This window comes from Tinamus guttatus, unplaced genomic scaffold, assembly GCF_059628265.1.
Source record: "Tinamus guttatus ecotype Peru unplaced genomic scaffold, ASM5962826v1 Tinamus_guttatus_pri_ptg000048l, whole genome shotgun sequence".
Lineage (NCBI taxonomy): Eukaryota > Metazoa > Chordata > Aves > Tinamiformes > Tinamidae > Tinamus > Tinamus guttatus.
The window spans coordinates 4,217,407-4,504,428 of NW_028288582.1; the positions used below are offsets into that span (position 1 = coordinate 4,217,407).

Below are 287,022 nucleotides of genomic sequence, written 5' to 3' on the forward strand. Positions count from 1 at the left end.
AGCAGAAAGCTGGAATATTAGTCTACAAAACTATAAATACAAAGAAAGAAAATAAAATGACAAAAGACAAATTTAGATCCTCCTTAATGTTGAAGTTCCTCCTTAATTGTTCTAGCATCTTAGCTGACTTGGAGGACCAGGGAGACAGGAATCATGCTGGGAAGAGCTTTCTGCCATTGCACCTTCTTTACCTGTGCAAAGTCTTGCATTTTCTGTATTATCCACCTGGTCTAATTCTGAAATGGTGTCTGCTATATTTAAAAGCAGATACAGTGAGTACTGTCTTTCCCCTTCTGTGGATATCTTCCTTAATCTTGCCATCTAGAAGGTATTTTTATTGAGTTCATTTTTAGTTTAAATGATTCCCCTGTTGGTCATGACATTCCAAGACTTATCACAGTATTTTGTAAGATGTGGATATGGACAAGGTCAAATGGACATAAAATACACAGGGATAAACTGGAACTAGATAATGAAAGAAAGTTTCCAACCAACTGAGGAACAAAATTTTGGAATGGTCTTCTGTTAAGAAATATTGGAGCTGGAGAAGAAAACTCCGTTTTCCTAAAAATGTAGTTCCATGAGTTTGTGAAAGGATTTTATAGCTACATAATACAATTATGATGACAAAAAATTACCTTTGTGATAAGAATTCTTACATATATGAGATGCTGATATATTTGAGAGGATGTGGAAGAAGACTGGATAGCAATTTAGTTTCTGATATCTATCTCATAAATCCCATGTTCAAGACTTTTGTTAGTTGCCTGTTCAGGAAGAAAACTCCCTCTTCCTTCCCAAGGAATAATTTAATTTAATGTCCCATAGGACAGGCACATCTAATGGCTCTGCAGTCTTTGATTTGAGCTCTTGCAGACCTTGTGTGATATCTTAGAAACATAGAAAACAATACTGTTTATTTCTGCCCTTAGTTTGCATATTCCAGCAAACTTTAGCAAAAAAATACCCAGGCTGCCTATGATAGAAGCAAACTGTAGTGATTATCACAGTCCCCAGGAAGCCAGGCCTGATGGTCTGAATAGCTCTTCACTGTCTTGAACCAAGACGCTGTATAAGTACCAGCATCCATGGTGCCTCAGTAGACAATCTAAGACAGTTCTTGCTTAAGAAATCATTGCTTCTGTGCATTAGACTTTCCTATATTGGAAGGATTATGTATCAGATAAAGTCAAGATGAATCTAGACATCTTTGACTCCTTTATACCTTATCTTTTGTTGATACTGTGCTGACTTCTTGTAAACCCAACCCTGAGGCTTCTTTGGCTTCCTCTAGATTCAGGAATATCTTGTAACAACTTCAGACACAACCAACCAGTTTTCCAAAGCAGTGAGCATGAGGCTTCCCCCTAGCTGGAGACAGCTTGGGAGTATTCACTTCAGACGTATGTGACTCTGAAAACAAAAACTAAGCAGTGGTAAATGAGACAGGTCTGGAACACGGGCTATTATTTTGTCCTGCATTTTCTTTTCCACTCAGTTTCTTTCTTTTTTTTTTTTGGCCTCCAATCCTTTCATGTCTTTTGAGGAAAATCAGATGAATTTTATTAGCAATTATCCTTGAGAAGTTCGGAGTAAATGCCCTAATTATTAGAGATGGGTCTTGTAGAAAGCTTTAGAGCCTGAGGCCATCAAGGACGGGACAGATAAAAACAGCCCTCCTGAGTGTGAACAGAGGCCGGTGACTTTTAGGCCTGTAGCGTTCCCAGGCATGAGGAGACAACCTGGTGGATTACAGGGGAAGCAGAGGAAACATAAAGCTCTTTGGCTTGGCGTTTCCTTAGTGTTTGATCTGAGCTGCCTTGAAGTACAGGCTTGTGGTGTCAGCCTTTCCTGTTTAGAGGCGGTCCCCACGGTCCCTTTTTGAAGAGAGGCGAGCCAGACCCACAGCTCCGGGCTGCCCGATGGCAGCGTCTGCACCCAGGTGCACCTCCAGGGCTTTTGTGCAGACTGCAGGAAGGGTTCATAAGCCACACGGGATCAAAGGCAGCAACCTGACAGGCCGTGGGCATGGAGCTTATAAACTCCACGGGGCAGGAAAGACTGTCTAGGCCCAAGCCTCAGGCCTTGTGGCCCCACCAGGCCTTTGTGGCACTCAAAGTGTCTGAGCTCGGTCTTGCTGCCGTGTGGTCCCCTGAGGTTGCTGTTATATGATGTGGTGTTTTATGTGCCCCCAGACTGTTCTTACTTCTCAGGACTGGCCACTTCTATCCAGAGTGATCCACCTGTCAAAAAATCTTGTTTTCTTTCTAATTTAAACAGGACTATCGTTTTGCTAGAGGAGAAGGAAATGGATGATGTCCTGGCGAAGTTAGAAGTGACCAGGATTCACCTTGCTAAGCTGTACTGTAATCTTATCCTCGGAGAAGGCATGGCAGAGCACCACCACATGGCTTGTGGAAAGTAAGTTGCGGAAAGCTTTCCCTCCTGGGGACCCTTGCTATGTCAGGAGCAGCAGCAGCCCAAATCCAAGGCATTTCTTTGGTGACAGAAGTGAACACCCAGGGTAAGAGATGTTTTTTATGGACCAAATTGACACATGAGGCACAGGAACCATCAGGTAGAGAGTGTTCCCATCTCCTGAAGCTCCCATTGATAACTGACTCCAAAAGTGGCACAGGTTACCAGGCTAGAAAGCTGTAGCTGAGGTATGTCAAAGCCTTACTGGGTATACAGTCCATGAAGCATTGCTGGGGTCAGCACAATCAGCAGGGAAAATGGCAGTGCCAGCTCTCGATCTCAACCCTGCCACTTCCAATTGCTGAATCTTGAAGGCAAGGGGTATAAGAAGAAGAAGAACATCTTATGTACCTGCTGGTTGCCATTGATCCCTGCCTTAATTGGCTCTAACGTCAAGTCAGGGAAGCCATAAGCGTACTGGCAAGTGAAGGAGACCATGTTTCTGAAAGGCAGCAAATGAAGGGATTAGAGAGAAAAGGTTATGCTTGGGGATTTGGGGCCTTGCATGTGTAGGGCTCCTTCCTCGGAGCCAAGAAGACCTGCATGGCTTTCCAGAGTGGTGGATACCCATTGCTCTTCTTCCCTGGGTCGGTGGCTTTTAAGAGGGCAGAGAAAGCTATAGGGGGAATTAAGAAAGAAACTGAAGCAGGTGGAAGTGGATGGGAGAATGTTGGAAAAGCCAGAGGAACCAAGAGAAAACCGAGGACCAGAGACTAAGAAACAAGTAAAGGTGGGGGACTTAACTAGCGATGAAAGCAAACATGGGAAGCGCTGCCGTTTCTTCACTTGCGTGTGTTGTCCAGTGGGTGCAGACATCCAGGATGGAGACAAGACAGAGGTCCAGCTGCAACAGAACAGCAGTGGGGATTAGAGGCTGGCCATGGGTTGGGCCATTGGTGTCCAGGCTGTAAAGACACAGAGGCTGGAAGAAGGCTGTGTCTTGAAGTGTTTCCGACATCAGGTGCCGTATGAAGAGAGACCTCGCTGAGTTACTCATGGGAGGGTGGCAGCTGACTTCAGAGTCAGGCTGATGCTGAGCATGTTACAATGTGTGGCACTTCCCATGCCATATTGCAGTTACGTAAAAACCTCTTCCACGATGACTCGGTCTCGCCATAAATGCTATCTGGATACTCCCAGTCCATTATGAAAACTGCCAAAAACAAAAGCCAAGGGACAGAACTGATTAAAGCTCTTAATTGTAAAAGCTAGTTAGGAATTTTTTGAGTACATATGTGTTTGGGTGGAAAAAGTCCTTCGTCAAAATGAAAAGTCTGACAAGGGTTGTTTTTGACAAATTTCTTTTGACCTGAAAAATGTTTGAATATAAAACTGTGAAATTACTAATGACGTGCCAGTCCCACCTTTACCATATTTTATTATAGCCAAGTCAAAATGCCTTTGGGTTCAGGACGATGTTGAAGCTTTTACTTTTTCATTCTGATTCACCATAGCAACATTTCAATGAAATCTCATCATGTGCTGAGAATTTCTTTTCCCTTCTATATCTGTCAGATGCCAAAGTGTTCATATGAAATCATCAATGTACACATTTTCTCCAAAACTTTAAAAAGGGACACTCAGCTGGAAAATGTCTTAACAATCTGCATATTTTGTAAAATGCAGGATAAAAATCCTATCTTGATATTATCCCAGACTGGAATTTGAGAGAGTTCCTCCAGACCTGTTATTTGTGTGTGTTAGCATTAGGCCTTTTGTGCCTCCAACGCTGGGGAAGGAATAGGGAATAGGTGTGTCTGGTTTTCTCCTTTTAAGTTGATGGGGTTGTGCAACCTTTTTGTGGTGCCAGTTTCCTTGTGGGCATTGTCATAATGGGAAAAATACAGAGTGTTCCCAAAGCTGCGTGCATCAGTGGCACAAACACAGCCGAGTCAGCCCTCACTGATCCTTGAAGCTGGTTTGATCCACAGGCAATTAGAGTCACAGTTGTGGTCAAAAGCTGCTAAAGTGGCACAGGAAGCATTTCTTCCCCATATGCAGAATGGTAGTTCTTGTAGGTGTCTGAAGACACTGTTTTGCTTAAATGCAGACCCTGTGCTTAATGCACTGTCTGCTCTTGGCTGGGCTGTGTTCCACTTTAACACATGAACTCATCTCGTCACCCTGTCAGCTCTAAGAAATCCCTGTTACTGTATTTCTAGAAGGCATGGTGCTCTTCACTCACTCATTCCCGTATTTCTTGCAAGTTCTGTCCTGAACGTTATTGCAAGTTTGATGTTTCCATAACCATTTCTGTATTTTCCTAGGTAATTAGCAACTATGCCCTAGACATGGGAGGCGCCTCCTAGTACAACACCTGTTTTAGGACACTTTACTTCAAGCAGGTGTCTTGGCTTAATACTGTACCTCACCAAAGGAAAGAAAGGACTGGGGAAAGATGGGTGGAGACCCCATCTTTATTTGGCTCTGATTATTAGTGTTAGTTTCTGTTGCTGGCATCCACATAGGTTTCTCTGTCTGCTGAAGCAAGTGCAAGTTCAAAGACACTGCAAAGATATGTAGTGCTGAAAGCTGGGGTTTATGTTTAGGTTATGGAACCTGGGTCACATTGGGTTCCTCCACTGTAGTATTCTAATGACTTGAATTCTGGCGAAATGCAGTGATCTACCGAAGGCATCAAACTTATATGGGAGATTCTGCTTTGGCAAAGGGCCATGCCATGCTTGCAGCGTCAGCCTCTTTTCCCTTGTGCAATATGTGGGGTTTGGGATCTTAGATGAACTGTCAGCAGAAGTAGGGTGGGTGGGTGACAGGGAGGTAGTCATCCTATTGATCAACTTATCAATAAATAAAAGCCACAGGATGTTTATTGAAGATTTGGGGCTGAAAAGATAAAAAGATATTACCTTGTTGTCTGCTTTGCATTGATGTTTCTGAGCTGATAGCAGCTGGGGATACCAATTTGGAACATCTGTTGTTGATGGTATCAGGAATGTACGGGGCATTTCAGGAGGTGGTGAAGTCAGCAAGACACACAGCTTCATCTCTCTGGAGCTAGCCACACCTGTGGGGATCCTTCAGCTTGCAGGGGGAATTGTCTTCCCTTCCGTGAGGGTGAGCTGTGCCGCCTCCAAGAGCACGGAGTGGCTGTGGGGATGTGTTCGTCACCTTGTGCTGCGGCAGCAGCTCCCGTGCTGGCCATCGTGTGGCTTTGTGTGGGGATGGCTGGGCTCGAGTGCTGCTGAGATCATTTCTCGGCCTTGCACCGCGCAAGTTGCTGCTTCTCTAACAAAGACCCTTTGTCATTCTCGTGCCTGTTTCACATTGCTGCTTGGAGGCCCATCGGTTAGCTCCCTCCTGGTTTTCCAGTATATTGTCCCAGCACTGTCCTGGCGTAGTGCCCTTGGTGGCTCTGCTTGTTGCTCTGCCAGTGTTGTTAGCTCCCGGGCTTCCTATCGACTTCAGTGGAAACTGGGTTAGATGAGGGCTGGCTGCTTCTGAGAGGCCCATGCAGAGAACTCGGTGTAGATAGCATAGCAGGGAGCCTCGCCTGCTCATCACATCCAGCTTTGTTCTCTGACAGATTTAATTAACTGAGCCATACAGTATTTTGCATTTTCTCCTTCTGAGGCAATGAAGAAGTTCTGTCTTTCTCTCGGACGGTGGGTCTCTGCATGCTAATAACGAGGATTTACCAACACCAACTTTATTACCCTGGTGAAATGCCAGCTTGGCAATAGCCACATGAGTCATATTCAATACTTTCCTTAGAGAACTGAGAGGACGACTGCTGCTATTAATTTTGTGCTGTTGTTCCCTGCCTTAGGAGAAAAACATCATCATCACAGAAAGATCGGCACTTCTTTGAGGTAAGAAAGATATAAAGACTAGTGGAGAACATGTCGCTTCCTTGCCCACTGAAACACCGCAGACAGTCTGCTCCTTTCCCTCTTGGTTCTGCCAGCAGTTTACTTATAGGGCAGAGTATCTAGAGTAATATTTTTATCTCTTGGGCCTACTTTAGCTTGCCTCTGTAAAATGCAGTCTGTTTTTGCCCTTCAGGCCTAAGCCTTTCCTCTTGGAGGCTGCAGCTAAGGAGTTTCAGTTCCTTTGTGGCTCCCTCAGAGCCCAGGCAATTCCTATCACCACCTGCGGTCCCTCTGGGAAGTCTGGTCTATAGGATTCTCATCACTGATTTCACAATTTCACCTCTAAATATGAAATTTCACAGCCTTTCATTATCATTGCCACTAGCAACATTTCTGGATGCCAGTAAATTCCTCTAGCTTGCCACATACAGCTCAGTGAGCATTTTATGACATTTGTTATGTAGTAGCTCTTGTGCAAATTGATGTAAAACAGCTGGGGTCCAAAGTGTGTTTTGTATTTCACAAACTGGGATGCATTTCTCTGAAACATGGGAATTATGGATTCAATTCAGGAATACCGAGCAGGCCCAGTAACACCATCTTGTCAAGTACGCATTTAGTAGGAATTTTATTTACTGGGTGTTCTTTTGGGTTCTATCAGGATCACAAATATTAAATAAGAGTGAAAAGCTATTTTTTTTTTAATCAGTAAGCAGATAGTTGCTTACTGTAAGCAGAGAAGGAGTGACTTCATATTTGTTAGCAATATTTTCTGTGATCACGATCTGGGATACTGGAATTGTCTTCTCGAGTTGCCCAAACAATAGGTGTCCAGTCAGACTAGGCCCTTAGGCTCCCTTGACAGTTAATGGGGGAAAAGAGAAGCTCAGCTAGAGAGTGAATTGTTTTTTCCTAAAACAGATATGTGAGATAGGAACCTCCATGAAATGACTCATCCCATCTCTCTCTTTCCATTGATTATTGAAGGGGAAACTAGATAGTGATCTCTGGTTAACTCCTCAGTATTTAGCAGCAAGCCTAAGCTACAGTGGCAGGAGTTAAGGAAGATTGAATCCACCTGAACTGTGTTTCTAACCTCATCTGTTAGCATATCTCAAAAATAATAATAATAAAAAAATCCTCTTCTTCCCATCGTTCAATGTCAGCTCAGGGAGTTGCTGTTCTTAGCTGCTTTAGTAGGGATGTATGGATGAGGCTTCCAGCTATGCAGACTTCCACCATCTGATCATGAGTTGGAAAGGCAGTTATAGAGTCTTTGTACCATGAGTGCCCTTTCAGATTGTGCCTGATACATGGTAAAAATCAAAGCCAAAGAGGTTGCTGGGTTTTTAGTGGAGTCGTACCAACTCTTAGACATAGGGACATGGGGAAAATGAGATCTGTGTTTTTGATCCAGAGCTTCTACAGCTACTGCAGCTACGTGGCTTGGCTTGCCTTCAGGCGGAAGCACTTCCGAATGATCCAGGAAGAAATCGGCAGGCTTCTTCGCTCTGCCATGTTTAATCCTACCTTAAGAGAGAAGAAAGATGTTAACTTGCAGAAAGCGGGAGACCAGACAGCTGATGCAAAGAAAGTGAGATTTCCATGTCACAGGTACATAACTGACGCTCCAGTGGGCCTTTAGGGAACCTCTGCTGTCCCAGCAAACTCAGATAACAGCTGCATTTGTTTTCTTTCAAGAAAACGACCCTCTATAAATCTTGTGGCCCAGCAGCGTTCACCGGTGCTCAGCACGCTGCTGCCCTTACCAAAGGACAGTGCTCAGCACCTCTTCCAGAAGCAACTCTACCGTTGGGGCAAAACCCCTCAGCCTTGCAAGAGGAAAGACTTGCCAGACTTCTCAGAATTATTCACTACCAAGTAAGGGGCTATTTCTGTGCATAAGTAGATTTGGTTTTGCTTTTAAAAGGGATATCTGATGGCCAGCTCTTCCTCCCCGAGAGAGGGGCCAATGGACTGAGAATTTGTCTGCAAGGTAGCTAGAGTGCAACTGTATTGTAGGTAAGACAGGCACGAGCTAGGCCAGAACTGGTAGTGATAGCACTTTTGGTTAATTGATGGAAAAGAGGCTACCATCCATCATAGTGTTTTGTTAAAAAGTAAAACATTTTTTTTTCTGGGAAAAAGAAATATATTTTAATATAACATTGAAAAAGAACCAATCAAAAGCTCTTAAATCAATTTTTTTTCCACTCATGATTCATTGCAAATTCTTATTTTTATGTGACTTCTCTCTAGCTTATATTTATTGATGTTTTATTTTGACAAACTAATTTTGTTACTACAATGTACTTTCAAAATATAACTTCTGTTGTAATAGCTTATTGTAAAAGAGAGCTTTTACTTCTGATTCAGGATAAAAGCCAGTTTTTCAAGCCTTGGTATACCGTGAAAGAGTAATTCCATTTTTTTCATTCAACCGTGGATAACAGCAGTATCACCTCAATATTTTTTGTATGTAATACTCATGTAAACAAGACCACTGTAAATCGGTTTTGTTCTCTTGGAGTGTATGTAGGACTACCCTTAAAGCTTTCCAAAGTAAGTCTTGTTTTTCTGCCTGGAAATTATAATTCGAGAACATCCAAAATTTGTGTGGACCTTCCTGATTTCTGGTAAACTAATGGGAGCTACTCTACTACACATGAGAAATCTTGGACACAAGTACAACACATGACCAGTGGGTCCAATATTTCCTGAGAAAGGGAGTCTGTTGCAAATGCACATGTAATTGCTTTTTACTTTGGAGCTGGGTGCATCCTGAACATGTTGACTTTACAGCTCATGTACATGGCTCGTAAATGCATATGCAATAGGGCCAACCTTTCCAGGAAGTGCTAAACTTTACGTGGACAAATGTGTGTTATGTGTTGCGTGTGTGCCTACTCCAGGAGAAGCGTGACATGGTATGCAGAGCACAGAGTGTATGACCATGCTTATTTGTTCTTCCTTGGGCAAGCAGATATTTTCTCCCTAATGTGTTATCTGCAGACTAGCAAAAGGAGGCAAAGCTCCTTGCTGTTTTACCCAGGAAAAAATAAAAGTTAATCTGCCTTACCCCATTTTCCTTTGCTCCGTTGTGTCAATTGTATTAACACTATTTTTTGTAACAGGGTGGGCATTATTGGAGCTCATCGTAGTGAGTTAAATCCCATTATGCTCATGCCCATCGGGATGATGGAAGATGAAGAGGATGACGAAGGAATAAAAAAGAGTGGATCCTCTATCCCTTCAAATGACCTGAGTTTGACAACTCTGAGAAGCCCTCAGAGCCGGCTTAGTAACCAGAGCAGTGTCATCTCAAGAACAATGACAGAAGCTGACTATCATCAGAGCGTCTAGCAGAACTGGTACCTTCTTGTGTTGAGTGCCAAAGTTTCACATGGTTAAGTAAACAACTTTGAACCTGCAGCTCAAAAAGCCTAAATCATTTGACAGGGGCGGGGTAGTCTAGCACACGTGGTTCCAGACTAGGTGACTGAAGACCTAGACTGTAATGCTTGGTTCTGTCACCAGCCTACTCAGTGAGCTTAAATCATTGAATTCCACCACCCCGCCCCCAAATTAATGCCTTGGTTGCACCTTTTTTAAAATGATTATTTCGCTTACTTATCTTGCAGAGTTCTTTGACACCTGCAGATGAATATTGCTATTGATGATGATGTTGATTTCCCAGGAGACTTAACATACTTAGTTTAAAAGTTACTGAAACTCTGTTTTTAAAGGAAGTTCCTTTTGTATCTTTAAAAAAATATTTGCTCCTTTTTGATTGCCATTATATCTAGCCTGATTTATCATCCACCATGAAAAGAATATAGTTAAGAAGAATACTGTTATTTAAAGAGTCAACCAAATCTTCATTTTATTTTATTTTATTTTTCCAATGATATATAATTTGATTTTTTTCCTCATTGCTTTTTACATGATTGGGAATGCAGATCCTAGAAATACAAACTTAAAATGCACAACTGGGATGTGAGTAAATTGAATTAAAATGAATTTGTGTTGAGAAAGGATATGAGTTTACCTATGAAAGTATCCATATATGTTAATCATTATCATCAGGAGGAAGACTTAGGATGAAATCCTGGCTTGTCATAATGAAAAAATAATGGACAGTGAAAACAGTGAAGTAATATTTTGATCATTGCTAAGAGGAAGAGTTTGATGCCTTAGTGCTGGTTTGGAAGTTCAGCACATTAATATCACTGTGGCCTATACTTGTTTTCCTTGTGCCAGGTGAGTGCCTGTACTGTAGGATGGGTCTGTTGTGGCCTGCAGTTTCCGTTTTAAGCTTTTGATCAGACATTTGTCTTAATATAGAGCAAAAAATATTTAAGTTTTGCGGGATGAAGAACACATATTCTTTCCCAAAGGAAAAAGAAAATAGAAAAGAGCAGAGAGACTGCTCTGTCTTTCTCATGTGCATGGTCTGGAATGTTGCAGTTTTTATTCAAAACTAACATTTCTGGATTGTGCATTTGCGTTCATTTTGGGAGGACAGGATAGTGAAAAGTTTAGGCAAGCACAGGGAAATGTTTTTCTCATGAAAAGCAGGCCATTGCTGGGGTAAACAGGAGAGATGCCAAATGTCCATGTCTTTTTCCCCTTGTCTCACAACCCATTCAGAGTTTGAAGCTTGATTTTTTGTAGCAACAAATAATAAGGGAAGGTAGCTTAGGAATGTCACATATTGTGGACTACACCTTTGCCCACGTGGTCTCAGGAGTGGTGAGAAGACCTTGAGAGCACTTCAGTTGGAAGTTTCCTGAAAGCTTGGCTGGGCCAAAGCACGTGCAACTGCCCTTGCAGCTGCGTGAGCGGCTCTGGCATGGCACATCCCTGGCTGAAGATGTGGGAGGCAAGGGCGGTATCACTGCCCTGCAGCACTTTGGTGTCCCCTCTGAATGATGCAACAAGATGTTGGCAGAGGGAGGCTACACGAGGCTTCCTTTCCTGCTCTTTGGTCAAACCTTCTGGTTCCTGAGCTAGGAGACGTGTATGTGCAAAGGGATGTGTGGCTTTGGCTTTCTAGGTGTGACACTGCTCTGACCTGAGGATTTGCCTTCTGGGCAGAACGAGGTTGGCGTCCCAACCTGCTGTGTATTGTCCTTGCAGAGTGTCTCGCCTTGGTACGTGCCAAGAAGGGTATGAGCGCAGGGTGTCTTCTGCCACGTGAGTCGTGCAGGGCAATGCAGTCTGTGGCAGTGGCGAAGAACGGGGAGTTGTGAGCAGTCCCTGTGGTGCTGGGGCAGAGATTTCACGGATATCCGTACATCTGTCTGCCTGTGGTGGGTGCTGGGCTGCCTGCCCTGTCAGGAGAAGAGCGAGGTGGAGCCCACGCGCGGGTGCTGCTGGATGTGAAGGAGGCTTTTGAGCACTGTCACTTACCTGCAAGGCCCATGGCACTAAGGTGAGAAGGAGGCACTGAGCAACCACCAGAGCTGCTCAAAAGCAGCCAGTGAGCTACTCAGATGGAGATGTTCAGCAGTTATGTTCGTCCCTTTCCACATTCAAGGCATGTTCCTCACAGCCTCCGAAAGGAGTAGCCCCCATGCGAGTACTTTCTTTTCCTGAAAAAAAGTGCTCAACAAGTGCTTGCCTGGCAAGCTTTTATCCCTTGAGCCAAAAGCAGTTCGCTAAGCTGCATGTTCTGTTAATTCTGGCTGCATCAAGAACAGCCCGTCTGACTCATTCTGCGGGAGTTACCTGCTGAAATCTGATCTGATAGTCCTAGCAAGGCCGGGTTTTAACAAGCTGTGCTTGTCAGCCAAGCCCTCAGCCATGGCTTTGGGCTGAAGTTTTCGGCGGTAATCGAGCAATAACCTTGAACTTTCCACAACGCGTTGAGAAATGGCTTGCAGCTCAGCTCCTTTAGTCAGCAGAGTCCTTTCCAGGATTGCCTTCTCAGCGTTGCCTGCTTGTTCTGAGGTGATGTATGTGCAACACACACAACCCATGCTTGTTTAAGCATGTAAGCAAGACCTGGCAGCCTCTCACACATGACAGTGACTCATCCTTCCAGCAGGAGAGAGTGAGTCAGAGAGGCCAGTTGACAGGCTTTATTTATCAGACTCCTGTTATTTGGCCCAGGAGAATTTTACTCTGAAAGAAATCCACCCTTGTTAATGACAGGCAGAGCCGGGAATTGTATCTCAAGTCTACAGGCTTTTCCTCCTCCCATAGGCTTTGCATGCAGTTTCATAGCAGGAAATCCTAGCAGGTTGGCTATTTCCATTATCTTTTTTATTCTTTAAAGGGATTCCGGACATGTGAGCTAACTTGGAACAACCTGCCTGAACTATGGTTACCCTAAAGAGTACAAACTCAGATGCCTTTCAATGATGAAAAGAGCCTGAGGGCTCTATGCAGGAGCGTTTATGGAGCTCCCATTTACTTTCCTCTCTCTGGGCTGCTGGGCTGCTTCGTGCAGGGCTTTAATTGAAAGCTGCCAGCATGGCCTGGTGTCCTGGCTGCCTGCTGATTATGGCCCTGCCACTCATAGGCTCCCTATAGGGTGTGCCAGGTTTTCCAGTTAAGTGTCTATTTTCAGAAGTTTATTGCTCTGTTGTAGAAATTCACGCCAGGCAGAAAGTTGGCAGAAAGTGTCAGAACTTGAAGATGGAAAAATAGAGAGAGAAAAAAATATGGCCTTTTGCTAATTAGGGAAATTCGGCCTGCAGGGATTTGTGTCTTTGAAGCTGGCAGAGACGGCAGTAGAGTAAGGAGAGATGTCTGGATACGGGTGACCATTAGCTGTAGTTGGGTGTCTGGGGGTGTGGGAGGAAGCCAAGTCAGCCCAGGCCTGTTCTGCTTGTGTTGCAGGTGGGTTTGGAGCAGCAGCCTATGGGTTCCAGGCTGGACGAGCTCTCTGCGAGCTGGTGAGGCAGAGCTTGAGGATCTTGCAGGTCAAGGGCCTGGAATTGCGCCTGTGGTCCCTCCAGTTCAGCCCTCTTCACCTGCTAGGGGCCAGTGTCTGAAGAACAGGGAAAAATGAGGCAGTCTGAGTCCAGAGGTCTTTCTGTGCAAAAGGGATGTACCAAACGCTGCTGCAAAGGGGCAGAAGGGCCTCTCCTGATCCTTAGGAAAAAGGAGGACCCTAGTCACTTCCTCCTCTTAGGCCGAATTGAAGACTTTTTCCCCTTTATGACCCTTCACTCCTCTCTCTCTCAGTGCAGAACTAGTCGAAGGTGCCCAGAGCTCCGCAGCGTTGCTGTAGTGCAGCAAACAGCTCTCCCACCACAGAGGCTCCTCTCCGAGGGATTCCCAGTGCTCGTGACAAGGCAGGAGTGCTCGGCTCCTTCTGCTGGGCTCTCCCCTGCACTGCCCAGCCAAGGCAGACCCATAGCAGCTCCTCTGTAAGGAGAGCTGGCACCATCACCCCACTTACTCCTTGCCAACGGATGGGTGTGTAGTTTAAGATGCCTTTTACCTCCGAGTGTGCTGGGAGGGAGAGCGGTAGTCAAACTGGAAAGTGAATCAAGCAGTGGGAAGGAGTAGGAAGCAGTGGCAGTAGGAAGACAGGAGGTTGCTAGTCTGGATTTTCTAAAGCAGAGCTTTCAACTGTTGGTGAGATGTGTAGCTGCACCACATGGAATGAAGGTTTTCACTCTGTAAACAGCCTGCGTCGGGATCACCATGACCACTAAGCTATTGTGGTTCAGATTTCATTATAAATGTTGGCAGTTACATTTTTACAATTTACAGTAAAGAAACTAAATTGCAATTTGCAGAATATTAAAATGTTTTTTACCCTAGCTCTTCTTCCATTTGTGAGCTAAGCTGTCAGCTGTAAGCTTACTTATTACTTGCTATGGTTCTTCCATTTGGAGAAGACACTGATAATATGAACTTTGTGTATTTGTCCGTATGATTTTGTTTTACTGACGAATTAACAGGTCTTTTTTTTCCCTCACCTTGAATACCATAGGAAAAAAGAATTAAGTAGTTTCTGTATAGATATTCCCAAGTTTTCTGCTCCTGACAAGTTCTGACTTCCAAAGGATCCCCTTCTCTATTGCTCCCTGCTTTTATCTTTCCTGTACCTAAGGTAATCAATACATTAGCCTTCACCTCACCTGAGCAAGGAGAGAAATCTCTGACCTGTGAACTCCTGCCATGAGAACTAGATCCTTTGGAGAGAACTTCCATTGGTCTTCTGTCTTTACTAGATTGAAAAGAGGATCCTTCTGAACCTGGAGGAGTATGCATGACATGTTTCTTATAATAGCATGTGCAGGGCACTCATGATGTTTTTTATAATAGTCCGTGTAGGACTTGTGGATTAAAGACTTGCCCAAAGGCTGCTATTAGCAATTTTCACCATAATAATCAAGTGATCAAGGTACAACATCTAATTGAGGTGTCTGTAGCAGATCATCTGAAGACAGTGCCTGGATGTACTTAGTGATTGTATTGGCAGATGTAGTACAGCAGTCCTGGATAGGCAGGTAGTTGACTTATCCATTGCTCTTTCGTGCTCAGAAATTACAAGAGCTCTCACAGCTGGAGTGTTGGGATAGATGGACACATCCTTTTTGGAAGGAGGAAGGGAAGGTTATGCTCTACACAGAAGAGCAGCTCAGCTGCATCTGCTTCAGAGTGTGTGTGGTCAGGACCTTGTGGATTAGAGGGGAGTGCGACAAGGGTAACATTGTGGTGGGCTTCTGCTACAGAGCACCTGATCAAGGAGACAAGAGAGATGAAGACTTTTCTAGACAAGTGGAAGAAGCTTCACAGTTTCAAGCCCTAGCTTCTGTGGGGAATATCTACCATCCTGACATCTTCTGGGCAGGAAATGCAGTAAGGCACACGCAAGCCAGATTACTGGAGTGAGTCTGGGAAAAATTCTTGGCAAAGGTGACAGGCTGTGTAAGGAGGTGCTCTGATGGATCTGCAATTCACAGACAAGGGAGAAGCAGTGGGGATGAGATGGTCAGTGGCAGTCTTGGTGTGGTGATAAATGGGTGGTAGAATTAAGATCCTGAGAGAAGTGAAGAAAGTGAGTGGAAGAGCAATGACTTGATTTCAGGAAAGGAGACTCTCACTTATCAGGGAAGTGGTAAGCGGCATCCCTTGGGACACTGTTGTGACAGGTAAAGGGGGCAGGCAGTTCAGTTACACTGCAAGGACTGTCTCCTCAAAGCACAAGAATGTGTCGGTAGTTTAGCAGACTCCAAGCAGGCCTTGTTAAAGCAAGGCTGCCAACTGATAATTTTGGCTTGCTATGCTTTTAGCTTGTCCCAGAGTTCAGATGTTGCTGCACAGCGGCAGGTTCAGCAGGTTCACACCCACAAAAAGGCTACCATAAATATTACACATTTAATTTATGTTTAATCAGGGTTTTGGACATGTTGCTATTCTTTATTTCAACACTGTTTCAGAAGGGCTGCTTTGGAGGCTGCTTAATCATCTGGCAACTTCAGGTTGGAAGCATGAGCAGATTTTTGAGGTCTGTAGCAGAAGACCATGCATCTCTACAAGCAAGACACCCTGTCCCCTGCTGAGTGACCAGCTGGAGCAAAGAATGTCCTGGACCAAAACTCACAGGGCTCTTGAAACCCCGCTGTGGATGATGAAAGCATGGGGGCTAAACCCTGTAAGAGAAGGGAGCTGAACTTTGCAGTAAGGATGTAACTTCAAGCAGGACAAAGTTCATGTGTCTCCTAGTAATTAGATGGACATTTCATACCATCTCTTTGAACAGCCTGTCCTCTTGATGTTGAGCCTCAATTACCAGCAGTTCAAAGTCCCATGTCTAGTTTTCAGCAGAAGTTGTATGACTATGGAAAGGGGAGAAACCTTGCTGACAGAGTATTTGTGTTAAAATAACAGGCTTCCAGGCATTTTTAGGAGCACATCTTGCAGAGGACTTGATTCCTGTGTTGTTGCTTTTCATTTGGCACAAGTAGAACTGTTTTGTCTTTTTGGTCTTAGACCTTCTCACCACAGTCAGAAGTACTCGAGTGTTCTAGTTGGAATATCAAAACATTCCCACTCAGGATGGCAAATTCTCCTCAGAGAAGGGATAAGTGATACATGGCACCAAATAGAAGGTTTGGTTTGTAGCAAAGCAGGGAAGCCAGATAAAAGTGTAGGAATCTAGTTTTAATGTCAGAAGTCATTCATTACTTAAATGGTCTAAGATTTAACATAATAAGCCCTGCGGGATAAGAATAGTGTCTGGACCTTTTTTCTGTGATTACACATTTTCATCTGAGGTGTCATATAAGCTGAGCCAGGCCCTGATGAATTCATGTCAATGGAGCCACAGGCCAGGAGCAGGATCCTTTTTGTACCCATCATTCCAGGATCTAGGTGATATCTATCTGGCCCGGTTTGCAGAGCTGACCCCTGGCTTTGCTCCACAGCACACAGTGCAACAAAACGTGGGCGTTTTGGACCTGTCACATCCTTGTCTCCTTGCCCTCCCCAAGCACCATGGGCTTTTTTTTTTTTTGCCTTTCAGGAGAAGACAAGAACCCTGGCTGGTAACAGCAGATAACACGGCAGCCAGGGGAAGGTACTTTCAGAGCACAAGAGCACAACATAGAGTTATTTTGGTCTCACAAAATCCAGTACCTATGCTATTTATCCTTGGGTGTCTTTTACTAGCACTGTGTTTATTTATACTCACACAACTACACTGCTCTCCATAACAACGTTAATAATTCTTAATACAATGGCATTTGCAGCAGTTTGTGAAAAGTAGAAGCCAGTTCCTTTTAGTGGTAGATCCTAACAGTGATGTTGGCAGCATATCACAGAGAACCAAGTATGTCTTGGCTTGTTCTCATCCAGAAGAGGAATGAAGACAAGGAGACAGAACTCAAAGGACAAATTACAAAGGCATCCCCATAAAGAGCTAGTGGTTTTGCCAAAGCAATTGAAAATATTTTACAAGGAACCCAGTAGGCCTATAGGAAATGGAGACGTACACATGACAAGAGCTTCTCATCCGTGTGAGATTAAGCTGTTAGCACTGTGCTTCTTATAGTTTCTTGCCAAGGTATCCCAGGATTAGCAAATTTCTCAAGTCACTCAATTTATGCTCCAGTAAAGGTGTTGTAGTTTGGCAAAAAGGGTGTTAATTATGTCCAGCAACCTGCCCTTCAGAAATGAGGTGTAGAGAGTGGGCAGATTCAACATCGTCATTACTTAATATTTAGACCAAAGAAAGGAGCTGGTCTTTCAGAGGAGCTGGCCTCTGAAAAAGTTGAGCTTAATCAGTTTGAGTTTAGGGCCTTTTAAGGCTTCTTAAAAATACTATTTGATAATATTATGCAATAATCAAGGCACACATAGCATCTGGATCTGCATGCTCTCCTGCTAAGTGTGCTTGCCTATTCAGGGCCACAAGTTTCCTGGCACTGACGAGCGTGATACCGAAGGGCTTTTGAGGATTAAGCCTTGGTTCCCTGCGCTGACATTCTCCGTAAAGGTCAGTAAGCCTTTCCTGTATCCCCTGTCAAACTCACTGACACCGAGTCCCTTTCCTTTGCTAAAGATGATCCAAGCCTTGGAATATGCCCTTGACTAATGAGCTATTTTGGTTTCTGAACTAGCTGTTTCAGTAGTGACAACCGATGTAGCTCTGATTTGAAGTAAAAGGAGCCAACTTTGGCCTTGAAGACATTAGCTATGTTGCCAGTGGGTCTGTTTTGGCAAACTCTCCTTGCAGAAACATGGCTTATATCCACATGGGAGGATACTTTGTACATGGGAGTACTTTGCTAGATCCGATTCCTTTTCCCTGCTTGAAAGAACGTGGACCTACAAGGGCTGTCTGGCTGATGTGGTATCAGCGTGAAGCTTCAGCTCTCATGGCCATGAGCATGGTACCTTTGCAATGCTTTGGAAAGGCTCATCTGATGAATCTTGAGTGCAGGCTGGCCCTGAGGATCTGGCTGCATATTTAAATGCCCCTTGACTTACCAGTTATTTTCAGTCTATTGCCTGTTTGCTGGTAGATCCGTGTGCGAATGCTCCTGCCAATGCTACAGCTCTCACTGCACACTAGCTTGCCCCCATGCCGTGTGTTTGGACTAAGCTGCTTCTTCAGCTCCTGAATATGTCAAACCTCTGCTTTACCTATTTCTTCAACCCGCTCACATTCATTTTTGTCTGGTTTCACTCAACTCTTCACTCCCTTTATGGTCAAATAAATCTCTCTTTTTATATATCAACCTAAGAGAGCAAAACAGACCAAGAAGGGACTTGAAGTATCCACATCTCCATTTTACAGCTGGAGAACTTGAGCTCAACAATAGCCAGAGGGTAGCCCAAGGTCGCAAAGGAAATCTGCGTCAGACCCTGCGATTATACCTAGTTTTCCTGAATCACAGACCATTATCTTAGGTGTCAGACCACCCATAATGCTTCCCTTCCATACTTCTCTTTGTACTTCCTAATGAATGTGTTTCCTTTTATATTTAATATTTTCTATTATGAACTCTTTGTTGTTCTACTTAGTTGTAGTCTGACCAACTGTGTTTTCCCTTTACAAAAACAATGGGAGCATATACTTCTGATGAGATTTGGCTACTTCAGCAAAGAAACAGCAAGTTTTTCCGTTGTTGAATTTCCTTTAATTCTTGAAATCAGAGCTGAGACAAGCCCATTCACATGATATTTATCTAATGATGAGCTGGAATCATGCTCATCAAAACCCAGACTTTTTACGTCAATCCAAACATACCAGACATTCTCTAGATGGGTATTGGGAAAAGGCTATCATAGACAGCTTATGGGGCAACAGTGGATTTTGTACATATGCCTTATACTCCAATTATAGCGTAGGAATATCTCAAGCTTGTATCAATGATACATTGGTTAAAATATTGAATCCTGAAGCAAGGAAATATTTTGCTGATTGTGTTTCTGTGCTTTCTAAATATGTGTCATGGAAAAGGTTGGCTGTCATGTCTGAAGAAGGTTATAAACCTTCAGCACCTGTTGATTAACACTGTCTGAAACTCCTCTACTTTTAATGATTAAGCATGATTGAAAGCTCTGTGGGTATTTCTAGTAGTTGCTGGAATGCTGAGATAGTAGATGTTTACCTGTTCTGGCCTGCTGGACTGGAAGAATCTAAACAGTCATTTGTTTATTAAGTTCACCATTCTGATGAATTTCACCCAAGAAGACTCCATCTGATGGGAGCTGCATATGTGGACATGCTGAGGTGCTACGCTGCTTTTCCAGAGCTCCTTCAGAATTGGCTAGTTTTGGTGGCTCAGGTCTCTCGAGCACCTTGTCCAGCGTGGAGGTGATGCCCAGCCTGCGGTGTCCGGGAGGGGACGTTGGCTGGGTGGACTCTGTGCCCCTGGAGCGCCAGGGGGGCAGCGTGGGGGGCAGCAGGAGGCTGTGCTGGGAGGGCCTCGTGGTGGATGGAAGGCTGAGAACATCGAACGAGCTCTTTGGACAACTGAGCTTGTGTTGGATGGCACTTCCATAGCCTGGCTTACCCTGGGATGTGCAGGGCAGAAGACACTGTCCAGGGGCACCTTGGAGTGCAGCAGGGAGCAGTGACACAGGAACAGCCATGTGGGAATGAGAAAGCATCAGCTCTGCCCCAAATGCCAGGCATGCTGCAGCAGAAACTCAGGGTCTGAACATGCTGTTCAAAGTTCGCAGGCTTTTGGAGAGAACTGTCAACCTGTTCCAGTGCTGTTTGTGTTACAACTGAGTGAAGAATGGTACGGATGAAACCCAAGTTGGCAGGTCAGGATTTTATTTCCAGACTAGGAAAAAAAAAAAAAAAAGAGAACCTCTGGGTTGTGATTTCCCAGCTCAATGGCTTTATGTGGATAGTGCCCAACTTTTTCATTGCTTCTATAAGTTACCTGTGGGATTTATTTCTTGCAAAAGATAAACCAAAACTCCACAACAACTTTTCAATTATGTTATTCCAAATTAAAATTGTGAGCAGAATACATGCACTTTCTCAATTAGAATATTTATTAGTTGCTCATTTATTCCTAAAACTCTGAGAGGAAATTTTCTCTTCCTGGTCTTTCACAACATGGGTCTGTCTGGGAAAGCCGATGATTTCAAATAACAGGTGACCACAGAAGGAGTGGCTAAAATTTCATTGTTGTACGAGCTGATGATTATTAGTCACATTATTAATATATGAGTAAAGGCTCTTCATACTTCATAATTTCACAGACCACAAAAATAGTTTGCTTTTGCCCTGAGCCCCATAAATTGCTGTTTCAGCTGGAAATTTGTTGCAACTTGTTTGATTACAAAATCCTTGGTTATTTGGATTGTGTTTCTGTAGCATGGGTGAGAGGTTGTGGTGAAGCTTTATTAAAAAAAGGTTCTACTGCTGCTATTTAGCACGGGATGAAGGGGAACACAGGATATTTGTTGGAACTGCCAGCACTATAATTTTATTTTCTTTTGGACATCCTTTCTATTCCCCTCATATAGAAACCACTTTTAGTAGGGATCCTATATAATGAAAACATATTAGGCAAAAAATCAATGGAAACATCTTCTCCCTTCCAAAGGAAATCACAGAGTGATTAAAACTTTCTGAAATGCTTCATGCATATGGGTGTGGAACTGAACGTGCTTAGGGAACTCTGAAATGCCTCTCATACTACTATTAATATGTACACTTTACTAATAACTAATAGTACTAATAATGCGGTTGTGCACAGGCTCCACTGGAATTTTCCTCTCAATGTTTTTTTTTAAATCAAAGAATTACAGAAACCAAAACTGATCATAAATGTCACACTTTGAAAATTGTGGAAGAATTATTTTGGAAGTGTTCTCTTTTTTATAGTTTCACGTTAAAAATGATTTAAGGGATTTTTTTTTTTGGTAATTTAAGCTGACTTTGATTATTGTTATGAAACAGCTTGATTTATCTCAATCTTTTTTTAAAGCTGACCACTGAAAAATGTTTGTAAGTATTTTGACTTATTCACCTGATTCAAATGGGAAATTTGACATATGCTTGAAAATTCTCCAGTGATGGGAAAGGATTATACTGAGGCTTTTCTAAAGCTTTAAGGCGTTGCTTTTTTATAGCCTGTCATAGCTTCAGACAGTGGCGACGACTCGTACTGAACTGGTTTCTTTAGCGCTGTGCTAACTTGGGTGTATTTGAGGCACTGGAAATCCCTGCACAGCAAAGCAGGTAATGATGCACTCAGCTCTTTGAAGTCTTTTCTGATCCAAACAGGACAGAAGTGGCCGTGCCCACGGGTCAGCGGGCGCTTGGGAGCTTCCCCTCGGGAAGGGGCTGCTGGAAGGGGGACGCTGCTCCTCGTCCTGCTTTCTGCCTTGCTTCCCTGCTGGCACGGGGAGAAGCCCGTGCGCGGCTGCAGCGGTTGTGACATTGTCATACGTAGACACCCACCTCAGACTCGGAAAGAGAGACGTTTCCAGTCTTAAATAACAGCCAAGCGGCGTTTTGGTCCTTGATGCTAACACAGTCGTCCTGGTTATAGCAGGCTCTGGCCTCAGAAATGCCAGCAGAGTTTGGACTATTAATACCACCTGGTGACAGCAAGACGTTTTTCATCCTGGTCCAAGGTAGCTAGCTAACCCCTGTTTAAGTGATTATCTTTCCTTGTAATCCTATTTGTCGCTGGTTGGGTATCATAGTTTATAGCATTAAATGTTAACTGCATTGGATTACCTTAATGCTAAGTGGATAGTCCACTAAAGTGTAACTAGTTTCCCAAATTTCTTTTTCAAAACTACAGGAGTTTCATATTTATTTTTTATGTGCTTCTACAGCTTCCTGCCTGCTGGCCTGAGCCTTAGGTGCATAATTCCAAATCCAGAAAAAAAAAATGAAACTATCAGTCAGACATGCAGAGTGCCTCTGCATTTGTGTGTGCAGACCAATACAGTATCGCTAACATACCTTTTTTTTTTTTCTTTTTCCTTTTAAAACAAATTGCCATTGGTGTGTACATGACTATTAATGTTTAGGTAAAGCCTCATTTCTACATAGAGAATGTATATTTGCCAAAATACTCCTCGAGTGTGCGCACAAAAATGGCACTTAAAACCAGCCCAATTTCCAAGCGCACAGACAGCTGCTGGAGAGGCACTTAGCTGACAGGAGGGGTTCTCTAACGACGACTGATGAATTCATCAATGTCTGAACAAACACCCCTCAGAATACAAGAACTGCGGGCATGTGGGGTTGTGTTTTCACAGGAATGTTTTCCTGTGCTTATATCCCGAAGAGATGGAGATCTTCAGTTATTCAATGAAAGAAAAATAGCCAATTCTTCCTTAAAAAGAGCTTTTCTCTTGAACAACTGCCCTAACAGGTTTTTGTTTGGTTTTGGCTTTGTTTTTTTTTTCCATTTCAGACTATGGCTGGTCAGCTCTGCCCTAGCTTATCTGGACTAAGAGCTGATCTTGTGAAATGATCCTGATTAAGAGAAGCTATAGAGGCATTTGATTAAGAGAAGCTATAGCGGTATTTAAAATCCTGACATGAAGAAGGTGAGAAGGGAGCAATTCTTCTTACTGCACAAGAACTGAGGGTTATTGAATGAAACATTTACACATTTAAAAATCTTTTTCACCTGATACAAAACTAAAACCGTGATGAACCCAAAGCCACAGGATGTTGTGGCCTTTGAAAGCATAAATAATTCAAAAAGAGATTAAACAGATAAAAAGTTTCCTAATGCGTATTAGCCTTCAGCTGAGGAAGTCCTTAAATTGGAGATTGCTAGAATCTAGGAGTGCACATGCATTTTTACCTTCCTTCCTTCCTCAAAGCACTCACTGATCCGCCACGCACCCCCAAGCAGTGCGTGCGGGGGAAATTTTGGGAACAGCTGGACTGCAATATTGCTCACAGCTTCCAGAAATGTGCTCGTGAGGGAGTTCCTGAACTGCTGATTGCTCCTGGATTTTTGTACTCAATGCCTTTCCCTCCACTAATGTCTCTGTGGAATTCCTAATGAAGGGTATTGAGCTTTCTGCTGTCTTTGCATACTCAGACCTGGAAAGGACACAGATCCTGGGAGGGTAATGGGAGTCTCGCAGTCTCTCTGGCACTTGTTTAGGAATGAACGCTCAGTTGCAGATGGAGCAGGAGGCGAAGATGTGATTGCATGCAGGTAAATTCAAGTGTATGCTAAACTAGCTTGCTGAATGATTTCACAGATGACAAAAAAAAATCTTCTTAGATTTTTTTTTTATTTTCCAAAATAGAAGATTCATACCAAAGCATTTTTAAAATTTATCATTTATTGATAAACATCAAGAACTCAATGTCAGGAAATAATTAGCAAAGACAGATAAAAATCAGTGTAACCTGTGGGAGCACTGCAGCTCCTCGGTAATTTCATTTTCCTCGAGTGCCCTCTCGTGTTCGTTACTGGTGTGGCCAAATGCTTTTGGACTGGCATGGACAGAAAAAGAAGTATCCAGTTGCTATCACCTTATAAGGTTAATCCATTTCAGAGCCCCGTGTTCCCCCTCTATCTAATACTCCTGCGACTTCATCTCCAAAGAATTTGTGTACAATTTTGCAGGTTGAATGCATAATTTATGTTCCATTTGGGACTGTCTAAAACCAAACAAGGCTTGTTTAGCTTCTGTGTTTTGTACCCAAAATACCTGCATATTTGGGCTGCTTGGGAGACTTCAGCAAGCTCTGAGGCCTGGTTTAAAGAGGAGTGATCCCAGCTGAAAGCCCTGAGAGCTGAGGATGCTCACAGGAGCTGGCCAAAACGAGAAATTAAACTCTGTGCCTCCACTACCTTAGCTGAAAACATACCCTATCTGTGCTGGGCTGTTGGGAGGGTTAGTGCAAGGTTCAGCTGTGATTGAAAGGCACAGTTTACGGGTTTTCTGTCATCTGATACTTAAGCATCTGCTTCAAATCATTATATTTATAGCAGTGGATCCATCTCTTGTGGAAGTGCGGTAACGTGTTAGCAGCTTGCTCGACTATACACCCTGCCGTGCCGCTCCGCGTTGCAGGAGCGGGACTCCCTCGCGCTCCCGTCTGGCTGCGTGTAGCCAACTCGCATTCTTTCCGCACTCACGGGAGCAGTATGAGCAAATGGTCCTGTTTTCAAGCAAATGGGAACAGTTCCTCTCTCTGAAACCTCAGCGTCGACTGTGAGTCCCGCACACCCACGGGTGGGTTATATTCGGGGGTTCCTGAAGACACAGCAGGAAGGAAATGGGTCAGCCTGGGTTAACAGACATCCTGCTCACTCCTTTGCATTACTTAGGAGAGAAAATAAGAAGTATAAAATATGAGGGTAGGTAGGTGAGATGGAGAAGAGGTTCTTCTATCCTCTAAACTAAAAATAGCAAAGGGTTTTGTCAATTTTAATCAGTTCTGAGTGTGATTTCAGCTTGAGACAGTTTATTGAACATTTTTTATTTGTTAGTATAGTGAACTGAGTGATGGCTTATTCGTTCAGCAGGTTGCCTCCTACTGGTGAAAAAATCGACTTCTTGCAAGTAGAAAGGGCAAAGATTTTACAGGAGTGAAAAAAGTGCCAAAAGAAGAAACATTTGAAAAAAAAATAACGAGTATAAGAATGGTTTAATGGGACGGGGAGACAAGAGGGAAAGCACTTAAGTTTTCTGGACTATCCACCCACCTTCTTTCATCACGTTATAAAAATTAAAACACGGTTCCATATTCAGATGTACATGAAATGGGCTTCCTTGCAGGCTGCTGTGCGTTCCGCTCTCACTAGGGCCCTCTGCTGTTGGACTCCCAACTGGTTCCGGAGTTCCAGGGAAGAGGGTAACACTTGAGCAATCACAAACAGCTATTAGTTTGTAAGGGATGTAGGAATTAAGCCCTCATGGATCATACCTAAATTGGTCTCCACCTAAAGGGAGTTAAGAAACAAGTTTTTAATGGGAAGGCATTTCATAATTGCTTTCTGCAGGATTTCTTGTGTTTGTGCTGGCTTCTGTCAGAGACACCCTGTATAACAAGTGACAGCCCTGATCTGGCTTGGTAGTTGTTAATTTAAATGTGCTGGCAGACAAAAGACTCTGCTGAGAGAAGTCTTTACTTCGTCATCTTTTTTTTTTCTTTTTTTTTGTGTAAAATTTATGACTGTCAAGATCATAATTCCCCCCTGCCAATATCTGCACTGTGTAACTTTGTGAAATCGCATGTGGCTGCTGTTGGAAATGGGCAGCAGGAGGAACCTGGGGAAGGAAATAAACTGCTGAAGCAAGAGGAATATTAAGAAACCAGAAAATCTTATTTTCAAAAATACAAGAACAAAAAGGACAAAAAGAAGCCAAACTATGTACATTGTGGCACAATCTTTCAATCCTGTTATTTCTATTTTCCTTTTGTTTTCCAGAACACACATGAATGCATATGCATATCAAATAATCTCATGCAGAAGAGATGCTCAGGTTCTTGCATGGTGCCACATAGCTTTAGTATGTGCCAAAATCTGCCTCTAGATGTGCTACAGCAAATAACTTTGAATTACTTATGCACTGTCACATCAGGTTGGGGAGATCTTAATGCAACTCTGGGCTGCATCTGAACCGTTGGGTGGAAGACTGATAACAGTCATGAGTTTAAGGAGTTAAAATACTTCTGGTCCTGCATTTATTGGCGTATGTATTTCAAGTGCTGGCAGGCAAAAGTCTGTACAAACCCCCAGCTACTACATGTGCGCTGTTCCCATCTGCGGCACTAACGTGCGACAGGCAATGACTTTCTGGGTTGAAAACTGGGTTCTTAGTAATGGCGAGTGACAAAGCAATGGACACCAACGCTGCATCATCTTTGTTATACAGAGCTCCACGTGCTTTATTGACATGAGTTATCCTGCACAAGACCATTGTCTGTTTATTACCATGATGGGATGACGGAATTATCCCAATCCCATTCCATCCCAATCTACGAATTGATCCAGTTTTGAAGCATAATGGGAACATTATACTCCTGAAACACAAACCAAGGTGTCGTGGCCCAATTTCATCACCAAGGAGAGCAGAATTTTCGCACAAAAGATGGGGAAATAAGGCCCGCTCTACCAACATCTGTTTTCCCTAGGGAAAGCCCAGCGACTGCTGCTCTCCCTTCACCCCACGCCGCCACCCGCCCTCGGCTCCAAGGCACGCGGGGCCCGACCCCGCACAGGGGCGTTGGGCGGGTGGCGGTGGCGACTCCAAAGCGGGGGCAGCAGAAGCGGCGCCCGGGGGCAGCGCGGGAGCCGCCGCCATCCCCAAAGCCGCGCCGGGGAACCCGGCGCGGCCGCCATGGCGGCGCGGAGGGCGGGCCGGGGGCGGGCGCGAGTCTCGCGAGAGCTCGAGGAGGCCGCGGCCGCCGCCTCCCCGTGCCGGTGCCGGCGAGCGAGGCCTGCGGGAACCGCGCCGGGCCGGGCTGTGCCGGGCCGGGCCGAGCCGCGCCGCGCCGCGCCGAGCCGAGCCGAGCCGAGCCGGACTGGGCGGCGGTAGCGGCGAGGGGGCGCCATGCCGGGCGGGCGGGTGTGCGCCGCCTGCGGCTGCTCGGACATCGAGGTGGACGCGGCGCGCGGGGACGCGGTGTGCACGGGCTGCGGCTCCGTGCTCGAGGACAACATCATCGTCTCGGAGGTGCAGTTCGTGGAGAACAGCGGCGGCGGCTCCTCCGCCGTGGGGCAGTTCGTGTCGCTCGACGGTGAGCGCCGGGCGGGCCGCACGTGGGGGGTGTGCGGTGCTGCGGCGGGGAGTGGGGCCGGGGCGTGGGGCAGAGGATGCGGGGACACGGAGAGTGCGTGGGAGGGCCCTGGTGGGGTGCGGAGCAGGGAGCTGCAGGAGTCTGGGCGCGTGGGGCAGCGCGTGGGGACAGTGGGGGGCCTAAGGGACAAGGGGGCAGGTGCCGTGGCTGGAGCTACAGATCCAGGGGTGGTGCGCGGGGGAGAGGGAGCTCCAGGGAGGAGCAAGAACCTTCGCTGGGGAAGATGTTGGGGATAAAAACTGTGTATGGGGTAAGTGCAAAGTGTCTAGGGGACAATGCAGGGAAAGGGCCCTCTCATGGGGACAGGGATGGTATGGGAAGGCCAGGATGCTTGGGGAGGCTGTGCAAGATGGGAGAGATGCTCCATGACAGGAACGAGCGTGTGAGGGGCTGGAGCTCCGTGTGGGGGGACCCGTTGCATGGGAGGGGGGTCTGGGGCTGTGTGTGGAAGGGGGAATGAGGGTGCGTGTGGGAAGAACACGTCAAGACAAGGAAAAAAGATATTGGGAATGTCTGTAAGGAAGAAGGCACCAGGCATGAGGTCATGCCGCCATGGGCATGAGCTTTGCGAAGGAGCTTGGCAGTAAAACAAGCAGGACTGAAGGACCAAGGAGTTTTGGGGGGACAGGGTGCCGATGCTCGCTGGAGCTTGGGAGGCCGTGGTCCGGGGTTGCCCTCCGTGGTGCTGGCCGGTGCCGGTGCAGGCAGCACTGGCTGTGCCTGCGTTTACTGCTGGTGAGGGGCTCTCCCATCCTTCGCTTTGTGGTGATGTGGTGAATGCTTCGGTAGGGGCCTCTGCTGCTTTTTATTTTTCCCTCCCACCCCAGCAGCGTTATGCAGGGCAGGGGTTGCACAACTAGAGCTCCCTTTAGGGATGCATTTACCTTGCAAAGAAGTATCAGAAGGAAGGCCAGGAACTGCAGCACCCTGAGACTGTGTTTCTTCTACGGGATGAACTGCACAGCAATTTCACGAAGTTTCTTTATCCATTTTTGGATAAACGGGACTTTACCCATTTTATACAAGCCTTGAGGTGCTGCTGTTGAGTACTTGTTTGCCATGGGTTCTGTGTAATTCCGTGTTCTTATATAGTTGTTTCCTTACCTTGTATTGCTCTGGAAGATAGCTCTTGCACCCTGGAAGGCAGATAAGCACCATGAGGGTAGGTGGGTGTGTAGAAGTGAAGATATGATTGTGTGTAGCACCTATTGCCCTTCGTGCACGGGCTTTATCTGGCTGGCACAAGATGGGGCCGCGAGGGCTGTTCGTGTTGTGCCCTTCTAGCACATAATGAGTCCCCGTGTGCGTTAATGTATGTGTGTATGTTGAAGAGTATTGTTTGTGGAAAGGGTACAACAGGACTTTCACAAACCTTGTTGCTTGTAGATTTGCTAACTTAGTGCAAGGAGGAGTGAAAACCCTATTTCGTGTGTTGAATATTAAGCAAAACATAGTGTGGGTGATTTATATTAGTATAATTCTTCATGTTCCAAACAGCTTTTTTTTTCTGTTGTATATTTAATCATTTCTTGCCTCATTTAATTTAAAACAATCTGAAAACGTGGCTTTTTGCTAGAATAAAAGTGTCTTCATGGTATATACTTGTCTGTTATGCTTACATGGCACTGATTTACAGCTTCGTAGGGAGGCAGAGGAGGAAAAGTCCTCTCCTGTATAAGCAAGACAGAGTTTGTGTCCAGAGCGTTGTGCTGGCTGGAGAATTTCCGAAGGAATGTGTGTTTCTTTAAATCAGAACACACATATTTGATGAAAGCAACATTTTCAGGTCAGGTATAGCTTTCAGTGACTCTTCTGGCTGAACGTGAGCAGGTTTCCATCCAAGTTCCCTGACTTGAACACCTTTGCACCTTTTCCTGTCACCTGCAGGCTATTTCGGCCAGTGGCTCCCAGAGATGTGGAGAGCCTTGGCCAAGGCTCACGGCAGGACTGCAGCCTGGTGCTTGAGGGCAGCCCTGACCGTACGGAGAGTCGCTGTGTCCATGTGCTCATAGATTCCTGGGTGCTCTGTCTTGAGAGCCCGGCTCTCGGACAGCCAGGGAGGGTGTTTTGGAAAAGGCTGTTTAGGTTTCGCAGGGTGTGAAGGGTCGTCTGACTGGGAGCCCAGTAGCCCTGACACGAATGGGGCTTTTGGTGTCCGAGGAGCACAGATTTCCTGGTCGTACAGCAAACCAGGATTGCAAGATCTCCCAAACTCTTCCAGACCCAGTCTGTACTGTTTGATGGCTACAAATTGGGTGAATGGTGCAGTAATGAGGCTTGCACACTAAATTATTTGGAATAATAAAGACTGTAGAGGGACCTGTTGCTCTTAGTGGCTGAGTTGCTACCCAGCACATGGGATTCCCAATCCCTGTGGGAGTTAGGATCATTCCTGTCCATCAGATGAGGGATAGGGTCTCTGCACTGAGTGGTGTCATTCAGAAAAGATACTTAGGTTGTAGTGGGTAGCTCCCTAGAAACATTTAGCCCAATGATCATTCTCAGTGTAAAGAAAGGGGAAGGTTAGAAGTTAATCAAGAAAAGACTATGACAGCAGTAGTACACAGTACTGGCAGCAACTTAAATACTGTGCACAGTTCTCATCTGTTCCTCTCTTTTCCTCTCCCTCCTTAAGGAAGGATCTAATAGCACTAGAAAAGGTGCGGAGAGGACGAAGGAGGTGATCAAGAGGAGGGCTTCTTCAAGAGCTTCTCAGGGATGACTGACTAAATAGACTCAGCTGCTTCATGTGGACAAAAAGATTATTGACTGGGGACGTGGTAGGGGCCTGTAAAATGTTGACTATTATGGCAAGAATGAGCAATTTTGTTGAACAAATGAGCAAATTGTTCAGTACCTTGTAATGCAAAGTCTGGGGAGCCCTAGCAAAAAGCCAGCAGCTAGCTTGCTTTAAAGCTTGCAGGAGCAAAAGGAGGTATTTTTTTCAGAACACTTTTTAAAGTTTTGAATCTTAAGTTGTGGATGTTAAAATTTTGCATGGGTTCAAAAATGACTAGACAATCTCGTGGCTCTTTAGAGGAAGATCCTGTTCTTTTTGAGATTAATAAAGATGCTTTTCAGAGTATTGACTGTTCTTTTCAAACCCATCCAAGAATCTGAAGACCACTGTCCCTTTGTGTTAATACCTGTTTCTTGCACTTTGTGTTTTGGCAAGTGATGAGCATGATGTTGACAGTAGTGTAGCGTGTTTTCTCTTGAAAAAGTTTGGCTAAAACTGCTGATCTCTTTGAGAAATCAGTAGTAGAAATAGTTATGACTGTGAGCAAGTCTTCAATAAGGTGTCCAGAAATCCGGGCTGCAACAAAAAGTTTTCTTTAGAGGAAGGCTTATCGAGTTGCCTGTGCAGTAATATGGCTTGGTAATGTGGCTATGGAATCTTCCCTGGTGGTATTTGATGCATATAAAATGGGATGGCATGTTTATGTAAATGAGCAAATAGAGAACTAGGCCAAATAGTCCTGTTTGGAAGCCCTTTAGAGGTGCATGTCCTAGTTGTCCCAGCATAGTAATAGCCACTGCCTTGATGGGAATGGTGAAGATGATCATGAGTGAGCCTAATCCCACAGTTGCTGCCGGTGTTTTTGTGTATCAGGGAGTGGCAGATGGTCTCTTTTGAAGCACCCCTCACCTGCTGATCAAGGTTTAGTTTTTAAGCTTGACTAATTAAAATATGGAAAATTATGCAGATACTGTTGGAAAAGGGTTGTCAAGCACATTTGAGCTCCAAATAACTGGTACTTGCAGAGCAAACCTTTGAGGAATGTGCTTTGCCCAAGTGAATCTAGTTTTGAAGAATAACTGTCCACCTTATAACTGTTGGCTAGTTCACACTTTCATGAACTTAGGAGGTTGCTCTTTGTGGCTTCTTGCCAAATGCATGGAGGATTTGATTTGAAGTTCCTTGTTCTCTTTATCAGAATAAATGTAGTCTGTTTTTTCTCTTCACACCTAAGTTAATAACAGACTCTTAACAGTCCTAACATTTGAATGTATCTCAGCAGTGAAGCACTGCAGTAGGTCAGGGCTGTGTCTCTCCTTCATTACATTCTAGTTGCACTGAGAGAAGGGACTTCACTGCATCCCCCTGTGGTCTGCGCTGTTTTTTCAGCTGCTGCTTCTGTAGAAGGGCAACTTGTGTGTTGTGTGCTGCTTTTGGAGGGAGAGAAATCTTTGCTCGCTCTTGTACTCTGCCTTAATGGGAGGCCCCTAGGCTTGTGGCTGTGAGAAACTGTGTTCACAGGTATGTCCCCTGAGGCTGAAAAGTAAGGATGAAGCGGAAGAGTGAGAGTCAAGCTCAGCGTGATGCAGACTTTGGTGCTCCTCGGGGTTTTGTTTTGTGAAGCTGGGAAAGTGGGAATCCAGGGCTTCCACCCAGCACGCGTCGAAGCAGAGAACGGTCTCACCGGAGAAGGCTGCCTTGCCAGCAGGCGGGTGGCAAGCTGAAAGACTAACTCGGAAGGTAATGAAGCATGGGAGGGTGGCACGGCAGGACATACTGAGCTTGTGCGTTCCTGCGATCCCTCTTTTGGTCCCGAAATTGTCTTTAGCTGCTTGATAATTGATTGAGAGGAATAGCGCCTGGAGAAGCTTCTTTGGGAGTAAACCATAGGGTGATCCGGATAACTTACCTCTTCTTAAGGAACTTGGTGTGTACAGGAAGAAAACTGACCTGCATCTCAAGGGCCTGGAGTCCCCTGCCCAGCCACGGGCCTCATCTGGCCCCAGCCCGTGGGTGACAGCCGTGTCCCTGTCCCTGCAGAGGGGCCCGATGCCCGGGAAGGGGCTGCCCCAGCGGCCCTGCTCCCGTGTGGAACAGGTCCTGCCTTGGGGAGTCCCCACAGCCCCTTGGGAGTCCAGGGCCTGCGTGGCACCCAGCCCTGCTTTGTGCTCAAGAGAGGGTGGCTAGAAGGTTTGCAGGTGCATCCCTAGTGAAAATGTAAATCAGGATTATTTTGCAGAAGCTTTTAACTAGGAACCAGTCTAAAAAATAGCGAGAAGCGTAACAAAAAGTAACCCCCATAATCTGACAGAGTTTGAATGTAGACCAAGAGTCCTGTTAGTTGCCTTTGAGAAACAGAATAAAGTTTTCTGAAACTTTCATAGGTAAAGGGACTTCCAAAGAAAGAGAGCTAAACAGCAGGGGAAGGAGTAATGCTCATAATGAGGAGGAAGGTGTTTTCTTTTGTCTGCATGAGACTGCATACAGAGGGTAATGCTAAGAGTGATGGACCCCCACAAGTCCAGTGTCAACCAGGCTGAGATAGCAGCAGCCAGGGAGGATCCCTAGTGTATGCTGAGGTGAAGATCTTGCCTGTCCTTCTCTTACTCATTTTCTGCTGGACTTGGTCAAAAGAGTTAAGTAGTTATGTGAAGAAAAGACTGCAGTGCTCAGTTACTGATGGCTGTCACAAAAATGTCCCTGGTGGGTAAGCAGAGGTGGTGGGGCTTCCAGGTGTTGTTGCTCTGACGCTCTGTTTTCAAGCTGGCTAATTCCTGGCAATGTGAAACGAGATCCTGCATCCATTTAGATGGTCTTTTTGATGACAGTATTGTGAGTTGGAGAAGACAAGTTGGTGGAACGAGGGACATTTGTCACCTCCAGCTAAGGCTACAGGATTAGTCATCGTCCATGTGTGTTGTGGAAAGCCTCAGCAGGAGGATTTATGGAGTGGCTGCCAAAGTGGATTTCTATGGAACCGCCCTGTGTTTGGGATCCAGGCGGATGCTCGTCACCAGTGTGTGCACGAGACTGAACAGACCGAGTGACTTCAGTTAGCATTAAATCAGGCTTTAATGAGGAAAAATACATTTTGGGGGACTTTCAATAAAAATAATTAATACGCTAAATTGCAAACGTGTATTTTCTCCAAATGCCAGCTTGTCAGTTCTCACCTGAACTGTGCAGTCATTGGTGTATATAGGGGGAAACAGTGCAATGACGAGCCTTGTACCGTGCTCTGCATGAGCAGCCCGGGTGATTCGAGGGGAGTGACTCTTCCACAGACAGTCACAGACGCAGAAGGCTGCAAGGGAGAGACCCTGAGAATGTTACTGCAGCTGAAGCCCTGCCGCGGGGTCGGGTGAAACTGGACTCATGGCTCTTGAGCAGTGCGTGAGCCCTAAGGCTCCCCAAATATTCAGATCTCCAGATGCTGAAGGAGTCTGCTGGGCAGGATGTTGCTTGTGGAAGGCGATTTGCTCCCTCTGGCTTGTAGGGACAAACGAGACTTGTGAACTGGTAACGTGGAACGGTCCAGCACGGGCTTGCTATGGCTGCCAGCGTGGGAGGCTGCACAATGTTTGTTAGCGGCCTGTTTCCAATGTGCTGGCACTCTGGTGTGTCAAAGGAAACTTTCTTGCAGTTCCAATTACTTGCAACAAAATAAAATTTAAGCAGTTTACTGCAGTGCACTGAGTGATTGTAGTGATAAATGCTAAAAGGACACTCTAAATTTGCCAGGGGACACTGCAACGTAGCACATCCTTTAATAAAGCTGTTGTATGCTCCACTTCTCAGGTGTGCTTATGGAAGCTCCTCGTCAAGTTTCACCTTCTAGTTTATCTTTGGTAACTTACTTTTGTTTTCTTGTGTCTCAGGGTGTGAGATTGTATTGATTTCAAATGCAGAACTTTATTGGGGTTTGACTTTTTCACTGTATTTCAGTCTTGATGTTTGAAAATCGTGTGTTGAACAGTGGAAAATTACAGTCAGACAACTGGTAAGGGTGAGAGACTTGATACAAGGAGAAGAAGCTTCTTAAAATTTAAGCCAAGCTTATCACCTGTTCTTCTTAAGCCTTCATTTTTTTTCCTTTATTTTTTCTCCAGAACTTGATAAGTAAGACAAAAAAAAAAAAAAAAAAGACACAAAATTACTAGTGAGGGAATTGGTAAAGAGTGATGTCTGTATTCAATTAGATTCTTAAGTTTTGATTAATTCTCAAATCAAGATTATTGAGTTTTTTTGTTGCCTTACAAAAATGAAAGTGCTAGAGGCCTTATTTTGAATCAGTAGTTAATGAAGTTTCCTAAAACACCAAAATTCTGATCTAAAAGACCTTGTAGAGTGCAGTGCTAAATAGTCCTGAAATGGACTGTGCTGCTAATGCGTGTTCAGAAAACACTGGGTGCTGAAACGGAGAATCATGATAATGACACCAAAATTCTCCTCACCTGTGATCCAGCTCTCTAGAGATGAGACTAATTTGTGTAAACTAAAATTATAGAGTGTCATAATCAAGTTGCAGAAGAGAAATTAGTTCCGCACATGCTGGATTTACAAATCTTTGGGAAAATTCTGAAGAGTACTTAACTCTATTTTTTTTAACTTTTTGCTAGGTTTTCACTTTTCTGAGTATGAAACTAATCTATCTTTATCTTGTCTTGGGGAGGAAGAGAGGAAACTCATTTATTTCATACAAAAAAACCCCTACTATCCACTATTCATTTTGGTGAGATTTCTAGATTTCTCTTTGCTTTCTGCTTCTCTTCTGAACTCCTCAAGGTGGCAATCTTGCCTCGGATTTGAGCGTGTATTTTTGTTCTAGGCACTGCATGTCTCCTACGCTCTCCTTGGGATGGCTACAGTTACTTGCCTGAAGTACTGCAGAATATCCAGCTGTCAGTTGGGAAAATGCTGGATTTTGTGCATAACCTTGGACACACTGGTTTCCATAGACTGTGCAGTTTGGAGCTCAGGGGAGTGGACACAGCAGTATATTAATCTCCTTGATTGGTAATTATGAAGAGAAGTTTACAGATAGTCAGCTGCAGTGAAATTGGCTAAAACTTTTTTTTTGTATAATTTATCCAGTCTTAGCATTTTATCTGGCTGTGGTGTGCACATATCTGTTCCCTCATGTGCAAAATGGACTGGCAAGAGAAAATAAGTACTCTTTCAATTATAGATTTTGTTTTGTATGTTCCAAAAACATTTAATTATATATATATATGTATGTATATTTGCTGCCATAGGCATGAAATACATGTGACACTGACCTGCTCTGCTTTTTTGGTTTTCTGGTATAATTTAAATAGGAATCTTACTAAACTTTTTGGATTAGATGGCCAAGTCTCCCTTGGTTATGAAACGCTTTCCTGCACTCTGCATTCATTACAGCTTTTTCAGTGGATCTGTAAATGTTTTAATTCCTAAATTGAAGCTCTTCATCCTATATTTTCCTGGAGAAAGGACTGGCATTTTCCAGTTTTAATTGGCAGGGAGGGATGCTGATGGTGCTGCTCTTCTCAAATGCAGATACAACCTGAACAGCAGAGTAAGTGAAGTTTCATGTCCTGTCTTCACTTGCTCCTTGGTTCAGAGGAAAACAAAATCCATAAGGAGCACTGCCATTCCCACTACCTCTGTTCTTTTAGTTGCTCTTTCACGTTAGCCCCAGACTTCTGACTTTGCTGCTTTTACCAGCTGAGGAGAATTTTTGTAGAGCTTTTAGCAAAGTTTAGCAAAGCCTTGAGGATTTGAGCTAGTTCCTAAGAAGAATCGGGAGGCGCCACGTCACCTGAGGATCCTCTACATGTGGGTTTGGAGAAGTCCTGAAAGAGTTTGCAGGCACCAGATACTTCTAGGATATGTATTTTTTGTTCATCTTAAAAGCTAAATGTGAACAAACAAAAGCAATTTAATTTGTCTTTGAAGCTGCAGAGGTAGGAAGTTGAGCTGGGATGTTGATTGCTGTTCCTTTTTATTTTTACTTTTTAAATGACTAGGTCTTTTTGGTCTTAAAAAGACCCCAAGCTGAGGATTTCACAGATTTTTTTTTTCCAGACTTTCTTTTTGTTATCCACCTGAACAGTTGCATTAATGAGTTTGCTTTGAGTTTGGCTTGTAAGGGCTGAAGCTGATGGCGAGACTTCATAGTCGATTGAAGCAGTTTGCAGTTCTCAGTATGTAAGTGCACAACAGACTAGTTTTCTGTCAGTTTTCAAAGCCACATTCTAATCCAAGATGTACACTCTTCCCAGTTAACTTGCTGAGAAAAAGTGCATCGAATCTGATAGAACTTGCCAGTGAGATAGACCTGCTAGTGTCTGCCAGCAGCTGCAAGTCTCTGAAAGAAATGAATTTTGTGCCTAACATAACAGTACGCCTGGTATAACTTAATAGCTAGCATGTGATACCGTCATGTCTAATAAAAAGCAATCATTCAATAAGCAAAAAAGAACTGAAATCTCAGCTTTTTTTTGTTCTTTTAATTTTATCAGGATTTCAGCTTCTGAGTAAGTTAAACTGTTTTGTTAAAGGCGTTAGATCATTTGCATAAGCTTTTTAGTGACATAGAAGCCCGTGAAGCAGTAGTGCAGCTGTTTTGGTGGCAGCAGTCCGCTAGGTTCGGGCTGTTGGTGTGTTAGGAGGTCGCGTTAGTGGGGTTGTCGTGGTGACTTTGGCACAACCCATGTGTGAGGGTGCTCGGGCTGTCCCGTGTCTGTCTGCTTGTGGCCTCCGCGGCTCGGCGGGTGCTTCAGGGCAACATCTCCTGCTGTACATCAGGCAAGGGGGATAGCCCGTGGTAGAGCAAAAAAGGAAAAAAAATGGAGGCATGGGAAAAAGACTTTCTAAAGTTAGGTTTTCTACTGAGGAAAATGCATGTAAAACTATTACCACTGTGTGTTTATATATATATATATATATATATGTATTTTGGTTCAACATGAATGTACATTAACTACAGTTGAGGGAAAAGTGACTGAGCAAAGTCTAGTGAGAGTTCCTGCAGAGGAAAGTGTAGGTGGGCTTGTTACACAGGTATCTTAGGCAGGTGTGTAAGAGAAACGTCCCGAGTTGCTTTAACCGGCGCGTTGCTGCTCTGCGTGTTCTTGTCCCAAAGCTGTTCCAGCTGGTCCTGAAGACCTGGCCTAAGGAGGGCAAATGGAGCCATGGGAACCTCCGAGAAACTGTATAAGCCTGATAGGGAACGAGGGGGCTTTTTCTTACTCTGAAAAGCAGACTACTGGAATTAAGCAGAAGTCCAATTACTAACAAATTACTTGTTTCCAATCCTCTGCAATTTAGTTTCTTGGTCTCAGTGGCTGCTAAGCTGATGGATTCTAATATGCTGCTCGAGGTAGCCTGATTATTCATTCATTTATTTATTTATTTAAAAATCTTACTGCTTTTGTGAGTGACTCTTCCTGTCCTTAGCAGTGAATTCCCTGCTCTGCCCCATTCGTTTGCATGAGCAGCTCCACAGACTCCCAGGGGGCTCCCTGCGCTCGGGCTGCTCCGCGCTGGCCCCGATGCCTGAACCAGCCTCTCGTTCATGCTCATTTACAGCTCTGATTTATTTTAGTCTCTAACCTTTCAAGGTGTAAACATAGCAGTTCCAGACTTGCAGTTTTCGTAGCCCAAGCGTGTGCCTAATATTAAACTTGAGTTACTTTGCAGTGTGTGTTACGTATGTACGAGGCAACAGTCATCGCTGAATGGTAACAGTGGCTTATACTCTGTAATGCCAGCAATTAGCTATTAAAATTCAGTATTGAATATTCTGCAGACTTAAAAAAAAAAAGAGCAACTAAGCTGTTGTTTCCTCATTTACTTTGAGGAGGATTTTACAATATTGATTTTAATGTTCGGCTCAAAGTGAGAGGTGCCACACTGCTGTGCTTTGAAGCTGACAGTGGGAGAGTTGTGGTGCCAAGTATTTTCCATGGTATTCCAAAGAGGAACAAAACCCCATGGGGTTTGTATGTGATGTTTTAAGGCCCTCGAGCAGCTCTGTTTGCCCTTAATGTAATTTGGCATGTTGTAAATTGTGCAGATACTGAGTAGAGTGGTGCAGTAAGGTTTTCTTTGATGTTTAAATTCAGTTATTGCCTTTGACACGTCTCTCTCTTTCTCCTCATAGGTGCAGGCAAAACACCAACTTTAGGAGGAGGATTCCATGCCAACTTGGGAAAGGAGTCGCGAGCACAAACTCTGCAGAATGGTACTTGTTTAACACTTTAAACTTATTGATGTGACTTCTTTATTATTTTAATACAATTGATTCCAATTAATTTTTAGTTTTGAATGTGACCTCAAATCCTTGGCAGGCCACTCATTGGAGAGTAGACAGGTCTGCCTAGTGCTGTTTTTTAGCTTGTGTTCTCATTTGGTTGTTACTGCTGATTTTTGAGGTCAGATAGCTGGCTGACAAGGAGTAATGGCAGCTGACAGTAATATCATAGTGTGAAAGGGCTTTTCAAGGTCCCCCTGCCCATTTCACCTTTTTATTACCTGGTAACTTGCTGTGGTTTTTTATTTTATCAGTTTTCAGGGTTCATGTAAGACTTTATTTATGTTTATTTTCAGATATAAGATAATGCACACATTTATGCACACCTCATAATAATTCCACGCTTACTAGCTGGTAGTTGAATAGAGAGAAAAAAAAAATAGAAAAAAAGATCCTAGTGTCCAGAGAGTTTTTGAATGAATGTTTTGATTATATACATTTTAGCTGAGATCCATATAATGTGCACTCTTTAAAGTGAATGAATAAAAGCAGCTTTTATTCCAGATACAGAGTGGTCTTCCAGTTTCAACTGCTGTTACTCATATCAATGGGCAGGAGATGTCATTTTTTGGCTAATTAATACTCCCATTTCATGACTTTTGGACATGACAGCTGATGGACTGTCGTGTCAAAGACCAAAAAGCTGACATGTACTTAGTCAAGGGAGGCAGATAGGTTTTACTGATACAGTGTTTGTTCTTTGGGGTATTTTAAATAAATGAATTTCCCTCAGTTAGTCTTTCACGTGCAACTTGAAAACAGAAAATCTTGGCTGACATTATGTCTGGATAACTGTAGAAGGACAAGATTGATTTGTGTAATTGAAATATAGGCAGATTGCTTTACTGAGCTGTATTCAGCTGATTTATTTACAGATTGCTTAATTCGGCTGTTTGTGCTGAATAGTATCATCTCCTGCTTGTTTGGCAGAGCAAAGCTCAAGTATCAGTGCTTGTTTCAAATCACTGTCTTAGGAGTTCTGAAAATGCCTGTATAAACTCTAATATTTAAAGCAGTTGGATAAAACCCTGAGATTGCCTTTTATAGTCATTGATGTTTGTAATTGCATGAAAGTACTTAATTCCAAACTAAATTTTGTGCAGACGTTTTAAAAATAAATTGGCTTGTTGCACATAAGGACCACTCAATTCCTTGTCTTTAATTGTAGAAAAGTAAAGTGAGGGGATGAAATACTGTCCTCTTGCTTTAGGAGTGCTGGAATCCCTTGAAAGCCCATTTTATTGTCCTGACCTGTAACCACAATTAAGCACAACGTAGGTGTGCCTGGATCTAAACATGGCTTCTTTCTTGTATGCATAAGGGAAATATGTCTGAGCATCCTCTATCCCAAGAGGTTTTGTATATACCGGCCTCCTGAGGACCTCCGAACCACGTGCAATAATCTTTACAAGCTTATTAGCATTGTAGGAAAGAGATTATAGTTGCTTAAACTGAAAATTTCTCCCAGGTAGTTTTAAAATGAGGAAAAAAAATATTTTTAGCTATACCTGTGTGAAGCTCTCTGCAGTTTTTCTTCTCTCTTTGGTGGTTATCCTTTATATAAGAAAAAAGAACTTGCTCTTTGCTTTCCGCAGCCGCCGTGTGTTTGTCACCCTGCCGGAGTGTCTCGGAGCGGGTCCTCTCCAGTGAGCTCAGCCGTGTCCTGCTGCAGCCCCAGCAAGGACAGAGCAGCTCGGGCTTCAGGTGGTGCCACTGGTGTTTGAAAGGCCCTTCTTTCTGCCGCTGCATAATGAGCCCGTTGTCTGCTGCATTTAATCACATTTTGAGCTTAACATGGTTCTTAATTGCAAACTGAGCTACGGCGGTGAATTTATAAAATGTTACTTGGTCGCTGTGTGCCCTTGCCCCTGTTTTTTTTATTATTATTTTGAAGTTTGGTTAATACTCATTGCATTTGAAAGTGCAGTGAGCTAAATGACCCTACTCTATGTATTTTAAAGGAAAAGGATATGATTTATTAAATAAAACTGAAGAGCAGTGGTAGTTGACCAGTGGGCTGTTGTCCTTGGGACGCCATCTGATCAGAAGAAATGCCAAACTTTTTATTTTATTATTGCTTATTTGCGGGTTCTATTACACTTGCATTTCCAAGTTATCCACTTGGAAATGCGCGGTCACAAGGAGCTCCTGTTGTGATCCCAGTGAGGCACAACCTGTGACCGGGTTTTGTGGGTGCTTTAGCCGATCACCTTCCTGCGGTTCCTTGCCGGCTCCTGATCCGAGGCCGAGCGCTGCCTGGGCTACAGCAGGAGGGAGGAAGCGGAGCCCGTGGGAGGCCGCAGGGCTGTGCCGGGCTGTCTGCAGCGCGCGGGGGAGCGCTGCGAGCGCGCGTGTGGTCCGAGCGCTGCTCCGCTGCCAGCAACCTGCAGGCTCCACGGGGCCGGGGAGAGTCCGGGCGCAGAGCAGGGCCCTTGGGAACAAACAACAGCCGCCCCCCGCTTTCCCTCCGCGCCCCCGTGTAGCTGGGGCCAGATTCCCGGCTGCTGCTCTGTGTGTGTTTTCCGCGGAGGTGAAAGGGAAGTGATTTGGGCCGCTGTGTCTAGCGTCATCACTCAGTGCAGCGTCTGGATTATTGGCTAAGTTCGTGAGGCTGCAGCTTTTTGGGGCTTGCGGTTAAGGGGTGTTTTGATTGAGGTGGAAGTTTTTTCATTAGAATACTGAAAAGCAGTAATTTACGACTTTGTCTTTTCTTGAGAAAAAAGACAGTTTTCTCCACTCTGCTGTGTGGAGAAATTAAAATTAAACCCTCCAACACCAATAGTTGCTTAACAGTTCTGAATTTTCTTACAAAGTTATGATTTTGCACACTGGTATTTATTATACTACTTATACAAAGCTATGGGCAAACCCTGGTGGATTTAGTTTCCAGGTGTGTGTATGTCCAATGCACAGAACTAGTCTCTCTCATCACATGAGGCTCTGCAGTATTTTTCCTTGCTATTTATAATGCAGTGGTGCTTGGCACTTGGCATTCTCTGCCTTTCCTTATTGAAGCAGGTGATATTTATGGATGTTTGTGAATTGGCTGTAGTGTGTTTTTTATTTATTTACACTTTGTTAAAATATTTATCCCTGAAAGATCCAGTACTATGTGTCAATAATCACGTTTGTCCCCCCGCTGTGTCATACTGTGCTAATAGACTCATTTCAGCTCTAAGTTCAGGACCACAAGGTGGTTTGTTTTTGTTCATATACCATTCATTTTATAATAATCTGCACGTGTGACATGATGTAAAGAGGTGTTTCAACTTTGCTTTAAAAGATTTGACAAAAGAGCCACTCAAATGGTGCTGTTAATTGTGAAAAAGGGTTACGAATTAAATATTAACCCAGAGAGGATCCCTTTGACAAGACCTCTTTCTTTTTCTGAGCTTCTTCAAGCTGCCGTGTTATTGCCCGGCTTTTAAGGGGTACTTGGTGTGCAGAAATTCAGAACTGTCTCTTTAAATCTTATTTTACAGCTCTGAACTACATTACATAATCTCTCTAAATAGCTGGTTTATTCTTGTTCCCTTGCAGACAATCTGCTCTCACTATATCCATGTCAGATTCGTAGTTACAAGTGAGTTGTTCTTGACTTGGAGCTCTGATACTTTCAATAGAGTATTCAGTGGCCAAAAAGAAGAGTGAAAAGCGAAGGAATCATTGGCATGTTTATAACTTAAAAGCTTCAGTTACAGATTTATATTTGGTTAAAACTAAGTTTGAAGATTGCAGCTATATTTAGCTTAATCCAATTTCTGAACGGTTGCGCTGTGTTTTTAATCATTCCTTTAAATGAGTATGTGTATTTTCCTTCAATCCTCTTAAATACCAAAGCATCACTAGCAGTAGTTTGTATCCTAAATGGAACAGCATTACTGAAGATGTTCATTAAAGCATATTTTGACTGCTCGCTTTTAAACAATTTGCTTAATTTCAAACCTGTGTTGCCATCACTAATTTCATATCTGGTTTATTATGAGTGATTATGAGAGGCTCTGCTTCCTACCAGGACTATGCCATGTGAACTGCACCAGGATTATAAAGTATACATGAAGACTAGATGTGTCCAGGGAACAGAAATAGAGAACATACCTTTATTTAACAAAAAGACAACTACAAGGGAGCGGAGAATAATTCAGATTGGGAGGGAGCTCTGGAGATCCACACTGAACGCATGGTGGCTTTGAAGTTGCTTGGGGCCTAGTGTGTTTGAGCTTTGAGTATCTCCAAGACGGATGTGATGCGGTCACTCTGGGCAATCTGCCCTAATGTTTGACCACCCTCCTTGTGAAGATTTTCTTTTTTTTTTCCCCTTACATTTAGTCAGAATTTATTTTGCTGAAACTTGCCTGTGTGGCCCCTTATCCCTTGCCATGGGTTTCTGGCAATGCTGACTGTGTCTTCTATGTAACTCTACACTGAATAGTTGAAGGTAGCAGCAAGATATCCCCCTCAGACTTTTCTTCTCAAAACTGAATAAACTCAGCTCTCAGTTTGAAGTCGTGGGTTTCAGCCTCCTAACCGTCTCAGTGCCTAGACTTGCTGCACTATTTCAATGCATTTCTCGTGTCCTGAACCGGACTCCCTCTACTCTAAATGCAGTCTTAAGAGCTGAATAGAGGGTAGTAATTGCTTCCCTCGACCTGCTCGCTGCACCCAGTGTGCAGTTACGGAGCTGCAGTGATGAAGGCTGCTGCTGACTCAGGCTCCTCTCTCCCTGTGAGGACTCTACATCCTCTTCTGCACAGCTGCTCCTTCCCCACACAGGTTACCAGTAGTTCCCAGCCTGTGCTGTTGCCTGGGATTCTGTCCCAGATGTATCCCAAGGGCTTGCTTAAGTAGTCCCCTGCCCAATTAATTTTTTTAATAGGCAGTATTTCATTCCTTCAAACTCTGCCACTAGGTCCAGAGGCCTGTGAGGCCTTAGATCTGCCACTGCCAGTGGAGGCTGAGGAAAGTCATGAGCTGCTGTAAAGCCAAGCTGGTCTCGTGTGCTGTCCTGCCCATCAGCATGGGCTGCTGTTACAGTGGGGAGGTTGTTGGTCAGCTCTCCTGGCCCCTTTGCCCTTTACCGGAGGATCCCAGGGGGTCCTGCTTGGTACTTCCCTGAACACATTGGAGTGTCTGTTCTGAAACCCTGGGTTGTCGTTGAGCTACTCGCCTTCTTCCCTGCCTGCAGGATCTTAAACACACCTGAGAGTGGCTGCAACCAAGCCTGACATCAAACCTGACATCCTCCACTGTGCTGTTCCCTAGGGAATAGTTGAGCTTCTAGTCAATTTGTCCAGCACCTGTGTCAAAAAAAATGTTCCTGGTGCATGCTGGAAGTCCCTTGTGTTGCTTCTGCTCCGTTTGATTCCCTTTCTGGTGGGTGTTGGGGTGTTTAGAGAACTGGAGTGTCTTCCCGCTGTCTGAAGGAGGCTTCATCTCCTCGATGGGGTGGTCTGTAGCAGCTGCTCACTGGTGTTCCCCCATGTTGGCCTCCCCTCTGGTCCAGACCTGTTAACTCCTTTCTGGCCTTCATATTTTTGTTCACAGGACAACTTCCTGTGTTTAAGCTGTTTCTTTGCATGAAGTCCCCTGTCGCCTTCCTGAAGAGCCTCTAATCGTCCATCTCATGATCAGTTGCATGAACAAACTGGCCTCGTGTCAGTGATCCCCAGGGGGGCTGTACAGACTTTGAAATATTCCCATTTGTTTCCCTTGCTGGGTATCGTCTTTTCTTTGACTCTTTTCCCGTATCAGCTATATATTATCTGGTTATGACTTCAATAACAAAACTTCTAGTCTAATCTCTTGCTGTTTTCTTGTCTTTTCTGCTTTTGTTTCTTTTGGGGTAAAAGTTTATCCCAATCCTCCCAACTCAGACCAGTCTTTGCTTTGTGTCCAACTGTTTTGTGTGGTTATTATTTTTGTTTTTTGTTTTGTTTTTCTTTCCCTTTATTTCTTAAACAGCTGTTGCTTAAAGCTTTCCATTTCTGGATCTGTCTTGTATCCTCCTTAATTTCTTTATTCACTAAGGCTTTGAAAGACTTGTTCTTCTAGCTAGACCATTGCTTCTATCTGATCCTCTTTGATCCGTCTGCTGCTTTGTCCCTTGAGAGTCCTTTGTTAATATTATCAACTTCTTTTTCTGATTCTTCTTCATCTTTCCATTTGATGCATTAGCTTTTTCCTCGTCCTTTTCAGGAGGATATAGGGGTCTAATCCTCTTTGTTTTTGGAATGATTTTTTTATTGTTGTTTCACATGCAATCTTTTCCTCGAGAAAGTTTCCTCATACCTGACATATCTTTTCCATCGAGATCCATGTCATGGTTTGAGCTAAGGTGAGATTTAATTGGCAAATTTTACATGTCTGTGTGAGCTAGTCATCCTTAGCTCCCTTGAGGGTCTCTGCAGAGAGGCAGACAGCTTCGGGGTGCGATTACTTTCAGCCAAAAGTGAGTTAGATGACTCATTCTGAAGTGCCTGGTTCTCTTCACTCCCTGGAATAAAGTCTAGGATGACTAAACTCAGGTGCTCATCTCTAAAGATAAGGTGATAAATCCTACGCTTCAGCATCTGTGCATGTGTGTCTCCTTGTTGACGTAGACCTAACATGGCCAAAGCTGACCTACTGAGTTGCATCCTGCTGTTTTGCCATCTCACGTGGTTACAAGTTCAGGCTTCCCCCTTTTGAGGGCACTTGCAGCTTTCCCTCCTTGTTTCCTGCAGATCTGCCCTCTACAGCTTCTGCTAAACCAAGGCTGAGTCCTAGCCCTGACACTTGCACATAAATTTCTTGCACAAGTGTCTCTTGACCTTCTCTGCTCATCGTTTTTGATGGAAAGTGCTCCAGAATTGATTTGCTGAACTGTTCCCTCCCTACCACCGCCTCTCTAATGTTCTTTGAAGAATTAACTATTTTTGACAGTCAGCATGTAAAAATATTCCTTCTGTTCTAAGATATAATATTGTGGCGAAAGATCGGTAAGAGGAAATACAAAATAAGAGTGGAAATTGGGAAGCTGTCACCAAGGTATGCTGAGAATCATTCCACTAAGAAATGGCTGGAATGAGCAGCCAGAATACGGGCTCTTCCCTTTGGTTAGCATAAGATAGTTCATGAGTTTGGGTAAAAGCAGCAGATTGATGCATTTTCTTGCCAGCTTCTCTGGTACTTTTGGGGACCTGTGGAGTTTCTTTTGGAGACATCTGAGGGTGCCCTTGATTGCGGGGTGATCGGGGCACGGCCTGTCCTCAGGGGGTCCTGCTGCAGGGGATCCGCAATGCGAGGTCAGATCAGGATCTGCTGGAGCTAGCACACAGGTTGAGTTTTAACACAGAGATAATGACAAATTTGAGCACAGCGTCTCACCCAGTTGAAATGTGTGAGCGAGCCAGGCTTTACTCTGCTTCCTTATGCTGTTCTTGTATTTGCTTAGCCAGAAAAAGGGGGAAAAGTAGAAAAAAGGACTTTTAAAACCTGTTAAAGGTATTGGTTTAGCCTGAAATTGGACTTGGCCAGATCTCTGTCTTTCATTTAGAGACTGTCCTTGGAGTTGAAAAACAACAGAGGAAAGAAAGTGCAATCTTTTTTCAAGTAAGTTAACAGATGATTTCTGTTATCTTAGATAATAACAAAAATTACTTGCACATTCAGCTACTTTGAGCTGGTCTGATCGTGACCCTGACTTGGAGGTGTCTTTCATGGTTCCTCTGCGCCGTCTTCTCTCCCGTCTCTGTTCTGTCTCCGCCTTCGTTAGGTAGCTGTGGGGAGAAATGTTGTGCCAGGGACTCACAAATCCTGGCTCTTTTCACAAGTGAATGGAGAAGTTGCTTCTAATAGTCTGTGCATTTGTGAAATTTCCAACTTGGATATTAAATTTTTGTTTTCTTCTGCCTTAGATTTTTTTTCCTGTTAACTTTGACAATCTCTATTTCTGTGTGACAATCTGTATCGTGTTTATGGGATTCATTGATGGAGACTGATCTCCCTGCAGCCTGGTGTAGGTAATTGGAACCTGTCATTTCTCTGGAGAGCAGTCCTTTATGTAAAGACAGTTTAGCTAGAGGGCTAATGTTTTTTAAAACACTTGCTTTTTATAGTACCATTCATAACGAGATGAACTCGGATATTAATAGGTCTGACGATCTTCCTACTTGTGCACAGTGACAGAAAATAGGTAACTGATTCTCTCCCTCATTTCCCTCACTCCAATAATGTCTATAAATTTCTTTGCTGGTAATCTGCTTCTTGAAACGACCTTCTGAAATAAGTCATTTTAGCTCTGAAAGTGTGTTAGACAATGTAAAATATATTTTACATAACACAGTTTTGGCTTTAGTTCTGTGTAACTGCTGCTTTTATTTATTTATTTTTGTTAATGAAGAAATATATGCCATTCATATGACTTGTCTTAGCATTTTCTTGCCAGTGACTTGTTTCTGAAATGTTCCCTATCATTTAGGCTATATCCAAGCTGAATACGGTGCTTCTTTCTTGCATTATGTACAAAATTATTACTGCTCTAAATCATATAGAGATATTTTTTTGAAGTCTAGCAAAGCGCCCATCAGTGGAGGAGCTCTTCTTTCTAGAGCCCTAGATGTGTGCGGCAATGTTGGGGTGCAGTGAATGTTCTTGGAAGAAACAAATCTTCAAAGCGCGGTGAAAATAGGGCTGGGAGACTGCTACGTAGGACTATAACTAAAAAGAATATCTGAAATGCAACTTATTTCTTGATGGGGTTATTCTAAATAGCATGGCTCTGCATAAGATGCCTTCTCGTATGGAGCTTTTAGAGCTTTTGGGGCAGTTCTGGCTAGCAGGGGCACTTGCTCAAGATGATGTTTTCTGCCATGTGGCATAGCGCTGTTTTTGGAAACGTTTGCAGCTGATTTTTGAAATGTTTGTGTCATTTTACAGGCATTATAGCTCAGAACATGGGTGAGGAGGGGTGTTCGTTTCTTTTTAACGCTGTATCCTCTGGTAGCAGCTAGTCCTATACTTTACGAAAATATGTAGGTATTGCGCTTCGCTAGATACACAAGAGATCTTGTGACAGAGGCCTTGGGGCGTTTGCTTTTTGGAGTGTACGGTACCACCCTCGAGCACAACAGACTTGGGAGAGGCATCGGACACTGTCTCCATTTCGGGGTCAAAGCAGCTGTTACCCACATCCCAGATGCCCGGGGCAGCCTCCGGGAATTGCCAGCCCTGTGCTGGGAGATGCCTCGTGCGGGGCCGTGTTGGGAGGTGCCCCTTTATTTATTCTTGCAGCCCGCTCTGGGGCCGTTGGGCGCGGGGGCTGCTGCTGCCAGGTGGGTGCTCTCTGCTCGAGGTGCCCCCGGCCCTTGCGGCTCCCGTCCCTGCCCGCTGCTCTAACAGCTCTGCTGTCACTTGCCGTGTCCTTAGGGAGAGCTTTTCATCCCGGGATCCCCTGGGATGGTTTCCAGCCGTGTGCTGGTCCACGCTCTCTGATACTTTGCTGGAGCAGCAGGGAAAACGCTAAATGTGCAAGGACCAAGATGCCAATTCTGACTGTGCTGAGCACTCGGACTGTATGGGATACATGACCTTCGGACTGATGTTTTTTTTCCCAGTGATTTTCATAACCTAAGCTTGACTGTTGCTAATTCTGAGGTGGTCTCTCAGCTGAATAAACAGCGCAATGAACCTTTAAACAAACAGTTCGTTAACTTGATGTGTTAAAACATTTGAATGGATTTCTGAATTTTACTGAATTGGCATTTGCTGTGTCAAGAGCCTTCCTCTCTTGCAAGCAGAACTTGGCTAACATTACAGCTGAAGCCTTTTGTACTTTTTTTAATAGGATCACAAAATGTTACTGTTTGCTGACATGAATTGCATGTATTTTAATTGAAAACTTTCCAAACTGTACATGACTAGAATGAAAATCTGTTCTTTTATCCAGATAACGGTGCCTTCATGTAGTAGATATCTTAAATACTGGTACAGCTAAGATCACCAGGTGGTGCTGTTACCCATTCTTTTTCCAAAATAAGCTTTAATCCTAAAAGAAAATGCCATTGTCATGGCTACTCAATTAGAACTTCATGGGAGGAGCTGGCAGAAGGAGAACGTGTTCTGTGCTCGCTGCCTGGTGCAGAGCTGCTCTTCACAACTTAGGCTTTGCTCTTCAGTTAAGTGTCCTAAGTGAAATGTCCCATCCATGGTTTTTTACCTACCTCTGGTCCAGCACTGGCAAAGGGGATAATTCAGGAGTTGTGTGACGGGTGTGATGGGCTGTACCTCGGTTCCAGGTTGGGTGGCTTTCTCTTGGGTGATGAGCTGGCTTATGAAGCCCTACGCTGCACGATGGGGAAGGTCGTGCACAATTACTGTGTGTTCTGGCAAAGATAGAAGCGTGAAGCGATGGCCTCTCTGAAAGTGGAAAAAAAAAATTGTTTCTTGAAGGGCATTTAGCTTAACTTTACAAATTTTGGAAAGCAAGAACTGCAGGCTGCTGCTGGAGGAGGCCCTTTACCTCCATTGCCCTTCAGAAATAAAAAATTGGGCACATAGTGCATGACTTTGTTAGTGTGTTCACTGAATTTATTAATGTTCCCCTACTTAGAAAAACTTTAGATCATGCACATAAAATAAAGGTATGTTTTTCTCTCTAAAGTTATACAGAGTTGCAAAGAAAGTTACTTGTTTCTTAAGCCTTTATGTAAGTGGCTATTTTTAGATAAGCTATGGAATGGGAAATCATGTGTTTAAAGATACAAGTGTTTCCCTAGGGTGAAGATTTTTTTTTTAAATCATATTTTTGTACTCAAGTAACTGACTCACTTTGGAGAGTATAGACATGTAATTACTAATGAACAGAGTCCAAGCCTAGAAAACATCAACCATATAGGTAAAACTGAAGGAAGTTAAATAATTGGAGTGAGGGGAAAGGTTGTCAAATGGATAATCCTCCTCAAAGCATCGCTGTTACTATCATTTTGCGCATAGTTTCTTAATAAAACACTTCAGACATGAATTTTATTGTGTTTCTTAAACACTGTGATTTTCTTTCTTTGCCTGTGTTTTTAATAGCATTTATAAACCTCTCATTATAGAGGTAGACCTAACAGTGCAGTGTGGACATCACGAACCCAAGCTGCGGTGGGGCTCAGAACTGCTGCCAGGTACCAAGGAGTTGGGCTCAACGTGCTTAAACCTGCTTTTGAGCCAGGTTATCTAATCTGCGCCTGGACATCAGCAGGAGCTGATTGCTCCGTATTATTGTTTAGGATCCAAAATACAAATTTAGAAGCCTGGCTTTAATCATGCCGGTTGAAAGCCTTTGTACCCTTGTAACAAAGCACTCTCAAGCAAACACAAGATAAACTGAGTGAAAAGGTAAGTGATTATTTGGTTATTCTAAAGGCCCTTCTGAGAACTTCCGGATTTTCAACCCAAAGAGGCTTTTCTTAAGCTGGGAAGATAGGAAAATCAATCAAAGATGGATCTTTCTTCAAGAAAAAGTCATTAGCACTGAATGCAACAAAACAACTGGCTAATTATACTCAAATACGTTGTTTCCTAAGAAATTACATTTTGCTAATGAAATATATTTTGCTAACGAGCCTAGAAGTGATTTGTTTTTATCCAACCATAGAGGGATGGGGTTTTGAAAGAAAATGTTATTTTCTTTTTTTTTTTTTTTTTCCTTTATAGGTTGTAAAACTACTGAGCTGATTAGTAGGCTTTTGGACAGTATATTATGGAACATGTAACACTAATAAGGCAGTTTAGAGTCATAGATCCAGTGTCTGGGAATATGCATCGAGCTGGCTTCTGGTACAAAAATACGTCATACATGAGAACATGTGTGTCTGCCACTCATTACATGTAAGAATGTGTATGAATGCTATTTGCATGGTACCCTACATGTGCTAATTTGATTTCTTCTATAAGTCAGTGTTCAGGCCAAACATTCCATGCATTTTTATAGTAGGAATCTTAAACCTGGTGTTTTTCCAAAGGGGGCTGTATAAGTTTGTCCCTTGCACTTTGCTTTGTAGTCCGTTGAAATCCTCAAGAATAGGTCGCCCTCTGCAAACGGGACATTGAGGCTGAGGATTTTGAAAGAAGCATAGTGCATGAACCCGAAGGTCACTTATTTCTTGTCCTTGCAAAATTATTAAAGAGTCATCGTTGGGGCTCTTCCCTTCTAGAAAGCATCCCAGGATCTTGTCCGAAAGAGACGTCTGAATCTTGCAGCATCACCAGCTGTGCTCTCATGGGGTATAGCCCAGATGCTAATCTCTTTGCTCACAGAATATGCACGTTGCAGACTTTGGGGTGGTTCAGACAGCTGTACACCTGCATTTCCAAACTCTTTGCAGCATTTTCGGCAGGTTGGGGCATTGCTCTTGCTGCTGGCAGCTGCTGCGGAGGCAGGTCCGCTGCGCTGCCTCGCTGCGGCTGTGCTGCCCGTCAGACCCTGTGCGGAGCTTAGGAATTCAGTAGTCCCGCAGAGAGCTGCCTGCTTTCTCGCTCTTTATTCTTTTTCTGGTTAGTGGCTCAGCACAAACTCTCAAGAGCAGCGAATGGGAGTTGGTGCAAGGCAGGGGCTAGGCTGTGTGATGGGGGAGATGAAAGGGGGAAGTGAGACTTCCCCTTTCAACCATCTCAGGGAGCTTCATCCTCTGATACTTCTTCCTGAGCTGTCATTTAAAAAAAGGAACATAAGTTTCTTCTAATCACCAAAAAAATTGGAAAATGCTCCTACAAAATAAAATGATTAAAAGTACAGCCCAGCTGCCCTGCTGTGCTTACTTTTCTGACTGTTTTTCCATTGCCTGTCTCTTATTTCTTACCCTAGGTCTGCTGTGGAGTAAAAAGGGGAAGATCAAGCCTTGTATGAAAAAGCAGGGAGTCAGCAATAGCTCTTAGTGCCTCTCATTCACTACTTTCTGACTCCCAGCCTCCATTTTAAATGTGAGATGAATCCTCCGCCCTTGCTAATCCAAATTCATCCTCATTTCTGAAGGTGAGCGCAGCTATTCCCTATCATCAGCAGATCAGCAGTTGCAAATGAGGGAGATTTTTAAAGGGGTTGCCTTATTATTCTGAGCCCCATGCAGCCTGCCAAATCCAAGCAGGTGTTATATTTTCTTACTGGCCTGGCCAGGAGAGCTCTGTGAGCCCAGGGAAATAGCTAGAAATAAAAATATTGAATGTCAGCTGAAATCCTCTAAGTGATTTTATAAGCTGCACTAATGTGGGTGAATAGCTTTGCAAGTACAGTCCCTTTTTTGAAGATATATTTCCAGAAAATATATTTCTCTTCTGAAAGGCTTCTTTGGGGACACGTGTGTGAAGGTAGAGGAATAGTCTAGTATTTTTTTCAGGTGCATGAAATCTTTGTTTTTAAACTCAAATACAAATAAAATGAATTATCAGGATTCTTAGTGCTGCTATGGGGAAATGTGGATGCTGAGACTATTTAAAATCATTTCGAAGTTGATTTAGAGACTGTGGTTCCTGCCATGCACCAGGGAAAAAAAAATGCTACTTCTGGTGCGAGCTGAATTAGTCCTTGAGCATGTCAAGAAAGAATACCACTTTTCAAGTGATTTTTGGAACGTGTCCAGGGTGCTTGTGAGGTGTCGTTTGTTGTCTGAGTGGTCTGTGTTATTCCAGCTGGCCCTGCACTAAAAGTTAACTCTTGCTTGCTGCCAGCTTCTTTCCTAGAGCAATTGGGCAGCTATAGCTTTGGTCAAAATAAAGTTGTTGGGCATCCTGTGCATCATAAACATGCTCTGCCTCTCTCCATTCACACACTGCGGGGAGTGTGCCATGCAGTGTGGCAGCTGTGTGCCAGTGTGCACCCTGTTTCTAATCCTGGAGAACTGGGAGTTAAAAATAATGTTGCTTCTGAATTGTGATTTTTTGCCATTACACTGATGCTTCAAAAAAATCAAGTAGCATGTTTTCTTTTGCCATTGACTAGACGATTGTCCTGCAGTATGTGTGGATATTTTTATTTTTTTCCTCTCAGCTCTGCTCTTTACTTTTTTGATCTGACAAGTGCAGCAGATATTTCATTCCAAGATCATTGCGGTGTTGTTAAGAAAAAAAGAAACTTGACGTTGATCGAGGTCTTTGACACGGAGAAGCAAAGCTTTGAGATTGCTTTGGATTTCTGAGGAGCATTGATTTGTCATGCCAGGAAAGTCAAGTTGTGGTTATACACTGAGGCTGAACGTTGATAACCAAGTATAATCATAAGAAAACTTCAGCAGGAGATGAGCATATAGGAGTGTAAGAGGTACAGAAACAAAAATAAAGGTCTTCAAAGAGCGTATTTGGATTCCCCCCACCCCGTATCTCACCTGCCAGCTGAAATGATGGGCTGCCACATCCCTGTGCAGCTGAGTGTGGGGAATTGCAGGTGTTTTTTCTCCTCTTGCAGCAGTACTTGCTCACGAATAAGCTAGGGAGAGGAATCCTTACGTCAGATGCCCATTGCTGATTTAGTCTGTGGAGAGGGTACAAGGCAGACAACATCAGCCACTTGGAACAAAATGTTTTACTCAAGTTTCGGAGTGCTATGATTTCAAAACGATACCGTGCACCGGTACCAGAGACTAAAACCAGGATTGATTCAGAGACTTCAGAAATCTTTGGCTGCAGAAGCAGAGTTCACCATCTTATGAGCACAGCTTTCAAGAGATAGTTGAATACTGAGGCATATGTAATTAAAGCTGGATTAAACAAAGCAGCATATGCTTCTTGCTATGTGATAGTGTAATGGGGTGGTAATTTGACTATACAGAGGTGCTCACACAAGTGCCGGGTAGTTAACTTAGCTGCCAGGGTTCTTGGTGTATGCATATAAGGTCATCTTACATTAAGCAAGGCAAAATTTCATCTGCCTCTGCTTTTCCTACGATTTTAGAGGAAAACACACGGAAGGTAGGAAAGAGAGGGGAGCACATGACAATTGTTTTGTGGGAGAAAAGCCTGGTCCCTGAGGTTGCTTAATACAGGCGTTGAGCTGTAGAGCATAGTCTAAATGGAAATTACTCTGTAGATCCTGCCCATGCAGCGTGTTTGTTAGGTTCAGGATGATCTTGATGTTAAATGGTTTCTTAGGGCAGCTCCCTTGCTCCACAAAGTCAAAAAGGAAACTGTAAAATCTCGTTCTGATGTTTACAGCACCTGCCTAGTTGAAACTCTGAGGCAGGTAGTGTTTTGTAACAGGAGAAAAGGGATTTTCCAGATGCAGTCATAATCCAGAAAACATTATAAAGTTGAGAGCTGTATATATTGTCAGACTTGGTGTTTATTAAATTCAGACAGATCATTCTCACAACTGCTGTGGGAACCCTCTTTGAGATAGGTTGTGATCAGTGCTCTTCCTTGTGTCAAACATCAATTTTTTTTTCCTCCGTACGAGCAACGACAGTATCAGGGGAGAAGAAACCCTGTCTCCTTTAATGAGGACTCTTAGGCTGCTGTGCAGCAATCATCACATAAATCCACTGATTTCTGTTTAAATCTTTAGTCGGTGTGTTCCCTGGTAGCTATTTTTCACCATGCCATATTACCTAGGGGAAAATGAATTAATAATGCATCTAGTCCTGGGTATGTATGTTTAATGAATGATCTCACATCCTATCTTGGAGTTTTGCTGCACAGAAAAGCGTGTTGTAATTGATCTTTGAGGTTTGGCACGTAAAGAACAAGAAAATGTAACTGTGCTTGGCTGAAATTTTCGTTAACTACTAAGGATGAGCGCAGTGGAGGTGAGTGGATCATCCAGAAGAACAAAAGAAGTTGATATCTAAAGATGTGATCATGGAAGAAAATTCCCACGTTTTGCTACCAAAGAAAGGGTTGAGTTTATTCTTCAAGCATCATTAAGGCAATGTGTAATTTTAGGAAAAGAGAATGAAGTTGTGACTAGGGCAGTTTTTTTTAGAGGTGGGAACTTGAGTGGGGGATCTTTGCTCTGCAGTTGGTCCGATGGTCCAGTTGGCAGCGGATCTGTGCTGTTCTGCTTCCAAACTGCGAGTGAGCTGAAATGCTGCTGTGCTGAATCAGAGCTGGCTAGTTTGGGAGGAAAAGAGGAAAAAAAATATTTTTTTTTCTTCAGAATAACATACAAAGTAATTGCAAATTTCTGCCTGAAACTTTCCAGTTTTGTAAAAGCATGAGAATTTGCTTGAACCGAGTAAATCACCCCATTTTTCTCCTTCTGCAGGAGCATTTGCTATCATGCATTCTTCTTGTGTTTTTCCCTTCCTGAAATCATATATTCCAAGCAGTGGGGGTTTCTGCTGGTTCCCTTGGGAAACTATTATAAGGTCCAATGAGTCGTATCATAAGGAAATTCTTGCTAATACTGTGCTTACATTTTCCTTTAATTTCACATTATTAGTCCTTAGTCATGAGTTCATGCTTATATCTATTTATGGCTTGAACTTCCTTTATCTTTCAGAAATCTAGTGATCTTCTGCTCCTTTCTTAACAATTAATGTTCTGTTATTGGATGAAGGCTAAAAGTTCAATCTTTGGGTCCTTAACACCTCCCCTCTCCCCCCTGGCTCTCCGTCTTTAATTCTAAGATGATTAAGGGTTCCTGAGGAGGAGAGCAAAGTCTAGCAAGAATTCTGCGCTCCCAGAAAAGTGGCTAATGACATCCCGCCTGTGAGGAGTAGGTTCATAGAAATGGAAAAGATTACATATGTACAGATGGAGAACACTCAGATATGCCAAATATTTTCTAAGAGGGCCGTGAGGGCTTTGTAGAAACACATAGATGGCATTGTAATTTTAATTCTTTACTGGAACAGTCTGTAAGTCTGACTTATATAAATGTTATTGTATAAAGCAGTGCAAGGCTATTGCTGAAATATATGTATTTTCTCTTTGAACATAAATCTCCTTTCAACTCAAAGGTGAAGCAGATAGCGCAAGGGGACGGGTTTGATAAATAACATTGCAGATTCACTTCGTTGTTTAGCTGAGATTTGTGGCAACCTTCACTTATTTTTAGTTTAAGAAGGAAGGAAGCATAAAGGTTGACGCTCAAGCTCTATCCATAGCTTTTTCCATGCATGTGGAAAAAGTTATCTGGAGCGCTTGTAGCTCTGATCAAAATAGATGTTTTGTGTTGGTCAAGAGGAGCAGGCCCCTCAAGTTCACCCTTCTCCTGTGTTATCTGCAGCTGATGGACTGGGCTGGCAGGGACAAGCTAAGGGCAGAGTTTCATTCTTTAGCTGCAGCCTGAATCAAGATTAATTGATGCTCTCTCTCTGAACTGCTGCATTTCTTCTTACCCCTTCCATTTAAAGGAATGAAGTATTTGACTGCAGTTGTCAGCTTTGTATAAAAATGCCTTAGATAAGTATTAACCTAATGCAATCTCTCTTGCTTTTGTTACAGCTCTCTGCCTTTCCCAGCTTGATTTCGCTTTTTCTCTTTCTGCTTCCATTTTTAGTCTAGGTTTTATCTCTTATCCCTTTGATATCTTTAATAACTGCCTCCTTACCCCCCAACTACTTCTGCCTTCATCCCTTTCCCTTGAGGCCTACTCACCCCATTTCCACTTTTTGAAATGATTTAAAGAATTTGCCAATGAGCTGATAGTTAGGAAGTTTTTACTTGGGGGATTATGGTGTCCTGGGAGAGAAACCTCACTGGTGGAGTTGCCCATAGCATTAACCAGGGAGCGGGAAAAAGATCCCAAACCCAAGGCCGTTTTCAGTCCGAAAAAAGCGGCAGCAGCAGCAGCCTTAAGGCCAAGCAGAGGTTGCAAGCAGAGCGGGAATCTATCTCTGTCAGTGCCCTCCTTCCTGCCCGCACAGCTGGATGATGGAGGGTGGAAATAATTTACTGCTAACATGGATTTTTGAGAGGAAAACCAGCATGCAGAGGGGCAAGCTCAGCCCAGGGAGGGGGGAATTGTTTCGCATGTGTCTGAGGACTAGTCCAGACTCGGGCAGGGTGCCAGAGTGGATAAGGAGAGTGGGGAAGGGTCACTGAGATGCACAGGGATCCTTGGATGGGAAATGGGAATGGACCGACCCACTTTTGTAGCAGGGAGCTGCCTTGCTGTAGCACTGGCTGTGAAGGAAGATTAAAGGGAAAGCGCGTGGGGTTTTTCTCTCTCTCTTTTTCTTTCTCCACCTAATCAACCTTCGTGTGCGTGGCCTTAGCCGGCAGGGACCGCGGCGCAGCTGAGAGCAGGTGACCGTGGAGCCTGGGTCGCGGTGCTGGCCAGGGAGAACCTGCAGCTCCCGCGTCCTCCTCCGTGTGCCCAGGAAGCAGCGTCCTCCCCGCGGCCCCGGCCTCTTCCTGGGGTGTCCGTGGGACTCTGAAAAACAGCGCCTGTCACTTTCCCTCTTCCTTACCTTGCCAAAGGCCTGATCCGCAGGGAAGGCACCAGCGCTCGCTGTCAGCAAGCACAGAGCCTTGCGCTGGCTTAGGCTATGCGAGTCCAAAAAGGTTTTTCATTGCAGAAGTGGATCCTTTTGTGTTTAGCATCTTCATTCTTATTGTGCCTTGTGGATTCTGATGGCCTTCTCCAACAGGCCACTTGCTGTATCCTGGATTTTCTACTCTGCAGCTGGATGGGTTGGTTGGAGTTACTCATTAGCTAAGTATTTTTGCTTTGTAGGTATGAAGCAAGTTCTGACCTCTTGAATGTTGCTACAAATTACTATTTTTAAAGCTTTGAAAAAATAATCTTTCCAAAACTGTCAGATTATGTCACAAGCCTTCTTTTTTTTCTCTTCTTCCTCATGAAATGATGTAGAAACGACTTTAGATTTTGATAAAGTTAGTGTCTGGATCAGCAATAATACTGCACGACAGCAGAAATGTTTCCCTTCTTGTTTTGACAAGAATAACAATTGGTAATTGATAAGTATGGGGAAAAGGTTGAAAACGTATATAGGTGTAGAAAAATCTCAAAGAGTAACTGTCATTTTAAGCAAAAACACTGTCCAAACAAAACAGGCGAAGATTAAGGCAAAATCTAAATAACGGTGCTATCAGAAGAAAGTCTGGCATGCTCAGTAACTACCTCTATGTTAAAGGTCCTGGTATTTAAATTTTTTCCTTCTAATCCCCTTAATGTCAGGGAGGTAAGGGCTACATCACATTATATTAATGATGCACGTGTTCACAGGCCTTTCTGGTAAAGCACCTTCCAGCTGCTTCCACTCTGAAACAGGTAGAAATCTTAGGTGAGAAGAAAATTCAGTTGGCAGAATTTTAGATATTTCTGAATAAAAAGAAAAATAGCAGTAGCTTTGGGGCAGCCCCATAATAAGCAGTTTGGTTTCAGCTGTCAGGGTAGCAGATATTCCTGGTAGTGGGACTGCAATTACAGAAGTGCCACCGGTGCAGGAAGCAGGATTTCAGGAACCGAATGCAAAGAATCAGAGGAAGCACTTACTATGCCAAGCTTTATGGATCTGAAAGGCAAGTTAATTCAGATGGCCAGTTGTGGGAGCGATATGTTATAATCAGAGAGTGGCAAAAGTCTGAGGGGGCGGCGGGGAAATTACGTGGCACTTTGGAGGCCCGTTTTGGTATTAGTGCAATACAAGGACTTGCAACAAATATGAGGTAAATAAATACTTTAAGAAGTGCAGGTGAGTTCTGGGGGAGAGAAGTCAACAGTATATTTTCTAGGTGAAAGAAAAGCAATTTAGTATTGAATATTTGAAAAGTACTTGGGGTGGAGACCGCCAGCATGACTTGTAGTCATTAATATTAGGGGTTTGTGTGGGTGTTTTTCAGCTGAATGGTGGCAGGCTTGCCATGCAGGGAAAGGGCTTTTCCTGGAGAGGCAGCGAGGCTCCCCTGGGAACGGGGCCCTTCCTTGGAAGGTGCAGTAGTCAGGCTTGGGTGCTGCCAGCAGGCAAAGACCTTGAATCCCGGTCTGCGCCGTGGGATAGTCTGGTTTTTAGTCCTAAGAAGATAACGTGGGGGCATCAATCCGTTAGTAAACAGGTCGAGATTAAGTCTTTTCCACCGGCGGCGCTGCAGGGGAGCGGGGAGGCCGGGAGCGCCTTTGCAGCGCAGCAGCCTCCGGAGCGGGGCCCTCGGAGCAGCCCCCGCCGGCTTCGGGCTCAGGCTGACGTTGGGCAGAGCGTGGGAATGAGGCCGGCAGCTCTCACCTGCCTCCCTCATGGGCGCTGAGGTGTTGCTGGGAATAACTCGTAGCCATCCTTACTGAAGGAGAGGTTGTTTCTGCGCCGGATCAGTGCTGCCCTCGTGCCTCATTCCCGCTGCTCTCCGTCGGGCTGCTTCCCTACAAGCTCCCAAGCTCCCAAGCTGCTGCTTCCCGACGGTATCACATGCATCGCTGGAAACCCACAGTCGTCACTCGGGGTTCCTTCCTTCCTGCCTCAGCATTATTTGGACTTTAAAGGGTTTCTTGCCTTTGGTCACGGGACTCGGGCACTGATTAGGCTTCTGGGAGCAGCTCGGATGCTCCTGCGCTGGCCCCGCTGCGGGTTGCTTGGTTTGTTTTGCTGGTTTGTAATACTAGTAACCGAGGAAATTCAGGAGCAGGAAATTCAGTCCGGCTTTGGGCTGCAACTTGCTGGAGTTGAAAGATAGGATAAAGCACCAGGGGATGCCCCTGTGGAAAACGGGTTGCACAGAGGCAAAATAAAAGGAATGGAAAGCCAAACATAGAATAAAATCTGCACGTGAAGTTCAGTCAAAAAAGCAATTCCTATTCTACCAATGAACTCCCCAGTAAACATCATCCAAAACACTCTGTTTAATAGGACATAGAGAGTGCTGCCATACCTTTATGTAATGGATTGGTGCTGCTAACACAACTGCTTTGCCCCATTTGGATTCTGGATCCCAGTGGCCCTGGAACAAAGTGCAGAAGGGGAGAAGATCTGCGCACCCCAATTTTGGTGGTGCCTTTTAGTATTGCAGTAACTGTCCACATAAGCTCTGGCCGTGCCCAGCCTGTTATTTCCTCAGAAATTTGGGCTCTCTACTGCAATGTGCTACTTGGAAATAGTGGGATTTCTAATAGTCTTTGTGTGTGGAAGAGCTGGCAGGAGCCAGGTGAGACTAACAGAGAGATGTAGCTGCCTGACATGACTGACTTTCAAGCGATCCAAAAAAAGGTATGATTCCTGTCGAATGATGGGAAAGAACAGGATGTTTCTGCAGTAACCAGGCCATGAAAAAGAAAATTGCTTGTAAAGAATGGGCCTGATTTTCTCCCTTTTTCTATTTTGCTTCTATAATAATCTAAGCTGCAGTTTTGCTCTCAACTGCCTCTTGTGTAAGTGCTTAATATTAGCAAATTTTGACTTCAGATCTATTTTTGTGACAGTGATTTCTAGCCCACACATGTTGTATTGTAATAACCACTGTTTCCTCCATCAAAAGGATGGAAATCTTCTGAAATAAAATGATAGTAGAACCCAGCTGTCCTCTCTGAACTTGTCAATTCAAGTCTTACATGGCAGTCCAAAGCATCGAGCTTGGCATCAGTTGAGAAGATGATAGTGTTTGATTTCGGCATGCTGGGAATAGCTTGATGGAAATGCTTCTTCAACAGGCTTGGAACTGAAAACTGAAATAGAGAAAAGGGCCTTTTGTTTCTAGATAGAGATGCAGGAGCATGATAAACTTGGCTGCTTGGTAGCCTGGGAACTTGGTTTTATGTGTTGCCTGCAGAAGTACAAGCTTGCTACTATATACTTTTTTTGACAGTATGTGCTCTTGAGAAATAAAGAGGATTTCACACAATTTCTGTAGCTTCTATTTTTTTTCCCTCTCATTAACAGAAAATATTCTTGTTGTTGTATAGTGATGGTGAGGATTTTAATATCCGTGCTGAAGTACCTGCTTTGGAAAGTCACTGTTCCCAATCCTCTTCCCAAAGATACTAGCTCACCACTATAAGGCCATCACTAAATTGCAAGGGGAGCATTAAGTGGAAGCTTTGGCCTTAAAGAGACTGTATTTCTTTTGGTAGGAAAATCCCAGCATCTGTCAAAAGACCTGTAAGACCCATAAGGGAAACTATTATTACACACTGCCAATATGAAAAAGCTCCACTTCCTGAGGCACAACTTTTTTTTTTTTTTTTTTCCTTCTCCCCTCACATATTCTCCTTTTGCTTTAGCAATTCGGAAATAAATAAGTTGTTAAAAACACTAGCAGGGTGGATGTGCTATGTGGTAGCTGTTTCTGCCTGTTCCACATGATGCTTTTCTTCCACAATATTCTGCATCGCTCAAAGGAGTAATATGGCTCGAGTAATAATGTGCTATTGCCCAAAGGAGGCAGCAGGTTTAATTTGCATTACTGTTCTCTGGCTGAGGAGCTGTGGATCACAAACCTTGATCACAGTTGCAGGTTGCTAATGGATAATTCCTCCAAACTTTCCCTCTCCTTCAGTGATCCTGCTGGATAAAATGGATGAGTCAGAAATTTGTTGTGTTGAGTTTTGCTTTATAACCTAGAGCAAGCCACAGCTTAAATGCCTGGCAGATCTTTTTGTTTCCGTCCAGTAGAGCAGTTCAGCGCGTTGGAGTTCCTAACGCTGCAGTGCAGCGGGGTGAATGCGGAGCTGAGCAGAGTGCTAATAAATTGTGTTGTAGGATGGATGTTCCCGCTGTCCTGGCGGAGATGTGGGGCCGCGCTGCGTTCCTGCAGACGGCTCCTGCACGCGGGCACCATATGGTCACGCTGGCACCACGGGCACGAGCCAGCACTTGGAGCACGTTGAACCTGTGCTGCTAGTCTAGAACAAACCGGAGAGGAAAGCGGGAGATAAACAGCAAATGGAAGGGTATAAAATGCCACCCAGCTTGTGAGGAGCGGTGGGAGTAGGAAGGCTCTCCGGGGCTGACAGACGTGACGGAGCAGCGGACAGACGTGACGGAGCAGCGTGGGCTCTGCTGGAGGGAGCTGTGGTGTCCCGAGCCCTGCGGCTGCTCCGCGCTTCCTCCTGCGCTCTCATCTTGCTGGATTGAAGAGGGATTGAGGGATTGAAGAGATACCCCAAAGCCCAGTGCCTGCCTGGGTGTCACTGCATGGGCCCAGGGACTCTTAGCGCCAAGGACTGGTGGGGTGAAATGGTGCTCGGTCTGTCTTTGGTGGTGATAGAGAATTTATTTTGGTAAATTATTTTCATATGTCCAAGTTCTGCACGTATGAACATCTGCTTTTCAGATGCAAACGGATTAAATTGCTCTATTTATAATTAAATAAAGCACTGCGGAGACACATTTTTCAGCTCGGGAAATGTCAAGTTGATGGGACCGGAATCACAAAGCTGTCTTCTTTCAGTTGTCACCTGACTGGAACGAAGGCGATTTAGCTGTTAAATTTTTCTGACAGTTATCTTTTGAATGGAGATGCCTCTTGAATCTGTGAACGAACCTGAAGGAATACAGGTGTTTCTTGTTGCTTATGTAGAAACCTAAAAACCTGCTTGCTAATGCTAACTTTCCCTGCTGATTTGTTATGTTACATAAGATACCAGAAAAGTAGGTGTTTGTTGCTGCATCAAATTCAAAAGAGAAAGATCTTTTGATCTTTCTTTAATAAATAGGAGATTGGTGGCAGAACAAAAATATTTATCTTAGATGCTCCTATCAGCAGTAGATTTCCACCTCTTGTGAGAGACGGGGGCGAAAGCGAGTCAGTGGTTGAGACATGAGCCGTTTCCAAGATATTTCTTCCTGCCTTGTGCTGAGTGAAGCTGTTCGTCTTGAGGATCAGTGACAGCATTGGTTGTCTTATTTTCACGTGAACTCTATGATTGACATGGAGCCACAAAGCAGCTCGAGGGAGCACTCGCACTCCAAAATAAAACCTTCTTGGGTCTGCTGAAGTTTGGGTAAAACACCCAAGGAAACAGCATTTCCAAAGTGGACAAATACTGTTTTGTGCTCTCAGGACTCTTTGGGTACTTGTCTGTAGATAGTGACTGGCCATCTCTAAAGTAATTGCATTTTAAAATATTGATGCTGGATGAAAAGCTGAGCCCTAAAAGCATATATTACTTAAAAGCATATTGTTTACCTAGGATGGATTATGATGAATTATGTTTCCATGTTCGAAGATAAGAAAAGGTTAGGTATGCCGAGAATACTAATGGTAACGTGGGGGTGGGACCAGCTCCCTGGGAAAGATTGCTTATGAAGGAATATAGCAACCTCATTTAAAGTATTGTCCCCATTTTTTTTCCCTGGATGTTCTTTGCTTCCTAAGTGTTCTCCAAGGTGCAGAGAGGTGTATGAGAATGTGAGAATGAAGACCTCCTTCTAGGGACAGCCGTGGGGCTGGCGGGGGAGCAATCTTGTGTGTGCTTGCCTTGTTCTCTTGTTGTTGTTGTTCTTTTCTAGAGAGGGAGAGGAGGAGGTTTTGGCCTCGATAGCCCAGGCAGAGCCAGCGGTTATGGATTGTGCTCATGCGGGAGGAGGGAGGGGAGGGAAGGGCCTTTCTTGCTCTTCCCCCATCAGCAGGGGCTGTCTGGGGTCCTGTTGCCTGCTCCCACCTCCATCCTGGAGGAGATGACCCCAAGGTTTGTTTCTCTTCCTTGCTGTTGTGCCTCACACCTGTGGTTGCCAGTGATGAGCAGGTGGCAGCTCTTGTCCTTAGCCCTCAATCGTTTGCTCCTCTGCGTGTCTCTGGCACTGGGCTGCTGCTTGGAAGCTTTGGGGGCAGAATCCTTGGTTTGGAGCCCATCCTTCCTTCCTCAGCCTCAGGACCTACGTGAGCTGCCGTTGTGGTGGTAGGGTGGCTGGCTTCCTTGTCACCTCTTTTTGTATGGTGACCTTCAGCATCCTGGTCCCAGTATTTTGTCAGGCTGGCTGGCCCTGTATCCTGGTTCCCCAGCACTCCAAGAGGTGTCCAGGAGTGCATGCACCTCTTCCTTGCATAGGAGCCACTGCATTTTGTTCTGTTTTTACAGAAGCTTTACTCTTAAATGCAGTCTGAATTGTGCTTTTAAAACTTCTGAAATCTCTGCTTGGTAGCAGCAACTTTTGTGACTCTGGGGATGATGAATTGGACCGGCTTATTCAGGGGGGATACAGGGTCTCACTGTTGCAGTGTTTCCACTTTGGATCTCCTTGAAGCCAGGGACAGAGGTGCATGGCCATGGTTGTAGCAGCTTTCTGATGGTGCTTCTACATGTACTGCATATAATCTCTATAGGTGACAGTGCCAAGTGCCCTCAGTAGTCTCCTTGGAGAGTGTGAACCTCAGTGGTTTTTCTTTTTTTTTTTTTTTTTGGTATAAAAAGGGAGCTTCTCCTTGCTTCTGTTTCCCAGGAGCTTGTGCTTCTTGCTCCACAAGAGTGGGTTGCTTCTTATGGACCTCTTTGAACTGCACATCTGTTCTGTTGGCCCAGAACTGGACTAGATGGAGCCGGTGTGGCTGTTCTCAAAAAGTAAACTTGGAGAACAGAAACCTCTGGTAGGGCCAGACCAGAACTGGCTTTAGGTACAGGAGAGCAGCAAAATTAGCTTCAGTGTCCTGAAAGGCAAAAGTGTTCCCTACATGCAGTCAGCACTACCATATAGCAGCAAGGGTAAGTGAAGTTTTGCTGCCCCTGAATGAGAACAAATCGATTATTTTTTAAAACGTTCAAGAGTCCTGAGCCAGCTTCAGAACACAGGAGAGTTGGACTGGGAGCTGCGGAGGGTGGAAACAAATTGGGGAGAGAGTGCACATTAGTATCTCCATTTTGGAAAAAATGTGGTTGTGTTTGAGTCTGTTAAGACTAATGAGCATCTGTCCAGTGCCTGCTGATGTTAGTGGAATAACTATTGACTTAATGGGTTTTGGATTATTCTTGTGTAGCTTATTGTCCTGATACCTCTTGTGGAAGGTGAAGCACATCCTTCCTCTGTCATTAATTCTTCATTTGGATGTATTATACTGATTACCCAAAAGTGACTTTAGGGAGATCTCATTAGTGAGTGTACTAATTATCCTTTGTGTGGAAAGGAGAAGCTCTGTAGCTTCTGCTTGGCCAGAGTTTTGCTGCTCCTGGATGGGCTTCTGAAGTTGCATTTTGTTAAAGCTGGGGTGTTGCTGGCTGAAGGTTGTTTGGAGGTTAAACACCGTAGCATGTTGTTCATTCTGATTGTGTAGGAATTTGCATACAATAAAAAAGAACAGTCTTATGTGTCCTGCTGTTCTTTGGGTAAATATTTTGTTGACCACCATTTGTAGGAAACGTTGGCTACGCTGCGTGCAAAGCTTTAAGCTTTATGCCCACTGCAGCAAAGCAACTTGTCACATCTCTGTACAGAAATAGATGAGTGTTTCCCATAAAAACACATGCTGGAAACGTCTGCCCAGCACACTGAATTAAAGGATTTTTCTTGATGTACTGTCTGACCCCTTATGTTGAGGAACTCCAGTACTTTGTTTTCCTCCGGACTTCCCCCATCTTTTTCCTGAGCTGTCTTTTCAGCAGACTTTTCCGTAGCTGGAGTTGTGAGAATGGCCTGGACGCTGCTTTCAGCATCTGTCTTAGCAGCTGTGCCGCTTCCTGCTGTGAATCATCTGGAGTGCTTCTTTTGAAGGGTGAAGGCACATTTGCTTTCCTGAAGCCACTAACTAATCTCTGCAGTTTGGCAGCCAAGCCTGAAATGAAACCTCTGCCGTGAAAGTGTTCAGAGGAAGGAAGCGCTTCCCTGTGGGCGACGGTCTCAGAGATGCCCTGGGAACAGCTCCCTTCGGTCGGGGTTGAGTTTGTGGTTGGAGGAACTGCAGACTTTGTGGCTTCTCGGAGAGTTGCAGCAAAATGTCTAATTTGTTTGCACCTAAGTGTCAAGCATGCCATGATCTCATGTTTTCAGAAATCCATCTCTACAGCTAACCAAGTGCTAATTTTCAAACTCTTCAGCAGGGCAAGAACAGTCTTTTGCATGAGAGGTCTTGACTATGTTGTGACCCATCGCTTGGGCTGAAGTCTGCACCTTCATCTTCCAGGGCATAGGGATCCCATGTGTTTGAGTACTGAGAGTCCAAAATGAATCACAGACCTTTTGTTTTGTTCTGAGGATTTACAGCTCCCCGAAACTGAGTGAACATCAGATGCAATTTAAGTATTTCACTCAGACATGAAAACCAAAATCCCCCTTCAGTTTTGTCTTAAAAAAAGGACAATATAAACGAAGCACCTTAGTTGCCAAATTGTTAAGCATTCTTTCTTTCTTTCCTGTTATTTTTGTAGGGAAACGTCAGATCCACCACTTGGGAAACCAGCTCCAACTCAACCAGCACTGTCTGGACACCGCCTTCAATTTCTTCAAGATGGCTGTGAGCAAGCACCTCACGCGCGGCAGGAAGATGACCCACGTCATTGCTGCCTGTCTCTACCTGGTGTGTCGCACCGAGGGGACTCCTCGTATCCTTTCACCTGCACTCAGTATCGCTTAGCACTTGGGCCCCTAGATAAAACACCGTAGCTGTTGATCTGGGGCGGGAAGACCACTGTTCCTGCAGTAGCAGTAAAAAAAAAAAATCCAGCTTTTAGTCAGTCAATTTTTTAGCTTGATGCTTTTCTAAATTTGAGAAGGTAAGTATTTAGGAGGTAATTTCATAACTGCTGATTTTGTATAATGAAGTGTATGGAATTTTTTTTTCCTATGTTCAAGTAATTTTTTTTTCCCCTTTCTAAATGTACGGTACTTAGTGTTACTTACAAGGATCTATTAATTCCACTCCGCCTCCCCTCAGTAAGTCCTAATTTCTTGTTTCTTAACATTTTATAAGTGGTTAAAAAATACTTTTCCTGCTCTTTGCTAGTGTGTTTTTTTTCTTTTCTAATTCCAAAAATTAACCCCAAACCTCCTGTGCTGTCTGCATGAAAGCAGATCTGAGTTCCACTAGGCCTCCCATCAAGATGCATTAATTTCCTTCCTTTAATTATTGTGCGAAGGGCAATATCATCATTGTTCTGGTTTAGGAGAAAAAGGCAATTCAGTGACTGAAGATTTCATCACAGATAGATTTAAGTTGCCAGTGAGCACTCCTTGCTGTAGACCGTCCTTATTTTTGTATTGTAGAACTTTGTAAACTTCCCTGTAAACTCTATATGCTGATGAACATGCAAATTTATTCATTTCATGTTTATGTTTTTATTTATCTATATTTCAATTACTGGAATTAAGATTTAGTATCACAAATGTAAGAGAATGTAAGAAATCACTTCCGTATTGCATTAGTTAGCTCTCCTCTTCAGCTTTAAGCAATATGTGAGCATTGCCAGTATCGTATTTGATCTGATTTCTTTAAGTTTACTTTATATTTCTGGTAGCACTTGGACAGCTCAAGCTTCTTTACTGATCTAAGATCTTTTTTTAGATTCTGAAACTATATTCAGAATCCTAGAATTAGTGCTGTGTGATAATGTTGTGGTCTTTGTATTTGCATGTTAAAAAGGTTCTTTTGCAGGAATAATGAAATTATAAAAGGAAGGCCTTACTATTGATATTTTTCTACTGCAAAATCTTTCCATAAACTTTGAATAGTATAAGACTATCATTACTGTAAAGGCAATACTGAATTACAAGCATTGCCAATATTTTTTATGCTCGTGTCACTTTTTTAGAAGTAATTTATTTGTAGTCATTATTTAATATTACCAAATGATAGCCTAGCCATAATATGCAAATCCACTTTTCTCCTCTGGTGGTGATAAAAAGGATCTGAAGCAATATGGGTGTAATAGGCAAGCAGGTATGTTATAGTGCAGCAGCATCTGTGTAGCAAGCGTGGCTAACCCTTGCGACAAACCACGAGGCCTTTTTCTTTCACATCCTCTTTGAAGTGTTTCAGCCTGTATCTCTGTTTTGTGCAACACGTACCAGTCTGGTTGGCACTTTATAAGTATCTGAATTTATCTCCCCTGCTTTTTTTCCCCTTCTCATTAATGGAAAATACTTCCTGTGTGATACTGCCTGTATAAAATACTAGGAGTATGATATGAATAAGACTGCAAGGATGGTCCCTATTGTCTATATTAATGTCACAAAGTACTTCATCTTCTCTTGTGTGGTTACTTTGCCATCTGGGAATCGGGAAGTGGTGGTGCGTGACTGTATGGTGCATTTTTGTTAGTGTTGACTTTTAAAGTCCATTATGTAAACTTCATGTTGCAGTTGACATTAAGAATTCCTGTTGAAAATAGCTAAAGATAGCGGCTTTCTACTTTGGGAGAGTGAGTTCAGGTTATAGTAGATGTGTTGTGACTGCCTTTTGCAAAGACATTAGTCTTTTTTAGTATTTCAGGTCCTGCGTACTTTAAAACCAGAGGGCAGGAAAATGTGGATTTTGAATTATCCCTTCCTCTTCTGATATCTTACCTGTTCCCTAGACATTTTGAAAACTGAGAGCCACAGGTGTGAATTGCTGACTTTTGAAATTAAAATACACTCAAGTCTCCATAGACTAACTATAATCATTGGTCTGGGGGTGTTGGGTTTGTTTCCAGATTAGCAATATAGAAATGGGCAAGAGGAGGCAGCATTCCAACCAGAAGGACCAAGAGCACCTGTAGAGGATGGCAAAGTGGCAAGAGGCTTTTGCAAGAGTGAAGTTGTGAATTCAGGGGAATGAAAAGCTTTCCAGCTGGCTTTGGGCTTCTGGAGAAGCCAGTCAAGAACGGCATGCAGAGATGAGAGAGATGCTGTACCAAATATATCAGTATTTATATCATTTTTAGATTTATACAGTACCACTAAGCTGTAGATTTAGAGAGTTTAAAGTGTTCATTGTTGTAACAGAACTTTTGTGAATAAATTATTGGGGAGGAATTTAAAAAAAGGAAGTTAGGACTTTGATGGTCAGAGCCTATATTTGAGAGGAAAGAGGCAGAAGATGCAGAGAGCAGCATTTTCAGAAGTCAGAGGCAATGGCTTGGTTTTGGGCTGCCCAAATGAATGAGTGAAGCGATGTGGGAGTTGTGGACGCTGGAGAGGTTCGATGGGAGTGGGTTGGCCTTTAAAACAGAAGGCAGCGTGTTTCTTAAAAAATTGGTAGAAAGAGCAAAGCTGTGGTCTGGGGAGATACAGCCAGATGCAAGAAATGTTGTGTCCTCACCAGTGGCAGAACTGAAGGAGTGGGAAGGGTTTGGAGAACAGGATTTAATTGTCTGCAGTGAGCTCAGTTTGAGGGATGGAATGTATTATCTTGTGTGGATATCTGCTTAGCCTTCTCTTTTTCGTACTGTACGTGTTGCCAGTCAGCCTCTGTGCAAGTGCAAGGAAAATTCTAGCCGAGCCTAATGGAACGGTCTGAATTTTTCCAGAATAAACCTCAGTCCGCAGCAGACAAACATTGTTCTCTTTAGTTCTTTACGTAATGCTCAATTAATACATAAATGCAAAATATTATTTAAGTAATAAAAGTGTATTTTTATGTTTTCTTTAAATTATACCTTTTTTATCAGGTAAAAAGCATATGAAATACAGCTTTTATTTATAGTTCTTTGGAAAAGTTAGGACTGCATTTGAGATCTGAAGTCATTTTACATATTTGTTTTCCACGAGGCCATTTCACACAGGGAATAAACAAGGCAGTGACTTTAACATGGCTTGTCATTTATATGCTTTTAAAGAGAAGATGGCATATTAGCTATCAGGTAAATTTGGGAGGTGCCAGCTAAATTTGAGAGGCATTGTGTCCTTTTGATGAGCAACCGCTGAAAACTTTAATAATATTCTCTTTATAGAATGTATTTATGTTGTTAGTGCCAGCAATAAAGACAAATGCGTATGGGAGAAGTAATGATTTTGAGTGAAGCTTGGCAGAATTGGCTGCCCTACTCACCGGCTCCAGTTTGGAGCGATCCTGTGACGTCCGACATTAGCTGGCGCTGCGAACGCTCCGTACGTTGCGGGATCCGGCTCTTAATTTGTTTCTTGGAATAGCAACAGCCTTCGCTTGTTTCTCTTTAATGTTTTGAACAGCTTTTCCACCCCTGCATATGACCGAATGGAAACAAAGAGCTTTTTAGCTGGCACTGCCGCTGCCGGCGCTTTGCCGGAGTCAAACGCAGGTTGGGGCTGACTCGGGGATTAGCGCGGCCTGTGGCTGCCCCGAGGTCATGCCAAAACAAGGAGAGGCTCCGCTAGGATTTTCCTGGGGGGGATCAATTTGTTTTAATCGAGGCACTTTTTATTCCGTTTTTAACTTTTTGCTATGTGTGACTCTCATTTAAAAAGCAAAACAAAAGTGACACTGTTTTGCTTGTAGTGTTTTCCACCCTATCGCCTATTTTTTTTTATCAGAGATAAATATGTCTGTCTCCTGTCCCCACCCTCCCCTTTTTTCCTTTAAAGCTCTTAGTGGCGCTCAGTAAACAAGCCCTTTCCCACATGAGAAGAGCCTCGCGCAGCTCCCTCGCCGCTATCTTGTGCAAACAGGCCTGTGTTTGCCTGCGGAGGTGAGACCGGGGCAGGTCCTCCCGCCACCACAGCGGCAGAGCCTGGGTGCGCGCGGGGCCCAGCGCGTCCGCCGCCTCCCGCCGCCTTCCCGGGGCGCCGGCAGCGGGACGCCCCCGAGGCTGCTCGTCCCGCTCGTTCGGCAGCTCTTCCAAGGATTTGGGGGTTGGCAGAGGAGACGGGATCCTCCTCTGTGTTCAGGGCACCCAAGTTGGGCCTCTCTTCTGAGGTGGGCTTGGAGGAACCTGCCTGTGGTTGGCATAGCAGAGGGCGGCCCTGAATTTCAGGGTGGTGAGCAGGAGAAAGTCTGGTCCCCTTGGGCTCCATGGGAGCTTGCGCTCGCTTGGAAGGGGTGGGATACTTCTGCGCTTTCCACGCTCCATGAACCTCCCTTTGGCATGAGGAAGGGTCAGGAAGATGTCACCGGGCATCTCCTTGTGGAACAGGGCAGGACTTTGTTATTTCCACGTGGATTTCCTATCTGTGTGCAGTGCTCCTGCTCCATTGCCAAGTTACTTGACTGCCTCCCAGTTTAATGTGTTTATTTTCATGTCGCAGTAAGGGGAAGTTGAGAGTATTTATCTTCATTTTCCAGGTGCAGAACTGGAGTGGAGAGATACATTCAGAGCTACCCAGAAAATCTGTGATGGAGTGAGGAATTGAACTTGAGTCTCTGTGATCCTAGATTAGGTACCAGCTACTGAACCATTCTCCGTTTTTGGAATTTGCAGGCCAAGTTCAGCTAATTTCCTTTGGAGCGTTTGCAAACTCTGTTGGCTTCCCACACTGTCTCGGGAGGCTTTGTATAACCTCACCATGAGAGCCTTTGATGGATACATTCTTTGTTTCCCTCCTCACACTTCAAGGTCTGTCTTTGCAATGAAAAGGGCAAGGCTTCCTTTTTTATTAGAAATGAAAAATTAAGTCTCCAACAATCTGTTGACCTCCACCAAGCTTGCTGGAGCCAGCAGGCCCTAGTGTTCCCAATTAAAAAGTTAGCTTTTGAAATTAGACTTTAATCAACAAAATTTTAGAGCTTTAGTTAAGAAGTTAATAAAAACTTTTAGTTTTTCTTCTGCTGTGGACTTCTATTTTTCAGCCGCTGCCCTTTTACTTTTGATTAGAGTTGCACTCAGTATTTTTTGTGTGCAAGTGGTGAGTGTGACAAGGACATAAGAGAGCAAAAGGTGATTTTTAAACCGTATTGTTGAAAATACATGTGATATTTACTAAGCCAGATTATTTCATTTTCCCGGACTTTTTTTGTGTAGTAAAAAGTGGTAGAATGCTACTTTCTAGACCTAAAGAAGTCTTGGAAAAGCTGTGTGCCCTCACTTCAAGATGTAGCTTTAAAAGTGACATTTAAATTGCATGGTGCAGGTTTTTTAGCCTATTAATGAAAATTTGCAACCTGAACTATGATGTGGCCATTCTTCCCCTGTACTAGTTGCATGTAGTTCCATATAGTCCATCTGTTCTGTGATGCAAGGCTCGTGATCGTTCTTATTTTGTACTAGAAGAAAAAACGCTATGGAAATTTAGGGCAGAGGGCAGCCAGTGGCAGCAGTGGAAATTTAAATTCTGCACCTCGTTTCTCCTGCTCACCCTCTTGCAAGCCAATGCTGGGACTACTCAACTGAGCAGCAGGGCTCATGACCTGAAGCCAGTGTATCCTGGCCTCTTTCCATGGAGTGAAGCAGGATCATCTGAGTTTTTCACTTAACAGCACTGCCTCACACCTCTCTGCTGAACAGGGAGAGAAAAGTATTTTGGTGAGAGAATAAAATTTCATCTTTTCTCTCAGAGGGAAAGACAAGATTTTCTCCCTGGGTCATGTCTGAGTCTCCTGCAGATGTCTTCATCCTAAGGTGATGTTGGCGGCCTTGTGCGTCAACACTTGGCTTGTTTCACTTGCATCTGTTTTTTGCAGTGCCTTTTAAAAAATGTCCCCTTAAGAAGAACAAGACCCAAAGCCTATAAGACTGGCCGTACAGCTCTGTGTCTGGGAGACAGGGCTGGGGAGGTGGTAAATGGCCCTGAGATGCTCTGCTGATCACTCGGGCAGGAAAGCCAAAACCTTCACTCGTGCATGACTCGGATGCAGTAGGAAAATGGTGAGGGTGACCTCTAAAGAGCATTTTTCTCGAGAGTGCCCTGTCCCTAAAAGTTATTGAATCTTTCTGTGAGCAGACTTTAATTTTAACGTGGAGAGTCTGCACTTGGGTGAAATTCTTTGCCCTTTTTAGATTTTGAAAATAAAAGAGAGGAAAGGAACTTTACATTGCGGAGTGTGCCAGCTCCAAGCGTTTCTGCTTGAGTCCTTGTGCTAAATGCCCATTACGGCTGCTGCAGGGAGGGAGGGAGGGAGGGGAAAGCTGCCGTAAGTGCAGTAGTGATAATTGACCCACTTAAGAGAGCTGCTCTAATTTTGCATGTTACAGCATCCTGGAAACTCCGATAAGAATGTTGATCTCTCCAGCTAATAGGATTTCTATATATACTATCCAAAAGAGGGAGGAGGACTGCAAGTTTGTGTGTGTGTGTTGAAGCTAATATTTTGTTTAAGAATTATACACTCTGGAAATCTGCTGTTCTGTTAACTTATTACCAACACAGGATAGAAAAGTATTTAACCTCTCACACTGGCAAGGAGACACCTGATCCTGCCCCATCAAACCCATGGCCACAATTTGCACTGGCTTCTGTGCAGAGGGGTGGCCAACGTTTTTCCCTTAGGTTCCTGGCACCCAGCAGGTGACTCAAATTGTCAGCTTTTCCATAATGCAGCACTGAACAGCGTATCCAGCGATAAGGAAAGGGATGGGGTCACAGGATGGCCTATAAAGATTACGAGCTAGGCTGGGCTTGGTAGCTTTGTTCTTTTCTGTTTACCCCATTTAAGTGAAATTTTGAACTATGAAGGTCAAAACGCACCTTTTTGGAAATTTGTCTGCAGGAGCGTATGTATACAGTGTATATATGTAGTAGCTGTGGGTTTAAACTGCAGCATGGGCAGGCAGACCAGGTGGGTGCTGTTTGGCAGTCCTGCCCTCTCTGTTGCTGTGTTGGGCCTCCTGCAGTACAGAGTTACTTGGAGTAGAAGAATCCAACCGTTTTTTTTTTTTTTTTTAATGCATGTTATAGGGGTTTATTTAAATTCAGCAGTTGGTCTGTCCTCTCAGTATTGGGTGGCAGGCTGGGCTTTCTGAACAGGTGAAGGATTCCTGTGGTGGGAAGAAAGCACCAGCAGAGACAGGGGCAGGGAACAGAAGGACTCAGGAGGCATCAGTGGTGCTGGAGTGGAAAATACGAGGGGGACCTTCAAAGAGCAGCACCCCTGTTTGAGGGGTGATGCTGGGAGACAGTGCCGGGGCCGCGGGAGGTGAGCGAAGGAGGAGGAGAGCGGGGCAGGGAAACGGGTGATGGATGAGGGCAGGGAAGAGCCGGGGCAGAGGGGCCTGCGCGGGACGATGAGGAAGGGGATCACACCTCTCATGGCCGTGACCTTCAGCGATCCCTGCATGCTTGTGAAAATAAATATTTAACCGTCTTGCTAAAGCTTGTCTGCAAGAGGAAGTGATTAGGATGGCTCAGTGTGGAGCTTTGTCTCTGGGTCTGAATTTTGGTGCTTCTGGGGGCAAAAACGGTGTTTAGCCGGGGAGCGTTTTGACATGATAGAAACTAATATGTTGTGCAGAATTGCTGCTAGAAAGCAGTGGGGAGCAGCCAGTGATTGTGCATCACATGCTTGCCTTTGTCAGAGGACGTGCTGGGTATGCCATGGGACCTGGACGAGATGCTTCTCCTTGCTTCTCTACCCCTGCCCTTCTCTTTTTTCCTGTCTTTTTCATAGAGAAAAAAAGGTAGCCACCCAGTGCTTTGCTTAAGCAAACTCTGGTAGCAAACATGGTCACTTACTGCTGATGGTTTTGGTACATTCACTGAAAAATGTTCTTGGTTTTAGCTGTGACTAATGATTTTTGCATTTTAATACTTTAGAAGTCAATTAGCAAATTAAATGCTGCTTCATTGAAATAGTTCTGAAGATTGTGTATTTGCATTTTAATGCAGAGAGAACGATGCCTTTAAAGACAAATCCATATTCTTAAATACTTTAATTAAAATCCAGTAATACATAATAGGTTAAATAAAGCCACTGCTTTGACAGCTTCAAGCACTTCTGTACTTGCTATCTGCAAATATTATTTTAGCTTGTGGTCTTCTAAAACCGTCTCCTCTTTCATCATATTCTTAAGTCTTAGGCACTTTTTATTTTTTTGTCTTGTACTTTTTGATGTTATAAGAACAAAGTGAAAGTGTACCAGCGAAACAGTATTACTTCTTAAATTTGTTTTGGAAAAACACAAGTGATTTTCATACCTGGCCTTTCCCTATACCTTGAAAGAGGTCTTGATAATCATTTCTTACATCCTAATAAAGTGCAAGCATTTAAAAATTAGTGAAAGTGCTTTTCGAGAGCTGTCATTTCTTGAGATGTTTGGCACTAGGATTTCGTTTGCATGACAGTCTTCATGCATAAACTTCATTCTGGAAGTGCTTCTTAAAGACTTTTAGCGTTTTGTAATGTCATGCCAAGCGAAATGTGAGATAAGCCTTTTCACTGCGAGCCTGTCTTTGTGGCAAATACTTGTCCTTCGTCAAAGGCGAAAGAAAATGTCTCTTAAATTTAATTGCCAGCCTGGCTCAGTATCGTCCTGAGTGCGGATGATGTAATAGCTAAGCACGTGGCCATGTGTGTGCATCCCCCCTCGAGGGGGAGGATCAGCTTTGCATCTTCATCCAGTTTCAGCGGTTTGGGAAAAAAAAAGAGTTTTAAATGAGCCCCCAAACAACGGAAATCTTTATTTCTTCTAGAGATCTGCTTTTGAAGCAAAGTGTTCACCATGCCTTCTTTATTTTGATTTGCTAATGGAAAACAAGATGCTCAAGATAATGTGTGCTTTGAAGCTTGTATATTGTGTATTTTATTTGAATTTGATCCTTTAAGCGTTTGACAATAAAATATAAATGGCAGCACTCTCATCTCTAGATCAGCTGCAAGTGAATCATTTAAGTTTTTAACATCCTTCCAGCTTGGGAGAAACACAGTAGTTTCAGTAATGTTTTGACTGCATGTGTTGTTAAAGTGCTGTGAGATTTGCTAATCAGTGTTTTTAAATGGTAGATAGATAACTGTTTCTTCGATGGAGAAGCAGCTCGTCTGCCAAGAATGACGTCTTAACTTATGCCTAATCATGGCGTGGAAATCAAAGTGCTTTCCAGATGCCTTTTGTGTTGCAGAAAGCTATGGTGAATGTATATGATATATATTTTTGTAACCACATACGAACTATTGCTAGAAAGCAAATTCTGAAAGAGGGGAAGAAAGATCTTCACTATATAGGCTGAAAAAAAAGTCTTCTTAGTTAGGGCAAATAATTGCATGGATCTGACTTCATCAGTGCCATAATCTTTATAATATGAAGAGAAAAACATGTAATAAATATATATATTTAGCAACACAACTTTGGGATGTGGTTAACTCAGCTGTGCAAGTCTGTTGTATACAGCAGAGAACTCTAAACATTCTCTCAGCCTTGTTATCAGGAGAAGTTCTCACCTTATCTATTTTAAAATATTCTTCTTTCTATAATTGGTGCATTTTACTTTTTGTTGTGCTGTGGACAGCCTTTTGGCCTTGCGGTTTTCACAGGGAAACAAAGTTGTTATTGTCCTTTCAGGTAAAAACAACGTGTAGCAAAATTCTAGGGCAAAGAGCTGGTAATTCATGTTAGACTGTAGAAAATTTGTGAGGATACCTAAACTAGGTAGTTGGTGTAAAAATACCACGGTGTCCGTGTTGTCTGAGGGCTCTGTCCCCTGCCAGCTGACTCGCATTGAGAACATCCACCCAGGCAAATGCAGACACGGCCTCAGGCTAATGGAGTTATTGCTGCTCACCTGCAAAGGCTGTGAGGTTATAGATGCTTCTTGAATTAAAGCATATGTGGGGCTCTCTGTGTAAGGAATGCTTCTTTTGAAATTTGCCAGTGAAATTACCAGCGAATCATCCTTGATCTTCAACAAAATTAGGAAAAAAAGGTAATACAAGCACTTGACGAAGAAGCCTTTTTCTAAAAAAACGTTTGGAGTTTTCAGCTGCTGGGTCTTGATCAGGATCTGGAACCAGACAGCAGTCTATTCTGTTCTTATTTGGAGTTGAAAGTCAGGTTTTCCCAGGTGAGTATCATTAACTTCTGCAGAATCTAAGTTGCATTTTATTTGCTAAATTAAAATTTCTGGTCCTTAAAGGATCAGTCGTGTAGAGAATGCAACAGATGGGCTGCATCTGTACTGCTGTCTCCGAGGGACTCGCAGATCACTGCATTCCTGTCACATCTGGAGGGCTCGGTTCATTGCCAATAATTATTTTCAGCACATATTTAGATAGCACTTTTTTCCATTTAAAAATATTTCATAAACCTTCAGTGTAGTATTTCTTAGGCTTTACCTTCTGTCTTCTACCTAGATTCTAAGCTCTTGCTATGAGAAAAGTCAAACTCAAGTATTGGTTGCTGCTGCCTCCATCTTTGAACTGGTGCTTTCAGTGTCCCAGCTGTTTCTCAGTCATTAAGTGATGAGACAAGGATCTCCAGTCTTTGGTTTTCACTGGCAATATTGGCAGTTCTCACAGTGTGGCTGGTAAACTGCTCATTTTTCTTCTGCCGCAGCTGGAGAAGTTGGGAGCAAAGTCCGGAGCAAGGATGCCTATTTGAGAGGCATGCGGCCAGAACCAGAGAAATTGTCTAAAATGGAAGCTGGAAGCAAGCAGTGCAGCAGCCGTTGTGCTTGGGAGCCTGCAACTGAACATTGCTCCCCAGGGGCCTCCTTGCAGGTGCTGAACTGAGGGGAATAACCTGGCTGCAATTGCTGGCTGCGCTGCTGCCAGTGCAGCCTGGAATGTGCTTGGTCTTCCTTGATGCAAGAACAAGCTGGTGCCTCATGGGCCACTTGTCCATGGGGACCTCCACGTCCTTTTCTGCAAGTTTCTGCCTAGCTGGTCAGCCCCCAGCCTGACCGTTACTCTGTCTCGGTGCAAGACTTTGCATTTGTCTTTGAACTTCATGAAATTCCTGTCCCTCTGAATAGCAGTCCATAACAAAAACAGCCCTAGCAGCAGCTTTGCAACTGTAGCTTGCTGCAGTTTGTAGCTGAGGGTCCAGATTGTCGAAGTATAGAGTTTATAGTGTTCTGTAGAGAGCTTATAGTGTTCTATACAGTCCCCATATTATGGATGGGCAAACTTTTGGGGCACAAAAGAGAAGCAAAATGGCATGTTTAGCAGGGCAGTAATAAGATGTAGATTTTTAGTTTCCCATGTGCGTCTGGGCCTTGTACAGCTCATGGCCTCCCAGAACGTAGGAGTCCTGTTCTACATATTACTCTTCTCCCTGATTTTGGTAGGGCATTGGGATATACTTATGCAACCTTATTTTTAGCTAATTATGGAAAAAGTGTTAAGTTTTGCAGGCTTTCTAGTTCTGACGCTGTACTGAATTTGACATCAATTTGTTAGTCTCAGCAGTGAGGAAGAAAGTTCCTTTTTTTTCTTGGAAGCTCTGCAAATGTGACACAATCGGTGAGCAGCTGTAAACATGGGATCCCAAATAGCATTCTTATTCATCGTTCAGAACTGAGATTTTTTTTAGGGGATTGCAGTCAGTGCACTGTAGAATGTTATTTCAAATTACACTGGTTGGTTACAATAAACCCACTGCAACGCTGTGTGAAAGGAGTCTGAGGAGATCTTTCCCAGCATATCACTGGCAGTTTTTATTTTCCCAGAGGCAGATGATATGTACATCATTACAGTTTTTTTTCCCCTCTCATGAAGAATTCAAGCAGCTGAGATAGGTTTACAGCTTCTTAAAAACTGATAATGAAAGAGCAGTCTCTGTGCTGTAAGAGAGACATGAGATAAGTGCTTGCCATTGCTTCAGCATTCAAAAGAAGATAATGCAGGGATAAAAGTTTAAAATGACACTTCGGGAGAAGATTCCTCATTTTCCATCTTGATTAAAGGCATTTAATGAAGGTTGTTAACTTTTAAGAACTTGAGAAATGCCATTTGCAAGTAAATTAACTTCAGTGTGTTCACTAACTGATGCTATGCAACGTTGTATTGAAATGCTCTGCAAGTTCCTACTTAAGTGAAGTAAATATTGACACTACCGTCAACCGAATTGTAGTATCTGTGACAAGTGTAGAATTGCAGCAGATTGCATACCGAAGAGCTGTGCATTTCCATTAGGATGTGTATTCTACCCCCTTCCTGCCCTTTTCCCCTCATCAGAGTTTTGCTCTTGCTGCTTATAGATCCTCTCTCATAAAACTGAGTAAATGATACACAAGCGGTTAACACTTGATCTTTTTAGACGTTGGGAACCGGTAAGTGTAGGTTTATATAGAGTCATTTTAGAGCAAACTGGTGCAAAATTGAATCGAATCTTAAACTGAATGAAGGAATTTAAGGTTATTATGGGACCTTTTCAGTTGTGTATTTTGGGTCATTGAGGTATGAAGATTAGGCCTGGCGTACTTGAGAGGAGGAGCTGAGTATGTAACATGGTTTGCCTGCGTTTTCATATGTCACTTAACTCTTAAGCCTTTTTTGTATCTTTGGGCAGGTGAGCAAATTTCTGTGTCGACTGGCGGCTTGCAAACTCATTGGATATATCGTGACTTTGCCTTAAGACAGCCCATAGCTTGGGTCTCTCGAGGCCTGGGAGATAGTATGAAAAAAAATAGATATTTTTACCATAAACTTAACTCCTATGAGATTACACTGCAAATGCATTTGCAGGCTTGTGGCTCTGGCTATTGGGAGAGATGTGAGAGTCCTAAAAATGTGTGCAATAATCACAAGGTTTGAAGGCATTGTACCAAGGAGGGCAGAACTGCCGTCCCCGGTAGACGGGTGGAGTGTTCTCTGCAGGGCAGCGCAGGGCGGGCGACAGAAACCCCTGTCCTGAGCCCCAGCCTGGGCTCCCTCTGGGCAGGGCCTTCCATTTGCCTCGGGAAAACTGATTCCAAAGGAGAGGCATTTATTTCCCACCCTGTCATGCAGATAAAATACAAAGTGTATCAAATGCCTGGGACGGTACTTTCCCTGCTCAATAGATCATCTCTGAGATATATTCTAGTAATTGAGCTCTGGAAAGTTAGCTTAGGTTTTAAGGTAGCTGTGTCATCTGTCTTCCCAGCAGTGTAAACTTCTCTCTCCTCCTGCAATATTACACGTGTTCAAGGACCAAATTTAATCTTGTTCTAGGGGCAACCTCTCAAGACATAAATTTGTCCAAAATTTAAAATCTGATATTTTATGTCCTTCGAGAGGTTTGCGTCATGCTGAGAATTGTATCTGTTTCAAAGTATGATGCATCACTTGTCTGTAACCCTGGAAGGTACTTAGAAGTGGTGTTCGACATTTTTCAAGTTAGAAAAGCTATCGCAGTTTCTTTTTTGCTGTCTTTCCCCTTGAGCCCTCTTCAGTTGAGCTTGCGGGAAGCAAAGGTGTCTTCCCATCCTGCCGGTGACAGCTAGAGGTGATCTCTGCCATTTTGCTCTGCCGTGGAGTCGACGCGCAGACGCGGTTGTGCGTTGGTGCCTTGTCTAGGAGACAGTAAATTGAAACAAGCAGGCTGATTCGGCAGGCCGTGTGTGTGGTAGTGCACCCCCAGCGCCCGGCTGGCTCCCCGGGGATGTGACGTGAGCAGGAACAAACTTCCAAAGAGGCCTCCCCCGAACACCCTTGCTCCAAATCCTGCGCAAGAGGCAGGGCGCTTTGTGTGGTAAAATGCCTTCAGTAACTCCCTTGGGATACACTGTGAGTTGTGAATCATAAGGTAAGCCCAGCTTAGAAAACAAACAGAAAACCTTCTTAAGAAACAGGCAATTTGGGTATGCCCCTGTGCTGCTGGGATTTATGTAGGTTTCTGCTGCAGTGAATAGTCCTATGCTGATGTTATATAATGTATGTTGATGTGGTTCTCTTGAAGTCCTTTTAGCACAACACATTTGGTTGTTGGGCTTTCCTCCGAAGGCTGTTAAGAAGGCATCAGACTGGCAAGGGTGAATTTCCTTTCTTTTGGAAGCTATACTTTTATTTGTTTTAAATCAAGCCCCCAAAGCCAGTAAAACTGTGTTAGGTAAGAATGAGCACGGCTTTACCTTTGAGGTGCTTGGTAACGTGGGCGCGTGGCTGGACGGAGCTCAAGGACAAGGGCAGTAAAGTGGAGTCTGAGTCTGGCCAAGCTCTGCCGCGTCCCAAGGAAGTCAGGCAGCAGCTGCAGCCCCCTTGGCTGAGAAAAACTCTGTGGAGATAATTTTCCATGGAGCAGTTGATACCAGGGCATTGGGCTCAGTATGAGCACATGAGCAGAGCTGTGACGCTTGGCTCCGAGCGTGGAAAATACAAAATACTCCGTATCTATAGAATCTGCTTTTGTCCTGGTTTAGTTGAGCACAGTGGTGCTGCTTTTAGAAAAGTGTGTCTGTGTTTACCGTGCGGGCGCTGTGCGGCGAGGCCAGGGCGCGCTGTGCCGGCGTTTGAAACAGCAAAGGTGTGACGGGTTTATCAAACCTGGGCTTGCTCCAAAGCAGTTGCTCTGCAGGCTTTTGCTCCTGGTTTGCTTTAAGGCTTCTCCTCCAGATAAGGCAGGCTCTGAGCTTTGGAGCAGGCTGGGGAGAATTCTGCAAACGGAGCGACTTTGAAGGGTAGTTTGAGTGTGTGGGACGGAGCCGGGGAGGCTCCCTGCGGCTGCGGCGGGGATGGGCGCGCGGAGGCAGCGCGAGCCGGCGCCGCTTCCGAACGGAGCCGCCGCGCTGTGCCCTGGCCTGCGCCTGCCGCCCTCGGACCAGCCCCGGCGTTTGTGCAGCTGCCTGCCAAGTGGGGAGCTAATCCAGCTAGAACGCACACTGAAGGAAAGGCGGAGGGGGGAAAACAAGGGAAAGAAAAAGAAAAAAATCTGTTTATTTCAGTCACTTCCCAGGGCTGCTTTGCCACCTTGCTGCACAAAATACTTCTATTTTCTATTCAGAGAAAAGCACAGTGCAAGGCTCATGACACTGCTGTCTTTCACTTGCCACCTCTGGGCAGGGAGGGGTTTTCTCTGCTCTTGATTTATCCCACTTTTCTGTGTGTGCCGGCTGATTCACGTTTCCAAGCTCTCTTGCCATGTGCTGGCCTGAATCCCCAGTTGTCACCCGCGAATAATTCTTCCAAATCGGCACCTCTGAGTTTGTGAAACTGCTTTTCTTTCGCTGTCGGTACAAGGGTCGTCACCTCTAGCCACTGTGGATGCAGGGAGGAGAGACAGAGCTGAATTCCTTTTACCTTTTCCTGAAACTTTACTGCTGCTGTCCTGTTTCGCAGCTGCTTTTTAAACAAATGCAAGCCCTTATGTGACCTTTTGTATTTCGCCCGTTCTGTGCAGTTTTTTGCACTGTGCAGCTTTGTACGTGTTCATGAGCCCACCTGCTCGTAAGGGCCCTTTCTGGGTCCCACTGTTTTCCACAGGGATTTTGCTGTTTTCTTTGTTCCTTTCTTTCTGTTGCTGCTTTCATGGTGCCTCTCCCCCATTCAGCCCCACTCCTAAGTTCTGCCCTTAACCTCTCCCTTCTCCTCAGCACTGCCTGGGCACTTTGCTGCTCAGGGGAAGGCGTCTTTTTTTTCCTTTTTTCCAATGTTTGGAGACCTTTTGTTTCTTTGAATATAACCAGCTTGTATTTATACATGGTCACATCATCCAGGTTGTAGATTAACCACACAGCACTAAAAAGAGCTTTTAGATTAATATTTACATTCTGATTCTATGCCTTAATTTTCTTTTCCCAAAGTAAATAGACCGGCTGGATGATCTTTCTGCAGTTTAACTCACGTACTCCTTGCTGCTCCTATCCATCTAGCTTCCTGAATAGTTGGGGGTTGCCTGTACAAGCATGTGGGTACAAGAAATGCATTTTTTGCTCTAAGTTTGTTGCTCTGTGATACAAATTTATACCAGACTATGTAAATAAACTGTAATATCTCACAAAGCAGATTTATTTTTTTTAAGCCAGTGACACCAGGAGTATGGCCCAGCTTGTTTTCTTTGAAGACTGTATTCTCTAAGGGCAGCATTTTCAAAGGGACTGAAAACTCGCTGAATATTCAGCTAGACTAACGTGCTTTATGAAGATGCTGCTGTAAAGAGCAATGATCCTGAACACAATTTTTAAGGAAAATTATTAAGGAAAGCTACAGTGTTAATTTTGTAAAGACTGGGTTGTATTTAGGGTGCATTTGGGAGTCTGAAGTTTAAGGTAGCTCACAGGCTTTGGACCCATCTGTCCTGACGGGATGAGGCTCCAGGGTCGGCACCGAGCTGCCCTAGGGATGCTCTATGGGCACTGGGCATAGAGGAGCAGGGAGATGGGGAGAATCGGTGTCAGAGCCTAATTCAGGTCCCAGGGGAGCTAGAAAGCTGGATTTCTAGCCTAGGCACTTCAGATCGAGCCATATAATCAGTTAGGCTAAATGTCTGCTTGTGTTTTCATAGCCCTACCTGGGCTGCTGTGCGATGCTGAATCAATACGAGTAACTTTGTCACTGCCGTTGAGCCCAGAGAGCTCCGTGGAATGAAAAGTTGCTCCTAGCAAAGCACAGTGATGTACCTGGAGGAGGAGCGTGGCCGCGCTTCTTGTCTTTTAACAAACAGGCATTTTAGAGTATAATCCTATGAAATACCACCATGCAATTGTGTGAAGGAAAAGAAATAAACGCAAACACATGCCAAAATGCAGGCTGCCTTTTGCCCATGCATTTATCTGCATGTAAATGAAGAGAGCGTGTTATGAGAATGGCATTTGGGCTTCCCAGTTTGGTTTGTTAAGTGCTCCATTCATTGATAAACTCAAGTGTAGCCTGTGCTCTGTGTGATTCCTTTCTGTGTGGCCTAAATTGCAAACTTGGGAAACTTTGGAAACTTATTCCTTAGGGTTTTAGCTTAAAAGCTTTAGAGTTATTGGAAATTATTTTTCTGTTGAAAGAGTTGGTCTTGGTTATTATTTTCTAATCCTGTTAATTCAATGTAGTTGGAAAGAGAAATGTTTATTTTAAGCAATTAGTGTTGTCAGTCAGTTTTATTTAATTGCTAAATAAATATGGGAAAGTTTCTAAAGCAGCACGGATTTAATTGTGACATTTCATAATGAGAAATTCACTTGCTGTGTGAAAATATGGAAATACGATTTTTTTAATTTGTTTTGAACTGGAAAATGAAAAACTGGGTTTGGGCTGTCACTAGTTTTCCATCCTGGCAACCCACCCTTTGTCCTATCTCTGTGCACTTAAATCCTAAGCACTTATGCCAACTTTCCATCTCTACGTAGCTTATACAGGACCACAACATTGAAGTTACCACTATTTTGTTTGATTTAGAACTTGAAAAAAATTCTAGGTTATAATTCAGAATTTTCTTTTCCTTTTTGGCTCTTCATTCCAATTTCCTATTAATCTTTGCTTTCTTGTTTACAACCAGCTGAATTGCTGTCACTCAGTACAGAGAGAGACATCATATTTGTATATTTTACATATTCAATGGATATGTCAATAGTTTTTGCTGGTGGGAGAAAGCATCCTGGTTTCAGATGCAGGAAGGTAATGTTTCCCCAGCAAACAGCACTGCTTTCCCTGAGGACATGTCTCTGCTGGCTGGAGTTTGCAGCTCTGCTTCCTTAGGCATGAGTCCCTTGCAGAGGTGAGCCTGGTTTTTCAAATGATAGGTTTAAAATATAGGGAACAAGTTTGAGACTAATATATGAAAGCAAAAATGAAGATCAAATACCAGACTTCCTGCCCTCTCCAGGCTGTTCCTTGCTTGTGTCTCCCAAATATGACAGGCTACTGTAGCACAAGAATCCTGCTGCAATAGCAAGAAACGATCTGAGTGTCCTGATGATTGTAGCTTCTCTCAGACCTTAGAACTAAGGCAGTATTTTTAGGAGAGGGAATGACTCCACTGAAACGATGGTTGTTACTTTAAAAGCTGTCTCCACAATTATCAAAAGATCTTGCACAATTATTCCTGCGTGTCTGTATATAGCTTTGCCAAATGTCAGTCCTGCTCCTGGGAAATGATAGTACTGCAATCCAAAGGGATTTGCTGCATGTAAATACTTTGGAATTGCTGGAATATATAAAACGTAGGCCTGTCTAAGGACAAATGCATATTTGTTTTGGTATTTTGGGCTTGGGTTTCCGGTGCTATTCATTTCATCGTGAACTTTTGTTTCCTGCGTTGCAGAGATGAGATCATTATTGCTGTGATTCATTGTGCCTTCACATTATCCGCAGATTACGAGATTATCAAGGCAGAAAGGGAGGGTTTTGACCCCTTGCGTCACGCTGGTCAGAGGAGTCTCTTGAATTAAATCTCCTGGAGTAAAGCTTTCAGATTCATCTCGCTTTGATTTAAAAGTTTCCAATGACAGGAAATCAATGCAATGAAAGAAAAGCAGTTGAAATAGTTGAATTAGGGAGACTTTTTTTTTTTCTCTCCTTGTCTGTGTCCATTTTTAACCTAAGCTCCTTGGTGTTTATATTCTGCTATTCTGTATGTGTATATCTACAACATCAGTAGCTTTCTCTCCCTTTGAGAACTTTTCCAGGCATTCTGTGTATGTAAGAGTATTATTGTTTTCTTCCTGCTTCAAAGAAAACATTTATCTTATGATTATACAATTTTAAAATACAAATTAAGTATTATCTGCTGTTTTCAGCTGTTGTCGTATGTTCTCCTGCACTGTTCCCACTCTGGAAAGGAGTTTGAAAACAACGGCCTGTTTTTACAACTACTTCCTGCTGATAATTTGCTCGCAGTATTCCCAGCAAAGGCCAACCAGCCCCTTGCTACTGCATGACTCAAGTTTCCCCTTGGCTCCTGCTTCTCTGCAGCAGCTACTCGGCGAGCGCCAGTGCTGGGGGCTACCTTAAATGAAATCCAGAAGTGCCACATTTTTACCGTGCCCTTTGCTTACAGTTTCAGTGGGCGCTTGAACTAACTTCTCCAAGGAGCAAAGCAGCTGTAGCTGAAGCATCCAGGTAAAGCTCTGAATCGCTGCAGCGCGACGTGGACCCTGCAAGTGACTGTCCCAGCCTTACTAGCTTTAGTCTTTTGTGCCTGCAACTGCGTGCAGTGTGTTCTCCCTTTCTCCTTACTTGCACGAAAGATTGGATGTTTATTTATTTATTTAGTATAATAAAGCCCGGGCACTTGTAATGTGCTAAGTGCAGGTTTTCCAGCAGGGTATTTTTAACAGTTTGGTGAGCATGAAGAATACTTCGGTGTGCAGATGTTGTGTTTTCACCTGATTCAGCATTGCACAGAAACCTAGGTAGGTCTATTGAAGAGCAAATAGATGTTTAGCCTACCTGATTTTTTGGCTCGATCTGAAGTGCCTAGGCTAGAAATCCAGCTTTCTAGCTCCCCTAGGACCTGAATTAGGCTCTGACACCGATTCTCCCCATCTCCCTGCTCCTCTATGCCCAGTGCCCATAGAGCATCCCTAGGGCAGCTCAATGCTGACCCTGGAGCCTCATCCCGTCAGGACGGATGGGTCCAAAGCCTGTGGACTTCCCTCCTTGAGGAGCTTTCAGTGATTTGGGCTCTGTAGCAATTTTATTATTCAGCTCTTTCCATTTTCTCCTTTGTCAGTCCTATGAACAAAAGGTTACACTGAATTCAGTATTGCTCTATTTAGATTTCTGAGCACTATTTTTTTTCTTAGAGTTTCTTTGAAACTTCCTTAGTGAATTGAAATTTAATATTACTTTAATGTTATGTGTAATATTTTCAATAAATATTATATAAAATCTAGACATGATTATACAATCTATAGATAAGGCATTTTTTTTCAGAGCATTACTGAGATTTCCCCTAATTAACTACACTGCTGCACTTCTTAATGCTAAAATTCGTTTCCACCTAACAATGTTAACATAATGCGATGTACTGAATTTTGTAACAAATTTTAAATACTATATTCATATAATTTTAAATGCAAAGTAACGATAGAAATGCTCAAGGACAAAAGTTTTTAGTGAGATAAATGTTTATACATAAACCGATTACATTATTCAAAGCATTCCGCTTCCACAGCTGATATATAGGGAAAATCTATGGTGCATTAGTCTGGTACACTCTAAGAAGTATATGCACTGGTTTTTACCTTACCCAACTTATCAAATTATACTGAGGTAACAGGTATTGCACCTATTTCTGTGCCTGAATACTGGATTTCTTCAAACACTGCTATACAGAAATGCACGTAGGTGTGTTCTTTGTCTGTCTGTCTCTCACATTTTACTTTAACGCTCCTTTTAATCATAAAACCAGAGCTCTTTTACAGCCTGTCAGCCACACCTGGCTTGCTGATATCAGAACTGGCATGTGATCCCGGCTCTGACCTCGGGGAGGAAGCCACCTTTGTCCCTTAAACTCACTGCTTTTTCTTTTTCCTTCTTCCTAGATTTCATTAAAACAGTGTATTTTTACATGTGCTTGATCCCAGCAAAATCTAATGGGAAGTTATAGTGGTTTGGACTTGTTTTGGATGGGAGCACTGAGCGTGCCCCTAAGGAATGTAGACTGCGACTTGCTCTTTTCTTAGCAATGCAGCAAGAAGATGGGGGAGGCAGGAGCTTGGAGCTGACTTTGCTGGTCAAAAGAGAGTCCTGAAGTGGCATTTTCTTCCCACCTGCTCAGCAGATCCCTGCAGAGGAGGGCAAAACACACTGCAATTTTCCTAGTTTGCTCTTCCATCCCATGCTCCGTACAGCGGGATTCTGCGTCCTGCACATCACAGGCGGGTGATACTTTCTGGTCCGAGGTATGACGGTGCCCCAGCTCATTGCTGGCCTTGTTATTTGAGGTTTTGGGGCCCTTTTTAGGGTGCAGTACGTGGTGGGTAGCTGCAAGTCACTCAAGGTGTTGGCCCATCCTTTGAGACCATCGTCCGTGACGGGAGCTCGTGCCGGCGAGATTTCCCCCGGAGCGGGACCAGTGCTCCCCGTTAGCACCCAAGCACCCTGGCTGTATTTAACTCCAGCCACACTGCAGTTAAACCCAGGCTTATTGCTTTCCTTGGGGGGTTGGTGATAAAATTAGCAAACATTTTTATTTAGCTAGCATTATATTCCTTGACTTCTCCGCAGACATGTTACTCGACCTCAGTGACCTTCTTCAGGTATGATATCTATTTTTATTCGTAACTCTTGTTGAATTGTTAAAATTTAATATTAATTGGAAGCAAAGAGCTGTCTGTATGGGTCTTTTGAGTTGTATCAAAAAAAAATCTAAATGGGAAAATTACTGGGTTTGTAAGGGTAATTTTTAAACAAATTTAAACATCAAATATTGTTGCTTTTAACATTACAAGTCATGCATCAGTGGTTAGTATGATCCTTCCATCAGAGGCACTGCTGTGGCACGGGGTCAGATGTTACGGGTTTTTAAAATAACAGTTGCTGAAGACAGAAATAACTTTTTTTTTTGAAGGTAATACTGCATAAACAGACTAGTGCTCTTGAGGGACAGAGAAATATGTACTTGCTCTGTATGTGGAAATAGAAAGCTCTTTTTGACGTAAGCTGTCTTACTCCCTTTCTCCGTGTTAAAACTGTTTTACATACAATATGAGTAGGTTAGTTGTATCTATTTTTGTCTTCCCAGCTGTCTTTGTAAATGGCATCCCTCTGAAGCCTATTTATTGCTTAAAGCAATCTGCGGAACTGCAGCAATCAAACGAATCTTCAATTCTTAAAATTACCAACTTATTTTATCCCTTCCAAATTCTCTTTGAATTAATATTGATCATTTAAGCAAATATTGCATGTGTACAATGAGAGGTTTATTTTCTTTGAAACACTGGTAATTTTTTTCATGCCAATTGTTATGAAATAGGATAATCACTGTAATATAAGGACTGTTCACAGAATATGAAGAACCAGAGTTACTGTGTCTGCGGGGAAGAAGAGGGAAAGAGCCATTTTTTTCCCTATTTTTTCTGTACATTCCAGCCAGAAAGTTGGTGAGGTGGGGAGCAGAAGGCTAAAGGCGGATAACCAAAGAGATGGGAGAGCCAGAAATATTTTGGTAGGATGGAAATAATCATTTTTGGATAGAAGAAAAAGTGGCAACATAATTTGAATTTTGTAATTTCTTTTAAAAGATGAATCTGAGTAAATGAGGATCTTGCATGTCATTATTAGCTGTAGTGAGCCAGAAACAAAAGTCCTTTTTAGAAATGCAAAAAGACCCCAGCTTTTAAATCCTCTCTTTATATTTTTATTTATTCTCCTGACCAGAAGTTGTTTTTTAAAAAAATCCCCTCTTTCCCCCTACCAGGATGAACTATCTACATTGCTGAGATGAAGTTAAGCTACCTGCAAAGGGCTTCCTAGGTGGTTCTTAGCTTATTGATGCTTCAGTTTTCTTTGAGGTTGGTGGCAGAACAGTTACTGCTCGGGCAGAAAGCGTTGGTGGGTTTTGCTTTCGATCAGTCTGTGTTCCCAGATTGCCTGCCTAGCAAAGAGCAGGAATTAATTTGCTCTGCCGTGCGGTTACCTTGAAGTATATTTCTCAAGGACAGCTCTCTGAAGTTGGGGTAAGTCTGTCATGAAAGAAGAAGCAAGTAGTAGCAGTGGTATTATCTTTCTAAAACATTAACTTTTTTTTGACTTGTACACACAAAATACATAATATTGGTTCAGGTACTTGTTTTTCTTGGTCGCAAATGAGAAAGGTGTTAAGTTCCTGTCAGGAAAAAAAGGACATTTGAAAGTCCAAAAAAAAGGGAAAAAGTTACTGCTGAGTATCACTAACTCTTTCTTTGATGCTACTTCAAGTAGCTAAATCGAGTTTTTTTTCTACGGGATTTTCTACGTGAGGCAGCTCTGCTGCTGCTGGAGGTGGGATTTTCTGAAGAATGTTGCTAAGTAAAAGCCTTTATGGAGCCTGTTCGTAGAGGCTGCTGAGGAAATTACAGAACCCCTTGAAATATGTTCCAGTACTTTTGGAGAGAGGAAAACAACCTTTCATATATCTCTTGATCTGATAGAAGGACAAAAGTAAGCCTGAGAAGGCTTTGCAGCTACCAGCAAAAAGGATGAATGAAAACGAGTGTAAAATTACACGGACGCTTCCAATTTTTTGGCGTTTAAATCTCCCATCTTCTCTGCAGATGAAGTATGTCCTCTGTCCTGGAGGAAGCTCCTCTTGGAAGCATCAGAGTCGATATGTCTCTGGTGTGTCTAGACTTTAAAGTGCTGTGATCTGAAAAATCAGACCACTTCTACAAACTGGGCTCCTTCCTAGTGCACCGAGAAGGACGATTCTGCATGTTGATGTGTTGGAAGCACGAACAGTCATTGCTCCCCTTTTGGGAGAGTACTCGTTTGTATTTTCAGATACTGCATTTTACTTGCAAATATGGTCTTTAGAGAGGTCTATAATCAAGTCTTTTGTATCCTTTTCTGTTACTCCAATCTAACTGACAGGCCTTGCTTGTTTAGGAGAGCTGAGAAGCTTGTCCTGCCTTGGCCCAACTTTTGTAGAGCTTGAGTTTGCTCATCAGTGTCAGAGCATCTTTACTCTTTCCAGCCGGAGGATGGCTTGGCTAAACTCTTGATCTCAGTGTCATAAAATGTTGTCTTTCTGATTGTGGGAAATGCCAGTCTCTTTCTCTCTCATTTAGCTGTTAAATCAGGCTAATAGTACTGAAAAAATGTTAGATCCAAGCTCTTCATAGCAATGTGAAGCAGGAAGATAAGGATCAATGGATGTAAATTGAAATGATAGATATCAGGAAAAGTATTTTTTTGCCATGAGAATGGTCAAGTACTGGAGCTGGTGGCTTAGAGAGGTTTGAAGCCTCTGTACTCGGAGGCTTTCAAGATCCTGAGTGACCTAGTCTGATCTCATAGGTGACCCTGCTTTTGGCAGGAGATTGGGCTAAAGACCTTTCTTTCAACCTGAATTATCCTTCAATTCTAGATAAGCAAAGAGAGTGTGCAAGAAAATCAATAAACAACTCTAGATTTTTCTCAGTTTCTTTTTCACTTCAAAACCTTACTCTCAAGCCCCCATTTCCTTCTCTTCAGGTAGTCAGGACAAGTAATAGCGGCTTCCTGTCCAGAAGCATCTTCACTGTGCGCTATTTTTAGAAACCCTTTTGAATCAGCATTGGTTTCCCTGATTCCCCAGTGTTTAGCACAAATTATTCCTGTACTTTCTTGCATAATTGGTGTTCCAAGGCTTCTTGAACAGACGTGGTGGTGGAGGAGGAACACGAGGACAGCAGCGTTATGTGGTGAGCAGGAGCAGACGCTCCCGTAGGAGGCCCCAGACTGAGGGCAGTGCCTTGCGGCGTCACTTGAGCTCAAGCTGCTCTGTGTGGATCCGTGTCTCTTCTTGAACTGCAGTCTGCCCAGACGGCTTTGGTACCTGCTTGTACTTTCATGCATTGCTTATCTTCTGGGCTTCAATGTTCTGGTTAAAGTATGGACCAAAGAGGAGGCTTCAGCTTATTGTGTGGAGAAGGGTAAAAGAGAATAATTTTGCTTTTGATTTGCTTTGTTTTCTAATGCTCTTTGTTCACTTGAAGATATTAACACGTTGACTGCATTTGCCTTTATTGCCCCTATGCAAATTTTTATGTTGATTGAGTTAATTTAAACAACCTGGTTGGGACCTTCAGGCATAGCTATAGTAGCAATGTTAATAATGAATCAAATAACCACAGGTGCCTCTTTCCCCAGCAACAGACACTCTCCTTAAAAACTCATTTGCTTTTCATGCTTGCTTAATTATTTAGGCAAGCAGCCATGGATGTTTCGCAGTGTGAATCCTCAGTCAACTCCAACTGCCCAGGCTTGGGCCTTCCGAGAGAGACAAGGCCTCAACCCCGCCAGCCTTCACAGCCCTCTTGTGAGAGGCACCCCCCGATCTTGCCAAGCCTTTTTGAGAACTGCTTCCAGGGAAAGGGCATTTATTTACAAATTTAGGGAACTTATTGACCCTTTTTGCTTGAGCGTGCTTACAGCGGTATTGATTGCTGCTGTCGGGAAGGTAAAGCAATCTGGTAGTGCCATGAATGAGAGATTCTGTGTTTTCCAGAGTTTTGAATTCTGGAATATGCCAGATTGATCTACAATTGAATTTCCTTGTTCCTAAAATGGAAGTAATTTATAATTATTTGCAAAAGTGGAAGTATACTGGTGTTTGTGACTGTATCAGGTATGATGTAAAAGAAGAATATGGAAATTATGAAAGAGGAGAAGGTATTGAAGATAAGAAAGGGCTCCTCCATGGGAATGTCCCTTTACAATGATGACTGATGGATGGGAAATAAAATGACCACTGCTTAGAAAATTAATTTACTGTGAAGGGCAAAGAGTATAATAAGTAGGAAGATATTTCTATAAAAGATATAACTAAATAATTGAAAGCCATGTCTAACTTTCTAACTAAAGTACGTCTATGGCAGGAGCAGAAGTTAACTACTGGCAGGGGATTGGATTGGATCATCTCTAGAGGTCCCTTCCAACCTCTACCATTCTGTGATTCTGTGACACAATCTTACCAAATATTAAGCTCTCCTGTAAGAGCGTAGGGGTAGAAATGTTTGGTTTTGCTGTGCCTTGGTAAGCACATGCTTTTTCCCTGGTAACAGTCTTCCTGCAGAAGAACCTTCATTGAAGAACCACCTCGTAGGGGTAGGTCCGTATGTTTATAAACAGAAAAATGTGGACTGAGCATAAATGAATGTGGTAAAAACTTTTGGGGATATGCAGGTATTTTTGAACCACCTTTCTGAAACAGAGGAATGCCTTTCTTCATTGTATTGGATATTGATACTCAAGCCTATTGATTACTTGAACTTCAGGAAATTTTTATTTCTATGAAAATAGGCAAACAGTGCAGAGAGCACAGGTCACTTGGAAGCCTGTAAAGCTAACCTTACACTTCATATTGACAATGGTAATTTGGGAGAATACTTGTTTTTTTCAGTATGAGCCTTGTAAATGAAGTAAAGAAGAGAGAAATTTGTTCTCCACGTTAAGGCTGCACGAATTCAAGTCTAAGCCAGAGATATCCTTTTAGAAGGGCATGTTTGTTTATTCACTGTGCTAAAGACCCATAAAACTAGGTTTTCTGTATGCAAATGTCACATGCTTCTAACTTTGGAGGACTGAGCTTTCTGTGGATTGGAGTATATGAATTTTCATAAGAAGTTCTTACTGAATGAAGGACTAGAAAGTAAAATAAGCCTCTAAATTAATTATTTTAATTTTCTAACCTTAATAGAATGCAAAAAGCATAAATGCTAATGATGAGACAATAGGTACCTATCATTATTTGTCACTGATAAATTTCATCATATTTTGCACACTCAAGATAGGTGTGTGTGCAGTAGTTCAAATTAATGACAATGGCATCAAATTTGACTGAAAGGGCCTTTTTCCACCCAAAGAGTTCCTAGACATCCTGTGTGAGCACTACAGCACTGTTACTGATTCTGCCTGAGCTTTGTGCCACCTTTAAGTTCTTGTTTATGAGGAATGCCCCAGAGAGTGCGAGCATTTGATAACTTTTCCAGATGAGAAATCTATTCTTTTCAGTGTGTCTGAAGTATCTCTTCATACAACTTGAGCAGGAAAACTGGAAATATTTAAATATGCTGCCACCTTCTTGTGACTTTACACTGGGATTAAAACTACGTGATCTTTATGAAAGAAACAGTACAGAGCACGTAACCAAGTGCACGTCGTCCTTCCTTTCTAGACTGATAGTAACCAGTCATTGCAGGAAACTTGCACTCTGATCAAAAAAAGAAAACCACCTTTGTGCCATTTGTATTTGAATTTATTGTTTTGTATAAACAGACTGCCTACACCCTAAAGTCGGCCATAAAACTGATGATGTGGGTGAAGTGGAAAAGCAGGTTATATTTAAGTACATTGCTTCCCGAACAGACCATGGGGCTAGAGACTTTTAAACCAAGGATAGGGAAATAAAAGTGGGTCACAGAGCAATTTTAGAATGTGTTTGTCTCTGCTTTAGATTTAATTCAGCTCCCACTTTGAATATTAGAACATCACTTTAAAAATGTTTCCTTGTGTCAATTTGTATATGTTTGTTCTTTGAGTGCATTTATGGAAATTTTGCTTGGGAGGAGTTTCTTAAAGTGACATGGTTAGACGGGGGGGAGGCACATGAAATATTTGGATATCCTGGCAAAAAAAAAAAAAAAAAAAGAGGGAGAAATGCTTGTCTGAATTTGATTTTTTAATAGACTAAATGAAAGAACTAAATTAGTTTGTGAAGCCTCTGATGGAAATAGCATATGTGCTTGGCTGTATTCAAGTAACTTTATTGATTTGTGCAGTGAAATTCTTCTTATGAAAAAAAAAGATATGAGTAATTAAATTTAAGATTTATAGTGACTAGGCATAGTAACTAAGTAGGCTGGAATAATGGTCCAAATCCCCACTCTTTATGTTAAAATTTTCAAACAAAGGTCAAAACAACCCCCTTCCTTGCCCAACTTGCAGTGAATCTAGAGCATCTAAAGCCAACTGAAGCACTGCGGGTATTTTGCTTTAGTGTAATGCCTGTTTTATCTCTGTGGCACGTGGAAAGTTGCATGCTCTCAAATTACTGTAGGCAATGCTGGATTAAGCAGGTGTTTATTTTTTGGTATAAACTCGGTGATTTAATAGCTATAAAACACATGCCTTATTCAAATGATATATTTTGATCACTTCCTTTCGATAGAAAAATATTTTGATCTTGTCTGGCATTTCATGGCAGGGAGGGAAATGTAGTAATATTTAAGACTATAATTTTGTATTTTCTGGGCCAGTCTCACCATTGGTCAGTTGAAGTATGGAGGATATTTGACGCTTTCCACTACATTACAGAGTAAATTAACATCATCTCCGCTCGACTGAACAATCACTCTCGGGTTATAGGATAATTTGAAGACTTCTTCAAAGTTCTTCTTGTTTGAGTTCACATAAAGAAAAATTGATGTTAAATTTTTTTCACATAAAAGTTGTGAGTGCAAGGCTGGGTGAGAACGTGCCAGTATTTTTAACTGCCTGAGTAGGAGCATCTGCACGTTTGGGAGAAGAATATGCCTTTAAAGTAGTGTTTTCAAAGCACTCTTGTGAAAATGAAACATCGTACCCAGAAACAGGGTTTTGTATTACCAGGGGCTGGTAGAAAAACCAGCAGCTCTGCTGGGTAATTGACTGTTTCACAAACACCGTCATTACCCACGCGTAGGAAAGAGGGGCAGCTCTGTTGCATAAAAGTAATAGAGTATATGTTATCTTAAAGGAAAAAAAGGTCTATTTGTTTGCAGTGTAGGAGGCTGGAGTTTTTTATACCATCTGACTTTGACCTTCATCTGTGCCTTAGGGCAGCAAGGTGTGCGTGGAGCTTCGTGGGAACGCTCAGGTCTCATCGGGACCTGAAGCAAATCCTGCCTTTCTGGCTGGCCACAAAAACACATCTTAAAATAGTGAAATAAAACTTCTTTAGACTTTAAAATACAACGGTAGTTTCCCGTGGCATAAATTGGGAAGCAGAGGATGGAGAGTAACTCCTGCTCCGTGCTGCTCCGTGAAGGAGGGCGCAGGAGCAGGGCTGTGGGCTTGGCTTTTTGGCAGTCTGCACTTGGCTGTGTTTGTTTTGTTTTATTTTGTTACGTAGGGTGAGCTGGGGCAATGTCCAACCAATAAGAAACAGCAAAATACCCTCCGGGCACGTTGCACCACTCCTTTCCTTGGCGGAAAAGTTTGGCGTTGGGTTGTGCAATGCTTAATTATCCTGCCTCGCATGATTAGGCAGAGCTGAGGTTTGCACTAACATGTGGTTATTTGCTCAGGTTTTTTATGAGCTACATGACAGTTTATGTAGATTGATACTACGTTAAAGTCTATTGAATGCTTTAAGTATTAGGTGGTAACAGAATAGTCCAAGCAATTAAGAACACAGTCCATTGATGAGCATTGTGAACAACTTTTTGTAGTTCATTTTAATATGAACTTGTGCAAACAATTCTACGTCGTGCAGATTTTGACAAGCACCTATATTATTCTATACCTATGACTTGCATTATTTTTTAAAGCAGATTAAGATTTAAACAGTGATTTTTTTCTCCCCATGTAAATAGTATATTTGTGGTTTAAGATGTAAATAATGCTTTTTGTCTTTTAATAGGTGAATGTCTATGTGCTGGGAAAAACTTTCCTTCTGTTGGCCAGAGAACTCTGCATAAATGCTCCAGCTATAGGTATTTTTTTGAGTTGACTTTTAAATATTTGGGTATATTTTATGCATGGTTACTTTTCAAAAAACATATTTATGTGTATGTGCATAGTATTGTGCTTTATATATTTGTACGAAAGAAGTAACTAAAAATGAAGCTATAATCAATCTAGGCATAAAAGAGAAGGCAATCTATGGGGATCTGTTCTTCCTCATAGAAGACTGTGGGAGCTAGATGCAATTTTCTTTCACAGTTAATTTTGTTGATTTTTCTTGGAGAAGTTTAGGCCATAATGAGATGCTATGACTATGATGCTAATGCATCATAAATTTATGTTTTTCTACAAGCTTACACAAGCTTGACAAACTTCCGTTTGACAAAGATGCAGCATTAGATAAATATTTGCCAAACCTAATATTTATCCATCACCTGTTGCTGAGATGATCAGCACTTGAAATACAAGTGGCTTGATGGAAAATGAGGAACAACTTTTTTCAAGTATGTTGATAACATTTTAATTAAAATGCCATAATTGGAATAATGCACTGTGACAGGAAGGCAGCTCTTACCGTATTAAAAGCTGCGTTTGGTACTAATAGCCTAGACAAAAGTGCACACTCGTCACATTTCAATCCTCTGCTAAACTTTGTAGCTTTCAAGCCCAGGGAATTGATGCCAGTTCCAGTAAAAAGGGCAAGTTTAGAGAGCGGTCTTGTGACTCTATTACCCACCTCTGTTCAGGAATTTTTCTCCTGTATCTTTACCCACTCTCCCTCCCACTCTTTTCAGCCCATGTTGAGAGAATCGCATGTCTTTGTGCTCGAGCACAACACGTGCACACGCGCACGCACGCACCCCCTTCCCGTTTCCCCCTTTCACATTTTCTCGGTTGGTCCCAGAGCTGCATTCCTGCTCCCTCCCTTTCCAGCACAAGAACTTGCCTCGCACATACCGAGCATTGTCCTAACAGCATCCACGGAGTACGTGGCAGGGAACGGCTCGCGGCCGCCGTGCTGAGCTGCCTTATTGCAGTCAAAAGCTCCCCTTGTTTTCAAGAATTCAGTTCCCTGCCTATTTTTCATTGTCATTTTTCTTCTCCTTAGTGAGAACGGCAAGAATTGCAGTGCAGCTTCGTTTCCAGGTTAAATTAATGTTATACAACAGCGTAGAAGAAAGCAGGCAGTTCCCCCTGTCCCCTCATTAGATACAGAGGTACAAATTAATGCATGTTGCAGGGGGGAACATTGTTTTAGACTGCTATTCAGGTACTTTCAGGGCAAGAAACAGTGCAAGAAACTTATAACACCCAATATTTCTCACTGGCTCATCCATAACGATTGCCAGATACTTCAGGAAAACACCTACTTTTTTTACCCTTCTTTGAGAAAACTCAATTACGGTAGATATAAAATGATAACTGATAGTATATATAGGAGGGACTACAGGTGTTGATAGAGGAAAAGGACCAGCTGTTTTAGTAATTTTGAGCAAACTTACTCTGTTGATACATTGTTGAGTGAATCTGGGTATTGGTCTCCTGTCTGCTCTTAACTGGGAGCCCATAATACATATTTAGATGCGAGGCTGGCAGCATTATAGCTCCTGGCTATAAGCCCTGTGCTAGGCCTCAGCTATGGAGCTGGACTTGGGCTGCTCAAGTCTGCACTTAGACAGGTGCCAAGTGTCACTTTAACCTCACATTGCCTAGCAAACAGTAACTGCAGATGATGCTAAAAGCAGCAGGGGAGTGGACAGCTTAAGGTTTCAGTAATAGAGCTGTTTTTAGCTTAGGCAACACAAGAAAAGCCTGAATTTCTGCATGGGGCAACTTCCTTCCTGCAGTGCAGGAGTTGCAGGTACCTGCACAGGGAACCTCTGCGTTGGTGGCAAGAGGGGTAGGCCTTGTGCCCATCAAGCCAGGGGCCCAGACTAGGGCATTTTCACTCTTGGTAGCAGCAGAGAGTTTAACAGAAGCCATAAAATCAGCAATGATCAAGTACACAGAGTTTAGGGCAAGTAAAAATGTTTTATATTTCACAGATTCATAAACTGCTCTAGTTTAGAACATTCTGTTTAAGTCAGCTGCAGTCTGCAAGTTAGTTATCTATATACAAAATAAATGCACAGTACGTGCAAAACTTTACATTTCTTCTGCTTGTTGCAGTCTTAATAATTAAGTCAAATAGCTTATGAATAAATAAAATAAGATTAAATTCAAGAGCATTCCTTCACTTATTTGATAGCCTGATGTAGTAGATAGGTAAGTAGCATAACATTCCATACTGCTGGAGAGCTCTGTAGTAAAACTGAAAAATCCCTTAGTGCGCATAGCAGTATTGGAAAACAGAGTGAAATGCATCATGCATAGAAGATGAGCTCAGGTATCTGTCCTCCTTGTACTCCAGTCCCGTTCGTACTGTCCGAGGAGCACTGGAACTGGAATGTCACTTTGCCACATTGCACCTCAGTCATTCCCTCTTGCCCAAAGTAACTGAGTTCATTGCCATCAAGAATAGCACTTACATTGTAAAAAGTATCTTGCTCGACCTGCACAGGGTGTTCAAACCATACAGAGAAAGTGTTACTGGATCCGTCAGAGGTAAACTTGGTCAGGTTTTGTGCAAGGACCACTCCTAAGCGTTTCAGTTCAATTTTGACACTGTATTCAGCCTTGCCACAGCTTGACCCGTACAAACCCAGTCCTGCTATAAATATCCGTTTGTCTACGGCAAACTGAATACTGTCACAGCGCCCTCGGTACCTCCACTGGTTACTGCGATACGCGGACGACTGAAAGCGGTGGCATCGCTGGGGTACAAGTCCTTTCCTTTTGGTCAGCGGGAACTCCAGTTTGGGTTTATTTGCAGCCGTGTACCATAGGAATATATTGTGAGTCTCCTCAAGGGTGAGGATGTCGGACTGGGCCGCTCCGTTGGCAAACTCCTCCAAAGTCATAGTTGGAATCCGCACCAAGTACAGAGCTTTGCCCAGCACGCTCCTCTTGTTCCGCGGTGTGGCTGGCAGCCCCTGCCTTTTACATTCAGCCTCTGCCCAGTTGAGGACAGCCTCAAAAACCACCACCTCCTTGGTGTTGAGCGCCTCCCGGGTTACGATGATCTCCAGCGTCTGCTGATCGATCTCGCAGAAGCCTTCCGACTTGAGGGCCATTTCTGCTTGGGCATCAATCACTTCCCAGCAGCGCTGCGTCAGTTCTGGCTCCTCGAAGAGCCTGCTCTGAGACAGCAGGACGCACGCGTTCTTCGCCTCCAAGCTCGTCTCCAGAAAATTGACGCAAGCCTTCGCCAGGGCCGGCACAATGTACTTCTTGGCAGCATACAACGTAGCCAGAACCGTGTCAGCTTCCAGGTCAATCTCATCACTATACATGTATCTAGGTAGGGGGGGAAGAAGGGGAAGGGGGGAAAAAAAAAAAAAATTTATGTAGTTTCTTAGGAAGAAAATGAAACACAGCCCCCTCCCAAAAATAATCTATAAGCAAAGCTGCAGGCAGCATGCAGTCTGACATTCAAGATTTGTCAGTGTGCTAAGTAAACAATAACACATGGGTATTGCACAACGCCAATTAACAGAGGGAGATTTTGTAAGCTACTTTGATTATGTCCACGTAATTAGTAGGCTTGTAGTGGCCACTTACTTTAATAGGATTAGAAAGGCTGCAGGTTCCACATCTGGTATATGGATTTCAGATTTGACCTCTGCAAGATCACCGTAAAACATAGCATAGAAGACGGAGCTACCAACTGCCAAGACGTACTGCAAAACAGGGAGAGAAGCCTTAGGACTAGGTATCGGCGGTGGATAGTAGATAATTTTGATAAGAGCTACATTTAGGGAGGCTTGAAAGCTGCCGCTGAGACAGGGAACTGTTTACAGCGTTTTTTTTTAAGATGTGCATGAATTACATCTGAGATCGGATGAGAACCATAGTTAGGAAAAGGTAGCCCTACTTTTAAGGGGGGAAAAGAAGGGGATCCATACAACAGCATCCACACAAACCTTATGGGCAGGAACTTTCTTGGATGCCCCCGGCGGGCCCACGATGAAGTGAACGTCAGCCATGAGCTCGTTATTGAACATCAGCGCGTTCCTGCAAGTTCGGAGGGGGAGGAAGAGGCCGGGTCAGCGGGTGCAGCCCGTCACCCGCAGCCGCCCGCCCGGCTCCCGCGCACCGCCGGCCTCCCGCCACCGCCGGCCCCCGCGCCACGTCCACGTCCACCCCGTCCTCCTCGGGGAGCGCTGGGCGCCGCGCGCAGGTGGGCGGCCAGGCCGGAGGCCGCGGGCCTGGCCCTTACCTCTCGCGCAGCGTGGGGTGGAAGGACTGCCAGTTGGCGCTCTCCAAGTTGTTGTTGTTGAGGTTCTGGAGCTGGGGCGGCGGGGGCGGCTGGGCGCTCTGCTGCAGCTGCAGCGCGTTCTTCTTGCTGTTGGCAGCGGCGGCGGCGTTGTTACTGTTTGCGATATTGGTGTTGGCGCTGGCAGGGTAAAGTTCTGCAGCCATCTTCCTCTTGAGGGCCAGCGGCACTATCTCATAGCATGCTGGCACCTTGCCGTTTGACTTCACGCTCTTTTTGGACTTCTTTAAGGTCTCTGGAAGCAGAAGAAAGAAAGTCAAACACTTCATGATCCTGCCATTGAGGCACCCGCGGGGCAGTGGCATGGGCGGCCGGGCTGCCAGCCGCTCCCGCGCCGGGGACAGTCCCAGTGCTTCTGGCCGGCAGGGCGGCCCCTGCTTTTATTTTTAAAATTTTCCTCTCCTCTCTTTGGCTTTTTTTTTTTTTTTCCTAAAGCACCAAGCCCGAGGCGCCGCTCGGGGGCTCGCAGAGGGATGCGCTGCCGCCGGGGCTCACCTTGGCGGCGGGCGGCGCGCGGCAGCGGCCGCGCTCAGTCCCCGGAGGCGGCGCGGGCCGCGGCGCAGCGCGGGCAGGCGCGGGCTCCGCGCCGCGGGCGGCCGCCGCTCCGTCCTGGCGCCGCGCGGCGCGGCGGCATCTGCGGCGGGTGGCGGCGCCGGGCCGGGCCGAGGCGGCGACAACGCTGCTCCGGGCGGCCCCGCCGCGCTCCAACTTTCTCCTCTCCCGCGGCGGCCGCCGCACGGCGCTGCTCTTGCTGCTCTTCCTCCTCCTCCTCCTGCTGCTGCTGCTGCTGCTCGCGCGCTCCGCGCTGCTGTTGCTGCTGCGGGCGGCCCCGGGCGCTCCCTGCGGCGCTGGCGGCAGCGGGGGACGCGTCGCGCTCGGCGCTGGCGGCTCTGCCGGGCCCGGCCTCCGCCTCCCGCCCTAATAGGCAGCGGCGCCGCGCGCGTCACGCCCGCCCGCGCCAATGGGGAGCGGCGGGGGGGGCCGGGGAGCCGCCCCCCCGCCCCGCGCCGCCACTGTGTCACTGCCCCCCCCCCGCGGCAGCGCCGCCCGCCCGGGGGCGCTGCGCGTCAGCGCCGGGATCTGCGGGGGGGGACGCGGGGACACGGGCGCGACACGGCGGGGACACGGGCGGGACGCGGAGAGGCGCGGGGTGCTGCGCGGGGACACGGCGGGGGCTGCGCTCCGGGCGGGCCCGTCGCGTCGCGGGGCGGGGGGGCTCCGCGGTTCCCGCGCGGCCCGGGCGGGGGCGCCGCCGCGCTGCGCCCGCGGGCCCAGCCGGCGCTGGGGCCGCAGGAGCCGCGTGGGAAGTTTTGTTTTTATTTCCCTCAACGGAGGAAAAATCGGTGCTTCTCCCCCCGCCCTCGGTTACTTCAGCCTCCTTCCCCGCGCTTCCCTCCCTTCCCGCACACGATCCCGGCTGTGGAGTCACTGCCGTGTGCCCTCTCCAGGGGACATCTCCATGTCCCCGCGGAATCACCGTGCAGGCCTGGGTGCTCCTGAAAGCCCAGAGCCAAGTCACGAAGCAGGTGCTCTTTGAGAAACTTTTGCAATTCTTCCATTTATTGAAGAACTCTGCCAGGCAGCCTCCCCGGGAAGCCAGGGAGTTTTGCCCCCGTTGGGCTTCTGCATGCCCATGAGCGCAGTGTTCCTGTTGGCACGCGAGGGAGAGCCAAGGTGTTAGGGCTCAACTCAACATGCAGCTTTGAACTTTTTGATATATTTGAAAAACATTTTAGGTTGTTTGCATTTGTATAGCAGGTTTTCACGCTATCTTGGGCCCTACATTTAATCTGTGCATGTGGCAGCGTTAACGTCCCAGCCGTTTGTGGCCTCCTTAAGCCTTTTCAGTTAACACCAAGGTGCGTGCTCGTTTTCTGGCCGCTTTGGTGCTTTCCAACATGCAACATTTTGCAGGGTGACCTGCAAGCATGGAATGGCCAAGCAGCCACGGTGCAGGTGTGCGTGGATGTGGGGAAGCAGCCCAAGGGAAGGCTGCAAAGAGCTGAGCTGGATCCTCCCCGTGCTGCCTCGCTCCCGCTGGGAGCAGCGGTCGCGCTTCCCGCAGCCCCTCAGGCCACTCCGGCCAGCAGCGCCCGAGCTCAGGGAGCAAGCAGATCTGTCCAGGTCACACCGGGTTATGTTTGATTATTAGTTCATAAAGTTATACTTAAAAAAACCCTCCTAACTGTTAATACATCTTCTTGTGAGAAAATATTAAAAGATGGGTTTTCCCAGGCCTGCTCTTCCTGATCAGGCAATTTATTTGTGACCAGCACCTCAACACACGTATAGTAGTGAGGCACCTGCTGAAGCTTTCCCTGGGCAATTAAAACACGTTCAAACTGCCCTTATGAACCACGGGGGCTGCTTAATCTTCCCTAATCAATTATTTTTTGCATAATCGTGCTCAGGAAGTGATGGCGCTTTGGCATTTCTTGCGTTTTGAGGAAGATGCAGCTGGAGGGTTTTGCTTGGTCACGCAGCCGTTCGGGTGCATCCCAAAGGGCCACCAGGAACGGGCCCGTGTTGCGCTGTGGGGAAGCTGCGCATGGAGCAGGCGCCGATGCTCGATGGAGCTGCCGCGTTGAACTGCGAAGCCGCGCGGCCGGTGGAGTGTTCCTAGCTGAACGTTCCTCCCCATCGGCTGAAGGGCCCACGCAGGGAATCAGCTGAGGAAATTGAGGCTGGATTTTCGGTCAAGTGATAAAAGGCTGTCAGGAAATGAGAAACCGATGCCTCAAATAAGAGTAAACACGCGTTGAACATGGCTTTTACAAGATTGTTTGATTAATTATAAATTGGCTTAGGCAAAGCACCACTAGGCTGGAGCTGATAACACCAGCAGTTGAAACACATTGGTGCATCGGGAGGCAGATCCTGGCTGATGTAAGTGATTATAACACTGCAGTTGTTAATTGGGCCCCAGCTTTTTCTGATGATGGAAGGTATCCCTCAATATTTGTGATAAATAGCGTTTTGTATTGGCGGAAGATGAGTCTCTGAAGGAGCTGTAAGTAATGTTGAGGATGTAAATGAACTTTTGCTAAAAACATTCAATTTTAAGCCCAGGGCTTTTTTCAAAGCCTAATTTTTAAGCAAGTGCAAGAGAAGATGTGCGAGTTAGTTTATTTGTTGCTTTGCAGGAAATGTTAAAAGATTTGGACTGAAGTTAACCTCCCTACTCTGCTTTGTGCATAATTTCGCTGATAACAGGAGTCCTGCTCACATGTTGGATTCAGCATTTACAGCTTTGGACCTGGGAAAATGTGTGGGAAAAATAACCTTGTGCTGTAAAGGCTTCTGTCTGTAAAGCAAGAAAGAACTTTACTTTTGCTGTCCCCTTGCTAAAAACCTCTTTCTGAAGATGAGTAATCCCGCACAGTCTGCACCGTGCGCGTGTTGCGGTGCTACGGCTGAAGCTACGTGTTTCAGAAATTCAAGCTCAGGACTGGAAACATGTGCTGTGTTCTCCTGCAGATCCATGTTTGTACATCCCTCGCTTCGCACACATGCTGGAGTTTGGGGATAAGAACCACGAGGTGTCCATGACGGCTCTCAGGCTGCTGCAGCGGATGAAGAGGGACTGGATGCACACGGGCCGCCGGCCCTCCGGCCTCTGCGGAGCAGGTACGGGGTCCCGGCAGAGCTGCCCGCTCGGCTGGGTGCCAGAGCTTGCACCTGGGTACGGGGGCAAACTTTTTGACGGTGCCTTGTTCTTTGGTTTTTGTTGGGCCCTGACAGATCGCCCATCTTCATCAAAATCGCTGTCTGAAACTCACACGGCTGTTTTTGTCCTTGCTGCTTGTTTCTATCCTGTGTATCTTGCATTTTGTGTGTGCTAACGTCCTTCCCGGCATTCCACTGCTCACTGCTAAAAAGTTCCCTCCCCGTTGTCCTCCTTTGCCCCTTCATCTTGCCTGGAGGTCTTCTGGTATCTTTAGCTATGAGCGATTTTCACTGGCAATGTTGTTGACCCTGTTCCTCCATCTGTCTGGTCTCTTGGGTAGAGTTACCAGTTCCTTCTAACTTGGTGCAAGCGCAAATGTTCTGATGTCCTGTGTCCTCTTTTCTTTTGCCTGGATGGGTCTATGTGCTTGAAAACCTCACCACGTCTTCTGACTGTACCAATTGGTTTAATAAATGTATCTCCTGAGCCCCCCTACTGCTCTTTTCTCCTTAAATTAACTGAGCTAAAACCATTCCGTCATTGCAAACACTTTGATGAGCATCTTTATACTGCATCTTTTGCAAAAACTGCCCTCTCTAAACTTAATTTTTGAGGTTCATGTCCTCCCCTTCTTCATCTCTTTTCAAGATTAAGTCACGATGCTTCTAAAGAGTCTAGTTTGGGAAGACTAGATGAAAAGGGAGTCAGTATCAGGCAGGAGGTCAGAGTAACAGAAAGCCTATGTAGTGACATAGCTCCTATGTGCTTCACTTCGTTTGAAGGATCTTGTGCGTGCGTACTTGAGTGAAGAACAGTGCATAAATGCACTGCAAACAGTGCAACCCATGACGAGAACCTTGTGGCCTCCTCCGCTTGGTATCCCTTGCCCGTTACCTCTGAGTCACCGTCGGGCTGTATTCAGGATTTCACTTCCAGCTTCTCCAGAGTTAACTGGAGAGTTTTATTCAAGTCTAGCAAATTCTACTAAAAGGATGGTAACTTGGAAAATGTGTGAATAGCCATCTATCCTTGCACTGTGTTCAAACAGCTCACCATGGATACACTAAAAGCATAAGGTTTTCCAGAGTTTTTCCAGAGTATGATTTGCTTAATTTTACCTGGATGGGAAGCAAAGTTTGTATGGACAGGTTAATCACCAGTGTTCAAGTACACAGCTGGACATTACAATCTACTTTTCTTGAGCTGAAGGTGGGACAAAGACAGGGCATGCTTGTGTCAGTGTTTTCTGCTTTCTTTGGGAACTTCTGCTCGTTTTGACATTGGCTTTCCCTGCTTCTCCTCTAGCCCTGCTCGTGGCAGCAAGAATGCATGATTTCCGACGCACTGTTAAAGAGGTCATCAGAGTGGTCAAGGTTTGTGAGTCTACATTAAGGAAAAGGTCAGTGGAGTTGTATTGCTTTTATGTCTCGTTTACAGTACTGAAAAGTGGCATAGTCGAAAATGAACATGTATCAGAGAGAAAGTGGTTCTTTTCCTTCTCAGATGTTCCCAGAATAAAATGAGCACAAGGTGTTCAGCTGCCTACTTTTAAATAATAACATTTGCCTCTTATGTAAGGCCTCAAATACTGAGCAAAATAAGAAGCTTTGTGTCCATTTAGCAGGTAAAGAGTTTAAGGCAAAAAAAAACCTTTATGTGAGAAATGTCAACAACATTGTTGTATATTCTGAAAAATATGTTTTTCAAAGCTGAGGGCGCATGGTGGGATTTTTTTTTTATTAATCTAGAATAATTGAAATGTCCTGTTCTACAGTTGCAATTGAACAAAACCTCTAAAAATATTATTTTGACAAAATGATCTTTTCCAATAGTGTTGCTCTGCTAGTAAAGAGAGGGCAGCACGATGAGTCTAATGATAACTTCCATGAAGGGGTCAGAAGGCAAATTATCATCAGCATGTGAACCTCAAAGTGGGAATTTCCCATGTACCTTCGATATGTGTTTTTTTTTAAAAGATCTGCTAATATTTTGCACATTTTTAATGAAGAAAGCAGTGGTAAAAATCACCAAATTTCCTTTAAGTTTGAAAAGTGATAACTCTGTTTCCTCCCACATTCATTCAGTGAAATCCTTTCATTCAGTGAAAAATGACCTAAATGAAATGCCATGCTTTCTATTGCTCCCAGTATGAGTTTTTTTACTGGCCATGTATTCCGCAGTTTGTTTGACCAAGATATTTTTAGAGTGCTCCCTTGTTCACGCTCTTTTTGCCATCTTGCTGAGATTGCCCTGAGCACCTCCAGCTGAAACTAATGGTTGTTAATAATATTCTGTTCTTAATTGTGAAAAATGTTTGTGCTCCAGTTTCTCATTTGTGGAACAGGAGTAATAATGTTTCCCAAACATGCGTGGGTATCGTAGGGAAAAAAATTAAGTGCTGAAGTCTGACGTGCTTTAGGGTGCTGGGACAGCAAGGCTGTATCAGTACAAAGGCCCCCTTTTTTATCTGGTCAACAGGTCATGTTTTTTAATGTGCATTTTGTATAGTTAATGATTTACGCACCCATAATCTACTTCAAGATGCTCCGGTTAAATGGTTAAAGAATTTATCCTTACTAAGAAAATAAGCATAATAGATCAGACTTAGAAGGAAAATTAATTTGAACAATTGTTTCATGCAAAGAAATCTTGCTTCGAAATTGATGCTTTGAGATGTTTACTCAAGTCACACACATCAACTAAAATGACAGCGTTATTTACTTTGACAGGGTAAACGTGACAGCGGAATTATTTTCAGGCAGCTATAATTACAACTGTATGTATCACGAATCTATAAATGTGATTGATGTTTTTCAAATAAGAGCACTTTATATAGTATTTAACGAAGGCAAATAAAAAAAAATCCTTTGAATAGCAGTTTTGCACCCCAGGTTTTTTCATCTTCTTTCAAGATTTCCTCTCAAAATGCTGTTGAGTAGAAGTTGTCTAAATTAATAAGCACTTCTTCCACATTCTTAAAAATTTCTTTGCTTCTCAGTTTGATGTACAGTTTATTTCCTTTCAATTCTTGCTGTTCTTACTGAGATATGTAAAGAGCAGCTCTTGCTTTGTGTGGTGGGAAAGGGCTGTGTGTGGGTGGGTGAATGTGGAGGGCAGCTCTTTAAGAGGGTGTTTGCAAAATATGGAGTACCTTAAAAACCTTCAGGTAATAAAATGACTGACCTGGGCATAAAGGTCATCTCTTTTGGGAGGAAAATGCAGCACAGCCTGGACGTGCCTCATGGACCCTGTCCACCATCCTTGAATTAAGAGTTCTCATTTTAACTACTCATTTGGCTAAAAAAATGTGGGTGTTTCATTTTTTGGGAGATCTTGGCAGGAAAATGTCATGATTATTTCACAGAGCTTTTTAGCTTTATATTTTGAAGTGCACAATTAAAATGTAAAGCTTGTTGCTGTTGTTCTCAGAGAGAATGTATTAAATATTAATAAATGCACTGATAATTCTGTCTCATTTCCAGTCTAATTGAAAGGATATTAACTTATATATCACTTTATATATTCAAAGCACTGTACAAATATTAACTAATTAGTCAAATTGTTATTTTCTGTGTAATCATCTTTGGAGTTAGCAGAAATTAACTTTTAATAAAACCAACCCCTTTACTTAGTTTAATCCTCACAGTTAGGCCTGTTTAATTCACCTGTCTTCACTACTGCCTTTTCCACCTTTGTATATTCTCCTTCCTCATCCACTTAATCACCTATTTTGTGCTTTTTTCTGCATACCAAATGACACCTCATCTGCAATGTGATTTTTGTCCATTATGTATTATCTGATACTGTGGGACCCTTATGCCTGTTTGAAGATCTTAGGCACTTCTTCAGTAGAAATTAAAATAAGTAATCTTATCATTATTAATGCTAGCACTTCGCTTCTTTGGCTTGCTTTCTTTATCTTTAAGTTGAACTGCTTTTTTACATAAACATATTTCTTCTAAGTTCCGTAAAGTGCTGTTTGTTATAAAACCTATTTATGATGAACTTTCAGGTGGAGTAAATTCCAGCAGAATTGGCAGAAAGCTTCATTTAGATGGAATTGAAGTGAGAAGCCAGAATTGATTTAAAGTGCTTTACATTTATTTTGAGGTGTTTCTCTTCACAACAAAGGAGTATTTTTGGTGAAGGAAGGCAAGACTTCATTACACTGTAACTCAAGTTGCCAAGCTGGGTGAAGTTACTGAAGGGATTTTCATACATAGGATCATTTTCTGGATCCCTGTGGATCCAACCATAGCTCTTTCAATGACTGCATTGGTATTTTTCTGGAAAAAAAAGGGGAAAAATTAAAGATTCATGCATAGAGAGAAATGTATTGCCTGCAGCTTGTCTTATTTTCATTGCAGCAGTATATAGCTCACGTAAAGCTGGCGCCCCAAGAGCTAGCACGGCCTCAGGCTGGGTGGACTCCCAGCACGGCAGGCGAGGAGAGGAGTGTGTTGCCCTGGGCACAGGATGGGCATCCACGGGGTTGGAAATCTGGGATACCAGAGCCTATCATCGAGGTCAGGATGCTGAAAGGAGAGGCTCGAAGAAGAGAGGTTGTGCTGTGGTGCAAGTAAAATCCATGTCCAAACCCGGGAATTCTGTCATCTGATGAACTGAGAGGCGTTTCCGTAAGCCATTGGAGCGCGGAGGAAGGTGGAGGATGTGCAGGAGGGCAGAGCTGAGTAAGAGCCTTGGGTTGATGTGGCACACAGAGAGGAAAGCGGGCAGGTTCCTCGGGTTCAGGAGCCGCTGGTGCTTCCCATCTCATGGCAAACGAGCAGCCGTGGAGCTTGTGCACTGATCGCTGCTCTGGTAAACGAAGAAATTAAGCTGAGAAATATTTGATGTCTCAAGCTAAATAATTTGAAGTGGCTTATAAATGATTTCTAGAAATCTTTCTGGTACAGTGGGCTAAAAGTCACCTTTATCCATGCAAGTTGGAGGTGCCTATCTCTGCAAGTTGGATTGTCTGTTTTAATGAAAAAGGCTTTATTTTTGAAGAATCCAATTCTCAGGCAATGTTACTATCTAAATCCTACTTCTCTACAGATAGTAAGCTAATATATTCATTAGATTCCTTATGTATTTCAGTACTTTGTACTTCTTTAATATTGGCATTTCAAAATTATATTTTCTGTTGCTTTTGGTACACTAATTAATTTATTAGCACTAACTCAGACTTAGATCTTGTAAACAGTTTTCTGTGGTTTTCACTTTCCTCATCCGAGTGGCTCTATTAAGAAATGAAGCTGTATGCTATTTTCCCTTTTCCAGGAGATCATAGAGTGCTTTAACATGCTGCAGTGGAGGAACCAAGGTAATGAAACGAATTTTTAAGGAATGCTAAAATACTTTGTTTCATTACTATGGTGTAAACGGTTGACTGGTGAGGGGGGAAGGAACTGGACAAAAAAAACCTGCAGGTTTTCGACTGGCAGGTTATAGGGATGCTAAGGAAGATCTGTCAGTGAGCTTATTAGTGGGCTAGCCATGTGCATAAATGTTAACCAGGGTTAACCGGATGAAACTATTTGCAGAACTCTAAAAATTATAGTAACAAATTTGTCATAATTTTAAATCTCTATTTTAATGGAAGCAAGTAAAAGCAACTACTTCTTAATGGCACTTTTCATTGGTACAGGAATAAATCTTTCAAGGTTTCCATTCTCTAATACTTAAAGAAACCACAGCGAGTTGCCAGCAAATGAATACAGTAAATTACTAGTCACCAATTAATTTTCAGTAAGTGGCTGTGTGTGCATGCTCCTAGTCCATTGCAAAAGAGCAGGGAAATGTATTAATGTAACATATCATGGAATTTGTTTAAGTGAAAATATTTCTCTTTGCAGTTGCATTGGGCTAGGAACAAAGTAATTTAGTGCAGTTCAGGCGATGAATTGTAAATTGTAAAACCATAGTAACAAGATCACTTCTGATTTTGTGTTTAGCTTTGATATTGAGATACTTGCTGATGGAGTTTTAAAATACCTTTCTCATGTAAGAATATATCGAGTTATAGATATGTACAGTGATTATCTATGAGGAGGCTACGCTTTGGTTTATTTTCATGTCAGTGAAGACTGCAAAATAGTTTTTATATCACGTAGGAAATATTAAGTAACTAGTTCTGACATACATCCTGTATTAAGTGTCACTGTTAGGGTATGTTTTTGCATACTTCCATAAATAGTTCCTGCATAAGCGGTGTCTGGCACAGAAGGAAAAACAGAGGGAGAGAAGGATGATGCAATAGGTGGTCACATTTGTAGTGAGATAAATAGCGGTTGCCCAGGGCTTGCCCCAGCAGCGGGAGCTGTGAACGTGGCCCATGTTAGCGAGCGCGCAGGTGGGACCCGCACGCAGCGGAGGTGAATGCTCTGCTGGGACTGTGGTCATGGAGTGAAATACTGTGGCGCTTCGCTGAGATACAGATCGGTTCCTTGCCTTTCCAGAGTCTGCAGATGCTGGCAGTTGTCAAACTGGCTCATCTATCTTCTAAGATATTTGTAATTAGGATGGCAGTTCAGATTGTGTAGATAACCAAGGTCCAGCACGAGATGCCTCTTTTTAAGCTGTCTGCCTCCCAACAACTGGACGGTGCTTTGTGCGTAAAGGCGGTGAGATGCTACATAGATCTGCGTATGCAGAGGTAGCGAGCTGCTGCGTGGCTGACCACAGTTCTCTGCCCCCCTGCCAGCTTGGTGGGCACTTTCGGTCGCTGTCCCCCTCTTTGGGCTGCAGAGGGGCAGCCAGTGTGGCCTCCTCTGCTTTGGTCCTGCTGAGAGGTCCATCTTGGGCTTTGGCTTCCTGGGCTCCTGAAGCATTTGGGCTGGGCTCCAGAGGACCCTGCATGGTTAAGGCCTTTGTTGTGTCCCACTCCACCAGAATTGCCAGGAAATGTTAAAGCCAGCGCCCCGTGGGAGTCTTCTCCCTCTTAGCCACAGTCTGGATTCAGAAATCTCCCCGGATTGGACAGGCTCCCCAAATCAAAACAAAATGCAAAAGAACATTGCTCATAACTTCAAAATGACTGACCCATTTTCCCTTATTGGGAGCTAAATTAAGTGTGAATGGAATCGGTTTGCTGTTCTATGCACAAAAGTGCTTTATCTGCACCCGGCTTGAACAAAAGCCGTGGAATTTTTTTTTTCTCTGGGAAAAAAAAAAAAAAAAAAGGTTGAGGTTAGAGGCAGATGACACCAAGGTCTGGAAAAAATTTTCTCCCAAAGGAGTTTGCTTGAAAGAGCCTGTGAGAAACTGTAAGAGGAGCGTTTATACTGGAAGTTGAATCTTAGCCTGAACTGTAGTGATTGCCTCTGCTGCACCTATAAATAGAAAATACTTGTCTGCCAGTTTTCGGTTTCTAGAGCCCTTTTGAATTAGTGCCAAAGAAATAATATCTTAATTTGTATATCTGTTTATTTTCCTCTTTCTATGCATGGCTTAAAACGGCTATTTTTATCAGATCTGTTTAGATTAACAAAAGTACAAAATGAACTTGGATATCATTTTTATACGTAACTTAAAAAATAGCCCGTAGCTATTTTTTTCGTGGTGAGGGCACTCCCTTGCCCCTGAAATTATCATGCTTGTAATTAAGGTTGCGTCAGGTTTTGTTAGCTGCCAAACTGCTGTTACCTTGTTTGAAGCCGCGGAGGCTGCGGCGTGCATCAGTGTGTTGCCTTGGTGGCATGTGTCCAAACACTGGGTAAAATTAAAGAAATGTTTAAAAATATGTAGTCAGAGCATCAGCCAGTGAAAAATGTTGAGGCAGACAGGTGGTTGGCAAGTGCAGGTATTTATTTGTATTGATTTGAAGGGGAAGACGTTGAGCGGGCAGCTCTGCCTCCTGCAGCGCCTTAGGGAGGCTCTGGGCCCAAGGCCAGGCCGCGCGGCTCCTGTTCCTGCCATGGCCGCATGCCGGTCGCGTGACGCTGGCTGTGGCACCTCTGGTGGTCGCCTCCCGGAGCAGGGACCGCGTGTGGCTGGTGGGGGCCAGGGAAGGACACAGCCTGCAGAGATGCTGGTGCCTGCGTTGGGCGGCTCAAGCCAAGCCACGCTGTGGGCTTGAGCTCCCCTCTGGCCTGGCCAGCTCCCCTCTGACCCGGCCGGCAAAGACCACGCGAGTCCATGCCGTCCCACTGCAGATACGCTGCGGGTGCTGGGGTTTTAGCTCAGGGCTGGAGCCAGAGCCCAAGCTCAGCCTCATGCAGGCTGTCTGCAAGGTGGCTCACTCTTGGGATGACGTATGGTGACAGGGTTGGTGCAGGGTGAGTGATATTTGGTGTGTGATGGACCAGGCGAGCCGTGGGGGTGGAGGAGCTGAAACCCGGGCATGGTGGCCTCGTGCCCTACCTTCCTTCATCAGCAACTGGCTTTGCCACTGACGTTTTCTTAGTTGCTCTGCACGCTTGGCTACAGGGCAGTCGCGTGAAGAGACTGAGTAGTTAAAGGATGATGGCTGGGAAACTCTATGCTTCTAAAATGATTTATGGATTTCATATTAAATGAATCTTGAATTAAAATAGTAGCAACGCTACTGTAGCCACATTTTGCCTCCATCCTGGTGGATGAGGCTCTCTCCTTGAAGATGGGTGATACATGCTGGAAGTCTGTTGTGCTGAGAAGGGTTCATTTTGTTCATTAGAAGCTGGATGCTCCCACTGCCAACAACATCTCCCTCTCCTGACAACTCTTCTTTCAAAGAGAGGAGGAGAGAGCCAGTCAGCGATGCTCTAAGGGAAGATTTCGGCTGTCAGGTCAAGGAAGAGATTTTGGGCTATCAGTCACTCTCAAGCACCTGTCGAATTTGGTGCTTCATGGAGATGCCCAAACTCGGGAAGAGAGACTAGATTCGGATACGTCTTTCTCCTCGGCAGTGCTGGTGTCAGCTGGCACAGCTCTGTGCGTGCTCAGGATGCCGCTCGCTCCTGATTTGTTTGCCAGACTCCTCCTATGCGTTTTGCAGCAGGAGATGTGCCAGTGGCTTGCAGGCTTTTCTCTGGGAACAATATGCCTGTAGCAAAGGATGCCGTTGTTACACTGATGTCCTTTTGGTTCATGTTGTTCTCCTATTTATAAAGTGGAGAAAATGCTTTCTTCCCTCACTTTGCCTTTTTTATTTAGATTGATTTCTGTTTATAACCCGAGGACTCTCTCATTTGTGGAGGTAGATAACTAAAATAATACAGGCACTGATACTGACTTAAGGAGAGAGTGTAAGTGCGATCAGGTGCTCTTGACCTTGGCATTTGAATTGGAGCTTGTTAGAAACTGAATTTCTATCCTAGAGAAAATTCCTGCTTGGTATGAACTTTATTTATTTATATATTTGAATTGGAGGCAAAAGATAAAAAGTGTTTTTGGTTGGCTTTGAGGAGGGAAATTCTTCAGGGTCCTGTTGTTTTGGGAGCACTGAATCACAGTCTTTTAGTTTCCTGGCTTTGCAGGTGGAAGCTCTTGACAGCTTTACTTCCTCTGGAAGATGGGAATATTGCAGCGAAGCAGCTGCAGGCCCATCACTGCAGTTTTCCCATGGAAAATGTTGATATTATTAAAAGGGCACTTTCTGTCAGAAGAGCTTTCTGCCAGACGTTCCCTGACCTGCCTTTGTGCTTAACCTTTTGTCTTGTTTTCTCCAGCTGTAAAATGGATATGATCATTCTCAACCACCTGTATAAAACACTGGAGTTTGTGGATGAAATTGTGGCAGAAGGGTCTCTTTCCAGTTTCAGTCTTTGAAAGTTTCAGCTAGTTTCATGGTAGTACCCTGTGCACCTCGTCTTCTCTCTCACATAGGTAGTAACTTGAAAAATGCAAACCTTGAACAAAGGCAAATTACCTTGTTATCCGATTATAGGCAGTTATCTGATCTTTGCAATGTGCTGATGATCCCTTTATTTCACAGCTGCCTGTCTGTGACCTGGGAAGGTCATTTCTTGTCCCTCTTAAAATCGATCAAAAATATCTTACTTTAACATTTGCTGTGTGGGAATTAATCATGCTAATATATTAAGAGTATTTTTGAACATACTTTTATGCTCTAATGGCAGACATTTTAGTTTGGGCATCTAGTATATTTTGGCGTTGATTGCGAAAGCAGCAAGATAGGAGGAATGACCTGTATTTGTCATCTCAATTTGTTAGCCTGCATGTAATTGAGCTTAGTGGCTTCCCCATTTCTGGTTAGCGTTTCTTTATCAAAAAAGTTTTATTTTTTTTCACATAATATAATAAATTAAAGGCTAATTTTTGATATGTGAAGGTGTTTACTCAGGAGCAGAGAAAACTATTAGTATCACTTCAGTTTCAGTCTCTTCTATGTTTGAGCCAAAGTTTCTAAGAATGACATTTATTCTGTAATCAAGCAGTTTGACGAGTTTCGTTATTTTTAAAGATACTCTTAAAGTGTCACAGTAATACACTCTGTACCCTCTGTAGGTTGACAGAGTTTGAAGATACACCAACAAGTCAGCTAACCATAGATGAATTTATGAAGATTGACTTGGAAGAAGAATGTGATCCTCCTTCATTTACAGCAGGTCAAAAAAAATTGAAGATACAGCAGGTGGGTGCTGAACTTGATGGCCTGTGTATTTCTCTCCACTCTTCTCCCTTCTTTATATCCCTTTTTGAATTAGTTAATATTAATTCCTGACTGAGCGGTTTGGTTGCATCTGTTTTGAGGTTCTTAAGAGGGGTGCATCTGTTTTGAGGTTCTTAAGAGGGGTGTTAACATATATGATGCCTATAAACTTAAGGATAGGTTTTGCTTGTTTTAGTAGCTGGGCTTCCCAGTAAATAGAATTGGAGAAGTTTTTGTTCCCTGTCATTTTTTCTCACTCCTTGAGGGAGGCATGCTCTTTCTGGTGTGTAAATATCTCCTGACCAGGGATCAAAGCATGTGAGTCAACTGCTGCAGGGAGTGCTGAGCTCTTACAGTGCTCTTAGTGCACACCCAAGACCTTTGTTGGAGTAGAGAAGCAGTAGCCAAGCTTCTGGTTTTTGCAGAATAGCAGCATTTGGTGCTTAGCAAATGGTTGCTGAGTTGCAGATAAGGGCTCAGTAACTCTGCCCCGGTGCTGTCTCCGCTTGCAGGATGCTGCAGTTGCATCAAGTGCTGCTCTTTTCTTTATGCTCCCCTGTGTGTGCATGTGTGGTTCTCTCCTGGTGCTCCGAACTTTTATCCAAACTCCAGATCTTTGGTCTTCAAAAAATTGGAGTCTGTCATGTTACCAATGAAGCCCAACTTGTGATGTGTAGATCTTGGGTAGCTGTCTAATGTCTGTATTTTCTTTTATGTGCATTATGTGCATATGTGTATTTTCTTTTGTGATGCACCCTTCCATCCTATTCAGCGAAGATCAGAATTGGGAGGGTATATGCTTTTTAATTAAGGAACCTTGCATTTTTTTCATGGAGACACCACAATTGGGAGAACTGCCATTGCCTATATCATTTTTTTTTTCACATGCACGAAAACACATACCCTAATTGCTTTAGTCAGGCTACTTATTTTATTCGGTGGTATGTAGCACATGCTGCCACAGAGACTAGGTTTAGTGTGTGGCTTCATTTCTTTGCAAAGCCTGAACTAAAGCTGGCTCCAGAGGAGAAGATTCTGTAACCATCCTAGCCACATCTTACATTATTCATGTTTCAGGGTTTTGCTTTTAATATTCTAAATATTATACTGTCATTTAAAGATCTGCTAGCATGTTTGTGGTGTCCTCGAGAGTCTGTTGGGTGCTGCCAGTACAACAGTCTGCACTGGTTTGTGCGCTGTGTTCAGTGCTGTCCTCCTGCTTCCTTGCATCTACAGACACAGTTGTAGGCACTGAAGAACTGGAGCTTTTATTTGCAGTTTGCCAGAATCGAGGTTCCTTTAGAGATATCCGGTCTATTAGAGAGACAGAGGTTGGTGGATAACCCTTGAAATTGGTCAGCATTTTGAGGCTTGTCCATCTTAGCTGTCTGACACTAGGAAGTAGATTGAATTGTGTTTCGAAACCTGCTTATTGCTTTTAAAATACCGTGCTGTTGCATTTTGGAATATATACTTCACAGATAATACAGAGGGGGTTTTTTGAGTAACTGCACATTTAATTTGTTTTGTTGGTTTTTATTTCAGCTTGAGAAGGCGTTATCAAAAAAGCTGGAGGATTTTGAAGGTATAAGTCATATTCAGCATAACATATCACTCATTTATACTGAATTACATCAATGGTGGCTGAGTTCTATTTTTATTTCGTCATTACAGGTGAAATATCAAGCTATCAAGATGAAATAGAGATTGAATTAGAAAATAGTAGACCAAAAGCAAAAGGAGTATTTGCAAATTTCACTAAAGATGGTAAGTCTATAAAATATTGTGACTTAAATAATAATGGGTTCAGATCCTGTCTTAATGTGTATGAAATTTATTGTAATAACTGCGATCATATATATGCTTGTACTGAAAAAGATCTGTATTTATCATGCTGGGGTTCTGTCTGCTTTTGGATGCATATTATTAGTTATTGCAAATATCAGCCGTCACAAAAAGGCTAAATTGTTCATTTAAATTACAGTTCATTAGTGACTTCAGTCGTTTTTCCTTCCTGATACAGTGTGCTTGGCATTAGTATCTGAGAGTGCTCTTTTCAGCATCAGACGTGTTGTGGGCCGGCACCTAGGGCCTTCTGTCCCTCAATCCCCTAGTTGATGAGTTGATGTGGAAGGGCTTTGTACAGGTTGAATTGGCTATTTTTTATTCATAATTATTCTGGTAAGTAGTTGGCTCCTGTCGCAAAACCCAGCCACATTTTGATAACACAATGCATCTATTTTTGATGATGACTGCATTCAGAAAAATATCTTTTAATAGCCAAGATAATGAATTTAAAGAGCATCTGGAAACTGTATAGTTGTACATTGTAAATATTGTGCATTTCTTCCACAGTTTTTCTGCAAAGATTTTTATTCTTTAAGAGAGTGCCTATTTATTTAGTTTCTGTAACAGATGGTGTGCAATGATTTGTTGGTTTTTTCCCCCTGTTCAGATTCTATAGAAGATAATACCTCTAGCATATTTGGAGAGGAGGAGGCAGAAGATGAGGAACTGGAAGCAGCTGCTAATCACTTAAACAAGGACTTTTATAATGAACTTCTTGAGAAGGATCGGTTAAAAACAAATGCAGACGGGGAATGCAAAAATGGGAAAGAAGCTCCTGTAAGACCACCCGCCCTGGAATCCTTGCTCGGCCCGCTCCCCACCGCAGCTAGTCTTGGCATAACGGAGTCCATAAAAGAGTGCATATCCACTAAGGAGCGGGAGCCTGGTGAGTAAGAGAGCGATTCAGTATGTGTCTGAGAGGAGAAATGTTGGACACGTGCAGCCAGTTGTGGTTGTGCTGTGCAATTTCCATGTATCTTTGGTTGTTACTTTGACTGCACTTCTGTGAGGTGCTCTAGTATAGAGATATAGGAGTCAGGAGACTGGCAGTCGGGAGAGCAGCAGTCTGAGACGTTGGTCATGGACATGTGCTCCTCAGGGAAACCTGGAGAGCCTAATGTTTTTCTGAAGCTTGAGAACAAATGTTTCTTAGGCAAGTAGGTTTGCAGTCATAGGATAACCGATGGGCATATTTTGAGCCATGGAGACTCAATTATGAAATTGGAAGAAGCAAATTCCTATAAATATAACTGGAAATTGTCACCCAGGCATAAGAATTTTCGATCAAGGCAGGCTTGCTCAGGATACATTTTATTGGAGATGTGATGCAGTCTGTCTCTCTTACTGAGAGTCATCTTTTGTCATTTGCAAGTGGCAGATATTTAAAATGTTTGAAAGAGAAAATAAATGGTTGTATGTCTTTTTTTTTTTCTTCTTGATGCATATTTTGATATATATTTTGTTTATTATGCTCCATTTTTGTTAACACCCCCAAATCTCTCTGGGGCACATAGCACTGCATAGAACAGTTAGGAGCAGGACCGATGACTGAAGCCAGAGCCGTACGGCAGTACTGCAAAATCCAGTTAATCATCAGGCGCATTTTTTGCTTTTTCTTATTTGTGCTTGAGCTTTATGGCCATTACATTTATTTTTATTTCTTCTGCATCTTAATGAAACTGAGAATTGAACATACTTAAAGGACATTTTATCCTTTTCTTTATCATAGTTAATTTTTCCGTCACAAAATACACCTGTCTGGATTGTTTTTGTCACTGGAATCGGGAGTTGATTCACTAGAACATTTTGATCTCCAAACTGTTCTGATGCTAATATGTGTTTAACGGCATCTACTTTTAATAGTGTAATCCCTGCCTCAGCAGATGAACTGAATGCATTCAGGCTCTTGTTATGTTGGCATTTGCATCCCAGAAATGGAGCTGGGTGATTGCATGTTTATATTTTGTGCAAACGAAATCATATAGAAACAGTTGACCGGTTTTGTTTTTGTTTTTTAATTATGATTAAGAAATTTTATGGCTCACGGCTTGTCTTTCTCCAGGAAATCAGTGGTTCATGTCTAAGAGAGGTCAGTAATGGCTAGAAGCTGTTGTTGTCTGACTAGCCAATGACCTGTAAAAATGAGCTTCCAGTGATGGACGTTTCTCAGCTGGCATCGTTATTGACCATTTTAATGGATGGGCTGAGGATTAAGTGAGATGAAACTAAGCTAGTAGAGTCAGATACCTTCCTCTGGGTCGGGCTTCAGGCAGGTGGGCAGGAGAACGCACGGCTGCTCACGCCGTGGCTTGTCTGCATTTTGCCTTTTTTCTTCCCCAAAAGTGGCGGACTTGCCAAATTAACTGACTGTTCAAAACCCAAATAGGTTTCGGTGTATTTGTTCTCTTTGAACGCATCCAGAAAATCACTGCAGCCATTTGAACAGGTACATATTTTCTTTGTGTGCTGTGGAGATGGTTGCAGAATTACTGGTTTGGTTGTGCATTGATTGTAGGTCCTGCCAGAAACCGTTTTTTTTCTTTTTGCAGTGGCTCTGGTAATTTTATACCTTAAAAAGTTTCTTGTTAAATGAGATTCACTGCAGGGTGGGTGCACGGTGGTGCAATTCCCTGCCTCCTAGCCCTGCAGTGTGATGCTGGGTGCAGCTGCAAGAAGATGTGGGTGAGCATCATCCCTTTGAGGCCCTGGTTTCCTCTGGGAAGTTGTGTGCATTCCTGAGCAAGTTGATGAACCTTGGTGTGTTTTGGAGGATCGATGGTGTCTGGTGATGTGGGCAGACTGGGAGATAGACCTTGGTGACAGATGGCACCTGGTCTGAAGGTGTCCCTGTGTGGCAGCACCGAACTGTGCTGACAGAGCCCGTATCTCCGTGTTCTGCACATTAAATCAATAAATTAATTCTCTGAAGCTTTGAATAAAATATTCAGAACGTTTATAAATATAATTAGTGAAGGGGAAGGGAGCCAGAAGAATATGCTCAGCCTTCACATCTGACTTTATTGCAAAGTCGAGTTGTGAGCAAGTATTCCCAGTTGAATTGAAGCACCCTAACTACCTACTACATGTTATATACACGTGGCCCAAACCTTCTCCATTTTATAGTGTGATTTTTTTGTTGGCTAGTTCTTACATAGAATAAGGAAGATTTCCTGTAAAGATGCCTCCTATAACTCATTTGTGTGTTGTAGTTCCGAATCCCTCTGGAAAACAAGTGTTGATGTTTCTGTCACCGTAGACAAGGATGTCTTGAATTCTGCTCCATAATTCCAAGAAATCAAAGATTTGTACTTAGAGGCAGTATCTTCTATCAAGCCAACTGATATAGCTGGAAAAATCAGACTATTTTCAAGCCCTGCTTCATGTCTGAGAAAGAAGTGGCAGTTTTCAAAGCTAAATATAGGTTGAGAGAAGTTGTTTGCAGTTTAATTTGTGATGGCTCAATTACAGATCATCTCTGGAAATGAGTAGTTGGTACCTGTGGAGGGGATGCTAGTGGGGAGGAGGAGAAGATTATAAGATTATTTATTCTGCCTATTTAGATTTAGTTCAAAATCAGTCTGGATTTGTCCTATGAATTTGAGTGTAACTTACTGTGTGAATGGTAAGTTGGTCATAAGTTTGTTACAGAAAGTCCAGTGGAAAAGGCAGAACATCAGCATAGCATTGCACCCTCAGGGTCAAACTTTGGCCTTTTGCTACAGTTGAGGAAATCATGAAACAGAGGCTGTTCCTCCCTTTGCTTCCCCCTTAACCCTGTGATCTTGCACTGTGCAGAGCATCTGGGGTAGGGTGGGCTGGAGACCTTCACCACCTTCTTATTTCCTCTGTTGGCGTCTGCGTGTTGGATGAATGGATGGGTGCATGGATGGATGGATGGATGGATGGATGGATGGATGGATGGAGGTGTTAAGTCGAGCCAGTGCAGTGGCTGGAAACAGCATGCGTGGTGCTGCAGGGTGAGGATTCACCAAAAACTTCCTGGGGAGGCCCTGAGAACTTGGGCAGGTGGCCCTGAAATAGGAACTCAGCTACAGGTGCCATCTGTGCAATTTTTAGCCTCCTTAAAGGCAGGCTATCTTCTCTCTTCCTGTAATGATCTCTTTCTTCCTCAGGAAAAAAAAAAAAAGTCTGCTGTAGGAACCTTCTCCAAAGTCTTTTTATTTGGCTTTTGCATGTGGTAACTCAGTTTATAACTGCCTACATCAGCTGCTTTGGGAAATCTTCCACCTTTGTGCTACGGTGGCTGCAGCAACAGCAGAAGGTTTCTGCTTTCACAAACTGCTTATGCAGATAAGACTTAGGTGCAGAGCTGAAGTGTTAAGGGATATTTAGTATATTTTTTCTGCACTCATAATTTGTGTTTGAGCATTGTGAGTGTCTATGTAAATTTTTTTATGGAAAGCATCGTATTTTAGCAAATTTGCATTACAAAGACAGCATGTAAGGTACTGGGTTAATTAAACTGAGGCAGTAAAATGCTTAGAATAAACACTACATTTGACTCTCTTTCCTACAAAGTATTTTAATTTGGAGAGACATTTAAGCTGAAATCTGTTTGAGCCTTTGCAAACTGCTGCCTTGTTATTCTTCATAATAAAAGGGCTTTATTGTGGGAACAGTGCTTCGGAGCTGGAGATCTGGTAGATCAGTCAGTCCATTTTCATGGCAGTGCAGCATCCCAGCACCCTCTCCACAGGGATATGTGACCATCCTGATCTTGAAGTTTCTAAAAACAAGGCACTGTTTATTTCAGGAGACTGCCACATTCAAATACCACGGGCTCTGTTCTCAAGAAATACATTCTTACACATAAATTTCCCCTTTTGTAATTTATTTTTAGGTCCCTTAGTACCACTTTGAATAATTCATCATCTCTCTTGGTGTTTGTGTGCTCCTGAGCTCTGCAGACTCTTTCCCTGCCCTTCCCCTGTCACATTGCCAGGCTGTACAAAGTGGATCATCTCTTCTTGCCACACAGATCAGGTTGTAAACTTAGTTCTGGCCAGGGTGAAAATTGAGGAAGGTCTAGCAATAACAGGGAGAGGGAAAATGCAGGGTGCAACTTGCAGGCTGACTCTATACGATTTACCTTAGGTAATCTAGGTAGCGTTCCAGGCTTGGTTCAGTTTTGTTTTGAATCAGAATTCACACGTAGTCCTTTTGGGCAATAGTTTCCAGTGATGGGTGTGAGGTGGGAGGTGACATGCTGCCGCACGTCCTCCTGAGAGCGAGCGGCTTGTGCAGGGCGAGATCACTGTGCAGGCACCGTCTTGCGCGGGTTCGGCGCCCAGCTGCCTGCGCGCGGTACCCAGCGAGCAGAGAATGCATGAGAGAGGCTTTGGGCTTGCTCTTGCTCCTAATTAATAGCTTGCTCGTTTATTACTCCTTGTGTTTATGCCTCCGTTTCTGCTGGCGGCATAATCTAATGTGGGCTGAGGTCAGAAGATGTTTCCATTGATTTCTGTGGGCGTTAAGGACCTTGCGCAGACAGCTTGCATCGATCCCTGCTAGCAGCACTTTGCAGCTCACCTGAGGGCTGTGTGAAGAGCGGCTCAAGATGAAGTTGTGTGGGAGCCGCTGGGCTGATCACCACCACCAAGGGTGGTTTCTCCTCCGTCTTTCGCCCCACGGGGTTGATGGGGAGGCTCATGGCTGCCCTGCCTCTTGCCGTCGCTTTTTGATAAATGGAATCATTTAGACTCCTGCTACGGGTTGGTTTCTTCTCCTGTTATCTTCCTGCCTCCCTCAGATGTCGTCTGAGTGCATCAGTGCCACCCGCTTGAAAATATATGAATGTATATGTGTATATAAAAGTGTATAAAAAGATATAATCAGTAATTAGGGAGAACATTATGAAGCCCTATTAAATCATAATTACCATATACATGAGAAATAGAGCTGCTGAGCTGAGCCCTAATTATGTTATATATGCAAAGTACACTTGGTCATCAGTGTAAGCGTGCGTGTCCCCATCCTAATCACTCTTCTTGCTCTGACTTTAATGGTGCCATCGCTTTTGTGGTTTTAAGCACCACCTGTGGGCACTGGCAGCCTGTGTGACCTGCCAGGTACCAGCTTCTTCATGCGATGCCACTTGGAGGATTCGATCTTTTCTTTATGCTCTGTTTGCTTACTGGAAAGTATTTTCTGTGGCAGGACTAGCTCTTTACCAATTTAAGAAATAAGCAATAAAGACCTTGATACAAGCTAATCTTTCTAATCTAGCTTCTATATTCCTATATTTGGCAGTCTTGATAGAGTGTATTCCTGATTGAACCTTCATTATGGTGTTAATGAGATGTGAAGAGCTTGCTGCAGCCAGCATGGCAATAGGAGACCACCAGCTGCTTTGAGTGCAGGTTTTTGATACCTGAGCTCTTCGCCATGAATTACAGATGACACAATTTTCTTATTTAACCATGTATGTCACTCACTTATGAATGTTGCGTGTGCATGTGTTACTCTAAAATCTGTGTACACATTCTTTGGGGCAAGATCTTTGCGTTTCGTTAAAGGATAGGAATGCTGTAAATATGTTCCATATTCATGCAGTGAGTTACTAGAAAGGTTAGGGAAGGAAAACTAAACATGTAGTTGGCTAAAGGACTGTTAAGGGAGAAAAGATCTCCAAAGAACTGAGGAGAGGGGGTGAGGAGAAACCTGCAGTTTGTTGCAGGCATCAGAGGGAGAAATTTGAGGGCAAACGTAAGCCGAACCCTGTGAATATGTTGTTAGAGGCAATCATGGGTAGCTTTGTTAGCAATTTTCTAAAGGATTTGGTTTGTCAGAACAGAAATTCTCTATAGGAAAGTACATGCCAGTTTTGCCAGTAGTCCTAGTCAAGAAACACTGTGCTTGGATGTTCGGTGCTGTAGTCAGCAGTGGGTATCGGAGGTGAAGGTTTGGGTCCCTGCTCCACACAGAGCAGAGCGGTGACGTGACCCGGGCTTGGTCATGTCCCAGGTGAACGTCCCCAACGCTTCAGCTGTTGTTGGCTGACCCAACCTGGTTGTCCTGTTATCGCAGCTCTTTCAGGGGCAAGTCTGCTCCTCCTCTCCTCTCCTCTCCTCTCCTCTCCTCTCCTCTCCTCTCCTCTCCTCTCCTCTCCTCTCCTCTCCTCTCCTCTCCTCTCCTCTCCTCTCCTCTCCTCTCCTCTCCTCTCCTCTCCTCTCCTCTCCTCTCCTCTCCTCTCCTCTCCTCTCTTTTTTGTTTCTTAAAGTTCTGATGAGGAATTGGAAATGATTTAACATCTTGAAAGCTTTTCCAAGCTTAGTTACTTTTTTTCTCGGACTTGCCTGGCTCCTGTATCAACTCAGCTGTACAACAGCCAACAGACAATGTGTCTTTTTGTCTCCTGAATTTTTCTGATAAAAGCAGGACAGAAAATCAGTTTTATTCTCAATTTGAGTAAAGCAAAAGCTTTACGTTGCTTTGTGATGAGAAGCCTAACCTGCCTTTTAAGACCTTATCCTCCCTCGCTTGGGGAAAAAAGGCAAAAGCTGCTTTATCCTCTCTCACTTCTTGAGCCAGCTGCTGCCTGGAGGCCCTTTGGAGGAGGAGGCAGCAGTAGCTGCTTCTGCAGCCGTTGCTGAGAGCAGCTCAGCTAGGAGGAGAGGTTGGAGGTGCCAGGTGGGGGCTCTGGTGTGTCATTCTGAGTTTGATGTTTGATAAATGGGTGCTGCTGCATCAATACTATGTTTTAATGCTTTTTATGCATCGTCCTCCTTTGCATTGATGGGAGGTCCAGGTTGGCCATCATCTGCTGTACCTACTTTACGGGTGAGATTCATGACTAGGAGGGTTAGATCAAGCTGTCCAGAGAAAAGCAAGCAGGGAGAGGGGGAGAAACTCACCTGGGGCTTTGGAAATGATCCTTTCCCCATGCATAACTAGCAGAATTACAAAAACAGTTGTTCTAATTGAGAGACCTGGGCTTTATGGTTGATTCAGGTGCCTGAGAAGTTTTAAGCTGCAATGTAAGATTTTCCTGCTGTTGGGGCTTTTCTCAAGGCTTCTCTCCCATTTGCACTCAGTAGTGTCTAAAAAGTTGCTAGGTCACAGCGTAGGCTTTCAGTGACAGGATATGTTCATTGAAAATTGTCCCCTTCTTTCTAGCTGCTGATTCTCATGGCACCTGTGGAAACTTAGCCTTTTTGGGATCACCACCCCTCTCTCAAATCTTTTTTGAAATAGGCTGTGGATTAAAACAAAGTTGGAAGGTTGACAACACGGACATGTATAGGCACAACCCTGATAAAAGCCTGAATGACTCCCTGCTGGTAGGCGAATTATGTAACATTTCCTTTCGCCTGCCAAAATCTGAGCCTATTAATGATCACAGTTATTTAGATAGGTGATCTGTTTTCAGAAGAAGCAGACGTGCCTGCCCTACCTTTCTGTGGAGAAAGGAGGAAAAATCTTTCACCAAAAAACTCTGTGAAAACTGAAATCATGCATTAGAGAGTTGTGGAAAGTGCAGCGTGTGGAGACTACGGAGAAGACATTGAGTTCACACAGACGTCTAAGCGCTTCACAGAATCTTGTTGGAGCAATTCATCACGGTATTGGAAATGGCAGGAGCACAGGCCTAGGTTCAGTTCAGGGAGGCTTCATGGTCTCAGCTGTTACTGAGAATAAAGACTTGTTAACCCAGGTCGAGAAGCCACGAGACTTGCCCTTGGAAGAAGGCAGTGCAGGGCTGACAGATTTGCAAGGCTTAGCTACTCCGAGTTTAATTTGATGGACAAAAAGCCATGTGCGTTGCGGCGCTGGATCCTGACCACTTTGCATTTGTCCTACATTTTCAGAAAAAAAAGCTAAAATAATCCTCCACTTAGCGTTTAATTTTCTTGTGATACAGATTGAGCTGTTCAAGGAAATATCTGCAAGCTGAAAATCCAGTGATATGAACAATTTAAACGGCATGTCAGTTCTGTAATGATGGAATATTTTTCTGTAGCAGTTCAAGAAATTTTGCTTCTGTTTGGCAGCTTTGAATTTAGTTTGCAAAATTAGTTCATATATACTCTTAAGAATTAACTTGGTCAAACGCCTGCGTACTTCAGCTGTTTTCTTTGTTAGTCTGAAATCCCTAGGACTGTCATGATAGTCCAGGTAAATCAAGGTATATGTGTATATGAATTTGTTGGACTACAGACTTGTACAGCTGAATCCTGTAATTAGGGATTTTTCAGGCAAGACTCTATAGATAGTTGATAAACACTTGAGTTTAGCCTTATATGATAATAGTTGGACATTTTTGGTTTGCTAAATGCTTCTGTAGACTAAAATGGGTCTTTTATCCAGGAGAATAATGTTACTAATGTCGACACTGTTGGCAATTAAAAGTAATTTTGAAAACCAAATTTATTGCTCTGGTTCACATTTGAAATCATTTGTTTTTCAATATTACTTTAAGATTGCTTCATTTATTAGGTTTTTTTTTCTTATATGACAATGAGATAATTGCCATTTATTTTTTATTCTGTAAGCAACTATAATAAAAGTAGTCAAAAATAGACTCTGCGTTGACCTGAAGTCAGGGTGACCTGTCAACATGAGGCTACTGTAGTCTTCAGCTTTTCAATTTAAATTTTGTTTTCATATGTGCTCACTGGAATGCAAGCAGTAGGGCTGAAGTAATTGCTTTTAGAGTTTTCCGTGTTCATTAATTACAGTGAGGCAAAGCAGTTGAAAGTGGCAGCTAAAACCAGTTTTAGGTCGGTTACTAATAACAAAAATTGTGATCGTCTGTTTAGGATTGTGTGGGCTGTGTAGGGCCACGTTGGGTCAGAATGTCCACACTGGCCTGAGGAGCAAGTCAGGCTACGCTGGGCCAGTTAGCTGGGACTGGAAAAAGCTCCAATTCTCCTGATTTTTTGCAGCTAGGCTTTTCTAAAAGAAAGCAGAAAATGCATTCTTTTGCTTGCTAAGTTAGCATTTTTTTCCATGCTTTTGACATTTAACGGAATTACGTAATTTTTTACTCAAATAAAGGGAAGGCTCAGATTCCAAATCGAAATGTGTGTAGCTGTTTTCTGTGATGAGAGACCTAAACATTTACAACTGTGTAGTAGAAATAAGAGAATGAGGATGAAATAAGGGAGAGTGTGTAATATTGTTAAGTAGTACCAGGAAGAAACTTCAGGAACAATGATCTTGAGATAGGTACAAACTTGTAAGCCAGATGTAAACAGCTGTACAGTGGATGGAAGGATACTACCTCTTAAGTGCAATATTTGATTTGGTTATGGTGGGGAAACTGCCATGTGTTCACAGATGGCAAGGAAGTAAAACAGTTCTCTGTGGCCAATTTGTAATGGTTGCATAAAAACAAGATGAATGATTGATTTTAGAAGTAACTCTCAGTATTCTCTGCTGTTAAGGGAAAAAAATGCAAATCTCATTGCCATAGATGGCAGGTATTGAATTGCAGCAATATCCTTGTCAACATGAGACTGTGTCAGCAGTGTCAATATTGTATTCTGTCAGTACTTTTCACTGTATAAAACATACTTAAATGAGAATGTGCTTTTCCATAAAGTTTATTTTTGCATCTTATTTTCAAATTGGATTTCATTGCATTTGACGGAAGTGTTGCTTTCCTTGCCTCTGTAACAAGTGTCCCACAACCAAGTAATTTCAGTCATGTTAAGTTCGGCTCCAAGCTCAAAGATGAAGTTCTTTTCTAGGCCGTTCTGCCTGAATTTTATCCTGGATTTTAACTCTGAGCACCAGATGTGATGTGCTGGGTGCAGCTGACGGAGGTTAAGAAGGGTCTGTTTGACCCGCTCATCACTTCCCCTGCAGATCCCTTGGCCTAAGTGCACATGTAGTTGCCCCATACCCTGGTTCTATCCAAAATGTCCCAAGTTCATACGAATATTTTTAATAGCAGTGTTTTTTAGCTGAAGGTCATTTTGGCAGGAGCAGATTAGGGAATGACGCCTTGCTGGGCACAGCGGCCGGTCCTAAGGAGGCAGCCCCAGCGGCGGGGAAGGGCCGGGGCCGGGTGCCGTGGACTGGAGGAAGGCGTGCGCTCAGAGCGCGCGGCGCTGTCCTGGGCGCTGTCCTGGGCGCTGTCCTGGGCGCTGTCCTGGGCGCTGTCCTCGGCGTCACGGAGGCCTTACTGAGCACCCACTTCTGCTGTTTGAGCCGCATTCCTGCTGTGTCAGTGCACTGCGCTTCAGGCTCCCAAAAGGCAGAGGCCAGCGTTTTGGTTCCCCTCGTGTCAAGCCCGGGTACTGTACAAGTGGGCCTGTCCGACAGAATCCCTCATAGGCTCTTCTTTATGATTTCAAAATTAGTCCAGGAAAAGATGCATTTTCTGCCTTTGCGATAGCTATTTTAAGTCACACAAAGGTTAATTGTTCAGACCCATGGACTGGAATGGGTAATTTTAGATATGCTGCTGCCGAGCACTGTTATGTATGCGGAGCCTTGGTGTGGGGAGCAAGGTTGGTACTTGGAGTTCAGCTCGAGAAATGCAAGGTGTATAAATCTGTGAGTGATGAGGAAGCTTGATGTAACAAGGTGGAAAGGAGATTGCATTCTCATGAAAAACAGTGCTCTTTTTAATTTAAAGTTTATTGCCTTAACCAGACTTTCAGAAAGCTTGCATGAAACTCCCTTGCCTTCATATGGGCTCGTGAAGTATTTTGTCTGAAACAGAAAATTTAATATTGAGGCATTTGGAACATGGAACATTTTTTGTGAACAAGTAATTTAAACAGGTACTAATATGAAATGGTATTGTACTTGAAAGGATACAATCCATGCACACAAGCAGGGTAGAATATCACTGGGAGCAATAAAAATCCAGGAATTCTTCATACTGCTTTCATTGCAAACAAATTTTATGGTATGGCCTGTGAAGCAATTGAAATGCAAAAAGCTGGCACATCACTAGCTTGATAATTCCTCATGCTAGCTACAACTTATTTTCTGTACAGATGTCCCAAATTCTTTCTTTCTATCGCATTAAAGCTTCTTGTCTCATTCCATTTCATGCCTGCCTCAAATGCAGCATTTTTTTTTTTAAATTGTTGCACCACTTTCTGGTGTATCTTTTTAAAAGTTTGTATCTGATGGAATCTAGCTGCCGTTTTTTTATCACAGGGCTTACCCTGGAACTCTTAAAAAGCTCATTTTCAAGAACAGTGCTTCCTTGAGAGAGCACTTGGCTGATATATCAATAATTATGTAGTAACAAAGCAACTCTGTAAAAATGGCACCTACTTACTGAACAGATTGGTTTGCAGAGCCAATGGCAAAGATAAATGTTTATTACATTTTACTACTTTTGGTCTTGCAGATGCAATACAGCTATTTTCTTTCTGGTGCAAGCATCACGAGGACTAATTTCCAATTGTGGAATGTGTATGGTAATAAGGACGTATAACTAGCGAAAGTCCAGATTGACTTTCAAATACCAGCTTGAGTTTGCAGTGCTGGCAATTTAGACAAAATAAACAAAGAAAAAAATATTTTATTTCTTTGCTTAACCAATTTTTTAAACAATCATTGGGACAGAACACACATGGAACCCTGCCGTGTCGTGTAGTTACTCTTCAGAATATGATACAAATTAAATGCGACTAAAACCAAACTGTATTAATTTTTGGCTCCCAAAATTTGGCAAGCTTCCTCATTCTCCTTGCGGAGTCCAAAGATTTCTACTTTTAATTTTACTACAATATAGAGAAAAATGTAGTGTCTAAAAATAACAAAAACCTGACATTGTTTCCTTGTTTTCTTTTCTTTCCTCTTTTTTTTTTTTTTAATGCCAGTATAATTAATGCTGCTATTTAGATGACCATGAAATGTTCAAATCTCTCCGTTTGGGAAAAGTGGGAAATACTTAGGCCTGTAATTTTGTATATGGACCAGTAGCCGTGCAGTCACGGCAGTCAGTGGACCCACGGCATCCTGGTTGACAGCAGGGTCCGTGCAGGGGGGAATGGTCCATAAAACCACGCTGGAGAGACGCCTGGAGAGCTGAACCCTGGCGAGCAGAGACGCTCGGGTCGCTGTGTCGTGGCCTCGGGCAGGGCCCCGTGGCACCGGCTGTCGGGTGGCGCTCGTGGGCTGGGTGCAGGACGCGCCTGCAGCCTTGGCTGCCCGTCAAGCCGTGTCTTACTGTAAGCGCTTACGTGTCGCCTTACAGAGCTCTGCTGAGCGAGCGCCAAGAGCCTCTCCAAGTCACAGATTCCCTCTTTCCCACCGCCAGGGAATCACATGATTTGGCCGCTCTTGAGCTTGACGTTGTGCAGTTGGTTCCTCTTCCAAGAGGTCCCGTCGTGGGAGAGCTCCTGCTTCCCGCTGCTCCCGGGACGGTCCCGGCGGCCGCAGCTCCCAGCTCCGCGGTGCCGGTGGGAGAGCGTCGCTCCCTCTTGTCCACCCACGTCCTCTGCTCTAGAGCCCCGTTGGCTGCCACCTCCTCCAGGTCTTTGTGGCAGCTTCTGGCTGTGTCAGCAAACGTTTTGAACCTGGATTATTCATTTTAATTGGCAGCCATTGACAGTAATGTTTCTTTGCCAGGATTTATTGTAGCGTTTAAAGATTTTTATGTTGATTTTGATGGCATGAAGGAAATTGCATGGGAATTTTAGGCTGGACTTTATTATTCTCTGCCATATCTAGCTAATAAGATTCACACTCTTATTCTTTCAGGAGACAGGTTTTTGTCTGTGCATCTTGCTCACTCTTCCCTCATCTATGCCTTCTGCCAGCCCATTTTCCCGTGCTTATTTCACTGCACAGTTAATGATGCTTAATCCTCCTGTGGAAGAAGTTTGCCCAGTTAAAGCTAGCATACAGAGCACTCCTTCTCACTCGTATCTAAGGAAATAAAATACAAATAAGCAGCTATTCCACAGAAGAATAAGAGCTAGGAAACGAGGAAGCTAGGTCCAAATTTGAAAAGATGCTCTGGTGGTTTTGGTTTCGTTTAGTAATAAAGGAGTAGTAAAATGTTGCTAAATCTTATTTTCTGAGCATAAGTTGGTCAGGTTAGTTAAAAATGAACTTTCATGACTTCTAAGAAATCAGTATTGCATTAAATGCTGAGTGCTTTTAAATGAACTGGTACATGAAATGAGCATCTCTGTCTCCACCTGAGCTAAGAACACATGGTCCTGTTTCTGTGGATTGCATCCATAATGTGGTATGTTATCATGAACTTAGGTTAAACCTTTGGGGACAGCATCATTATCCAATTAAATAAAGGAGACCAACTTTGATATTATGCCATATGCTGTAAAATAAAATGCTTGCATGGCACAGAGAGCCATGAATTCTCTCACTTTATGTGAGACGGGGTTGTGATTGGTGACCTTCGTCCTGCCTCAGCAATACCAGGGTTATGTAGAGGCCTAATATGATTATATAAAGAATAAATTACACTTAATGGACTGCAGGACCTTATCTTTTCTAGCGTGTTGAGACTTACTAAGATTTTTCTAACCCAATCCTTTCACATGTTTATTTAATCTTTCGTGTGCATATAACCCAGAGAAGGTTGGCAGGTTGGTGCAGACCTGTGAAGTTAGCAACACAGGACGTAGCTGTGACATTGAGATCTTCAGAACCCGCTTGGACGCAGTCCTGTGCCACGTGCTCTAGGTGACCCTGCGTGTGCAGGGGGTTGGACTAAATGATCTCTAGAGGTCCCTTCCAACCTTAAGCATTCTATGATTCTATGATATAATGACATATTAAATATATTCCTATTCCTATGTAAACTTTATGTACATCAGTAACATGTTCAGATGAGTCAGAACGAGAGGTTCTACCGCCATATGGCTGGCCTCTCTGGTAGCCATAGGCTCGAAAGGCTGGAACTGCCTCTGTTATTTATGGGTGAATCCTGTTGCTGAGCTTTGCGGGGGACGGCTGCTTTCTTAGCTCTGCAGAAATGGTGGCAGACAGAGCCTCCTTCTGCAGTGCCTGGGGAACGTGGAGGACTCTCCTGCAGGAGCTTCTCCACTACTTTCTTGTGTGGATCAGAGGGCATTGCCATGCTGTGCTGCTGCATCTCGAGCATATGGAGCACACATGCTAATTATACTGTGCTTATTGCCTTCTCTGCAAATGCCAAGGCCTTGGAGCCTCAGAGCCGCTGCAGGCAAAATATTAAAATCCTCCACCACTGTCTACTGCGCATCTGGGAGAATGCTCACTAAAATCCCTAAAAACATCTGGGCAGAGGAGGAGGGGGCGAGTGCACGTCCTCTGGAGGCGTTTGAAGTGTGGTGTCTGGGGCAGGATGTTGTGATGTGACCTGCCATGCTCCGCTGCTGCCAAGGCCTGGTGCCGCCTGGGCACTGCTCGTCCGTGGGGCTGCAGAGATCCTCTGTGCGTCCGCACGGCTGCCTGTGCAGACACAAAACCGTCCTCGTCCCTGGGACAGAGCTCCTGGGCAGGTTTCGTTTGCCTTCAGAGCAAGATGGAGAAGTACTTTACCGCCTGCTTGTTTCTGTCGTTAGGCATGACCAGGGCAAAAAGGCAGCACTTTGTTTAACATAAAGCAGTGCAACCTCTGTGATTTTCAAGTAAAGTGTGGTCTGTGCTGGTTGCAGCCGTGTGCTGCAAGGCAGAGTAAGGCTCTGAACGCAATTCTCCAGCTGCATCTCTTCCTTCCAGGTTTGCACACCTAAATGGAGGTGCTGGTCACTGAACCGCAGATTCAGGATCTTGCTCTGTGACTTGTCTCTGTCCCATGTCTCTGATATTCCTGGCTGCAGGAAGGACAGCTCAGTAGCTGTTCTGCATCCATGTCCACTGCAGCAGCCCTGTCCTTTGGGACTGTTTTCCACATAACAATTTCATTTACAAAGCTTTTGTTTTTTGTAGGAGAGCTCCTACCCTTGCCTGACAATCTACTGGAATAAATAATAATAATAATAATAATAATAATTATAAACTTTTCTTCTCTTTGCTTTCCCCTTCTCTGTAATTCACTGCTTGCTATTTTCATTAGCACTGAATGAGGGGAGAAGCTGGGTAACAAAATGAGAAATTTCTTACCTGATAATTTTCTTCCAGTTAACAGCTTCTCTCACCATCCAGCCTGCCTGGATAGCATTGCAAATGACCAGAATACAAATTGACTTTTTCCCTCTGAATGAAGACTCAGATATATAATTTAATACACTATATTAGATTGTTGTCTCAATGCTAATAATTGCCTGCTGAAGCATTTGAGTCTGAGGGGGTTGTGGCAGCCTGTGTTGAGCTTATTGCCCAAATGATTGTAGGTCAGCCCTGAGCTTCGAAGAGACCCCGCTGTTGCTGGGAAAAGATACGAGTTTATTAGAAGAAAAATGATCGATGGAAAGTTTGACTTGTTCCTCCTTCTCATTTGCATGAGCCAGGTTTCTTGGTAGGTGGATTTTAACTGGGAGGAGTTGGTGGTGCCGATCGCTGTAGCTGGGGGAAAGGAAAGCAAAGGGGGATTGCTTCAGCGGGAGAACTGGCACATGGGGGTTAAGTGTATGGGATAGCTGTGGCCTTTAGCTGTCTCGAGCTGGCCTGAAGGAACATCCCCGGAGGTGTGGGAGTTTGGGATAAGAGTGCAAGGATAAGTATAGTAACACTGACGTGGTGAGAGATGTGGCAGGGTAAGGCCAGGCTCTGTTTTGCACTTCATCATGAGAGTTCAGATGTATTTCTGTTCAGGGAAGCTTGCTCCAGTTTATTGGGCCATCATCAGAGCCAACCTTGAATTTTTAGTGAAGACCTAAGAAAATAATCATAGAATCACAGAATGTTTAAGGTTGGAATGGACCTCTAGAGGTCATCTAGTCCAACCCCCTGCACACGCAGGGTCACCTAGAGCACGTGGCACAGGACTGCGTCCAAGCGGGTTTTGAAGATCTCCAGAGAAGGAGACTCCACAACCTCTCTGGGCAGCCTGTTCCAGTGCTCTGTCATCCTCACTTAAGAAAAATTTCCTTAAGTTTCTGTGGAACTTTTGGTGCTTCAGTTTGTGGCCATTGCCTCTAGTTCTGTCGGTGGCCACCAGTGAAGAGAGGCCAGCACCATCCTCCTCACTGCCTCCCTTGAGGTACTTCTAGACACTGCTCAGGACCCCTCTCAGCCTTCTCTTCTCCAGGCTGAACAGGCCCAGCTCCCTCAGCCTCTCCTCATAGGGCAGATGTTCCAGGCCCCTGATCATCCTTGTGGCCCTGCGCTGGACTCTCTCCAGCAGCTCCACATCCCTCTTGTACTGTGGAGCCCAGAACTGGACACAATACTCCAGATGCGGCCTCACCAGGGAGGAGTAGAGGGGCAGGATCACCTCCCTCGACCTGCTGGAGATGCTCTTCTTAATGCAGCCCAGGATCCCATTGGCCTTCTTGGCCACGAGGGCACACTGCTGCCTCATGGTCAACTTATCATCCACCATGACACCCAGGTCTTTCTCTGCAGAGCTGCTCTCCAGAAGGTCAGTCCCCAGCCTGTACTGGTGTCTGGGGTTATTCCTCCCCAGGTGCAGGACCTTGCACTTGGCCTTGTTGAATTGCATGAGGTTTTTCACCACCCAGTTGCCCAGTCTGTCCAGGTCCCTCTGGATGGCAGCACGGCCCTCTGGGGTATCGGCTACTCCTCCCAGTTTGGTATCATCAGCAAACTTGCTGAGGGAGCACTCTGTGCCTTCATCCAGGTCATTGATGAATAAATTGAACAGGACTGGACCAAGGACTGACCCCTGGGGGACCCCACTAGCCACAGGCCTCCAACTAGACTCTGCACCGCTGATCACCACTCTCTGGGCCCTGCCATCCAGCCAGTTCCTAATCCATCTCACTGTCCACTCATCTATCCCACACTTCCGGAGCTTGCCCAGAAGGATGTTGAGAGGGACGGTGCCAAAAGCCTTGGTGAAGTCCAGATAGACGACATCCACCGCTCTCCCCTCGTCTATCCAGCCGGTCATTTCATTATAGAAGGCTATCAGGTTAGTCAAGCAAGATTTCCCCTTGGTGAATCCATGCTGACTACTCTTGAGCACCTTCTTGTCCTCCACGTGCCTGGAGACAACGGCCAGTATGAGCTGTTCCATTTGGGGAATTTTAATCAGCTAAGGTCACCTCTAAAATGTCGTATTTTGACTCTCTTGCATCTTGCTAGCTTAAAAACCATGTGTAAACATGAGTGCATGTATTTATTTTTTTCCCAAGTAGATTCAAAAATTTTTAAGGATAATAATACAAGCAAAATTCCAGGATTTGCTTTCAAGTTCTCAGCACTGCAGAGCTCCCTGCCTCATTTTCTTTGGGGCAGGGAGGGCAGTTCGCTGCAGGTATAGATGTGGTTCTGAACAACATGTGCGTCCTGCTGCTCAGGGGGGCAGCTGCTGGCCAGGTCAGGATCCTGGGGCTACTAAGTGCACTTAGTCCCCGCAGCAGGATCTGGCTACTTAACCTGCAAGCTGCAGTTGCAGAAATGGCGCTTCAACACTTAAACATAAAACCAGCTGTTCCCTTTATAGCTGGCTCCTGTGCAAAGTGCTTGCTGCTTTACATAGTGATCTGGCAGCACAGAAGAAGTGACTTGGAGGCTGTGATCATAGCGTGGTTTCCTTTGCTGCCTGCTCTCCAGAGCTTAATACAGCCATAGCCCTCTGCGTGAGCTACAGCAACACTTTGCACTTGCCGAGTTTGAAGAGGGGAGCTGATTAAGATGCTGGTCAGTTCTTCTCCCTGGCCTTTCCCTTTATATAAACTGTTACTGTTGGATACCCCTGCAGGGATTTAAAAAAATGCAGAAAACACAGGCCAGAAGGCACCAAAAGGGGGAAGACTGGGGGAAGGGAAACAAGAGAAAAGATGCCAAGAACAGCATAAAATCCAGTGGAGGAAAATACAGCAGGGAATTGGTGACTTTTTTTTTCTAAAGGAGATGGAAACCAGCAATAAGTAGGAGAAAGCCTCTGCCTTTGTAGTCTCCATTTGAAAAATGTCCCAACTTTTCCATTCAGAACTACAAAGGCAAGAGGGCATGAGGGTGCAGAAGAGTGCCTGGGTCCGAGTGTACCTGGCCTCACGTTGTGCCTTTTGCTGGAGGAGCTGCATGTCTGTGCTGTCCGTGCTGGGGACAGAAATCACCGTTGGAGATGACTCGTGTCTGCGTGCCAGCGCCGGGCCCGTTCCGGCGCCTCGGAGCTGAAGAGCGTCGTCTGGGACAGCAGACGGGTACGATGAGCCATGGTCAGTGTGTCGAGAGCAGCCGTCCAAGCAGTGGAGATGCAACCGTGATGGCAAGAACTGTGATCTTAAAGAGCGTAGTGTCAAGTGGGTTGCATAAGGGGTTCTCTTTATTTTTTATTTTTTGCTCCATTTTCAAAAGGTGTTAAAGGGACGCAGACATGAAAGAAGAAAAACATCTGCTGCTAGTTTTGAGGACAATGTCAAGATGTTCTCCAGTTGAAAAGCTTAACTTTCAGCTGTATTTATTTTGGGAGGCTGAAAGGATTTTTTCCTAAGGGCTTTTTTTAAAATTTTTTATTTTTTATTTTTTTTACTATGCAGTTCCATAAGCACGAGCTTACCTTCTCTAAAAAAATATCTTGGAATCCGAGGGCACTCTTTATTGCAGGATCATTCTCCCTCTACCTGCTTTAAAGTATATGCATCTGTGGAGACTTTCAGAAGGAACAGAATAATTAACTCTTTCTGTAATTAGTTTGCAAGCTAACAAATTTGTGTGTCTGCCAGACTGGAGGCCTAACCTTTACCTGAATACAAAATGTGTATGTGAAGTTTGCTCAGGTCCTTCGTGGAACATGGGATGAAACAAGAGAATTTTTATTTCTGGTATGGGTGGACCAGAAAAACAGCAATTTTTTTTTCCAGTTTGAAAGTGAAATGTGTGTTTGTAAGGCCTTGGTTTCCAAGGAATCCGGTTGGGACACCTCGTGCCGCGTGTGGGGATGTGAGGGGAGCCTGAGGAGGCCTCGCTCCTGGGCGCGCTCCGAGGAGGCCCCATTTGCACCAAACAGGAGCTGGGAAGTGAGAATCCCTGTTTGTGGGAAGACCTAAACGTCGTACAGCTGCCAGGCCTTGCTCACAGTAACGGGAAGGTGTGTGGAATTTGTTGTATCAGATGAGGCTTTTTCCTATGTGTTTTTTTACCCCTCATTTGCCCCTTCCAGGCTTTGCCTCTCCTCGGTCGGTCTGTCAGAAGCCTGAGCGCGAACGCTCGCCGTCCCTGTGCCGGTGTCTGCTTGCTCTTAAGAAGCAAGGAGGCTGGAAACTTGGCTTCAGCCGGACAGGCCCCCTTAACCTTGCCTTGGCAGAAGGAAATAATAATGTGACAGGCTTCATTTATCTCCCTGCTGTATGCATGGCCTCGTGTGCTCTGCAGTCACTTAGAGCAAAATTCTGCCATTGAACTGGCACTGTCAAGGAGCAGGCCATGATTTCCAAGGTGGGCTCAGGTAAGATAAAAAAAGCAAACATCTTCCCTGCAGTATGGAAGTGCCATTCGTGTATCTTTGCGACGCACGCTTTGTCATTACATATGATTAGTTTTACTCCATCCTTACATTTTCCTTTTTGTTGGAGGTCTATTCTTGTATTGACGGCTCGGGATGACATTGCCAGGAATGGGGGGACATCGGAGCCTTTGGCAGCCGCAGGATGAGAACTTCAGGGTTTCAGCTCAAAAGTGGTACCAGCGCCCCTCATCTGGGTACCTGCAGGAGCAGCGTGGCCCTCCTGGGTTTCTGAGATCATCTGCACAATGTTTTAATTCCTCCCGGGGGAGCAATAATGAATCTGACTATTTCTGATGCCTGTGCTCAGGACTGGGGCCTTTGGTTTGTTGTTTAAGCATTTTTTCTTAACAAAAATACCCCTCCTGGCTATTTTTAGTTTTGCTGTAGTGCGGCGCCAAAGTGTTTTGAAATGCTCTGTGTTCTTGTTGTCCAGCATCACAGGGAATAGGTAGAAGAGCCCTTTGTTTGAACTGGCTCAGTTCTCCCACTGCTCAGAAATCATGTGGCAAGGATGTATGTGCTGTGTGGGACAAGAGCACCGAGTGCCTCCTGTTATATAAGCTGCAGAGGATTTCCTGAGGAGTGTTCAGCCCTCATTGCTGTCTGTAAGGAAATCCTCTTATCTGGGCAGCGCAATAAATAGTTCTGCCTCCTGCAGCAGAAAGAGAAAAACACATTCCTAAAACGCCTGTTTTTCAAAATGTGAGTTTTTAAAATACATCAGCTAGAATTATTTTGCAATAAATCCCTGTAATATCATGCTACATATACATTTAACTAGATACACAGAGGTAGAGAGGGAGGGAGGTGGAGTATTCAGAGAGGCTTTAGTGAGCGCTGAGTAATGATGGGAACAGTAAATAATCCTCCAGGTTTACAAACCCAATCCAGAATGTCTGTGTGTAGCCCTCACGTCTGTTAAAGCTGCCTGGCAAAGACGTTAAGGGCGGTTAATAAAGGGCTATTTTTTTTTGCTTTGTGTTTTTAAATATTGTGGGAGCTGGCGAGGTGACAGTGTTGAGTTACAAGAATGTAACTGATCCAGGACCTTGACTGAAAACTCTGGAAGCAGCCATCCTCCTCCGGTTGCAATAGAGAAATGAGGTGAGTGAGGAATAGGCCGCCTCTTTTCTCTAGTCTGAAATGGATTCAGGGGTTTTGTTGTTTTTAATGCAGAACTTACTTGTTTTTTGGTCCGCGTCCTGCAATAAAGTCGTCATTCTTCTTAACTGAAGAAATCCGTGGTGTAGGAGAACTGTGTCACATGACCTTGGTGCTTTTAAATAAGCTTTTAAGAGGTTGGACCAGATGTTGGCCACATCTGTGTTTTCATTTCATTGAAAATTTCATTTCAAACCTTTTATTAAAGGAGAAGATGATCATTTAGAAATCATTTTGAAAAGTTTAGCAGCTGGGAAGGTCTTTGTGGCACGTAAAAAGTGAAGGGGCATGTTTTGTGTGCCCTGGCGTGAGGCATCCTCATGCTGGAAATGATGGCTGTGGAAAGCTTTAGATCAAGATGGATGAGTTCATTTTTGAATTACCATCCTGTACCTAAACTTAGGGTTTAGGTTTTTTTTGTTTTAATGGAAGTGCTATACTAGGATTTGAAGACATACCTTCTTTTCTGAAAAAGTTCTTGAATTTAATGAATATCTATCACGTTGGCAGCAAAAAGGACTGCTCGCAAGCAGAGTGGACACCCTTCAACTACTCCCTGTATGGCTATTTTGGGGTCTAAGAAGTGCTTCTGGTGTATAACTTGCTTCTGGCATTTTCTCTGCAGTTTACCAGTTGGCGAATGAGTTTTCCGTCCCCGTTGCTAATTGATCCAATGAGAAAAGCTGGCACCTAATTCAGTAACAAGCTCTATTTAAAATGACACATGAAATTGTGCCTAGTGCCTGAAATGACATCATTTTCAGTCTGGGTCTATAAGGAAACAGACATCTACTGTACTGTGACATATTAAACTTTAAATCTCTGATCCAAAAATATAGCAGCGTATAGGAGAAGCGAGGTGCTTAATGATGAAGAAAAGCCATTGCAGCGTGATTTCAGTGGGGGTATTTTTATTATTCGTAAGATGCTCTGGCAGTCTTTGCCACAAATGATTTGGGGATGTGCAGGAGTCTGTGTTAAGCTGAGCTCTGACTTGGGTCCAGAATAGTTCTCCAACACAGGCACCAAATTTTGTTTTTCTAGCCTGAGATTTTAAAAACCTACTAGTGATTTTTGAGGATGGTTCCCTTTTTCAGGCCTGTGTAAATATTTGCTATTTCTGTTTATCCACTGAAGACAGGGGAAAAAAAATCCATTTCTTTAGTCAGTTAACCCAAAAGTAAAAGGTTTCTTGGTTTCCCAAAAATCTTGATAGAGAAAAGGGGCAGATGAAAGAAGAGGGGGAGACAAGATCCTTTTTGTGCCTCAGCGCAGCAGTGAAAACTCCTGTTTTAATCCCATTTCTGCACAAACTCCCTCAGACTAGGAGATAAATTATTCTGGCCTGGGCGCACTCTGCTTTTGAACTATCGTGTTTTGTGCAAGGAATGAAACTTTCCATGGATCTAGGTTTGCAATCTCTGGGAAAGGCACCTTGGTCACCTCAGTGCAGTATTTACTCCTCTTTTTCCGTGAATATGTAATGCCCTGGTCCCCGTGCTTTGAGCAACTGCTTTAAATGTTTGAGTTTTGTCAAAGAGAGGATTATCTGGCAACACTTGTGTTTCCTACCTTGGCTTGTTTCCACTCAAAACTCAAGGCCATGCATCTGCAAACCTGCCATGGGATCAACAGGAGCCCTGCACCATCCAAGCACCACCTTTCTTGCTAGCTCTGTGTTTGGGGAAAAAAAGAGAAATTGGGATAACCAGGCAATTCAGAGCTCTTGAGGAAAAGGGAGACATGTAAGCACAAATGGGGAACAGCAACCATGAAGGTGCCAAGCTGTTCTGCAACACTTTATTTTTTAGTTTGCGGATTGTTTAAACTTACCCTTATTTATTTATTTGTTCCTGCAAGAAAACTGATTATCACTTGCCCAATCCTTATGAAATAAACTAGAGATGACCAGGTTGCTTCCTTCCTCAGAATAAGTTTTCCTTGAATAATTTGTTTTCTTCTCTACCTGGACTGCTTTGAGTGCATTATCACTGTACATTAATCTGATGTGGAAAACCAGTTTTTGATGCTCTAAATTATGCAAGTACTTAATTAGGCCTCAGTTTTGTGCTGTTGCACTTTTTAGTGGCTAGCATAAAAAACCTTCTGTTTTCAGAAATCTTAGTAAATATAAAACTATAGAGTAAAATTGTAATCAAGGAAACTCATTAATGTTGATAATTTATATAGACTGTTTAAAAGTTATTTTGAAATTTGGAAATGTTTTAATAATCCTCATTTTCCACATGGAAAAAAAATAACATCTTTTTTACAGAATTGATGTGGGTTAAGTGGTTTCGAAAAATCAGATGATAAGTCAGTGTCAAGATTAAAGGCATGGGAGGACTATCAGCATGATGTAGTGTTCACTGGTCCATGCTGCTTCCCTGATAACCAAAATGTTTTCTAAGTCATAACTTACAGACAACTTCTTGACCTGTGGGCTCCGACAGAAAAACTCACGTTACCACAGAAGAAAAATGGTGTCATCTCACTAAAATGTCTTCCCCGGCTTCACAGGGACGGTTTGTGGAAATGCCCAGCAGATTAATCGCACTTTCTTTCAGACTGTGGCAAATTTTGTCACAGAAGAAGGGGAGGCCCGTGGGGTCCCCGTGAGGCGGCGGCCGCCCCTAACTGCCTCGTGTTCTCTCCCCGCGCAGGTGACGGCGCGGGCGACGGCGAGCTGGACCTCAGCGGGATAGACGACAGCGAGATCGACAGGGTAAGAGCGGGGTAAGAGCGGCTCCCCGGCGCCTCACGCCCTTGGGCTGTGTGGGAGAAGGGGGATGGCTGCTGCTCCGGCTGTCCCCTCCCTGCCCTCCGCCCCGGCCGCGCTCCGTTTTCCACAAATGGAGGTTCGGGTGGTTTTGGCGCTTGGGTTTCAAAACGAATGTTCATGCCAGCCCTTGAGTTCAGCCAGTTCCTGGCCCGTTTTATGCATAAGGGCTGTTCCTGCTGGAATAATTGTGTTTTAGAACATCCTTTACTCTTAAGAAGGACTTTTAACAGTTTTTTTTGTGTGTGTGGCTTTAAATTTATTATTTAATTAAGATGTCCTCGCCATAGGATGCTGCCATGGAAACCGAACTGCAGAAATGGCCTGCACAGCTTCTGTGCTCATTCCAAGCTTTCTGCAGCATTTTCTCTGTTTATTATTATTTGTGTGCCAGTCGATATCCTTTACTGTATGGCCCACATATAAGTGACAGACAGCTGTGAAAAATAACTTATTGAAGGTCACCCAGCAGGTCAACACTTCAACACCAGACAGAGGCCAGCTCTTCTCCACTTCAGCACGCTGCTTTGAGGGGAAATAATGCTAATGCTACCGCCCCGTTAGGAGTACTAAGTCTTTGCAGAGATAATGCTAAGAATTTAACTGGATCTGCAGAATATTGTCGGTGATGGGTGAGTGAGTAGGAGAGCTTGGAGGCTTTCAGCAGTGAAAGTGAATTTGTCAGGCTGGCAGTTAGCAAAAGTGTCTTGTCCATGGAGTGAACTGGGAATGGAGGTGGGAAGTCAGCTTGGTGCACAGGGGGCAAGGAGCACGTAAATGTGAAACCTCATGGAGGTGATTTTAATGTTATTCCATATAGCAGGTCCGTAATTTAAACAAAAGCTGGGAAAGAGCAAACAGATTTTCACCTCCTTCTAGCCTCTGCAGTGAGGTCATAACTCTGCTTTTATGATCTCACATTCATTTCCATGGCTATAGACTGTAACATTGTGAGCCCAAGATTATGAACTCTCTAAAAGTGTAAGAAGGATGAATAAGGGAGCTATGAGGAAGTGAGTTTTTACTGTTATGACCTGCCTCTAATAGAAGCAGATGAAGCAGTGAAAATATTGGCCTGATAAAGCAGTGCTAGCGTTGTGGTTTTGTTTGCCTTGTTTGTCCTGATGGGCAGGACTCCTCCCTGTGCTGCTTCCATTTCATTACAGCGATTTTTCTCATAAAATCCTGAGGTGCACCTTTTACTTTGGAGAAACTCTGCAAGGCTAAAAAATAGAAAATGTAGAAATGTCACATTGTTCTACTAGCACTTAAATATCACTTACAAGTTTTGGGTCAGCTCCATGAAGCTCAAGTGTCTTGTTCAGAAAGGATGATCCAATTTGTCATCTGCATCCTGTAGAAGTTTCTCATACCCAGAGAGTATCAGAATTAGGGAACCTTTGCTAACTTGGGCTAAACATTGGCTTGACTTTTATACCTAAGTAATTGGAGAAAAAGATCCCCTCCCTTCCTTCCTGCCTCCCTCCCACCCTCTCTCCCTCCTTTTTTGTGTCTGTCATTCTGTCTGTAACTTATCTGAGTAGTTCTAGGTGTCCTTTTCAGTTCCACACATGCTAATGATGTTATTGAGACTAAATGGAAATAACTGAAAAAATTTAGATACAGACACTGAACCCAGTTCTCCCAAAGCTGAAGGACTAACATACCAACAAACTAAACCAAGTTCATCCACACTGACGTGGCAGTGAACTAATAATCTTAATAACTGTGCCTAAACCCTCACAGAAACCTAACCAGAAGACACATGTTTCTGTTTTGCTATCACAGAGCAATGGTTTCCATACTACTTTGAGTTACAGACCACCACCAGTACACAGAATTACTTGCAGACTGCTGTGTTGCCATGGTAGTCTCATCTGAAAAAGATCATGGAAACAGGATCACTCTCTAGGTTAATTATGGACCACTTACAATGAGTCCTGGATGGCTGTTGCATTGGCCACCCCATCATGGTCTGGAAACCACTGGCTAACACCACTTTTTTAAAACCTGCCATTGTTTCTGCTAGCTTCAGAAGTTACAAGAAGTGCTCTGATTCTTACCTCTTGGTTATATTTTCCTTTGTTAATGTATTTTTAAAACCAGAATGTGAGTAGCCCTTGCCCGTGTTTTTTTTCAATTCAGTTTTTTTCCTATGGTTTTCAAGTTGATTTCTGAATGTAGATGAATTTTGTTTTGCCTTTTAGTATATACTTAATGAAGCAGAAGCTCAGATAAAAGCAGAATTGTGGATGAAAGAAAATGCAGATTATTTGAAGGAACAAAAAGGTAAGTCATATAGGACTGAAATTCCTATGATTCCTAACTCCTTTTGGCCAGTGTTGCTGAAACATGCAGTCTATGTAATCTTCACGCTGGTTACCCTTTTGTCATCTTGCAGAAAAAGAAGCAAGAATAGCAAAAGAAAAAGAACTTGGGATTTATAAAGAGCACAAGGTATAAAACTGTGTACTAATTGTGTTTGTTTGAAAATGTCCATCTGTTGATCACCTGCATGTAGGATGTATGGGGATAATGGTTCAGGTCACCACTAAACAAGCAAAACTTATTATATGTCTACATGTTATTGAAATGCAAGGCTCTAAGTTTTCAGGTGGTGAGTAAAACACTTTCTTTTTGCCTGAACTTTTTTTAAAATTGACTATTATGAGAAAATGCTTTGCACTGCAAATTCAGAGCTAGCTCACTGCATTTATGATTACTCTCCTAATTGCTTGCTTATTTAAATATAATTCTTAAGACATGCCTTTTTTTTTAACGTGTGCATGTGGAATTTGTTTGTACTTGCCATAACTTCAGTAAGTAGTTCTCTGGGCTGTTACAATAATTTCTTTCTGAAGAACTGAGCGGATCTTTGTTACAGTAACTTGAAGGAATATTTTGTTCTACCTTTCATGAAGAATGTGACATTTATGTTAGCAAATGGCATGTCCTGTCTCCACATTGAGCAGTTTAAAGCAGCCTAATTGGTCGCATATTTGCAATTTACAGCATTAGTATTTTGTGTAATTGAGCAAATGACAAGTCAAATCTGTGCACAATCTTCCATATGCAACTAAAAATCCATGTTAGCTTTTACTGTGTATATCCTATATCTTTTTTTTTTTTTTGGACTAATGAGAAAGACAGGGTTTCCTTCTTCCCCCAGGTATTTCAACAATAAAAACAAAACCAGACAATGAACCACTGTTTTATGCCTCAGAGTTCCTCATTCATCCTGCACTTACAGAGGCATGGCATTCTACCAGCACTTTTCAAAATTGTATGACTCTTTGGCATAGAAAAGTAGCCCAGACACCCACCTTTTTGTTCTGACAACATAAGAGTTTTTCTGTAACTCAGTATTGTTTCTGACAGCTGGAGTAGAACTTGATTAATATAGTGCTTTCCAGTTTCAAGGTAGCACTTGACCCATGTAGGTAAACAGAGGGGCTATTATACATTAGAAAATAAATCTCCTGCAGAGTTTGGTGTTAAAACCTCCTTTTAAAAAGGCAAATGCTGAATGAGAAACAGAAGACCTTTTCTGTCCACCTACCCAGGCATGAGACATGGATAGGAATGTTCTCCAGTGTCATCTCTTTGCCTGAGTTGGGACAACGTCAAACAACCAAGCTTAATGTTAGACTTGGGCTTGCGACACTTGGCAAGATGGGGAGGTCTCCTGTTGTGTGCAGGTGACATCACTTCTGCACTTGGTGTGCATCTATAACATCCTGTTTCTTCCCCTTCAGCCAGTCCAGGTTTATAAAGCTGCATCTGATATTCTTGGCCTTTTCAGTCTGGCGGAACAGCTAGGTGAATCTTCCCACTTTCAGACTTCATCTAAAATATTGTTGTAGTTTTCATACAGCCTTATCGGAGATGGGCGGCTAATCCATCTTGACTGTAATTTTGAAGGCGATTTTAGTGGGAGGAATTTCATTATTTACCCATGGAGTGATTTTATCAGGATCCCAGTTCCTGTAACAGGAGTACATGCCTTTTTTCTTTTTTCTCATGTGTGAGAAATGGCCCCTGTTTCTTTTGTGGCAATGCAAATACAAAACACTGATTTACGTGAAAGAATTTGTAATAAACTGTGTGGGCATTTGGCAAAAAAAAAAAATACAAGAGGGTGCACTTATCTCTTGGAGAAAAGAGATCTCCTGCCCCATGGCAGATGGCACCGACTGCAGGTGAACATCACCACCCACCTTATCCCCTTGGCAGCAGCACCTGTACCAGGACTGCACATTGCCCTTTGGTTTCCAAAAAATGCTGTTTGTGTCTACATTACTAATTTTATATTTTAATTAAGCCAAAGAAATCTGCAAAGAAGCGGGAGCCGATTCAAGCCAGCACAGCAGGAGAAGCAATTGAAAAGATGTTAGAACAGAAGAAAATCTCAAGTAAAATTAATTATAATGTGCTAAGGGACCTGAACAGCAAAGGAAGCAACACACCAAAGAAAGAGGATGACAGCACCGATGACAGCACCAACACCAAGAAGCTGTCGAGAAGAAAATCTATTGCCAGTAGGAATATAGCCAACCCTGTAAACAGTGTGGGAAAAAGGTACTGCAATTGTTCATTTCTATCTCTGTCTGTGTGACTGTCTATGCATCTTTCTGAGCCAGACGATGTAGGTACTGAAACATTTGTTTGAGGCTAAAATAATGTTGAGGCTCTGTTTTTATTTATTTTGCCCGCAGCGCTGCGGTGGAACCTTATTTATAGCTCACATATGAGAGGACTGTTTCGGTAGAGTTAAATCATCATGGAGGAAAAAAAAACACAAAAAAAAAACCATGAGTGGAAATCCCTAAATGTGAATCTTCAGTCATGGGCTCCTTTTCTCTCTTATATCCCTGACATTTGTTGTCCTTCTGCATTCTCCTGTCTGCATTCACTGACATGACACTAAATGCTCTAAAGCTTTGGCTTTTTGCTTGATTTGAAAAATATAGTTCCCATCTGTTTTGACAGCTAGCTGTTTTGATTAGCTTTTATTTTAGTTTTATTCCAAACTTTTGTTGTTAATTGATGACACAAATATAAAGCTGTACAGTAAATACGCTTGTCGGTTTTCTCGTCTGCATTTGCAAATGTTTTATAGTGTGATGAAAGCTACTATTTTAATGAGTAAAATACTCAGCCTTGCTGGGCAGATTTGTAGTGTGCTCTGGAGTGTGTAGGGAGATGGATGTGTGCTATCTGCAATATTCAACGATTTTATTAGTTTTCAGCTTATGAAATCACATCAGATGATCTTTTGAACAGCCTCCATATACAGGAATTTTGTATTTGGGTGCCCTATACTTAGTTGTTGCCTGCAAGATGTAACTTTTTGCTCCAGGAGTGCAGGCCTGATGCCACAAGGAAATGTAGGTTTTTATTTCAAGAATTTTAGCTGGTGTCTCTGTGCTGCGTTGCAATGGTGGATGGGAGGCAGGGAAGGGGTTTTCTGGAGCGGTTTGGGAAAGCTGCAGCTCTGGCTGCCACCATGTTCCCGCAGCAGAAACTGCTCGTCCTGGAGCTGCCGCAGAGCTGCCCCCTTTTAATCCTAAAGGAAGTGGGGCTTGGGAGTGGGAAAGGGTCTGTTCAGGCCAGCATGGGGGATGGAGTCACCTGGACCAAGAGGGTCCGCAGCAGCTCCGCAAAGCCAGCGTGTGCAGGTGAGAAATGCCTTATTCTGGCGTGATTCGTAGGGTTCTTCCTCTGAGCCAAAAATGAGGACTGCTTGTGCAGCCTTGCTGTCACCAGGACACAGATTTTCATAATGTAACAAACTTATTTTTTCCCCTGTTCTTTCTTCAGTATTTTACCCTGACGACTTCACCTTCCTACAGCTTCTCACCCTTCCTAGCAAAACCCTTTCTTTCCAGCTCTTTGCTCACTGAGGATTTTAGTCCCCCATCTAAGTTTCTCCTCACAGAAGATCTAATGACCCAGGCCCACATGTTTTCACTAGCGAAGGACAACAAAGATGTGTTAGGATTAACTGCCAGCACTTAAAATCAGTCTTAGTTCTGGTATTTGTAGTAAACTAGGGCTCCGATTCGGTTGTCTGCAATGAAACCGTGCGATGGGAAGCAGGGGCTTGGGAGCATCCCGTGACATTTAGCCGTAAGGGTGACATCGAGCTGCTTTGCTGCATCTCTGCCTTGTCTCCCCACAGGGTTGGGGCACTCGGTGCTCGTGTTGAAGTCAGTGTTCAACAGGTGCCAAACACGTTGGAAGCGCACGCCATAAATATTTAATTTAACAGTGGTGCAACTTGAAAAGGTTTCTGAATAAATACAAATCAGTATTTTCCAAAAGCAGGTAATAAAGGATGTTTATTTTCCCCCTTGAGAGCCTAAAGTACGTCCTCAAGATGCGCAGCAGAGTTTTCTGATGATGATTAGCAGATCTCAGATACAATAAATTTTGCAGCAAGACTCTCTAGGATACAGACAGATACATGGATTAGGACGAATTTGCACTCCAGAAGTAGGCAGTATTCTTGCTTAAATAATATCAAGGTTGTGGGAAACCATTAGTAGTTTTTTTTTTTTTTTTGCTTACAATTAAAGATTTATGAAATACTTCTGATTTTTTTTTTGCTAGTCGTCTAAATGCCATGCCTTTTAAATGGCATGCATAAATTTCTGTGTTCAGCATTGTTCTTATGTGCCATGCATTCATTTCCTTTGTTCAGCATTGTTCCTCTGAGAGGTGAATGGCTAAATACTTCTCCAGCGATACAAAAATCATGGTAATTTATATGCAATTAATAATAATGCAAACCCTGTGCATTGCTCATTGGAAAATGAATGAAGCACATAATATATCTGTAGCCAGGAGACTTTTGCTGAGATGTTGCAAACCATTTTGGTTTATAGTGATTTACAGTCCTGCATGTTTATGTGTCTTAAATATTTAGTAAGCTGCATTTGACTGCAGAAGCACCTTGCTTCAATCCAGTCCTTCCTTTCAACTGAGTTACAGCCAGATTTTAAAGAGCTACTGATTGAGTCCCGTGCGATCCCATTTGAAAGGTACCAAAACCAAGCACTGTGTACTGGACAGACCAGGAAAAGAGTGCTGGAGTTTGGTGATTAAAACAGAGGTAAAAAAAAAAAAAAAGGCACAGTTAGTTCTGGGGAAAGGATCTGGAATATCTGGAATATGTGTCCCAGCCACATATGGAGTAATCTCTGTGTGCTTCTCTCTCTCTCTGTCTCTCTTTTTTTTAATGTTGCAAAAAATAGCAGTTAGAGTTTTAATCAGTTACATTATTGGGGGAAAAAAGCATCTGTTTACTGAGGATATAATGATAAGCAAATTTTGCAGTTTTGGAAAAGGTTGCTGATTTCTGTCACATTAGTGAACATTGGAATGCTAAGCATGTTTCAGGAACCGTGCTTAAACTGCATATTCTTTCAGTAAATGGCCCTCTTAATATAGCTTTATTATTTAATATAACTTTAATACAGCTTTATTTGGTTCCAAAGACAGTAGAATTTATCTGCATGTTTTTTCATTTAAAAATCCTAATTTTGAAATCTTAGAATTGCTTGCTTTCTTTTTCCTGAATTTTTGATTTAAAAAGTACTTTCAAATGATTATTTTAAGGCTCATGCAAGGCTCTGTGTTTTTAGAGGATATCATTATTTTCAGAAGGAAACTGTATTTCTGAGGAATTTTCCTTACCATAAATTTTATACTGTTTCTGAGTTGAAGAAAAAAATTCCCAGAATTATTCTGGGGTTGTACTCAATGCATCTGGTAGGAAACTGTTAGTAGGAAACTGGCAGTGTAGGGAATTTTAAGATAGCTTATTTTGTGTAAGTAGTTTTCATTACTTCTCTTAGTGCCTTTTCTTTTGGATGCAGTGGGTATCAAGACTGGTGTTTCATAAGAAAAAGTCATTTCATTTTCAGCACGTTACGGAGATGTGGCACAGTAGATGTTAGGATAATAGATGTTGCACCTTTAATTTCAATTACCAGCTACACAGTTTATCTTCACTACTGTCTTCTGTGCTTATGAAACAGGTGTCATATAAGTATAATGTGTTGAACTCCTGGAAAATAATAATTGCCACTTTGAGCTGCTTAAAACTTAAACTCTAGTTAGAACAGAGTCATGCTCTCGAGTTCTCCAGGTCCAATAAAGAGGGGGTTTAGGCCTGAAAGCTTTTGATTAGAAACTTAATAATTTATTTTATATTTACTTGACCTGAATTTTATGGTGTTACTTGTGAAGTGAAATCTGTTGTACCAAGAAAATGTTGGAAGGAAAAAGCCTTTCAAGTCACTACTTTTTAAAAAAAATTGAGCCTGTTTATTGCTATGTACTTGAAATTGGTAATGATATCAGAGAGGACAGGATATATTATCAGGGGAATAAATGTGTCAGGTTAATCTCCCGAAGAACTTGCCTCGGAAGAAATGAAGCAGGACTGCAAAGCACAGCTGAATCCACTGTAATAAAACAACGTTGTTCTGAATGAAAGCATATGAATATATAATAGAAAAGCAAATCATGCTCGCTGTGAATGCAACAAAAGCCCTTGGCAGAGGTTTTGGGTTTGGCTGGGTGTTGAAATGCACCTCCCGGTTCTCCCCGTGGTCCGGGGTGCGCTCGCCCACTGCCCGCTCAGCATCGGCAGGACGGGGCCGTCGCGCTCCCGACCGCCAGCTCTGGGCATCGCCCTCCGCATCCCGAGAACCAGGGACTCCTCCGGCTCTCCGAGTCCCGTGGAAGGACACTTTGAATTAGCATCTGCTGCAGCCACATTATTCTTGTCTTTGCAAGGAGCCTTGTGACGCCAAGATCCCCTTTTCCATTAGAGAGACTGTCTGCAGTACTGCACGTCCTGCGCTCTGCTCCGTGCGGGAGACGTTTGGGTTGGTCTCATTGGTTTTGCCAGCAGGTTTTTGGTGAAGTTATGGCAAAGAAAGGCCGTCGGTGCCTGCGGGCTGCTTTAGACCGTCAGGTGCTTTGCAGCCTGACAACTCAGGGGTGGCAGCAAGAGTGCCTGAACTTAAGCTACTTCTATAGAAGTTCTCCTATAGGAGAGACTTCCTATAGGGTCTCCTATAGGAGAACCAAGACTAATATTAAAAAGAAAAAAAAAATAGTTTGAAAAATCAGACTCTGGAGAATGGAGATGCAAATACACCACTTTCAAACTCACCAAATAAGCAACTTGTTTTCATATAATCCTTTTCACACGAGAAAGTGGTCTGTGTCCAGGATAACAGTAAATTAGACTTTACTCCTATCTTCCCTGAACTGTTGTTTGTCTTTTCCAACCTGCAGCTTGCTCTTCCAGTGCACTTTTTGATACTCTGAATGTCTAGCAGAGTCTGTATCTTTTTTCCCTGGTGAGGAAGAAAGGTACCCCAAATACCTATTTCCTTCTCATTTAGGATAGCTAACCTTAGATAGCTAGAACCTGTTATTTTTTTGGCTTGCTGTTTGCATAGACAGAACTGTTGTGCTGCACGACATGCCATTTGAACATTATTAACTCAGCTGGAAGCATGAACGTCCATAATCCTTATGCTACATTTACCATGACTTGTAATTTGCTTTTATAAACCCAAAGCAAACAGGTTTTTGCTTGGAATGTGCAATATAATATTTCTATTTTATTTTATATTATGAGACTGGTATTTATGGAGAGGAAGAGAGGGAGCTCAGTTTTTCCAGATGACTTAGATCAATCCCGGACAGCATGAAACAAAATTCATTTTCAATAATCCCAGGCATTCCTGGGCATCTGAAAAAAAATGCAAGTGATTGCTATGGTTCTACCTAGCTTATAGATGAGTTAGACCCAGGTATTTCCTTTGATTGCAAAACGCATTTGAGTCATTTGTATCCAGAAGAGAGCTGGGTGTTTTAGAACCCCTTTGAGTAGGAAAAAATGACGTGGAAATGATGGTTTAAAGAGTTTATCCATGGGGCTGGCAGCAGCTCCTCGCTGTCCCGCAGGCTGATGTGCATGTGCCGGGCTGCCCTGGGGCAGAGCTGTGCAGGAGGGAGAGGAGCCCCTGCGTTGGGCAGACGTGAAGCTTTGCAGGGCCTTTTCCTGTATTCTCCATACAAATTGCTCCTTTGAGATGGGATCTTAAGTGTGTTTTTATATGCTTTAATTTTTCCGCCATTTATTCAGATTTGCCTTCAGCTCTCTCTCTAATTTACCTTTGATATCCTGTTCTTCCCTCTCTGCTTTGAAGGCCGTTACATGGTTTGGAATCCACGTGTCTTCCTAAGTGTGAGATATTAAATTTTATTTCTTGTCTCTTCTTGTGCTCCAGGCCCTCTTTTTTATATGCAAGTAACACACTAGCACGTATTTCCCACTTGGGATAAAATTCCTTACAGAAGATGCTCGGCCTGGAAGTACTTGTTGAGGGAGTGGTCACAGGGTTTTTCAACAGCAGAATTGATTTTTTGGGTTCTGTTTTGGTTGCTGTTTCCGCTTAGAGCACTCCTGTGATGGCTGGGGGATTAACTAGGCCGTGATTTGGGGTATGAATTTACATGTGTGAACCTTCCCATGTGAGCCTATGGAACCGCCTTTTTGGCTTAATATAATGCACTTGGTTAATAAATTCCTTAAGAGACTTAAGGACATAACTGTTTTCTTATGAGGTCCGTGCTTCGAGAATTTCTTTAGGGTGAATAATTTATGTGTGTTTATGCTTTGTTGTGGTATATAATCATTTAAATCAAAGGTTAATCAGAATGATTAATGATTTTAAACAGGAAAATGGTGACATTTGATAAGTACTACCACTCAAAATAAATCTTACTTCTTTTTTTTTAACTTAAAGAAGGACAAGTTTATACAAATTGCGCTTAGTATTTTATTTACAAAGAAAAGCAAAGCTATGAAAAAACGATTTCAGCACTTGCAAGCTTCTGCTTTTCAAGCCATGCACCTGCCTTATTAAAGAGAGTTGTGCAGGGGAGAGCTGCACAAGTGACCTTGAAAGGAGCTGACACATGCATGTACTTGTTCACAGTTGGCTTGAGGAGTTCAGCTTCTAAAGCCTGGAGTAATGGTGTAAGCTGCTTAATGCTGCAGGTTACTGCTGTTCACGCGGGCTGGGAAGCCTTTTGTAATCAGGAGATAAATCAGAGGCAAGAAGTGGAAATACATTTCTTGGACCCAACATGTTTTAAAATGTTCTTAACATCTGCATGCTGAAATCCAGCGAGCAGCAGGCTTTCCCCCGTCGTTACAGGAGGACACAGGGGGAAAGGATATGTTGCCTTCGGTGCCCAACATCACACGGCCAGGCTTACCCGGTTGGACAGGCACCACCAAGAGACTTGGGAGGGACAAAAGCAGCAAACTGCCAGGGAAAAGGTAGAGCTTGTTTCCTTTCCCTCAAATTAATTTCTCTTCATACTAACAGAGGAAGGAAGGAAACAAAAGATTATTTTATTTTATTTTTAAAAAGTTCCCCAGACCCAGCCTTGCAGGAGCTGGGTATTTGTTAGGATTTGAGGTTTATTCTGACTGTTCCAAAAGTCTTTTGAAGATTGAGCCTCCAGAATGGGCAAACCCCGGTAGGAATAAGCGCATTCTTCTTTCACATCTAATGCACTTGACACCCCTGAAACTCCAGCTGCGCTGAGCTCGGAGCCACGTGCCCGTGGTGTTGTGCATGTGGCAGGTCCCCTGCCCAGCTCAGGAGTTGGCTCCTTGCTGTACTGCACTGCACGGGGTAGGACTTCAGCCTGCAGGAGCTGGGCATGTTCGTGGTTCTCCTTTAGGAACTGCTTCCGCCACTGACTCCCAAATCCTTTGCAAGCCTTTACAGGAGAAGCTCTGCACTTTTCTGTGGTTCATCAAGGTGAGATTACCAAAAAGCTCTTCCTTCATATATGTGGCCCTCAGTCCTTTTCTTTATTCTGTAGAAGGAGAGTTGCAGAATCGTTCCTTGTCTTTTCATGCCTGTTCTGCCAATGAATTGATGATAGAAATGAAGTTTTAACATTCCTTGATTTGTTCATTGCCTTATTAAAGTGGAGTGTTCTTCCTAAAACCCTAGTTTTGGAGTTGTTAGCTTTTGAGTACTGGAATTTTAAATACCAAAATTTCAGTACCCCTAGCAAGCCTGCATGTATTTTCACTCTGTGCAATAAAATTGGAGAGACAATGCACTGGAATATCTTAATAATAAGACTGATAATTTATAATGGAATGCAAGTTAACCTCAATGCAAGCTAACAACTTCTGGAAGTTTGGTGTTACCACAAATTGTTTCCATTTGTTTGTTTAAATTTTGTAGTACAGGCATTTAATGTTGTCAAAATTTAGTTTAATGTTAGCATGAAGAAACATGGTAGGCTGTGACTGAAGAGAAGTATTCCCATGTTGCCATTTATTTAATCTTATAAGAATCTTTGAGAAATATATATAAATAAACCCTTCAAGATAGGGTGAAGAAACTTCTAGGATTGTATGAGACTTTCAGCAATAAAAAGATTCTGCCAGATTCAGTTCTTGGTTCCATTTAACCAGAATGATTAAAATGCTTTCAATTTAAAACTCCAGGGGCATTGATCTGTGTTGACCTTGCGCCCCAGACACAGGTCAAGTCTCCGTATTTTTACAGCAGCCTTGTTGTTTGTTTAATATAAATTGGATATTGCTTTTCTGCCTCCCACTCAAGAAAAGCGTCTCCTTGTAGGATTCCAAGCGAGGTCAGCTGGGCAGCACAAAAATGCAGAATGGGCTTTTGTGACTTGTCCAAAATAATTTCATCTTAGGTTTAAGACCAAATCGAAGCAATTTTAGCCTAGAGATAATTTTGTGTGACAGTTGTATCAAGAGCTCCTTGCTGAACTGTGCTCTCATTTTCAGGTTTATTATAAGAAAATGCTCTGTGATCTTTTTCTTCCAAATTGCACTCATGTCTAATGTGAGACTTAATATAAATATGTATGCACAGTCTCTTGAACTTTAATAGTGTGCTAGCAAAAATAGTCCTGTGTGGTTTGGGGGATGAGAGAGAAGAAACAAGACCTAGAAAGTGTTGCAGTTCTTGTTATCAGGACTTAAAGGTGCGTATGCTGCTGTCACAGCCCAGAGTGCTTGAACGCTGTGAAGTGCTCAAGTTGTTAATCTTCAAGTTTTTCTGATTTGTTTCTTCGTTTTTCCCAAGTGGAAAATGATTGGCTTCTGAACTGATTTTGTTTTGACTCCAGTCCAGCAGAGTCTGTTTGTTGACCCTTAGGTAGTTATTTATTTATGTGTATATTTACTTTTTGTTTTGTCAGTGTAAAACAAAGTGTGTGTCTAGTGTGTCTTAGATTGCAAACGAAGTTGAGTTTTCAGTGAATATTCATTAAATGCTGAAGGAAATGGAACAAAACAGGAAGTTAACTTTTTGTCAGTACAGTATGGCACATGGTATCCTACCAAGACTAATACCCAAACCAGGAAAGCAGTCAACTGAAGCATTTTGTTTCTTGATGATTGCATACATTACCAGTCCAGATAATTGGCAGCCATTAGGTTGTTAGAATCGCAGTTTTTGACTATAGCTTTGTAAAATATTGTAAAGTAATAACAGTATTTTTACAAACCTTGAGGTACTGTGTTGTTTCTTCACATAATATTTAACAAAATCTCCATAATTAGCTTTATATTGGCTGAGATACTGTAACTTAGTCATTTATGTAAGTGCTATTCCATTACCCAGTGGTGTTTCTGTTGTGCTGATAGATTTCATGTTGTCTTGCTGCATTTATTACTAAATGTAGGATGAAACACATTGAGACAACTTCTAAACGTGGAAGAATACGCAGAAAATTTAACATTTTTCTTCTGGTGCTGAATTTCCAATTTACTGTAAGTCAGAAACTTCTGCCCAGCATTTTCCTCTGCCTCCAATCCAAGACTTAAACAACCTATTTGCCATGTGTAGGATTTGCAGGAACCAAGATAACTTGTCCATCCTGTGCAGAGCCGCAGCTCTCGGCCTCTGCTCAAAGACTGCTTCTTTGTGAGCCAGAAAGATGTGTTGGAGGGGAACACTCCAACGGGCTTTTAATACTTTTTCCTCTTCTTCAACTTCGTTTAACACTGGAAGAGAAGCCTGTGCTGCAGAGGTAGGAGGGGAGGGTGCTGAGTAGGGAATGTATGTGGACCTGAGGAGCTGCAGCTGAAGAACCTTCCATCCCAAGCACTTCTAAAGGCACCGGTTGCTTCAGCAGCCGTCCTAGACAGTGAAGTGTCTGTAACCTTCCTTTTCCAGCACAACTGTCATAGCTGGGAGCAAAAGGACAGAGTGAAGCTATTGTAGGCCACAGCCTGACATAGTGTGATAGGTTTGAAATCTGTATTTATATTCAGAATTGCTGAGCGCAGCCTTGTTGGGCTGGCTACTGTGACATAGTTGGACATTGAAGCCTTTTAAGGTCCCACGCAGAGCAGAGTTATTTGGCATTGATTAATAATAGTCTATTCTCCTTTATTCAGGAGTAGTTTTAGGTAAGGTATTAATGTGAAAGAAGTAAATGCTATATACCATAATGTTCTTTTTTTAAGAAAAATCGATATGTTTCTTCTCAGCGTTTTGAGATGTGAAGAACGATGGACATACATACAAATTCTGAAGCTGAACAAAGTAGCTGCCTTATTTATGGTGTCAGGTTACTCTTGTCTTTCTAGAGCGGCGAGATGGCAGTTTTAATAGAAAAATATCTTTGGTATGGATTTGATTGTGCAATAATAAACAAAATAATTTAGAATCCTAATAAAACTACTGTTGCTGAAGTTGAGCAACACAATCATCAGATTGAAGCTCTAGTTTCATCAATCACTCAGCTGATGAACTAATAACAGAGGTTAAAGTCAACAGTGAATCAGATCATTAGATGAAGAGAAGCAAGACTGAAATTATGGAGTTCTGTAACGTGTGACTGATTATTGCAAAACATTAAGCCTCAAACCCAGCTTTCCAGCTCTTGGAGGCAGCATCCTTTCCAGTTTGTTCTTTGGGAAGTAACTTGGACAGTTACCTCCCTGCCTGAAGGCACTATTAGACGAAGGTGGTTTAGACATTCATTCCTCCTCTGTTTCCTATCAAAAGAACTTTGTGCCAACAGCCTGTATAAGTAATATTGGCCTTAAAAAAATGATATGCAGCTCGGAGGGTAGCGTGGCTGCTTGGTGCCTGCTGTGTGCTGGGTTTCTCGGGGATTCCTGGAGCAGCCTGTGGCCTGGGAGGCTCTGCTTCTCTTTCTTGTCTTCTGGATGGCATTTAGGAGATTCGGATCCTTAATGTCGCTTAGTGACATGGTAGTGTGAAAATTCAACCTTTATTGTTGCGCTTCTCGCTTGTGATCAAGATTCTGCTGCAGCTCTTGAAATGTTCCCAGTGCTTTGGGGAAAGAAGGGCCCTGTTTTCCTCCAGCTAGGCTCAGGCCAAAATGGGTTTTGGCCTTTGGACAATTTGGAAAGTTAAAATTTTTCAGTTTTTTCCTGTGTATTTTTATGTAATTTGTTCTTAAAATCAGTAAATATGTCCTCCAAAAGTATGAAGAGAGGAACTTGCTGAAGCAACTTTAGTCTCATCATGGGATAACGTCTTGGAGTACTTACAACTTAAATTTCCTTAACTTCCTCTAGTAGTAGAAGCTACACTTCATCCAACTATCCATAGTTTTTCTGATATTTATTCAAATATTCTTGTTCCATTTCACCAGCAAGGAACTGAGGGAATGAAATAATTGGATTCGGAAAGTAACCTTAGCAAAAGCAGAGGTATCTGGAATAATATACAACTAACTTAAAATATTACATTAGCACATCAAGAAAAAAATGAGGTCCTTACATACTGAACATAAACAAATGAGCCTTCTATTGAGAAATATGTTATATATATATGTAATATGTATATATATGAAATATGTGTATAAATGTGTTTATACACATTTGCACTTTTATGGAATCCGTTTGCATTTATGTAGATGTGTCTTTTTCAGTCAATCTGGTAATGTATATGGGTGGTCTGTAAACAGTGTAGATCTTACTACATAATGTTTAATTGAAGAACCATAAATATATTTTTATGGGCAAAATCTAGTTATCAGTTTTGATCTATATTTGACATACCCTTACATTCTCCTTCCTTCTGAATGCATCTGATGAGCCATAACTCGTAATGCAGATATACTTTATGGCTTAGCTTAGGCTATGTCATACATTTCATTAAAATAAACCTAAATGCTTATTCATCACCTCTAAGAGCATGAAATTATATGTTTAATTCTGTTCTATTAAAAAAGTAGAGGGAAGGAAAGGGCTGGGGAGCGAGGAAGGGAAGAGAAGAAAAACAGAGTACTAATGAAGGATTTAAAGCTGCTATTTTTTTTCCCAGCTGGTAAATTGAGCCCAGTGTAAAGAGGAGCATGCGTAAGCTATAGCAAATCATGAACTCTGAATAATGCAAAGTACAGTGTGAGAACTGTAAAAAGGTATCAAGTGACTTACTGGCTCGAGCAGCATTGGTTGGAAGGTGCCTCTTTCTGTAAAAATAAACCTCATCTTGCTGACCTTTGCAGACCCTGGCTACCCTTCTGTCTGTCTATCCTAAAGGGTAGAGGAAAGACCTGAACATCAAAGGGGGCCGAAGCCAAGAGCCCCATTGTATTTTGGAGTGATTTATCTGGACGCGGCCGCCTGCCTGCGCTGGAGCCTTCACCCGCTGGCAGCGACCGCGCGGCAGCCGCTGTGGTGCTGCAGGTCACACTTTCCATCTCCAAACTTTGCCCTGTAAAAACAACGCACATCTCATAACATGATAGATGAGAAACCCGGGATTCGTTTGCCCAAACTTGTGTGGAAGGTTTGCTGTTTTTACTGCATCAACATTTTCAGGTGCTTCCGGTGTTTCATCCTGGAGTGAGGAACTAAGTCATGTTTTGCTCAACTAAAGAGAATATGAATATAATTAAATGCTGTGGAAAATTTGTCTTTGAGCACACAGTAATCTTCAAATTCTGGGTGTTTATATATAGATCTTGTACAAAAAAAAAGATCTTTAAATAGCTGTGGAAAGTGAAGATTTTATGCATTTATTTCTGTATCATTAGGAGAGTTGGCTGAGAACATTTCTGAGGTTGGATTAGTTTTTACTAGGATATCATTTTTATTTTATCTTTAGATTGCAATTGGAAATTACCCCGTAAAGCATAAGCAGATCTTAAATATGAAACCCTGAGAAATTCTGAGATTCTTGAGTGGACATGAAGTATAGTGTAGATTCATTATTCTGTTGCCACTTAGTATCTCACATTTCTTAAGCACAGTGTTTTACTAACTTTTTGGTGCAGAACCACACACTAGGAAATTGAGTTGATGGTTCAGCATTTGCTGATAAGATTTGCAGCTCTTGGAAGTCCAAATCTAAGGTGGCTTTTACAGAGTCCCTGTGAGAGGCCAGCCTCCATAATGGATGCATTTCTGTTTAAATTACTTTCCTTCTCCTTTCAATTTAAATATCTGTTGATTTCATTTTAAAACCCATTTTAAACCAAATAAAATAGCTAAGGCTTTTTCTATCACAGTAGTCACAACCTTTAATATCCTGCTTCTCTGCAAACGATGGTTCTAGGAGCTCATGTTTGTGGTGGTGGAACCGAAGGTGTCCCTGCTAGGGCTCTAGTTTTAAGTAATTTTAAAAGTTAATCAAGATTTTCAGACTATTATAGCAGTGCTTATCTTTTACTAAAGCACACTTAGGAGCACAGCGGAGCTCCTCTTGTGTGTATGTAGTGTACATTGCAACGTGTCTGGCCAGCTTCCAGTTTGAACTTCACTTAATGGGGTAAATCTGAAATGATTTAAATGATCTCTACTTACCAGCATAGCCGAAGGATCAAAGCCAGGATCCTTTGAAGCACTAATATATAGGAGAGTTTAAGCATACCTGCTCTAAAAATGTCATTAAGATGAGAGGGAAAATGGTTTAGTTGGGTGATTTCCACTGAGTCCTGTATTAAGGAAGCACTGTGGGATTTTATTTTTTGGGACATGTCTGGGGATGGATTTCATCCCAGGACCTCGGGGGACCTTGGTGCACTCTGTTAAAAGGTGGAACAATGTGTATTTTGATATGTACACAAATACTGCAAACTGTTGTGAGACTCAGTCCCTAATGAGGCAGATAGTTGAGTGAAAGCCTGTTCTCAATGTTTGCGCGCACTTTTGGGAGGAAATGGTAAAACAATCTACTTAAGAACATCTGAATTTTTGCCAATTTGTGTTTCAGCTTTCCCTAAAAAGTTCCTTAATACGTTGTCCATAACTATTATTTTCCTTTTTTGGCCTTTCCTTGAGCAGTGCAATTTTGTTAAGATGGACATCACCCTTGTGTTTCAATGGCCCAATTTACCTGTTATGGGAATCACACCCTTCACAGCTTTCGTAGAGTGCTGGGGACAACTACTTGGCCTTTCTTTCCTATAGCTCTTATTTCGTGTATTTCAGCCTCATTATCTTTCTATTTAAGTTAGGCTCTGTTTAAGTTAGACGCTAAAGTGATGTGCTGACTGCCTTCTTTTTTTAAATCTAGAGAAAGGATCTTTCATTTTGCCTGAAAAGGAAAAACAGCTGTTTGTTTTTTCTTTTGCTTTGGACTTCAACAGCACACATGAAAAAAGATTACAATAAGAAAATGGATAAAAAATAATTCAGAAACCCTGAAAGATTCATACTGATAAAACTGTAGGGAACATTCACATATCTGTCATTTGGTCTCTTGAAGATCAATACTACGAGACTAATCTATGATGCTGCAGCAGTCTGTAATAACTCTAACATATTATCTTTTAGAGTATTATTATTGGAATAAAAATTGCTGTTTTTAAAATTTGAAGATATTGGGATACTCATCCTGGCATTCATTATTTCATAAAATGGATCAACAGTGTTGCTGCGTGCACACACAGTTCAATAGTCCTTCAAAATGATAGTGATGGGTGATCATGCTGTTCCAGCGATTCCGTCCAGCGCAGTTACGCTTGGACAGATACCCAAAACACAGAATTCAAAGCCAGCAAGATGTGACTGGGTTGCATCTGCTGCTTAGTCTTTACAGGAGTATCGTCTCTCTCAGTGCTGCGGTGCAGGGAAGGGAAAGGAGCGTCTGTGTTGTGGTGTTTTTGCACAGTGAGATTCACAAAACCAGCTTGAAAGTTTTTTCAGTGATTTCTGTTCTTCATAAGTTTGATTCTGGGAGTTTATAATTTGGCTAGAAGGGAGAAGCATGCTTGGTAATATACTTACTGCTCTACTGATAGACAAGTTATGACATTTGGGCTAATTATAATTTCCTGTGTCTCCATAAATGGATTCAGAATTACTTGTTTGTTCTTGTGCTGTACTAGCTTGTTTCACTTACTCTTTTTCTTTCAAGCTGCTGAATGTCAGATTGCCTTTAAATTGGACAAACATTAGATTTCCTTAGCCTAATCTTAGAGTCTTGGTTCTTCAATTATATTTTGCAATATTAATGGGTAGTGCTCAGTAAAAAAACAAACAGGTAGAATTTTTCCTGAGGTTGGATTTGGAAACTTCCATTAACTGTATAATGGTAAAGCAAGCAGTCCAATGAGTAGTGGAAATAATGAAGTCTGTTTTCCTTCAGATTACCACTTTTCCCTTGGCCATGCTCTTCCTCCTCTGCAGCAAGAACACCTTGTGTGCATGGGTGAAGACCTGCCAATGAGGAGTGAGTTGCTATTACAGGTTAGCTGGTTTAACAGAAATTTTGGAGGTCTTGGAGAGCGTTTTCCCCTCTCCTACTGGAGCGATAACTGCGGTGTAGTTTCAAACACTGAGAAACTGTTGCTCTTTTGAGCAATTTCTGAGGTGACTCCAAAGTCACAGTTTTGCTAGGGATTGAATAATGTTTAACTCCCCGAAGTGCCTGCATTAATGTTGCCTGATACTGGCAACCACTGTGTAGGTGTGATGCGTTTTATCAGCTTTGCTTGTAACTAACCAAAGGCAATTTGTCATAACAGGAGTCGCGTATTGATGACACAGTTGTCTGTGATTGATTAAAAGTGGCAGATTTATTTCAGCTTCAACTCTTTCCATTAGCATTCCTATCGACCATCTGGCCATGGAAAACCTCACTTGCGAGATAGGCTGTGATCTTGTTATAAAATTACAAGATTTCTTAGGGCCTTTTTTTGCCAAAGTCCCGATGAGCCAGAAAGTTGTCAGTTTTTGTTTCTCGACGGTTCTTGTTGTGTGATATGGTCAAGACTGCTGTTGGGTCAGCCTGTGATTTGGTTTCAGTATTTTTAGTAGTTTTTAATTATTGCTTTAATTACAGTAAATATTAAGTCAATGGTTAGGCAAGTATTGTTTGCAGGGGGTATTACCACTTTTGTAGCAATCCCTTGTTGGTTAGAATCAGTAGAAACATGTCTTTGATTAAAAGAGAAAAAGAAATAGAAAAAGAATTGTGCCTGATAAAAAAGTAGACCTTTTCCTGAGGAATTTGATAGTGAGAATGTCACGTCACGATCAAAATCATTTGGTCGTACTTCAGGTACCATAATCAAAATCATTGAAAAATAACATGCCAAGGAGGAGTGTTGAAGGCACAAAAAGCAGATTCTGAGTGAATTGTATTGGAGTTGTTGGTGTGTGCGTTACATGGCAGAGAGATGGATACGAGGGAAGTCCAGCGCTGTCCTTCAGGGGACAGGGTCTGCTCGGGGCCTTTAGCGGGATTCAGCCGGCAGCACCTGAACCGCCCCCGAGCTGCAGTGCCCCAGGCATCCCCTGGTGAGTGAGAGTCTGCACGGGGCGGCCGTGTTCTCCACGCGTCCCCCCTGCAGGGGTATGCAGTTCAAACCAGAGATCTGAGATCTCGTCGTCAGGGCCCCTCACGTGGAGATTTTATAGGGGCCGTTGTAAAGATTAGTTTTATCTCTGTGTTGCAGAGAGGTGAGTTAAGGACAGAGAAAACATACTGTGCATTAGTTTCCCTAGTTTTGCAGGCTTTGATTATAAAAATGCCTTTAAATCTTTGTTAAACATACTTTTATGGCTTTTTTTTAAAAAAATTCTACTTCTCGTAGTCTGATGGATTTCTGTCCAGGATCTCTAAAGTCTGACCTTGCTGGCTGTAAATATTTTGAGCGGCTCCATGGATGTTTCAAGCTTGTGGCTTCTTGAGGCGTAATGCACAAGGGACTGCCTCATAAACAGGCTGCACATCGCACTCAGCCTCTCACACAGACGTTGCGGCAAGTGAACGTGTTAAAAAAATACACATGAAGGTCAAAGTGATGCGTCTTGGTAGGAGATTACTGCAATAGTTCTCTTGAAAAATAATCTCTAACAATTTATTTTCAATTTTATATGCAATTTTGCAAGTTGTGTTGAGGCAGCATAAAGATTACATAGATGGTAGTTATTTGTGCAATATTTAGCTTTAGAAAGCAGCTGAATCCCTTATGTTTTTGTTTTCCATCATTAGTAATGTTTATGCCAGAGTAGCGTGCAATTTCTGAAAATGAAATGTTTTTGGATAGTGAGCTGGGATTACCTGGAGCACATAAATAATGTATAGTGTAATTCACTTGAAAGCCTCTGTGTTATCTTTTTAGGTCTTAAGTAGGATAATACTGGAGTAATAATTTGGAACAAATGAATTCAGATACTCAAAGGTGCTTTATGGAGGATTAAAATTTGTTTGTTTTAAGTATTTCTCAGAAATTCCTTCCCCTGTCCGCTGTTTTGATTTTGTCATCATATCTGTAAAAGATAATTATCATATTCTTTTGTATGGGCACACATCGAAGTGTCACTCATTTCCAACCCTCAGCAGGCTCTTCGATGCCAGCACTTTGAAGACAGAGTTGCTAGTAGAAAACGCACTATCGTTCTGTGATACAGTCTGTTCAAATGTCTCACCTGCAGGTTCATTTGTCCTACTTACTGCATTTTCCTTCAGAAACAATGCCTTTTAGCAGCTCCTGTTGCATTCATACCAGGTTTTGGATAACAGGCCAAGATCCACACATAAAGCCATCTCATTGTGCTGCTCGAGATCGTTTGCCGGTTGTCTGCTTGAACACCATCTGTTCCTGGCAGAAGTTACCTTCAAATACCTAACAAAACAGGTCATGGGAAAAAAAAAACACAAAATCTTCCGGGATGTAATGGTGTTAACATACCCTGCTGCTTTAACTCCATTAATGATTTCCCTCGTAGCACTCGGGAAGCTTGGAGTGTTTAGGTAGACTCTGCAACACTGAGATCTTTCCTTTTGAGGAGCACCGTTACCTGCCCAAGCAAGCACTGAGCGTGGTGCTAACTTGCAAGAAGTTGTTTAATGGAAAGCTCGAACAATGTGTGAAATCCAGTACCAGTTCATAACGACACGGCAACCGGTGCTAATGAAATCTGCAGGAGACAATAAAGTGAGTCATGCAGCAAAGAACTCTGGAAACAGCAGTGCCGCTAAGAAAAAAAAATGTAACCGAGAGCAGGAAATAAAAAGAGCATCTTGGAGAAAATCCAGGCTAATGCATCCAGAGAAATATAATCTGAAATGCAGACGTACATGGGAGCAGAAGCTGTAAAAGTCATAAGGCTGAAAGAGATGCAGAGATAGTGGACAGCAAATTAGATACAAGTCTCTACAATTTGGCCAATTTGTGCCGCATGTGCAAGAAATGTCACGTGATGGATTAAGGATGCATTAGGCCTTTCTGGGAGAACCATTCAGTTCTGGGGATGAGAGAAAATTGGAGGCATTAGAGTGATTTCAGCAAAGAAAAAAAAAGGTTATGATCTAGAGGAAATGCTGAAATACAGGTTGATTATAGGAGCCTACAAACATATGAACATGCAAACATGAGGGAAACAGCAGTATGTGAAATGGTAGATGATAATTTTGTTGGACTAGCAGAAAAAGCCATTTTGGTGGTGGTCAGAGTGGCATGTTTGGAGACAGCGCAGTCAGAAAATACAGCTTGTGAGCCAAGAGCTGAAGTGATATGAGGGAATCTGGGTCTTTTTTTGGGAGCTGTGTCTGATTATACCAGGTTCACATTTGTTCTTGATTACAGATTGGTTGAGGTTGGAAGGGACCTCTGGAGACCATCTAGTCCAACCCCTCTACTCAAGTGTTCATTGACAAGAAGCAACTAAACCTTGGGCTGACTGAAGCGTTTACCCTCTCCTGTGGGTCTCTGGAGCTGGAGATGAACAGTGGGTGGTCGAGTCACATATTCCGGTTTGGGAAGACGAGGCCCCAGGAGAGGTGGCTGCTGGACTTGCAGCAGTGTCCCAGCTCAAGCAGCTCCTGCCCCGGCTCAGCATCCTCAGGGTTTTCTTAAACTAGTAACATGAGTAGAAAGGAATTGAAAATATTTTAGGAGAAGTTTGTAAATCACCAGGATTGACTTGTTTCTCTTATGAGAATTTGGTCTGGTTGCTGTTCTTGGAGAAGTTTTTACTGTTTTGTATCGTCACTTTGCAAATTTTTTCAACGCAGCAAAGGAAAGATGGAAGTAAAATCTATTTTACTGTTTTCCTGGATGCAGACCACTTTTTCATGTGGAAAAGGCCATATGAATTTTCCTGATTTTTCAAATGCTTCTTTCTTTTCCTATTAATCTTGGTTCTCCTATAGAAGCATCATAAAGCTGTTTATCTTCCAGTCCTATCAAAAAGAGCCAGCAGTGGAGGATTGGTAAATGCTTGCAGTCAACCTTGAGAGTTTACAGACGTTGCCTTTCGTTTCTTCCCCTCTGTCTTTCACTGTGCTGTTTAAATCAGGGATGTTAGAGTGAAGCGGGATCAGCGCCGCCGCCGCTGCTGCCTTTGCCCCCGAGCGCGCGGCCCCGTGGCCAGACGGAGCTTCGGCCGCCCCGGGGGCTGCGTGGCTCTGTGTCCTAGCAGCACTTTGGTGTGCGTGGAGCAAGCCCAAAACCTCATTTATCACTCTTGAGGAACAGAGGGGCAACAAAAGAGCCTCCAAAGCAGCACTTTTAATAGCACATTTTTCCTCCCCTCTTTCAAAAGTTTTTGTTTTATTATATCTGGCACCACTCGAGGAGAGAGGAAGCTCTTACGACCTTAATGCAAATAAAACAGTAGTGCTTAAAAAAAAATAGTTTGCTATAAATCTCTAGGCTGATGATCCTGACAGAGAATTTAAAAATAAAATTACACATTATTTTTTTCCTTATCTTGTTTAGCTGTGTCAATCCATTTGAAGCCTGATTTTTATTTAGCAGAAAAAAAATACCTACAGCAATGAATCCATCTGTCTGTCATGCTGTTTATCTGTCTATCTATCTATCCCCTAAAGACTTTTAAATGTTGTTTTTTTATTTTTATGCTGTTAGTGAAAATCAGTTGTGACATTTTCTGTTTAGGCTGCTAAAGGTTTTGGCAGATAGAACATGGATTTTGTCTTTTGATGGTAAATTCAATTCAGCATTTATTGCAAAGTCCTCAAGTGTTTAAACGTGTAGTGATAGACAAGTAAAACTCCTGCTGTGCTAAACTCCACCAGGTCTCTTCAGTAGTTCTGCCATTCAAAAAGAATTGGATCTTGTTTCATCTGTTTTTAATAACTGTGAATCTTGCTTTCTATTTATGTCAGAACTAAAGCCAACTGAGTGTTTCACTTTGACAAATAGAGTCTAACTTTTTTGGTTTTACTCTTAAAAACAGCCACTCCATTTATTATATTCTTATCCTTTAGAAAAGGTGAGGGGCTGGTGCATCATCTCATATGAATTTCAGTGTTACAGTTTAGATATGAAACAGAAGTAAAAAGCTGATCTGCAAAAATGCTGTCCATAGGAAAGAATCCATCTGGACTTGTTTGCTGGCCAAAGTTTGGCTGGTGAGGAAGCTCACTTTGGGGGTGGCCTGATGCTGGGGTTGTGTCCATGGTGCTCTGCAAAACCTGTTTCCAGTGTCAAGGGTCTGATAGTTGGTTTTTTGAGCAAAACAAAATGAGAGGAAGATGAAGTCTGGCTCAGTGGTCCGGCATTAACCTGGGGCCTCCTCTGTTGTCTTGGGCAAGTGGTTTGGCCAGGTCTGCAGGAGATGTTTGGGGGTCCCAAGCTCCTCAGCCTCTGGAAGCTGTAGCACCATGAAGGCATAACACGGTGTCCGAGCTGGTGTGCATTAAATACTGTCCACTGTTCACGTGGGGCACAGAAGCACTGCAGTAGGGTGGCAGTAAGGTGGACAGGGAGGACCCTTCCCATGTGCATTTGCCAACACACTTGCAGTGTCCTCGGGAGGAATCATGGGCCAGAACCGCAGGGTGCAGCCCCTGAGATGATGCTCGCTTGGGGATTTCCATGTAGTCCTTTTGTCAGGAGAAAGGAGAAATCTGCATGGGGGGATTCTGGGTGGTGCTGGTATACAGTAAAAATACCACATCACCCTTCTGCTGCTCAGAAGTTGGTGTTTTTCATGGACATTCTGTGAGATGAATGTGAAGTTTGAATGGGTAGACTGCTTGCATCGGCTTCAGAATTCAGCAGGGTGAGGTCAGTGTGGTATCAAATGCATCAGCTTTATCCTGGTCTGTAAGTGTTACCATTTGTATTACACAAAAATACCATTTTTGTAAAACAGGTTTGTGGTAGAAGTATATATTTTTTCATGGAGAAACCAAAGCTTTATGTTGCTTTCTGAATCATCTGTTAAGATTTTCAAATAAGATGATAAACATTCAGAAGCCTTGAGGTATCGGGAGCCGTAGAGGTGGTTCAGCTGTAGTTTGCCCAAAGAGGTCGGGCAAAATGCTGCATTTCTGAACTGTTACTTCCTTGCTCTACAAGTGGCTGTGCAAGTTCAACATCAAATCAAAGGGCCATAAATTGCTACCAAACTAATTTCAAAATTTAATGCTGTCAAGCATGTCTTCAAACTTGATTCAGCTTCTTTAAAGCAGTTTACTCTAAAAAGCATTTTCCATTAAAATATGCATGGTGAAAAGTGATTCTTTCACAATGTAGCACTTATGTTACATTGCATTTGACAAAAATATTTTATGCATCTGTTTGTTTGCTTTAATGTTTTACTAACCAAAAAAGTATCACAGACATTTGTAGCGTAATGCTAAAAACCCAAGTGTTTGGTTGCCAAGTATTGATGTTCCCATGATATTTCGTAGATACTGCAAACTAAAGCAAACTGGAATGATGCTGTAGGGCTGGTAAAGGAAATGCAGTGTGTGGAGATTAAACAACTGCAAGGCAGACATACTGCAAATGAGTCTGTACAGACTGTTGGCTCGCTGGGCCGAGCACTTCTTAGGTATTTATTGCGTATTTTGGCCAAGTGCAGAATGTAGAAAATGTGCACTGAATACAAGGGGGCTCGTTCGTTTTTTAAACCAGTTTCTTTTAGCTGATGCTTCTGAACTGTCTTTTCAAACTTAGAAAGCGAAGCATGCAGTGGCAAAAACAAACAAAGCAAAGTTACTCATTAGGCCTAGTTAAATCTCAGTTGATCATTGCTAAACGTTTGCAGCATTTTCCCAGCATGACATTGTTCTGCGACAGCGTCACCCCGTGTGCTTTTGTTTCAGCTAACATTGATTTGAATGGCAGAGCAGCTCGGCAAATTTAGTGCTATGGGTTTTTAAAGTTGAGACTTGAGCCCAAACATAGAATCATAGAATCATAGAATCATAGAATGCTTAGGGTTGGAAGGGACCTCTAGAGATCATCTAGTCCAACCCCCCTGCATACGCAGGGACACCTAAAGCACGTGGCACAGGACTGCATCCAAGCGGGTTTTGAAGATCTCCAGAGAAGGAGACTCCACAACCTCCCTGGGCAGCCTGTTCCAGTGCTCTGTCACCCTCACTGTTAAGAAATTTTTCCTTAAGTTCCTATGGAATTTTTGATGTTTCAGTTTCCGGCCATTTCCTCTAGTCCTATCAGTGGCCACCACTGAAAAGAGACCATCCCCGTCCTCTGCACTCCCTCCCTTGAGGTATTTATATACACTGATTAGATCCCCTCTCAGCCTTCTCTTCTCCAGGCTGAACAGGCCCAGCTCACTCAGCCTCTCCTCATAGGGCAGATGTTCCAGGCCCCTGATCATCCTTGTAGCCCTGCGCTGGACTCTCTCCAGCAGCTCCACATCCCTCTTGTACTGTGGAGCCCAGAACTGGACACAGTACTCTAGATGCGGCCTCACCAGGGCTGAGTAGAGGGGCAGGATCACCTCCCTCGACCTGCTAGAGATGCTCTTCTTAATGCAGCCCAGGATCCCATTAGCCTTCTTGGCCACGAGGGCACACTGCTGCCTCATGGTCAACTTGTCGTCCACCATGACACCCAGGTCTTTCTCCGCAGAGCTGCTCTCCACAAGCTCGGTCCCCAGCCTGTACTGGTGTCTGGAATCCTTCTCTTTGCGTGTGACGGGGAGCCCTTCTGCTTGGAGAGGGATGATAGCAGCACAAGGCTAGAAAGGGCCTGGACATATGAAGTCTCACAGTATTTCCTAGCACTTACTTAAGTAGCTGAGTCTTCTAGGAATATTAGTTTATTTCCAGTGAATGTTTCCCTTATCTTGCAAGGAGTTGAAATTTGGAAAATTAAAAAAAAAAGAAAGTTTTTTTTATTGATCTTCAAATAGACCTTAGTATGTAGAAGAATTTAAACTACAATGGGAATTTACTTTCTTCTCTGTTCGATACAACTATTATTTCATGTGATAGTTCTAGTGCAAACTCTCTGAGGTACAAACAAAGAAGTAGAGATTTACTTGAGACAGATAAAGTTTGTTTTATGTTTTACCCATTTTTGCAAGGGTTGCACTAGAGTCAAAAATTGCCGGAAAACCTTGACAGGCTACAATGACAGAACATGAACTGTAAGATGGGAGGGGGGAGAATATTTAAATAGCACAGTATCTAAGAAATATTTATTGCAAGGTTTGCCCATTTCCTGGTCAGTTGAACACTTTTTACTGTTCCGCAGTCCATATCTGAATAATTATGGTAGGAAGGTAGCTTGCAAGGCATGTATATTACACATCCTCCTTTTGAAAGATCTGATTTAGTCATTAGTTGTACATTTCCAAGGAAGCACCATTGCAGCTGTTGGAGCTTTTGACTATTTTCTTGTGTACAAAGCTAAGGATGTGCATGAGCAATCTTAGGATGGGGCCTTGTAGTTGCATAAGTTTTCTCTTTTCAGAAAAACTTCTAGTACTGTTCAGCAGAGGAAGGGGCACAGGAAGGGGCAATAATCCCTTGCTTTGCTCTTTACACCTACTTATCTAAGAAGCTGGATCTCTGATGGTTGCAGAACTAGCTCTGGAAGCCTTCTTAAGAGGGAATAGTGAAAAAAAAGAGATGGGACAAGGATTTTTAAACAGGTTTTCTGCTTTTTGCTGTTTGTTTGGGCAAGGAATTACCCTTACTAATTGCATATTACAGAAAGTTCACCTTCTGACGTTTCGAGATTGGGGTCAACCCTTCACGTGCTCAGGTGAGGACTTTGGGAGGGAGGACTTTGGGAGCCATCTGGATGTTCTGCAAGCCAAGGCCAGGGAAACGCGTTCCCTGCAGAAATGAACGGTGCCTGTGCCCGCCTGGGGCTCGCTGCTTGTGACCCCCTTCACACTTGCCAGCTGGCCTGCTTTTGTAAGTAGCCAAAGGGTGATAGTTAGAAAGGACCGATGAGGCCACTTGGCTTATTCGGGCTGTTGCAAACTGGGGAGCAGTGGCCCAAGCAGAGCTGCAGAGTTGCAGGGTGGCAGGAGCGGTGACGGGTATCTGGGACATGGCCTGGAGCTGTAGCCTCCCTCCTGGTTTTTCATGGAGCTCCTCTGTTCAGGGCCCCGTGCACCTGTGGGCAGCCCTGAGGTGCCCTGGTTTGGCATAAAAAGGTTTTTTTAATTGATCCATTTAAACCAGAGCAAGAGACCACAAGAGAGACCTCTCCCCTGTAGTTTGAGTGAGGTTTCTATTGGTTAATTTGTGTCTGTTAACACTAGTATTAAACTATATTAAAGCAAACCAACAATTAAGTGAAAATGTCTGCGTTACCAGTAGCTTTCCACTATTTTAGTAAACCTAACTTAATTAGAGCAGTGCAGCATGGACCTTAAAGAAGACGTTGGGGAAGACGGTGCTGTCAGCACCGCACCCTACATTAGAAACTGTTTCCTCCTTTCTTGAGAGGATTTAAAAATAGCAATTAACTTTGTTTCCATTCCTAACACTTCCACGTTGAGTTGTCTTTTGATAAGGAAATTTTTACACTATTACATTTTAACACACCAACTTACGGTCAGTACAAAATGCATTAGTGAGGAGCAGGGGCTCCTTCAACCCCCTGAGCCAGGGATGTGGAGAAGCCTCAGTGGGGGGACGTCTTGAATATCTCTGTTTGTTGTAACATGAAGGCCTTTTGGAACCCAATTTAATGATTCCTTAGTACATAATAGCATGAGTGAGCAAGCACTTACAATATAGAGCAATTTATCTTCTAAAATTGTATCACATTTATAGTAATTTTCCTAGTGATTTGTACTCTTTTTGTACTTTATTACACATACATCCTTATACCCAAGTGGAGACTTCTATGCAAACATCTTGGAAGGCTAGGATAAAAGGGTATGGTTTGCTATCTGGAGCTTTATTGTATCAGTAGAGGTTGGATCTGAACCTGTGAGATTGTAGATTTACAGGAACTTGGACCTGGAAGGACATTCATCTAATGGAGCATCCTACGCTTTAGCAGAGACTCTGATTTTGAGAAATGATGTGGGACCGACTTAATTCTAACTTTAAAAAGGACTATGTGGAGTAATGTGTTCATGTTTGCACTGTATGCTGGTGTCTGGCAATGTCATTTCCTGCAGTCACTCTGCTGTTGCTTGTGGTTAAAATGGAGCAAATGTGACTAGATCTGTTAAGTTGCTTTTGGTATCACCATGTCCTGGTGAGATCGGAGCAGGTATCCCACTCCATCTTTGCGAGGGGTCAGGAAGCCAGATGGATGCACTCAGGACATCACAGTGTAAATGGTGGCAGAGCCTGGATTATCTTGTTAAGCCGAGCTGGAAGACCTGACAGGCCTGTCTTACAGCTCGATTAAGGAGCCTAGTTTACACAAGCCAGAAGGTGCTCAAGTGGTTACAAGAGCATCACATGCCAGCCTAACTCCAACCATCAGCAGAGCGTAGCTTTGGTTATTAGCTAAGTATTTCCATAATGTGTGTCTGTACAAGTTATAATTAGAGCCCTGCCTGCTCCTGCCTAATTACAAGCTTGCTTAGAAATATAGTTTATATAAAGCTTTTAAAACTTTACATGGGGAAGATACACATCCACAGGCATAATACGAATGATGCCTTATTTTCAAATTGAAATTTATGGGCTTTGGTGTCTCTTTCTCCCTCTCTCCACAGGCTTTTTGCACCCTCAACCATTTTTTTAACAGCAATACTGTCCAAGTTTCCCTAGCATCAAGGCAAGGCACTGATTTTCGAGTTTTCTTTTCAGAGTTTCGTTCTCACTATGGAAAGAGTAATGCAGATGTCAAGATAGCTCTGAGCTTTATATTTGGAGAAGATTAATAAGTAATAATTAGATCTTTCATTAAAAAAAGGGATTTTGAAAGTTATGGAACTTTTTTTGTTGAACACAAGGGCTACAGGAATGTTTTATCTATTGAGACTATCTAAGCAGATAGGTAATGCTACAACCGCCTGTTTTCAGGTCAGTCATAGAATCATAGAATGTTTAAGGTTGGAAGGGACCTCTAGAGGTCATCTAGTCCAACCCCCCTGCACACGCAGTCCCTTAGGAATAAAGTAAAACTGACAGCATAAGGGTATAACATGTTTGTCAGTGACATGGGTAGTGCCGGGACGTAATTCCCTTCCCACCTTGGTGCGCCAGAACCGGCTCCTTGCGGATGGTCAGCTGGCGTGATGCTGAGCGCCCCTCGCAGGGGCTCCTTTAACCCCCTGAGCCAGGGATATGGAGAAGCCTTGGTGGGGGGACATGTCTTGGCCATCTCACACAGCTGCAACGTGGACTAACGTGGACTAACGTGGCTGTGAGTGTACCGTGCTGTTAGCTGCACCCGGGTCATTGCCGTGCGTTACGCTGAGCTCTGCATCAGCCACGTCCATTCTTCAGGGTGACTCTGGAGAGCGGGGTTGCAAAAGCAAGGCCAGATGGTCCCCACATGATCGCCGTAGCCCGTCCAAGGTGTTTTCTCTCTATTTTCCTATTTATTTGCTATCTTCTTTTCTCCGCTTCCAAATACTACTCTCTCAGGAATGAAGGATGGTGGAGAGGGAAGGTAACTGGAGCCTGCAGAGCTTGTGCTCTTGGCGCTTGACATCTTTGGTACACGAAGATGCTTATGTAGCCTCCAGCCTCTTAGGAGGAAAAGTGGAGTGGAGTGAATAACTCTCACATGTGGATAAGGAAAGGAAGCTTATAGAAGAACTCCTGATGAATTGTCTCTCCTTGTTTCTGTCTAGCCATATTTGAATTTGGAATTAGTTTGATTATTCAGGTCAGATCAGATTTAGGTCAGTCGTGATGGATTTTTTCCAAATACAGTTCCCTCGATTCCTACTGTAAACGCTTACCAGATGACATGATGTGAAACTGGAACAGACTCGAGCTGTGTGATGACCGAATAAAATCTCAGTGGGAACTACTTCCACGTTCCTAAGATCAGTTTCTCATGTAATAAATTCTGTATCCAAAATTGTATCAAATACTTTTCTGACAAGAGTTCATTTTTTCCTAACGGACAAATCCCAGCAGAGCTATTTATAAGAAGCCTCTCTCTTGTGTTTGCTCTCACATGCCTGTTACTCAGACCAATGCTGAAGAACAGATATATGCAAAAATTTAACTCAGTGCCTGTGCCACTGCCTTCGGATCCACCCTGTTTGGTCTTGCCTGACATGCTCTGCTACGTGTCTTTGATATTCCTGTCAGTAAGAGTTGTCATAGGAAATCACCATTAAAGAGCTCTCCCTGAAGGAATAAGCCAGGTTTATTTGGTGACACCTTTTCTTTGCAGACCGTTTCAGCGCTTTGTTGTGCCCGATCCTCTCATGGCCGTGAGGGACGGAGAGGAGTGATTCAAGTGCACGACGCCGTGCCCATGCTGGGTGCCACGCTGGAGACTGAGACAGGCTAAACCTCCTACAACAGGCGATATCCTACAGGCAGAACACCTGGTGCAGAGCTGGGGGTTTCCTTGGGCCTGCAAGGAGCAGGCTAGTTCATCTTTCAAACAAAATCTGGTCACAGAAAAAGTGCTTAGTTGTTTTTCAGTATTAGTGGAGAGCTGCATTGGTTCTGCAGCTTTAATTCATAAAATTAAATTTAAAAATTACTCAGAACTTTTAAATACACCAACTTTTATGCACATCCTGGCATGTTAAAGGGAAATCTTGGCTCCAGACTCCCCAGAGATGGATATTGTTAATGTCCTGCAACATCCATCTTGCCTACATCTAACCAGGGAGGTAAGAACAACTGTCTTAAGTTTTAATAAGTCCTAATGTATCTAGGTCAGAAGAGTAGAGTGGGTTCTTTCCATGTGCCATCTTATTTGCTGCAAAGTAAATCATCGTCCTGCCATTAAATAGCTTGATTAGATGTGTTCTAAGCGTGTCTCAAAATACGTGATGTTTTAAAGCTATATTTGCTATTTAAATAAGAGGTTTGCCTTAATTGGCTGTTGTAAATTACAAGCAAGAAGGAATGATTTATTGCTTATAATTAGAAATGAGTTACGAAGAGAAATGTTGGTAATCATAAAATAAAGCTTGGAATATATTGATTTCCAGATGGCTGGCAGTGAAATTGCTCTTTAATGTATAATAGACCAGACACAAGAAAAAAAAAAAAAAAAGAACTATCATCCATCGTTATTCCTTGATGGATTAGTTGTATGAATCTATAGTTACCAGATTTTAAAATATTAGCTTTGGCTGTGTAAGCTGATGAGCGATTCTTCATTTGAATGGTGGTGTATGCAGTCAGAGGTAGTGGAATTGGTGAGTTAATATTTTGCCTAGGATGATTTTTGTCCTTGTAGTGTCAACAGGGAAGATCCAGTGATAAATCTGGCATCACCTTTGGGTACAGCAGTCTCTGTGGATTGTTCTCAGAGGCTGCCGGGTACTAAGATGTTTTTCTTTTCATCTTTTGCCTCATTAGCTGTTTTTATGAGGTTGAGATTGATCAAAACACCTGTCCAAAAGCAAATATTTATAATCCTCTTTGCTTGAGTCTCGAGAAATATATTTGTACCACAAATAAAGACAGCAGTGTTACTGCTGAGAACTTTTTGACAGTGTAACATCTCTGTTGGGTGACAACGTGTTCACTTGACTGTTTGAATTTAATATCTGTTACTGCAGCTCCAAGCATGGTTTAAAAAATATTTGTTTTTGCCTTATGTGGTCTGTCCTGCTAATGTTTGTGCTTTCTATCCTAATAGATGCATTCTGTACTGTTGCCATTTGAAACACTGCAAGATAGTTAGACATATCTGGATCGTCACCATATGAGTTGTCTCACACCCACGTTTTAAAAGTGACACATCATTAGACTTGCTTAGCTGAGGCCATCCCGATTACTCATCTGCCTTCACCAAATTCTTTGTAGAATCCTTTTTTCAAGTAGTTTTTCTCCCAGCAAAGTGCAAATCTGCCTTGCTGCCATCATTTCACCTGGAAAACTTTCCATGGTGAAAGGAATGGCATATTTTAAGCTAATATATTCCTGAAAGGTGGAGAGATGAGCTCAACAGGATCTTTATTGACAAGCCCAGGAAGAAGGTGTGTCAACCAGAAATATTAGATCAGTCAGCCCTTCTTGTACTGCAGCAATTGTAATTTCCCATGGTCAGCAGCAATTTCCTTTAGAACGTGATATGTGCAGAGATTGTTTTGGATCTGCTGTTGTAGCAGAATTTCATTTGGTCCCAATAAGGTGGCCCCATTTTTGCTGAAAAATCTTTTGTTTTAGTCACTGGAAAGAACAGCAGGTTACCATTTTGCAGCATCTAGTTGAGGAACGAATGCTACAGCTACACAGAAAATTGTTACTCATTCTGAGCTGGCTTATAGAAAACAACAGATCTTGGTAACCTCTGCCCCTCTCAGGAAAGCCTAGAGTAGAGATTTGGTTCACTATTCATTATCAAAGTTTGTGCTTTTTAAGCTAGATACAGAAGTGTATTGGTCCATGGTGCTCACTTCTCTGCTGATAAGTATTTCCTGTAGTGAATGTTAGAGGTTCTTATTTTTTGCCTGTTTTACCCCTGTGAGTTCTTGGTCTCCAGGTACTTAAGTCTGGATATTTGCTAGAAGAGGCCAATCTCATTAGTGCTGAAGATGTTCTCGGCGCCGCGTTATCTGATGCTGTGCTGATGAAAGTCTAGTTCCTCTGATCCAGCATTAAAGAGGACTGAGCTGGAATCAAAAGTGGAAACAATTGCTCGTTTCACTCTGCTTTTTTGTTATTGTTGTTGTCACTTTAACTTTGCTTAATCTGCTTGCAGAGGCTCTTTTTGTGATTCTGCTCACTTGAGAACAGGAGGAAAGCATAGGATGCATTGGTGTGGCCAGCACAGTCCATGGAGGTGTTTATGTTGGAGTTTGGCTCGGGCGTTGCTTAGGGGAAGGCCTCGCAGTACCATATTCACTGCACCCTGTGCTGGCTCTCCAGGTATCTACTAGTATCTAAGATGCTTCAGATCCTGCCTGCTGAGCCCGTGAGTCGCACTCGTGCAGCACCCAGGTTGGCCAGGAGCTGGGTATGTCTGGAGCTGGCATCGTTACAGAGCAGATGCAGCCTTCAGCTGGCATCTTTTGGTCATTACTGATGTCTCTGCAGTCCTGTCGCTAGAGAGAGTGATTCAGAGCAACTCCCTGAGGTGCCCACACTGACTGCAAGGCTTGTGCTGCGTGATGGTCAGGAAGCCAAAAATAACCACCTGCACATCTGGTTTCAAGATGAGAAAGTCTTTTTTTAGACTATGATGGTGTTTTCTGTGGCTACAGTGCCCTTCCTGGTGTGCCGCGGTGCATCCTGCCATCCCAAGCCCTTATTGAACCCATGAGGCAGCTGCTCACCCGCAGCACAGCAGTGCCTTGGCCCCGTGCCTTGAGGTGGGGGAACGGCTCTTGGGAGCACCCGGGTCTTGCCCTGCTGTGGCTGTAGAAGAGGGTTGGATGCCCAGGCAGAGGTGCAGACCCCTTCTGCTCTATACTCTGGGAAAGAGCAGTGGTCCAAGTCCAAAGCATTCACTATTCCCATGCACTAATAGCAAAATGATGGCTCGATATCTCTTGATGCTGTCATGTTCCAAAAAGGAGCATTAAATCCTTGCAAAGAGGCAATTCCCGGCTTTCCGGTAAGGATAACATTGACGGTACCTAATTAAAGGGCACGTTTAGCTGGGGTAAACATTTATATTAATTTCCTTCTCACACAGATGTCTGGTAAACTGACTTCCTGAGGCAAAACCATCTGGCCTCAGGTGGGAGGAGTAGCGCAACCAGCACGAAGAAGCCAGGCCTGTCTCTCGCTGAACTGCTTCTAAATAGCTTTTTATTTCTTGTCACAGAAGTTACATGGGCATGAAATGCCCATGGTATGGCTACGTAGGCTTTATGGCATTCGTTTTAGATGACCTGCATAATTATACCGCAGGCTTGCGGTTCCAGGCCCCAGAGCATCTCCGCTTTCCAGCAGGGATGCTGTGTTTGTGTATAAAATTAGTATGTGTGCAAGGCAGCAGTAAGACGTTCTCTATTTGGATGGATTAAATTAAAATTCAGTCAGAAACAGAGCTTTGGGTGAGCTTCCAAATTACTTCCAGGATTTCGTGGAGGAGATTGCTGTGGCATCATAAAGCTTTCGGGTGGCGGAGCGGCCCAATACAAGTTACATCTTTTTATTGCCTCGTGGCGCTCTTTCTGTTTTGTGTACTGTGCCGTGTAATCTTTTGTTATTAAATAATAAGCACGAGAGAAACAGTTGTTTGTCACAGCCAGCTTGTTTTTCACAGAATTTGCTCACTTTGAAAGTTCAGGCTGTGTGATCTTCAGCCCTGTCAGAATCCATTATATCGAATCTCCGTTCAAATCGCGGAGCTGGAGGACGCAGCGAGACGGTGCCGCGCGCGTCGCGACTGCGAGAGGAGCCGGAGCAGAGCAGCCCCCGATGCCGCGCACCGTGTCCTGTGCCGTGATGTGTTTTGTCAAGAGCATGTCAAGATTTTCTGCTTCCAGTGTCACACGTGTTGGCTGACGTGAGCGGTAGGGGATGCACACAACGCTTGGAGTGGTCTGAAGCGCACGTATTGCACTTAAAGCCGTGTGAATCCTGTTTTTTTTTTTCCTTTCTACAGATCATTTTGCCATTGTGAACGTTGCTGGTTTTGTTGCTGCCTCCCACAAGGTACTGCAGCAAGCAGCAAAGTTCGTAACGAATGTGCCACAAGTTGGAAATCATCGAAAATGGTGAACAGTTACCGCAACATTTAGGCCACGTCGGCACAACATTACGTTTTAAAGCAGTACCCCTGCTTTATCTTATGTTGGGTCTTATAAAAATTAGATCAGATACCTCAGATATACCAATTTTTGAAGCTGTTTGGGTGCCCATCAATACACAGACCTACCCCAGTGTCCCAAAGAGCTGCGCTTTTCCGTGGGAGCGCTCCGCGCTTGTTCTGCCCTGGCGCGGTCGGGCGGCGGGAGGAGGCAGTAGCTGCGGCCGTGGCGGCCCTTGTGTGACGTCCCATATGGCTGGTGTGGCAGCAGCTGCTCCGGTTTAAGGAGGTCAGGACACTGGGGCATTTATGAAACAAAACAAAACCCAAGCTCTGCTATAAAGCCTTCCTCAAAAGTTTTGTGCAGTAGTAGTAGCTTTTTTTTCCATGAACACGGTGATGCAATCAGCCAAGGGATTCTCCAAATCACCTATTTTTCTTTTATTATTTTAATCAAAGGCATCATTTTAAGGGAAGAGTATTTTGTTTCCATCTTTGTGATGTTATAAGTTTTTTTCAACTTTCCCTGTTCACGTCTGTTGGTAGCACACATTAATTTAGGTGCAGTGAGCTGGGCTCTTCTGTGTTCACTGCAAGAAAATCCCTGGGAGGCACCGGCGGGCAATGAGTGTCAGCCCAGCAGGAGCGAAAGGAGAGTCCGGCCCAGTGTGAGAGAGAAATGATATTACCCAAATTAAATGACAGTACTGTATTTCTAGTAATGAAGTGAAAAAGTGTGCTTTGTGAGCAATTAATGGGAAATAGAAATACAACCTTGATTTCAATATAGGAGTGAAAGTTGCTAGGTGCTGAAAAATGGTATAGAATGGCTCTCGGATTTAGCATTAGAGTTTGCAAATAGGCTTTTCTTAAGCATGAATCTTTTTATTTTCATTAGGGGACCGCTTTAATTAAGCTGAAGCTGGTATGTTTACCCTTGCTTCCTATCGCCGTGATTGTTTTCTTCACTGTGTGAGCACATGTGTAATTTGCTCCAAAAGACATGTCAGCAGTTTCTGATTACCTTGTGAGTCTTACTCAACAGCTTGATTCTAATTGGGGGGAGGAAGGATTTTCAGGGTGCTCTTGGGAGGTCTGATGTCTGCCAGCAACATGAGGCAATAGGTGCTATCTTTGGTACAATGCAAATTGCAATAATCACTACCAGTGTTTTTAAAATAAAGGTCCCTCATTTCTTGCCCCAGTTGATTCTTCAGTCATGTTAATGCAATAAAACCTGTTTCACAATTAGCATCCTTCAGCTTCAGGACCTTTTGACATTGCTGCGTTCTTATGTTTGTAAGAATGCAAACAAGGTCACTTGGCAAACAGGGATTGACAGTATAATGCAGGTTGTCTGAAATTTTAGGAAAACTCCGTAACTCAAGTTAGGTAAGAAAAAGAAGATCAGAAGCCTAAGTGGAAATGTGTCTGGCTTCAGATACAGTCTCTCCAAGCCCAAAAGTCCACCGGGAATTGTAGGTATTAGATAGTTCATGTGGGTCAAGTGTATCTCTTTCTTTAATTTTTTGGTAATCATGAAACATGACAAATATTATCAGTTGCAGAATAATGTTTTCCAGATCATTCAGCAGTAGAGCTCCTGAAGCGTTCCTGGAACATCTTTTTGTTTAGACCTATTGTAACAGTCCTCTTGGACTAGTTTGATTATCAAAATGCCTCTGAGGTCTTACAAAGCATTCCAGAAATTATGATTTTTGAGAACATCTTTGGAGCTTAGCCACTATCCTGAATTTTAATACTGTCTTCTCCATCATCAGAGTTAATGATCTAAGGTCTCCCCTCTTCATTCTCTGGGGTTTTGCTTTCTATTGCTGATTATTAGAAATTTATAAACAGGAAAACAACTAGTGTCTATGTGCTAATGGGAAAGGAATGCCTAACAGAAAAATGAAAAGAAAAACACTTTATCATGAAAAAAGTCTATCTCTGGAGATGTAAATTGGTATTCATTAAGCTGTTTGCCTAGACTTATTTAAAAGATATACTTGAGGAGCTGTCTGAGCAGAATTTCAGTAGAGAGCAAGTCATCCTTTTTGTAACTACATATATCTAGATGAGGAGGAGACATCAGAAGGCAACACTAAATAGATGCATTAAGAACAGCGTTCCTAACAGTAAGATGGTACCTGGCTATATATATTTTTTCCAGCAATGAATGATCTTTAATGACTAATAGAAAATAATAAAGAGTCATTTTTCTCCCCAGAAAAACAGGTCTTTTAATCTGATGCAGATTTTTTAAGAAATGTTTCATTTCTGTCATTTCTCTTTCAAGATATCTTGGATCCTCTTGCTTTCAATAATGATTTACATAGCCTGAGATTAAAATTTATTCTGTGATGATTCTGATACCCTAGGTGTATAATCTTTCTTGTATCCTGCATATATCATTAAAATAAAGTCATTGCAGAGCAACGCTGGCATAACTACAAAGTGCATGTGGCTGGTTTGCAGTGCCTGCTGCCTGCATTGCTCTGAAAAATCAGCTGCCGTGTCCAAAACCTGCCTGCCCCAGCTCGTGCCCTTGCTCCGGCCCCGCGGCTTCGTGGCGGGCAGCCTCGGACACGGCCTCCTTGGGCTTGGGCACGCTGCGGCCTCTCCTGCTGGCCCTTAGCCCTTATATCTTTAAAAAAATAAGTGTTCAACATGATAACGCTAGCAAAGTGCTTTCACTGTTTGCAGTCTCAGTGAGTACTCAGTGTGAAACTTTTTGTCTGCGTGTTAATACATTTTTGATGTTCACCATTTCTTCTTTTCTTTCTTTCAGATTAAGACCCTTGATTTCTACACAACTGGCTAAAAAGGCTGCTACTGAAGAGGTAGGTAAGGTCTAGCAGCTCCCCCAGGGCAACACTTAGAGTTTGGAAGTTCCCACAAGCCCTTCTCAGCCTGGCTGTGGTTATGTGGTGAAGTCCATGCCAAAGAAATGAGAAATTTTTATCAGTGGGAGGACCAGGAGCTGGTTACTGGGGACACCGCAAAGCTGGGGTTACCTGTTCTCTAATCCAGGTTTGCCCTTGCATTAATCTGTCAGTAACCTTAGCACAGGCTCACATTCAGCATATGCAGCAAGAATCACTGTTTAGGCAGAGAAAAAGAGAAAAAAAAAGAAAGTCTGCAGACATCTAAAACATAGCAAACAAGCAGGTAAGAGGAACAGGAGAGAGCTGAGCTTGTGTCTGTCTCTCAGCAGTTGAACCGTCCCCCAAGAGAAGGGGACGATGCAAAATGCTGCTGCTGGGGAGCAAGTGGTGACCCAGGAAAGTGCTGTGCTCCTGGGGACTGCCTCAGAAAGCGGTGAGGAAACACAGAGTGGCAGCTTACCCTAAGGAGCATGACGGGCTCCCTTTGAATTTTCTTTGAAAATGCAGTCGCGCCCCAGAAAAGTTAGTGCTAGAGAGTGTCCACTGTCCTTAGCCTTCCTTCAGCAGCTTTGCACGTGTGTGTTTTTGCTGGGCGGGATCGTGATTATTGCCAGAGTCAGTGCACTTTTAGCATAGCACTTTTCCTCACTATTATATAGTCACACTGTACAAAGTAGACATATGCATTTTAAATATTACAAAATAACTGCTTCCTGTGTATCTTGAAACTGTTGCTAACGTGCCAAAGGAGGCTGCCGTTTTTGTTTTTCACATGAATGTGTGACACTGGCACCCTTTTGAAAGTGTACTAGTTAACTTTGATTGATAGTTTAACATGCCTTCACAAGCAGCTATGCTTACATAAAGATGTATGCCAAACTGAAGGCCAAGTTGTCTGGAAGAGAATTCAGGAAATTCTGTTTAAAGGCATTGTTTGACAGGCTTATTTTAAAATGACTAAAACCCACTGATTTTCAGAAACAGTCTGATATCCTGCCTGGGGAAATACATTTTCACTTCTTATGCTGTACTCATTAGAAAACCCTCCACATTTATAGAGCTATAGCAGTCTGGAAGTGGACATGATAATTAGATGAAGGTCATATTTTAATTAGAGTGGTGCAATTTTAAAAAATAATGACTCAGTCTTAGCTCCTTTATATTCACCCACTCTTTTTCAGAGCAGATGGATACTTTAAGCATAAAAATTGACACATATGATGATGCTGATTCTTCCCAAACTTGTGTCTCTTTCTGCTTATACCTAAAACCTCGGTGTACTCAATTTGATCACTCTGGAGGCAAAGCAATAGTTCCTCTAAATAATATGATTAATTTCCAGCATTAAAAAAAACAGATGAAAAACTTTCTCTAAGTGATCTGAATACCTAAATACTTGATTTTCTATTAAAATTAATGGGTGTCTTTTGCCCTATTAATGAGCTATTGGAGCAAACCCATAGGTGACTTTGAAAGTCTCAGGCAGTTTCTTTAGGTTGACTGGCATAATGTCTGGCAAGTTTGGGAAAAGCTTTGATGTTTGAATAATTGGACTATCAGCTTTCTGGTATAGGGACTTTCTCTTGCGTTGCCTCTAAAGTGTCTATAATTGCAGGGATTCTTGGAGTTACTACATCACAAATAAATAAGGTAGGAATTGCAACACCAAATCAGAACTCGTTGCTGACAGAAATGAAGAAAATGCAGTAGGCCTGCAATCTCTGTAGTTAAAGTGGGGTTTAAGCCCTAAAGGAGCAATGATTTTTCTTGTGTCATGGAGCAGAGAAGATAGAATTTCCTGATTTCCCTCAGATCACCCATTATTATGAACCTCCTACCACTGTCTTTTCCAAGTTAACAATCACAGTTTTTTTCAGTCTCTCCTAGTATGAGAGGTGACAACTCAGTGATGATAACTGATGACTAGTGACAGGTAATGTTACAAGCATTCCCAATTCCCCAAATTGCTTACATGGCAAAGCAGCACTGATGATTGCTCTTTAATCTTCTCCAAGTTCCTGCTCATGGGATGTCCCTTTTGGGCTGCAGGTTTTAGTGCACAAAATTGAAATATTTCAAGTACAAAATTGAGGTGACAAGCACCTTATTATACAGCTGGTGAAGAAAGCAACGCTCCTGTGATGTTTCTTCCCCGAATGTGAAAGGGAGGTCGTTGCCTACATTGAGGGCACCATGGAAATCAGGGCTCCTGGGGCCAGCTCAGAGCCCGCTCTGTACCCAGGTCGTGCTGGGGCAGGCAACACTGCTTTGGGACGCAGGACTGTCCCCTTCTGGTTGCCACATTCCCCTCAGCTCAGTCAGTGACCTGATCACAGGATTGCCTTGCACTTTCAAGTTCATCTCTGTCTCCTTGCTGTGTTGCCCTTGCCCTCCTTACCTGCCATGCCTGTCTCCCTTCCTCCCTCTCTCCACCTTTGCAGATGCTCCCTCATTTCCCTCTCCTCACAGCTTGCACTACTGCTCTGTGCTTGAAGGCAGCTCCTGGGCTCTTGATCCTTCTCTAAAGTCAAGCTTAGAAGCTGAAGCCCTCGGGCTCTGAGGTAGCAAGCAGTCAAGGACATGCCGAGCCATGGAGCATAGGAGTAGATGGACATGTGGAATGTGTCCTGGCAGTGATCAATTCCCAAACCAGTGCTTGGAAATAATTATTCTGATGAATTACACAGATGATATTGTCGGTGCTGACAAGTATTATCAACCTCGTGTTCTACCATAACATTTAAGTACTGTCTGAAGAGTGCTGTTTGTTCCAGTTTCTTCTGCCTCCAAATAAATCCAGCCATAGCTGTCAAAACTGATACATGTCATCTTGCTTTCTGATGTGAAGAGAGTATTTTTGCTATCACTGACCTGTTGATAGCCTTGTTATTATGCAGTAGGCCTCATAAGAGTCAAACACGGTGAGGGCAGGATTGTGAAATTTCTCACAGAGCTCTGCTGAGGAACCTTCGCTCTCAGTTTGGCCTCACCTTGTGCTTGCAGGAGGATCCTGTCCTATTGGCACTGCCTTTGGATATTTCAGTTACCTGGCTCTGAAATGCCTGAAAACTGTGGATATTTATCCCCGATTTTCATTCAGGCAACATTTCACTGAGCAACTCGAATGTTTTGTAGAATAGCTAAGCCTCTAGGATCGGATGTGGCCTTCCAGCTGTCCTGTCCCTGCCATTTGGAAGCTACTAACAAAGTTTCTACAGATGTGTATAAGGAAGGGCTGCTCCACTGTCCCCTCTCCTTTCTTGAAGGTGACCTTTCCCAATGCACAAGCAGATGTCTCTGAAAAAACAGCAGCTGTGCTAGTGGAGAGCGGCCCAGTAGCTTATAACCCTGATGAGGAGGTGGAAGAGGAAGAAATAGAAGATGATGATGATCACTGCATGAGTGCATTGCAATTAATGGGAGGAAATGGTAAGTTGGGATGTTGTCTAAGTCGCTGCCTGTTATTTCTTTATTGGTGCTGTGGACTTTGTAGTTGCAGTGCTTAGGACAGGCAGGACTCCCCTGCTCATCCCTCTCCATTAGCAGTTCACCCCATCCAGAGTTCCTGCTGCCTGTGGACCTGGCTGTGCTGCTCAGAACAAGCTGAAGGATCACACTCCGTTTGTGGGGTAAATGGGGGAAGTGAGTTCTTCACCAAGCACAGAAATCACAGCGATAGCGTATGGCGTGCTGTGTGCTGCACAGATGTGGGTTAATTTCTCTGGGTTACCCAGCAAAGCCCTTCTTTTAATTAGGTTTCTATGCTGGCAGGAAAAGGCAGTATCGTCTCTGTTCTGTTTTTTTTTTTTTTTTTCCTAGCTGGACACATCTACATTTACCCTTTATTAAAAACTTCCCCTTAGAAGTTAAGCTTTGAAAATATACAGAAATATTTTTAAAACAAGGGCTGCTAATTCTGGGTTGTGGAAAAGCAAAATGGCAATAAGTTTCCTGGAATGTTATTTACTGCAGAAATCTTTCCAGGGCCATTAACTTCGCTTTTGTGGACAGTATGTATACATTTCATAAAAATGTGTGTTGCGCTTAAATTGATTTCTCTGCCGGAAAATAATTGCTCAACTGTAGAAAAACACTTCGTTGCCTGCATGTATTATTAGAATAATGTTCCCAATGAAGTACACCCATGTGGGGGAGGATGGGTCTATGTTTATTAATAAAACCCCCACAAAAATAGAATAAAGGTCACTGAGCTTTTTTTCTTTTTAAATGTTACTATTTTTAAACCATTCTGAGAACATTCCACTACTCTCTGTCTGGACAACAGCTGAAAAATCAGAGTTAAAAAAAATTAAAAAGGAAAGAAGTATTCCCAGAATTCAAATGCAGGTGTGCAAGGCTGTTCAGCAAAACAACTAACTGTTTTCTAACTGCTTTGTTCATGGATTTGAGACCTCTCTGTCTGGAATAACTGCGGGAATTGCAGATGGTGAGCTTTACCCCTTCTGCACAAATTCCTTTAGATTACACTTGATTCTGCTGCAAAACATTTGTATGAGCCATTGGATTAAATGTTGCATTACATTGAATTTGGAATATAAAGGTTAACTTTACTGAATGGTCATTTGTAATTGTTAACCTTAGGTTCCACTTTGCAACAGAAGACATTTGTGTCAGCTTCATTCAGGACCTACATAAAAAAGAAACGGATGCATTAGAAACGTGTAAACATGCCTTCACACACACCTTCCCCACAGTCCTTGCAATCTGCATCGTTTTAGGGCAAACAAAAACAACTGAGCAATGATTTTCAGTTGTTCCTCTGGAAGCAGGTATGGGAGATCTGAGTCAGTTGCATTGGTCACAAATCATTGCAAGACTTCTTGGGAATCTTTTGACTGTGATGGGAGCACTACCCCTAAACTTTTGCAGTTTCCTCTTATAAATCCATGGGTGATATAAACTAGCTAGCGTTTTCTTGATGTTGTGTCAGGTAGGAATCATGCCTACTTGTAAATGTGTGCTGCTCCTCATCAGCCACCATGTTCCAAATTGCTTTTGACAATCAGGATTGATCACCTTAACCTCTAAATTAAACTGAGTATTTCACATATCCATGTGCCAAATATCCTTGAGCAAGGGTCGACTGAGAACAGATATTTAAACATATGTGCTTGCAAGTAATTTTACTCATTAAGGAAAGCGCAAGAGAGCACCTTCTCTTTAGGCAAAAGAAAATGCATCTTTTCTTATTGCTTGCTAAAATCTAAATTTACAGTCTAGCTACACAGCAGGAAAAGAAGAAAATAATAATAATATTTTCATTGTATTTTTCACTTACGTGGGAATATTTTCATTTTTATATGCATTTGTTTTTGCATGTTTCAGATTATGGCTGTGATGTGGAGGATGATGATGGCTACTAGTCCCAGTTACTTCCAGGGATGTGGACTGTGTCCTGTTGATCTTCAAGCAGTATGAATGGTGAAAGAAGCTGTCTATGGTCAGCAAATGCAGTCGAACAATCCTTACTTTTGTAAAGTGAATTTTAGCCTGGCATTGACTCTGGTTAGTTTACATTGACCCATAACCCAGCAATAAAGTTTGGGTTTGTACTTGAAATTTTTTTTTTAGTTCAGCGGATCATGTTTTGAGGATGGAACTCATGGGAGGAGTGTTTCCAGAGAAGAAAAGAAAATAGACTGTATATAAAGCATGTGTGACTGGAAGCAACACATCCCTTATTTATGTGACTCTGCTTTAGATGTGCTATTGAAAGAGAGTGTATAGAAAGACAGGGGAAAGAGAAGTCCCTCCTATTGATTATCTGATTACGTTTGGATTCATTTTCTTACAGTGCTACTGCTGAAGAGAAAATATTTCCAACTTTCATTGTAGACATGACCTTGTTACTGTATACAAGCTACTTTACCCAAGTCTATTAAAATTAATGACAAATTGTATATTTGTAGGGCAGGATCTGTTGCTCTAAAACAATGTATATACTTCTTCATATGAATCAATTTGCAGATTTCTTTACAGGTATTACAACAGAAGGCAATGTTGCAACTGGAGTTGTCTTCCACAGTGAGTCGGGTGCTTTTCCTATGGAAAGAGAGAGAAAACCTGGGAGAGGCAAGAAGCATGTAGGGAAAGTAGAAGATAATTTCTTGGTCGAGTGGCTCTCCTGGGTGTCCCTGGGGACAGCTCTGTATTGCAGGGGCTGGTATTGCAGGAGGGTGGCTCTGACTGTCCCTATAGACCTGCCCTTGTTCGACTGACTGCAGAGTGCAGACCTGCCCCCACTTCTCTGAAAACAGTCGAAAGAAAGAAAAAAAAAACGGAGCTCTTTCTTTTAACAAATAAGCTAGCATCTGCTTTGGCTGAATTTAATTTAATGTAATTTATTTAACTTTCTGTGGGTAAATTAAAGGTCACCATACAACAGCCTGACTTTTATGGCTAAAATCCCCCCTTTGAATAACTGCTGTTACTTGGATAATGCTACAACTCCAGTCTTGTGAGCCCCGAAATGTCAACAGGCCGGTCCTTCTCCCCCAGCGCGCGGCCCCTGCAGTGCTGGGATCACAGATGGAGCTGTCGCTGCCAGGCCCCACTCTGCTGGCTCTGACCTGCCTTCCCCTGCCCCTGCTAGGGCCCGGGGCTCTCCACCAGAGAAGAGCACCGTGCACGTTGGGTCGAGGTCTTGCTGCCCGCAAGCGCGGGGGCTCACGGGTCTTCATCTCCCTCCCTCGACGCGTGAAATCAAGGAGGCCCTGCTGCGCTGCAGACTTACCTTACACCAGGGAAAAGTGGGTGCTTCTCTTACTGATGTGGCTTCTGTTAAGGTCCTTTCCTGGACAACTCGTCTTTCCTGCTCTTTTGGGGGATTATGTTGTGGCTGCTTCAGGCAGGAGCAGGGATGGAAGGTGCTGACCGCTGTGGCACTCGGCAAGGAGGAGCGGGGCCTGGTGACCTTCCAGACCTCCTCTCAGGAGCATGTATAAGAGGGGACGTGTAAGTAGAGCAAGAGTGAGCGCTTTGGGGATCAGATTTGGTATTATAGGGCTGGTAAATGTAGTCTGTGGCTAGGCTGTATTTGCTAGGTATTTCTGAGCTTGAATAGGAACGTGTCTGCAATGGCACTCTCAGCACCAGACCTTAATACCAAAAATTATGTGGGAAGGCTGATGGGAAGTAAAGCTTTTCTTAACCAGATTTCAGTTATTTCCTTTGTAGATCTTTAGTGGGAAAAGGTTGATTCCATATAATTCTTATGGGAAAAGCTGGCATTTTCACCAAAAAGCTAAAGATTGTTCTTTTCCTGGTATTTTATAAAGGCTGCATGGAAAATTATATTGAGGAGATAAACCTTTCTACCTCTCTTTTATCTACACTGCAAATTCAAAATCATGCCATAAGCAAACAATTAGAAAAAAAAAAAAAGTAGCTTTGTGTTACCAAAATTCATGGTCTGCAAGTCTTTGAGGCAGCTGAGTATCTGCATTTGGTTGGGAGTAATCTGCCAATATTACAAATACCCGTGCTCTCAGGATAGTCTCAAAGCTTGGGGTTTATTCCAAGGTACACATTATGCTCTATGCAGGAAATAAACATGCATAAATAAACATGCTTGTGACTCATGTAGGTCGAGTGCTTTTCTCAAATGCATAATGTTGGCTCTTAAGGAAGCCACGAAGATGAGTTCTTTATTGCTAAGGGTCTTTCCTGCAGTTCTCTGTGTAGATTTTCATTGGTTTGTTCCCCCAGCAGAATACTAAACCCGCTGCCAATGCAGTGACATGATGTGCGAGAGCTGAGAGTCCCCTGAAATGCCTACTGCTAGGAAACTTGAATTTCAGTAGCACATTGGGTTTCTGGGAACACTGTTTCCTGTGCTGGAAGTAGAAGATGTTTCTCTGTTGATGACAGGGTAAAAACTGGAGGGTTTTGAAGGCTCTCGTGTGATTCAATTAGAAAAGGCTCTCGTATAGTCTGCTAGAAAGACACCTGGAGAGCACAGCAAATCCGCAGTTCCGTAGCATCTCCGTGTTGCTGGTGAAGTTGTCGGCAGGGTTTCCGCACAGGGGCCCTGGATGAGCAGGTCAAGGTATCAGATAAGGAGATTTCGCTCTGAGCATTGTAAGGATTCTCCAGCTGTAGTGGTTATGTGCATTTTTAATTTATTGGTGACTTACTGGGATTTTTATAATGTTCATTCCTTCTTGATTTAACTAAGCTCAGGAAATGTAAACAGATTAGAACATGCTAGTTGCTGCTTTTATAGCTAGTCATTAAAATGTACAAAGATTAACACTGCATTAACTCTGTTTACTACTGTTGATGTATCTGGACAATTTTGTTTTCTGTAAGTGGGCCTAAATTCACTTGGAGTAATTTGGATCCTGCTTTTTTCAGGATTCTGATTACAATGAAGAGAGATTAGAAGGCTTCAGCATTTGTTGTTCTTAGATCTTCTTCCCAGAACCCACAAAAGCTGTGTATCGTAGGTTTTCCTGCATAAAGCATGTCTCTTGCTGCAAGTCACTGTTTGACAGGCAAAACCCTCCAGCTGTTGCATCCAGCTTGTCTGCCATTGCAGCCTTTTAACACTCTTCTGTTGTGGAAATAAAATATGAAAGAAATGATGAAAATAATGGGATTCTTCACTGTGGTGAGTGCATTTTCAGTGTCTTAATCATCTATGGCATTTCTTTAAAATCACTGTGTTCAGTACAGCAGCTCTTATATGGTGCCAGACAGCCCTGTCTTGAGGGTTAAATCTGTTTGTCTGAAAGGTTCTTGCCATCCCCATGGCTTGTTCGTATTCTCTTTGGATTACTTTGGAACTCTAGTCACAGATGTATACAGTTAGCATAGAATTTGCCCAGTAAATGGTCTGTTTCTTATTTTTGTGTTGAATCCACGCATTTTGTTCAGTTAGTGCCAAGGAAATTAAACCTGTTTGATATAAGCATATGTATCTTCCTTACACAACCACAATAAGAGCCATGGTAAGCTTTTTTACTGTAATATATTTGCTGTAAATAAAAAGTAAAACCCTTGCATATCCCATCTTTTATGATGCTCTCTGGCTGATTTCTGGTTCTTTTATCTCCAGTCTTCTGAATGCTTGGTTTTGATTGCTGCATGATTGGTTGATAGTGGGCAAAATTTGTAATTTGGAGCTCGCTTTCGTCTCTGAAAGAGAAGGCTTGTCTAATCAGGCAAGTGTGTTTTACACAATATTGTTCCACTGATAAATGTAGATACTTTCTGTAAACTGCATAACATTAACGAGGTCTCCAAGCTATGTAATTAACTGAATATGGGTCCAATATGTAGTGTGTGTGCTAAGTGGAACTGTTCCAGTGCTTCTTTCTGAAGGCTCTACCTTGACAAAGAAGCCATGTACTGAATTTAAATCATATTAGTTTACCAGCATCTGGATACCACAGTTTGAAGGCCAAAATCCACATCTACCCTTTGCACACTTCAGTGTTTGCTCATTCTGGGTTTTGCTGTTGTTGTTTTGTTTTTGTTTTTCTGAAATGGGACTACTGTTCTCACGAATGTCTACTGAAAAGTTTTAGCACAGAGTAAGACAATTAACAGTAGTTTTGATAAAGAATTAAGTATATCTCATTCCAGGAATTACTTTTCAATGTGTCAAAACTAGAGAAGCTTTATTTTAGCTTCATTTGTCATCAGTAGATCATAGCAGGCTTATTCTTAGGTTCACATATTTTACAATGGAAGAAACGATTGTAATTGTCTGGTCCAGCCATGTGTGTAAGAAGAGTTATTGCATATTACTCCTTTGCCAGCCCTGAAACCTGGCTGTGTTCTTGATGAGTGGTGTTTGCTCAGTGAGCAAGATGAAGTGCTCAAGAAGTCAAGCTGGGTTAAAATGCATGACTTAGAGCATAATAAATTTATTTGGTGTATTCCTTTATCTTAATTGTTTTATTCTTCGGGGAGTTTTGCCTTTTCTTGGAAATGAGGGAGGCATATGCCTTTCATAAAAATACGCATTGCAATTCCCATTTTGCCATGTGACTCTATGAGCAAAGGATTTAATGACTGCTAGATTCAGACTCTGAATCTTATACTTGTTATTGTATAACTTGGCAGTGGTCTAAGTGCCATCACACCGTACACCAGGATGGCAGTCATTTTATTATGCCTGTATCACAAAATTGCAACAAGAATGCTTTTTCTCTGCATTTACTGCTTTGAATAAGGTTTTCCAGTTCTTACAAACTAGAAAAATACAGCAAATTAGAGGAATTGGAACAAAGCAACAAAAAGCAACCCAACCTGTCCTTACCAGGTAATTTTTCTTCACTGCTCTTCTATGGGGAGGTTAAAAGGTTTTTATGCAGGGAGATTAACAGCTGGGAAAGTTGCATCTTGGCAGCAGAAGGGGTGAGGAAGTGGGGTCCGTTTCGCACACACTAGTTCCTGACTCCATGGTATATCCTGCACCACCTTCAGTTATAGGCTAGTGGCCCAGTGGTACATATTGGAAGATGTCTTTTCGATAGTGAGGGATCTTAGATTCCTTAAAATGCAACAGAATAATTTTAAAGGTAGGGCCCTATACAAATGTCCATGGTAGATCCTGCAGTCGCTGTAACTTCATTCATTTCCTGCGATGTTGCATCAGGCAATGAGAGCTTTGCTGGTTACAGCAGCTGAGGATCCGTGCCATTAGCAGCAGTCCCAAGAGGTGACAGCGGAAGGAGAGGGAAGGAGGAAAGTGCTCGGGGGGACGCGTAGTTCCCGTACGGTGCTGTATTGCCCAAAGCCAAACTGTGCTGCCACGTCCTCTGTTTGTCAGGCACATCCCACCGCCTCTCCTAATTAACCAGGGGAGCGGAGCTGCCTTTCTGCTGATGCTAAACTAAATGTGTGAAGGAACTTGGGTGGTGACACAACTCGAGCACGGAGCGCGTTCGGTTCGGCCCTGCGGGAGCACGGCTGCGGCTGTCAAAAATCTCTCTCCAGGTGGTAATAGACTGCTCCGACGTGTATCTAATTGAATAATGATTCTTCAGAGCAGCATCATGTCTGGGAAACAGGCTTAATCCCTATATGTGCTTTGATTCCTCCCTGTATTCAGAGAGCTCACCGAAGGAGAGCCTGTACATACATACCAGAGCGGTTCAAGTAAGATCTATGGCTTGTCACAGGGTAAAGTATAGCTAAAGCAAACGGTTTAAAAGCTGTAGTCACTGTGTTCAAGCAAACTCTTATGCAAGGCCCCTGGGAAATTGTTTGCTACTGCTGCATGCTGCATTAAATCAGTAGGACCTACCATTAGCTCTGTTTTTTCCAACAGCAAATTAGTGCAATGTGAATCACTGTGTTTTCTTTCTGGACTGCCCAGCACCAAGAGAAGTCTGAGTGAATTTTGCTACGTGCAGGTAAGATGCAGGATTTTTCATCTTGTCGATCGTCCCTATGTGTTTTATAGTGATTTCACAGGAGCTGAACTGTGTTAGCAAAATGCCATCGAACAGAACTGTTAGCCTTGGTGCTTGGCACCTGCACAAACATGGACTTTCAAATCTGTCCTGGCCACTTGAGAAGCCAGAGGTCTCAATTCACAGAAGCAGTGCCAAACCCTGTAAAACAGTCCAACATAAACCCCAAGTATTGCCATTGCCTGTGGGTATAGAGATAGTGCGAGGGGCTACCTCTCAGGTGACTGTGCCCGATGGGATACAGCTATTATTGGATTATATTTGCCCCAGCCTGATGCAGACATGAGTGGGGAAAAGCTGTTATATTAATACTGTTGTGTAGAGAGGTAGGCTGGGGGTCCCCAGGGCTGTGTTCAGCCCATTGATCAGTCCCATCAATTTGCCATCTCGACTGCTGCACCACCTGTGCTCAGAAGGATGATTAGCAGCAGAGACCATCTGTGTGCCCAGCTGCTGGACCTCGTCCTCCTGTAGAGCCGCCTGAGAACAGGCTCCGTGACACCTGCAGTGAACATGAAAGTAGGTGGAGTGCAGGGCAATTACAGAATTTAGCTGAGATGGGGAGGAAAAGCTGTGACTTTTCTAGCATTGTTTCAAGCCCTTTTTTCCCAGCAAAGCTTAGCTAGGATTCTTGGATCGAGCTTGGATTAACTGAAAGAATGAGGTGGCTTCTAAGCCAATAAAGTGTTTTTTGGTTGTTGTTGTTTTGCTTTTTAACTTGCTCCCTCCGTTATTGTAAATTGCTGTGACCATGACAGAGCCTGCAGCTTTTCAACCAAGCAGTCTCCTTAGTGCCCAGGAGAAGTGAGTAATCAGCGCTGAAGAACAGAGATGTTAAACAGTACAAGAAAGAGGAGGGAGAGAAAACAGCACAGATGGAGGACTGTGGTGAGACTTGGAGCGTGAAAACACCAGTTGCTCCAGGTGACCAAGCCAGAGATATCCCATATTGGAGGTGGCGGAGCAAGCAGTGAGCGCAGTGGAGCAGGCAGCTCTGGTAAGCTGTGCCCTGGAATTCCTCCATCGCAGGCAGCTCCCTCTGCTTTCCCTTGTTCTTCACCATTAACTGTTCCCGTGGGCATGAAGCCAACTTGCTCTTCCCTTGCTAGTGCCTGTAACACAGTTGCTGCCAGGTCTGGGCCAGATGTGAGGCTTCATGGGCAGGGGGAGTTGGATGATACAGAAGCAGCTCCCTTCCCTCGAGAGAGCAGCACGGCTGTTCTGGGTTTGAACCCTTGTCTTTGCACCTCATCGCTGCCACTTTTCCCCACTCTGTTTTGTATATCTTGCCTAGATTTTATTTTATTTTTTAGTATTTTATATGTATATATGTGTATATATGTCTTGAGCTTCTCACGGGTAATTTAAGGAAGCGAACTAAAATGGGAGCTGAGTAGATCTTGCTTCTGGATGGCAGCTCATCAAATCCTCAGGCTGCATCCTCAGGTGGTGCCACACTCACCCTCATGGCTAGTGGAAATCCTACTTTGTGCTCATGCCCTCTATCAGTAAAAGCAGAAAATGTTTCTAGAGGAAGCAAAATTACCCATTACAATCCCTGGGATCTGTAATAAATATTTGAGGTGCATACTGTTAGCAAAATGAAATGGAGTTAGACATGAAAGTGAAATGTTTGTTTTTAACTTGGTGGGCTTTTAAAGTTATGCTTCAGCAGACTATTACCTTAGGAAAATCTGGGAGGGGGGTGGTTCTCCTTGTTTTGGTGGAGGTTGGCACCAGATTATGTGTACAAGGAAATAGAATAGGCTGATTTATGCCAGCTGGTTCTCTCCTGCGAGTGATTTTACATCAGTGTAACATCACCGAGTTCCACAGTCACTCTATGATTTACTGAGGTACAAAGGAAGAATGAAATGTAATATTTCTCCTGAACTGCGTCAAGTTAATGACACTTCTTGTATACTTCCCTCATCCCATTGACATAGTCGGGAGGCTTTTTTTGGAAGTTTATAGGCAGTCATTTTGCAGGCAGGACCACAGTATGCCTATGCTTTTTGAGCATCTCTCTTCCTGGATGGAAATTCCATCCGTGTTCCATCAGTGTTAGAATAAGAAGGAGATGTTAGACCCTCGAGATCTCTCTCTGTGAGTCTTGGCTTTCTTCTCCCACCCTTGTCAGACTTTGTGGAGGTGTTGGATGCTTGTGCTGAAGGCAGGTGGGAACGTGGTCATTGACAAACCTACTCTTCAAGGCCTCAGTGGTTCTTGTCGGTTTGAGCTCTTTCCTGGCTACGAGCACCACAGTCTTCAGAGGTGTGAGCATCTCATAATGGATATACTTGTATCTGGAATATCCAGCTGGGGACAGGACCGTTGCTCCCTTTAGATATGCAAGTTCTTTATTTGAGTGGATGCTTGCATTCAGACCTGCTTCCTCCAAGGGTTTGTTTTGGATGTGTAGGGTCTTAGCCTCGCTGGAGCAGAGAGTGGGAATCACGTAGTAATTTACTTGCACAGCCAGAGGGTTTGGCTGTTCCTGAACATATTAAAAGATTATTAAGCTTGACAAAAGCAACAAAAATTGACTAATAAATGAGCAAGTACTCAGCTATTTTGTAAGTCTTTCTAGCCCTTTGTTCCTCCCTTGGACTCCTTATCTTGTTACACCTGATCAAGCTTCAACATCAGCTTTTTGCACTGCTGGAGACCTTTGTCCTTCTAGGTTTTCAGCAGCTAGCTGATCTAATCTCCAAAGTCTTTCTTCAGAATAGGAAAAATCTTGCAGATGTATACACTACACAGATAATTAAGAAAAAGCCTTTGCCTTTCTCTGTGGATAAAGGGTGCCGAATCACATACAGACCAGCAAGAAATAACATGCATTAACATAACTAGGAAGTATAGTGATGGATATGCTAGAGGTGCCCTTTTGTTCTCAGTAGAGCAGCATATAGAAGAGGTTAGAGGAAAGTTTCCTGGGACATTAACACTCAGCAAAGCAGAATTTCTCTTGTTCTGAGACCCTTGAATTGTAACAGTTGTTCTGAAAAGCCCTATGAACTCCAAAGACTTGACACAAACATGGTTTCTTCTAACAGAAGTGCATATCCTTGACCCACTGCTCAGGACTCTGAAATGAGCTTGGGGTGAATTGGTCTCTGGCCCTTAGGATCCAATAGCAAAGGTCCCTCTATACTGAGGAAAGTACCTGCTCTTCAGCTTCTCCTGTGCTTTGTAGTACTAACATTAAAGAGCTGATAGGGGACACTCATTGTCATTTTGTTACCATCCATGCTGGCCTCTGCATCAGCTCCTGGGTTACCCTTTTGTGAAAAGGGTTGGCCAGATTTTGCTGCTCAGTGGTGCTGGGCAATAAAATACGGTTGTTTTTAATCCGTTCTAGAACAGGCGTTCTTGTGGAGGTCTGTCCTGAAGAGAATGGCATTTATCAAGACGACGGGGGGAAGAGGCATGTATAAGGGACAGAAGATAAGCATGCCTACACAGAGGTAGATACACTGCGTGAGGGGAACATCTGTTAAACCTTGGCATGGGCACTTTTCTCAATCATGGGACCAATGAGTGCCAAATTAACAGCCACAGTGTTGTGACTCTTCCAGGATGGACGTTACTCTCTTGTGCTGTGTCTGCCAGGGTTGTAACAATAAGGTTGCATTGATGAACTCTTTTCTTGACCTCTCAAATTACAATCTTAACTTACATGATGGCAAAATGGGCAAGGGGTAGGATGGACCTCTACTATTTCAGATGGGTGAAGAAAGACCATTCCTCTCGGGCTTGCTTCCAGGCTTGTTCTGAGGACAAATGTGCTTTTCCATGACTTTCATCTCATGCAAAAGCTTACAAGGCCTCACTTAGCTTCTTATTCTATTTTGACTCTATACTTTGCCCTGTTTTTCACACTAACTTCCAAATTTTACTGCCCTGTGATCTAGCAGGGCCAACCACAGCCATATAGGTACATATTAGCCCCTAGACTGCAGAGCACTGGACTCTCGAGGAACATTTTGCCTTGTTTAAAGTAGCCCTCTTTGATGCTCTCCTGGCCTTGTCCATTTCCCCTCCATTGAATGTAAAGGGAGGTGAGGGTGAGTTGTGAGGACAGAGCTGTCTACCTGGTTGGCACCTTGTGTTGGGTAAGGAAATCCCATCTCACATGTGTTTTAAAAACCTCTGTTTTAAGACCTTCTTGTTTCAATATGAGTGCCTCCCTCCTGCTATTAACCAGACATTGTGTGCCACGAAACAACACAAAACAGCTTTTAATATATAGCCAGGCTGACTTAGTGTTGTAATATGCTGGCTCATAAATATCTTAGATTAATAATTTGTTTATTCGCTGCTTTGCAATAGGTGAGGCAATGTTTTAAGATTGTTAAGCAACGCTCCCTGCAACTAAATTTGATGTTTAAAATGTGCTCGTGCAACAGGCATCACAAAAATTTGTGGGGAATGAAGACTATTTAAAATGTTTGAAGCACAAGCAGAATAAATTGCAGCTGGCCTATTTGTCCTGCACATTAATTCCTGCTACTACTACCTTATTTCTCTGGCACTTCCTACACTGAAGTTTTGCCTACACATCCTAACTGGATGTGTGTTCATGTTTAATTTGGGTTCCCTCAGTGTAATCTGAAGTTCATATGAGTAAACCACATCCTGAATGATATGAATCTTCTCCTGTCCCTGTCATTGCTGTAATGCCTGTGGCACTTTAGGACTTGCCTAAATTCTCCGGGGTGCTCTGATGACTGCTATAACTGCAACTGAGAGCTCTTGTGAATGACAGTGGCAGTGACTGGGAGCATCCTCCGTTCTGTAAAGTTAAAACTGTTTTTTTTGGAATGAGGCCCTTCCTGTGAGAGCACATGGGGTGTCACAAGAATTTGTGGATGATTGTTGCACTCTGGTACCGTGCAGAGGCAAGGGAAAAACTCAAGCTGCCCTGGAAAGGGCCTTTGCTTTGTAGAAATGACACTGTTTTTGGAAGAGTCCCCAGCAGTGTTGGTACTTGGTGGCTTTGCTGAGGATGGAGATGCTGAGAATAGAGATGGAAAACTAGGAGCATTTTGAGGTCCAAGTCAAACTGATAGTGATGAGACTAAGTCAGGCCCAGTGAGGAAGGTCAAGGAAGCCTGCTATGGTGCATGACTTGCTGTTTTTCTCTCCACTTCTCAAACTGATCTCACCCTCCCACCTCAGTATCCCTATCTCAAGGCTGCAACCAAACAACACAAGAGAAGGAGCACAGGAGTTGCCCTTTGCAGAATTTCATTTTATGCCACATCTCCTGGCAGCCTTTGGCAGAAAAGAAGGCGTTGCCAGAGTCAAGCCATACAGGCCAAACGAAAGAGTAAGGTCAAAGAAAATGATCTAAGAGTTGGACCCTAACCCTGGACTGTGCTTCCAAAGACCTACGTGTAGGGGATGAGCTGGCAAGTTTGGGCTGCCGTATGTTTGTAGTTGAGGTGAGGTAAGAAGAGATGCATCCCTGGGACGAGGCAGGCTGGGGAGATGCTGGTGAGCCCAAAGCTCAGGCTTTGTGCCTGGCTTGGTGTTAACTCAATGCAGCATCTCAGTCTGCCACTTGCAAATTTGCAGGGAGAAACTTCCCAGAGTCAAGTCACTTTGAGTCAAGTGAGAGCTATCCTCATCTTGAACTTTATTTTTACACAGCTGCCATGGTTTGAGACACTTCTCTGTTAATGGTTGCTCAATAAGGCTTGATTTTTATTTATTTTTTATGTGTGAGAGGCGGGGGGAAAAGTGACAGTTTATTCTCACAGGAGACACAAATGGCCCCATTCAAGTTGTACAGTGTGTTAATATTAAATTTAAAATTCATGTACTCATTTGTTTATGAAGCGAAGCAAATGTATGTTAGAGCCTTGTCAAGATGCTCGTTTGTGTCTCCCTTCACATCCAGCCCCTGTCTCACCCCTGCAATGCGAAGTCTTGTTCCCGGCTTGCTCTACCTGTCCCCCTCCCTTCCCTGCACCTCCACGTAAGGAATGTTTTCCTGTCCTGCAGATTGTTTAAAATACAATGTGCTCCGACACCAAGGGATACCGGGCTCCAAGATCCCAGGGATCTCCAACCAGGCATGGCCATCTGCCTCCTGCGGCGTGGGGAGGCCGTGCAGATGGGCGGCTCGTGTGTGCCTGGTGCTGCCGCAAATGCTCCCAGTTACGTTTCTCAAGATAGACACAGCCCACATTCCCAAATGGGCAATTTTTATCCACTTCATGCTATGCTCCACCAGGAGTAGAAATTCCCACGGGAATTAGTGCAGCACCAGACTGCCAAAGTCTTAAAGCTTTTTGCTCTCTTTTCCAGAGCAGCACTGAGAGAGGATGCTATGTTAACCTTAAACTGGAATTTCCTGTAACTTGTCAGGTTTTCACAATTCCTTGACTATTGAAATGAGATTTTTCTGCTTCTGCTGGATGCTGTGAATCAGAAAGTGGTCGGAATAGTTATCTCGCCCCAGCGTAATTTGATTCTTCCTCTTCCCCCGCTCCCCCCTTGTAGTATTTGATGAGAAACCTTTGTATTTTCATGCTTTAATACAATCTGGCACATAATTACAAATGACTCATAGATAATCTCGGTCATGGAGCTCTCTGAAATTAGATGATAATTTAGCCTGGAATTTCTGTAGAAATAACGAAGGAAAAGACAATTATAATTATTCTAATCAAGATATCTTTTTCTTTGCCTGCGGTATTGCTCTGTGAACTGCCAGAGGCCTGAAAGTATTTAGACTGTTTCTGCCGCTCACTGTTTCCCAGACAAACACTACTGATCACAGTGTATTTGCATCATTGTAAAATTTCAGTAAGTGCCACTGACAGAGAGAAAAGATGAAACTTGAGAGCAGAGCTGTTTGCTGGTGGGCTACAAGAGCAGAGCAGCAACAAAAAAGAAGTGATCCTGGAAGCCTTGTTCAAACATACATGGCTTCCCATGAGGATGGACAGCACGAAGGCACCAAACCCTATACTGCTGCAAAGGAGTATTTAGTGTCCTTTACCCCCAACTTGTGCGCTGCGGGTTGAGGCACTGCAGCCCTCAAAGGGAGAGGGCTCAGTGTCCTGATCCCAGCCCCTGAATCCCATGTACCTTCAGTTCCTCTGCTTTGCTGGTCCCTAAGCAAGTAGGCACTTGTGGTCAAGCGCAGTGCTGGGCTCTGCAGAAAGCGGTTGGACGTCTCTTGCCCTGTACGTGTGGCTGGACATCCCTGGATGGGGGTTCTTATGGCAGAGGAGGGCCAGGATCATTCATCTCCCCTTGACTGAAACTCTTCTGAGTGAGAACCAGCAGGCATCTACAACCAGATCTCAGATGGGCCTTGCGTTCAGTCCTGGTCACCCCTATGATAAAGGAAATGAGAACAGACTGGTAGGAAAACAGTAGATCTGTCTTTGGAGAGACTTATAAGACCGTGGCTTGCCTCCTCTAGGAAGGGATCCGAGTTCAATCTAAAAATACTTCAAAGGGGCAAGCACTGGGGAAGGGAAAAAGCAAAGAGAACAAGGTTGCATAAGAACAAATATGAATAAATAAACTATGAAGTACTCTAGACTGAAACATAGAAGGTTTGTCAGTATTCTGCAAAGCCCTCTCCCAGTTTTAGGTTCTGTTTATTCAGGAGAGGGAGATAGAAGCTGCCCCATTCATCCCAGAGGATTAATCTAAAATGTAATGACCAGCCGGTTCCATGCCAGCATCGTTAGCAGTCCTGCTGATGATTGTTTCTGGCAGCAGCATAAAATTAATGTGCTCACGAATGTTCCCAAGCTCTCCCCTGTGCCCCTCTAAAGGCCAGCACCCTCTTCTCAGTGCCACCTCCATGGCTGTCTGCAGCTGACTCCTGATGGGCTTCTCAGACAGGGTCAGGCACTGGGGGTGCAAAAATCCTGGGCTAGTTAGAAATCAAAACACGTGAGGCCAATAGGAAAGCCAATTAAACGGAATAGAAAAATGTTATAGGAAGACTGGCCTGGTGACGGGAGGGATAGGCTGGTGCTGATTTATGTGATTGGTCTTGGCATGTAGTTGAATAAAATCTAGCTTTCCATTTGCGTGGTGGCTGCAGGATTCCCAGCCAGCTGCCCCGGGGCACAGCAGCATGCAGGCTCCACAGGAGCTGGGCACAACCATCTGGAAGGACCCTCATCCCTTTCTCTTCTCGCTGTTTTTCCGACCTTTGAGGAGGGTTTTGCCCTCTGCCCTTTCCTGAATGCGCGTGGCTCCCTTTCGCCCGGAGGCAGCGTGCACGACGGGACGTTAGACGGGACAGGCAGCATGCGGAGGCTGCTGTACCCGATCACTGTCCAGCCAACGCCGGGCAAAGCGAGCCTGAGCGTGCGACCTCTCCTCCGAGAGCTCCACTGTGTCCGGGCTATGGGAGAGGTCAAAGAAAGAAAACAATATTTTCCCTTCTGGTGACCTAAATTCTGGCTAAGACAACAAGGTGTCAGGGCTGGGCTGACAGCAGAGGAGCCAGCTATTGACCCTGTTTGCCCTGCACCCTGCTCTGGGTGGGCTGGCCAACACGTGGTCTGCAGCTGGTGTCCCCAGGGCCCGGGCCTGCTGTTAGCACAACGGTGCCAGTCCTCAGCGCTGGGACAGGAGGGTTTCCCGCATGTGTCTCCTTCACAGCCACCTTCCCATTGCTAACATGTGAGTTTTGGATTGACTCCCTGCCTGCCGGAGGGGCTAGGGCTTATGAGGTGACCTGCGAAGGAAAGGACCACATGCTCCCTCCCTGTGAGCAGCGGGTGCCAAGTGCTGCACTCGTTGGTGAAACTATGTGTTAACAGCTGAAATCTCACTTTTTTTCTTTCTTTCTTTTTTTTTTTTTTTCTTCTTTCTCCACTGCTCTTTTATAGCTCGCAGGTTTTCCCCCACCAGGTGTTGTGTTGTGGGGTCAAAGCAACCACCTCTCACCTTGAACATACCTTGGCTGAGGAGGCTGGTGAAAGTCTCCTTAAAAAGGATCTGATGAGTTTGGCATGTGCATGCACACATATAAATATGTGTGTGTGTGTGCGCCTATGTATATAGGCACACACACACACACATATATATATAAACATATTCTCTCTCCTAGAGTACGGGCTGTCCCTTGGCTCAGTGTCTCCCTTGCTTCCCATGCACAGCAGCATTTTCAGCACACTGCGTGTCAAGACACAGTGATGGTGGAGCTGGCAAATGAAAGCAGAGGTGGATAAAAGACAGGAGTGCTAAAGGGCTGCGAAAGCCGCTCCCCGACCAGGCAAGGTGATAACATGCAGCTAATGCTGCATGCTGGGCCGCCATCCCCCTTTGCAGCCATGTCCTTGGCTGCAGCCAGGCTCTGCCAGCAGCTCCTTCCTGACTCTGGCCACAAGAAAGGTTCAGTGGGGGTTTGCAGTAAGTGAAAAGGAAGGGGGTTCGTGTCCCAATTCCTGATGAAAGCCTCCTGCCTGAAGGGGCTCGGGGCAGAAGGGCTGTGCAGCTGCTCAGACCAATGGCGTCTCGTGGTCCCTGAGAGGGCAGCGAGGCCTCGTGTCCCCCGGACCTGCCTGGGCTGGTTCGGCCCCATAAACAAAACAACAAGGGGGGCAGAGATGAGCCCTGGGTACTGCGGGGCCTGGCAACGCTCTCCTGGGCCCAGGACAACATGGAGCTGGCAGGGGCCTGGCTTCCTGAGGCCTGGGCTGCCCACACGGACCTGGCCCAGGCTTGGGCTGGGCCGCGGTCTCGCACGCAGCGATGTCCACCCGGAAATGCCAGCGGGACCGCGTGGGCAACCCAGGGGAGCACTCCTGGGTGCCGCTTCCGTTGGGCTCGCTCCTGGCTTCACCCTTCTGTGACTTCTTTGTGAATTCTTTGGGTCTTTCTGAATCGGTGTTTTCTACTCAATGAGCACCAAACAAAGCAGATTCCTAACTATGTTGAAAAAAGCTATTCTGCTTCATCTGTTTACCATGTAATCGCCTGTCCCTGCTCTCCTAATGTTTTTTGTTCCTATCTGGGAAGAGTTCACATTGCTGCTTTGGTCCAACAGCAATTTTGGAGCGTAAAATAAAAAAGCATCGTTCTGTACTGATGTGCTTGGCGTGTGTGAGGTTGTGGCTTTAACGTGTCCCTGGCTCCTGGTTGTGCTCTGGTCTCTGTAGGGATAGTTCCTGCCTGCTGATTTCTGAAGGAGAAAATTAATAGGCATAAAGCCAGCAGCTTGAGAAAGGTGGGACTTCCTGACAGAAAGGGACTTCTGCAGTGCTGTGAAAGGAAAATTATTTCTATACAATTTAACATGAATAAGCGTCTCTTGAAGATTAAAAAAAGAAACCCAAGGAACAAAAAGGAGGATGTGCTTGTTGCTAGCACCATGGCAGTGCTGCTGCTCAGGAGTGGACGTTGGAGACTCATGTTTTCTCTACTGATGCAGAACCAACAACTCGATTAGGAGCAGCTCAGAGCTTTGCCAGCAGACAGCATGTGCCTGGGTCAAGGTGAGCCCCGCAGCACAGCTATGGCTGAGGTGGGCACAAGACCAAACTCTGTGTGGACCCAAAGCCTCTTCCCTGTACCTCTACTGTGTGGTCTGTGAGAGCATCCCAAGCACTGACCACTGCAGAGCTGTGGAGAGGCAGTGGTCACTTGGTCCTTCTGTGTCCGATGGCTGAGTACCCTCGTCCTCTTGCCTGTCCTCTTACCCTAGGAGACCTCATCATCGTGTTCACTGCTCCTTCGGTCAAGTGGCGCCTCAGAAAACCAGTATCGTAGCACTACTGTGGGGACAAGGATCTGCCCTTCTCTCAGCATGGGTTCATGGGAAAACTTCGGAAGTTTGTTGGCAGCCAAAAAAAATTTTAATATTGTGGACTCAGTTATGTAATGTTCAGCAGACAAAGGCACACAGGTACCAGATGTCCATTCAGCAAGGCTGTTCTACAGTATCCTCTTATTCCTGTAATTAATTAGCTTTTCCTATGAAAGATCTATCAGAATGTCTTAAGCTAGGAATAGGAAAGTAATTGCTCCTAGATATGTATCTAAATTGCTGAACCGGTACCAACCGAACAACAAATGTGATTTTGACAAATGTTCCTACTGCATTCTGAAGGTTGCGGGGTTCACCCTTGAGGAATAGAAGAACTTGGCCAGTAGTTACACAACTGGAGAACTAATGTCTGAGCTTTTGATTTCATACTTAGTTTGAGATAATGTCACCCGCATTTTACTAACCTTTGTACCTGCCTGTACGACACACATCAAGGGCCTTCCTGCCATGCAGTGCTCAGAGCCCTCGCATTACAGCTTCATCCGGAAGATGCAGAAAGGACCAAGGCTCCATCATCACGTCACATGTCATCATATATAGTCCTTGCACCAGCTGTGGAGGGATATATTTCGGAGGGAAGAGCGCATGGCTGCGTAGATACAGTAAGTTCAGAGACGGAGAAAGATTTACTTCTGAATTTGATGTATGATAAGCGGGGAAAGGGTGGGACTTCCCAAAGCAGCTCAGGGAATTAGGTGCCTGATTCCCATTGATTTCCTTCTGACAGAGATTAATGTACTGTTTTCCACTTTGTGATGTGGCCAGATGCGTTGGCAGGGGAGGATAATATATCAATCAGTGGATAATATGGCTGCTTGCTAACTTGGATGAATGGTAGGGAGATATTTCACATTAGATTCGGAATTAAGCTTTTGGCTGTTTATCATGTTCTTTTTTTTTTATTTGTTTAGTAGCTGTTGTAGGACACGTTTGCAAGGGTTCATGGGATACTGCACCAACAGTGGCTAGGGCTGAAGCGTGGAGTGAGTTTCATGTCGGTAGAGGCAGCAGCAGCCTTTAAAAAGGCAAAAACTCTGGTTTATTTTCATTTCCCCCAAATTCACAGGCAAATGCAGGAGGAATAATTTGACTAAATGGTATTTTCCAACCACCTTAGGCGTTTTGCTGAGGCTGCATTTGCATGACAGAGCTTTTTTATTTTCCACCTTCTGATACTCAGCAGGAGAGGGACATTATTGTCACTAGAATATTCCCGATTCAGTGAAATTTGAGTGGGCTAATTAAATAGTGTAAGAAGCTTGCCAAAGCCCAACAGTTTTGTGTGAAAGGAAACGGCACGGCATCCCCTCTCTTCATATAAATGGGAGGAGAGGAAATATGGGAGTCTAATGAACTCTATAAGTTCCTGTGACTTATTCTGAGCAAAGCAACGTTTAGCACTATTTGCATTATTAATATCCCAGATGGGCAAACTGGCTGACATTTGACACCAGATAAAAATCACATGAAAAACTTAATAAAGTTCTTCCTGCTGTCTTCTTTGGATTCCTTCTCGGTCTTGGGGAGTGAATACCACTCCTTGGAAATGTGCTGGAAATGGTGTGCACTTTCTGTATTAATTTCATATTCTGTTTATTTTAGGACTGAAAGCTTCTGCTTGGAAGTCAATACGCGGCTGCCATTTGTGACAGTTGACTTTGGATAAGGAATACGTTACGCTAGGTCAAAGCAAAGAACCATAAGAACCAAAGAACTTCCATCTAAAGAAAGTGGAAAATGAGGAGTGCTCTTTGCTGTTCATTCTTCAGTGATAACCTTTTCTGCGGTAGCTCAGTGCAAAATAAAGCAGCCAGGCCTTAGTTCCCATCAGACATCCACACTTTCTGCTTTAGGGAAATCCGAAGTGTTTGCATGCTCCTCAGTGTCTCCGGTATCTCTTGCTTCTCCTGAATAAGTGTTGGATTAATGGTCTAACCAGGGCCTTGTGTTGTTTAGTGGCACTGCTGGGTCTTGGCAGAAGACATTGGTGCAATTTTGTGGCAGTGACAGATCACCCTCCACCCCTCTGCTGAGGATTTTTTTGTCTCTGAATAGTGAAGCCCTAAAATAATCCTGGTTAAAAATACCCTTCTTAAATGTGTGTCTCTTTTACCCCAGGTTAGATACCAGCCAAAGCCTGAAACATTTCAGCAGTCTGGTTTAGAGCCTGACTCTTTGCAGCCTCTTTGGATATTACTGAGAGGGGTGTTTGGATGTTACTGTAGCAAGTGGTGGGAGTGGGTGGCTGTGAGTTCAACTGGCAAAGAGGAAATTCATAAACTGGATTTACTGCCAAAACTTGGGGCTCAAGAAGCTTCACCCCCTCAGCCACAATTTTACCGCACAAGGGGCCTTTGGACTGCTGTGGGGCCTCTAAGAATACCATGTTATGTCTAGAGGAGAACTGTAAAAGAAACCTCAAGAAAAATCCTGCAAACAGCCAAGGCAGATCCCAAACTTTCCAGGAGAGGAGCTGTGGTAAGATCCCCCTCTCCTGCCATGTCTGGTGGCCCCACAGAGGGATGATGTCCCTTGTTCTTGGGAGCTTTGAACTGTCAGGAGCCTGAAAAGTCAGATTTGTGCTAAAGGAGGATAGTCTTACATATTCCTTCCTGTATGACAGCTGAGACATGGTGAGAAGAAATGCTCAAATTGTTTTGTGCCCGGATTGCTATTATAAGTGAATGCCTAAGGCTGAATGTTTCTGAATGATTTCACTGTCCAGTCAGGACTGTTGATTCTGCTCCATCAGGTGCTGGCAGTTTGCTGTATGTGTTAAGAACTGCCGGGGCTTTTAAAATGCCTTAAATATATACTCTGCCTTTGCCAGTGCTCTGAGACATTCGGGTAGGTCCCCAAAAGGTCAGAGAGACCTTGGAAATGACCCAAAAGATCTGCTGAAATAAAAGCTCCTCTTCTTGGGTCTCTGCCCTGTGGAAGTTAGCACTGCATCCACCTGCCAGCCCCACTGAGATCTGCAGGCAGCAAAGTGCAGAAGCATGTGCTTCCCCTAACAAGTGAGTAATATCGTTAAAGCTGATAAGGCCAATCATGTGCCTCGTGTTAGGTTTGTTTTATGCTCTGTGTTCAGTAAGGGCTTGACGTTTTCTCAGCTTCCTTTCAAGCTTCTGCAAACCCTTCTGTGCTCCGGTGCCCGCTCCACGTCCCCATCCGCCGCGCGGCTTTCCCACCTCGCCTGCAGCTGGCTCCCGACCTCAGCCCCTCGCTTTGGCATCGTCGTGTCCCCGCTGCCCCCTCGCCCTGCCGCAGAGGCAGTGCGTGCAGCATGTGGGAAGAACATTAGCGCTGTTGTTTCCAAGCTCCAGTCAGCGGCCCCATAATTCAGCAGCCAGAGAATGGATGATGCTGCAATTACAATCAGGCAGGAGGCGATGAACTGAGGAAAAACGTTATTAAAACTGCAGCAGCTCCGGGTTGAGCTGCGCGCAGGAGTTTGCTGCAGGCAGGCTTCCCGTCTCCTCCTGACACAGGCAAAGGCTCTTTGGTTTCTGTGCAAGCACACAGCACGTGAGACAGAGTTGTCATCATCATTGTCATCCCCTTCTGACCCCTAGCAGGGAATTCAGGAATCTTTTCTCTCTTCTAAGACTGCTCTTGGAGTGGGTTGAAACCACCTTGCTTTTTCTTCCATCCAGCAGGCCAGTCAGCCTGGGTAATGGCTCAAAGATCTATTGAGATGCAGCTTGGCCATCTCTGTCACTCTTTTTCTTCTGACGAGGAAGGGAGCAGCATGTGTCCCACACGCTGTCTCGGCAGGGTTGCATTTGTCACATTCTTGCGTTGCCGCCTTTCTTCCATGGATGAAGCTCCTGCTGCCCAAGCTGTGATCTGCAGCCTCAAGAGCTGCAGTCCTGGGGGATGCAGACAGGGCCTCGTGGCATTACAGGATGGGGGAAGGCCCTGGTGCTGGGCTGGATGAGACACGACGTCCCCTGGCGCAGCATGACACAGTGGCCTGCAGAGCAGCCCTGTGCGAGGGTGGCTGCCAGTGTCTGAGTTGGATCCGTGAGCAAATTGGGTCGTTTTGTGCTTTTAAAGGATGTGACTTCCTGGGGATAACTCTGTCCCTTGGGCCCTGCCAAATTGTGCCAAGGCACATGCGATATGAGAGCCCACCTGAGCCCTAGGGTGAGCGCCTGCGGCCTTGGGCAGTAGGTATCATACTGAAGAGGAGTCATGGTGTGTTCACCAGGCCATGGGCTACAGGCAATTCTTGGCATGTTGTAGCACACAGACTTGTCAGAGAGGCCAAATGCAGCAAGAAGGGTTCAGTGGAGTCTGAGAGGATCTGCAGTGCCTCAGTCCTTGCAATAAGGGTTTTTGGCATAACCCTCCTCCCCAGAAAGCTTCTTGTTTTTTTCCATGCTACAGACAAGGCAAGAAAGTCCTTGCAGTCCCCATCAGTTTGATTACTTGAGCCTGGTGACAGTTTTAATGACAACACACTTGGAGGCTGAAAGGGAACTTTTTGTCCTAAAGCTCACTTTGGTGCTTGGGCTGTTCACTTCTTGCTACTTCACGTGCTTTTCTGCTTTCTATTTTTACCTGGTGCACTCAGGTTTGCTGAGCAAGAGTGCCCTCAGTCACTCCTAATCAGACGCCTCCCCAGTCATGCCTGAATAAATACAAGTATAACATATGCCCCAAATAGCACAAGAACCAAAAACCTTCTTCAGTGACTAATCACTGAGAAAGGGACCACCAGAGTAATTTCTGCTAAGCTCAGGCTAAATATCCCAGGACAGATGCTATTTATGTTACACAGCAGTGCAGAGGCAGTGCTGCAAGAAAGCAGATAGACGGAAATGAAGGTCAGTCCAGGCCCTTTAAAGACTGCATTGCTTAAATGGCTTTTTCTGCCTCAGCTGTCTTGCTCTGAGATTAGCCCAGCTCCAAAAGAGGAATATTTTTTTCCCCGCTACAGTAAATCACATGCACATTTCCATGCTAGTTCTGAGACTGGGAGATAGGGAGTGATCCTGCACATTTGCAAACAATTGCTCCAGCTGACTGCCTGGCTGGGAGATCCCTTCTAAAATAGTTAGCAATTACAGCATATTCCCAAATTGCATCAAACCTTTGATCTGCTTTGTGCTTAAAAGACCCACAACTCATTTTCTAAATTGCTGTCAAGTCTTTTAATTTTTTTTAGGTACATAAAGCCGACATGTGAATACGCCCTTGTCTATAGCATAACCTTGGCTTCTCCAAAGTTATGAGAAGCTTTGAAAAGTTTGAATGACTGAGTTACTAAAATAACTTTCAATGTAATTAACATACATTGCCTTTCCAGGTACGAGGGAAATTAGATAATTGAAGTGCAGGTGATGGAGGTTGCATGGCTCTTTGTAAAAGCATTGAGGGTCCTTTGTACCTTTTTGAAACAACCTCATTAAAATCAATAGAGCAGCATAATAAAATCTTGCATAGTTTATGTTTTGGAAGTAGCTACTACTCTTGTCATCTTTTTTTCTGTTAGACTGGCTGTAAAATTGGTCTGTTGCTCCTGAATGAGGGTTAGATCTTGGAAGATGCTGCATTCAGCAAGCGCTGTAAATGCTGCAATTATTGTCGGAAGTATTTGTGCCTTCTGACTCTTTGCAGAGGCACAAGGCCAGCCTCTGCATTTTCAAAGCAAGTGTAAATCTAGATTTAGCACCCTGTGGGTTACAGCTTTAATCCCGTGTAACGGAGAGCAGCATGTGGCCCATACTTCAGAGCTATCGGTGGTTATAGAGTAATAAAGCAGCGGCTCAGATCTGAATGCCTCAGAAACCATCTTTTCCTAAATATGCCCCCTCCCTGACAACTGCATGTTGCAGGAATGCTTGTGCCGTGGATTAAATTTGCATTTAGCAGCATAAAAGTTAACTCGGCCCCGCTATAGCATTTCTAATTCAAGGGGCTTGTCTATCAAGCCATGTGCATGTAAAGGCCTCTCCCTACCTAAATTACTCTGTCCTTGAGCCATTGCTACTTAGCTGGGCTGCCAGGGGATAAGATGGCTTCTCTTTTCCGACGGTGCTTTGAAGACCTGCCCATGAGCTGCCTCCAGCTCTTCGTGCCCGGCCCTCGGCAACCTCAGGAAAATGCCTCTGCACCAGCTGCATTTATGTCATGTTTGGAAGTTTTTCCTTGGAAACCTGATAGCTGAGGTTTTGTGAGACATGGGAGGCACCTGCCTGCGCCCAGCTCCATGGCCTGGACAGGGCTGGGGGCACTGGCTCTCCCTGTGCGGAGATGTCAGAGGAGCCAAAGAGCTTTTTGGCCTCACGTGTCCATCTGAATATAGCAGAACTGTAAAAATACTGACTTGTTCTTTTTGTTCATTGAGCAGGCTAAAAAAACTGAAAAGAAAGCTCAAGTAAGATCGATACAGTCTAGATTTAAAATAATATTTCTGCAAGGAAAGACAATAAGCAAAACGGTTTTACCAAGAATGTATCTAAGTGCTATCTATAAGTGATAGGATATTCTCTTAGTTCTTTTTTATGAAATTTTGGAGTAAAAACATAAACTTGGTTTTGGAAAGCAGGCCTGAACATCCATTAATTCAACTCCTGCATTTTTCTTTTGATTTGGAACAAGATCAAAAAATAAAATCCAAACAAATAAAATTTGATCATTGTGAAAACTTCATTTTTTTGGTAAATTCATTTTTCTCCTTAATGCTTCTGTCTAGTTTTCCTACAAGGAGTACCCAGTCAGAGTCCCTTGGGCCCTGCCCCCTGGCACCAGACCCCATGTGAAAGTCCTCGGTGAACTAATATTTTGTATTTTTGAGCTTTCGGCTTTGGCATTGACAAAAGCAGGTTCTCCAGGAGGATGTCTCCAGGGACAGCTCTGGGGAGCTTCCTAGGAATCTGGAGCTTTCTGGGCCACAGAAGGAATAGAAATGGTGTAGCTAGAAATGTAAAATCAATAATTAAGTAAAATGGCAAAAATCAGCTCTATCTCATCTAAATATTCTTTGCAGTAAGATCTCCTTCCTGTATGTGGGTGAAAGGATTTATTTCATCTTTGCTTAAAACCAAAAAGGTTAAAATGGTGTAAATATATTTTTAAAAAGTTACAAAAACAGCAAGTGTACTTTCAGCTGCAAGAGTCACTTTGCATTGAATTGGCAATTTCTTGGCAGTTTAAGTAAAAAGGTGTTGAACATTATTATATTGTAGTGTACACATTAGTGGAATATTATCCAAAAACTTACAATGTTCCCTGTTTTCTGTTGAATAGAGGTATATACACATTTAAATAGGCATTTTAGGAGTTGGCATCATGACGGGGGTTTATTGCACTGATATTTTATTTATTTATTGCATGCTTATTTTTACTGCTGACAAATATTTTCTGTGTAGTTTGAAATTCAAAAGAAATTGTCATGAAGAGTCATTAATGTTTAAAGTCACAGGATATTACTTAGTATGGTGCTAGTTCTATTATACATTATGCATTAAATACTTTTTAGTGGCGCACTTATTAAATACAAATTGAGGAAAACCAATCCCTCAGTGGGAATAGACCTGCCAAATAACTATTTTCTTTTTACTTTCCATCTGACATACAAATGAAGCTCTTTTGGATTTCAAAGCTGGTGCTGTTTTCCCCCCTGCTCTGTTTTCAGTGTGAATTTCTAGGGCTATGGGGACTTGTTAAGGAAAGATCAAACATTTTATATATATATATATAAATGCATGAAACAGATATATTTACCCCCCAGGGGCACTAAGAATTAATTAGTCACTGATTAGGAAGCAGTGGAAAATGAAAACCACAATATAAGCACTTGATACTGTTTTTCCTTTGCATCTGCAGCTGAATATGAAGCCAGTTAGAGATTGTGTGAAGATTTTCTTGAGAAAAATGTGCAGATTGGAGAAACAATCTCAGGCACAGCGCCCTGCCAGCTCCGGCGTGCACCAGGGCTGCCTTCGCGGGGCTGTTCAGCAAAGATTTTCCGATTCAATATTTTAAAGTAGGTTTGTGAAATTGCTCTATGCCTTTGTGGGAACATTTTTAATGAAATCAGCCCATGCCTTGAGCCTGCGTTGTTGAGTTGTCCCCAAACGAGTTTCACGGGGGCCTCGTGTCTCCGCTTTAGACATTGCTCAGTTTGGACAAACCGAGGAATGGCCACACTGGGCCAGCCCCAGGGCTCCCTAACTGGCCATCACACTTCTGATCACGGCCATGCAGACACTGCAAAACCAGAGCAAATGTGGGATAACGGCTCCCCTGGGTGATTTCCCAGCCTCTACTGATTCTCAGCCCCGGGCTTCCCGAGCCAGCTACGGTGTCCGTCCTTGGGGAATTTCCTCATTACGAGCACGCTCAGCGTGCCGGGAGCTGGGTAAGCTGTCAGTGTCCGTAGCGCCTGTTGCAAGGAGTTTCACAGCTTTCACAAGGCTGACACGTTGTGCAAAAACCCTCCTTTTTCCTTGTTCTTAACCTGCCAGCCCTTAGTTCCATGTGATGAGAGGTAAGGAGTGACTGTTCCCTGTTCCATATTACTCCCGAGTGTATAGATCTTTGTCTTGTCTCCACTCAGTTATTTCTCTTCCAACTCAAAAAGCGAGTCAAAGCTTATATAGTAATTTCTTGGATGGGTTAATTTTCCTGAGCTCTCCTCTAAGGAAAAGACCCATCAGGCCACTGACTGAGCATGGAAATCATGGTAAAAATGAAGTTACAAAACCTGTTTTTGTCTAGACCACCTTTGGGAAGAGGTATGTTCTCATGATGGAAGGGGAAGAGGAGGGAAAAAGGAGATAGGATTAGAAAGGATTTTATTTGCAGTTAGCTCAATGTGTTCAATTACTGTTCCTGTGTGAATTTTTGTTTCTGAATGCGGCTGCAGGTATTAGTATATTGGGATTGTAATTAGGAGGCAGGACTACCAGGGCCTTTGTGTAAGTGCCTTTTGTTATTTAAATCTTGCACAACTATTCAAGGCGAGATCCCTGGCTGTCGGCGCTGGCTGTCCACATCACGTCTAACTGGAGTCAAACTCAACTGGCATTTAAATAATGGAGGGGGAGCCAGGTCCCCCGGCTGTCACAGCTCGGGGCTCAAACAGGGGGACAGAAGAAGCCTCTCTCCCACCTCCAGGATGTTCAGCAAATGTGGCTGGAGCGTGTCGGGGGGTAGAGATCTGCATGCGCTTGTGGCTCACTCCAGCATCAGGAGGATCTGCAGAGGGTCCCTGGTGGCTCTGTGCTCCTGGGTAGCATTTCTCAACCGTAGCTCCCGATCTCCTCTGGAGGCCAGGCATTGAAAACATGCAACCAAACTAAGCCAAACATGTAAAGAAAAAGAATGATAAAACCAGATTGTGGTGATTTTGTGGGAAAGAAACGTTTTCCAAGGCAGTCCTTGACCCTTCCATTCACAGCCTTCAGAGATTCTTCTCAGACCTGAACCAAAAGTGGTGCTGACTTTGGGAAACGCGGTACTAGGGATTTCTTGCGGTCTCTTCCATCCTTGAAGACTCCAGCTGGGACACGGGGCTGCTCCCTAGTCCCCTGTCCTCTCAGAGCAGCTGGTTCTGGCCCTTCCTCACGAAGCAGCTCTGTGCTATGGCGGGCGCCAGCCCCTGCCTCACGCTGGTTCTTCTTGCCCAGCTGTAGAGAAACACGTCTAAGGGCCCGTGTTCAGACGTGCTCGGAGCTTCACCAGCTTTCCTTGTCATGACGCTTTCCTTCCCTTGGGGCATATGCAAGGATCCACGGAGAAGCACCAACCTGCGTCTGCAGGGCTGAGGATGGCCGCAGGGACAGGAGGTGCCCCCGGCGCTTGCTCTCGTTTGGGCAAGGCTCGGTTAATTTTCAACAGGATTCATTGGACACAACAGACACATCTGGTGGCACACAGACAGCATCCCCCAGTATTGCTCTTTCTGCTTAAGCAGTATATGGATGGAGCAGCAACTAATTCTATCTTTTCTTTTCTCAAAAGCAGCCTAAGCCCTGATGCATGAATTCCTCATTAAGCAAGCTGTGCTGTGAACAGCGGAATTACTGCCATCTAGTTTCCTATAGATTTTGCCTTAGCTTCTTACCCGCTGTGCCTCCAGTCCTGTCAGCTCCCTGTTTGGAGGGCTAATAGTCGCACATGCTGTGATTTATTCAGAGCAACACATGCTGTTTGGCTGGCCGGGGCACGCGCGCTGCCTTGCCAGCTGACTGCTGCTTTTACCAATAGTTAAGGGTCTGGGTTTTAACAACTTTCTTTTTTTTCTGGTAGCGGCATGCCTCTTTTTACCAAAATCTTTTAGCAACTTGATGGCTTTGGCTGCATCGAATTAAAAAGTCATGGGAGAAGACGGACAGTTAAGTAGATAGGCAGGAGTAGAGATGAACAGAGAGTGATTGCTGAGAAAACTAGGATTAAAACATGCAAAATAGGAAACAAGGCTAAAAAAAATGCCGGTTTTTGGAGCCCGCTCTGAGCAGAGGATCACGGCCATTTAGACTATCTCCAACTGTATGAAAACAGGGAGGAAGTCCCTAAGTTTTTTATTTGACACCTAAACCAGGGTGAAGGAGATGGAGGACAACAGCTAAATGGCTTCTTCCAGGAGGCAGGATGAAGCCTTGCAATGAAGCCCAGGAGAGCAAAGTGTTTTCTTCTTGCTGCCAGTGAAAATGTGTTCGCTGCTGTTACTCCAACATCGGTGGGAGCAGCGGCAACTCCAGCCGGACCCCGCGGCGAGGCCGGCCGGGCGTGCAGCCTGTGTTGGCCCCAGTCTCTCCTCCCTGGGAAAAGGTCCTGGGAGAGGAGGGAGCTGCAGCCCAGGCTGGCGCCTGCCCGCTCTGCCCAGCCTCTTGTCACCGGGAATTGGCAGAGGTGGCAGCTGCAGTCAGGCACCGTCTGGAAGAATCCATGAGAAAAGAACAGCATGATGATTTAGAAAAGAGGCTGTTTGAATCTTTGGTGGGGTAGGTAAAAGCATAAAACCGGCCGTGTGTTTGAGCAAACGTTTTATAGACTATCAGGAATTTTCATTAAAGTATTATTTTGATTTTTTTTTGTCATTCTGAAGCAGGGAAGAATGCAAAGCCAGTGAGACCCTCCTGAGACCTGGTACGGAGAGGCTGACAGGGTAATTAATCCACGTTCTCTAAGAAACTCTCCTTCAAGTCTCACAACTTCAAAGAAAAAAACCTACAGAACCTCTGGCTGCAGGGTGTCTGTGTCTTGCTGTCTGACATTTGATGCAAAGGGGATTCATTCTCCCACATCCAAGCTGAAATTCCCCAGGTATTAATCAGCTATTTCAGATTTTCAGCTTGAAACGATTTGTGTGAAAGCCATTAGATGCTAGGAAGTGGGGTCTATGGGAGAAGAACTCACTAGATCTTTCCAAAGAGGAAGTCATTTTTTATTTGCATTCCTTGATCGGTGACATTTAAGATGTTTGCCCCTAAATTTTAAGCTGTAGAAGGAGCTAGACCACCCTGTGCTGAAACACTGACAGAAACAAAATCTGGCTGTTGAGTATTTGTGTGTTGTCTTAAACCTGAGCTTCTTTTCCACAATATCTTCTTTAGTGGAAATTAAATAACATACAGTTGCCCCCGTCTACAAGACTCATTAATGTCTGTCAGTTCTGACCATTATATCCACTTAAAATACCACAGGGAGAGGTTATTGGGATTCTTCTGATATACTATTCCTCAAAAAGTCAATCAAAAACCAATCTAGTGCACTTAGAGCTTTTACTGCTTTGCTGAAGACAATCTCCCGGTATCAGCTAATCTGCACAGCCTACTCCGCTCGCACAATGATTTTTAAGGGCATGTGAGAAGAGATTACCTGCCTGTTTGTAAATGATAATAACGTCTCACTTTCAGTGGGGTGCGGGTGGACGATTAGAGGTGACAAATGCAATTACACCTGCTTCCCCAGCCTGCAGGGGGGAAAAAAGAAAAACCCCAGCACAATGCGCTTGCTGGGCCGCGAATAATGCTTAGAAGCGTTATTCTTGAGAAGGTCCTCTCTTTAAGCTCAGGCTTCTGCTGTGCTAGATGCTGTTTGCACAGGAAAGGATGGTGTATTCTCCAAAGAGATTAGAGCCCAAGTGAGCCTAGAGGTAGGTCAAGCTCACCCAGAAGCCTGCATGTGCTTCCTGCGATGGATGGACAGAGGGTTGGATGGATGGATAGGCAGATGACAGAGAGATATAGTGCTGTGCCATTAGAGTGCTAGAAATGTTAAGAAAATACAGTGTCCATAAGGAGAGTCCCTTGAAGTACAGACACAGACCATCATGGATAACCTTCTCAAGGGCTTGGGAACTGAGGCATGGAAGGCTTCAGCACTTAGGACAGATAATAGGAAGGAACAGTAGGAACAGAACAGATGTCTCTGCGTCCAGTCATACTGTAATGAAAAAGGTGTTTCTGTTACCTCAGTTTAAAAGTAAATTTTGTTTCTGCAGTTTTCAAGGCATAAAGTGTCTTTGAAGGCGCTTGCATTGAAAGTCTGTCAGTTTGGCTTTCAGATGGCCAAGAAAGCCTTCATATATCCACAGATCATCCATGACCCAGGGCATGCATTACTCTGCTGGCTCCTTTAGCGTGTCCTCGAGGACCCACTTGCTTTGGGCGGAAACACAGCTCATGCTCTGGGGCCATTCACTTCTTGTCCTTTTGCAGAGCCAATGCCTTCCTTTGGTGACAAACTTGCCAAGTCAGGTGCCAATTTATGCATATTTCGTATTTCTCGTATAGCAATAGAGCATTGTAATGTGCTCATTAAAAATGACTAGAAAGTCTCTCAAACTCCTTGGGGCTCCTTGGGATTCAGGTTTGCTCTCTACTGTCTTAGTCCATCATAAACAGTTTCCCTGATCTCACTGGACGACGAAAGATACTTCTTCCTTCCCTGAACCCTGGTATGCCCCCTTCCATGCTCGCTTGTGCATTTACTCTGCTGATGCCCTTGAGTACCCTTTGAGCATGGTAGGAAGTCGGGCACTTGTTATGATATTCCAGGTCACCATTTCTAATATACAAGTCTTAATGTCTCAGTTTCTAGTACTATCTCCTGTAGGGAGTCTGGAATATCCCTCTGATAACTCAAGTTGGGGTGTCCTTGCCTAAGGTAGTTAACTGTAGGTGAAGGAAGGCAGAGAAGAAATGCAATGCCTTCCAGTATTAAAATGGGCTGTGGCCTCCATAGAGACCGTCCTTGCCTGTTTGTAGAAGTGGGGTGTCTGAGACTGCTCTAAATGGTGGTGCCAGGGAAGGACAGGGACACCTTAGCTTCTCCTTACCCTGCCCAGGGGATTGTTGGTTAATGTTTCTTTTCTACATCATAACTAATGCAGTCTGAACATCGTTACCTGTCTCTCTATTTCCTTTCTGAAGATACACTGGCTAAACTTGGCACATTATAGTATGAAAATATTAAATGCACAGCCTTTTATGAGATTAAGATGTGATCCTATTCTGGAAGCATGAAAAAGAGGTTACTGTACCACGTGTGGTTAAACTGGGAATGGGGTTCTTCATTTGCATCACGTCTCTCAGCCCTGTAGAGATTTGCACTCCCAGGCTTGTGCGCTGGGATGCCCCATCACAGCAGGGCTAACAGCAATTGCCCACGAGCAGATGCAGCCCGGGCTGCGCGTGCAGCTCAGCGCTGGGATCCGCTGCTTTGCGGGGAGAAAACAGAGCCACGGTGCTTCCCCCGCTGGGAGGAAAGAGCCCTTTTCTGAAGCTGGTACAGGGAAAGAAATAATCAGTCCTGTCTTGCTGATTATTCACAAGCTGAGGCTGCCTTTCCAAGCTTGCGCCTTTCCACGTCCCTGCACAGTCACAGCCCGTGACAGCGCGGCGGAGTTTGACGTGTTTATCCTCAGCGCTCTGGGACGCAGAGAAGTGCATCCGCCTCTTCTCCCTCTGCTTTATGGAGCAGACTCCTCACAGAAGGAGCAGAAATGCTAAAGTTCAGCCTATCTTGCCCGTGATCGCAAAGACAGCCCGCAGCAGACAGGAGCCAGTCGCTAGGATTTCTCTGCCGTGCTGCAGAGCTCGGCGGGTCGCTGCCCCAACAGATGCAGGGCAGGCAGCGGGTGGCTCGGGAGCATCCCGGTGCCTGCACAGCCCCGTGCTCGTCCCGGGGCAGCGTGACTGCCTGGACAGGGGTGGCCAATGCCACCCTGGCAGGTCGAATCTGTGGCCACGCTCACAGGTTCCTGCGCTCCCATTTTCCATCCTCACGGTTCCCATCTCTGCCTCTCCATCTGGAAGAGATGATAACCTCGTTACTTCCTTTCAGTGGGACCATTTTAAACACATGTCGTGGAGCAGAGCAGTCCCCCTGCTCCAAGCATGGCGTGGCCAAGCCTAGATGCTGCAAGTGTGTAACCAGGCTTAACTAGATGGGTGTTGTTTTTTTGAACAGCTTATGGCTGCATCCTCAGTTTAAAACTCAAATAGTGTAAAAACTGTAAAGTGACTCATAAAATGACTAACATGACATCTATATAGACTTCATGAGGTATTCTCTACCCTTTTCATATGCAATCACAGCTTAATTCATCAGTTTGATAAAATAAAAAGTAATTAATATATTTCTGTCATGTATCTCCTTGCAGTCAGAATGATAAAATATTCACAAGAGAGGTGGCTTGGAAACATGAATTTGATGAAGATGATTTAAAAAGAAAGAAACTTTAATTAAAGTCTAGAAAGGTCATTGAGTCCTACCATCAGATAATGGTGAAATTATAAAACAGATGGCAAATGTCCCCAAGAAGAAGAGAAGCAGTGGTCTGGAAAAAAGAAAGAGATACTGTTAGCAAAGTGAAACTCCACTTAGCAGAGCAGAGGCATTGCTCCAGCAGGCTAAAGAGCAGGGAGGGTGGTCAGGCTTTTGGGAGCTGCAGAACTAGAGGTTTTCAATACTGTTAAAAAAAAGTTAAACTTTTGGAGAAGAACATTAGATTTGTCTCGGTTATTTTACTGATTTATTGCTTTCAGTTGTGTTACGGTAGTGAAAGAAGCTATAATGTCTCCTGAGACAACAAACCTGCGTAGTGATTCAAAGGCTTTAATATGAGTCAGCCTGAAGGTGAGCGCTAAGTGACCCTGCTACTCCTGGATAACTGTTCAGAGCTGAAGCCTCGAGTCAGGAGGCCCTGCTGGTGACAGACATTTGTGCGTCTTAATCCCATTAGTTGAATAAACTGTGTGTGCTTGGGGAGGGCTGTGCTTTGGACTGCGGCTCTGCCATCCCACGGTTAGACGTCTGTTGTATTAGAAGCTGAAAACACACACAGAGTATTTCTGCTCCCTTGCTGTGACTATTTAATCCAGCTAGAGCTGGAAATGGAGATAGTAGAGATGCCCTGGTGGAGGTTTTCAATGAAGGCCGCAGCCTGGCACCGTGCTTGGCCTGCCTGCACCCGTGACAGCGGCTCTGTCATTCTGCTGTGGTACTAGTGCATGGGGACCTCTGGTGTGAGTGCGCTGGGCACCTCTCAACCCTCCCACCTCGAAAAATAGACACTGGAAATGTTGTAGGGACGAGGAGATGTTTGGACTGGCTTCCTTGTGAGGTGCCCCTGGCTAGAGAAGAGACTTCAGCTTGGGTGGGAGTCTGGAGGACAGAAGCCTTCAGCTGTGCCCTCACGATGGGAGGAGAGGCTACCAAATCAAGAGTATCCCACGGCCCAGCTTTTATCGCCCACGTAGCAGACCGAGGTGACCTGCTGTCACGCAGTATTTGTGGTGAGGAGTCAGGCAGTGCCTGTGGGATCTCTGGGTTGTCAGGATCTGGTGTCATTTCTGCCACGTTTGAGGGAAGTAAGAAGAACCTTGAGCCTCCCCTCGCCCCCACCAAACCCTGGGGTATATCTAGCTGCTGTACCCACTTCGCTGTGGTTACTGTCCCGCCTGGTGTGGGCTGTTATATGGCTGCTTCCCTACAAATCCCGCTGCTGAGTGTTTTTCTTAGCAGTTGCTCTGGGCTGGGGCAGTGCCTGCTCGTTCCTGCCATACTGGAGAAAGGGTCTCTTCAGGTCAACTCAATGGCCATGAAAAACTGTGGCTGCTGCACCTGCGAACACTCCATTTATCCGTATTCAGCCCCACTTTCAGGAAGCCTGCACAGGTCTCCGTGTCAGGGAAGACCAGAGTCAAGATTGCTCAAGCAACTCTAATTCACCATGATCTCCTCTTCACGTGTCCTGTCACATGCTGTTTTGTCCTGTTCAACCCTATGTCAGGCAATGCAATGAACTGGTGGTGCTCACTTTCTGAGCAGTGATTTGAGACACTTTTCTCCTCATCGTTCAATGTAAAGCCCCAGGCCTCAGCTCCTGTGGGCTCTTCAAGAGCTCTTATTTATTTATTTATTTATTTATTTAGTGCCCATTGCTGCAAGGCAGTGAATGCTGAAGCACAGAAATATTAAGAGCAAGTGCTCGCATGGAGCCTGAGTTCCCAGCCCAGGGACTGAGGTTCTTGTCACCTCTTACAGCACCTGATATGTGCAGTGGCATCCAGGGTGCTCGACCCTTGCTACCAGCAGACCTGCACAGCCTGAGCCCTGCACTCAGAGAACACAAAAGGCATCACGAGTGACTGCAGAGGGAAGTGCTTGGGATCACTCTGTGATTCTGGAGTAAAACAAATGTTTTTTCTTTCCTTTCCCAGCCATTATGCTCCCCTCTAACCTCGTGGGCAGAGAAGGCAGTAGTGCTACAGACAGTAAATGCTCTCCTTTGCTACTCAGCATTGACTCACACCTTAAGCACATTCATCTTAATGAGACAGTGCTGTTGTGGAAGAAATGCCAAGTGGCTACGTAATGAAATACTGTCAGCAATATATATATATACCAAATGACTTCTCAGGCCCTCAAAATGCCTCACAAAGCAAACAGTAGGGCACTTTGCAAAGAAAACTCATCGATTTCACCATCGGACGGGTTTCTCTCATAATCTGAGTCAGCCTTGATGTTACTGACTATCAAACAATGTCCTTGGCATCTGTCTCGCACTCTCAGCAGGGATATATGCAATTTGGAATGATGGTCTCAGACATTTAAATCACAGATTCTGTCCTTAATCATAGATAAAAGGAGGTAAAGACAGGCAAAATGAAGAGCTTTGACACACACTAGCTGGCAGGGTGAGCTGAGGGAGACAAACCAGAATCTGTCCCCAGCTACTGGCACTGCTTCTCTGCCAGCTGTTACCTGTCCTTGAGCTGGGTTGGCCAACCAGGGTGCTTGTCCCTGAGCCACCACAATTTTGAGGTATTTCTTTAATAATTTAAAGTTTTAAAAAAGACAACCAGCAATTTTTAAAGATACAGTGGACTGTAAATTATGACAGATGAGGTCCATGCCCTGGTAGACAGCACGAGGAGGCATGTACCTTTGCTGCTGCAGTGGAATTGGTCTGTGAACTTCAGCTTGTGTCTGGTTTGTAAAACAGTCTTCAAGTGCCAAGAGTGGAACTTTCCAGCCTCTGACCTAGTATCTGCTCTGCTGTTGAGTCATTTCTGTGCTTCAGCCTTGCCTCTGTCTAAGGCAGCTCAAAGTCCAAGCCAATTTTTATGTGCAGTTTTATTTGTACAGTTTGCATTTGAAAGATCCAAGGTGATATAAGAGGACTGCTGTCTTCCTAACATCTTCACCAGCCCTTTGGCTAATTAAGATATTAAATCTGATAAGAGCGTAGGCCAAACTCTCTGGATTATCTTTTGAGTGTATGTTGAATGAACTAAGGCAGACAGATTCCAGATCTCCATGCCTCTTTCTTATTTCCTTTTGAAGGAAAATCCTAAATCCTGCCCCCAGGGATCTTAAACACCAGATTTGACCTTTTTTGTTTGTTTGTTTTATTTATTTATTTTTTGTTTTCTATGACAGTTGCATGAGTTCCTTTTGGTTTGGCTTCTATCTGTTAACATGTCTACTATATTTTCCAGAAACCTTCCTTGATTTGCAGTGCATCACAGATTCTTAAAGGAACAACTCTCCTCCCCCTTGCATATTTAAATTGGTTAGTGTGTTTAAACATTTTCTCCTCCTGCCAAAAGCAGTATAAAAGAAAGGCTTCTTCACTGGAGTCCTCTGGGTTGCTCACTGCTTTCGTGTGCATGCCCAAGTTTACATAGTTTCCTTCCATCAGTTAAAATATCCCATCATTCAGAAATGGAGTAATTTAGGTATACGTCTTTGCCAAAAGAAAATCTGAAGGCTCGTGAGATTTCTTTTGGTCATTTTACTGCATGGCTAATGTTCTTAAAAAGTAAAACAATACCAACCATTGTTATGTTATTGAAATCTAAAACCAAGTTCTGGTTTCATAGTAAGAGCTAAGTAGGATGTGCCAGAAATATTGAGATTTTGAGGAAGAGAAGTTGAACATGGGGACATTTTTGTAAATTGCCCCTTTTTTCTGACTGGGAAATGGAACATTTTCTTTTGATTATTTCAGAATACTTCAAGTGGAGTTAAACCTTTTAAATGGTTGAAACTGTAAATCATATGAACTAATGGTTTTGTTTATGATAAAACACCCAAGGGAGATGTGGAGGATCGCTCTCCTTCAGGTGTTCACAACTAAAACAAGTTTTTTCACTGGTGTAAAAGTGATTCACCTGCAGAAAATCAGGAGCTTTTCCCAGTATTTCTGCCAGGTAGGAGTGGAGTCAGTCACTCCAAAGGCTGTTTGCATCCCTGAGGGATTGCTTTCAGCTGGGTCCCCTTCTCAGTGCAGAGGCCTTTGGGAGCTCCATACATATGTGCATATTTGAAGGAAGAGCAGCGGTGGGAATTTGCATGTTTGTGTGACATGTCAGGCAGACAGAAGGACTTTGCACTGAGGGCTGCGGAGCACCTGCCCAGGCAGAAAAGGTTAGTTTATCTCTCAGCAGTTGAGTGATTTGCTAATGGGGCTTGAGGCACAGGAGATGGCTGCACCTGGCCAGCCAACTTGGTATTAGCATTCCCAAAGAGAGCAGAGCTTGTCTTAGCCCCGAGGGAAAATTGGGGAAATTGCCCTCCCCTGGGGTGGGTCAATGCATCCTTGATGCAATGGCTGAAGGGAGCTTTGAATTTAAGGAGGCCATGCACTTCATAAATCCAGCTTTTTTTTTTTTTTTTTTTTTTTTTTTTTTTTTTTTTATAGCTTTTTTGCTCTGCTATGAATGCATAGTAGAGATCCTCAAACCAAGCTACTGGTGAGGTAAGTGTCTTAGGCTGCCAACAGACCATAGCAGAAAAAAAAAATCCTGTTGATTTTGACCTTACAATAGTAGTACTAAAAATCTAAACTAAAATTTCTTTCCTTTCTGATAGGGGTGTCCCTCTAAACATTTGAAATGTTGTGGTTTGTTTTAGATGTCTTATTTTATTAGGCTTTTCTTTTGCTTAGCATATATTAAGTGTGTTTTCAAACTGATGGACTAAAATCAGAGTATTTTTAATGGTAGGACTATCCTTGATATCAGAAAGTGCGAACTCTTCTGCAGTGCTCTGAACCCAATACATTTCTCTTTGGGAAAATGCCCAAGTAACTCTTGGGTGGAAGCAGAAGACCCTTGAATCCTGAAGGGGTTGAGGAAGTCTGTGATAAGGGAGGTGTGTAGATATGCATAGAGCCACTCGTGCTCAAGAGGAAAGTGGATAAAATGATTGTATTCACAGTGTAGACCAAATAAATACACTTGTGTCCACAAACAGTATAATACACTGCTCAGGAGCAAGGGCTGGCAACACCTGTATCGTATTTAAGGAAGTTTCATGGCTAGCCTGATGATTGCCCTGTAAGAAAAGGGGAGATGAGTCTGTAAGTGTTCCTACGTGGTCCTCGATATGTAGTGTGGGTCTCAGGGGGGAAAAAAGCTCTTCTGAAGCCTTTTCAGATGAGCTATTTTCCTCTGACTGCCCTCAGTATTTAGCCTGCTTTCCTAAAGAGGCGTATAGTATTGCAGGGCCGTCCACCTGCTGTCTCTGCATCTTCCCCTTGACCTTTCATAAGGGCGAACCCTCCAGCTGATTCCAACTAGGGCTGACAGAGGAGCAGATCTCAAAGATACTCGGTTCTTGGGAGTTTTGTGAGACTGGCAGTAGGAGGAAGCCCTGTGGAGCCACCTCCAAGTGAGCAGGGTGGGATGGTAGAGTTGGGAGGACCCGAGGCATCCTAGTGGTGGGATGTAATGTGGACTATTGCAAAGGGATATATCGGATCCAGGGTGTCCGTAAAAAGCAAACACCGGTAGCTCTGCCTCTTGAACTGCCCTGTTCCCTCTCTAAGGTCTTCTGTGGTTCCCTTTAACTCTCTTGGTCTTGAGAAACCCAGTTTGTCTGCGGTGAGGGAAAGATTCCAAGCAAACCTGAAACCTGGCATCTTATCAAGGCTTTAACACTCTGCAGCTCAGGGATTGTGGTGATGTAGAACAAATGCTGCGTGTTCCGGATCTTGAGCTTTTTCCCTTCCCTGTGATGTAAGCCCCTGGGAATTTGTCAGCTTCCACGAGGCCATGCCAGCTTCTTCCTTCTCAGATGGAATTGTACGAGATGCTGGCTCTCAATTCTGTCGCTGACCGAGGACCAAGTGCAGGCCCTGGGATGGGGCAGCTAGGGAAGTGACCACAATAACCCACGTAGCAGCTATGCTGAGCCCTGATCCCAAATGGGACGCACGGGGCTTGCAGCTTCCCAGCCCACTGCACAGGCACCGCAGTGTGTGAGCAGGGCCTTAGCCAGAGTCAAGATGCTAATGCTTTCCAAGAGAAGCTGATACATCTGCTGAGCAAAGCTGAGACGCTCTTAAGTGACTGCTAAAGCAGTTGAGGTGCTACTTGAATTACACTGACTCGGCCTCCTGATTTCCACTCCCGCCCCTTTTCTTTTTTTAACCAGCACATTTTCATGGGGGTGAAAGCCCAGTAAGTGACACCCTCAGCTGCTATCAACTATGTTGTTAATGTGGACTCTTCCCCTTCCCCCCACGCGGGGAGAGAGAGAGGGGAAAAAAAAAAAAAAAAAACACCACACTGCTTCTCCTAAGGTCATTAGGTGACATTGCAGCCTGTTTCTTGCTCTGTGCTAGCTGGTCGATCAGACCTGTTCATTTGATGCTATTAGTTGGTTGGCATGTGTCTACTGCAGACAGAATAAGGCAGGAATTGAGGCTGTGCTTCTGTTCTTGTTCTCAGATGCTTGGAGATGACATGAAAGGGAGTATTTCTGCTCTGTCCCTGGAAGTGGGACCATCCCTGTGGGCTGCAGATGCTGTAGGGATGAGCTCTGTGCTGGGTTGTGAGCCTGCTGGGTGGTACCACAGCCAGACTTCGGGGTAGAAGGGCAAATAAGCTGTTTCAGTCTGGCAAATTGTGGGTTTTTTTTTTTTCTGCTTTGCAAGTCTCAAGCCAGTCAATTTCCAAGGTTAAATGAGTGCTTTCTCTGACCAAAAACTTATTATTTGCCTCATAAATAAGAACAAAGAGTTGGACTCTCAGAACAGGAACAGGCATCTGCCTGTTTTCTTTCAGTGGGCAGCTCCCTGGTTATGAGATGTCACTGACCCTCCAGGAAGGTGCCTGAAACATGGGCTGCTTTCCATCTCTCCTGCTGTTTGTGTGAAATGCTAAAGACAGAGTGGAGGATGAGCCAGACTGACTCTACCCTCAGTCTGGTGAGCCAAGCCTAGGAGGGAAATGCAGATCCCAGTCTATGGAGGTGTCTGGTACAACTGTGCCACCCCAAGCATGCCCTTTTGCCTGACGGTTGGGCTATTTTTGGAAGAGAAAGACCTCAAATTAAACAGGGAGGGGATTTGAAGGAAGATTAGTGTTTGAGATGCTGCAATAGAAGAGACATCAGCTGTTTCACTCGGTCTATGAAAGGTGCCAAATGCCCTGAAACTCTTCATACATTTAAAAGTATTTGGTAAGTGCAACCCAGGCTGTTTCAGGTTGGCTGAAACAGCATCTTTTAGCAACTTCATTCCATGCTTCACTGCCTCCTTCAGCCTGCTCCACCGCTGCACCAAGCAGAAACACAGCCCATCCGCAGCCAAGCTCCAGGGCTGGAGGCTGGGGGTGTCTGTGTGTTAAGGAGCTGCTCTTTTGGCAAACAGCAGCCATAACTTTCTGGGTGTGAAGAAGGAAAATCAACCAGTGCTTCTTTAGCAGAAGTGCAGTAAAAGGACATTTGTACCCCCTGTTTGGATCTGGGGTGCCAGACAGGGAATAGTCACATCAGTGATCATAGAATCATAGAATGCTTAGGGTTGGAAGGGACCTCTAGAGATCATCTAGTCCAACCCCCCTGCACACGCAGGGTCACCTAGAGCACGTGGCACAGGACTGCGTCCAAGCAGGTTTGGAAGATCTCCAGAGAAGGAGACTCCACAACCTCTCTGGGCAGCCTGTTCCAGGGCTCTGTCACCCTCACTGTTAAGAATTTTTTCCTTAAGTTCCTATGGAATTTTTGGTGTTTCAGTTTCCGGGCAAGCAATGCAATAGGGGGTCAAAATCAGCAGACGCAGGGCAACCCTGCCTCTCTTGATCCCATCAAAGCACTAAGAACCTTCTCCTGTGGGTTTTCCCCTGTTGAGCGCACCACACATTGCTGTCCCTTTCCTAACATAGCTATGAAAAAAACTTTGATGCCTCTAAGACATTTATTAGCTACCAGGAAGTGCCAGGTATAGTGAAGACGGCCGTGAGCTTGCACCCGACTTATGGTTTAGCAGACTTTATTTTCATGCATTTCAGTGATCCAGGATTGCTCTAATAGTGCAGGGCTGTAACGCCAGCTGCTTGGATTGCTGGGGACCACAAGGAGCAGGAGCCTCCCCTCCTTTGCCTGGGGTTTATTGATGGGAGCTGAGCACACAAGGATGTCTTGTTAGCAAGAACAATGGCAGGGACTAAAATAGTCAAGTGTAGAGAGGTTCTGCTTCTTTGAACTCGGGTAGAAGAAATTATCCCTGTTGTTACAGGTCGTTCTCATCTCCTGGCTGTCACTGCGTGACCTGGTGCTTTTTTTGCCCCTTGCAAGCAAGAAAACACCATTATTTGTGTGGGATTTGGATATTGGGCCTGGTGACTGCAGCCCATGGAGGGAGCAGGGATCCCGGGGTCAGGGATGGAGGTGGGAAGCCATTCCTGCCTCGGCTGCAGGCTCATCCAGGTTGACTTTGGTAGGGCAGGTGAGTGGAAAATCAGCTGAGTGCCCTGGGATGGACACAGCTTTGGCTGGCCAGCCTGTGCATTGGTGTTGTAGAAAGAAAATGAGCAAAAACCCATATAATTCCCCCCTTTTGCCAGCGCAGTTGTGTTAGGTGTAAATCGCACCTCATCACACCGCACAGTTGCAGCCAGGCTGGAAAAAGTTTGTCATCTTGACCTGGCTTAAGGAGCGGGAGGTTTTAGCAGCTTCTTCCCACTAAATTAAAAAAAAACAAAACAGCAAGGGTGAAGGGTGTGTGTGTGGGGGGGAAACCAACAGGAACAACAAAAACTATTTTCCTTCTGTGGGTGATTTCACAGGTTGGGAGAAAAGCAGCTGTTGGTGGTTCACAGCTCTGATTTCCTTGAGAAGTGTAAAGTCTCAGCTGGACACCATGATGATAGATTTTATAGATTTTTTTTCCCCCCCCCCCTACCCCCTCCTTCCCCATCTACCAGGCAGTTAAACCCAACATTAAACCACAGTGCCTTTCTCTGTGTTTAACTTCTCCTTGAGATAATCCATTTGCCTCTGTTCTTTGAAAACTTACTGAATAAGCCACTTGTTTCACACTGGTGGGGAAATAACACTTTGGGGGCCCCTTTTGTGCCTGTCTTATGTACAACAGAAGCGTGGAGTTTTATAAAGTCTAATAAATACTCAGCTCTGCCAGATGTTAGGTGTTTTTTTTTTTTTTTCCTCCTATTAGAAAGGAGGTCAAAATTTGAGTTCCAGACTCTGGTTGACTGCAAATAAGATGGGACTGTTTCTAAGAGACATGTTATGACAGTGTAAATTATCACATTTTAGATGGTGTTAAATATAGAAATGCCACTTAAGTGGGGATGCATTTTGTTCAGCGTCTGATATTTGTCTCGTCAAGACATCCCTGTACGATGGTGTCTGTTTATTGTCTTCCCACCTTTTCATGCTATTATTCTGCTCTGTCTAGTGACAAGGGTTAACGAGGAGGTTACAGCCTTTAAAGGGCTTTGCGGTGCTTGAGGGACAGGGGACAAGCCACTGCGTAGCCTTTGTGGGCCCACTTTGGATTGGGGTAAGGTGGCAAAATTCCTGCTAATAGGGTCTGCCCTTTCCTCCTTGTGAGACACCCCGGGTTAAATGCAGGGAACTGAAGTGGGTCAAGGATGCAAAAAGGATGTGTGAACCTACAGCCTGGTGGCCAGGGCCTGAATCACAGAATCGCAGAAAGGTTGAGGCTGGAAGGGACCTCTAGGGATCATCCAGTCCAACCCCCTGCTCCAGCAGGGACACCCAGAGCACGGGGCACAGGGTGGTATCCAGGCGGGTTGGAAGATCTCCAGAGAAGGAGCCTCCACAGCCTCTCTGGGCAGCCTGGGCCAGGGCTCTGTCACCCTCACAGGAAAGAAGTTCTTCCTCATATGGAGATTAAACTTCCTATGTCAACATAGACCCGTTACCCCTTGTCCTGTCACTGGCCACCACCACCCTTGAAGGAAGGAGTAGAGTCTGGAGGGAGAAGGGCCTGGCAGGTGATGTGACTGTGCACTGTTTGAGAAAGCCAAGGTGAGGAAGGAAAACATTTCACTTGGACGGGAATGAACAAAATTCACTGAAGTGAATGGTTTAGAGGTTTGTGCTGCTATTTTGGTTAAATGTGGCTTGTTGATGGCTCTATTTTCTTCTCCTGTTGGAAAAGCATGTGGTTGGTCTCATTTATAAAATTAAGAAGTACCATTTTCTTTATGGTGTGCTCTCTGTTGCTTCGAAACTGAGTGATAATTGCATGGAAACTTGCATGGTTTATACCTAAAGGAATCTTAATTTTAATACATACAAAATTACACCTATTTAAGCCTCATTTAGTTAGAAGCAGTGCAGTTTTCCATCAAATGCCTCTCCAAACAGAAGCTGTTCTTGCACTTAACGTAGATTCTCAGTTGTAACTTTATCTTCCCCACCTTGGTCTCGGCTCCATTAAACTTAATCACCATCATATACTATTACCGCTCAGCTAATGAAAAATAGTTCTCTCCAAAGGTAAAGTGTTATAATTATGAATTCTGCATGGCCACAATAGCTTTTGTGCCGTCAATGTTTTTTTCCATTTTAAAAAATGGTTCATTTCATGCAGAGCGAAAGGCCAGAAGTGCTTATGGGCCAAAGTAATGCTGCTCAGGCAACGTGAAAAATCATCGCGTAGGATTACAAGGCCACAGATAAAAATTTGCAAGAGGTTCTTGTCCCTGCCATGGCTCATCAGACAGATAAAGCTCATAATAAGTGGGCCAGCATTGCCCAATGAATTAGTAGCAAAGGTGCTTTGATTCAGAATGATACTAGGCTGCTTTTAAATTTATAATCAGTGAGATGTGATGAGGTATGTGGTCTGGCTGGGAGTCCAGCTGACCCCAGGAGGAGACCTTCAGTCTACAGCCCCTGTGGATACATCAGCAATTTCCAAAGCTGAAGGGTCCAATCCAACCAAGCTGAAGTTAAATAGTTTGTTTGGATATTCACAATATCAAATGGAAGGGTTTGACAAAACTATTGTATTTTGCCTCTGCACTAAGTGCATTTTGTATTCTTCCTCTAATCTCTTAAATAAAAAGAATCCGACATAAAAAAATCCTGATCTGTTCTAGTAAAAATATGTTCTTGTGTGTATTCTTATGATGCACTTCCAGCTGTACAAATACAGATGATTTGTAGCCATACACAAATAAAGCGGGATTTTTCAAAAGCGGTCTAACTACTCCCAGCCTAAACTACTTGGAGTAAAAGCAGGGAGTTTATAACTAAATTCACTAGGAGCTGAGCTAGTCCCCTGCTGAGTGCTTTCAAACATTCTTCTCCATAGCCTCTACTGGGAGAGAAATATACTGTATTTATAGCCATCCTGTTTCAATATAAACATGTCAAACTGTAAATTATAGCTAGACACAGAGATAGGTTCAAGCTGAAAAATTCAGATCCTGATTTCCAGTATTCTGTACTTTAGATGAGTTTTGCTGTGGGTTGTGGGCTTGAGGATCTAGGACTAGTCTTTAGTTTGAGTCCAGCTTCCTTCCTTGAAGACTTGGGCTGTGGCGCTTACGTACTCATGTGCGGGTGTATGAGGGGACATTATTTGACCCACAGTTGCTGTTATATTGTGTTCTGGGTGAGTTACTGATTCCCACGGGCTCCAAGGTGTGATCCAGGAGTGTGTATCATTAGGAACGTTCCTTCTAAGCTCGCTCCCCTTGGGTATATGGTAACCCACTGTCTTCGCAACGGACGCAACGCATATCGGGCTTTAGCTTTGCATTCTCGTTTCATGTGGCTCTGCATCTCTCCTTCCACGCTCTGTACAGGTAAGAATTGGGTAATTCAACAGCAAACAATGTTGGTAGCGTAACTACTTTTAGTACTGCGGGCCGGGTGCTGTGGGACAGACTGAGCCCCCTTCTCCCAGCCAGGAGAATGGAGAGGGGAGAGCACAAAGAGAAACCAAGGGAGCGTTGGCTAATTGGGGAAAATAACAGCAGCGATGGGTGCATTGACAGTCCAAGCTTGTTTAAGCATTAAAGCTGAGGCAGAAAGCAGCGGTGGGGATGGGGGGGGATTAAAAAAAAATGTGAATGTTACCATAACGACGGGCACGTGGAGGCTGTTGGCGTTCTGGGCGCTGCGGCAGGCGCTGGGGACGCGCGCGTCTCCAAAAAAGGTGCGCGTGCTTTGCAGCTGTTTTCCCAGCACGGGAGATGTCCTAATAAGCAGGTACGTTGTTCCACGTGTCTAGTCGTGAGCGGCAATGAATGGCTGCTTCACTTCTCCTGACCCTCTTTTCTTCCCTCTTGACCTTTTCCTTTTCTAGCCTGTCACAAATGAAGAATGATTATTAAAAGAAGAAGAAGGGAGAGGAGGGAAAAAAGAAGTAAAAAGATGATGCTTCAGGGAGAAGAGGGGCTTGGGAACATGAAGGCGGGTGGAAGTGTGTTATGTAGCATTTGTTTTCTCCTCTGCCATTTTATTGCTTTTCTGGGAGCCCTGCCAGAGAAATGGCGCGGAGCACTTTAATTAAAGAAGGCTCTGTGAGTGCTCCAGCTGTTCCTCATGTGACCGGCCCCGCTCCGGGGAAAGCAGAGGATGCTCCCTGCTGCCAGCTCGCCCGAATCAGCGTTAACCTAATTCCCGACCACGCACTGCCGGCGTCGGGACAAACCTCCTGCGCTGGGGGCAGCGCCCAGGAGCCAGACCTGCCGTTCCCGGTATCCTCGCGTATCCGCAGCAGGATCTGGCGGCAGGAGTGCCTGGGGTGACCGGGGTGCCCACGGAGGTGTGGCTTCGCTTCGCTGTTTTTCTCTGCCTGTGATGATGTTCACTGCCCTTAAATGAAGGCTCCTGCCAGCAGGGAAGGGTGTTTTGGGGGTGAGGGTTGGGGCCCTGCTGAAGTTTCTGGGGAGGCAGAACCTGACTGTAAACAGGGATGAGTAATTCCTCAGCTGTAACCTAGATCTGAGATGCCCCTGGCTCAGGGAAGGCCAGACTGTTGTTTTTTACCGGCTTTGGAGGAAAACAAATTTGTGCAGAAAAGAAGCAGCTGGTTATGGTGATGCACCTAAGCTAAGATCGGAGATGCGAGTCCGAAAGGTGCTGCATGGATGCAATAGCAGGGCTAAGAAAATGTGGATAAAACCAAGTTCCACAATGGGATGGAATAGTCATTGTGACCCTGTAATGAAACTGTCATATGAACTTATATAAATATATTTAAATATATATTTATAAATAAATATATTTATAAAATGAGTTTTCCGTGAAACTGCTTTCTGTAAGTAGTTTCTTGTGGAAGAAACCATCTGCTGCACTAGTGTAGGTGGCACAGTCCCTTAAGACCATACCTTGGATCTAGTTCTGGCATGTGCTATAAGGCCCCTTCTCAGCCCCCTGCCTGTGCAAAGGGCATTAAGATAAATGCAGCTCAGTTTATGCCTGTAGTAAGACCGTTTTCCAATGCCAGACAGGAGTAAAGGAGGTTTTTTGAGAGGCAAACCTGTGATTTCCACAGAGAGCTAATGTAATAAAACACCGTGCTTGTGCTACAGCTGCTGGGTGGCATCGTGAATGTCGCTTCTGACATACTAATTTAGGTGCAACATGCTACATCTGAGTGTGGCCTAACAGGTTTCAGAACAAAATTATTTTATTGTACTTTTACACACCTGACCTACTGGTAACATTAAATCTTTTCCTTTCTTACCAGTGTGGTAGGTCTATGTAAGATCTTTTTGGGGAGCTTTCCAAGTTTTTTTTTAAATTTTTTTTTCCCCTCCTCCCCCTCCATATCCTGATGATTGTTCCTTCTTCATTACTTGTGCTGAAGTCTGTGGGCTGCCCTATGAGAGGCACAAGAAGTACAAGACGAGGGAGGAGAAGTTGTATGTGCAGGAGCCTTACCTGGAGGAGGAGGGAAAGCTGTGAGGGCTGTGGGACCTGGGGGTAGTAAAGACGGGCTGGACTCCTCCCACAGAAGGAAAATGGAGGTAAAATTTGATAAGGGGGAAATATTTCTGTCATGTTCAGATAGTAAAGAATTCTGGGCGCAAGATCAGTGTGCGGATGGCAGACAAGAGTCCTCTCTGTAACGCTTTGTCCATCCTTATTGTCTAAAGTCCTCATGGTGACTGATAGGCCGTTGATGCATACTTCAAAAATGTGAGAAAGAACCATCCCAGTTCTTGCTGGTGGCAAAGCCTTGGTGCCAGCTGTGGATAGCTTTTGGTCAGGAATTGGAGGCTCCGGAGGCTGTTGTGAAATGTTCATTTTTTGTATTCTTGGTTACTGTGAAACTCGAATGATGCTCTGGGCTCTCTGCTTGCATACTCGGCAAGTTGTCATTGCTTTAATGAACCCCAAAATGTGACAGTGTGTTTTCCTCGCATATGTAGATACGTGATTGTGTTGCACTTGCGCAGGCCCTGGTGTTGGAGTGGCTCGTATTTTGGCCATTGTGATCTTTTCCTCCTGTGAACTGACCACACACTCTTCTGTTGGCTGGAAATCCGAGCAGTGCAGAGCCTTTTTCTTTCACACTCAAAGGCCAATTTCCTTTCAGTGACGCCATCTGTTCATTAGCACCCCAGCTCTTTCTTTCTGAAGTGATTTATCTGTTTCTGCAGTCCAGATTTTCCTTGGGTGATGCAGTTACTGGAGTCTTTCATTTCTCTGGCCCTGCCCTTCAGCTCAGTACCAGATTGTGTCCTGCATCCATGCATTTATTTATTTTTTTTAACAAGAAAGTTCATAAATTATTTTTCCTTTCCCTACACATTTTTTTTGTCTTACTACACCAAAAGTTTGCTCTTCACATACATCTGAGGTGAGGTTTGTTTGTCCTGGTCTCTCTGAAGCACAGGCTCAGAAGCACAATAACTTCAGGAACTAAAGGGGAGCTGGGCAAGGTTGGTGCTTGCATAGGCTGCAGAAGAGCAACTTGCTGTTCTGTGGATCAGGCTCAGAGGAATAATATGACCCTTTTCTTTTACAAATGTGTTGGGCAGTTAAGAGAAGTATTTCCAAAGCATATCTAGAAGTAGTGTTTACAGCACCCAGGCTTACTTCTGATCTTCTAACAAGCTCTTTCCTTCTGCAGCCTAGGTTCCTCTTCCATTTACAGGTGAGTTACCATCCTTTCATCACTCTTATTTATTTGTTTTTGTCCGTGTGTGTTGATTTCCTTGAGCTGTGTGGTTAGCAGTATGTAGGATGCCCTGAGGACACAGATGGCAACAGGGGGACATGGAAGCCAGTAGGCATCCTCATGATATTCTGTGCTTTGAACAAGCACAGAACTGCTGTCTAACTGCTGCTGTTGTGTGAGTTGCTCTCTTAGTGCTTCTCCTTTGACTCCCCTCCATGTAGACACCAGCAGCTGAGCTGCTTTCCTGGTCCAAGTCCTGCTCTTCTTGCTGCCCCTCTGGGCTCTGTCCTGTACTCCACAGTCATCAGCAGCCTTATCTCTGTTTTTGTTCTGGGTTGTAGCTAGCCTGTACTGCGTGCAATTCCCACCATAGATTGAGCTTTTGCACTTTGTCTCTGCTTCAAATAGCATTTGATGAGCAGCTGCAGGCCTGGCCATATAGCCATAGTGGTCTCTGGTCTCTGGCATTTATTGTAGCTAGCTGCTTGGCTCGGCACTCTTAGCTGCTTTTCCCTTGATCTTATGTTGAGTGAAGCAAAACCACCCTTCATGGGAAGCAGAGACTTTACTTCCGTTGACTTTTCACACGTTTGTTTTTGTCCAATAAAAACAGGGGTGCTGTAGAAGATGGATAAATGGGTTTAATTCCAACACAAAGTCAGGATACGACTAAGGACACAGACTGCAGCAGGGACACCCAGCCTGGTAGCTTCAGTGTGCCCAGTCCAACTATCTCAGTGTAACTATGGTTTCTTCTCTGCTTTGTGTCTCTTCAGACTGACTCTGGTCACCTTGTTTCACATGTTTTCCAAGTGTGAGAGGATGCGAGGCTGTAGAGCTCAACGGGATCAGCACTGCCAGACCTAGAAAGGCTGCAGCATAAGGCTGTGCTATAGAGTTGTACAAACAGGCCCATAAATGAAAGAATCCCGAGGGGATACCTGGGAAGACACCAGGAAGGAAGTGATCTGCTGCATGGTCAGACGTCAGAGAGAGATCAGGCTGGGGCTTAGGGACAGTGCGTGTGAGTAGGTAAGGGAGCGCTGCATGGTGAATTACTCATCATAGCTGGAGGGAGAGGGACAGTCCTTGGCGTTGAAAATGACATTTGAAAAAGACTGAGCAGGCGGAGATGACCTAATTTCAACTCTGCTTATCGGGCTGAGGTTGCCATTTAAAGTGCATCAAGGCAGGGTGGTGGCTGCGGCTGGCCGAGCCTGTGTGGGGTGAAGGTCACCAAGGTGCCTCTGAGCAGGCTGGCGTGTCCCTTCACCACGATGTCACGTGCTGAGGCTAGCGTGGTCCTGAAAGCAGGCAGTGGGGTTTGGGGTGGCCCAGTTAGCAGGGAAGGGTTTTGCTAGAGCAGCTTTGCACTTCTGCAACTGTTCAGCCCTAGCTGGTCCCATGGGGAGCTGGGATCTTTGCATGGGGCTGCGCTCCACCACACACTATAGTCCTAACGTCCCCCCGTCTCTCCTCCAGAGGAGTTCTGGCCACTATGCCACCTGCGGACACAGAGATGGCAGCAATATTTCCAAACAGTTACATGAAACACAAAACAGATGAGTTGATCACTCAAAATAGGCTGGGCAGCCACCTCTGCTCTTCCCACCTCCAAAACGCAGAATGTCCTTTGACCAATTTTGCAGTTTGGCAAAATGGAAATCGGGTCTAGTGTTGATTTCAGCTCAGTTTAGAGCTTGGTTCCCACTCATTTCTGTGAGCATTGGAATATGTCTGATGTTATGATACTGACATACTGTGCATCGTAAATATTAGAGCACTGTTTTGCACACAGCCTCAAGTAACTCCTAAATGACTTCCTGCACAGGAACGGTGACACTGCAAGTATGGTAGAGCGGCTCATAAAAACTCACGCATGCTGCACATTCCATCAAAGCTAGTAAAACATTACTTTAGCCATAGGAAAATAATACCCTTCTCAAGCAGGACAAGGGAGCTGAGTGCATTTCTATGTAGAATGTGTCCTGGCTACTTGTAAAGTACTAATAGGATAGAGGATTTTCGCAGTCGTACCCATCTGCTCTGTGCTCAACGTGTTGACAGACAGGCAATGTCCACTGTGACACCAATCTGATGCTGGTGGACCCAGTGGAGTTGCAGTAGGAAAAAAAGCAGTGGGAAGCAGTGGTGTGTCCAGCCTGGAGTGCCTAGGGAGCGGGTGAACTGATAAAATAAGAAGTGCCTTAAAGTTCTTTCAAAAACTGAACTAAGAGAGTCTATTTAAAATTTACTCTGATCTGAATTCTGCATTGCTGGGTTTCAGTTTTCAAGTGGAAACTGAAAATCTTGATAAGACCATAAGCTGCAAAAGAAATCATACGTTTCCACTGGTCCTGATTAAATGTGCGATGATGATGATAGCACATCTATCTTAACACATTCAGGACTTGTGGTGCCACTGTCTGTACTAGCAAAGAGCAAATATCAGTTCCTGCCCTACAGCAGTTGCAATCTAAATATAGGAGTGGAAACAGCAGGCAGGTGCATACAGATGGAAGGAAGCAGTGCTGTGATGCCAGCCAGTGGAGTAGGCTGTGGTGACAGCTTTGCAGCAGCTTAGCCAGATTTTAGGGGTGTCAAAGCAAAGGAAAATATGAAGGATCGGTTCAGCATACAGAGCAGGATGCTGAAAGCACGACAGAGAAAACAGCATCGCAGGCTGAGCTCTTGGAGGTGGCCTCTTGACCCAGAGATAATGGGTAGTGAGGAGAGTGGGAGGAAAACAGGAGTAAGAAGCTTGTATTGGACTTAATACTTTGGAGGTAATTTTGGGGGGTGTATAAGTGTGAACAGCTAGTGGTGGATTTTTGTGGCAGTATTCAGAGTGACTCTGAAGGGGTGAAAATCAAAATTGTGAGTGGCAGAAAAGATGGTGTGGCCTAACCGAGACACTGAGAGGTTGGTGGTACTGATGGCCGGGCAGAAAGGCAAGGTCTGTATCTGAGGGGCATCACAAATAATGGACTTGCAATATTTAGCCTGGAGGTGCTGAACTTTGGGCAGATTCATTGGAAATTATCCCTCAGAAAGGTGATCCTGTAAGGCTCTGAAGAGGAAAGAGAGGAAATCTCCAGTCTGTCTTATCGACTTGATCTAGGCTCACATGGAGAAACAGTGCAAGGTTTTTAAGCAGCTCTGGAGCTGGGTTTGAACTAGGAGCTGCCCCCACAGATGTGAGAGTTGAGCTTGTGCCTGTGATGGAGGCAGCCCAAAGGTGGGGCTGGAAGAAGGTGGTGGCATCAAAGGCAAAATGCAGCAGGACCTTCTCAGTGGGGGATAAGGAAGATCTGGTGGATATTCAGGGGTATTGAGGGAGGTATTAGTGAAAGCGAGACAGAAAAGTATCATGAAAACTGCAGCAAAATTAATCCTCAGAAAGATGAGATGAGAGAGCACGGGGGTGTGCAAGGAGGGTGGAGGTAGGGAGCTGGTTTGAGATTATGGAAAAAGCTATCTGGAAAGCAGGGATTCTGTATGGCCAGAAATTTTGCATCGCGAGTGTCTTCTTTTGATCTCAGTATGAACTTTACTGAAATATTTCCATTTTTTGGCAAAGGAGATGTTCCTAGACTCTGCAGCTGTGCAGTGAATTTAACTTTCTTATCAGGATGGTGGCCAACATCGCAATGACAGTACGCAGATGTTTGGGGCCCCTGCAGTCTTGACTGTTTCACCACCTGCTTTAGGACCAGTCCCAGCTCTTGTTGATGACCGACTGGAAACTTCTGCCTTGTGCCGAGTGAATGTTTATCAAAACTTGAGATGCTCTGAATAAAATAATTCCAGTTCCAGTGAACTCAGATGTTTCAACAAAATGTTGCTCATCCCCAAATTTCCCAGCAGCTCCAGCCATCACTGACTTGTGCTCCGCTCAAATCACAGTTGCCAAAGGAGGAGAAGATGCAGTACTTTTTTAGTCACTGCCACGTTATAGTGATGGCTGATGCAATGTTTTGGCATCTAAACCATGAGCAATGAAGGTTTGTGCTGCAGGACTCGGTTCTAACAGGAACCTTAAAGCCTTTTTCAAAAAACACCTCACTGAAATGGCAAAAAGCGAAGACATAGTGCATAACCTCTGAGCACTCCAGGAGTTTTTCGTGGCAGCTGGATGAGAAATGAGTTGATAGAGACGAAGCAGGAGGAGTTCAAGGTGCAGACCTTCTGATGATTTTTCGTTTTGCTGGACTGTCTCAGAGCTCCTTTAGCTGAATCCAACCCATACTGAGCCCCTTCTCCTCACTGCTGAGCTGCCAATCTTTCTGCACTGGGAAGAATGGTGTGAGGGAGAAGTGTTGGCACTTTTCTTCCAGTGGGAAAGCAGGGAATGTGAGCACAGGCACTTCAAGCTGTAATATGATAACAGATTTGCCCCGTCACTCGCTTCTAGTGCTACTAATAAAGCAAGAGAGGGAAATTCCTCAAACATGTGAGTTCTCTGAGCTACAGAAGAAACCACAGTCCTGCTCTTGCCTTTCTTGTTTAAGTGAATGGGCAAACTGATGCTCAAAATAGAGATTAATACTATGAGATTGGCTAAGATGATGGAGAATAGGCTGGAGGCGCCCAGCAGAGGCAGATGTACTGGGGAGGCTCCATGGCTTGGGGCAGAAGAGCAGCAGGGCACAAATCCCCAACCCTAGCATGCCTGTGTCTCATCAGGGGCAGGGAAATAACCCTCTAACTGCAGGGGAAGGTGACAGATCGTGGTGGATGAGTTACTGAACCTAGAAATTTTCCCTCCTCCCTGAAAAGTAGGAAGCTCATTTTCAGGGTTTTAAGATTTGGTCTTGGAAGGACAGATGCTGCTACCAACTGTCACTAGAGGTGGGAAAACACCTTCTCGCAGCACTGCCAGCAGAATTAGATCTCTGTGCCAAGGAACCTCTGAGTTCAAGCTCTCTTTGCTTTTTCTCTGTCTCCTGGCGCTTTGTGTATGGCTGGCACAGTGTCATACCTGGTTCCTCTGCCCCGAAGGACACGGGGAGAAGCTGCAGAGGCTCCGTGTGCGCTTGTGTTGTCTGCAGCCCAGTGGAGCAGGGCGCATGCTGCGGGGCTGGGTGCTGTGGTGTGTGGAACCTTCCTCCTCCTCGCATCTGTGCTGGGTGAATTCCTGCACCATTAAACCCATCCGGGCACCTGTCCCTGCAGGTGCTATAACCAGCATGTTCCAGTGAGACTTGGAAGGTCCTGCTGTGGTCAGAGCAGACGTCGTGACAGATGCAGGTGTCCCAGTTGTGTTGTGTTGTCCCATCATCCAAAAACTTTGAGATTTTCTTATTCGTTTGGGGTTGGCAGGCACTGATGGCAATTGAAGGCTATCCTTTGGCTGGCCACTTGGAGTTACTTTGGAGTGTTGCTCTGTCCTGTAAAAATATCCACATGATTTCCTTGCGGCCCTCTTGTCCATTGCCAGGTTGCTGGTCAGGCTAACGTGCTCGAAGTCCTCCTGGGAAGGAGGTGCCGCTGTGATGGGGACGTGAAGGAGATGTGGTCTGACACAGAGAGAGGCCATCTGTTTGGGAGAGCCTGCCTCTCGCGAGCTTTTGTGGGGGCTCACGGAGCTCCCCAGACCAGCCCGGATGGGGAGATTGCTATGGGCAGGCCAGCATGGAGAGAGGCGCCCGCACTGAGGGACACTTGAGTGTAGTGCCCCGAGGAGCAGCCGAATGAACGTGTGTGTCTGCGCGTGCCTCCACTCGTCACTTCTAAGCTGTTCTGCCTCCTGCCTCCCATGCACGTCCCTTCCCTCTCAGCAGAGCCTTGTAAGAGAGCAAAGGGCATCTCCCAATCCCCTTCTCCGCTGGCTCCTGTAAAACCTGTGCATGTCCTTTCTTCTTACTGAGAAACTACTGAAAAAGGGATCTTTCTTCTTTCTCCACCCCCCCTATTTTTGTAATGAGAACAATCTTTCAGCATTAGGTTAACAAAAACAATAAACCCTGCTCTGTCAGAGTTGGAGTGTCCTATGTATCGCAAGGCCTTGGTCTGCCAGAAAAGCGTGCTAAGGAGGTGGTGTGTGCCTGCCTGCCTGTCGCTTCTTGTCTTGGCTTCACAGGAAATCTAAAGCTGCTTTTGCTGTTGGGCAATACAGGAATGTAGAGGAAGAGTCTGGTCCAAGGGCCACTGAGCGCTGTGCAGTGCATAAACTGCAGAGGATTTTGGACAAAGTCTTCAAGGGAAAAAATCCGGGAGGGGTTTTCAGCCTCCTGCCCAGGAGAGCAGCAGTCGGGGCCGTCCCCGCTCTTTGTTCCTCGGGGTGGCCGCTTCCTCTGCCTGACTCGGCACAAAGAGCCTTTAGCTTTTGGGAGCTGGCACAAAACTGAGGAGCGAGCGGCAAAATGCGTTTAGTTCCTCTGCTTTTGTAAATGGCACGTCTGGCTGCCAAGGGAAGTTTCCGTATCCTGCTGCCTCCTGTTAGCCAGGGCTTAGCCGGGCCCCGCTGCGCTCGCGAGTCCTCGGGCTGTGACGGGGCTCTGGGAATTCTGCTCCTTCCTTTGTACATGGGTGGGGAAGACAACGGTCAAGTGTTTGCAGATCTTCAGACTGATTCATGTTTATTACAAAAGTTGGCTGTCTGGGCTTGCTTCCTGACACTGCTCGGGTGTCCCGGGGAAGTTTGCTTCCCTTCTGCCAAAGCTGAGCCTCTTCTGGGGACAGAGGGGCTGGCCTGAAGCCTGAAACTTGAGGAAGACACTGAGATGATGGCTAAGGCCTCAGTGCCCTATCTCAGGCCAGGAGACCGAGGCAGAGGGCAGGTTGAGTGTGGGGCTGCTGGTGATGCTTCTTGCACTTCAGGCAGAGGCGTTTGCCCCTGTGATGTGGAGAGAAAAGTTTCCTACTTTGGGAATGTTTAGGCCTTTTCTTTTTTTTTTATTTTTAAATCTCCCTTGGATCTCTGGTGTGAATCCAGGTACTGAAGCACTGTAGCCTGAGGGCTGTCTTCTAAAACACACCTTTCTGGTAGTGAAAACAGAGCTGAGGTCCATTAGGCTGGAGTAGTCACAGGCAGCTATCACACTGGATCAGCTGAAGATAGCACAAGCACACTTAATCTTGCATGCATGCATAATATTGAAAAGAAGAATAAGTGAAAATCTGCCATTTGTTTGACAAGAACATTATCTAGTCTTGGGAAAACTCTGCTCGATGGCCGCGTTTTATGCAGAAGAGAAGCCAGACAACCCTCTGTGCGCTCCCCCTGCTCAACCCTGCAGCACGCACACAGACAATCTCTGAAAGGCATCATGTGTTTGATATGAAAAGCATGCAAGACTTTTCCCATTTTCTGGGGGGAATTAATATAATAGAGCTGTCACCTTTCATCAGTCAAATTTGGTGGCAGTTAAGCTCAGGGGGTGGTAGCAGAGAGAAGGGCACGCGAAAGGTGTGGAGAGAGCTGGAATTTGCATAGTTGAGAGGAAGGGATTTTCTGTGCGCCTCTAAGCCTAGTGAAGGGCTGTTCTTCAGGCCTTGCTTCTGCTCGTGATCCTGGTGGTTTGGGCTTGACCGAACCCACTCGGATTTGAGCACTTGGCTGTGAAGTGAAAGTTGTTGCCAAAGAATATGGATTTTATTTTTTTATGAGTGATTGTCAGGCTTATGCAGAAGTATGCTTAAAACTTGTGAGTGTTTTCCTTGCGCTGAGGAATACTTCTCCCTCTCACACTCTCTCCTGAGGATGGCTGCACTGCTGAATAGGACTCACAACTGGGACACCCGTGTCCCATGGGCTAGTTCCCAGGGGGTAGTGTAACAGATACTGGTGCAAAAGAGCCTTCATTTATGCTGGCATGATGCTTGTTTTCTTGTGCCAGTGCTCCCTTTGCCCCAAACCCCAACGCACAACCCATAGTGTGGCCAGGAGATGCAGAGAAGTGGGTGCTGCAAAGAGGGGAACTGAAAGACAAGTTGCTGAAAGGGCATATGGTTTTCAGCAGCAGTGTTATCTCTAGCTTGGAATTTTATATTCTATATATTTAATATCTCATGTGAGATTTTAAATTCTGTGCATTCAAAATTTTATATTGATTATGCCTATAGTCGCTGTCTATCACACTAAAGCTTATTTTCTCTGAACTCCTACGTCTGCTGGGTCTGCTGCTCCTTCTAGCCTAAGTCCTGGCCTTTCTGTTATTCAGGCACCTCCTGGGCAGAGCCAAATACTGTGAGTCCTCCCAAGAGACCATGATGGTAAAAGACTCACTGCAGCTCACCCAAGGTTACGTGTCCCCAGGGCCTGGATATGGTGTGCCTTGGCAGTCCCTGTGGAACATCTGGAGGGTCCGTGCAGGGAATTTTTGGTGTGGTTGCTGCCCTACTTTCTCCTGTGGAGCTTGTGGCTCTGCAGCTGCTGCTCGGAGATACATTTCTCCCGGACAATTTCATATTTTCTCCGTCTTGGTCTCTCTGAGTCTCTCGGGGAGGAACTGCCACAGCTTGCCGCAGGCACAAGCCTGCCGTCCTTCTGATCGCTGCCCCCGAGGCTTTCAGCTGTACTTGGCAATGCAGGAATGGTCTGCAATTCACCGTATGTGTCAGGAGCCTCTTCGTCTCTTTACAAGAGCCTCTCTCACCACGCAGCAGAGCTGAGCGACTTCAGAAGGGCACACACCAGCCTGGAATTAACAAGATGAAGAGAGCAAAATTGTGCTGTTTCCCCCTTAATTTTTAGGAGACATGTCTGAAGCATCAGGACATTCCTTCAGTGGAGGAGATAATTAATGAGGGGTGAGCTTAGTCCTCCTTGTTGGTTGAGGCCTTGAGAAGAATGAATTGTGAACAACCCCATTAGAGATGCACAGCTGCAGAGAAGCCTTTTTTTCACAGTATAACACAGTGAGCTGGATCTCCCTGCAGGGAGAAGAGGCTCCAGCTTCCCTTCCTGTAGCAGGATGGGATCCATGGAGCAGAGGAACACCAAATTGCTGTTCTCTAAAACAACCAGTTTTGAGCAAGTGCTTGCTTGATACCCAGACACTGAGCAAGAAAATGCAAAAAAAATGTTTGAGCAGAACCACCTTGTGGAGAGGCTGCTAGGGCTGAGACCACAGCTGGAAATTCTGCTGCAAAATCTCATTGTTTTAGCTCTTGTTTTTGTACTATTTGAAGTATGTCACCAGCCTGTCCTTCCACCTGCCCCTATAACTCCAGTGGAGATAACTGAATTCTCTGGAGTGTCTGTATTCAGGGTGACCTTCCCTAAACCAACACTGTGAGCTTCATACCATGCCTGAGACGAGTCTCTGCAAGTCTGCCAATATAACCCAAATTCTGTTAAGTAGAGCAGTATCTGTTCCCTCTTGGTGGACCTGGTATTGGCTCAAAACCTCCTGTTTGGTTGAGTTTTAGCATCTCAGGCACAGTCTTCTTTGCCTGGTTTCTAAGTGGCTAATGCTCTTCCACTGCTTTCTTTATCAGGTATGCATTTCTATATGGCTTGCACTTGCAAGAACTGACTTTCTTGTAGATTGCCCTTATCTTGCTGTCTCATCAACACGGTTACTGAAAGTGTAGTATGTATTTATTTCTTGGTGACTGCATTAAAAAAGGTATGTTGTTCAAGATGGGACCCTGGCAGAATTTGTGACATGATTTGTAAGGTTCAGGTGAAGCATTTGATAAACTCTTAGATATCTAACTTGAAGATGCTGAGCCTATCATGACACCTCTGCTCAGGGCTTATGTAAAATACTGGAAAAAAAAAAGTCTGTAGATTCCATCTTATATAGGCAGCTAATGTACATAAAAAAGGATTTTGTGTTATGTCTTTGCATAAATAAAGGAAAGATGGCATTGCTGCTAGGTAGTACCTGGCTGGCATTTACATCTGTCAAGTCTAAATGAGAGTGGGGTGTTTATGAAGTGGAATGATTTAACATGCCAGTCTTCTCTCAGCTGTCATCTATTTCAGGAAATTCAAGTCTTTCTAAATTAAGCTTATTTCTCCATCTTGCTTGGCTCCAGAGTGGGGAAAACTTCACTGAAATAAACAAATAATTTAACTAAAATGAATTATCCTGGTGGTAGGACCACCAGGGAAAGGCAGAATAGAATAACTATTTTAACTATTCTTTCTCAATACAATATTGACATGGATAAGTTGGAGTGAATTAAAGGCAGGGAGAAGAGATATGATTATTCAGCATCCCATATGTGCAGTGCAAAGAAACCCTTTGCTGTGAGAGACGGCTAGGAATGGGCTCAGGATGGAGAGCAGTTGTCCCGTGTGCTGGGAAGCCCGGGTGCCTGCAGAAGTGCTCTGTGTTTGCTCAGCAGCTTTCTGCGAGCCAGGGAACCTGCTCATGGTGTCGGGCTTGGGCAGGGAGGCTGGTAAGCCACCCCTCCGAGCCTTGGAAGAGCGTTTCTTCCAGCGTCTAATCCTGCCCTGCTGCAGCCACACGAGTGCCACCCTCGCACTGAAAGGCACCTCGTGGGGTTGCTTTATTGGAAACACCCGGCTGGCAGGAGGAATCGTCTCCTGGCTATATCAGATGTTCCTCTCTCCATCTTAGCTCCTAGTAATTTCTGTTTCCACCTTCTCTGTCTCTCTTCTGTTCTCCACCTCGTCCTGAGCTAGGTCTTCCTAGCCCACAGTCACACCTGCCCCCGGATTTTTTCCCTGGATGCACCTGGTAAAATAAATCCTCTCACTAAAAGCTGTGGGCTGCAAGGGTTCAGGCAGCAGAAACAACAGGAAATGGGAGAGCTCGGAGTTCCCTTCGGTGGATTTTCAACAGCTTAGTGTGGGCGAAACACGGATAAGTAGGGAGTGCTGGTGACTAATCGCGCTTCCCCAGGGCCTAGCCTTTTCTTGGCGGCCTTTCTCAATGCTAGACTTTTCCAGTGAACATCTAATAGTTTCTTGCCTACTCACCTGTCTGGCTCCTTATCAGCATCCTGAGCCAGGAACGACCCCAGGCACTCGACGAGGTGCTGGCCACGCACGCCGATGCTGCGCAGGAGCCCTGCTTGTTTGCCCTCGCGCAGTGTGATGTGTGTTTTCAGAGGTGTGTGTTTCTGAAGAGGGAGGAACAATGGATTTTAAGCTCGTTTCAAGGAGTAGGTGCGAGAGAAATCATGCCAGCTTTAATCTGAAGCAGCTACAGTTTCACTCCTGTGTGCCAGATTAGCAGCTGGAGAGGGCTGGGGAGCATGTTTTGCTTTGATGTTTCCAGAATGAAGTCCCGGGGGATTTCAGTGTAACCAAAAATGTTTGAAGTGCTGGCCTCCTGCCACAGCTGGGGATGAAGAATGTTTCTGAAACCTTAACAATTCTGTATGACCTGGAACATATTTTTCCCATGCAGCCCAAGGGATAATTAAGACGGATATACTATGGAAGTGTCTTATGGCACCTCTAAGTCATAACTCCAGGGCAGTAACAAAATGCTAAGGGCCAGAATTTCATGGCTTAAAGAACTAGATCTTCAGTTGCTGTTTACCCTCAGAGGAAAGGAATCCCCAGTAGTTCAAACTTAAGTGCAACATGTTTTTGTTTGTTTGTTTGTTTTTAATAAACTGGAAGAATGATATAAATTAGGTTTGAGTATAATATAAAATATATAATTTAAATGTAATAAATATATATTATGTAAATATATAATATAAATATAATAAAAATAATATATGAAAAAATAAAATAAATATAATATATGATATAAATAATATATAAAGGGCCTGAGAAAGCCCTGCACAAAGCAATGTTTTAATGTTATTTTATAAGGCAGTGGCATGGCTTCTCAGCTGAAGTGGCTGTAAAAGATAAAACACAGAATGTAAGCCATTAGATTAATTGTATTGAGCATGTTTCTAATTCTGGCCTGAAAGGAATTAGTGTCACAGGAGGTTGGTGAGCAGAGGGAAAAATGACTGTGGTGTTTTGTCGTTCTTCAGTGAAGATTCAAACATAAATTCCCCAGCTACCTATTAGAAAAAATGCAAATTCTGGGGCTCTTGAAACATTAACAGACAAGGGACTTTATCATCCATTGGTGTTACTGTGGCTTGAGTTGGCAAGGCTTAGAGGGACCTTGTCAGTCTGCTTTACACGGAAGCCTTAGGAATGAAGCCCTTCTCCTCGCTCTCGTCATAGACCCTTGCTTTGCTCTTCCTCCTGACCTTCACCTAGGCCTCCATTTGGCTTGCTCAGCTCCTGCTCAAGTCACCCAGAAGGTTCAACCAAGGAATGGGTTAAAAAGCAGTCTTCCTGCATACAGTGGGGACCCACCATGCTGCCACCGTGGTGACAGAAGGACGGAGGGTTTGGACGGAGCTGCAGGTGCAGGAACTGCCCTTTGCACAGCTTCACCAGCCACGATTACAGGGGGCGGTTCCTGGCTGTTGGGGCCGTTTGATCCCAGCCCTGGGTCCTGCACTGCTTCTGATTAGTGGGGCATTCCTGGCTCCAGGAGCTCCACTGCAGTCCAGCTGCCAAGGAAGGGCTTTAGATTAAAAACCCTGATCACCTCCCGTTAATGCTTCTCGCCAATGGTGCCATTAAAAGATTGTCACAATGATAAAATGAGTGACCTTCACATCCCAGAGTTTCACAAGTGCCAGCAGTGCCCTCCCGTTAGATTATTATTGCTGGTTATAATGCCGGGCTATAAATTGTGTTAAGATTAGGCTCAGCACTGAGAGTTACCGTTCTTTCACTCCCCATCTTGCCGGGAGCATGTTTCTCTTGGTGCTCACTGAGTGACAGTTCACACCTTCACAGTTTCACGCACTTCATCCTGAATTTTGCTCCTCAGCAATTTTTAAGTTGGTCAGAGCAGCTTTATCCTCTAGAGCAGCTTTAATTTTCCTGATAAAAGCAACTCCTTGCCTCATGTAGGGGGTGTCAGGTGCTTCTGGTCCATCAGTTAGATGTAGAGCATTTTCCCTTATTCTGCAAAAATGGAAAAGCATTCTCCAAAGAGAGGCTGGGGGAGGGAAGAGGACAAACTCAAAATAAGTGGCTGTAATGGTGTTTCTCTATTTCAAAGAGCCCTCACATGCAAAACAGGAACCTCTTGTTTTTCAGGCACTGCATGCAGTTGAATTGGCTGATGCTTACGTCTCTTGCTGAGTTCTTAAAGCTGCTTCCTGCTGAATCGTGCAACCTCATCTTGCTGTGCCTATGTCACAGCAGGGCAGAACCGCACTGGGTTCAGGAAAGGCGCTGAAACTTTAATGAAACCCCCCTAAACTAAGTGGGTTTGGTAGGCCAGGCAAGTTTGAAAAGGCCTTTTGTTGCTTATGTTATGGAAACATCTTGAAAGACTCTCCACTATTTTTCTCAGGCAAAACTTTTTTTCTTCTTCTTTCCTGGTTGTTCTGTAAAGGCCTCAGAGCATTTCTCCTGCCATTTAATCCCTGGTCCTTCAGGGTTTCTTCAGGTGGGTAAATCTGATTTGGCTCGTGTGGCAGCAAGCCGTGGTCACTGTTGGTCGTGTCCCGATGCAGGTTGCTCTTCTGGCTCAGCCTGCCTCTGTGCAGCCCTTTGCTTTTCCAGGTTCCTGTCTCACACTCTGCTTTTGCGGGTGGCTTTGGAGCAGTCGTGAGCATGCACATTCTTGGTAAGCTCAGAGGGTGCTCAGTATCTCTCTGAAAGCTCTCTGCACCATACTGGACACATCTCTCTATTAGCTTTTTGCCAGTGGTGCTAGCTTGAAATCAATAAGGCTTTTTCCCTCAGTTCAGCATCATAAATGGCAATAGCAGGAATTCCTTGTGCCAGAAAGCAAGCTAATGGTATATAACCCAGCTTTTGCCTTGGGCATGGTATTTCCAGGAGAGGATCAATCCTGTGGTCCTTTATTTCATGCCAGGTGAACCCTTGGACATGATGCAAAATAAGACACCTACAAGGCATCCTCTTGTCTCTCCAGGTAGGCAACCTGTAGTGACAAGAAAGATAGATTTGGACAGTTAGATGTGATATACAGAAGGTGAAAAACCTCCCATTAATGGCTTTTCTGTCTGCAGGCCTGGCTCTTCCACTCCTGCTCACTGTTAATAGTGTGTAGGTGGGGACACTGCAGAGCAGGGAGAGGAATCTCTGTGGGTTACTCATGAGGTAAGGCTGGCAGGGTTAGGTCCATCTGCCACGTCCCATCTCTCTGCTGGCCTTTGCAAGATAACCTTTCTGGCCACGTTTATGACTAAATGCTATGGGTTTTCAGAACGATTTCTGGAGCTCTTTCTAATCACTGCCCTCACTTTCTGCAGGGCATGTTCTGACATGATATTATCCTGCCATCCGTTCTATTCTTGGTTTATAGCACTCCTTAATATTTAAATGGGTTTATTGATGCAATTCTTGCACCCCGTTTACCTAAATAATCTATACCTCAATGACTTCTAAATCCACTTCACAAGTTGTTATATTCATTATAGATGAGTTGTAGCGTAACCTGCATCACAAGTAGGTATTCTCATCTGTAGGTCTGTGCCAAGATCCAGCTTGAATAGGGAATATATTAAACCTGTAAAACCCGCAAGACATACCGTGCCATATGAAATGAGCTCTAAGTACATGGTTTATTTCTCTTTATCACTTGCATTCACCAGTCTTTCACTGAAATGTACTACATGCACACCAGCCAGTTGTTCACACCGCCACAGCAGCCTGTACAACTCCTGCCCAAGGTTCGTAAGCGGCTGGCACTTGCAGCAAAGCCATTTGGAGCTGGCTGAGAAGGCAGGTTTCTGTCCCACGATTACAAAAATTCTTCTATTTGCCCTGAGGGTCTCGCTGCTTATGCAGGAAGGGCTTCCATGCTGCAGTGGACCCCCAGGCTCTCAAGGAACTGCACCTCCCATGCTTGGTTTCAAGCGTGTGACCGGTGTTACTGAGGTCAGTGGCACTGTGCGTGCAAGGGAGGTTCGTTTTCAGAGCCGAAGGTGCAGGTAGGTGTCGAATGGCCAAAGGAGTCAAGAGCCAGGGAATTACATATCTCTGTCTCCAACTGCTTTATCCCTTCTGCAGTCAGCTACAACTGCCCAAGTGTTTTGTCTGGAGGGAAGTTAAATACTTCTTAATTTCAACTTCTGGCTGATCACTGTGCTAAAGCTGGGGACTGCATCACCCCTTGAACACTGTGTATCTGAGAGTCTTGTATAGATGATGCTTTTGAGATTTTATTCCATTTTTAACCCTGCTATTTTATTGCCGTGGAGTAGTAGTTTTAAAAAGGATTTGAAAAAAAAGGAAATAGGGAGTTTGGAAGAGATTCCTGACCACATTCTAGCAATGAATGCAGGAGAAACATTAGAACTTGGCAATACTCCTTTGCTTGTAAAATTTGATAGATTTAGATTTGACTGGTTTGCCTTGGATTGAGTAGGAATGTTATTAGTGCATGAAATTCAATGAGCTCTAATGCTATTTAAAAAACCCTAATGAGAAGGGTGCTTTTGTGTCAAATTCTATTGTTTTTCTTCTTCCTTTTCTGCTTTCTGTATTTGAAGAGCTCTAAAAATATTTTTAACGGCTAAGAAGGGAAATAGACTTTTGTTTGGAGGACCTGAGGGAGGAGGGAGTCTGGAGGAAGGAGGGTGAATTGATTTGGTTGGTAGCTTTTGCTCTATGTATGTGTTCTCCTGTGAACCATTAAATTGGGGAGTTCACTTGGGTTACAGCTGGTGCTAATTGTGATCTGGGTTTACTGACTGGCGTCCTCATCTTTCCAATCAAAATTCATTGTCTTCTGTCTTTTGAGTTTTTTTTTTTTATGAGTATCAGTTTAAAGGACAAAGAACTGACATGATCAGTTTTTATAGTCTTTTTTTTTTGCTAAAAAAAATCCTTTGATTAATTAGGATATTCTTGAGGAAGTATATTTTGCACATTGAGATCTGTTAAAGTAATCATGCGCTTTAATCAATTTTTAGTAGGAAACGCAGTATCTGCAAAACTGGCATTTCATGTAGGGAGATCTTTATAAAAAATCAAGAAGCAAAAGAAATCTAAAATGGTATTTTGTGAAGAGCAGAAATATTTAGCTGAACTAAAATGAAGCATCTTGTGTTGGACCAGCTCACTGGTAACGTGGGTCTGCCCCTGCCGTGAAAGCCGTGATACAGACCTCGTTCCCGGGCCGTTATTTCTGCTTTGGCTGTGCTTTGTGGTGTGTCTTGGAAGTTGTCTCTGTAGGAACATCCCAGCAGATGCAGTCTGGGTATCAAGCCCAACCCAGAGAAAGGGTAGGAGCAAGGCGCTCATAAACACGCTCTTGCACCAAGCGCTTAGGACCATAAGCAGATTCAGTTACTTCCAAATAGCCTTCAAGTGAGCAGTTTCCAATGATGTTTTAAAAGAAAATCTTTCATAGTTTAGATAATCTTTGAACTGTAATTCTGAAAAAGACTTTGATACTTTGACTTTTTTCTTCAGTTGGGAGAGAAAAACAAACAATGAATGAGCAGAATTTACCATGGAATAGAAAGTTGATTTTTTTTTTTAAACTTTATTCTAATAATACACATACAAGCCAAACTGATCAAAACCTCCTGCTCTGGGTCTGTATTTTGTACATTTATACCATCTCAGTTCCATAAGCTTGACAGGTCCCTGCACAGAAAACCTTAGGATCAGGAACCCCAAATACACAATTTCCTTCTTTTTCACTAGTCTTTTAAAACAAAGTCCATATTTTATGTCAGCAGACAGAACAGCCTTTCTCTAGCTGCTATAAATCTAAAGGCAATTTACATTGTATAAAGTCTTATGTAATGCACAGTTCATCTCCTGAGTAGAATTTCCTTTGACTTTTGGCTTAGCTGGAAACGCAAGCAATTACTCCTGCAGCAGGGTAAGCAGCACCTCCTGTAAGCGCTTCCAACGTGGATTTGAAAGGCTTTCTGCTGTGCAGCATGGAGGGAAGATAGCACTTGGGTCCGTAAACTCTTATGTCAACAGAAGACGGGGTTTTAAGGTGGATTTTACTTGACAGATCGGTAGTGCAGATTTACTGAACTGCCTGGAAGCCTGAAACGTGAAAAATCCTTAGATGTGCAATTGAGGACTACAATCTGCCACCGGACTGGAGGACAAGGCATGTTGTGTGGGAGCTTGACGTGGATGTAAAGCAGCCTGTCTTGGATGCAGTGGAATAACTCCACTTAGCACGTCCAGAAAGGCTCTTTGGGCTGCTGAATGGCTATGTCCATGTGTGAGAGAGTAGTCTGCTCCACTGTACAGCTGGAGTGACTCACTCTGCAGGGCCCCGTGCTCATGGTGCTGGAAGGATGCTCCTTGCTGCATCTGCACATCCCCATGAGAAACAGGTTTCACCACCACATCCAATTACTGGGGCTGTCCAGGGAGGCTAGACACTTTCTTTTGGATGGTTGCACTGAGTACTTCAACTGCAAGGACAGTTAAAGGGACATGAAGGGGAGAGCAGAGAGACACAGAGACAAGGCAGAGAGCACGCACAAGCACACGGCTTGGGCTTCAGGTTCTGGGACTTGACCCACAGTGAGATGAGCTACTCCTGTGCGTACCTGAGACCTGTATGCACCATGTGGCTCCCTTGGCCCTGAAGCTGTTTGCACAACTAGATCTTGCCTAGAACAAAGCAGAAAAATGTGAGTCATCAGACCTGCATCACGCAGAACCCAGTCAGATAACTGGTGAGACTGGTCTGGCAAAGTGCTGAAGAGGGTGCTCTGCTGTTGGTCTCCAGAAGAAGCATCATGCAGAATGCAACTGCTGTGAAATACCTTGTGGGGTGCCTCATGGCGTCATGCACAGTATCTGAGTTCAGCAAATAATTAGTACTAATGAAGCTCGGTGGTTGCTAATTTTCCACTTTCAGACCTTCTGCTCTGACAGCCCAAAGCAGAACTCCTAAAGCACCTTGTGAACAGCTACTCTTGCAGCACCTTCTCCTCGCTGGAAGGGATAAATTACGATAACTCGGGCACCAGAGCAATGCCAGTACAACCTCGGCAATCTTGTAGTGCAAGCTGCGGGCCTGAGAGAGAAAAGTAACAGCTCGGATGCCTCGTCTCTAGAATTAATGGTTCAGGTTTTTATCATTATCTCTTGGCTCTTTTGCAGGCATTTTTTTCTCAAGTTCATCTAAGAGAAAGCTGAAAAAGAAGCTTTCATCGCAGTGTGGAATGTCTTTCTGTGTACACAAAAAACCCTTCTCTCTACAGTTCAAGGACTTGATATTGTTCAATTAACGGTGTGACATCTGCGTATTGACACAAGGTTTCATGTCCTGGTCTTACTCAAGGGACTACACCACCTTTATATTGCTGGCATAGCCGTTTTTCTGGGGTAAGTGGTGCACAAGGGCAGTGCTATATTAAGTACAGCATATGCTACAAATCAGAAATGGAAATGCCTCATCACTGCAGTAGGAACATAAGCCAAGGCTTAGTTAGCAGCTGGGACACAATATAAGAATAGTAAACCTGGCTGAGAAGGGCTCATCAGAGAAAAATATGATAGAAGAAGCAGGAACTTCTAACTTTCCTTTTCAGAACTGACTGGAGAAAACATTCTCACACACCTTTTTTTATCAACATAGAAACAGTACCCTCCCCCCGAACAAGTCTGCTGAAATTGGTAGTGAAAATCTCAAGGGTTTGGCTGAATGCTCTTGTTCTCATCCTAAAGTGCTTGTTCTTTTTCAGTTAAAATGGAAAATTTCAAGGAAATGATGCTTGCTTTAAAATCTTTCTTTAATCAAAAACTCAAGTACAAGCAAGAAAGGAAAACTTTTGGTATAAAACTTCTACATGTTTTCATTTTTTCACATTTATTTGCTTTTATTGGTATATCTCTTGTATCTGTAGTATACCTCTGGTTCTTTAGGTTGTTTGTCTGGATAAACAGGGCAAATATATTCCAGAAAAAAATCTAGATGTGAATCTCACTATCACAGCACAGGGAAAACCATCTTCTCTGCCTCTGAGATAACTGTAGGCAACTTGGCCATCAGGACTAAACTGAGCTGCTACTGGATGGGAGAGAGTGTAAATGAGTGGAGCCTCGTGCCTTAGGAGGGCTCTCAGCTGCTGTAGGGGTGGCCTTTGGCTCCTCAGCTCTGCAGAGACATGGTTAGCTTCATAAGCAAAAATTCCATGGCTTGCTCCATGAGTGGGCCCTTCCTAAGGTCGTGACAGGCGCTCTGAGACTTGCAATGTGTGTCAGAAAGAAGCTTGCTCAAAAAATAGTTGTAGGTTAAGCAGGGCCTGTACTGGTGTGGCTCCTTGGCTTGTGGTACCCAGGAGGTCAGACTGGGTGAGCATCTGACCTGAAATCCTTGAAAGAGCAAAAGTGGGACACCACGGAGCAGGCTGTAAATCAGCAAGGTATCAAGAAAGGAGCACACCATGGGGCGCATGGAAAAACAGGGCCCCATCGATCATGGAGCCTGGAAAAAGAAAGTCTTGGAGGTGGGATTTTTTTTCTCTCTCCAAGGCAGAGGCTTGTGGTCAGAGACACCACAACTCTGTCCTCGAAGCAGCTGAACTGTCTACTCGTTACATGACTGATGGCCACAGTGGGAATTTCTGCTTTCCTGCATGCAGTCAGCGGGTGACGTTTGGCTCATTGGGTACCAGTTTAGGGTCTCAGGTTGCTTAGCATGTGCATCCCTTTTAGCTAATCAAGAGTTCATTTTTGAACTCTTAACAGTGAGAGATGTGGCTCCTTATGGTGTGCACCTCTTTTTCCCGGGATGGAGGGTGGTGGGATCCCTGTAGCCACTGAACTACTTGTGCTGTGAAGCTACAGTCCTAGAAGATATTTAGATTGGTCCCTCTGAAGTAAGTGTCAGGAATTCATACAATAGCAGTACCTCTTTTTTAGTTTCTTCCAAGCCTTTTCTTGTCAAATGCTGCACACTGACCAGACATAGAACTGCTATGTATGGCCAGCTTCTTTTAAGGCTAATGGGTATTGTTGTTTGCCTGTTGGTTATATGAATGGCTCAGCAAGTGTTCTTCAAACTGCTTGTTACAGAAATTTTAAAAAAATTAATAAGCATTGTTAAAAATCTCTATGTAAACATTGTGTCTTTGTTGAACTGTTTGGTCAAAGAAGGAGGGTTGTTGCTCTTTGTTTGAGTTTTTGGTGTTCCTTGTGCCCCATTTCTCTGCGATGCTGGCAATGTCCCCTCCGTTTGGATGGCACATCCCAGCACGCAGCACAACATGGCAAGTCAGGCCTCTTGCCTTCCTCTCTGGGAACTTGGATGCATTATAGGAGATCCAGTGCATTTGAAGATCCACCACTGTAGCAAAGACTGAGAGTTTGAAAAAGAACTACAATTCCTTTTAAGTCCTATAGCATCTATTTTTTCCTCAAATATTCTCTTTTTTCATATTTAGAGAGAGAAAAAAAAACACATTTACAGTGAAACCTTAATGAATGGAAGGGTGGTAAGCAGCTACTGACTTTTCCACTTGAGATTTTATTTGTTTCTCCCAGTTTAGTGGTTCTCTGCAGCATGGCTGTGAAATGAATATCCCACAGCTGCTGAGTGAACTCAACCTGGCTCAAGCCTTACCACTGTTCAGTGGTGTCAGAAGAAGCTGGTATTTGAAGCTGGGCTGTTCTGTTGCATGTTCATCTTGAAACTTTCAAATGTGGTCAACATGTGCAATTTTTCTGATAGATTTGGAAGTGACTTTGCCCTGTGGCTTCAGTTCATAGCATATTACTGTTTTAGCTGTTCTTTGTTCTGCAAACTGAAGCTCTGTTGGATAAAGATGATGTTCAGGTTCTCGTGGTTCCTCCTGTCTTCAGCATACTCCCTCTTTGCACAGCAGTGCTGATTCCTCCAATAAATATTCCACAAAAAAAAAAAAAAAAAAAAAAGTGTAGGTTTGTTGGATTATGACCAGAATCTAATGCAGACAATGTTGACCTGGCCCCAACCAACCTTATCAGTGTTGCTGTAAGAAACCTGGCTTTTGTCAGGTGTCCAGTAGAAATATTTCCCCTCTGTATGCTGGAAATGCTGCTTGCCAGGCTGCTCGTCAGCGGTGCTGCATTGATTTAGTGTTCTTGATGGCACTCCAGCCCAGACACCTGACCTGAAACCTGGTCAGCCAGGTCTATCTCAAGTGTCACATGAGTCCATTAACCCAAGAAAGGTCAAAGTACAATTACTTCTGCATGCTCCATAAACCTTCTCTTGATCCCTGAAAGATAGTTTGGTGCCACTCTGACTTATGTTGATGGTCTGCCAGGTGGAAGTGTTGCTCATGACAGCTTGGTCATTCTAACATAGTTCACTGGTGTAGACATCACATGGTGGTGCTCCTCAAGAAAGCATTTGAAGGAGCAGAGGGTAGTAACTTCACAAATTAGTTTAAGGACAGCCTAAAAGAAAAAATATGTCCATGGCATCATCCTGCAATGTAGGTATCAGTGCAAAAAATGGTCAAAGTTGTTTACTGCTCCAAGCAGAATTTCCTTATAGCTGTGCTCAGCTGACACAGCTCTGCAAATCCTTTGAAAACACTGATGTGCAAAGGAGGAAACGAGGCACACGAAGATGGTGCTATTGTAATAAAGTTGTGACCTTACTAACCTCATACAAACAATACTGCGACCAAATAAGACGGCCAATGGAGAGTCAATACAATAACACTGAAGGCAAATATATTAATTTCATTTACACAGCTAAGAAAGTCCAGAACATGCCAGTTATAGTCAGCATGTTCTGCCCTCTAGGTTGACCTCAGGAAATTCTAATGGAGTTATATAAAAGTGAGAGAAAATAAAAGATGCTCATCAAATTAGAAGAAGAAAATGTCTAAAAATGGCATTTGGAAGACCAAGGCAGGCAACTTTTAAATGATAGGGGTAGAAACAAGGAAAATGACTCCATCCAAACAGAATATATGTGACAATTTTTACAAAGCTTCACCGGGCTTCTGTGAATATAATGTGCAAGCTGGGAGTATTGGATTCAAAATAATAAAAGGCTCTCAGTCGAGCTCCATCTCATTGCGAAGAGCTGTAGTGGCTTTAGGCAGATGTTAAGAGGTTGCAAGCAAGTGCTTAAGCAGCCTTACATAAGAGATAAACATGATGGATCCATATGTAGTCGAAGCACTTCTTAGGATAAAGAGAATCCCCCAAAATCATACTAGAGGAAAAGCTGGAAGTGGTGAGGGATTCATCTGAGGCTACTGTAGGAACTACAGCATAAGAGGCCAATTAATTCTCAGGCTATACAGTGAGCAGATTGCAGGCTGAAGGGTTTTTTGCATTTGGAAACCAAATGCAAGGTTAAAACAGGCAAGACTAGGAAGCAGGGAAGATCCTCAGAGACACTAACCCATATTGGATCCAGCTGCAGCTCTCTGCAGCTGGACACGTCCTTTTTCTATGAGCCGAACAAGCGTTCACAGATGCCTTCATACCAAAAAGGTAAGGCCATACAACACAGAGTAGGCCTGGTTGTGCTTAGTTATGCAGGCATAAATTCACCTTGGCATTCTATGACGGTAACATCTGAACTGAGGCCTGGATGCTACTTTAAGCAAGCTTACTGCAAGGAGAGGTTTACATGGAGTGCAGCCCTAAAAACAGGCCTGAAACCGCCCTACCTGGCATGCATGTGAGAGGCAGACAGAGATGTACGAAGGCTGCCTCTCCCAGCCCTAGTTTAACTGTCTAGTTACACGTTTCAAGACCAACACAACATGTGAAGCATGCTACTTTTTCATAGAAGACTTCCCAGAAATAAAATGTGAAGTTTAATCCTCCTCCCCACCTCAACCTGTGTTTTTAGAGCTTCTCGAAAGAGGTTTCTATGTGCTGTAATTTGGGATCTGTATAAATATATTCCTCCTGCAAAGGGTGATAATTACCACACCCACACAATTTTATAATATACACATCTAATTGTAGCACAGTTATTTGTGGCAACCAAGCACTGAAAATATACTTTTATTGCATGCCTCTAAGCAACGATAAAAAGTCTTTTTATTGCTACCTGAATGTATACTTTCAGGGCATTTTTGTCTAACTAATCTGCTTTTAGACTTTTCTTTTAGTATGGCTTTCAAAATTCCCTTTGTGCAATTAAAAATGTAGGTAATTAGCAGGGACACAAAGAGGCTTTCTGGGAATGTCGCATCTCCATTTCTTGCAGCAGGACTGGGGGTTGCTGCTTGATTTTGAGCTCTCCTGGGATGTTGCACTGATCTGAAAAAGACCCTGGGAGGGAATGAGCTCTTTCCCTTTGAATTCAAATCTGGGTATTGTTCTGGGAATGGCTCACTCCAGGAGCTGTTCGCTATAGGCAGTCCCCTATAGCTTCCTTATAGGCTTCCTTCCTTCTTGTCTCATCTGATCCTAAATGGCAACCTGAAGCCTGCATTTATCAGAACATGTTTCAGGATTTGCTGGGCCTTAAGATCTGATCCTGAAACTCCTATATGTAGTCTTGGACCTCAATATTTAGATGTCTCAAAAGATTTTTATGCCAATAGGTGCTTACCATCCAATTTGTGGATTTGTGGGTTGCTTGCCTTTTGGAAGGTGGATGCATACAGCTGGCACAGGAAAGATCATCCAAGGTCCTGCTGCTGACTGGATGGCTGTGGCCTTTTTTAACTTTGGACAAAAAATATTCTTAGCCAGAAAACAAAATTTAGCAACGCACTGAGCCAGTCAAAGTGGCTGCTTTTCTGCTAGCTGCCCCTAGAAGGAGGCCAGAAAGAGATGGCTGCAGCACCCCAAGCAAGAGCATCTGAGGGGCTGGTTTTCCTGCCTGGCACGTCAGGGGATGCTGCTGTGTGAGTCGCACTGATTCGTACCAGGTGCTGTGCAGAGAAATCCTGCTGCACTTCTGAGAGATTTACCCTCTCCAGCTTCAGCTGATGCAATTTTGACTGCAGAAGGAAAAAAAAAAGGCAGTTCAAAGTGAGAGGATCATACGTGGGATTATGGCAGAAAGGTTGGGGCTGGGGAGAGAGGAGGAGGAGGGAGAATGGAGAGAGGCGACGCTGCAGCTTTGCATGAGGAGCTGATGAGAAGGCAGGAAGCAGAGTGCCCTGGGGAGATGCTCCGTGCTCATGCCGGGCTCAGGGAACGCAGAGCCCGCTCTGAGCCTTATCTGGGGATCTCCGCGTCTCGGCTTTGTGACTCAGAGCAGGCTTTTCCCACCTTAAACTCCTTCTGTCCCCGTGATGCTTCCCTTCACCCCATCCAAAGCTCCCCTTGGGAAGGGCACCCAGGCAAAGCCTCCGGCTTGCAGGGCTGGGGAAGGGGTAGAAGCAGCCCCCTCTGCAAGGAATGGCAGCTGTTTGCTGTCCCTCCGGGCAGCGCTCGGTGCCGTGGGTCCGTGTGGGAGCACAGCGGCGCTGCGGGGATCCCCGCCATCCCTGCGCACGGCCGGCACCCGGCACCTCTCCTGCAGTTCGGGCGGGCGCAAGACCAGGCCGAGGGCACAGCTGCAGCCCAGATGCTTCCTGCAGGCCCTTGCTGCCAGGAGACAACTAACCCCCTTGTCTGACTGGACAGACCGGCTGGAGAAGCCCCTGGCCCTGTCTCTCCTCCCTGCTCCCAGCCTCCCCGCTGCCTTTGCTGGGTGCTGAGGTGGGCTCAAGTTCTCAGTTAGGCACCAGAGTTAGTTGTGCCAAGGAAGGCAGTGCGGAAGCTCCTGGGATGGCCTGGGTGTCCCCCAGGATTGACCTCGGCCTGCTCTTGTTCCCTGGACCTCCAGCATGGATTTTTGCGGCAGCCCTTGCTTTGCCTTCTGCTGCCTCTTCTTCCTGCGCTTCCTGAATGAATTTTCAAGCCAGCTCTATTTATGGATTTGTTTTTACTCCTGAAGCTCAGGAGGATGTTTTTATTTTTGCTTATTTAGTCAATAAATCATCCCCCATTATCATTTGTGTCTGTTATGGAGGTGTTGCTAAAGCCCAGCCCTGAGGACGTCTGTTACATGGTCCCAGAGCAAACTTGCAAAGCATCAGCCCAGCCCAGCATCCCCAGGTGTCTTCCAAATACGGTGACAGTAATAACTTTGTTGGTAGCCGAGTTGTCTTCATTGATTCATTTAGATTATTTTAAAATAATCTTACTCAGCATCTTTTTAATACCCTGGCTGATATTGATTAGAAAATCTTCAAACGATTAGCTCAGTGGAGGTAAACAAATATGCTAGAAATTTTGAAGAGAGATATGTCAGGAATGCCACCAAAGGACGGGTCAAATATTGATTTTTGTCTGTCTCCGAGCCAAGGTGAGCCAGGCCACAGCGAATGAATGAACAGTTGGAGGCAAGAACATACTGCAGAAAGTTATTACTTCAGGAGCTGTTGTACCTGACCGCAGCCCAGAGCAAAGCCATGGCACCTGGATCTGCAGCACCGTGAGAGCTCCAGACCAGCACGGTCACGGTCACTGAGCAAAGAGAGGCGACACAGCCGAGCCACCTACAGCCACTGGCTGTGATCGGGGTGTCATCTTTCCACTGCCAGTACAGGGAGCTGAGGGTGTGTGTTCCTCTATGGAAAATCATCTGAAGAGGACATTTATCAATTAAAAAACGGCTTATGGAAATTTAGGATGATACAATGCGTGGACAGATAGGGGTTTTTTGTTTTTTTTTTTTCATTAGGAAAATGTAGTGGAAAAAGGTTAGTTTGAAAATACCAATTTGGACGCATTTTGTATGCCCTGCGGGGAAGAACACCAGGACTTTTTCTCAGAGCAGATACACGGTACAGCAGAGCCGCATTGCTTCGCTCATGCTCCGAGACACAGGGCCCAGATGTCCTGGCTTTCATTCCTACTCTGCATTCCTCATAAGTTATTGAGTAATCGGGAATTGAGAATATCCCTGCAAATATTCTGATTTGACAAGTACATGCAGAGGTAATAACAGAAAGCTTTTATTATGGAAATAGAGATCAAGTTAAAAAAACAAGAGCCCTGTTTATTAAAGCTTCAGTTGCAATCTAATATGTTACATTCAGTGACTCACCCGAAGAGTCATCGGGACATGCATGCTAATGCTGATGGTGGAAAGCCACAAAATGATGCAGGAAGCTGGGTAATGAAGAGCGAACGATCATTCCTGTTAGGAGGATGACTGGAACAGCTCTGCTCATTCACTACCTGCGTCCCTGTCATGGCTGATGCACAGAGCACCTTATCTGTATCCCTAATCTGCTTAAATACCTGACTCATACAAGAGGCCTGTGCCAGGACGGTGATGGTTACAGATCTGAATGCTGGGGCTGAGGAGCCCCCTCCCAGCTCTCTCACCAGCAGCGCCTGAAATGCCCAGGTTGGGCCTGTGACGCAGAGGCAGCAGTGACGGGCTGAGCAGCCCTGTGCCTTGGGCCTGTGACACGGAGGCAGCGGTGACGGGCTGAGCAGCTCTGTGCCTTGGGCCTGCAGCGCTGAGGCAGAGGTGATGGGCTGAGCAGCTCTGAGCCTTGGGCCTGCAGTGCCGAGGCAGCGGTGACGGGCTGAGCAGCTCTGAGCCTTGCTCCTGCGACACCGAGGCAGCGGTGACGGGCTGAGCAGCTCTGAGCCTTGGGCCTGCAGTGCTGAGGCAGCGGTGATGGGCTGAGCAGCTCCGTGCCTTGCTCCTGCGACACCGAGGCAGCGGTGATGGGCTGAGCAGCTCTGTGCCTTGGGCCTGCAGTGCCACCGAGGCAGCGGTGATGGGCTGAGCAGCTCTGTGCCTTGGGCCTGCAGTGCTGAGGCAGCGGTGACCCCATGTTGCAAGTGCTCTGGGCATCGTAGCTGCCACCTGTGCCAGAGCGGCACAGTGACACTGTGGGTGCAGTGACCACCTCGTATGGGCATTTTGGTACAGGCTCGCACGGGTCTTCTCTGAGTGGGGGAGAAGAGTTTCAGTGTGTGGAGTGTGGCTGGCAGCTGAAGTGTGTTTTGAAAACACAGCTATTTTAAGACTGTATAATAGATCCTGTCCCCTCTCAAGGGGAAGCTTGGTTTATTTTAAGGAGGCAACCCCATCAGCTGATAGACTCCTTGTCAATGCAGTCTGCACGAGTACCATTTATGTGTGTATAGCCTGAAGTGGCTCATACCTGACTATTGCAAGGCGTGAGGATTTGCTCATCATCTTCAAGAGTGGGGACATTGCTGGAAGTCTCCTCTGACCCTTTTCGAATTGGTCCTTCTGCCGAAGATACCTCATTGCCAAGGCCCTAGGACTGCCAAGCTCCTTTAGAGGAAAATGAAAAAACACTCCTAAAATGAGAAATGAGGGTTTTTGTAGGTATCCTTCACCTAGATGATTACACTGGGGAAAAAGAGTGACAGAAATGACGGGAACAAGAGAAGCAGGAGAATTCATGCTCTGGGGCCTGCTAATGAATTGCTCTGTGAGCACAAGAATATTTCACAGTAATCCTCAAGTAGCCCAGGCTCACTGTGGAATAACTTGGCTTCTTCCCTAGCTACTGCTGCTGCTTCTAGCTGTAAAGTTTGTGTGGATTTGGGATGTCTGAATGGATCAGGGCTAGGTGATGCTGATGGAGTGTTGCAATGTCTTTTCCATCAAGTGACAGGGAGCATATGAATCATCAGCTGGTACTGAAGGGGGGAGCTATCGTCTCCATCAGTCTCATTTTGCCTTTGACAGGACTCCCCAGGGCTTGTCACACATGACGTTTGTATAGCCGAGACCTTATCTGTGGTTTTACCCTGGGAACAGTAATTGCCTAGATAAGATGGGGAGATAAATATCTTGATGGCTCTTAAGAAAAGATCCAAAAAAGTTGGGCCCCTGAAAGCCAGGTATCATGGCACCTAATTGCTAGGTGCTTGGTCTCTGTGCTGCAATTCAGTATTAGTGGGAGTAGCCTGTGATGCTGGAGGACAGTTAGTCCTATAGGACTGCCAAAATACTTAGCAGAGAGTTTTGTCCACCAGCTATGTGAGCCTGCAGCTACAGCAAGGCAAGAGAAATACTCTGGGCTTCACTGCACCTAAGTGCTTTTCTAGATAGGGCTCTGCAAAAACTCCTGCTTCTTTTAGTTTGGCAGCTGGGAATTCAGCTGCATAGATATTTCACCTGAGCTCTTTATTTAATTGTAGTTTGGGATCTTTCTGCCTTGACGCTGCAGTCGGCAGAGGTGGCCAGGAGAAATGGCTGAGCTCTATCCATCACAGCTATTCTTTTATTTTTATTCTTATAAGGACATTGCACCACTGGTCCAGAAGTGCCCCAAGAGCTGTTGTACCCATTGCAACTTCAGCTACACCATGGCATGAAAGTAAGGAGCTTGACTTTGCTATCACCTAAGCAGAAGTAGTGAATAACCGACCTTTGCCCACTTTAATGATGGTTCTTCTCCCTCACAGAAAATGCAGAGTTGAAAATGCTGCTGCCAGAAAGTCCTCACATAAACCCTGTCTTTTATCAACTGACATTTCAGCCAAGCTGCCTTCCTTGGGGCTTGATAGGAACTGAGCTAGAAATGTGTTTAAGATGGTGGAAGACCTCTGCAGTAAGTAGCAGAAGGAACCCGGCAACACTGAAGGGGTGCCGTGGATTTTCAGCTCCCTTCCATGAGGAAGAAAACACACAGTGTACTCCTAACATTTTGCTACCTCCTGATGTTCATCTACTTAGACCTGAGTCTCTTCACGGGGAAAATGGGAGTAATTTAGTCATTATTTCCAGCAGCAAATTGACTCCATTAGAGTTCAGCTGCCCGATGCTCCAGCTGCTAAAGGGGCGGGTGTGGTGCTGTCTGGCTGCCACAAATTAGACATCTTCTTGGTTCCTGGTTTGCCTTCACCGCTCAGCTACTGCATCCCTTTAAATTCACTCCTTGGGCTGATGCTTTTTAACCCTTTCTCAGCTTTTGTTCCAGAGCACAGAGCAACACTGGCCTGTTTCTTGTCGGCTTTGCTGTCCTTTCCCTTGTGCTCCTGAGCTGCACTTTCGCATCCTCCACCTTTGGTTCACAGCAAAAACAAACTGTGAACATTGCAGTCCCAAGGGAGGGAGCAGAACATTTCCTCCCTTAAAGAAAATGCAGGCTTGGTCACTGTGACCACCAGCACTTTGTGGCCAGGAACAGAAACACTGGTGACACTTTTGTGCTATATTAACCATTTGTTAAATCTTCCAAGTCCATCTGCTTAGGATGAAATTTTTTTAACGACTAGACATGAGCAATTTAGCAACAATTTTTCAGAAGAAAATTGGCTCTATTTGATCTTTGGTGCCCATTGCTCCAGCTGGTAAACTGCGACATAAACACGGCTTTGCTAGGGATCGTTGAGGGCTGGTGGCCAGTCCCATCAGAAGAGCACAGCAGATGTGATTTTCTTATCTCTGGCATCCCAAGGCTGTTCCTCCCCACACTTCCTCTCCATGTGCTCTTGAGAAGTGCTCCTTGTTCTGATTAGTGTTTCTTTAGGCAATTGCAGTTTCGTTGTTAAATGCTGATACTTTTCCATCCGCCTCCTAATGCTGATACACATACGTGGCTCACTGTTCTGGCTCTGACAGCCTTTCCCCAGCTATTTATTGTCAAATGCAATGTTTATGTTCCCCTGCAGCATATATTGATACTGCATAGGGTCAATGTCGCAGGAAACTGCATCTTTCAGATAAGTATCTCTAAGCAAATCTCTCTCAGATATCTTGGCTCCGAGTGATTTCTGAACAACATGTGAGTCCAGAAGTTTGAAAAAAAAAAAACCCTCAGGAAAAAGAACTGTGGAAAAACAAAGCAACACAGAGTCCTGCTATAGGCAAACATTTTAAAAAGTGCAGGCTAATTGAAAAAATAGACAGTGTTTTACACTGCATCTGCAAGCTACAAGTGCCAACAGATAGGAATGTGACAGAAGGTGACCTGATTTGGTAACAGCTGTTTCTGAAGTAAGTAATGTTTTTACTAGTTTTCCTGTAATTCAAGCAGAGGAGGGCAATGCTGAGACTGTATTCAGAAACTTGAGGAGAACTTGAGTTTGGGTTTGATCTGGTACTGATCTGGGACTCAGCTGTTTTAATGGAAGGATTAGGCCTTTGAGCGCCTCACTGTATTCAGGGTTGGGATATGAGGCAAAACTAATCCAGGAAGAACTAAATGATGCAAATTAGCATTTGCCAAGCAAAGGAAATTGTCCAGCTTAAACTGAGGCACATAGAGCATACAGAAATCCAGAAAGAAATCCAGAAAGGGCAGAAGACCATAAAGAAAAAGGATATTTGAAGTTATGTTCAATAAATAGCAATACATATTATGCTGTAGGACCGTGCTGGCTGCATAGAAGCATCCTACTGTCAAGCTAGAAGACCAGGAAAGTCTGAGATGAGACCTGTCACATCTATTTTGAGTAGGCATATTACCTCTGACAGTCATCCGGAGTTTTGTGGCATGAATTTAAGCAATTTGCGGTGAGTGCATATTGCCGCTAATTCCAATTATCTGTAATTCGGTGGACTGAAAGGAACTAATGTCAGACCTGTAAATTTTCTGCTAAACGGGCGCAGTTTCAGTGTCTGGTTTGGTTGTAGCTCTGTGAAGAACCAACACTGCAGCATGAGCCGTTGCCTGTTGAAAACCAAATGTCAGACACTGAAAGTCAGCGGCAACTTGTGTATGTTTAATGTGCCAGATAAAGCAAAGGCAGATAAAGCAAAGGAGAAAAACACGGCGTTATGCTCAGTGCAGTGTGGAGTCCTGCCTGTGCCAGCACTTTTGTGAGCGTGACACTTTGCGTGTCAGAAATTGGAAATTGCTGTATATAGCAGCAGTGTTATAAGAGCTGTCCCATAGTTGTGTGGTAATGTCATTTAGAGAGACATGTGCTCAGAGTAATGGGGAGCATCTCCAGATCCCAGGAAGGGTGGCAAAAAAAGGACACTGAGTCATAAGATCTGCGAAAGTGTCAAATACAACAGCCATGGTGGCCTGAAATGGTTAAAACTTGGCACGACATAGGCAGAATTGATGGATTTACTACTGTTGGGAAACAGTTGTGCTGATATTTCAGGGTGATCCATGGGCACATGCTAGAGATGTCAGAGAAGCTGATTTAATGTTGGCTGCGTAACGGAGTGTTAGAAGTGTATGCGAGTGTCTCTCTGCCTTCCACAGCTAGTTATGAGCCAGTGCTGTGTTGTGCCCGTTCTTTTGCTGCACAGTTCTTTTGCTAGTGGGACGGAGAAGTGACATCGCTGACACTGCAGCCAGCAGATGACTTAGATTTCCATGGTGATGGTGGGCTTACCTGTGCTAGACCATTTCAGCTCTGCAGAGAAAGACCTGGGTGTCATGGTGGACGACAAGTTGACCATGAGGCAGCAGTGTGCTCTTGTGGCCAAGAAGGCCAATGGGATCCTGGGGCGCGTTAAGAAGAGCGTCTCCAGCAGGTCAAAGAAGGTGATCCTGCCCCTCTACTCAGCCCTGGTGAGGCCACATCTGGAGTATTGTGTCCAGTTCTGGGCTCCACAGTACAAGAGGGATGTGGAGCTGCTGGAGAGAGTCCAGCGCAGGGCCACAAGGATGATCAGGGGCCTGGAACATCTGCCCTATGAGGAGAGGCTGAGGGAGCTGGGCCTGTTCAGCCTGGAGAAGAGAAGGCTGAGAGGGGACCTGAGCAGTGTCTAGAAGTATCTCAAGGGAGGCAGTGAAGAGGATGGTGCTGGCCTCTTTTCAGTGGTGGCCACTGACAGAACTAGAGGAAATGGCGGGAAACTGAAGCATCAAAAGTTCCACAGGAACTTAAGGAAAAAATTCTTAACAGTGAGGGTGACAGAGCACTGGAACAGGCTGCCCAGAGAGGTTGTGGAGTCTCCTTCTCTGGAGATCTTCCATACCCGCTTGGACGCAGTCCTGTGCCACGTGCTCTAGGTGACCCTGCGTGTGCAGGGGGGTTGGACTAGATGATCTCTAGAGGTCCCTTCCAACCTTAAGCATTCTGTGATTCTATGATTTCTTACCAGGAGCACAGACACTACCATTTGAGAAACTGCCTCAGAAATAGCACTTTGGGAAAGTATTTGTCCTTTAAACGATGGCCAATCTCCCATGCCTCTGGTTGATCAGCTAGTTTTGTTAGAAACAACTGCAAAGGAATAATCAGAGCTTATTTTCCAGCAGAATTTGTCTACCTCCAGTTCTCCTCTACTTAATCATGTTGTATTCTTGTCAGCTGGATGAAGAGACACCCTTATATCCCATGAAGATGTTAAGATCTTGAAAAGCTATTTTCAGTTGGGTCTTGGTGCTGTTGTTGAGCATCCTCACTGCAGCTGTGGCCTAGCAATTGGATTGGGGGAGTACTTCTCGCTGAGTTTTGTTTTAAAGGAAAAAATGAGGAAAGGTGGCCTCACAGATCGGGCTTTAGCTTCCTTCTCTGGATATCTGGGTTCCTCTGCTTTGGATGTAAATTCTGTAAATGAAATGTCAGCTTCTCCATTTCACCTCTATATTCAAACTTGGCTGCTTGAGGCTTCTCACAGATCCGCCATGGAGAAGTAAACACATGAGGAATTGGTCTCTTCATTAGGGATTGCTCTGTTTCAGCAAACCGTTTCATGTGCATTTGGTGCTCACTGGATGGGGATCTCAGGATTGTTGCTCCAGAAAGGAATGGAAACGGAAACTGCTCTGGAAGACAGAAATCCTTCTCCATGGCAGAAACTGGTTAATTGTGGACCCCAAATTCCTGATGTTCGTGACGGGATTTTATATTATGAAATGAAGGGCCTGAAGTTTATTCTGAACTGAGTTTCCTGCATGTTGTTGTTGCAGTTCCTAAGCCTTCATTAACCTTCGTTAAGGAAATGAAACATGTAGTGTTTATACGAACTGACACATTTTCATTACCGTTGAAGAGGATGAAATGCAATCATTTGCTGCAATTCCTGCCTGTGTTACAACATAAAGAAACCTGTTCACTTCTATTTCCTTGTTACTTGTGTGTAGAAGCCTCAGCACTGTCCACGTGTTGATGGGGAAGCATCTGGGCCCTGACTCTTCCCTGCTTAGGTTGCTGTCCCTCTCTTCATGCATGCACTTACACACATGCACACATGTTCTCCCAGTTGTTTAAGGAGTTGCTGACAAATATTTGGGTTTGCACACAGAGAAAACCATCTATTTTTTAAGTCTTGGTTCACATGGATTTATGGTAGGACTTTTATTTTTTCAAACCAGAGCAACTTGTTCATTCAACTCTCCTCTGTTTCAGTCCTGATCACCACCTAACAAACTGATGGACCATCAGATCACCTAATGCTTAGTTTAAATGGTGAGAAGGTTTGGAGAAGGAACTGGGATATGAGTTGGGGCTTAGCGTAGACCAGAGGTACTATTTTTTTAAGTGAAACTTAAGAAAGATTATGTTGAAGAACACTAGTAGCTCAGGAATGGAGCACTTTTATATTTTTTCCCAGTTTCTCAACTACACTAATTATGTGTCTTGCTTAAGAGGGGAGGATGCTTAATGAAAAAGGAGGAAGGAGACTGTGACCCCTGTCCTTCCTCCCCACACATATCCCATACTTTCTTGCACCCCTGCCAAGCCTCTCAGCATTCTCCATCCAGCCACAACCCTATCCCTCAAGCTGAGGTCCTCTCTTCCCTATTGCAAACGCCACAGTCATCTTGCAGTTGCTATTTCCCAGAAGAAATGAGCTTACCAGTGACTTCTCTCTGCTTTTTGCCTTTGGCTGCTCTTCCTCACTTTGCTTACAGGATTTGCTGTTGAGTTTCAAGTGAGAAACTTCTGCTTTTTTTTTTTTTTTCCCTTTCTTTTTTTTTTTGCTGTGAAGGCACTGGCAAAGCTAGACACATCAATCCTGTGTTTATTTACAGGTCAGGTACAGGACGGGCAACAGCAATCTGAGATTTCCCTTGTTTCTCTACACAACAGTGACCTCTGCAATGACCTGAACTTTTATGGAGGGTGAGAGGCAGTTCAAACTGTGCGTTAGCTCAACCCTCAGCCCACAGAGTATCGTGCGGGATGGCTCAAATGTGCCAATTTGTGTGTACTGATTAAGTGGAATGGTCCATGATCTATTAAGATCTGAGCAAATTACAGCCACATTAATTAAACATAGGCTCTCTGGTTGAGCCTAAGCCACAGATGGCATCCCACAGATGGAACGCCACTCCTGATATTCACAGAGCCACTCAGCCCTTTAACTTCAGCTTTTGCTGATTAGCAGAGCAATTTATTTTAGGTACAGCTATTGGCTTCTGCTGAGGAGAGTGCTCTTAAATGGATATCACTGACAAGGGCCTAGTATACAGAAGGAGACGCAATGGGGAGCACGGATAATGGAATCTCCAAAAGTTATCGGCCGCTCTTCCAACCAGCTTTTCAAAGCAGCAGGGAGGGAATTGGGCCCTGAGTTTCCACTGATGTTCAGTGGCATTTGACTGTTTTCCTACTTCAGGTGTTATTTTTTGGACTGATTGTAGTTGTGACCTGTTGGAAGATGCCATGATTAGATCTTCTAATACTGAATATGGAGTCCTTTTATAATGGAAACATCTACCTTTTGAAGTAGAGTCCCAAAACTACCCTTCTTGCTCCCTACAGAAGGCCCAGGTTATGGCTCATTGTTTTTTGCTTTGTCTTTTTGTCAGCAGTTGTGGAAAAGATGCACGGTAGCATCAAAGGGTCTATTTAGCAGTAATGGCTATTGATGGTAACCTAGATCAGGGCCCCATTCTGCTGAGCCCTATGGATTTTCCATGCTGAAGAGGGGAAGATGAGATGAATTAAAATTTTTTCAGCTGGCCAAATGGAAACCAAAGAACTAGAACCAAATGACTTTTCCAAGGTCATACAAGAAACCATAGCAAAGCTAAAATGTAACATAAGATTGTCTGAGTACTAGGCCAGTGTAATAATGTCAATTATTATTATTAATGTCAAAGGAGGAGGAGTGAGGAATAAAGGAATGAGATTTCTGTAGGGAGAGGATGGCAGGGAACAATTTAACACTTTAAGGCATCTTGACACAGTGTGTAAAGATAAGTGTGGGATTCTAAAATCAAAATAGATTTCTTTTAAAGTACACCATCTCATTTATTACATTAATATTTAGTTAGAGAGGTGGGAGGGAATTCGCTATTACTGTCTTTGAAAGAAAGCAGCCTGTTACATCGGTAATTAAGAGTTGCACACTCTTGTCTTCTTCAGGACCTCTTCTATAACTGTAAGCAGACAGGCTTGGCTGAAGATGCACTGGTTGACCTGATAAAGGGTCATCTTCAGAAACAGCATGAAGGCAGTTTGGAGGCTTTGGCACGTGTTCTGGCGAGCTCTCCTCCCGGTCAGAGCTGGCTCGTATCGGCAGGTCTCTCTGTCCTGACGCCCAAAGGCATCATCTGCCAACAACCACCTACTGGAAGCTGGGAGCTCGCTGCTGTCACTTCTGGATGAACAAGGAAAAGAGCAACTCCTGCTTTAGCAGCTGTGAGATGAATGTTTATGCCTCCCTATAGACAATAGTGAGGCATGAAACACCTGGAGACAGCTCGCCCACATCTTCTGAAGAGGCATGAAGAATTTTTAATTTGAGGGGCAAGGACAGCAAAGGTTGGAGGGCAGGGCTCTGGAGAGACGGCGCTTCCCATCCAGTCCCCTCCCTTCACTGACATCTCTGGGAGACCAAGCACAGCTTTTGCATCATGTAACGGCAAGATAAGGTCCACTAGATCAGGGCTGTGATGAACCTAGGGCAAATGGCTTCAGACCTTTATCTTCTTCAGCTGAAGCTTATTTAGGCGCTTTTATGTGTGCTGTGGTTGTTCTGGGAGTGTTTTTTTCTGTAAACAGCTGCTGAGAGCACTGGGTTTCTTTAGGCCAGCATCTGCACTTGCTCCTCACTTGGCCAGCAGTAGAAGGCTGTGGCTATGCTTTTGTTCCTCATCATGTATCCTGGCTCCAAGCCCAGACTTCTGGGCAGGACCACTCACACTTTGGCCCTTGGCAGTAAAGTCTGTGCCTTTGAGTCTCTTTGTGCTAAATCCCCTGTTTAAATAATTGCTTGTATGTGGGGAAGACTAGGTCTTGATGGAACATCCAGATAATGTAAGTTAGTTTCCAAAGATTTTAAGAAGGAGTTGCTGGGATAGTTTCAATTTCATGACTTTTTTTGGCCCTGTTTTTGCACTCCCATAGGAAGTGTAGGGACTGAAGAAACTTCTGTGCTCCTTATAAGCCTACTGCTTAAAACAGATTTTGGTGGACTTCATCTAACACATAGTGAAGTCATCATGGGCCCAATTCACATGCAGCCAGTTTGCTGGAAGAAAGAGCATTACAGTTGATGACAACAGTGCCTGTGCAGAGCTGCCTTGGGACTTGTGTCTGGAGAGCTGGAGGCTGAGTCTGGACCGAGAACGTTTGGTTTCACAGTGGGAGCTCTCTTGATTCCAGGGGACAAGTTGGTTCTCTCTCAGTTTTGTGGCTGCTTTGAAGATTTCTTGGAGTCATAGTTGCCAACTTCTACAGCTCATTTGGAGAGAATAAAAAAGGAAAAAAAATCAGAAGAAATAATTAAAATATTTTTTCCTTCTGCAGGAAACTTCAAGATTTCAAGTTTTCATTCATGCTCTGAATAATATCTGTGAAATATTTGAATTCTCTTCAGCCAGGATATCCCCAGTTATGATAAGTTCCGGGTGGAGCTATATATTTCTTTTCTACTTTGGCCTCCTCTTGAAAGTTAAATCTCATTTTCATCTGGAATTTTTTAATCACAGCAAGCTGAGCTGGACCAGGTATTTTTCCCTGTTCTACAAGATACCTGTGGGCCTCTGGTGTCTGTAGATGGAAGCCTGTTGAAAGATCCATTTTCCATAAGCATATTTCACTGCTTTAGTGAGCTGTTGGGTTACTCTGCTAGGTTTAGTGTTTTCAGGTGGACCTTGGTCTTGGTTGACCTAAAGTTCAAGTAGGAAAGTCAAGTTATTTTGAGTCTGTTAGTTAGCTATCAAAGTTTCTCTCAAACATACTTAAAACTTTGGAAAGGCTTCAGCTCATTTTATTAGTTATACATTCAGGTCCTAATTTTATTATTTTCAAAATACAAAACAACTTTTTTTTTTTCCTTTGGCTCCTCCATCACTTCTGAGTATACAACTTTCAAAACAAGTATGAGCAAAATTTGCTTCTAACATGCATCAATTTTACAATAATTAGCATTTTATTCAAAGTCTAGTAATACATATCTCAATACAAGATTGTTAGTCACGATTTCATTTGGAATTTATTTTTCTATGCTTTCTTTCTCAAGCGCATTTATGTTGGGTGATCTCTTCTTTCCCAAAAGTGAGCTACTAGGATAGTTGGCTGTTACTGGTAATTATAGCCTTTCACAAATTAATAAACTCCCTTGGCTTGTACTTTATGAGAACTATGACTAGTTTGTGCATAGTGAGCAGTGAGACTGAGAATTCTGGTAATTTTCCTTCAAAAATGCTATTGCATTTCAAAGCTTTCTCCACCTACTTGCCTTGATACGAAGAGCTGTGGAAGGATAATGGACATACCCCAGTTTATTCAGAGAGGAATGATATGAAAGGGAGTACTAATCATTCCAGCATCTCATCAGATAGCTGCTGAAAACTGGGGGAAATATAAAGCTTGTTTCCTTTTCATTTTAGTGTAATAATTCTCATAAAAAGCATCCAGTGATGTCACTGGTCTGCTGATAGCAAAGCTCGCTGATTATTTCTCTGTTCCTGACTCTGTTTAATTTGGATCCTGTGTGGGCACTTATTTTTATCTTTGTGGTCACTGTGGTTTAATCATAGAATCATAGAATCATAGAATGCTTAAGGTTGGAAGGGACCTCTAGAGATCATCTAGTCCAACCCCCTGCACACGCAGGGTCACCTAGAGCACGTGGCACAGGACTGCGTCCAAGCGGGTTTGGAAGATCTCCAGAGAAGGAGACTCCACAACCTCTCTGGGCAGCCTGTTCCAGTGCTCTGGCACCCTCGCTATTAAGAAAACTTTCCTTAAGTTCCTGTGGAACTTTTGGTGCTTCAGTTTGTGGCCATTACCTCTAGTTCTGTCGGTGGCCACCAGGGAAAAGAGGCCAGCACCATCCTCCTCACTGCCTCCCTTGGGATACTTCTAGACACTGATCAGGTCCCCTCTCAGCCTTCTCTTCTCTGGGCTGAACAGGCCCAGCTCCCTCAGCCTCTCCTCATAGGGCAGATGTTCCAGGCCCCTGATCATCCTTGTGGCCCTGCGCTGGACTCTCTCCAGCAGCTCCACATCCCTCTTGTACTGTGGAGCCCAGAACTGGACACAATACTCCAGATGTGGCCTCACCAGGGCTGAGTAGAGGGGCAAATGTGACTGAAAAAAAGATAGAGTCAAAGCTACTGGACTTCTTGCAGGCCTTCAGTCTCAGAAGGCATTAGGCCCTATCACCTTTGCTCTCTCTCTGTCTCCTGTAATATCTCAGATTGATAAGGTTCCTCTTAGTATAATGATATGCAATGACATTTTCACTTTGGTCTTTGCAAAGAGACTTTCCATCGCTTTTATCCAGATGTTTAAGGTGTTATCCCCATGTGCATGAAATACAAGGAGCCCTCAGCACTGCTGTCGCTACCTGCACAGCCAGTTTCTGTGGTGTGTTGCTCTGTACCAGCGTGACGTTGCAGTGGCTGTGTTTATTCTGTTGGTGGGTAGTGACTCAGCTCAGCTCGACAAACAAAAGTCCTATGCATTCAGCTCTTGGCTGGCGCTGGATAGAGCCCAGAATTGTGCTATTCATGCTCAAAGCTCAGGAGCTGAGCTCTGAGTCCAGGGGAGGAAAGAATGTTTAATGACGATGGATTTGGCCAACGTGCTGCCAGGAAGCAAGCCTGAGGCAAAGGCTCCCCGCGCTAGGTGCTGTGTGTAAAGAGATGCCAAAGGGAACAATGAAGCTGTTATTAAAGCAGGCCCTGGCTAAGTGAAGGTAACGATGCAAGACTCCAGAGAGGGGGTTGTTTCACCGGAGAAGCCAGCCCGTCAGACAGCCTCCAGCAACGAGCCCCAAGAGCCTGAATATATAATAAATAATAAAAAAAAAGGAATGAAAAAGCTACTGAATGAAGACTTTGAGGCCACACAGTCATTGGTTGGAAATATCCCCTTCAATGCAGGTCTCTGGAGGAGTGTGTGTGCGTGCAGAACTGTGCAGCCCTTAGTGACACCCGACTGCATACTGTTGAATAGGGATAAAGCGTTACAGACCGAAGGGGTTGGGACTGCAAGGCCTCTGCAGCAAAGGACCCTTTCTTCCCTTGTTCACCGTCTACTCAGCAGGGTCTCTAGTCTGTCATTAAAGTTCTTAGCACTACCTCAGTCCAAATCACCTATATGATAGTTGACTGGCAGGAGCTCTGGATGGGGTGAAAAGCCAATTGCAAATTACATGGAAGAGGAGAAATAAGGGAAAAAATAGAAGTTATGGAACAGAATTGACCATAGAGTGGAAAGAGAATCTCTGGAAACGTAATAAAGCATCATTACCTATTGCTAGAAGTGCACGGAGAGCTGCAGTTGTAGAATAGGAATTGGAAAAACAGTTGTAGCCCTCGGATAGGATGCTGTTAGCCTTTTCTACCAGCCTTTTCTCCATGTTTTCACAAAGAAGCGGTGGCACTGAGGTGAATACAAGGCTTTTCTTCTTATATTTTGCCAATTTCCCTCTTTAACTTGGCAGCAGTAGCATGAAAAAGTGTCTAATTATCTATTTTCCTCAGTATTTTCTGGGGTGTCAAGGGGGATTGGAAGTAGGAGATCAGGTTAACACATTTTCCAGGTCTCTCTAGACAGTTGTTTCTTTTTTTTCTTTAGGAATATGTATTCAATGGCCCTCTTTGCTTTTCCACTGTTCAACATGGTCTTCTATCAGTATTTACAAAGCCATAAGAACTAGAGATTGAAATAAATCTAATTTAAACTATATCACCTGTAAGTGTGTGTAGAAGTCCTTATTTGCTGTGAAATCAAACAAGGATAGATACCTCTTTAGAATCCCTGGAGTGAAGCCAACAAATGTGTTTTGTTACTATAACTAGAGGGAAAAACATTCTCTATAGAAATTCCATTGACCATAATAAAAAAATTCAAAGAACTGGAATGACTTTACTCCTTGCATTAGATTAAGAGCCAAAAGGCAGACAAAATAGGATGATTTGATTAAAACAAATTTATCTGGTATAGCTTTTAAAAAAATGCAAACACTAACTTGTCCCATGTACCTGCATTTTTACTGACCATTTCAGAAATAAGCTCAGAATGCCAACAACTGTTCCTTAAAAAAAATAAAAATAAAAGAGAAGCCATTAGCTGACTGCTGTGTGTCAGCTGGTGTGTTTGATCAGCACTGTATTTTGTAGGGTTGTGCACTGTCATTATAACAGCTGATTTTCCCTCGGTAGTAAAATTTTAGCATGCATCTGATTGCAGAATGTCAATTATAATAGCACATAGTGGTAATACGTTGGAACCAGGGACAAGGAGTGAGCAGTAAGGTGAGGAAGCAAAGTACTACCTAGTTGTCGATCTGAGCCCCATCTTGTCTCACTTACTTAATTTAGCTAGCTACCACGAAGTTCTTTTATATCCTACTCTGGATTTCTAGTTTTGGTTGGGTCCTTTGACTTCCCTCTTTCTTAGCATAGTTTGTGGTGACTTTCAACGCTACTCAAGAAAGTCTTGCCTGTTTTACAAACTCCGGGTATTCATATGCAATTGGTAAACCAAGGATCTTGCTTTTTACATCATCTTTGGCTAAATAAACTCAAGAATCACACAGTTAATCTGTGATACTGTTACTGGTTTGACCTCCTTGGCCCAAATGTCTGATACATAACTATACTGTGTGCTCCGAGCAGAGACGGCTTTTTGGTTGTGTGTTTGTATAGTCTGGTATGCGGGTTCCCATGTGGAAATGAAAACAGATGAATAGTGATAATGCAGAGCGTGCCAGTAAATGATTAGTGCCCTGACATGTTAACTCTGCTTTTCTGGTTGGCACTGCTTCTCCTTCTTCCTTCTCCCTGTTCGCACACCCATGACCTCCCCAACACCCGGGATCTATCATCTGGTTTCAACCTTCTGGGTGTTGCCAGCACAGTTGGGTGCAGGGATGCTCACTTGTTCCAGACGGGCATCAGCTCCCTCCTGTTGCAAAGCCTTGAAATAAGGTGAGCCCTGCCAAGAGACAGGACTCATTAGCGCAGGCCCAAGACCTTATTTTCAACCTGTGTAATTAGTGTGCTACATCTCCGCAGTACAAGAGGGATGTGGAGCTGCTGGAGAGAGTCCAGCACAGGGCTACAAGGATGATCAGGGGCCTGGAACATCTGCCCTATGAGGAGAGGCTGAGGGAGCTGGGCCTGTTCAGCCTGGAGAAGAGAAGGCTGAGAGGGGACCTGAGCAGTGTCTAGAAGTACCTCAAGGGAGGCAGTGAGGAGGATGGTGCTGGCCTCTTTTCACTGGTGGCCACCGACAGAACTAGAGATAATGGCCACAAACTGAAGCACCAAAAGTTCCACAGGAACTTAAGGAAAATTTTCTTAACAGTGAGGGTGACAGAGCACTGGAACAGGCTGCCCAGAGAGGTTGTGGAGTCTCCTTACCTGGAGATCTTCAAAACCCGCTTGGACGCAGTCCTGTGCCACGTGCTCTAGGTGACCCTGCGTGTGCAGGAGGTTGGACTAGATGACCTCTAGAGGCCCCTTCCAACCTTAAGCATTCTATGATTCTATGATTCTAAATAGCTTCTGGAGAAAGCTCGTGGCTTGCCAGCACAGAGCGTGGGTGCAGTGACGCACCTCACAGTATCGGCATCTCCCTCCCTGCTTCTGGTTTGCTGAAGTGCATGTTTCAGTGGGAAAGAGAAGAAAAATGGATAGATTTCTAATTTCTTGCCCCTTCCTTCCACAAACAACCCTTCCCTGGAGCCTGTAGATTTATCACAGCTGAGAGGGAATTTTGTGGCAGCTTCTTATTAAAATATTGGCAGCCTATTACTGTTCCTTACAAATGATGCAGATGGATCACGGACTGAAACAGTGCTGAAAGGCAGCTCTGTCTGAGGTGAAATGCTCTTTGTCCATCACTGCTACCTGCACTTCCCTTCAGCGGAAAGCGGAGATTTTTTTTTTTTAATTTTGTCTACTTCAGCAAATCAAGGTCCCGAAAGTTATTTCAGAGGCTCTCTTATCTTTTAACAAATATCTACGGTCTGTAGCTGTCCTGACCTTGAATTGGGTACCTGTACATTTCTCACATCAAGATTAGATTATTGTGACTCCCTCCTGACAGGCTGGCCTGATAAGACCCAGCACAATTTCCACCTGGTGCTGAATGCTGCTGCCAGGCTCTTGTAATTGAGAGATGATCCCCACATTTCACCTCTGTCCAAAGTGCTGTGTTATTTGCCAGTTAAGCAATATATTGACTTGAAGAGTTCCCCGTTAAAGATGAACTGCGTTTTTTATCCACACTTCTGCGTGTGTGTGTTTTCTGCGGGATGTGAGATGAAAGTGCTGGGTATGTGCTGACCGCCTTGCACAACCATGACAGGAAGGGCACTTGGTGCCTACCCTCACGTTACCTTCATTACTGAAAGGTTATTTGCAGCTCACCTCTAAAGGGGTGGCATGAGTCCAGCCTATCTTTCCCTATCCTTTTAATTTCCTCGCCTAGCAGTAAAAAACTGAATTGATATCAGCTATGTTGGGGCTGGCTCTAAGGTCCCAGCTGCTCTGCCTGCTGCCTGATGGCTCCTGTATTTTTACAAAATTGGATGTAGGAAACTGCTAGCATTGGGGACAACAGAAGATCTTCTGTGCAAAACGCAGCAGTTTGTGTACTACAGAACTAAACCTGTAAACATCTTGCTTTAGTTGACAGGTACTGTGTGTAGATCAGGAATCATTTTATGTCATATGCTGTTTTGTGTTACCACCAAAACTGGTAGGCTGCAGAAAACTACAAAATGCCTCGTGAAAATGAGTAGCGGGAGATCTTATAGGAGAAAGGTGCGATGGGCAGCTGAAATGTGATATCCTGTACAATCTGATAAAAAACAAGGTGGATGGAAACTGTTTTACTCATTACAATTTAGACATTCTTTTTTCCTTTTTTTTTTTCATATTTAGACATATTTTCAGCTCGGTGACTGATTTGGAAATGAACAGTACGTTTTGGTAAGAAAGTTGTCAATATTTTTGTCCTTTTTTTTTCTTTACAATTGTAAAATTTTACATCCTGGACATTTAGGACATATTGCCTAAGAGGAAGAGAAAGTTCCTCCTTGCATATATGGGCAAGAAAGTCCTCCTCCTCACTTACCCCAAGCTGATCTGCTTCCTTCCTGCTCCAGATAGGTTCAATTAGCCAACCCCTCCAAACAGAGGGATTAATCTCTCTTCCAGTCTGGCAAGTGGTTGGTCAATTTTCCATCACCAGAAACTACCATATCTTTTCTTAAAAAAATCTTCTAGTTTGATTTTTTTTTTAACCTAAGATACCTAAAAGTGATCGCACTTAAATAAAGGGGCAAAATTAGATCCTTCTGACTTTCTAATCTTTGTCATCTCTGTAATGTACTGATGTCTGAAACAGGGTAGGCCCAGATACATTGGGAGTCTCCAACCACAGAGGTATTCAAAAGCCCTCTGGACATGGTCTTAGGCAGCCTGTTCTAGGTGACTCTGCTTGAGCAGGGGTATTGGGCTAGATGATCTCCAGAGGTTCCTTCCAATCTTAACCATTCTGTGAAACTTCACTGAAGCTGGACTTTGCTGTCATATCTAAAGGGTTCTATGCTGTTATTTTACCTTAATTTAACCGGGAGCCTTACATTACTAGCTGCAAGGGTAAAGTGAAATATCTGGATTTCATGGAGTTTCTTCCCTCTCTTCAAGATAATTCTTCTTCAAGGGAGGAGAGATTTTTTGTTGTTTTTGTTGGCCAGACTTTAATAGTGAAGACAAATGTTGGTGTAATACAGATGTTTGTCATTGGTGAGAGCCTCCAGCTCCTGGGATTATACCAGAAAGCAGCAATATGCTCTGGAGAAGTTAGTTAAAACCATGGAGGTGCTTTGCATAGACTTCTTTAGCCCATCTTTTCCCATGGTTTCTTTCACAATCTGGAGACTTCTCCTAAATATTAAAAAAGAAAGAACGAGAGAGAGAGAGAGAGAAAAAAAAAAGCTTCTAAGCAGATGAGCTCAGTCTGTTTCATGAAATACAAGGTTCACAAAACATATGCGCAGTATTCAAAATAGCTAATTTCTTTTTAGCAATAGTGGAATATCCCCGACCTTCCAAAGAGGAGCGATTTGTAGTAATGCAGCATATAGGATTTTAATATTAAAAGAGGCTAAATAGCAGAAAGTGAAAAGCTCTTTGCTTCCTCTTTGGAAAGACGTGAGCTAATGCCAGCAATTTCCATGGCAACTGCAAACAGACTGTCCTGTTCACTTCCATGTTATAAATAAAACAAAAATATTCTGTAAATTACATGCTGTGCCTACATGTATTTGCTATCACCATGTTCAATAGACACTGAGAAATATTTCTGTAAGTGATTTGTTAGAAAAGATTACAAGGTTTATGAAAACTAAGCAGTTTTGGTGGGCTATGTTTCTTTGAGGAAATAATCAAAGTAACCTCAGAACAATGCAATTCCTTTCACTGCTGAAATTCTTTGAGTTTTGCAAATATTTAATTACAAGTCCAAAACAATAATTAATCGGCAAGCTAGTGTAAGTGATAATAAACTTGCAATACCATCATTTTAAATAGGGACAAAAATAATTGTAAAAAGAAGAGTATGGCAACTGAGATTTTTGTCTTTAAATCGCCAATGGGACACACTACCTGGAAGGTCGGTCATTTTGTGTCCCACTTTTATACAGGTTGCAATAGAATAGACATACCCTGCTTGCTCACTAAATCTTTTGCTCTGATCTATTTTCTAAATTTGAAATATAACCTATTCAAGTTCACAGCAGTTCTTCAGGCATAGACAAGGTTTTTTCCTGCCCTTCTCCAAGTCCAAGTGTACGGCTGCAGGGCCGTGGAGTGAGGGAGACAGTGGAGTGAGGGATAAGGCACAAGAACTTTGTGCAAAAGCAGCTCTAGAAGTTTTCTCCAAACTCCTCAGTCCCAGCCTGCATTCTTGCATTCAATAAATGCCTTGCAAAGGCATCTGGAGTACGGCTAATTGGCAATAGTACTCCCAAACTGGAGAGCTGTTTTTTGCAAATGCAGTGATGATCCCGTTTGCTGCTTCCCAGACATAAAAGAAGGGTTGAGGTATGAGAAGAGCTCGCTGAGACTGCTGCTTCCATTAACTGCTCCTTGAGGCCTGAGGTGACCTTGTAGGAATAACAACCTGTTAGAAGCAGAAAGATGCATTAGGCTCTCTGTAGGGTTCTTACTGGGACTGTCCTGTCCATTTGCAGCTTGTTCAGAATTTAGCAGCTCAATTGCTCACTGGTTTGAGCCATTATGATCCTATTATGCTTACTCTGCATTCTGCCTGCTGGCTGAGTGGTGGTGACCAGATCACTTGACATTATTGTGGTTTTAAAGCACTTATGAGTTCTGGCCTTGCCTCTTTTCACACCCTGTTTCTCAGGCCATATGATATCGGTAAATATGTGCACTCACATCTGCTTATAGAGTTAACAGGAGACGTACATTTTGCAAAAGAGACTCTTGTTTCCCCTAGTACCATTAGAATACTTCTCTCCTAAATTCAAATAAAAAATCCTAATGCATTTCCTGTTGCTTTCAGGCAGAAGTCTCTAGGAGTGCATTAGCCTTCCTGTGTGTGTAACTGAATGCTTTGTGGTTTTCCAGCTCTTTATTATAAGAAGATGTTAGTTCAGGTTTGGTTCCTTAGGTAGTTGCATTGTACTTTGCTTGCATATGTGTGTGAAGAAGGACATAGGCATATGTGGATTTATGTTTGTATCATGTATTTTCGTTCCTGTTAAACCATCCAAAAATTGAATGGAAACTTGTAAATACTGCATAATAAACAGCTTGACATAGTGGTGAGGATTTAATAGACTTCCTTTATTAGCAATGAGTTATTTTTTCCAATTAAAATTGCAGGCAAGGTTTCCAATTACGGTGCAAATTATTTCAAGAGTATTTTGCTCTGTGAAAAATCTGTGCAACGGACAGTGCTACACTTGAATTCAAGCTGGGAACCGAGCCAGAAACGCGACCCCCTTGATCCTTTCATACTGGAACTCTTGAAAGCACAATTGAGGGTGAGGTACAGGAGGAAACGTCTCCATTTTCTGTTATTGAATGTTAAATCCTGCCTCGTCCCAAACTTGGCTCGGTCACCTCAGGTTCAACCTTCCTGTTGTTTGCACTGGAAATCTCTGCTATTTGCACTGGAGATCTCTGCGGCGCTCGCGAAATTGCGCTGACAAATTTAGCTGCTTTTGTAGTGTCAGCCTTATTGTATGCCGGTCTACGGCTGTCTGGTGGTTTTTTAACTTTAAGGACAGGGAGATATCGCTGAGCTGCTTCTCCAGTGCCACATCCTCAGTATGGAAGAACCTTCATGCTCTGCTTACCTGAGCAGCATGGATGTGCCTTGGGAGCGCCGCGCTGAAACTGTCCTGACCAGCGTCACGGTGGAGGCTCCAGCTGCATCTGCACGCAGGGGTAGTGTTCCTGAACCAGACAGGCGTGCTGTGCGACGTGGGCGAGCGTTTCCCTGGGTAAACACGAGAGCAGGACCGCCGTTAACCTGGCCACCCGCCTGCGTTACAGCCTAGGCCTCTGCTGTGACGGTCCCTCACCTCCCCACGTCCTGTTGAGGCCGGCTCGTGCAGGGTGCGGGTGACCCTGCGTTGACGTGACCGCTGCAGAGGGGACGTTGCAGAGGGGAAGCGGTGCCCTGGGGCTAGGTAGCAGCGATGGACCCCCTCCTTTCTGCGGAGTGAGGCAGCAAGTTGTTAGGCAGACTGGGTTGACAGACAGACTGGGGTTGACAACCAACTCAGTATGGTGAGGGGCCATGGTGCACCCCTGAGCAGCCTGCCCCCATACAGCATGATGTCTGTGATGGCCAGTGGATGCTCTGGCTGCCCTGGGGTCTGTGAATGGGTGGATGAGGAATCACCTCCAGGGTGTTACCTGGCACAGCTGTGAGAGGCAGGGGAGGGAATAGATTCATCCCTCATTTCCTTCTGCCCTGAGGGTACTAATGGGCCTGACCAGGCTCACCTGGGTCTCTACCCATATCCTGCTACTGGCCCTAGAGCCTTGTTTCAGCTGGGGCTTCAGTCCTGCTAACCTGTGAACCTCCTTCCTGTCCCACCTCCTGGTTGGACCTCAGGCCTGCCTCCTGTCTGGACCCTGGCTGTGCGTTGCAGCTGGTCTCCAGGCCTCTCTCTGGGCCTGTGTGCTGGGTGGGCTTTGGACCTATGCTGCAGCTCTATTGCTAGTGCTGTGCCGGCCTGGACATCCTCTGCTCCTGGCTGGATTCCCTGCTTGGACCCTAGGCTTGGCTGATCCCTTCCCTTGCCCCAGGATGCTGGTGAACCCTGTCAGCAGCACCTGGCTCTGTCTCCTGTGCTGGCACCTTCAGATTGGTACCTGTTAGCAAGGGCTCTGCCCCTGCTGGGTCACCCTTGGCTCCTCCAGCTCAGTGCACCTGACCTTCACTGCTCCCTGGCATCCACAGCTCAGAGGAAGTCTCAGTCCATGACATAGTGAGAACCCTGTGGAAGATGCAGCTCCAAGTGCTGGTTATAACATGGTTCCTCTCTTCCCTCCTGGTTTTGCCATTTCTCTTACAAGACCAAGCAACCATGTACCTTTTGCCCTGGGGTCACTGCCACTACATGGAAATACACAACAGCCTGCCTGACATTTTCTTCCTCTGCCAGGTAATGGTGGCTTTTTTGTTACCTACTCTGTGCTTCTTCCTTCTGCTCCTTCCTTCTATGTGTTTTGGAACGTAAGGTGGGGGAGATGAGAAGTATCTGGTCTGTATCTTTATTTTGGGAAATGTAAGTAATTGACATGTCTCAGTGGGTTATTGGGGGGAAAAAAAGGATCCTTTGGGCCTCTCTGGTTGCTAAGAGACGGATGCTTCAACTTTGAAAGTCTTCATGCACGCCGGGCACATTATCCTGGCAAATGGGACTTTCAAATCTGGCAGCAAGGGAAAAAGGTAGTGCCCAAAAATAGAGGGCATTTAGGTGAACTGTTTTCAGAGACATCTGTTCCCCTCCTCTAGGAGGGTAGGGGACTGGTCCAGTTTGTGAACATATGTGACCACATTATGAGCAGTAAGTTTTCTTGAGAGCATTTTGCTTGTGCTCACAGTTTGGCCAGGTGACCCCCTTTCTCTCCTCCTGTTTGCTCCTGTTTGCACCTGTTAGTTTTTAACCGAGTCCTTATGTACAAAGCTTGATTGTGTAGTCAGGCCATGTGTAGCGCTTGCTTTGAAGCCCAGAACAGGTTTGCATACAGATGGAGTGCATGATCAAATAGTGTTTTAAAGTTTTATTCCCACAAGATCCCCCAAACCCTCCTTGCAGGGGCCTTCCATTGCCTGGTGTGGGAGGCCCACGGCACAGAGCTTGCTCATCTGCAGCAGTCGTGTTCAGAATAACAACTGCCTCCCTGTATGGCTTCCCTGTAGCTCCTGTGGCCATGTACTGCACTGCAGGCGGTTACCACTAGCCAGCTGCAGGAAGGGCACTGTGGAGGCTGTGACCTCTTCTCAACGTTTAGAACCTCTGCGTCACGCGATGGCAGGGATGTAAAAGCTACCACAGGTGCACTGCACCATCACCAGAAGGCCAATGGCATGATTTGTGCAGGAGCTTTGAGCTCCACTGCATGCTCCCTTGCCTGAGAAAACACCGGGAACTTGGTGTGTGATCCGGACTGATTGTGGGGAAGCCCTAGTGCTTTCATGCAGCCTCTGTTCAGCCTGGCAGGCTCCGCTCCGCAGCTCACCCCGCAGTGCTCGTGTGACCTACTGTGCTAGTTTCTAGGCACGTGTTTACAGTGCAGCAGAGAGGGAATTGGGGGTGTTGCTCAGGATCGCATTGCCCTGAGGGCAGCACTTCCACGTGCCTGACAAACCGGGCTCTGCCAGGAGCACCTCCTGGCTCCGTACCTGCTTGTGTCTGGAGATGAGACGCGCTGGCAGCACCTGACGGTTTGAACGGAAAGCACGGTTCACTGGGGCGTACCTGAGCACGGTGTCCTTAATGTGAAAGCGCTGAGAGCACCCAGCGTCTCAAAGGTGTTAACGTGAATTCTACCACTTGTGCAATATTAAACAGCTACATGAAACACAGGCTTTGAGTGCAAAGACTTCCCCTCGCACTGGGTTCTGGCACAAGCACATGCACTCTTCAAATGTCTTTGCCCTATCCTTAAAGGAACAGAAAAAAATACATATATTTAGAATTTAAATTGTGAAGAATATTAAAATATAATATACTAAGAGTACCTCTGGTTCCCTTTCCTTGTGATTGTAGAAAACTCTTTAGAAAGACCCATCTCCTTGTTTAAATTTAAATTAATTGATTCGTTAAAGAAGGTAACAACTACCTTTCAGGGAGAAATGGGTAGATGAGGTAGGCTGGACCTGTTATTGCTCTTGCTTTGGCACCATAGTCCTGTTTCCTTCCAGACTAACACATGCAAAAAGAGGAAGGGAAAAAACCCAACCTGTGAGGAGATTGCTACCTCCATTTCTTTCGTCAGGTGCTACCAACCCTCATTTGTAGTGAATGATAGACCTGCCTCTCAGTCAAGCCTTAATTTATTTACTGTTTGCTTTATGCGCAAGCACAAATTAGATCAGGATTGAGCCTAATGCCAGAGATGTCCTGAAGCTGAGAGGTTGTGGCCTAATAAATACCCAGGCTCTCTTTTAGATGTGGATGCTGAAACCCCCTTGACTGGTGGGTAACCAAAGCTTGGCTCAGTGTCTTTGGGTTTGAGCCTGAGCACAGGCAGCAATGTGGATGGAAAATGCAGCTAAGTGCAGGCCTGCTCTTGGCTTGGTGCTTCAGCCAGCAATAGGTGATTACTAACTTTACTATGACTAGGCTTTTAAGGTATTTCTTTCACTTAACTGTCTGGTTGCAAGGGGCAGTATCTTTGGAAAAAGAATAGTATTGGCCCTTTAAAAAAATCTTATATTCCAAACAGAAGGTAAAAGAAAAAGAAGGAAAATACATTAAGTTTGGAAAGGAGATACACAAAAGAGGGAATAAGAGGGGGAGTTTTCATCTCCAGCTAGTGCTTGTGATGAAAGGCCCTTTCCTAGCCAATTTCCTTTCAGGATCAGAACAAAGAGCTGTCTGTGTCATGGTGGACCAGAAACTAAAGGAGGTGATAAATATTGTGGGCTGCATGGTAGAGTTCAGGCTTTTCAGGTCACCTGTTCTCATGAGACTGGCGTCAGATGAAGTAGTTCACAAAGCGGTGACAGAGCCATCCTATTGCTATTTTGCTCGCTAATTTTCAGTTCATGCAGTTGGGGCTTGTTGCTCCAGTCCCTTGCCCTTCCTGTTTACCAAGTGTGCTCTAACTTTGGTCCTCTCCTCTCCTTCTCAATTAGGTGAATTAAGCTTGCCAACAATATTTGTTGTCTCTTCTGAGCAAAGTCACACAGGTGACTGATTTTCATTCCTCACATTGACCAAAAGACAAAGACATTGACCAAATGAGTGTCCACTCTTGCTCTTGATACTGTCTTAACCAGCCCAAAGTATTTTAGTTTTCAAGGAAATTAAGACTTAGAGACAAACTTTGTAATGTAGTCTCTTTTCCAGTGTTTTTTTTTTTTTTTTTCATTTGCTGCTTAATTGGAATAGCCTGTCAGTGTGCATTCCTAATAGACTTTTCTGAACACTGCTCCTGAACCCTACATGGAAATGTAAAACTATTGCTCTGTGCTGTTTGTAGCAGATGGAAAATGTAATCTTCTGGGTCCTGTGACAGGGCCCGCTCATTATTATGTGAACAATGAGAGAAGAAATGTAAAAGGTGCAGCATACATTTATTTCCTGACACCTTGTATAAAAGACAGCGAGTCTGATCCTTACTCACCATAAGGGCTGGGTGGGGCACTGTGGTGCAAAAAGTCTCCAGCATAAAAGGAGAGTTGCCTAATGTTGTGTTTTATGTTCCAAGTTCCTCTTACCTTAGACCTTTTAATCTAGGTTGTCATTCATGCAGCTAGGAGTAGCGACATGCATTTATCAGCAGGTGACAGGCGATTCCCACAGCGAAGTGAATCTAGGGATGCTCGTTCTTGGAAAGAAGTTTTTGCTTCTGTCTCAGACCTGAAGAGCTGCAGAGCCTTCTGTTTTTTTCCAGCTGCACCTGTGTGCCTCTTTTTTTTTTTTTTTTCTTCTAAAGACAAAATCTCCTTCCCTCATATTCTAGGACCACTGAAATTGTACCAAGAGCAGACTTATAAAAGGGTATGTTAACTAGGACTTTAGTCTCTGTCTTTTGGCTCAGTCTGGGGTCTGCTGGGATGCAAACTGTCTTCTGGTGAAAATAGACATGCTCATTCTCTGAAATGGTTTGTGTATAGTTATCACGGCCTTCTGATGTCAAAAGCACTGGAGATTCAAGCAGACAAGACTTACTAAATATCAAGCAGAGAAGCCTTAGCAAAAGCTGAAGAGACCAGACAGCTAAAACACTGGTAATATGTTTTTGCACTTCGAAGGTATTAAAGTAGCTTGAATGATATCCTTCAGATCACAGAATCACAGAATGGTTTAGAAGGGACCTCTAGAGATCATCTATCATTATGTGAACCTGAACAGTACTTTTTCCTGTTGCAAAATGTATTCCCTCTTCTCCTTCAGTGTCCTTTTCTTGCTGCTGACTCTTATTCTGGCAGCACACCAGGTGTGTAGTCCCTGGTACCTGATCTTCTGCTATCCTCTTACCTTTTCTGCTCTGGGGATGTAGATCCTTGTGCTACCTGACCTGGTTTGAAGTTGCAGGATGATGGGCTCCATTTCCCTATCAGGCCTGCCAGTCTAGCTGATTTCAGCAATATTGTGAGGCTGGTGCATTACCCACAAGGAGGGGAGTTTAATGCTGGAGCTATTATGACCTCCCTTTTTTTTTTTTTTTTTCCTTCCTATCCATCTCTACTATCAGTGTCCTTGGCAAGAACTGGAGTCAAGCATCACAAGTGCTTCTTTGATCTTGCTTGTACCTTAAGTAACATCTGCAACACTATTTGCATATTGACCTCTTGTGGAGGGGTTCACAAGTCAGGCTTGGTTTAAAAAACAAGACCTGGTTTCTAATAATTCTCTTGTTTGCATGTTTGCGTTTCTACACACAGACAAGATGAGCACACCTACGTGGATTTTGGCTGTGCTGACAGCAGGCGCCTGCTATGCTGCAGCATGTCCTCATTCCATGGGAAAAAGAACAGCCAGATTCAGATCAGATGAATTGGGATGAATTCCATTCTCCTGAAGATCTTTCTAAAGCATAAAGCAAACACGACTGATTTTAAAGCCCCAGTATTTCAACTGTCAGAAGTGTTTGGCTTTTGTTATACGTCTTGGTCTCAGCCAATGCCCTCAGAATACCCTTGCAGGGTAGATATTAGTCTTTCCATTTGCACCCAGTTCTTCTGCCTGAGATAAAGGCAGAAACACAAACACTTCTGTTCCCAAAGTGAAGGTATCAGCTGCTGTGAGAACTGCTCTTTTAGGATGGTTCTGCCGGGAGCCAGATGTTTCTTCCAGTGCCACCACGGCTGTGCTGTGACGTGTCACATCAAGCACTGGTAATTAGAGTAGCCTGCCAGGTCACCTTGGTACATTGAGCCACTTAATAAGTTTTCCCTAAGAGGGTTCTGTAGCTATCAGCTCTTCTCCACAGAAACCAGCAAAGCATTTCTAAAGCCTTCCCTTCCCCCCTTTTTCTCATGCTGCTGAGTGTTTATTTCTAGTTACTAATGTAGGAGTGTTGGGCAAGGGAGAGAGGGAGAAGAGCATAAAAATTGAGCTGTTTCTATTTCATAGGTCTAATTACTGTATCTGGACATGGAAATGTGTACGGGCAGAATTAGGCAAATAACAGCACAAAATATTTCTGTAAGGTCTTCTAAGTGAGCTGAAACAGCAGTAGTTTCATTTATTTATTTACTTATTTCTTTTTTTTGCTAGTGTATGCAGTTGCATCCTGGCTTATTGGCTTATCTGTGAACAGCTGAGCAAGTGAGTCTTTATCCCTACATAACGTCCGCAGAGAACAGTGTTTGTACAAACACTCTCATGGGCAATTATTTACTCTATTTGCTACAACAAATGGTGCGGTGGCCTTTCCCGGATTCACTTGCAGTGTGGAGAGTGCAGAAGGAAAGAGAGAGCATTAGGAATCTAGCCACAGGCTGTGACAAAGTTGGGAACATCCAGTCTCTTGCTGGTGACAGTGTGTGACTTCTAGTGCTCCTGTAGAAAATAAGCATCATCTTCCTTTCAAAGGTCTTTGAAATGTTTCACAGTGTGGTGGGTTTTTTTTTTTTGGCCTTATCTGATCTCTTTCCACTCTTGGATGGTGGAGATGGGTTACTGCTCTTACCCAATACAATGTTTCCACCCTGACATGCTTTGAGGGAGCAGTGAGGTTTGCTTACAAAGTCTAGGCTAGAGAGCAGTTGTGTCCAGCCAGTGCGTACAGGTCATTTCAGACCTGTTTCAGACAATATTTAAGGTCCTGGGTAGTCCCTGCTGAGGATGGCCATAGGTCCTTTTTGGAATCAAGCAGTTACTCACAGAAAATTAATTTCGTTCATAAGCTCCAAAATGCCGCTTGAGTTCCTAAAGTGAACCATTGCATTAAAAAAAAAAAAAAAAAAAAAAAAAAACCCAGAATAAATGTGATGAAAATCACTGCCTTTGCTGATAATTTGTGAGCAGACAAAAGGGTTAAGATCTTGGAAGGATGACTTGTTCATCCAGCTGCAGTGCACATGCAGACACATAAAAACACGTCAATGAATATTTTATTCATATTAAGATATCAACAAATTCCATGTGTTGCATAGATAGCAAGAGGGACCAATGTGCTGAACACAGAAGCCTTGTGTTTCTTAAGGTTTGTTTCTATTCCATTGAATTTGGTAAGAATTTTGTTGCTGGCTTTGGTAGATCCGGGATTTTCATCGTGAAATACCAAACTGGGCATTTAAGCACTTGTTTATACAGTCAAAAATGGGAACGGTATTTCTAACTGATGTGCAGAGGTGATGCATTCCTAATGGCTCATCACCTTAGATTTCTTCTCACGTAATCTAACAGCAAAAAAAAAAAAAAAAAAAAAAAAAAAAAAAAAAAGAGAGAACAATGGAGCAAAAGTAGCATGTTGAATTAATAATACAATTTAAACACTTAGAGGAATTTAAAAAATACCTTTCCATAGAAATTAGTTCAGAAATACATCAGAGGCACAAATTGGGCCCTCTGAGGTATAAGTAAATGTGAAGATGTAACACATGGTAATCGAATCATGTCATTTCATAGACATGAAGGTGATCAAAGCATTAATATAAATTCCAAGGTCACCTTGAATCCAGGATTCAGTTTTGAGTGTTAAATGTTTCTTTCAAGCATTTATCTTTGCCTCGTGAGACTTGCAGTGACTTGGGAAAATTCTATCCATGCGCATGAGTCACCTTAGCTTTAGAGCACTGGGAAGCTGCCTGTGGGCCCGTCCATCCCACAGGCTGGAGCTAATCCGGCCTGCGCAGGGCACCAAGCAGCCCCGGCTGAAGGGATAATAAGGGGCTGCAGGATGGATGGCTCAGACTGATGCTAGAGGATTCTTGCCTGATTCTTTTCCTACTTCAGGCATATGCTATTGCAAATAGAGATGGCTAAAACTCCAAGGTTTCCAGGTGGCAGAATACGGTGAGGTTTTTTCATTTTCTCTCAGATGAAATGACCATTCCTCAATCCTTCACATGAACCAGAAAACTTACAAAAAGTCTGTTTCAGAGCCATCAATACGCAGTGTTTCCAAAATGAAATATGCTCCCCAGATGCTGTGGCTTCTCGGAGAAATTGATGATCGTGTCAGTGTTGCTGCTGGTAGCAGCTGCCGGTGTCTCAGGATGTGCGGCTGGGCCAGAGCCAGCGGCGCTCAGGGCTTCGCAGGCCCCACTCACCAACAGAGACCAGTTCCCTGGGGCTGCTGCTCTGTCTCAAGACTGCAAGTCTGGAGTCCTGGGGCCTCTTGTTCTGAGCAGTCCACATCGTGCCCAGGGCCTGAGGCTGGGCCAGGAGCTGGTGACACCATCTGAAGCTGCTGACCCTGAAGGCCGCAAGTCCCTTCCAGTGGCCACGGCCTCCAGATCCATCCTTGATGGATGTGCTTGATGGTGTGTCCCAGGGCTGGAGGCTTGAAAATCCATATTCTTAATCCTGTCACAGCCAACCTTACAAGTTGTCCCCAAATCCAGAGCAGTGCACTGGCTGTAAGTCCCAGCTTGGGTGGGATACCTGGCATTGGGGACCATGAGCATCCACAGCATGGCATTCCTTCTT

The 287,022-nt window shown here is 44.1% G+C and overlaps 3 protein-coding genes across 4 annotated transcripts in view; 2 read left to right on the top strand and 1 right to left on the bottom strand.

Moving 5' to 3' along the window:
* PPP1R36 (protein phosphatase 1 regulatory subunit 36) overlaps positions 1-9,680 on the top strand; it is a 14,839-nt gene extending 5,159 nt beyond the window's left edge. The window contains exons 6-10 of the mRNA XM_088539604.1: positions 2,281-2,421; positions 6,266-6,308; positions 7,726-7,922; positions 8,010-8,189; positions 9,443-9,680. Coding sequence (XP_088395730.1) covers positions 2,281-2,421; positions 6,266-6,308; positions 7,726-7,922; positions 8,010-8,189; positions 9,443-9,671 — 790 coding nt within the window. The 3' untranslated portion in view covers positions 9,672-9,680. The remainder of the gene's footprint in view (positions 1-2,280; positions 2,422-6,265; positions 6,309-7,725; positions 7,923-8,009; positions 8,190-9,442) is intronic.
* A 17,093-nt stretch (positions 9,681-26,773) lies between these two features.
* Positions 26,774-184,696, top strand: BRF1 (BRF1 general transcription factor IIIB subunit). The gene is made up of 18 exons (XM_088539541.1): positions 26,774-26,979; positions 37,926-38,006; positions 65,281-65,454; positions 86,748-86,779; positions 94,822-94,894; positions 102,718-102,867; positions 104,213-104,306; positions 113,357-113,483; positions 115,047-115,086; positions 115,176-115,268; positions 115,957-116,235; positions 139,695-139,756; positions 142,018-142,099; positions 142,212-142,267; positions 144,132-144,388; positions 179,190-179,241; positions 182,553-182,715; positions 184,633-184,696. Exons 1-18 carry the CDS (start codon positions 26,793-26,795, stop codon positions 184,668-184,670), a joined length of 2,040 nt encoding a protein of 679 aa, XP_088395667.1. The 5' UTR covers positions 26,774-26,792; the 3' UTR covers positions 184,671-184,696.
* On the bottom strand, positions 96,877-99,808 carry BTBD6 (BTB domain containing 6). Of its 2 annotated transcripts, XM_088539573.1 has the most exons (5): positions 99,736-99,808; positions 99,184-99,475; positions 98,888-98,978; positions 98,526-98,644; positions 96,877-98,261 (listed from the first exon to the last, which is right to left on the bottom strand). In XM_088539573.1, exons 2-5 carry the CDS (start codon positions 99,384-99,386, stop codon positions 97,229-97,231), a joined length of 1,446 nt encoding a protein of 481 aa, XP_088395699.1. In that variant the 5' UTR covers positions 99,387-99,475; positions 99,736-99,808; the 3' UTR covers positions 96,877-97,228. The 2 variants fall into 2 exon arrangements, with proteins under 2 accessions (XP_088395699.1, XP_088395693.1); XM_088539567.1 differs by lacking the exon at positions 99,736-99,808 and having other exon boundaries at positions 99,184-99,642.
* Positions 184,697-287,022: the final 102,326 nt, after the last annotated feature.

Bases quoted from the DNA above. Each gene is read 5' to 3' on its own strand.
- BRF1 (XM_088539541.1), top strand. From the start codon at position 26,793: ATGCCGGGCGGGCGGGTGTGCGCCGCCTGCGGCTGCTCGGACATCGAG. The intron at 113,484-115,046 runs GTGGGTGCTGAA...TTTTTATTTCAG, and splicing joins AAAAATTGAAGATACAGCAG to CTTGAGAAGGCGTTATCAAA. The intron at 142,100-142,211 runs GTAAGTCATATA...GTCATCTTGCAG, and splicing joins TTATTTGAAGGAACAAAAAG to AAAAAGAAGCAAGAATAGCA.
- BTBD6 (XM_088539567.1), bottom strand. From the start codon at position 99,545: ATGCCACTGCCCCGCGGGTGCCTCAATGGCAGGATCATGAAGTGTTTG. The intron at 98,979-99,183 runs GTAAGGGCCAGG...CCGAACTTGCAG, and splicing joins CACCCCACGCTGCGCGAGAG to GAACGCGCTGATGTTCAATA. The intron at 98,645-98,887 runs GTTTGTGTGGAT...CCTGTTTTGCAG, and splicing joins AGAAAGTTCCTGCCCATAAG to TACGTCTTGGCAGTTGGTAG.